General features: G+C 47.3%; 8 protein-coding genes and 4 long non-coding RNA genes across 22 annotated transcripts in view; 4 read left to right on the plus strand and 8 right to left on the minus strand.

Moving 5' to 3' along the window:
* Window positions 1-62,105: 62,105 nt before the first annotated feature.
* ASB1 (ankyrin repeat and SOCS box containing 1) lies at window positions 62,106-71,278 on the minus strand. The gene is made up of 5 exons (XM_057422177.1): window positions 71,233-71,278; window positions 70,982-71,123; window positions 68,569-68,871; window positions 64,285-64,670; window positions 62,106-62,541 (listed from the first exon to the last, which is right to left on the minus strand). Exons 1-5 carry the CDS (start codon window positions 71,276-71,278, stop codon window positions 62,408-62,410), a joined length of 1,011 nt encoding a protein of 336 aa, XP_057278160.1. The 3' UTR covers window positions 62,106-62,407.
* Window positions 71,279-75,078: 3,800 nt separating this feature from the next.
* Window positions 75,079-87,581, minus strand: LOC130606151 (uncharacterized). The gene is made up of 9 exons (XR_008973877.1): window positions 86,989-87,581; window positions 85,948-86,074; window positions 84,482-84,764; window positions 83,840-84,026; window positions 82,764-82,938; window positions 79,675-81,659; window positions 78,387-79,009; window positions 77,082-77,210; window positions 75,079-75,696 (listed from the first exon to the last, which is right to left on the minus strand). It is a non-coding gene; the product is annotated as an uncharacterized LOC130606151 (long non-coding RNA).
* A 116-nt stretch (window positions 87,582-87,697) lies between these two features.
* LOC130606158 (uncharacterized) lies at window positions 87,698-90,647 on the minus strand. The gene is made up of 2 exons (XR_008973881.1): window positions 90,553-90,647; window positions 87,698-88,615 (listed from the first exon to the last, which is right to left on the minus strand). It is a non-coding gene; the product is annotated as an uncharacterized LOC130606158 (long non-coding RNA).
* Window positions 90,648-90,884: 237 nt separating this feature from the next.
* TRAF3IP1 (TRAF3 interacting protein 1) lies at window positions 90,885-130,146 on the minus strand. The gene is made up of 15 exons (XM_057422191.1): window positions 129,994-130,146; window positions 129,308-129,376; window positions 124,833-124,994; window positions 122,969-123,109; window positions 122,359-122,823; window positions 120,978-121,049; window positions 114,373-114,448; window positions 110,684-110,776; window positions 108,108-108,189; window positions 107,110-107,193; window positions 106,313-106,433; window positions 106,127-106,163; window positions 105,228-105,304; window positions 93,781-94,004; window positions 90,885-91,898 (listed from the first exon to the last, which is right to left on the minus strand). Exons 1-15 carry the CDS (start codon window positions 130,114-130,116, stop codon window positions 91,733-91,735), a joined length of 1,992 nt encoding a protein of 663 aa, XP_057278174.1. The 5' UTR covers window positions 130,117-130,146; the 3' UTR covers window positions 90,885-91,732.
* Window positions 119,869-120,973, minus strand: LOC130606153 (uncharacterized). The gene is made up of 2 exons (XR_008973879.1): window positions 120,518-120,973; window positions 119,869-120,057 (listed from the first exon to the last, which is right to left on the minus strand). It is a non-coding gene; the product is annotated as an uncharacterized LOC130606153 (long non-coding RNA).
* Window positions 130,147-132,573: 2,427 nt separating the features above from the next.
* USP40 (ubiquitin specific peptidase 40) lies at window positions 132,574-167,074 on the minus strand. Of its 7 annotated transcripts, none has more exons than XM_057422154.1 (32): window positions 167,030-167,074; window positions 164,206-164,422; window positions 163,786-163,853; window positions 162,515-162,628; window positions 161,084-161,248; window positions 160,521-160,667; window positions 157,168-157,311; window positions 156,112-156,240; window positions 155,119-155,220; window positions 154,663-154,770; window positions 153,525-153,846; window positions 152,858-152,939; window positions 151,912-152,083; window positions 151,351-151,435; window positions 150,149-150,219; window positions 148,591-148,910; window positions 147,826-147,952; window positions 146,514-146,571; window positions 145,871-145,924; window positions 144,174-144,262; window positions 143,461-143,547; window positions 142,313-142,349; window positions 140,714-140,778; window positions 140,085-140,159; window positions 138,581-138,707; window positions 137,412-137,506; window positions 136,203-136,321; window positions 135,625-135,690; window positions 135,179-135,389; window positions 134,949-135,044; window positions 134,125-134,219; window positions 132,574-133,394 (listed from the first exon to the last, which is right to left on the minus strand). In XM_057422154.1, exons 2-32 carry the CDS (start codon window positions 164,402-164,404, stop codon window positions 133,286-133,288), a joined length of 3,738 nt encoding a protein of 1,245 aa, XP_057278137.1. In that variant the 5' UTR covers window positions 164,405-164,422; window positions 167,030-167,074; the 3' UTR covers window positions 132,574-133,285. The 7 variants fall into 7 exon arrangements, 6 of the variants coding, with proteins under 6 accessions (XP_057278137.1, XP_057278116.1, XP_057278123.1 ...); XM_057422133.1 differs by having other exon boundaries at window positions 142,304-142,349; XM_057422140.1 differs by lacking the exon at window positions 167,030-167,074 and adding an exon at window positions 166,915-166,955.
* A 3,891-nt stretch (window positions 167,075-170,965) lies between these two features.
* Window positions 170,966-199,957, plus strand: LOC130606244 (UDP-glucuronosyltransferase 1A1-like). Of its 4 annotated transcripts, none has more exons than XM_057422439.1 (5): window positions 170,966-171,898; window positions 197,092-197,223; window positions 197,415-197,502; window positions 197,916-198,135; window positions 199,477-199,957. In XM_057422439.1, exons 1-5 carry the CDS (start codon window positions 171,053-171,055, stop codon window positions 199,772-199,774), a joined length of 1,584 nt encoding a protein of 527 aa, XP_057278422.1. In that variant the 5' UTR covers window positions 170,966-171,052; the 3' UTR covers window positions 199,775-199,957. The 4 variants fall into 4 exon arrangements, with proteins under 4 accessions (XP_057278422.1, XP_057278396.1, XP_057278412.1 ...); XM_057422413.1 differs by lacking the exon at window positions 170,966-171,898 and adding an exon at window positions 176,542-177,455; XM_057422429.1 differs by lacking the exon at window positions 170,966-171,898 and adding an exon at window positions 186,195-187,061.
* LOC130606271 (UDP-glucuronosyltransferase 1A1-like) lies at window positions 183,086-184,223 on the plus strand. Its single transcript, XM_057422463.1, has one exon. The coding sequence runs from the start codon at window positions 183,153-183,155 to the stop codon at window positions 184,041-184,043; it is 891 nt and encodes a 296-aa protein (XP_057278446.1). The 5' UTR covers window positions 183,086-183,152; the 3' UTR covers window positions 184,044-184,223.
* Window positions 191,043-192,501, plus strand: LOC130606264 (UDP-glucuronosyltransferase 1A1-like). The gene has a single exon (XM_057422452.1). It carries the CDS (start codon window positions 191,478-191,480, stop codon window positions 192,405-192,407), a length of 930 nt encoding a protein of 309 aa, XP_057278435.1. The 5' UTR covers window positions 191,043-191,477; the 3' UTR covers window positions 192,408-192,501.
* Window positions 199,958-205,833: 5,876 nt separating the features above from the next.
* On the minus strand, window positions 205,834-217,437 carry SH3BP4 (SH3 domain binding protein 4). The gene is made up of 4 exons (XM_057422399.1): window positions 217,217-217,437; window positions 213,476-215,838; window positions 206,740-206,928; window positions 205,834-206,389 (listed from the first exon to the last, which is right to left on the minus strand). Exons 1-4 carry the CDS (start codon window positions 217,332-217,334, stop codon window positions 206,165-206,167), a joined length of 2,895 nt encoding a protein of 964 aa, XP_057278382.1. The 5' UTR covers window positions 217,335-217,437; the 3' UTR covers window positions 205,834-206,164.
* A 58,877-nt stretch (window positions 217,438-276,314) lies between these two features.
* Window positions 276,315-277,398, plus strand: ARL4C (ADP ribosylation factor like GTPase 4C). The gene has a single exon (XM_057422514.1). The coding sequence runs from the start codon at window positions 276,485-276,487 to the stop codon at window positions 277,061-277,063; it is 579 nt and encodes a 192-aa protein (XP_057278497.1). The 5' UTR covers window positions 276,315-276,484; the 3' UTR covers window positions 277,064-277,398.
* Window positions 277,399-281,842: 4,444 nt separating this feature from the next.
* Window positions 281,843-285,263, minus strand: part of LOC130606308 (uncharacterized) — a 5,061-nt gene continuing 1,640 nt past the window's right edge. Inside the window, exons 1-2 of one of the 2 annotated variants that reach the window (XR_008973948.1) lie at window positions 282,918-284,322; window positions 281,843-282,439 (exon numbers count right to left, since the gene is read on the minus strand). This is a non-coding gene — a long non-coding RNA (uncharacterized LOC130606308). Of the gene's footprint in view, window positions 282,440-282,917; window positions 284,323-285,263 lie in introns of those variants that run through there. The other variant, XR_008973944.1, reaches the window with a different exon arrangement.

Consider the following 285,263-nt stretch of genomic DNA (forward strand, 5'->3'; position numbering starts at 1 on the left):
CAACAAATCTCTTGCACCAAGGAGCATCACTGGACTTAAGAGTGTTAACTGGTGCTACTAATGCCGTGTGTGGCCAGTATTTGCTTACCTTCTCTCTTCATTAACAAGGAATGGCGTTGCCTTTCCTAACTCTTTGGATGTCTTTCTTCTTCCTTTGTGCCATATTAAAAGACTTCCTAAACACTTTTGTGCTCTATACATTTCATTTCCTGGTGCAGTCATCTCGTGGCTGCTCTGGCACTGAGGCTTTTCTGCCCTTAGTTTGGTGTCAACTATTTCTAAGGGACACTTATAAGGCCAATGAGACGGTTTCCCTTCAGACAAAGGTATTACAGGGGGACCAGAGCCAGGCAGAGTCACTCTGTGCTATGCTTATGCTGGGGGAAAAAACATATCAGGAAGGCAGCAGCTGCAGTCCTGATTTTGGGAATTTAAGTGCTTTTCCCCACTATGCACTTTCTAGACAACCTTGGGCCAATCTCTTGCCATCTCCCATTGCTTCCCCACCTTGGAGTAGTGCTTGGAGGGCAAAGAAGGCTCATGAGACTGAAAAGAAAAGTCCCATATAGGGCTTTTGCAACCCCAATATCTCACTCTCACCGGAACACGAACATCAAAACCTGGCTCCAGCCTTGTCCTATTTACTACACATTGATTTCTGTCTGCAAAGACATCAGTCTGCGCTTAGGGCTAGATAATACCAGGCATTTTCTTGGCCTTAGAGGACCACAGCTCACCTGTGAATGCTGGCCAAGTGAAAATAGCCAAGAATATCTTTTTGGAGTGGCTTAAATCGTCATTTTTATCATTTCTATTTAAATGAAAACTCAAAAAAGAAAAATAAAATTAGAGCAGGTAATTGCAAATTTCAACATGAAGTAGATGATTATAACCACGCTATAAACCCATAGGGATTTGGGAACAAAGCTATAGTGAATTCACTGCCAGAGCCAGAACAAGGAGCCCTGGGTTGCCTTTAGGAAAGAGTAAGCTGGGCACTGCTTTAAAAACCAGCAACCAGTATGGAATGAATTAAAAAGGGAAGCAGCAAACTCCTCTGGGATTGCATAATAGTTTAAACATTCCTCTGGGACATCTGAAGTTTGGAGGAAAGGGGGTTGGTAAAGAAATGTTTCTAACTTATAAGGAATGTTTGCAACAAAAAGGCACCCATATGGGTGTGCCATAGGATTAGTCAGAAAGCAGATGTGTGCATCTGCAGTCTCCACTTCTTCCCCTTGTTTTCTCCTCTGTTTCCTTCCTCCCTCTCCCTCTTCTCCCTCACTTTTACAGCAGTTACACCTGCACGATGGAAGGAGCAGGGAGGAAGCAAAGCTTAAAGCATTTGGTGCGTTAGGTCAGAGTACAGAACAATAGCGCCATAAATCAATTTGGAAGGGGAACAGAGCTTAGGGGGGGGGGTGTGTAATCCAAAAATAAACCATGTGTGAGTTTTATTTAGTCCTGTTATTGCTGAAGGGAGTTAACAACAGGGAAGAAATAACACAGTCTGGGGGGGAGGGGGGGGGGGGCCTCTTTCTTTGCCCTCTCCAGCAGTATGAGCTGTGGTTCATACCCATATGGTTGGTGCACAGGGTCCTCACCTGGTGTTGTCCTTTCCTTCTCTGTGTTGCTCGAACCCTTCTGAGGAGTCATGGGGGATGTCAAGGGATCTTGGTGCCAACAGGAATTCTGTTTAGCTGACCATGACAGTGGGAGCCAGGATCCCAAAGGCTTCTCCCCTATGAGCTTTTAATGTACCCTTGGCTTACAGCTTGGGCAGGAGGCAGTGGGCATCCATTTCACAAAAGCATATGTGTACATGAGCAATGTGTATGCGTCTGGGGGAAGAAGCTGAGGGGTCTTCTCAGCCTTTAACACCAAAGCAAAGAATGCTTGAGTTTAGCTTGTTAAAGGAAGAAAAAGGCAAAGAACTAAAAACCCCCAACTGCCTAAAGCCCAAGTGTGACATAAGGAGCCTTGAGGCAACTTTCATCATGTTTTTAATGTGGTTTCCTTCATTTCCCTGGGCTCGCCTGTTTGCTGGAGCAGATTGTATTTAGATGATGTATTTACCAGATCGACAGGAGGATGCTCCCCCCCCCACCCCAGATGCCCTACCCTGTAACTGTACCTAACAACAGCCACAGCAGAAAGGTCTGATTTGTGCTTTAAACACACAGCTCTGCAGCACGGCGTCATTTTGTTCTCATACTAATTCCTGTGGCCGGTGTGTGCAGCAGGCATCCTGGCTCACAGCAGTCACTATTAAGCTCTCCCTGCAGAGACTGGCTGTGGACATGCTTACAGATTAATTCTCCTTTCTCCTCATTAAGAAACAGTGATTCATTTGCAAACTGATCCCATTGAAATTGAGCTTTTTATGTTGTATACCACAAGAGAGAGGGAAACCAGGAGCTGTTAACCTTGCAGATAGACTATTCTTCACACTTTGCTAGGTGAAATCTCCTGTGATGTTTATAAAGCTATGGATCAACAGCTTTTGAGCCATTCCTATAATGCTTGTCTTTCAGAAAGCTCTGTCAATTGCAAAGGGCTTTTGAAGCATTAGCTCTATTTTGCTGGTGGGAAAAAGAGAGTTACAGAGATGAAGAGTGGACAGTGCAAAGAACAACAGTCTGAAACCTCAACCAAGCACTGATGCTGGGAAGCATTGTGAAGCAAATCACATCTCAAAGGAGTTAAATGAGGCTCCCAATGGCCCAAGATGAGATCCTTTGACATTAAATCTCAGCAGGGATTTTATAAGTAGCAGCAGTGCTCTTCACCCATCACAAGATGGCAAGTGAAAAAGAGCTGAGCAAGGGTGCAGCAGAGCTTGCCTCTGTCTGTGGTCCAAGTGGTTCATTTTTAGCTCATGCTGGTAAGGGATCCTAAACCCGGATATGTCATGTCCAGATGCTGATGGATTTCATTTCCAGTGGTGTGATGTGATGGAGCTGCAGTGAAGCGAGGAGCTTTGTCTCTGCAAAAGGTACAGGGAAACCTCTTTCCATGACGATTTCTTTTTAAGGCTACACAGTGCAGAAACGGGTTGATCTGGCCAGACTGCAAGACATGGGGTTTGGCCAGACTTTCAAAGGTGTGGGTCTACTCAGCTTGACAGATAAAGCTTCAGAGGAGATGAGGGAAGGGGCACATTCAAAAGGCCAGACAAGGCTGCATAAAAGCAACCTTCCTCATTTGGATTTGAGTCCAGATGTGTACTTCCCTGTGTTTTTAACAGAGAGACTATTATTCAAGTATGAGTAGGAAGAGGAGGATGGTTAGGTCGAATTTGGACAGTTGCACTCAGTATCGAACAGTTCTGGCTTTGGAAGACTTTCAGAGCAGGTGCTTGTTCTGCTTTGAGCCCAGATGGGCTTTGCAGAGTTGGTGGCTTGGCTGAAGCTCACGAACAAATGACTTCACCGAAGCTAATGTTCCATCCAAGGTCTGTTCACCACAGCTTGCTTACTCCTTAGCTTCCCAGCTAGAAAGCTTTGCCTTCCCTTTCTAAAGTGAGGAGCACCAGGTAAGTCAGTGGGTAGAGGTATTTTCATTGCCAGTAGGTTTGATATCACCCACTTCTCTTTGTCCCAAGGATGCTTGAGCAAGCAGCTGACCATAAGCCCATCTACCTCACCTCCCACCTCATGACCCACTGCGTACCTCCTGCCCCACCACATTCCTCATTCACCCTGCCCTTGCTAAAGAGGTCTTCTCCTTCCAGCCATCACCTTGGCTTACCCCAGCTGGCACCCCAGCCCCACTCCATGCTGTCTCCTCAACCCTGTTAAGCACAAGCTAGTGACTGCTCTAGTTCCTTTGTGCTTAATGCACAAGCAATTGATGAAAAATCACAGACAAGCACAGGATGCCCCAGGAATCAGCTTTGATGAGATTTTTGAAAGTGAAATAAAGGGAATGTCCAGAGAAGGAAAAACAAATGTCCATCTGCATAAGCAGTCACCGACTAGGGTGAGCATGCCACCAGCTTGCAGTACAATCAAATGTCTCTTCAGTTAGAAACAAAGCTTTGCTCTTTCACCCCCCAAAAAGACACATCATAAGCCCCAAGGCAAGCCCTGAAGCTCCTGTAATTATGCAGTTGTGGATATGTAGCATTGGAGGGCAATGCAGTGACCGGCACAATGAGGGGAGCGCAGCCCGTGATGAGTGCAATGATGAACACGGTGTCAGACAGTACAAGCCTGCCCACTGCCGAGACCAAAGTGTTGGAATTTCCAGGCACATTTGTCCCATGCCAAGGTAATTGTCTGCAATAAATAAACCATCATCAATGGTTTTGAAATAGAAAGCAGATTATGATGTATGAGGCGTCAACTGTCACTGCAGTCGTGGCCCAACTGTTGGAAATGCCATTATGGAAGTGCTCGTAAAAGTTTGGTGGAAAACGCTGCCTGTTGTTGCTATCTGCCTTCAAAGCCCCCTCCTTTTGCACACTGGACTTGTTCTGCTATAAAATACAACAAGAAACACCTTGATGACTGAATAGGAAAGCACACTGTTAGTAAACACAGGGATCCGGAATACAGCAGATAGATAGATGTGCAGAGTCCCTGTCTGCTGCAGTCGCTCACAGGAGCTGAACCAGCAGCTTCTGAAGGTGGATTAACTGTAGACTCCAGATGCAGAGCTGAGAGAGAAACGGCAATGCAAATGGGAAGCAGGGAAAGCAGTGGGGCGAATCCTTTTGATCTGTTCCCTGGGAAAGCTTCAGCAGCTCAGCTCCACTCTGCTCTCCCACCCCAGCCATCGCTCTGAGTGCTGTCCCTGCATCTTCTCCTCCAGAGTGTTCATGGGGCTATGCTTGCACCATGCAGTTGTCTGGGAGCATCACAGGGCTGTACAGAGCTAGTTTGACCTCTCTTGTCTGACTGAGCAAGCAGGGAGTCATTGCCCTCTCCTTATCTTGCACATCTCTGCGTACCATCAAAGAAAAGCCTATTTCTGCAAGCAGAGACCAGACAGCTCTTTTGTACATGTCAGCACACCTTGGTCTGCATGTCCTTTTGCAGCTTCTGTTCTGCCAGCAATGACACTCACTGTCACATTAACAAGCACAGTTTTATGGGTCCACTCATGGGGAAAAATACAGTAAGCAATGTGCCCCTGTGTGTTTTTCAGGCTGCTTTAAATCATGCTTCTGGAGCCAAATGATGCCTGAAATTGCATATTGTAAGCCCAGTTTTCAGAGGTTTTTGTTCTCTTTCTCTCTAAGTGCAGGTCTAGTATCTTGACTTTCAAGCTGGCTATTGCCCATAAGCAAGTGAGTGCCTTTTCTACTTCACTGGCCAATCTGAGCCTTCAAAACGTGTAATTCAAATGTCTGATTAAGGCCATTGTGACTGGATTCTGGGCTCCCAGTTCAAATGTGGATTACTGTCTATAAAACTTTTTATATCATCTACAGTTATATTAGAATCATATTCCCTTGACCATCCTTAGAAAAACAGTTTTTGACTGGGCTAAAAGAAGGGGAACACATGGTATCAGTAAAAGCTAAGTTAACATACCATTCCAGGCAATAACATTACACTATATAGTGTAGCAACAAGCCAAGAAGTAATAATTATTGGGAGTAAGTGGAATCAAGAATTGCCCCCAGTGTTGCATTATGCTCCTTTCAGTGGAAGAACCTCAGGCACACAGTATATAATAACCAGTCCCATTGTCAATATAAAAAGGTTGATAGAACTTTATTTAAAATCTCTCTTTTTCCCTGTTAAACAGAGCGGCAGTGATTTGTGCCAGGGCTGCTGAGCTGTTCAGAATATGTCCATGAGGTCAACACCAATGGTTCTGTTGCAGTTTGTATGGTGGTTTCCTGGGATGGCAGTCGTTTTTGGCTGGCTGAGATCCTCATTTTGAGCTCTGTTGCATCTTCCCTGTGCACTTGTTCTGCTCCTCTGTTGGCTTCCTTCACCAGGACCAGCCCGTGGAGCGGGAGATGAGTGTCACCATGCCCTTCAAGAAAGAATGCTGCTCTTCACTGAAGCTCAGGATGGTTGAAGCCAGCAGAGAGGATATGCCCTGAAGACATTGCCTGGGACTTGATGTGGGAACCAGGAACACTTGACTTCCTCTTGTGGCATGCAGCAGTGAGCAGGTAGGCATCTGTGTTGCTCTTCTCCTGTTACCATCTGCCCAGTTCCTTCCCCACATTCAGCCTCACCAGGAAGCCCCATCCTTAACAGGCTGCCCTGCAGACCTCTTCCCATCTTCATGAGGAATAGCCAAGAAGCCCCTCTCTGAGCCCCTAGGGATAGAGCTCCTTGCCCCACCACATCAGGGTGATTCAGCCAGCTCCCTCCTTTCCCGCTCCCCCCTTTCCATGAGTCATGATTTCCCCATAGCCTCTGAGTTGTGAAAGGGGATGCTCTCACTGTGCTGTCCCATTCCCCAACACAGCCTCCCTCCAGGAGATGAAATGGGGGACTTGTGCCTCATCCTTGCTCTCCAGAGCCAGATACCCCAAAACGATCCTCTTCTTCCATAGCCATGATGGATAACAGAGTTTTCTGCCCCCCTCTCACCTGCCCACATGCATCCTTGCTCTAATTCTTTTTTTAAGCTCTGATGATGGCTTTTTCCCCCTTGAAGAGTGGAGTTGGGAGGCGGGTGGCTGGAGAGAAGCAGACACACACACCAGGAATGCAAGGTTGGGTTTTGCAGGGTACAGCTTCAAGCGCCTGGCAACAACCCTCCTCCATCATCCCCCTCCTGATTTGAGCCATGAAAAACAACTTCCTGTCAATAAACACGAACAAAAGCTTGGAAGCATCTTCAAAGCGATGAGTTATGTCGAAAATATGTTTCAGAGCACTTTGAATGTTCCTGTAAACTGGAGGGAAATGATTGTTCATGGCGCTTTGGCATTCAGGAGGGTTTATAAATAACCACCGCAGGTCTGCAGGAGTTAGTTTTGCCATGAGAAAAAATGCAATGGAGCAAGGAGGGAGAGAAAGAACAGAGGAGAAAAGCCTAAGAGGGGAAATGAGTGAAAATCAGGCCCAAACCCTGGGGGATGGCATGAATTGTAAAAGCTAAAACACGATTGGTGAACTGGCATCACCCAGTGTGAACTGAGTCTGCCTTTGGGAGAGTGTCTTCTCCCTGTCCTGGCTGCGGGGCTGGTGGAGCAGGGCACGGATGCTTCTGCCTGCCTCTGCACTGTTATTGCTGCATGGGACATGGAAGAGGGAAGCAAACATACGGTTCCTATTGGTTTCCAAAAGTGAAACCATGTGCTGGAATCCCAGCCAGACGTGCTTCTTGTTATTTTAATGAGAAATTCCATAATTAGTGGCAAAAAATAAAAAGAAGCTACTCTGCAAGTGAAAGAAAACCCCTCTCTCCTCTCCAGCGCATGACAGATGCATCAAAGAGATGTGGTGTTTTTACAAACATACATTACTTGACAGGCTATGATGCTCCTTAATCTGTTTGCTTGAGGGAATTAAAAAGAAACAGGGAAAAAAGCAACCAAATAAAACTGACAGGTTTTTTTACTTAAACAGTCCTTGTCTTAAAGGGGCAATGCGCTCCCCACCTGTAATTCATTTGTCAGCAGTTAAACATCATTACAACATTAACAGCCAATCTGAATGCAGAAGACCTGGGCTTTGTACAGCTATAAACTACAGGACATCAAACTGTACTTTATGGAGTAGGGGCCAGTCAGAAGTGACCCCGTCTAAACTTTTACAATTCTCTGCATTCTTCTGATTATAGTAAAGATTTATTTGCACTTTGATATATATATGTATATAAAAAAGAGCGTTTTATTAAAAACATTGCATCCCAGTTCTTTAAGTGAAGGAGGAGAGAAAAGAAATACTGCAAGACATCTTAAGCTGGTAGGTTTTATTCATCTTGCAAAGTGGCCATAGATGGATTTGCTTGGATTCAGGTTCAGAAATAAACACATAGTACTGCATTACATCCCGTTTACACACTTCGCTCTCCAAACGTGTTTGACATCTAATTGCACAGCTCCTTGGCTAGCTGGTATAACATGGGAAGTCCTTGCAAGCGGCTTGCTGAAAGCCAGGTTTTTGGAGGAGCAAAGGTGCTTTGGTGGCTGAGTGCTGATGGATGCCCTCTCTCACTGTGGTGTTTCCCTAGAGCATCCTTTGGCGTTGTTGGGGAAAGCATTTAGCAATTCACATCGCAAAAATCCTCTGAAAATCTAATTCATCGTTCCTCAATATTTCAGCTTGCTGCAATAAACATAGAGCTAATAACTATGAGCAGGTATGGGAAAGATATTAAGGTGGTGCTGCAAGCAGAGCTGTGCAGTCAGGAAAGAAGAAAACACCTTGGGTTTCCCTCCTACCTTTTGCGGGACCCTCATGTGTTGCTGTCATATCCAGCTCAGTGCAGGTGGCTGCTTTTCAGCACTCAGACATGGACCCATGTAGCAGAGGAAAAGCCTTGATGCTGTGCAAGTTCTGCTTCACCTGCTAGGCAGCAGCACTCCCCCAAAATGATTTTACATGCTCACATGCACCCTTGTATGTATACATGTACAGAAATACAAATACAAGAGATGGGATGGGGGGCAGTGTTTAGTGGAATCCTATTTTAGGTATGGCATGGTCTCAGGTTCATGATGCCCAAAGGTGGACATCATATTGTCGTCTGCAGTGCATCTCAGGCAGCACCCTCTGAGCGGGAAGGTTGAGTTAGGGACAGATGCAAGAGGCACCTAAGCCATCATTACCTAATTCCCAGGTCAGAGCAATGGGCTTTTCAGAGGTTGTGCATAGTGAAGTGCTGATAAGAAAGATTGTTCCAAGGAAACTTGCCACTTCCACAGATTTGCTGTTTCTCATGGGGAAGAAATGTGATTGTGCTGAAAACCTGCCGGGTTGTTCTTTTTTATTATCATTATTGGGTTATTTTCTATTTTGAAGGGTGGGGGAAGGAGAACCTGAAATGAAACACTTCATTTTGGTCAGTTTGACCTGATTGGGGAATATTTCCTTCTTTTGATGGGATTGGTTTCAAATCAATTCCGAATACGCTTCAGCTTCCCTCAGGGAAAGTGCAGCTCTCTTTATTTATTATGGCTGAGCTTTTAGGAGGACCTCAAAGTCCAGGAGGCAAAGAGCATCTTTTGTGCTGGCTGAGTCCATGGGAATAGTGTAAACCTAGGGGCCTGGTTCCATGGTCCAAAGAAGAGAATCCAGCAACTCTATGATATAAAATGGCCAGCTAGCCCCATACTCTCAAGTTAGTAATGGGGCTTTATGAAGGAGTATAATAAAGAGAGAAACTGTATTGAGATAGTTCTCTTGTGCCTCTCTCTGCTGCCAGCCACCAGCAAGGCAGAGGTCTTGTGCTCTCTTCATAAGACAAAGCATGCAGGGGGGTTGGAACCGGATGATCTTCACGTTCTTTCCAACCCTGACTATTCTATGATTCTAAATCCAGTTTAATAATGTAATGGATTGAAAATCAGCATTTTGCAGTCATTTCAGCTCCTGCTCTGATCTTCAGCATTTGAATCTACTTACACATCACTCCAGTGCTGACATTTCTATATAATATTATATATGTTATGTTATATACTAGTATATATTTAGATAATATTATATATGATAATATATAATGTTATTTATGTTATGTTATGTTATGTTATGTTGTTATGTTATAATTTGTTTTCCTGGACAATATTCCCAGAGCATTATTTGGAATTCCAACTTTTTGCTTTGTTTCAGAACATGGAACGAACTCTGAAACATCAAACAGAACTTCAGAGTCCTCTTTCTCTCCAGTTAATGCCTGGGCTTGACAACGTGGCTGAGACAGGGAAGACAAAGAAAATCTGGAATGAGCCCACAGCTGCTGATGTTTTGGTGCTGAAGAGCTCAGTGATCACTGCTTGGAACAGCTCAGTCTTGCTTCTTGTTGGCCAGCTCCCCCCAAATTTCTTTAGTTGCTTTCTTTAAAATGGGTCTGGTTTCCTCCATGGAATTTAAAGCACAGATCAACTTGACCAGGTTGACTTCCTTCTGTTCACATCTCTGAAAGAGAACTGGTGTATTTTGAACAGGAAATGTCCTAAAAATGCTGAAACCCAGCCTATTGTGAAAAGTGCTGCTCTCCTTGGGTTCTGCAGCCCAGCTACAAGTGGTATTTGCTAAAGCAAAATATGCTATGTTCTAACAAAAGAAAATAACAGAAGAGGGAGTCGTGAAGCTTTACTGACAGTGAATAGGGCAGACTGGGGAATGTCACCCTGCTTTGTCCAGGATCCCTGATCACTTATGCATCTTCTGCAAGGTGCAATACAATCACACATTGGAAAGCAGGGTTTCTCTACCCAAGGATCTATGACATGCTTTTGGTGTGTGTTTTACAAAGCTTTTGTATTGCCAGCATGTGTCAAAGAGATAACTGGAGACAGGAAGCTCCCCTGAATCATAGAATCATGGAGTCCCAGAATGGTTTGGGCTGCAAGGGACCTCAAAGCCCATCCAGTTCCAACCCCTGCCACGGTCAGGGACACCTTCCGCTGGAGCAGGTTGCTCCAAGCCCCTGTGTCCAACCTGGTCTTGAACACTGCCAGGGATGGGGCAGCCACAGCTTCTCTGGGCACCCTGTGCCAGCGCCTCACTGGATTTGCTGAGTGCTCCAGGTCTGCCTGATGACCCATCTCAGAGCAGGCACTGCTCTCCCACAGCAGGGAACGTGTCCTGTAGGTGAACATGGACTTGGCAATAAACCCCCAAAAGGCGCAGCACACCTGGTTTCAGCATTTGCTCTGAACCTCATTGCTGAACCTTGGCAGATCTTTCTCTAAACTTCGTCCAAGTGCAGAGTAACCTCTGTGAGGAAAGATTTACTGCTCTGGACCGAAAGCAAGCAGCATTTCATCGTTTTGGAGCCCCCAGTCTGTCCGCATTCTGGGCTGGGTTTGCTATGGGGTTTTGGTGGTGTAGATCCACAAGACTGTGCAGGCTGGAAGGGACCTCGAGATGGCATCTGCTGTAGCTTCCCCATCTCAAAGTCTCAGGTACCATTTCCTAGAGGCAAAAGGTTTCTCCCCAGGTTAGAGTTTCCCTCCTTCCTCTGCAACTCGGTTTGTGACAGGCTTCTTTTCCTCCCTTTTCTAATGTTCTTACCAGTCACACAACAAGTAAAGTCTGAAATGCTGAGGTTTTTGACTGTTTACTGTGAGCTGGATTGAAGCCTCAATGACTGCGATGCGTAAAAAAGACCAGAGGAAATAAGGAATAACAAGTTTCGTTTCCATAACAAAGGGTGATCCAATACCTTGAGATCTAAAAATAGATTCTCCCTATTAACCTCTCCATGGTGTCTGCTCAAGGATTGCTGCTGTTATGTTTTTGAGCATCTAGAGAAAGGAAGAAAGAAGTAATTCATGCTACAGAAAGGAGAGTTTTGGCCCAAATGCAGTGACCACGCTTGACAGGTCGAAAAGCTGGGCTGAGGAGTGGAAGGGTGGGTTTGCAGTTAAATATCTGGGCTGAGATCCCGAAAGGCTCAGCTTTGTCCTTGGTTTTGCCCCATGCTCCTCTCATGCCATTGGACTGATCCTTTCTGCTTCTGATTCCTTCTGGGCTCTTTCTCCACGTAATGTCTAGCAGAAGGCTGAGGGCAGATGCTCCGTCCCTGGCAGTGTTCAAGGCCAGGTTGGATGGGGATTGGAGCACCCTTGTCTAGTGCAAGGAGCCCTGGCCTGGAGCTGAATGAGCTTCAAGGTCTCTTCCAACACAAACCAGTATGGGATTCTATGACTATTCCCAAAATGCAGTCGGATTCCGGCCTTACTTGCCTCAGAAATCCAAGGAAACACTTTTTAAGACCTCCAACCCCCCAGCCTGTCTCATCTCATGCTTTCCCCTCACCAGCCCTTCTCAGTAGCTGGGAAATTGTGGAAATTTTCCTCCTTTCCTGAAATTTTCCAGTGAAACCGAGGGCAGATCCCAAGCTGCCATGCTGTGTCCATGCTCCACAACTGGAATTGGGTTAGCTTCCTTCTTTCCCTCTAAAACCACACAAAGTTGAGAAGGAAGGGGAGACCTGGATGGATGTAAAAGGGCTGCCTATGTCTGAATCTATCTCATAGGTGTGACTGAGAGTTTGCTGCACAGAGTCCCCATGAGGAATAGCATGAGGTGGCTGCAAGGCATGGACAGCTTCAGCTCCTTCCCTGAGCAGAAACAGTGATTATTGCCGTCTCCTAATGATGTCTGCAGGCTACAGAGCTCTTGAGAAGCTGCTTTGGAAGCAGCCACAGCTCTGTCCCACTGCTTAAACACAAGCAGGGTAATTGTGTGTTTTAAAGAAGAAGCCTCCCTTTTTCCCTCTCTTACAAAGAAATTGATTAGGTAACTTTGTGCTTCATTTTCTCCCAACTTATGGATCTCTGTTACTTTCTTCTTGTCACTGTGAACAGGCAGAGCAATTGGCAGAAGTGCTACTGGTGTAATGTACACTGTCAATTGCAGTGTGCTCTTAAAACCCCATCCCTGCTTGTAAAGCTGCCCAGATAAACCTAAGGGCTGAGTGCAGATACATTAAATGCACGCAGAGCTAGTAAAGAGGTGGGCTGCTTGGTCCCCAGGAGGTGACTGGAAAACCCTGTTCCATACCAGAGCACACAGAGCAGGGCTAGGATCTTTGCCCACTTCTTTTGGGATAGATTGGATATAAGGAAGAAGTTCTTTACTGTAAGGGTAGTGAGGCACTGGAATGGGTTGCCCATGGAGGTTGTATATGCTCCATCCCTGGCAGTATTCAAGGCCAGGTTGGACAGAGCCTTGGGCGACGTGGTTTAGTGTGAGGTGTCCCTGCCCATGGCAGGGGGGGTTGGAACTGGATGATCTTAAGGTTCTTTCCAACCCAAACCATTCTGTGATTCTATGTTTCTATATCTGCAAAAGACCTCATCAATTCCTATTTCTGAAGTTCACACCACAGCAAAGCCAACGCCAGGCCTCCAGAAAGCACAGTTTATTTGGAGAGCAGAAGAACCTTTGGATCTGCAACTGCTACAGACTCACAGGAGATTACGCTCTATTCTTTAGCAAGAAGTGGGAAAGTCTCATTCATTTTGCCTGCCAGTCTCTAAGCTTTTGGGGTATTCCAGCATCTGCCTTGGAGAAGATTGGAAACCCTGTTTCTGTGAAGACTGGGATTCTTTCCCAGCAATAAATGACAGCGGTTATTTTTAGTCGAGCACTGAACTTACCAGGGTCACGAGAAAATGGGGATAGAAGGGAAATACTGGTTATAGAGTTGTTATAGGAAACCACCTGAAGATGAGCCCTTCCTGCTCTTAGGTCTGCATATTCCTTGGCTTTAAGTGCTCTGGATCTAGTGCCTTGTGTGGAGCTGGGGCTCCATCCCCATCCCCTCCCTGGGAAGAACTCCCAGGCCTCTCCAATCTGCTTCCAAGAGACACTGTGCTCAGCTGATGGATGCCGAATAGATTTATGGAAGAGAAGAACATTCCAAATGCTCTATGTTATTGCTGTTTCTGCTCATCCATCATGTTTTGTACAGCATTTAAAACAGAAATAGTCTTTATTACAGCTGAAATTTCTGCTTTTTCCTGAAAATGAAAGCTCCGATTTCACTGTTTTACATTAAACTGCACATTGATGTCTTGTTCTGTTGTGGAAATGGGCAATGATAGATTTCAAATGGCAGAGTACAGGTTAGAGATCAAAAAGGGAAACTCCTCATTCCATTCACTAAGGCAGGACCTTGAAAGCTGTTTCTGGAATGCTCTGCAGCTCTGTTGGCTCCCAACAGCAGATACTTGGGCATGTGCAAGCAATCATTGTTATACCATAAAAAGCCAGGAGTTCACCTGAGAGGTGCAAGAAGGCTGTAATCTGGTCACAATTGCTGAGATTGGGAATTCCATGTCCCCTCTTCCATAGGCATGAGGCTGGCAGGAGACTCATTTCTGCTTCAGCAGGTGGTACTGCAGTCAGTTGATGTATATTAGAGGCACGTCCACAACATCCCAGTCTTTGGCTCCAAAAACAGCTCCAAGTTAAGAACTGCAAGGTTTGCCAGAAAATAGCTGCCTTCATCCTTTCTGTTTATTAAGTTCCATTCCTAGGCATCTCCTCTTGACAGTTTTAATGATGGGAAACTGCCTTTGGACTACTGTTATGAATTTCTTCTGCTCTGCATTTCTTATCTCAGCATAGATGGGAACTGAGCTACTTTGAGCTTCCTTTGGTGAAAATGAAGCAGATGCCATTGGGTAACACTGGCCTGTTGATCAGGCTGAATTTCCCAGCTTGGAGACAACAGGGCACACCTAAACTGAGTAATGGAGCATGGTTTGCATGCCCATGAGCTGGGCAGTTCAGGCTGGAATGTAACCTAGGGAATCAGAGGGTTGCCTTGTTTGAGTGTTCAAAACTTACATCACTTCCCCAGTGTTTTGACTGTGTTGGCTGTGGCTTTTCTTGTTGAAGAGTTATATGGTGTGGAACCATCTCCACATCCCTCAAGCAATGATGCTGGCATGTCTTGAAGACAATTTGGCTGACATGTCTGCCCTCCCCCTTGCTGGGAACCCCACGGCTCTGTTGTAAGTTGGTCAGCAGAAGTCCTCTACCACCACAACAACCCACATCTATGTCTATCCACAGCAACTGGATTCCACTTAAAGACCAGTTTGGGGGGTTTAGTGACACCAGAAAACCATCAATGTGCCAGGAATTGAACCCTCCAGGACCAGTGTGGTCCCTGGATTACTTTCTCTACCCAAACACCATCTGGTCCATGGACATGAAAAGAGCTCTACTGTAGAAGTGATGACTACATTGCAACAGGCTTCTCCCGCTTATCTTCAAAGCCAAGTTTTGCCATGGCATGGAATAATGTCTGCTTGGGAAAACAGGGCAACTGTTGGCTGAAGAAAAGTGTCTTTCAGATATTTTATAAGCCATAAAACATGGCTCTCAAATGAGCTTTTTCCAAGTATGTTACTGCTACAGCTATTAATAATCATAGAGCTTCAAATGAACAAAAAAAATCAGCTGGGAAAGAGTTGAAAGAGAGACCTATTAAAACAAAAAAAAAAGCCATTTCCAAAAAATATACACAGTTTCATTTCCAATTTTTGCTTGCTTTTTTGAGTTATTTTCTGCTGTAACTAAAACTTTCAGTGACCTAAGAGTCCTTTTAAAAGACAGCTGCACAGAATAAAAATGGGCCGTTTTGTTCCTCTTGCATTGTTCCTAACAGCAGGACCCATTTTCTCTTCTGATTGAATGCTTCCCAGAGTGTCTAGACATGTCACCACCAGCACTGAGGAGCCGGGAGATACCAGGGTCATCCAAGGAGGTGTAAATGCCAGTTATGTGTTCTCCCCCTCCTCCAGATTTGGGTGAAAATCTGGCTTATGAGCAATGAGATTCCTAAAAGTAAGTTTCTGTGTTGTTAGTTTTTAGGTTGTGCTGGGGTCATATTTTCCACCCCCTCTTTTTCAGCAGTGGGAAGCTGAGATTTCAGCAGAACAGGGCTTTCTGAGCAGCTCTTTAGATGGCAGCACCAGATTCTCCATGCTTGGAGACACACAGCAGAAGTTGGCAGGGCAAACTGGCTCGTACCTCCCCAGCTACTCACCTCCTCTCCAGCTTGGAGCTGACGCCAAGCCTGGGATAGCTTTGCCTGGGATAGCTTTGCCTGGGATAGCTTTGCCTGGGATAGCTTTGCCTGCCTTCCAGGGAGGCTCCAGATGCAGGCACCTGGCCCAATGCACCAGATGTTTCCAGTGTTTATCATGTGTGAAATGTTTCACTCCACCATTTTCAGACTGGTTTGGGTTGGAAAGGACCTTAAAGCTCATTCAGTTCCAACTCCCTGCCATGGGCAGGGACACCTTCCACTAGAGCAGGTTGCTCCAAGCCCCTGTGTCCAACCTGGCCTTCAACACTGCCAGGGATGGGGCAGCCACAGCTTCTCTGGGCACCCTGTGCCAGCGCCTCAGCACCTTCACAGGGAAGAACTTCTGCCTTATCTCCAACCTGAACTTCTCCTGTTTCAGTTTGAACCCATCACACCTTGTCCCATCACTACAGTCCCTCATGAAGAGTCCCTCTCTGCATCCTTGTATCCCCCTTCAAAGACTGGAAGCTGCTCTGAGGTCTCCTCGCAGCTTCTCTTCTCCAGGCTGAACAGCCCCAATGGTCTCAGCCTGTCTTCATACGGGAGGTGCTCCAGCCCCTGATCATCCTCATGGCCCTTACTCTCACTCCCACTTCACAGCACTCGGTAGCAGCTGCTCCTTGGTGAGAGACATGGCGTGGCAATTCCTGATCTTGGGCTGCCTCCAGTCAGAATGAACTGATGGTCCAGTTCCCCCCTTCATGCCAAATGGGTGTTAGCGCATCCATCCCACAGCTCATAGCTCATCTCCAGTCACACCCTTGGATCCCAATGATCCTGTGTGCTAAGGGCAGGAACCGTCTTGCTGACAGTTCAGAGAGCACTTGAGACAATAGGAGTGCTACCCAAATAATAAAGAGCGGTGCTAATAATAGCCCTTATCCTTGCATCCCCCTGCAAGTCACACAAATTCACTAGGCCTTGGCCAGAGCCTGTAATCTGTCAGTTATAATCTATTTAAGTCCTGTGCAGAGGGATCTGGCTGTGTTTCCTGGGTTTGGGCTGCTAACATGACTCATTCCCAGCTGATCCTTTCGTGGCTTCAGCCAGGTGCTTCTGGGACTTGGTGTCCTCAGCCCTGCTGCTCTCAGTAAAGAACTGATGTTTCAGAGCCAGGAGGTAGAAAGGAAAGGGTGGTGAGGAGCACACACAGCAGGGCTCCCCTCTGCCAAGAAATAAGCCTCATGAGGGCCTAAGAGAGTATTTTGGAGGTAAGGACAAGAATGAGGTGGGGTGAGAGTCTCCAAGCTGGATTTCCGTGGGGATGAGGGAAAGGTGGAGTCACAGACACCTTGGGGAGATTTCCTGTGGACCCATTGCTGCAAAAGCCAGAGGAAGGATGAGATGGAGTAATAACATCCATGGCAGAGTCTAGATGATGAGGCTGGCTGTAGCTGAGTTGCAGGGTGCAGAATGGGAAGACATGGCCAGGTCTCAAGACCTGCTCTCTTCCCCAGGCAGCATGGGACCATAATGTAGCAATGAACAGCTGGGTACAAATAGTAGTGCCTTTGCTTGTGCAAAGGGAAACAGCATGCAGAGATTGTGTAACCCGCTTTCTTGGTGAAAACCAGAGCTAGAACATGGCCAAACGCTTGGAGGGATGGAGCTGGAAAAGATCTTCCTGAGCTCTGGCCCTGGCAGCATGGACCATTCAGTATTGTGCCCTGTGCAAGCTTATGGTGGGGAGAGAGTGGCCAAAGCCCTAGGAACGAGCCCTGGCAATGTAAGGACCTGCACCAATCATATGTCTATGAGGCCACTGCACATACATGGCTCTCCAGCTGGAGAGAGCACTGGCATCCATGGGCTTGTCTCCAGCATGGAGATGCTGCAAGTGCTGGCTCCTGCTGAGCTGGGGTCATCTGGGCTTAGAAGAGCAGCTCTGTGTGCAGAAAGAGGAGGACAAACAGGGGAGAGATCATGTGTGATGGGTGCAGGTGGCTCCAGCCCAGGACCCTTCATCCTAAGGGAACATGGGGGTATTCTTCTTCCCATCCAAGCCTTTTGTACACCACAATGGGATCTCAGCCCTACCATTGTCCAAGCAAGCTGTGCTTTCCAAAGCAGCCTGGAGCAGAGGAGCAGAGGGCTTTGAAATGCAGTCCAGCGGGGACTCCAGCCCCACACTGGGCTCCAGCAGTATCACCAAGCCAGGTACTCAGTCATGTTTCCCAAGCCCTGTGGTAATTCCCACCTCATATGGCCATATGGCTCTTTATACATCAGCAGATCTTTCCAAGAGCTTCACTCTTGGCCACGGGAGATGAGGCCTGGACAGTCCTTTCAACCATAGCTATCTCCTTGGGGAAGAGGGGATGGTAGAGAGCTACCATCGCACAGAGGATGAGAAATGGGGAAGCATTCCCTGGCACCTCTCCAATCTCAGCTCGTCTCATGTTTTGCACAAAGAATAAATGCTCCAATAAATGCCAGTTGAGAAAGAAGGAGAGGGGGAGGGAGGGCAAGAACCATCCAAAACACTGGTGCTTGTGTCGGTCTAGAGGTGAAGCAAAGCTGAAGGTGAACTGAGATCACAGTGCAGAGCTCCCGGCTGGGAGAGAAATGAAATGTGGTCCTAATTACTTGATAACTATCCCACATTTCACAAGTCATTTTAATGGCCCAAATGGATTGCTTTCAAGCTCAGAGTTAATGATGGAATGATGGGGATAGAGTTCTCTTGCAGTGAGACATATGGTGCCAGAAAGCCCGCTCTGAGGAGAATATTATTATCTAAAATGACATTAATACATCCTGTTATTCCCTCACGCCATATCATGTGCAAGGAAGGGACTGTGCTGTTAAAATGTCAGCATTCAGGCAGCGTCTCGGCACAGTAGCTGATGTTGAGCACTCAGTCTGGCAACACTCGAAGCAATCCCCATTGCCCTGGGCAAACCCTGGCCCTTCACAAGAGATGGATGCTCAAGCAGTGGGCATAATCTGGAGCCACCCCAGCTGCACTGTGCTTCCAGGGGAACTGGGAAGGGATGGATGTTGGTTAGCCACCAGCAAGTGCTGTTTTCCAGGGTTTCTTTCCTCCACTGTAATGTCTTTGTACCCAGCACCATGCTGCTGTGTAGGTGATGGCACCTTTCTTAGGCACTGGAAGAGTATTACCACATGCTTCTGGACACCTTAGAGTAATTGGGAATAAGCTCAGTAAATGGTGGCTGCTGAAGCTCATTTAAAAATGAGCCTTTAATTGCTAATAAATATTATTAATATTATTAATAATTCATAAAGTTTATAATTAATGATGTATTTTTCCTTCCCCTTTCCCTTAAGTTTTATTGGATTTTAAGTGGAGAGGTGAGAAGCCGGGTAGATATTCTCCCAGCTTTGCCTGCCTAATGACAGTCTCTGCTCTGATCTTGTGGCTTAGCTGCTAAGGAAACACATCAGAAAAGGGAAAAGAAACACCAGCCTTGGGTTTTCCTCTGCTAATTATGGAAAGAATCAAAAGAAAAGATCCTCCTTGTTTCCTATGCACAGTATGGGAAAGAGATTAAAGGTGTGACAGTCTTTATTGCTCAGATATCTGCCCTGCTCCGCAGAGAAATAGGGGTTTATTCAAGCAGGACCCCAGACTGTTTGCCCCTCGCCTTACCTTAGTTTCTCACAAGCAAATCCATCCCTGGTGTGATTCTGCTGACAGCAGCAGGGTTGAAGCAGAGACGAATTTGGCCCCTGGATGGCTCCAGGCCAGATGTTGCTTTTTCAGTGCAATAATGGGAAGAACAAGCCTTGTTTCCAGTTAGAAGCATGTTCAATAAAGTTGATGGCTCTGTTCTGTGCTCTAATGTGAGTACCCAACATACAGTGAGTGCACATGACCTCATATCCCCCTCCCTGCTCCCCCCTTCTGCTTTTCTAATATAGCTCCTCAGCCTGTCTTGGCTTCCATCTCCTGGTGTAGTTTGTACTGAAGTCAAGCAGCAGGATGAAGATGGATGACCTCATGGATGTCAGGAGTGGGCTTTGCTAACACACTTGCCTTGGTAGCACAAACCAGCATGTGCCGAATCCATTTCCTTTCCCAAGCTTCCACGCATCAGTTCTAAAGGTCTGTGCTTTGTTTTCAAGCCTAAAAGCTGACGTAGAAGGAGATGCACCCATTCTTTTTCTTTGCTTCATTTTTCTTGCTTCTAATGGGAGCTGTTATCTTCAGTCCCAACCAGCCTGAACACACTGAATATATCGGTGCTGCTATGAACACACAGCATCACTGCTCCATGCTGTGCCTTGGCCGTGTTTGTTTCCAGCTGCTGCTCACTGAAGCCATTATCAGCAGTACGTTTTAAACATGCTGGGATGCAGTTAACAGGGAGCTTGCCTGGGCCCTACTGAGGGAGTTTGTTGTTTCAGTTGGGTCTCCTCATTGTGGCCTGAGATCTGATGGCTGACACCCAGCAGTAGAAGGATGGAGGTAGCTCTTGGCTAGGGAATAACGTCTTCATTTGGGAGTGGAAACTGCTGCTCACAGCATTAACATGGGATTTGCGATTTTCTCAGGGACATGGGTTATGCAGTTTACATTAAATGACAATCCATCCTCCACTGGACCATCTCAATCCCTACAGCTCTACCCAAGCGGTAGCCCCATTCCCAAACCCCACCATAACAGCCTTTCCATCCAGAAATGCTTATTGCAGCTAGTGAGAGAAAGAAACCCCACGTTATCTAACATCTTGGTTCAGCCTTCTCACCCTTCCCAGGGAGCCCCTGTCCCATGGTGGAGATGAAATGTATCTCCCACGGTCCAATTGGCCTTTCAGAGCTTCAAGCCAAGTCTATCTCTCTTGCTCATGTGCTTCATCAAGGAGTCATCAGGTTGAAATCAAAAGCTCGGAAAGCTCTCCTGGTGGCCAAATATAGACTCCCAAGTTGGGGGCTATAAAATTGTGTGTTACTTGCCAGATGTACTGACAAAATGCATGATCATATTGATTCAAACTTCCTTCTGGACTCTGTGTAGGAGAGGGATCGCTTCTGGGGAGAAATATTAGTTCAAGGACATCCAGATGAAACAAAAGAGGTTCTTCACCCGTTTGGAGCCAAAGTCCCATGGACAAGTTTGAATCATATTCCTCTGTGTGAGATTAGGTTCAATTTTGATAATCTACTCCCCAGCTCCAGACCAAGAGAAGCAAAGCTCTGGGATTCATTTGCCATAGATTTCTATGAACTACTGAGCAACTTGACATGCAGCAAACCATATGTCCCCTGCAGAACTCATATGCAGAGTATGCAAGCCAAATGGACTTGAGATGTGCTCTGAACATCCAACCATGATGGAAAAGGTACCGCAAGATGCAACTCAACAGGGTGTTCAACTCGCAGGTTGAGAAAGGCAAACAGTGTGTACAGCTACGTGCTTTGTTCCTCACCAACCAGTGTGGTTTGTTGTGATTCATAAATGCTCATCTGTGAGAAAGCTTAAAGATTAACTTCAGGTTCATGGATTTATGGGAGGCAGTGGTAGAAAAGATTACTGGCTCTTAGACAAACCAGTTGACAACAAGCAAACAGCACTTCTTGGAGGAAAAACCCCACTGTTCCTTCATTGCTCAGTACATGACCTGTTTTCCTGCTGACCCGGTGTGAAACCCCTGCTCTATCAGCTGCTTGTCAGCCTCCAATGGGCAGTGATCTCGTAGGTGTTTGAGTGCATGTCCTGCCTTGCAGTGCTCAGATCCATTCCCACGGATCATAGAATCATAGAACCAGTCAGGTTGGAAAAGATCTTTAACATCATCGAGACCAACCATTATCGCAGGACTGCCAAAACCACCACTAAACCATGGCACTAAAGGCCTCACCTACACCTTTGAAACGACTTGCATTACTAGATGCCTAATACATGTATTTCCAGGAACTTTGGCACCTGGTTCTAAATCTAATTTTAAAGCCTTGGTGTCCCTGTCCATGGCAGGGGGTTGGAAACAGATGACTTTTAAGGTCCCTTCCAACCCAAACCATTTTATGTTTCTATCATTACCAAACACAGCCTTGATGTCTCTGCCACCTGCCTGGTTGGCCACCAGTGTCTGTTTCTGGTAGCAGCTCACACAGAAGGCTGACAGTGGCTACGACATAACCAGATGCTCAAAGCTTGGCGGTTTCAATTTTTCATAGCAATCTCTCTGTCTCAATCTCAATTTCTCTCTTTTCACTCCCCCCAAAAAAAACCAGATTATTCTGGAAACACGAATCAATTATTCCCAGATTCCAATTCTTATGCAGCAGTGAGCACAGCACTGAACAGTCAGGGAATGCATGGGGTTTGTGTTTCAGCTGCATGCCTATCCTCATGCTCGGGATGTGTCGGGCTGTCATCTCCAAGAGCAAACCTCTCTGAGCCTCTGCTTGCCTCATCTCTCTGCAACGGCCTGAACCAAAGCTGCAAGGCACAAAAAGACTTCACAAAAACCCATCACTTGTAACCAAATTTTCACCCTCTGTATATTATTTATTATAACTCTTGTTCCAAACCAGTGGATCTGAGGGGGCTTGTAGCCCCTCTGAGTGCAAACTGCTTCCTTAGAGTGCAAAAACGTGATTGCTCCCCTGAAGGATCAATGGTTCACATTTTCATGATGGCTGCAAAGAAAAACGGCCTGTTCAAAAAGCTGACCGGTCAGGGCACCCACAGGGGACCTTAGACCTCAGCTTCTGCCACTGTCCAGACAGGGATCTCAGCCAGGATTCACCTCATCTTGGTGAAGGCACCTTTGCTGCTGGCATGTATATGTGTGATTGGTACCAAAGGGAGGTGCTGGGGAGGTTCTAGTGTTGGCTCATGGGGGAGATGTCCCATATACCCCTTCCCCACTCCAATGCAGTACCACGGGGAACCATGGGGTGTGGGTTTTCTTTCTGGCTCATAAATAATCCAGCATCCAAACCTCCAGCTTGGCAGGCAAAGGCACAAACGAGATCCTTTTGGCAGGAGGTGGAAATCAGCAAAGCACTACCTGAAAATAAAGTGCTGATGTTTTGGGGAGCGCAGTTCTTCACCAGGGATGGGTTATGGGAGGAGCTGGTCAAGACCTTGATTTTTGGAGCTCCCTTGCTGCTGGGTGATGCAGCACTGCGCTACAGATCTGGCAGCCAGCTTCAGGCAAGCCAAGAGAGCGCATTGAAAAGGCTGGTGGAGAGAGCATACCCTAGAGGCAGCATGGCTCCAGTACAGGTGACAGCGTGGGATTTTGGCTAAGCTGCCCCTGGTTCTGGTTGGGGAAGCTGTGTCATATGCCTGGGGACTTGTCGAGCCCATTAGGAGCATCCTGCTCCAGCTGAAGCAGAGCCAGGGGATGGATAGTCTTCTCTTGTAGACTTGTAGACCAGCCCCTTCTGGCCCTGAAACCTACAGTTTGGGAAAGAGAGGCTCATTCTCTTACCCATCATTTTCCTGGTTGTCTCCAATAAACTGGATTGAGTGTGGACACAGTTTTCCATCAGTGAGTAGTACAGTGAATCAGGGCAGAGCTGCAGTTGCTCTAAGTCCATCTGTAAGTCGTGGAGGAAGATGGCTCAGAGGCAGGGAAATGAGGTGGAGCAAGAAGATGAATGTAGCCAGGTTTGGGATGATTGTATTCTATGCCTCAGTGGCTTTACGAATGGCCTGGTTTAATACCTGGCAGAAGCAGGGAGTGTGAAGCAGGGCTTAGCTGTGTAGATGCAGTGCCTATGTCCCATTTTTTGCCAGGCTTGGGAGCTTCCAGCTGTGAGATGGCAATCACATACCCATGGGCATACAGCATGCACTTCATACCCTGCACACCCCTCGGCATCTGCTTATCCCCCATACAGCGAGCTGTACACAAGGCTGCACTACAACCCCCAGTAGCCTGCACAGGGTTGTGGTGTCAGAATAAACAGCACTCACCTAAATATATGAAGTGCTAATGACCCTCGTTGGCTTCACTTGAGGGAACAATGTTGCCTCAGCAGTAAATCCGCTTCCTCTTCGTTAAAGCCACCACCTTGGGAAGGCCAGCTTTGAAACTCATGCCTCACCTCCTCAAGCTACTTGCCAGGCTCTGAACACCAGAGGACTTTGTATGAAGGCATTAAAGGAAGTATGTCCCAGAGAGCTTTTGGAGAGGTCTGAGTACCAAAATAGGAGCAAGGGAGCTACAGCAAATTCCCCCTTCGGCCACTCATTTTTCTTTGTAATTATTACTTTTGGAATTATGGGAATCAGAAAAGACAACAAATGGGAAACTGTGATTGACGTCTTGGAAAGGATCACGGGAGCTCACAGGTTGCTGTAGAAAGAGAAAGGTCAGCAGGTAGCAGTGGATATTATGGATTAGTATACATACATGTACCCTCAGTGTGGTTGGGAAGCAGTTCTTAGGAGAAAGACCACCAAGGACCCTTCCCCTAGGTCATGGCACATGTTTAATCCCAAAGGCTGCAGCCAAAGTCTACAAAGCTCCTTAAGACCAATATGAAAATGAGGCTGAAGTGATCAAATTTTCCATTAGCTTTTCCCTCCCTTTCCTGACCTTTACCAAAGAAATTTCTATGCTAAATTGGTCTTTCTTAGAAATAACTTCACATGGAGGTGGAGATTCTGTGCACTGATGGTTGGCTGACCTGGTGACACTAAGAGAGTCAATCCAAATGATGGAGCTGGGTGAAAGGGAGGTTTTCCTTCCTCAGTGCTCAGCTCGAAGGGATCAATCGATGGTGCCGTTGCCAGGGGGTTGGAGAAGATGCTTTTTATGGCTAACCCTTGATCCAAAGGGGTGTCTGGGCCCATGGGGACAGGGTCAATGCCCCACTATTATGCCAGCCCATCAGCAGAGGCCAGGAAAGGCTTGGCCTTCCAGGCAGATGATGGCCCTGTGTTCAGAGGAGCAACATGTGTCAGTGGCACCTTTGATGCACAATCTGTTAAGACACTTGCTTGAGGTGCCCGAAGGAAATAACCCAACACTTGAGCAGGCCGGGATGTCCAGAGCCTTATTTCAGCATCACAAAGAGGGCTGGACTCATTCAGGCTGCCCTGAAGTTCACTCCAGAGCTGGCACCCTTCAGACAATGGGTTCCTGAAGCAAATGACCCTGTATTTTAGTGCTTGCACAAATGAATGTGCTGTGAATGCCTTGTGTGAATCCTCATAAAAGGCACAGAATGTCTTAAAACCCGAGTCAACAAGCACACACACAAGTCTTGATGCAAATGCATCCAGGTCAGACAGGTCTGGATCCCATAACTACAAAGGTGTTTTATTTCCTGGAATTCTGACATCAAAGGGTGGATTTTCAAGACAAATAGCTGTTATTTTCATTTCTCTGGAGAAATCATATGATGTGATTGACAATTAAGATCAGAAAAAGATTTGATGGGCAAAAGATCAGGAAATAAATCTCCCCACACCACCAAATCCTGGGTTGTTATCAAAAGCTATTCATCCCCGCTCAGCACTATGAGGATCACAGGAATTTGGGACCTAATTTAGGGGTATTTTTTTTAGCAACACTAACAGAGGATTGAGGAAATTTGGCTTAGTTTTACCTGTTACAACACTCGGTAAGAGCTAGAGTGAAGGAACAGATATTGAGCTGGATTCCCTGAAGATGGTACAATGGAAACATGGGCTTGCAGCATCCCCCACTGGACATTTTAACCCGTTGAGGCCAAGAGCCTTTCCCACACAGTGAGCTAACATCATCACCTTCCTCCATCCACATGGAAACGTTACAATAAAGGATAAAAACAGCTACCATTTAAGATGCATCGGTAAGTGGCAGTGACAAACGTATTATACCATGTGGTTGCTAGCTGTGATGGTAGGGAGGGAGAAGGGGAGACACTAGTCACAGCCACCCTTAAAAATCAGGAGGGTCAGCTGAGCCTTGTTTCCATCCATCTCTGACCATTGGGGTGTCTGGGCTGGATATGACATTGATTGACCGTTTTATTCCAAAGAAAGAACATTTTATTTCCTGAGTCCATTATATTTGTGTGTCACAGCCACACAGTCCAGCCTCCTCTGGTAACAGGCAAAGGCATATGGTTTTATTTCTCTAGTAAGCCTAATAGTGTGCAAGAGGCAAGGTTCTGATGCTGTGTTGGTCTTCCCCCAAGCGAGCTCACAGATGGTCCTGGGTCCTGAGGTGTGGTGCAAGCTCAACCCAAAGCTGGGTTTGGGTCTTCTGTCCTAATTCAGTCCTAGTTTGAAGGGTCTTTGAGAAACAACTTCAAAACATGGACTGAGGGTTAGGAGATCAGGAGGAAATGTGATTGACCCTGATGGTCCTGCTGGCTGCTATTAATGCATTTAACAGGGAATTAATAGGGAAGGAAAGGTGATCTTCTCAGTGCCAGGACCAGAAGTAGCTGGGGCAGCCGTGTTGAAATCTAACCAAGGGGTCAGATACAATGATTGGGTAGGGGCTGAGAAGTCCTTCCTCCCTCCTACATTATCCCTCTCTCTCCAGATCAAGCTGCTGTGCTGATGTGCTCTGTCAAGCAAAGCGTGCTCTCCCAATGTACCATCACCTACTCCATTACTCAGAGCTCTTCTGTGGCCCTTCGAGGTGTCCAGATCCTATAGTGCCACGGAGATGCTAACATTGCTCTGCAGCCCAGAGATGCTGTCAGTTACACGCTACAGTAACATGAGTTATCAAAGTACAAGAGGAACTTGGCATCCTTTTGTATTTACTGTTCATGGTCTGGACAGAGTTAGATAAAACTACTTTCAGGTGGAAGCCTCTGCCACCGGCTGCACAAGCACGTGGCTTTCTTTTCTCCTTTAACTCCCCCAAAACCTGCCCAAAGGCAGCATCATTAGTTCCTAATTGTTTCACCCTCAATCCAGGAAAGCACCTTAAGCACACGCTTAATTTTTGGTATGTGAATAATACCCCTCCTCTTTGGTAAAGCACTTAAGCACATGCTTAATTTTGAGGTTGTTCTTGAACACAGTGAAATGTAAGCTGGTGTTTGAGTGCTCTGTTGGAGAGGAGCCAGGGTGCTCAGCACCTCAGTGGCTTCAGCTCCTCAAAGAAAGCTTCAAGCAAGCTGTTAACTTTAAGTACTTGCTTAAGTTTCAGGTGTAATGTGGTATAAAGTCTTAACCTGTGAAGCCTAAGTGAGTAATGTGGACAAATGCCAACCAGAGCTGGTAAAAGAATGAAGAAAAGGTCCCTTATTGTTCTTCATCTTTCTCTCTTTTCACTGGTGTTTTGCTGGTTTTGAAACATTGGCACCTCTCTGTATGACTTTAGCATAGCCAAAACTGATTCAAAAAGCCCAAAGTTGGTCAAGGTCTTGAAAGTGCCCATTTTCCTACCCACTCGAAGGACAATGACCTTTCTTATAACTTTGTTATCAAGTCAACATGTAGATATGTTGTAGAAAATGGGTTGTAAATGTTTTTAAGGAAGACATGAATGTGTATGTGCATATATATGCACACACACATGTATATGCACTGTAGATACAGATATAGTTCTCTTTTCATAAGTCTGAGACACTTGCTTAATAAGGGATGCAGTTTTGCAATGGTATGAAAGGCAAAAGCCAGCTGCAGAGAGCATTTCAAACAATACCTGTGCTCTTAAGGCTTCCTGCCCATCCCTGCATAAGGGCATGCATTAAACATACCCCAGTGTGAAAGCTTGTCTTCTTGGTGGTTTTCAAGCTCCGGTGGTTTGTGAATCATCAAACAACATCTCTGGCTAAGATCTGAACGTTGCCTATGTGAGCACACATGTCAGTAACATTTTATGGGGGGTGGGGGGGAATTCTACATTTTAAGGGGAAAAAAAAGAAAGGAGCAGAGGTTTAGGTCTGGTTCTCTTTAAAATATGGCAGCTGTTTGAAAGCTGCCTACAAGTTCAAAATGTTAGAAGCTGGTATTAGGAGCTCAAACCTGGTGTTAACAGAAATGAAGGGATGGATAGCACGACCACATATGTGATACTGATGCAAGAGCTGATGGGAAGTCAAAGAGAGAGTGCTCTTGTAACATACTTGTAAATGATATTTAAGGTCCTCTTCAGTCTTTCGTCCATAGAGGATAACTGCCTGCCATCCCCAGTGCATGATAAAAGGCTTTCTCCAGCTCAAGCTGAGCTGGAGATGCTGGTGAAGACATTGATGAGGGAACAGGGTCGATTTCTCCTGCGTGATGGCCACACGGACATGGAAGAGAGCTTGTTCTGACCTTTCAACAGAAATGGGAATATTCTATTTTCTCCAAAAGCAAGCAAACACAATGAATGAAGGTGAAACAAAACTCCTGTTTTAATGAATTCTGGTCGATTTGGGGTACTTTTCTAAGCCAGGCCACTTTTAACAAGAAAAATAATACTGATGTATGAATGGATATTAACAATGAAATAAAACATTTGACAATTGTCCAAGTAAAACCTTTTCATTTTTACTATGTCAAAGCGCAGCATTTTGACACCTAAGCAAACTTAAACATATATTTTTCTCCTTAAACCTCACTGCCTTGCCAAGCCTTAATTCAGCACATGATTCTGCCCTACCCAAAAGGCATTTTTTGGTGGTCGTAACTGCTCTGGCAATTCTGTTCCTACAGCAGTGGGAGAGTAAAGCAATGTAATGTAAAATAAGAGTAATGTAAAAGAGGAGAGTAAGTAAAGTAATGCTACCTCTTGTAGCATTTGTTTCCCCAGAGATGTGACCTAAGATAGGATGTGGCTGCCCTAAAGGCATCTCCTGTGAAGATGCATCTACTCTCCTTGTAGACGCATGCAGTTGATACATAGCACCAGCAAATGGTGCCAACTTATTCATTCAAGTCTCCATCTCCCATGAGTTTCCTGAATACCCAGTTTCCCAGGGAAGAAGCAGCATTTTGTACGTGTTTGCTCTTAACTCCTCTTTTGGTAGGAACCTGTCAGAGGAAAGGGTTAATACGCCTGCAAAACAGCCAAGGGAAACAGGAGAGCCAGGAAGCCTAGGTCTTCACTGGTGTCTGTCATTGCAGGGTCTGTCTTTCAAAGCCTATATAAATAAACTCCCTAGTAAACTCAGCAGTTTTGTCATCATAAAGGCTGGCAGCCTTTCCTGGCAATAAAATAAACCCTAATCATGCCTTCAAATAAAACACAAATAGCAGCAATGCCTTCACAGGAGGCTCTGCCTGCATTGGCTTCTCCCCCCCCCCCCCCCTTCCCAGCTCCTCCAGCCACCCCACCATGTGCGTGCCATGCCAGCCCATGATGGATGGAGGAATGCAGGGGCACAGTGCTGCTAAATGCCTAAAAGGAAACAGACCCTAGGTCTGCAACGTAAATCAGGAAAGGGCAAGGAGCTCAAATGAAATAAGAAACCACTCTGATCCTCCTGCCGCACAGCTCAACCAGAGCAGAAATACTCCTGTTCCCTCCATGAATCCCAAGGATGCAGCTTTCCTTCCTTTTCTCATGCACACCTATTGCCTTTCCAGCTCTCTGATTCTCTATCTCAGAAGAAGCCTGCTCTTGCCATTTTCCCTCTGTGGTGTGGCTGATTGAAACCTATGCTTCACAAAGAATATGTTCAATAGACAGCCAGCAAAAGGGAAAACCTTGAGTCAAAAATCTATGCCTACAGGAGAAGGGATGTCTCATCCCTTTTCCTATGGGAAGTCAACCAGAAAGCAAGGAAATGCAAGCAGAAAGGATTGCAAAAGTGTAAAAGAAAGAAAGAAAAGTGAGGTGAAACTTGTGTGTTAGTTCATAGCCATTGCTCCTTGTCCTGTTGCTGGGCACCACTGAAAAGAGTCTGGCACCATCCTCCTGGCACACAAGTTTGAGCTATTTATATGCATGGATTTAAATGCCCTTCTCTTTTGGGCCTTGCTCGGCAAGATGCATCAGAGAGCAAAAAAGGAAGATGGAAGTGGCAAAAGAAGCTGAAACTATCAATTTTAAACAACTTTTTATCTGGCATGTTATTTGTTTGCTTGATTAGGAAATAAATGATGGGGTTTATGGGGACACAGATTGGAGGACATCAGATTGTATCCTGCTCCCGCACGATTCACTTGTTCCCCAGGGATGTGCCTTGATCCCTTTTCAATCCTAACCCTTCCTTCTGCGTGTCGACCATTTAGCTGACTAGCAGCTCACAGCACCCACTTGTGCATTATCTCCCTGGTCTCATAGCTCAACTGCATCTCCACTGCAGCATACATGGCAGCTACAACCGCTATTAAACAGCTCTGACTTGAACACATTCGATAGGCATCACGGCAGGGGGTGCTCAGTGACGCCAAAGAGCACTGTTTGGTTGTGCATCCATTTCAAATCAAGCACAATATGGTCCAGTTTTAGTCATCTGTAAAATAGAGCTGCTGGCTCCTGTCCTAGCACGGCGTCAGCCTCTCCAGATGATGAAAGAATGTCACTTGGGCCGGGTCTTTGGCACAGTCCATCTCCCTCTGCATTAGATCTAGGCAACAGAAGTTTTGCCAAGTGGTTTGTGTTTGGTGGAGGGGGAAAGGAGGGGGTGGGGTGTGTTTTTTGTAATGAAAATACCCAGTTCTGGAAACTTCAGCACGTTTTGCACAAGTTGTGCAGGAGTTTCACTGAGCAGCTCGGTAACATTGAGAAATGTTGCCCAAAACTCTGAGGAATGGGTTTCTTCTGACATATAGACACAAAGAAGATATCAGAGCAGCTTCCAGTGCCTAAAGGGGCTACAAGAGAGGGGCTTGGAGCAACCTGCTCTAGTGGAAGGTGTCCCTGCCTTGGAACTGGATGAGCTCTAATGTCCCTTCCAACCCAAACCAGTCTGTGATTCTGTGATTCTATGATTCTAAGACACTTGCCTTCAAAGTAGCCACTGACTCGCTGGCTACTGCCTCAGCCCAACACAGTTCTCCCAGTTCACCAAACTCATCCCAGTGTGGAAAGCACACAACACAGCAAGGCCATGGTTGTGTTTCCTGCGGGAGCATTATCCCACTAGAATAACATCCGCAAAGAACAAAGGCTGAAAGCCTGGGCAAAGCTTAACGCTGGGAAAAAAAGGAGTCTAAAAAGCAAAGGGAAAATGCCTTCAAAAATCCTGTGGCAATGCTAATGAAAAATAAACATCCATTTTGCATCTGCAGGGAAAGGGAAAGAAAATGAAGTCAAAGCGCAAGGTTCTTCTATTCTAGGAATTCTCTCCATTGAAGACTGTCAAATACTGCCTGCCAACACTTGGGAGAATGACAACAGCATCTTTAAGTGCAATGAATCAAAGCCCCAGAGTCAAGTTTTATGGAACCCAAACTGCTATTCTTAGAAATCATCCCAAATCAAATAATAAACAAGTCATCGGGAAAAGAACCCTTCAAACTCGCAGAGGAGATCAACTCTCATCTGACTGGAAACAAAACCTCAAATGAGCCACATCGTCATTCCCACCCTTCCCTAATTGCAGTCTTGTTCAAGGGCAGGACCAAGCGGTTGGAAGGCTGCAGAGATGAGTGTAGGAGATGGCGTTTTAAGAAGATAAAAAGGTATAAAATAATACCTTTTCCCTTGTGACAGGCTCCAGAGACGATGCTTTGCCAAGGTCTAGGAGAGCAGTAGAATGGATGGGCAGGATCATCAAACAGGATACCAAAGAAAGATGTCAAAAGTGCACTACAGAGATGGGGACAGGCTGAAATCAGGAACCAAACTGTGTTTGGAAGTGATTAAGGGAGTACTCTGCAATGACTTAGGTCAGGAGCAAAAACCTCTCTGCTTGAGCAGGCAGAGGCATAAAGAGATGTAGCTCTTGATGCAGGTGAGGTACCCAAAAACAGGGAGGCTCTTAGCCAGGTTTGGTGGGTTCTTCAACACAGGACATCTAAGATTTGATATTTTATCCCCTGATATGAGTAAATCATGAGATAAGATTTTAATGCCAGAGCTACCGAGTGAAAACATACTACCTGTACCTAGCCAAAATAGCTGCTTTTAATGAACAGCAGATGCCCATGCACTTCCACCACATGAGAAAACATAAAGCAGACTGCCCTCAGGCTTGGAGGACTCCAGTTCTCTGTTTCCAGCCCTGGTGCTGATGCATGTGGGGTAAGCATGTCAGCGAGGGGCAGCTCGCTGTCTTAGCTATGGTGGGATTCATGCTGCACATAGACTTGCCTCGACTTGCTCTTTTCTATGGGAACAAAAGCATCTTGGGATGGTCCCACCACCAAAGAGGGGTGGGGGGACTGCGTGGATGAGAGGCCTTGGAATGATCTCTGCCACATATGTGTTGGTGGGAGAAAAAACGATATTCATAGGCTGAAAGGTGAAGATGCTCTTTAGGAAGTATCACTGGGCGTTTACCTCTCTGGAGCTGCTTCAAATGTGAGCATTCATGGAACAGGGTTTTCTGCACTGAAAACTTTAATTTCACACAAAATATTCCCAGAGAAAAAGGCAAAAAATCCAACAAATTTATATTCTTCATAAATAAAACCAAACCAAGCTACTTGGATGAGTCCCTAAAAATTCCCACCACAGCAGCATTGGGAAAACCAAAAAAAGCCTGGAAAACCAATTCACCCCACACAGGGAACTAAGAGGCCTCTGTTACTTGCAGGTATATTCCAAGGGATTTCTTTTTTGGATCACACAAACACCAACAAAGTCATTAAAAGTCAGTTCTTTGCTTTTATTAGCAATAGCCAGGGCTGGATGATTCAAACCACATTCACTTTGCAGAAGGGAGGTTTTGATCAAAGCATTTCTCAAATCAGATGAAAGACCATTATAAAATATGTTCATGCAATATGAGCCAGGAAGTGGGAATGGTTGTCCAGGAGAAGAGTTGGGAATAGTGCAAGATAAAACCCACCAAAACCCCCACCAAAACCAAAGCTGATACTACAGATAAGCACCTAAACAGCGCTGCGAAGTAAAGATACCTTTATAGGGGCTGTGTTTCTTTATTTGTGGCATGAAGAATGTAATTAACACTTTAAACTAGGACTGACTCAGTTGAGTTGTGTGATCCTTCAGTGGGATAGAACTAAGACTGCTTTGAATCTCTTCAGGCAGGTGACAGCATAGAATCGTACGATAGGATTGGAAAGGACCTTAAGGTCATCTAGTTCCAGCATCCCAGGTATGACAAGAGTGGCCATTCTAGCATCCCAGATATGACAAGAATGGCCAAGCATGACACAACCAGGCTCTTCAGGATGGTGAAGCCTTTTTCATTGGAGTTGCTGGTAAAGGTGAGATAATAGTCAGGGTGTGCAAAGCTGGAGAAGAAAAGGGCACGGCAGGCGGTTGGAACTGGATGATCTTAAGGTCCTTTCCAACCCTGACTATTCTATGATTCTATGATGGGTGATCAGAACAGAGAGATGCAGAAATAACCCTAAGGAGGTGAATGTTTTCCTGGTAAGAAATCCTGGTGGGAAGCTCAGCGTTGCTAGCACAGGGCTGTGCTCAGCCTTGTGTGGTGCATGAAGAGTGCTTCCCTTCAGCATCTGAGGGAATTAAACACAGAAACCTTCAGCCTTGTTTATTCTAATAGCCTTTCACCCTTGTTTTGGCAGTGGGAAAAATGCTGAGTGTATCATATATATCCCAGCTCCATATGGATCTCGAGTTCTTTCTATCAAAAGGCACTGTGACAGGTTTCTGTGTGCGGACATATCTGATCTAGCTTGAAATGCCCTCAAGTCTGGCCATGGACCTTAACACTGCCTAATTCACTCTGTCAAGACAACCAGAGACTGACAAGAACTTGAGGCAATGAGGCTGCTTTCTCTGGGGAGACCTTGGGTATCCCTGCATTTGGGTGCTATCATCTGTTGCATCAGCATTTTAGGGGGTGGTGAAACCACAGTGTATTTCCACTGGGACACTGGTTTGGGTATCCTTGGTACCAGCGTCCTCCATCTCCTGCCTTTAGGGTGGTTTGGGATTGCTCCGGCTGGTGGAACAGCATCATCCAGGAGAATATTGCAAAGACAGGAAGAAAAGTGTGATCTTTTGCTCACAAATACCTTGTGTTGTCCCATTGAGAGCTGCTGCAGCTCTGGTGTTCAAATGGCTGTGCTGGGGCATAGCAAAGTGTTCACCAAAGCTGTGATTTGCAGCACCACATCCATGCATTAAAACTCATCTGTCAAGAAGAAAAGGCTTGTATAAATGATGATCTATAAATAGATCATATAAAGGCTCATATAAATGATGATCAGCTATTCCCTGGGACAGCAATTTCCCACTCTAAACGTAGGACATTTCCCAGTACAACCACCATGCTGGTTCCTGTGTCCAAGGTCAGCTTCTGCACATATTTCTGTGGTTCCCATCCTGAAGAACCTGATTCCTAAAGAAGTGTCATTTCAAATCAAATGGGTTTATGTCTGTGGCTTTGATTTGGTTTTGGTTTGAATCTAATTCTTCGTTTCAGATGAATCAGTGATACAATAATGCTCAAAAGAGAACTCCAACGTGAGCAGCTACAACCAGGCTTAAAGCTGAAAGCCAATGTGAAAAGTCAGCTTTCCTCAGCGACATGAAAGAAGTGTGACATTTCATTATTTGTTGGGAATGCAGATGAAAATCCCAGTGAACGTGTATGTGCTACATGAGTATTTCTAGCTCATGGAAGCTTCATAGCCCTTAAAATGCTGTTTTAGATCGTTTCCAAAGAGAAACTGCTTTCCAGCGAGGTGCAGATTTCAGTCAGTTTCAGACAATTCATCTCCTCTCAAGACCTTAAATCCAGAAACTCTTCCAGGGAAGTTGTTCCCTTTCTTTTTGAAGCAATCAAAGTAGTGAGATGTTCTCATCTCCTCTTCCATGGCCCCTGCACTGCAAGCTGCTAAGAGTGTATAGGCAGAGTCCAGCTGCCCAAATGAATGGTTTCTGGTTCATTAGCAACCATCATTCATCAAACCAACCCAAAATGATAGCAATTCTAGGCACAGTGAACCATTTCGGTACAACTTAGGAGAGAAACACGGCCTTGCATTAGCTCTTTCCCTGCCCTTTGCTGGCAGAACCTACCTCTGGGAATCCCCGGCACAGCCTGCACACAGTGATATTCACCGCAGCAGAGGTTCCTAACCCGAAACCTGCAGGTTTTCTCCTATCTGATGTGACATTCAGCTTCCCTTCCAGCACCACAAACACCTTGCCATGAGACTTACAGTCATAGCATACCAGACTGGTTTGGGTTGAAGGGACCTTAAAGCTCATTCAGTTCCAACCCCTGCCATGGACAGGGACACCTTCCACTAGAGCAGGTTGCTCCAAGCCCCTGTGTCCAACCTGGCCTTGAACACTGCCAGGGATGGGGCAGCCACAGCTTCTCTGGGCACCCTGTGCCAGCGCCTCAGCACCCTCACAGGGAAGAGCTTCTGCCTTATCCCCAACCTGAACTTCCCCTGTTTCAGTTTGAACCCATCACCCCATGTCTTATCGCTGCAGTCCCTGATGAAGAGTCCCTCCCCAGCATCCTTGTATCCCCCTTCAGACACTGGAAGCTGCTCTGAGGTCTCCACGCAGCTTCTCTTCTCCAGGCTGAACAGCCCCAGCATTAGTTCTGCTCACTCAGTTCTTTTAATGCCTTTTGACCTGGGGACCTCCATAAGAATCCCCACTCAGCCAAACCCTTTCACCCTAGCTCCCATGGGCTGCCGGTTAAAGACAGGCTTCCCTCATCTTTAACCCCACCAGGAAGCACTCAGGCTCTGGGGTAACGTCAGGTTCCTGCAAGTGCTCGAAAGCTTCCTGGTGGCCTGGAGCTTCAAGCCAGCACCCACCCACATTTGTGGTGCCTTTGAACTGCTTATAAATAGATCACGCTCATGCGGCTGTTTCATGTGCGACCATGGGAGCGAGGGGAAGCAGCTCAGATCTCAGGCACACTGTACAGGCTCTGGTGTCATCCCGGCCATCCATCACTGCTGAACGCGTTATGAAATCCAGAAGAGATTCTGACATGCGATTTGCTCACTCCATCCATGGCGGGGGGGGAAGAAGAGGGCTGGGGAGAAAACCAGGGTGGGTGTTTTTTAGGGAATCAAGCAAGCGAACTGGCAGAATTCCTGCCACAAGGAATGAATTTGCACACACACTTTGATCCCTTTATGATTTTTTTATTTGTGTTAGCCACATCCTCTTCGCTGCACCACTCAGCAAAAGATGCTTTAAATTAGACGAGGCTTGGAAAACACTCTCTTTGTGGCTCCCTCCCCACTCCATCCCCAGCCTTGCCTGCCCCCAAGGCTTAGCACTGGTCTGGTAGCCAGAGCTTTGCCTAACATGAAACTGGCACAAATGAAAAGGCGGATAAATAAACGTCCAGGAATCTTGTTTGTCAGATTTAATCCATCACGTTTCCCAAGCAGCCTGGTCAGAAACTTCTGCAGCAGTGTTTACATCATCCTGATTGAAAGCTACATCCGTGCATGCAAATACCATTCCTGGATGGAGCTCCAGTTTCACATGAAGGCAGTTATCGTCCCGTCTGCCCTCAAACACTGACAAAAGGAAGCAACCTGCCCTCATCCTGCCCAATCCAGCCTCCAGCACTTGTCCATTCTTTATTTCCCTTCCTTTTCTGGTGAATGTTGACCAGTTCTGGGATTTCCTGCTACTCACAATGGGTGATGAGCAACTGGAATTCATGAGAGCACGAGGAGATGGTTAATCACCGTGCTAATGAAAGTGACAAAGTGCATGCACCTAGACATGCAACCTGGTTGGGTTTTGCAACCAGGAGCCATGTGTCTCGTACTGTGCACTGGGGATGGGAGCAGCAACCCTGCTTTGAGGTGTGGAAAACCACCAGCAACACATGTCAAAGCCAGTGCAGATGAGAGATGTTTTCCATTTTAGTGACTGGAAGAGGAAAATAACTCTTTCAGCATGAGATCAAGGAGGAGATGGTCGCTGGCCCTACATACAGGCAATCGAGGGCAGGTGATCATGCCTGATAATGCTATGATGAGGGTGGTGGGGCTTGGAGCAAACTGTTCCAGTGAAAGGTGTCACTCCCTGTGGCAGGGGTTGGAGCTAGATGAGCTTTAGGGTCCTTTCCAACCCAAACCAGTCTGGGATTCTATGACAGTGAAGTTTAGGAAGGACTATAGAGAGTCTGACACCTCCACATGCCATGGGCCACCAAACATGTTCCTTCAACAGATTAAGAGTCTAAGATTAAGTCAACAGAAGGGACTAAAGGGACTAAATGAAACAAAAGGCGAAGGAAACTCTACCGTGGTACATTTTGTCTCCTCAAAAATGATGTTTTCTGTTTATTTCATGGGCTCCTCCTGTTAAAGGAAAACCAAACCAAACTGTACTTTTCCATTTTCACCTTCCCCATTCCCCAATGTTTTTCCGTGGCAAAAGTTATTCATCACATGGATGCAAATCATCCCTGTAAACTGCATTGTTTGTGGTAAATGGTTTCATCACACAATGTCATGCTATGTTGCCCCATCCCACTCTGCTACATCTATTGCTATAACTTACACGTACTTTGCCCACTCAACTCCCCTTACAGAGTGAAGGGGATATTACAATGCACTTGGACACTACCACACAGTTCAATCACTTCACTTTGTAAGCCTCATCCTGCTTTGGTGCCAGGATGTTTAATCACATGGATTGCCAGTATTGTCCAGAGGTTGGATTTTGCAAATGGATTGGAGACAGACATCTCAGCATTGAAAGGCTTTGAAATAAACATGCTCTGACTTGGGCATTCCCTTGGGTTTGGGGTGGTTTCTGAGCCCTTAGCATGGAAAACCTCCAGCCCAAAAGGAAACAGCACCTGTTTTATCCAGCACAGACATTTCCCAGGTGCCTCTGAACACGCCTTGGAATGAAATGAAGGCTGTCAGATGATGCAGCACAGATAAATCAGTGTTTTATCTATCAGAAAACGCCCTTTTCCTTATAATCCTTCTTTATAAGTGCTATTAGCATCCCTACTTCTGAAGTGAGGACCTTGCAGAGGACTAAGGCAGCGCTATCTCAGGTAACAGCAAACCCTATAACCTTTTATCCTATGTTTTTAATCCCATTAAAGAGAAAACAAGCTGCTGTAAACCTACTTTTCCCCTTCCTCCTTCACCTCTTGCCTTACTCCAAAGCAGGAGCTGTTTCTGGCCTCCAGATGTCAAAGCCACAAGCTCTTCCCCTTCTGCTATTTTTGCCGCACGCTTTGATCTCTTGTAACGGCTGCTTAGGGAAGCAGAGGGAGGCACACGGGGCTGTGGATACCCCCTCCAAGCCCACGGGGCTTTGCCCCCTTACTTCCCTTTGTCCTTCCTATGGATGGGAGGGAAATGCACCCAAAAGGTGGGGTGCAAAATAGAGAGTGAGGTGGGGAAATGGCAGTGGGAAGGGGTAGGCAGCAGGGCTGGGAGAAGGCAAAGAGAAGGGAGATGGGAAGGAAGGGTTGACAGGGCAGAGCAGAAGGGTTGGAGGGCACCTGCCTGTGGACTCTGAGTTGGAATGGGTCTTGTGTGGGGTGGGAAGGAGTTTTTCCCTTATGGCACATAGCTCTGAGACAAAGTGGGATGCAGGACCTCATAGCAAGACCATCTCAAGCCATGGGGGCAGTGCAGAAGACAGCACTCAATAGCCTTCACCTGCCTTCCCTCCACCCTAAAGAAACCTCACCTGCCTCAGGGACATCTGATCACCCTGGGCTTTCCTTTTCACTGTGCTGAGGGTTGAACACTAGCATTAAAGGCAGTGGAATGTGCTATATATAGCAGTGTAAGCACGGTGACACATGAATCACTTGCTACCGGAGGGGTGCCTGACCTCCAGGCATCCCCAAGAGAGACAGGATTCCCTTTCAAAGGCATCTGAGTCATGCCCAGAGCAGTGTCTCTGTTATAATTCACTGCATGATCAATGGGCTGCATCACCCCATAGTGCCTTAGATCGACTAACACCTTGAAACCCACCTCTCTCCACTAAAGACATAAAAAATACATCTTTTTCATGCAAAACCATAAAATGAAAATGAAATTATACTATCAGTGGGACTCATTCCTGGAGCAAAGGAAGCAATATTACAGCTAGAGAGTCAATGTCCAGTTCAAGAGTCATGAATATCTTCTTTCTCCTTCCCTGCCAATGTTTTATTGTTGTGGTGGGTGACATAAGAAAGCTTTCACAGCACAGCTTAGCTTGCCTTGAGAGACTCACTCAACAACTCCAGGCTGGTAACAGTGCTGAGAGGTCTTGATGCTTTTACTGCCAAAGAAGACAAAGATAAAAATTGGTGGTTTTAAAACCTTATGGGGACAGGGTGGGGGGGAATAGAAAACGATGTTGTGACCAAAGCAAATTGCACTAGGTATTTGCCCAGTCTCTGCATCCTGCTTGGAGCTTGGGGTGAAGAAATACTCAGGGCATATTACATAGACAGAGGTGGGCAATGAGAGCGCAACCCACACAGACAAGCTGCCAAGACATAGGCAAAGTGCTGGTGAGTGCAACTCTTGGTTCTTTAGTTGCTCTGGTTTTCCAATGGGAATTACAATAGAGTACCTCTGGTATGGGCATGCTAAGATTGCTGAAAAACACATCTTTCATAGAGCCACCTTTGCCCCTTTACCTTCCAAACAGATCACTGCATTTTAACAGCAAATATCCCCACTAAGGGTGCTCCAGAACAAACTTCTTTACTGTGGACTTCTCACTTTTGGGGCCAGTGAACAAAACTGCAAGTTCACCTAAGGAGCAGCAAACTTAAGGCCTCCTGTGTCACCCTCACATTGTCCAGAGCACCTGAGACTGAAGAAGTGACTTCAGAGCTTTAAATTAACAGGAATGAATACAAAACCTCAGGTGGGCTCTCTGCTTCATGTAGACCTTATTGAAAGCTTAATTTCTTGCCTAAAGAAGGGTAGTGCCCTGGGATAACACTGCTTCTTTGCCAGGTGATGGATATTACAGTGTGATGCCCCTTGGCTGCAAAGGTGCTCTCAGCAGCAGCAGCTCACCAAGCACTTCCCCAGAACCTAGCTCCATCAGCTCTGTCTGACCCTCTTAATTCAATCCAGATATGCCATCAGGGATCCTGGGACAGGCCAGCTGCCATTCCCCTCTCGTGGCCAGCCACACCACTTCCAGGCACTGGGAATGCCTCATGCCTGCACATCTGGGCATCCTCGTTGGCCTCATGTAGTCCAGGCAGGCTGCACATCAGTGTGGCAGAGGGTTGTTGAGGTGTCCTGAAGCCCGGTTATAACCATTTTGCAGGTGGCAAAGGCAAACGGCAACAGTGAGCTTGGGAGTTACGCTGGATGAGCTTTAAGGTCCTTTCCCACCCTACGGCTCTGTGAAACCCAAGCCAGAGCAGATTTTGGCTGCAGAGCACTAAGGTGATTTAGAAGGTAAAACACTTGAGTTTGTGTTGAATTCCCCTTTCCTCTGCTCCCCAGCACCCACCCAGCTGCCTGTTATCCTCCAGCCCTCCCTTGCTCCCAGCCACCATCACCTCATTGCTCATTGTGGCACCGCTCAGGGTGACGACAGGCACGCTTCACACGTGCCGAGGGGCTGCACATCAGAGCCCTCCTTGGCCACCTCCACATCCCTGCAGGAGCTCTCCTTCGCCTGGAGGGCAAGGGACCGCACAGGGGGATGCTCCATCCTCCCAGGCACCCACCACCTACCTTCCCCTGGATGTTTTGGGGTCGCCACAGCAGTGCAAAGCGACTAAACCCAGCGTCAACAACGCGCAAGCAGGTGTTTCCTATCCACACATACGTGCACATACACATATATGTATAGCCCTGATGTGGCACTGCAACGCCTCGCTGTTTTCTGTTGAACAGCTTCAGTTTTGCCCCCAGGGCACTTGGGAAAACAAGACCATGATACGCATTACAGATACCACAACAGAAATCTCCTCTCCTGCAAATACACTGACTCTTTCCCTTGTAAACATATCAAGTTGAGATCAAAATTCCTTCCCTCCAAATGAATTCCTGCATCTCCGCTAGCTGCATATTTGTGGCTGTTTAGTATTCCCAATTTAGGCATTGGCAGAAACAAAGAAGTAGTGAGTATAAGAACACATATGCTGAGAAATGCAGTGCTGAAGGGTATCCCACCCTTCATTTAAATAGTAGAACTAAAATATCTCATATGTGTGTGTGTGTACACATACGCACATATGTCATGGCACTTAAGCAAACACTAGATCCGCAGACCACTGAGCATTTGCTTCTCCTATGATCACATTTGGAAAAGTGCTAATGCCTTATGGGAAATGTGGAATAAAATGTAAATATTTTGTTCCAAAGCAACATAGCTTTACCACTGTGCTTCCCTGCCTCAGTCCTCCCTCACAGCAAACAGCAAGCAATCACTCACCCAAGGCTTCTGCTTTCTCCATGTAGAAATTACTCCTCTGTCCCTTTGAAACAGCTGAACTGGGAGCAGTTTTTTTCCCAGGTATGTTTTCAATGCTTTACAAATCATCAGCTCCTATTGCCTGCCTGCTGGGGAAAACAAGCAAATCTATCCAAGACAATTGCCAGGGAAACCTTATAACCTTCTAACAGTCTTCCTATTGGAAGGACTGTAGCTAAAGTGGCTACAGGAAACCTGGAGAGGGGCTTTGGACAAGGGCCTGTAGGGACAGGACAAGGGGAATGGCTTTAACCTGCCAGAACAGGGGAGACTGAGATGAGCTCTTAGGCAGAAGCTCTTCCCTGTGAGGGTGCTGAGGCGCTGGCACAGGGTGCCCAGAGAAGCTGTTGCTGCCCCATCCCTGGCAGTGTTCAAGGCCAGGTTGGACACAGGGGCTTGGAGCAACCTGCTCTAGTGGAAGGTGTCCCTGGATGAGCCTTACTACCGGTGTATGGGATAGCACTCTCCAGTGGGAAGGGTTTGATGACCACAGCCACGCAGTACTGCCTCTGGGCTCCTTACTAGCTTACTAGGGCGGCTTTTCCCGGACAGCCAGCAATCTCTCAGGATGAGGGAACTCCCAGGCCATAGAGGGTTAAAAGGCATGGGGGGAATATGTGCTCTGAGGATGAATTTATGAACCTTAATAAAGCTGCTGGGGGAGGAAAGACAATCAGGGCAAACTGAAAACTGCTTCAGCATTTGCATTCCTCCACCTTCTGTCCTAGAGGCAGGCAGACATTCCCCCTCCTGTCCTGCCAAGAAAAGGAATGGCTGTAAAACTGCTGATATCATTTTCAGTTCCTCCCCCCACTACGAATCTGCAAACCTCATCCCTGCTTCCCTCTCCAAGAGTAGAGAATGGTTTGGGTTAAATGAGCATGGAAGTTGGAAAGCCTGGAATTGGAATCATTTCCCTGCTGGCCTTCCAGGGGCTCTGTCAAAGGGGAAAAGCCCCCAGGCACAACCGGAGAACAAGATCTCCTGCCAGAGCTTCTTCCACTTACACCTCCCAGTGCTTCACCTCATGGGGTCTGCTTTAGCACTTAGGTGGTGGGGCAGAGCCAGGGAGAACGTTGGTTTTCTCTCCTTCAGCTTTTGTAGATGGAAGATGGTGGCACTTTTTGAGCACAACCCTTATGCTTGCACCTTCCAGGCTTGAATATGCTTTAAGATAGGATTGGGAAGTCCAAAGGAACCAAAAGATGTTAAGTACAGTTATGCTTCAGAAGGCAGATGAAGGTTTCTAAGAAGCAAGCGTAAGGAGGAAGGGATGACATGAGGAAGGGGATGCACAGGGGGATACAAGGCATCCACAGAAATCCTTGAAGGAAGCTTGGTCTATGCTATCTTTGCAAGGTCTGTTCCCCTGATCACACACATAAACTGAGCTGATTCAAAGGGCAGTGCAGCTACAGAGATCATAGATTCATAGACTGGCTTGGGGTGGAAAGGACCTTAAGATCTTAAAACAGCCCTTTCCCCTTTCCTGGCAGGGCTACATGGGCTCCTCGCACTGACACAAAGAGCCTGCAGCAGAGGTGTGTGTAGGACCCAGGCTTCATAAGCACAACTCTGCCTGTTAAGCACCAAACCAGCCTTCTCTCCAGATGAATAGGAGGCGACTCCAGCACTCTGGCAAAACTACTTGGAGAGAGGCAACAGAGCCCCAAGGCTACCCCTAAATCTGTCACATAACACGTCCTCCTTCCCTTAGCACTCACATATTGATATTGTTGGGGGAAAGAAACCAAAAGCAGCTCTGGCTGTCCCTGTAGGTCCCAGAGGAAATGGTTTTATAGGACTCTGGTGGATGCAGAAAATAACTTCCACTTAACAGCAGGCGCTGGCTCAGCATTTGCTGGCCCGAGACAGATCAACCACTTCAGTGCAATTCCCAACTTATTGGTCCTCCAGCTCAGAGGTTCCCAGCCAAATCTTTATCCTCTGCCTCCAGAACCTGGTTCTACTTTATACTCGGGAATAATATCCCTAAAACCACGTATTTATAACTGAGCAATACTTTCCTCACCTCTGCAAAAGCCCAGCACCCAGCTGGAGTCCAGGACATAGCAGCATCTCTTGCAAAGTGCAGAGCATTTGTGTCCAGACCCCACAAGCACTTTGGAGTGCTTGAAATTGAAATGGATATTGCATTTCTGAATGTAGAATGTACACTGCAGAGCTTTAGAAACAGCACCCAAGATGAGAAGAGCACATTAACCTTGGTGGCAAAAACCTTCACACTTTGGGAAAGGCCATGTGCAGCCCAGGAAGAAAATGGCATGAGGAAATGGGAAACTCACCCAGAGGGAGCTGCGCTACCAGCACCAGCTGGCTCTGTTCATTCTTTGATAAAGTCCCATTTTCTCTCCAAAAGGAAACTTCACTGAGGGATTTCTTCCATGCCCTTTCCTTCTGTTATAGTTCTGGCACGGTGTAAAGGGGAACAGATGTAGCAGACATAAATGATGGATGAAAGAAGAGAGAAATAGAGGAGGGTAAGAAACCACTCAGCTTCACCAGTGCATCAGTCCCTGATTATATCCCCATGTTAAGTTGTCCTCTCCTCCTTCCATCCCCATCCAGTGCACATACTTCACAGTGTTAAGGGGAGCTTAGCACACACAAAACCTGTCCCAAAGGGTGAAGGGTTCCCATTATAAAGTTGAACTCATGTGTTCAATTAAGAAAATGAAGAGGAACCAATTCATTACTTATTCCACGCTAAATTGCTCTTTCCAGCCAATGCCTAGAGAAGCTTTGGAGAAGTCATTGGTCTTGGTTGTCCCAAGGAACATAATCAGCCTCCCAAACAGACACAGCCATTTGTCAAACCCAAGGGAGGGAAGAGTTCAGGAATATATGATTTTTATGCTGATTGACTGTAGGAAAAAAGAAACAAATGATGTCAATGTCTTCCAATGTGAAGTTTGAAAAACATCTGATTTTCTGTTGTCAAAATCACATTAAAGCCATCCACATCAGAATTAAGCCACATTTAATAATCTGTTAAAGCACCTCCTGCCTACCACCACACTGTCGGCAAGCTACAGGAAGGGGTCTGCCCCATGCAGGGGGATGAGTTGGGAACCAAGGGGGACTCTGGTGCAAGTGTGTCCCACACTAACAGCATGTGGTGCAGAGCAGGGTCCACCAGCAGCCCCAGACAAGGCAAAGGGATGGCCCACATCAGAACCCAGGCAGGGGTCCAGCCTGGTCTCTGCCTGAGCACATCTATGGTAAAGATCTTGGCGACAGGCACCTTGTGTCCAGCTTCTCCACCACTCTGGCACGTGCAAGGGCATGAGACAGGCTTTCTCTGCACTGAGTCTCGTTACCTTGCTCATAGATGAAAGCTTCTGGAAGTCCACTTCCGGCATCCAGCTGCCATCTATCTGCATCCCTCCCACAGAGCCAGCAGAGTTTATTGTTTTTAACCTACTGTTGGATAATAAGACAGATGTCCACACTGAGTCTTATTTTGAATAGAATTAAACTAGAAACAAATGTATAAGACAGGATGAATGGATGTGGAGCATGAATGTTCCAACATGTCTGACTGAAACAAGAAAGAGCTGCTAGCTTCCATTTTATCTTTTTGAGGGAGATGCTTTTTAGCTGGGAAATGGAATTACACCAGCAAACGAGGGGGGCCTTGAAGTAAGACACAATTCCTGTAGGGAAAAGTGAGAAAACATACCTGAAAGCATACAAAACACAAGAAAAGAGGTGTTTGCCTACTGCCTCTCCCTCCTAGCGTGGTCCCCTGGGGTGGGCTGAAGCATTCAGATGGGGAACAGGAGAACAGGACAAACCTGTGAGTTAATTCTGGAGGAAGGACATGCTCTTGGATGCCTTTGAAAGGCCAAAGGAGTATTCCTGAGGTGGTGCTCGATCAGAGCCCAGAACCACCTAGGGAAAGAAGAGGAAGAAAACAAACCAGGGGGGCGAAGCACAGCAGCAGAGGAAGGTAGGGCGAAGATGAAAAGAGAAGGGCAGGTTCAGAGAGCCACTGAGCTGCCTCTGGAGCCAAGGAGCGATCCTGTTGGGTTCTGTTGGGTCTCCCTCCACCATCCCAGCACACGTGTGCATGTTTGCACAGCTGACTGCTGCTGACCCCAGCTGCTCAGAGCCGTTGGTGGGCTCAAGCGATGCTGGTTCCTCGCTGCCTAGGATGCTCCTGGGGCATCACCAGGGCAGCCCCAAGCCTGTGTGTGGTCAGGGCGCTGCCTTCCCTCCTAGAGCAAGATATTACAGAGAGCACAGCTGAGGAACAAGAAATGCACCAGAAGGAAGCAAAACAGGAAGCAGGGAATGCAGCGCTGCAGCTGGCTGGGGCACCAGCGTTAATCAATACAGTCTATTTTACTTCTTTAAAGCAGACATCAGTGATGCAGCTGTATTTAATGCCTGTCCCAGCAGTCTATGCTTTCTGCAGCTGAAAAAGGCAACCAGATCACCCCAGCCTACCCCAGGCTAGCAAAAGCAGGACAGAGGCAAGTCATCATGCCACATGACTGAAGGGTTTGTCACCTCACCCATCACCTCTTCATCAGGGACTGTAGCGATGAGTGACGGGTTTAAACTGAAACAGGGGAAGTTCAGGTTGGAGATAACGAAGAAGTGAGTGGAAGGTGGCACCGGGTTGGAACTGGATGAGCTTTAAAGTCCTTTCTAACCCAAATCATTCTATGATTCTATGATCTCTTGCATACAGGACTGGGGACTGCCACTGCATGAGAAATATCTGACACTGGCATGTATCTTCATCTCTTCCCAGCTCTCCTACTAGCTTCTGATTGCCTGGGTTTTTTGATTAGGTGTTGTTAGTATTTAACCCACTGTTCAGAGAAGAGCAAAGTCCAGGCATCACCTTTTTATGAGCTACTGTGAAAATCCCCATCCACTTAGGAGATGGGCCCACTTAGCTGATGGGCCCAAATCTCAGCCGCATTCATTCACTGTTGCTTATTTTATTGGCAGGAACTGATGCAGCAAAACGGGACGTGCTGGAGGACTCCAAACATCATTAAATACCCCTGCAGACCAGTGTTACCTTCTGAGTTCAGAAAAGAGCCAAACTCAGGAGGTCACAGTGTCACCCACAGTGAGGTCCTGTCTGAAACTCCTCTTGCTGTTTGAATTTCCCTTAGCATATTGCCCTGCCTTAAGAGCTTTACTTCACTTGTTAGGTTTGGCATCTTTTTTGCACTCTTTTAGTCCACTATTCTAGAATATGTTTCTGATTTTGGTCATCTTCATCATCATCTTCTAATTATTCATATTTCCTTCCAGTCACTGGACTCATTCCCGTGCTGGCTGCAAGGCTTCAACACCAATAGCCATTTAATTCAATCTTCCTCTCTTTCAGGAGCACCTTATCATAACACTGTCCTAGTACTGCTCTAAAGCCATGGAAAATACAAACTCGGAGAAGCAGGAGTTTTGACTTATGGGAAGCACCTTGAAATACATCCCTGTGTATGCTTTGTACCATAAATGCTTTCTCGTCCTCTTCCATGAAACAGAAGGTCCCCCATAACATGCCCCTGATAGGGCACACGGCGATCCCCAGAAACTCAGAAAGCTAAAAACCCAGTTTATCTCCCTGGAAAGCTGGAATCTGGCAGCCTGCTTCAGTGGGATAGAGCAGAAGGGATCTCCTGGTCTGAACAAGTCTCCCCTCCATTTTGGACCAGCCAAGGATTTACCTCTGTGGCTCCAGGAATCAAGAGAAGTCTGGAGGTCCCAGCAATGAAAGAACAAGAAGGGGCGTGCCTACCAGAACAAGAGAAGATAATAAAAGGCTGGAAGAAGGAATAGGTTCTCCTGAGCTTGACAAATATTCCACATTCCTTCCTTTTCTCTTTGGGAGAGAAAGTTAGCAAAGAAATAACACCTAAGAAACAGCAGGCTTAGCTGAAATGAAGGATGTCTAATTTGGTCTCCCTATGCCTTACAATGTGATGATGAGGTTCCTCATACCCTCAGGCCCTTGATGTACTTTGGATGGTGCTCAGGCTCCATCCAAACCCCACAAGGCTCCCTCAGGACAATGACAGTTCACTGCATGAGGAACGTTTGCATGGATGTCTGCATTCACCATGACCTCAGTGCCATATAACTTGGGTCAGGAGCATGGAGCAGGGAGGACATCACTGAGGGTCCTTGTATGGACAAAAGAGAGTGCAACAGAGAGACAGAAAGGGAAGTTCTAAGTCCCACCTCAGTAAACCTTAGGATGCAGCTGGCTAGAAACCCCACTCTAAGAGAGAAAGGACCCACATGAAGGAAGAAGGGGGAAAAAGAGATTCCTGCAAGCAAATGTGATACTCATTTCAAGTCAACTACAGCCAAATTCCTCCATGTACTCTATCAAGCAATGGGAAAATCCACAGCTGGGCAGCCAAGCAAGTAGAAATAAACCTCAGTATAAACATAACAGTCTCCCACACCACCTCTACACTTCAATCAATCAACTCATGGAGTGGTTAGGGCTGGAAAGGACCTTAAGAGCATCTAGTTCAAAACTAGATAATCTTAATCAGCACTAGTTCCTAAATAACCTTATTTAGGACATAAAATAAACCTTTCTTCAGCCTCGAGGAGACAGCTCTCGCAGCGGCTGCGCAACACTCCCAATGTACATCCTTCTCACCAACACCAGAACTCACCATCTTCCCTTCTGAACCTTGAGCCACTTTTCCGAATGGAATAAGACACTTGCCATGTGAAAAAAGTACCAAAGGAGCAAAGTGATGTGTTATTCCCAACAGGAGAGTACTTCAGAACAGGGGGAAACAAGGGACGCTATTACAGAAGGTAGCTGAAGGGGACCCAGACAAAAGCTTCCCAAAGAATCTGCCTTAGTGGCTTTTCCCACAGGATTACACAACTCAGCACAATAAACCCAAGGGAATATCACAGCTTGCCTTCAGGCACACCCCTCCCTGATGACATGCTAAGGCAACACTGAGTTTTTCAATAGTAAACCAAGGGAAAACCTTCATTTGGACACCTGGGGTCCAACACAAGGCGTGTTGAAAGCAAAAGGAAAGCTCTTGCATCTGGGCAGCCTGTTCCAGTACCAATAACAGAATAACCAAGGCTCCAGGCACGTTGCCTCAAGAAAAGCCAGTGGATAGGACATACTTGGTGCTGACCACTAGAAGCTCTGGTACCCACGTAGTAGCAAAGAGCAAATGGAGAGAATTTATAATGTCATATGCTGAACTTGGAACTGAGCTTCAACATGGTTCCAACCACACGCAATTAGCTCAATTAAAGGATTTTTCTGCCTTTTCAGGGCCTGGTTAAGTCTTGCCTGCGTTTTAATGGGGAGAATAAACTTGTGTTGCCAGCAGATGTTGCCACTCGTGCAGCAGGGTGTAGTCTGGGGCCACGTATGTTCGGAGAAGTTGCGTGCTCAGGCTATTAGCACAGGCAGGGAAAAGGTTCGCTCTAAAGATGAAATGCATTAAAGAAGCTCACATGCTTTCTGCTCATGCTGTGCCAGGCAGCAGTAAATGTGACCAGCTGAAACTGCATCCAAGAAAGAAAAGCAGGGATTTGGGGAAGGGGGGGACACACACAACTGCTGGAATCCAGGATTCTTTAAAGAGAAAACAAAACCTGGAAACATTTGCTGCGCGAAAGCACTTTGGTGATTAGTTTGTAATTAGGCATGGTTGAAGGGACAGAAAAACTCCACTATTTAAATGTGCTTACTCAGTTGTTTGTTGCTAATGGTGATGCTTAATGGGAAAGAAAAGGAAGCTATGTGTAGAACTGACATTCAGTGCTTGCCCTCTGCATTAGTCAACCACAGTCTTATCACTATGGGCCTTGTGTGGAGCTGGAGGATTATGAAATTCATTGCCCTGTAAGCCTCCACCCCTGTTGCTGGCATGGAGAGCAAAGAAAAAAGCACATTTCTTTCTCATTTTCTTTAATACCTACATATAAGAATGATTCTGGGGTGCTCTGAAACGGCTCTCTACAGCTTTGAAGTTCTGCCTTCAATCTGAAAGAGATCTCAGGAAGCCCAAGTATGTTTGTGAGCAACAAAACTTGTGTCTTGAAAAGTTCAAAGCAGGATGCAAGGACTCAAGCTTCCCTTAATGCTACCCCCTGGCAGCCTTGTCTGTGAATATCCAAGGAAAACCATTCTGCAGACTCCCCAGCTGAGAAAAGGTGCCACACTGCTCTGCACATCTCCTCTGGCCATCAAGAACAACTGCATGGATAAAAAGGTTGTGAGCTTTTCCTTACTGGCAAGGATAAAACCAACACTTCCTGTTGGTAAACATTCTGTGCTCAAGCAGGAAAGACAAGTCAACAGCACTCCCCACATCAAGCATCTGCAACCACCAAATGCACCAGCTTAGACAGCAGTCATGTTGGTTTAGGAGGTAACAGGTTTTCCAATGTCCATCAGTGATTTAGGGACATACACTCCCGACACCTAAGACACTGAAGTACTGAAGCCACCCAAGCTGTGAACAAATACCATGGGTGGGCACTGAAACATCCAAGGCAATGAGACCTTTTGAGTTACTTCCTAAACATGGGAGCATCATGCATAGAGCTCCTTTGTGTTACCCAAGACAGCAGCACTGGCAGACATGACAGAGGTCACATCTGGAGCAACAGGAGGAGACTTACAAGCCTAACTCATGACAGGTTTGGGGTTCCCTGGAGAAAATGGATGTTGGGAGAAATGCTGCAGGAGCCCTTCAAGACTTACAGGGACAACAGCTGCTGACTGCAGGAGCAGCAGTGGCTTCATTTGTCCCTACACATGGGACAGAGTTTCCTGCTGGGGTGGCTGTTGCACCAGGGATGCTCCATCTTTCTGAAGGGTTCCAGACCCATCCTGGCTGGTCAGGAAGATTCCGTTCAGGCTGTAACTGCCAAAGGGGCATTCTGACAGCACTGGCATTAGCTGGATTTATAGTGCAGCTTTATCTGTTGCCTGCAATTCTAATTTGTGCTTCATAGGCCATAAAACTCTCAAGTTTTCCAGGCAGGGGGAAAAAAAAAAAGAAGTGACGATTGACTGTTACTGCTGCTTCTTTTTTTTCCACTAGAGCTGTTCCTTATGCAGTTGTAACCAAACAGTAACCAAACACACTGTCTAATGGCCAGCGCTGTTTATTTCAAACCAGGATGGATTTCCCATTTGTAATTCAAAAACCATAGGGTGCAACTCTCCTCACTTGGCATGAAGCATGGTCCAGCTTCTAGGACATAGAGGTGGTCCTGAGGAAAACTGTCCCTGCCTGAAGAAGGGTCCATGAGAAATAAACTGGTGAATGATGTTTTTTAAAGGCACGTCCAGCCTAAGCTGCAAACCAGTCATTTGTTTCCCAAACTGAGTACTTATTAGACTCTGTGTAGTTAAATCCTTTTTACTCCCACTTAAAAGTCCATTTTCTTACCCCCATGCAGTTATGGGCTTCCATTTAGACTTGAATTTGGGTTTTGAAACAAGCTTCATCGCTACCAAACCCAAAGGAAATCACAGAATTACAGAGAAGTGTTAGCCTGGCTCGTTTCATGTGAGACATAGAATAAAATCAGAACAAACTCACTATCAATCACACTGAAATCCAGCTGCCCACACTGAGCGCTGCTTCTGCTTTCATCTACAGGAGTGTTATCAGACCACCCAACCCGCCACATGCCAAGGATGCTGAGTTTCACCTCCTGAAATGCTGCAGTTTGGGGGTGAGGAACAAAGTCCCTCTCCTCTCCCTTCTTATGGAGGAGATGGGAGAGTTGCAAAGTAGTTGCAAAGGTTCAGGAATCAAAACGAAAGGAGAAGTGGGGGGGAGTTCTTCCATATTCCTCTGATTTCTGAAAGCCTTGAAAATGTTGCCATGCTTACCTTGCAGAGTAATGTCATTGTGGGAGAAAGCATCCAGGCTGCGGAGTGCAGGTAAGATCTGGGATTGGGGTTTGCATTTCAAGAAAGGTGTGGAACAACGCAAAGGTGCAAACCAAGGATAAGGAGAAGAAGCCATTGTCCCACACAGTGGTACCTGCAATACAGCTATGGGAAAGATCCTGTGGAAAGACCAAGCTCAGTAGGTGTAAGATGATGTAAGGGATTTAGGGAAGCTTTCTCCAAGAACTGGAATAAAAGCGTGAGAAGAGGGTGGGTTTACTGTGGAGGAGGGTCAGCACACATCCCTGGGAATAGGTTAGATGAGGAATGCAGCAAGTGCGCAGTCTGGGGAGGGATGGACTGGGCAGAAGCACAAGCTCCAGCCCAGGCATGGCTCAGGGGAGCACAAAGCATTTTGGCAAGGGGCCCCTCCCTGGGAGCCAAAGGGCAGAGCAGGGAAGCTTCCTTGCAGCCCAATTACCTCGGCAGCAATCTAAGAGATATTCCCATTGCCTGCAAAGCCATGTGCCAAGTCTGGTATTTGTTTGTGTCTGTGTTTATTTCTCAGAGTTTCTTTCTCTGCACCCCAGGGAACTGGCTGGATGCAAGCTCCGGCCTTCTCATGGAATAAGAATTAACTCCTGGATCTTGGCAGCACCAGGAGGAGAGCAGCTCCTGCTGAATTGCAGCCCAGCAAAAGTCCCACAGGCCACAAGACAACCAAAAAGCAAATGCCGTGTGCTTCCTATCTGTCAGGAGACCCAAAACTCCCCAGATTGATAGGTCTCTGTCCCATGGCATAGTGTTGCAGGGGGCCTTGCTGTGCTCCCACTACAGACAGCATCATCCAGGCCACTGTGAACTTGAAGGGCCCATGCTTCCCAGCCCTTTATCAAATCTGAAGGTGAATAGGGGAGCAAGAAACAAGAGTGAAAGGCGCAGTGCTGGCTCAGACACTGAAATGAAATGACTTGCCCAAGCCCAGTTTTCCACTGGGCTTTTAAATTCCTGAAGTAATTAAGATCTTCTGGTACAAATTGGTTTTGCTTCTCCCCTGCACCATGCCAACGTGCACGAAGGGAGGCTCCGACCCATCCTTACAGGGGATACTTCTGTTTGAAGATAGGGTGAGTAATGGCTGAAACACATCGGGACTTCAACGTTTTGGGGTAGTTTGGTAAAAAAAAAGTTCTTTCTCCCTTCCCCCAGTGGGGATGAACCAACATCAGTGCTTTGGGAAATGAATCGCTGCTCGTGGACTTCCTGCGTCCCCGCATCACACATTCCTGCCAGTGGTGAATCACACACAGCAGACATGGCACTTGCCCACAGCCATCCAGCTTGGATCTGGGGAAGTCTGGGCAGAGACAGGGTGGGGGGGTAAGTGACGTGAAGGGAAAAACCTGAGTCACTGAGAAAACAGGTCTGGAGGCTCCCAGGCTCATGGGACCTAAGCACTGCACATGCCTGAGCCACGTTAAGCCAGAGAGCTTGCTGCTCTATCCACTTTCTTGTTGTTGGCTATAGAGAAGGAAAATAGGCAGCTTTAGACACTTCAAAGACAAAATTCCAATGCACTGATGCACCTTATCATGGCCTTTCAATACCTTAAAGGGACCTAGAAGAAATCTGGAGAGAGGCTTTGAACAAGAGCCTGTAGAGACAGGACAAGGGGAATGGCTTTAACCTGCCAGAACAGGGGAGATTGAGATGAGCTCTTAGGCAGAAGCTCTTCCCTGTGAGGGTGCTGAGGCGCTGGCACAGGGTGCCCAGAGAAGCTGTGGCTGCCCCATCCCTGGCAGTGTTCAAGGCCAGGTTGGACACAGGGGCTTGGAGCAACCTGCTCTGGTGGAAGGTGTCTCTGCCCATGGCAGGAGGTTGGAACTGGGTGAGCTTTAAGGTTCCTTCCAACCCAAACCAGTCTGATCCTAAGGAACCTCAGGATTATCTTCTTGCAAGCAGCAGATGCTACAGGGAGGAGCGGGGCTGCAGACTTGAAATGCCAACTGCTCAGAGGCCAAACAGGGACTTGAGCAGCCAGGGCTGTTTAGCCAGCTCCATCTAGTAGCCTAAACCTCATTTTAAAGAATGGTGGTCTCTGGAAGAATACAAGATCCATCTGATACGTAATCTAATCTTCTAATGACATTCACGGCATATAAACTGTTTTCCATGGAAACCTATCTGCAGGATGATATGCATGCCAGATGCCTTGACTTAATTAGCCCATATAATAGCCTTAGTTATGTTTAAACATCTGACCCATGCTTAACAAGACTGGGTACTTCAAAGCTGGGTGAATCATTTTTCATACCAGAGAAAAGGAACATCAGCAGAGCCAAATTTACAGCGGACATCCATTGATGTCCTGTCTGCCTGCCCAGTTACCAGCTTCACTGACCTTGGCAATGAATGTACCACCAACTAAGTCCTTTCTTTCAAACAGCAGGGTAGTGCTGTCCAAATTCCTACTGGATCCTTAAGAGGATCCCACGTGAAAGTACATCCAGCCAAGGCTGCCCAGCCAATCTGTGCCAGTTTGGAGTGAAGTGATGTATACTCACCATGGTTCTGCAGCATTTTAAATGCTCTCTGCTAGGAAGCAAACACAAACCTGCAGCAGTTCACACCAGCACAGAGCTCCTTTCAGTGCTATGCAAGTCTAAATGCACAAATAACTTTTAACTGTCCTACTTTTTCTTTTGATGGCATAGCATTATGAGATTCGTATTTACCTGCACCCTTTGGCCTCTCTTGATGTGCAGACACACACAGAAAGTGAAGAATAAAGTTCATGCACCAGCAACGGGAACAGTAAAACTTCCTAGCATTGTTTGCATTGGCACAACGGGCTTTGCTGACATTTTGGCATCACTTATAGTCTACAATGCATTAAATATGTAGGGTTATCACTACACTGAAAGCTTATGGACTAATCCCAAAGTTCACTGAACACCCAGCAAGAACAACTCCCAGCACGAGGGACCAGACACTGTCTCAGGCTACTGAGTTAAAACTGATTCTCAACTTCAAGATTTCACAGCTGGCCTTTAGGTTATAGCTCTAAATGATGAACGATTTGGACAGGACACCATCGTATTGTGTCATGAAGGCCATAAATCTAACACTGCCAAGTCCATCAAGTCCAAGCTGCCACCTCCAGGCTGGTGGCAGCCACCAAGTAAGGCAAAGAAGAACTTCTGCTTTGATGCTTTGGCTTTAAGAAAGTTTGTACTACTGGAGGCTGGTAATTATAGGGACTGATCTCAGTAGTGGAGCTAGGGTAATTGGAAACTACTGCTTTCCTAAGTAGTATTTATAGGAGGCTTTATGGGTTGCTTTGAGGAAGGTAAGGACTTGAACACCTTTAAACAACAAGAAAATCTTATAATACAGAAGCAAAATTCCTTTCCAGCTCAACAAGATGTATCTGGAGGTACACATCCAAGTGCTAGTGTTGAGATGTGAGGAAAATCACTGTTAGACAGCCACAAAGGTTTAAAGATTGCAGCATCTCGAGACTGAGCTGGGCTTTCCATTCCCCACAAGCTTTGGCCTACTCAGCAATAAAATGCTGCTTAGAGATGCCACCAGCACATCACCAAGGCTTCATCAGTCATCTGTGCAGGATGGCACCAAGCTAACATGCCCTGGACTGCTCTTCAGAGCATCTACCTGTGAGTCTTGGTGGTGTGCAAGAAAGCTCTGAAAACATGCTTGGGATCTACTACAGCACCCAGCCTTTAAGGTCATCCTAAGATGAAGGGGAAGCAAAGTGAAAGAGCTCTCATTTGAAAGAAAATAATGATTTAAACATTAATGTGATGTAGGTTCCATCTGAGACCAAGCTGCAGCTACCATTAGTCATTTGAAGAAACAAATCAAAAAATCAAATCAAATACTGCATCTACTGCATATAATGTCATAGAATAATGTGGATATGAATAAATGTAAGAGAAAATTTCCAGAAGCTGCTTACATACTGATACGAAATGCCCAAACTCCTGAAGTTTTCCCAAATTAAGACTTGCTGGTAAAAACTGTGTTTTGTGGGAAATGAAGTAAGGGATGATTCTATCATGACATTCCAACTGCAAACAAAAGCAGGCTCAGAAAGGCCAGAAATACCCACACAAAACCAGCAACAGCCATAAAAGCCATCACCCCACTCCCTGTGCCTCCTGAATCTTCCGTGCCTTGAACCAGCATCACAGCTCATGATGCTGTAAGGGATACCACACCATGGAGCTAACAGCCCTCAGTGCTTTTAAAGCAATTCCTTCATTTAACTTCCAATTTATGAAGGCATTTTCCCATCCTTCAACTCCCATTTGCTCGGAGGAAAGGCAGACCCTGCTTTGCAAAATGTTAAATAAATGGATGTCACCAAATTATTAGAATTAAAGGCAAGTGCAGAGTTGGCCAAGAGAATCATGGCTGGGAACCAGCTCCCAGAATTCCCTGAGCAGCTTTCAGATGGTTGTGGCAAGATGCCATGACAGAAACTCACCTCACCCTGGTATGTTTGGAAAAGCTAGAGAAAGTCTGTGCCATGGGGAAGGGACTGTGTACAGATCGTGCATCATCCTGCTACCTTCTAGGGAATGGCTGAAGACATGAATCAACCACCACGGTTGTCCTGCTGCACCTAACCCATCTTGGCTTTATTTTTCTCTCTGTCTTCCTAATGACAAAAGCATCCTATGGAAGTATTTGGGGATGGTTGGTGCTGGGGCTCACAGGTACACACTACCCACCACTGTTCCTTCACATGTGAAGCTTTTAGGCCAATTTTACTTGTGGTACCTCACAGACTTCACTGAACATACATTTGATGGAAAATGTGAACTTCCAGTATTTTTCGTGTAGATTTTACCCAGAGAAGCTGTGGCTGCCCCATCCGTGGCAGTGTTCAAGGCCAGGCTGGACACAGGGGCTTGGAGCAACCTGCTCTAATGGAAGGTGTCCCTGCCCGTGTCAGGGGTTGGAACTGGATGAGCTTTAAGGTCCCTTCCAACACAAACCATTCACTGATTCTATGATGTTCATCACTGTGCTGGCACTTTCTTGGACTTTTTAGTACCTTTCAAGGAGAAAGGTCATGGCCCACGTGAGCTCTTGGTCAGGCACACTCTGGCTGGCCCATTTTCTGTTGGAAGGACTCATCATGCATTTTACAAACACCAGATGCTCAATGCTGGGAAAATAAAGCATACTTTCCAGTAAACAAAACCAGATTCCATTTGCCTCTGAAGCATAAACAACACAAAAAAAGAAGAAGAGTGAAAAAAGTGTAAAACAGAACAGTACAAATAGGTTTGGAGGGGGTGGGATATGCTGAAAGCAGCAGGAAATGAGTGTACCTGGAGCTGGCTTAGTGAGCTCTGCAGTGCAACTGCGCTCTGGAGGTCTGCAACCTCCTTTTCCCTGCGAAGGGCTGGTGTGGGACCCTGTGTGTACTGCCCTGTCTCAGGCACAACACATGGACCTCTTCTTTTCCTTCCAGGTTGCAGGGGACAGAGAGGTCATCTGGGAGGGAAGAGAAGCCTGAAGGAGCTGACGGAGAACCAAAATGAAGTTAAACAAGCAGGGGCTTCCTCATTCGCGGCTGGGGGAGTGGAAGCAAAGCATGCAAGAGGAAATGCTTTGAGACTGCCTGAGATTTACTGCAGCCTTGGTCGGTTCTCATAGCCCAGGGCACATAGTTGAGCATCAGACAGTGCAAGCCAAAGCCTCTCCTCTTCCTTGCTGCTGCAGGGAAGGGAACTCCACATTAGATGTTAAGATAAGATTAATGAGTGCGAGTAAGAAGGAAAATGTACCAATGCCATTATGTAAACAATGGGCAGGCTCACCTATAAGCTCTTTCCCCCCTCAGCCATACAGGAAGCTCAGTGAGAAGTGACCAGAAACCCCAGGCTTTCTACCCCAAGAGAAATAAGCAAGAAGAGGACAAGCTAACAGCATGCAAAATCACGGCTGGAGTCTAGCAGCCCTTTAAACAACTCCCTGTTTATCTTCCCGAGGTCTGCAGCTCAGACACACAGATCTCTCCCAACTGACAGTCAATCCCTTTGCTCTTTCTAAGCTGCGGCACAGAGATGCTATTGCTGACCCACTAGCCAGCAAGGTACCAACTTGGCGTGGCTACTGCGCAAGCCCAAGGGGAGATGGAGGCAGGAGGGAGATGCTTCCAAGCTCAAGGAATATCAAGGCTGGAGATGCTTTGCTTGTTTTGCTTTGTTTGTAATCACCCTAATTTCAACCGATTTGATGGTTTTCTTCCAGCTTAGGAGAAGCTCTCTTTTTGCCTTTACAGGAAATACTGGCACCAACTCAGACAAACATTTCTCAAGCGAAAAGAGCAGGAAGCCTAAAAATAGCAGGAATCCAGCCTTGGACTGGAAACAGCTACAGGGACTTCATCCTCAGGTACCTGCAATTCTCTACCACCCATGCTTAAGGACACAAATTGGGTGCTGCAGATGGAGCCTGCACATCTGCTGACCCATAGGTAAGAGCAGCCATCAGAAATGCTTGAGCTTGGAGAGTTTTCCAATGACAACTCCAGGGGAAAAACAAAGCTGTTATAAGAATCCTGCTGAAAACGGTCCAGGGGAAGCAAGGCAGGAGTTAGCAATGGTGCAGCAACCCACTGCCCAGCCCCTGCCTGCCCCTGCCTGATGCAGGCAGCACGGTTCTCCGGCCCCCTCCAGTGGTCACAGGACATGCAGAGGAGCAGTGAGAGCCTCCAAGGCACGATTCAGGGTTTTGCAACTCCCGTGCATGCTCTTTGCTGCGTAGAGCTGGACTCCTCCTCCCCAAGGCAAAGAGCCACGCTCCTGCATTGGTACATCTTTATCCAGCTACCCATGGATCCAGGCCCATTATAGACACCACCTATCTACTTTTAGATGTGACCTTGCTGCTCTACATTTTTCCCTGGGCAAAACCAGAGCACTGATTAGCACTTCTTGAAGTGGGACCCTGTCACCTCTGTTCTGTCCTGGGCCGATTTCCTCAGCGGGACACATAGGACTAAAAAGGTGCTGTACCTCAAAGGCCAGTTTGGGTGTTAAAACTGCCTTACTTGACCCTCTGTGAGGATGCTGGTGCACTGACACAGGGTGCCCAGGAAAGCTGTGACTGTCCCATCCCTGGCAGTGTTCAAGGCCAGGTGGGACAGGGCTTGGAGCAGCAACATTATATCTGGGTATCAGTTACCAGCATCTCATGCTCCGGAAATCCTCCATAGCAACAAAGACAAGAAGAAAGCCTCCATACAAAAAGACTGCTTTGGATCTGCTTTGCTCAGTCCAGATCTGGTTTGGTTCTATGAGCATTTGCCAAATCTTGTCATTCCCATCCCACCCAAGCTTACACACAATGCTTTGTATCTTACACACAAACACAGCAGGCATTCTTCAGTATAGGGGATGTACACACAATTAAACAGTTTAATTTCCCACCCATGGCTTCAGGATACTCATTTGTTACTCATGTTATGTGAGAACACGGAAAAGAACACCTTTACAAAAGAGAACACTTTGCTACATAGGAGGAAACAGTGAAGTCCAAGTTAAGGCAAAAATAAATACTGTTTATACAGTACAAAGACATACAATATGCACATGTAACTCAGATTTCATATTGGAAGACTTGTTTCTTCAGTTTAAAAGTACAGCGACAGCCAGAGCATGTAGGTTTTGGCCCTACAGGACAGGATACGCAGGTCTATAAATAGCATGGATCTATTTTGAGATTCAGTATTATCTCCCTACAATGAAAATTCCAGATCTAAGTCTGTGCATTAAAGCACTTCACTCAGGCAAAGCTGGGTTTATGGAACTTCAGCAACCAACATCCACAGGGACTCACTCTAACAGTTGTCTTTGCACTTACGGCTTAATAGTATGAGCTGTCCCCTTGAGCTGGACTCCCTTCAGGTCCTCAAGACTGAAAGACCATCCAAGTTTAACACAGAGACCCATGCAGGAAGCACAGTTCCTCAGGTGGATGGGTCCAACCAAAATGCCTCCTGCGCTTCAAAGCTTTGACTCTGCAAATGTCCAAGGGATTTATGAACTTTAAGCTTGTCTGCTAGTGGGTTGGGAGAACCATCTTTTGACCTGTGGATCAGAGATATCCATGGTCAGGGGAAGCCTTTGGGCTCCACATCAGATGGACTTGAAAATCCATACAGTCCTTTCAAGCTTGAGGTCAAAAGAACTACCCAGAGGCCAAAGTATTCTCCCCCCATCATGGCTTGACTTCACCAGTAGGACCTACAGAGGAATTCTGGCAGTACCAAGCATTGACTCTGTGCATGGGGAGAGGATGCTCTTCACAGTTTCACTCACATGGAGTTAGCGTTCTGGAAGGGAGCACTGTTGCTAAACTGGTCAGGGTGCAATGGCAGGCTATCCATAAGCACACTGCAGGACAGCATCAGGCAAGAGCACAACAGTCAGCAAACCAAATGCTGAAGCATCTAGAATTAAAACTGTAACAACTCATGTGCAGAGCCTTGGCTTTAAGCTGTATCAGGCATTGAGCTAACTAAATTCTCTCAGTTTCCCTGGACCACCTTCTATCATTCACAGTGTATCTCATTCAGGTGGAGCCAGCTCTCCCCATCCTGCCACCTTCACCCAAAAGACACTAATGGGTACAAAACTAAGTCAAAAATCAAGGGGGAAAAAGGATCAAACCAAGGCAGCAGTTGAATGGCACTTTCTCAAGACAACCTACCTCCATTTCTGCCTCTAATACACTGGAGCTGGAAAGTACGGTCGGCCCGTGCTCCTGCAAAACATTATGGTTCTTCCAGCAAGGTGACAAGAGCCTTTACAACCTGTTTGCATCTCTCAGGCATGTTAACACTTCTATAAAGCAAGCGCACAACTCCCAGGCAACATGCTCATGGGCTGCCCTGGCCTCCAGCATGGTGAAAACCTAAACCATCTGCAAGCCTGAAAAGGAAACAGTGCAAAACTGCTGCCTTCTCACCTTGAGAGCATGCCTACAGCTACACAGCTTTGCCATTAGATCTCACCTGAGGAGGGATGTAAAAGTACCATTTGCTTTAGCATCTAAGCACTGAATGTAACCATCACACTTTAGCCTGTTCCCAGCAGTGCAGATTTTGCCACCTTACACCAAAATCAGGGAGTCAAGCAATTTAAGGATCTTCCAGGCCTGGCCATGGAACTGGAGTAACAGGAAACAAGCAGGGGCTTGCCCTTCCTCCTCCTCTGAAAGCAGCTTCAAAAGGCACGTGCTCTTCAGCGGGTAGTAAAACATACCAGCAAGTCCATCACTGCTTATTAAACTCTATCCTTAATGCATCCCATAGTGGGAGGGCAGGAAACTGAACCAAGTTTGCATTCATTTATACCTCTGGAAAAGAAAAAGCACATTTTCTAACTAGTATCAAGATCTATGGGGCAAGTCTTGAGGATTTGCTCCTCTAGTGTCAGCCAACGGCATTTGAAATCAAAATGCAAGGTAGCTTCAACAACCCCATTTCCCTCTTAATGCAGCAGGTCAAGGAGAAAAGTGATCAGACCAAATTCCATTCCCAGTGGGGCTCTTACTGTCCCTGCCATCCCATGCTTAACTCAGCTCTCAACAACAGGTCCCTATGCACTAATACCATACATGAAATAAATCCCCATCATCTTTAAGATCACTTCTGGAAAAACATCTGGCAAAGAAAATATTACCCAAAAAAAATCAACTAGGAAGCACTTGAATCAGTAAAGTAAAAGCAAACACCAATTATCACCTGAGCATTTACCCCAGATCCTGAGGTACCATCATTTCTGTCCTTCTAAATTTGCTATTTTGACAATGTCTCCTATACAAGGAACTGGATGACCCTGAGATCCCTACAAAAGGTTATCAAGTCACTGAAGAGTGAGCCTATCCTGTGAACTTGTGACATGAAGGCAAACAGCAACAGAAATCAAAGAAGCCCAGGCTGCTGGGTGCAAGGCTGCATTTAGAAGCACATAAACTCCTAACTCTTCAAGAAAAGACAAAAAGTCTTTTCCCTTTTCCATAATGCTGGTAGGAGCAGTATCAAAACAGAAAAACCTGTGAAGTGGATCTCGGAAGGTTTTCTCTGGTCCTACTGACATGGTAGGAGTCAGGTATAGGTAGGTATACAGTAAAAAGTAAGCAGGCTCTTCTATTTCTATGTGATGTGCATTACCAGCTACTTTACTGGGGCTTCAGTAACATCACCACAGCAGTATTGCAAGCAGGCAGTCTAGTGATCATTTTGGTGTCTTTTTCTTCCTAATAACACAGATACATTCACGGGTATTGCATCAACTACAATCCAGAACAGCAATAGAACCATTTAATTCAGCACCTCCTCCCTCCACTGCTGCTCTTGGTCAATCTCAAATATTCAAACCCATTTTACAGGGAGCAGAAGATGAGTTTAGGCATTGTTCTTCCAAAAAGCAGTCTAGCAATCTCCCAGGTTCACATGCTGTCATAGTCTTTGCCCCACCAATACTGCAGCAGGAATCACATCCCCACATCAGGCTGTGGAGCTATGAGTTCCCAGAGGTGAAACTATCTTTTCCTCTTCTCTTCACGTCTGATCATTCGTGATATGGCAGCAGTCACAAGACTTGACACAGTCCCAGGCTGAGACCAGCCAACCCCTGCCTTATCCATTACAGTGCTGGAGGGAGAGCCAAGCTGCCACAGCAGCTCTGGTGCTCTGTAGAAGTGACTCAGACAGGATAGGATTACATATTCTGCTACTCTCCCATTTGTGTGATGAAGCCTCTACACGAAGAGAGCCACCTTGCAGCAGAGCCACCTTGCAGCACGCAGATACAATTTTCCAAGTAACACCCAGCACTGGACAGGAAACGATGGGCTTCACACCATGAGGACAGAAGAAAATACACCAGGTTTTACAGCAGCAACCACAAACTTCATACAGAAGATGAAAGGTCACGTACTGATGGCAGAAAGAGAACAGTGCTCTTATAAAACCTTCACTATGGTGAGGAGAAACTCCCCTGTACACTATAGGAAGAGGAAAGACACTTCCCCATGCTGAGACACAAGGTGTGTGTAACAGAGATCAAGAACAGAGGTAGAGTCATAACAAACAGACATATGCTAACCGCTATAGGATGTATTGTATTTGCTCATGTAACAGCCACAGATGCTTACCGGCCTTAGTGCCCAACCAGTTGCAAACAAGAGATCACCAGTGAGATAATCAGTAGCTTAAGAACAGACACACAAAATCACTGCACCCTAAATGTTGAGGGGAAAATCACAGGGGCAGGGAATTATGTGCACTCCATGAGCACCACAGTGTTTCACTGTGAGGGAAGGGTTAGGATTGGCATCTGGCTTTATCAGCGCACTCATTTACTGAATCAAACTGTCCCAGAAAGCAGCCAGTTGCCCTTTAACTGTGTTCATGAAGTAGAAATTGTTTAATGGGGTCTGGGACTGGAAGGCTATGGATCAGATCCAGCCGGGATTTGCCAAGTATTCTTCGTACAGCTATGCGGCAGAGAGACAAGAGGCTCCGGGTACAGCCTGCAAGGAAGAAAGAGAACAACTATTGAGGCTCAGAGAAAGGGCTAACAGTGTGTAAACTCTGCTGAGCTCTGGCTGACAGCTGAGGAGTCATTTACCCCTTCCATACTACACAGCAACATGAAGGTAGTGCTGTGAGCAGAGCATGCACAGATTCCCCCCATGAGGAGGCCAAAGCCATGGAGCAATGAGCCCCCACACACGCAGTGTGGAAGGGCATGCTGAAGGCTGCACGGGGTTGTGACCATGGAGCCAGTCCCTGCACGAGAGGGTTCAAGAGATCACTGCCAAATCCACACCAAGGGAGGCTGTGGGAGGCTTTATGCTATTCAGATTGTTTTAAGATGACATGGACTTTATTTCTGCTCTAAATCACCCCCTTGGGAAACAACAGCATTGATGGCCAGCTTAGGCCTTCCACCAACATTCTTTTGATGGCTTCTTTTCAGTTCACAGAGAGCTCTTCCAGCACAGAGACATCCACATTGGTGGTGTCCATGTTGATTCAGGACCTCCAAGGCACCACTACATTATCCTGCATGCTCTACCTGAGGAGTCCCACTTGCCTCCTAAACCCAGGCTTAATGGAAACCATGTGCTGCAGCTCATGTGTGCCTCTTCCCAGCAAAAGTCCAAGCAATCTGAAAAACCAGGCACGTGCAAAGCTGAATAACTTGGAGCTGGGGGGTGTATCCCACAGCCTGAATCCCTTGGAAAATTCCTGCTGAGTTCAGGAGGGAAACTCCACTTCCAAGCTGGTGCAAAGTCCTGGCCTTCACCAGCTGAGCCTGGTAGTTTTATGAGGTGCTGCCCTTGCTGGAACAAGGACGCACACTCTACTGGTGTTGCTTTTGTCATAAGAAGAAAGAAACAGCAGGTAAACTTAGGCATGATCAGGTCTGAGACTCTGGTTTACTTCTTTTGTAACCCATTTGCTTCCCAGAGGATGTGAAATTCCAAACCCCAGCTTTTTCACACCTTTTTCCACCACCATCCTGCCACTTGCTACCACCATTTGTGGCTTCACTGCGCAAGCAGCCTGTCCAGATACACCTCTTGGGTCCCTCCCCATGCAGAGCACAGGGTTATCCAAGAACAGTGAGGGTACATCTGCATGGCTTTGGAGAACTGGATGTTGTTGGATATGCCATAACCTGCCTGTGGTCTACAGATCCAAAGCCCAGCTCTGACAGGTCCATGCTGCCTAAACCTTGCTGAGGACATGGTTAGGCAATGGAAAAAGGAGCTGGGAGAAAGATAAAGTTACAAACTGCTGCAAGAGGCACTGTTGGTAGCTGAAGGACTCAAGAGAGAGGAAACCACCACATGAATGTACCAAATGCAACAGGAGAAAACCAGCTGGCTGGAGGCTCATGGGGAAGCCACTGGGTTGAGTCATCAATGCTGGGAGAGCATCAGCTCAGCAACAACAAGGATCCATGCCAGGGAGCCACAGAGGCCAGCCCCATAGTCCTGTCCTGCTTGATGCCTGCCTGGCCAGCAACAGCTCTAGGGGAGCTGTACCAGAGGTGGTGAAGCCATCCACACTTTGCTTAACAGCTTGTTAAAGTCCAGTTATCTTTTAAGTTAGGTATAATCTGTTTACACCACCTTTTTGCCGAACAGACCCAAAAGAGGATGCTACCACCTGAACAGCTCCTAACTCCCAAATAAACTCTCCAAAGAACTCTCCTGAATCCAGAGCGAGACAGAACCAGACTTCAGTAAATCAAAGCTACTTACCCCTTGCTTCTTTAAACACCCGCAGAGCCTCAGGGTTGACTTTAACCCTTCCTGTGGATTCGACTCCCAAGGCCTCCACTTTCACCAGGTCCAGATTGGCTCCAAAGTCAATCAAAAGGTGGACGAACGCCGCTTCACAGCCATGCCGCAGGACAGCGTCCATCACACACACTGGGGAGCCCCGGGAGAAGCCTTGGATGTTGATGGGCCCACAGCAGTTAAAATCTGGGTTGGCTCCAGCCTGGAGCAGCAGCCGGAAGCACTGGAGGTTGTGGTAGGCAGCACTGATGTAGAGTGGGCAGACCACCAGCGTGGTGAGGGGCCGCAGGGACAGGCTGGGGCCGTGTGAAGGGAGGTGGTGATTCACATCCACATCTGCACCATACCTGGTTGGAAAAGAAGAAGAGAGCAGAGGTTTGGAAACAAGGCCAACAGCACCACAACTGCAGCCCAAAATGGCAAAAGGTGAGGCCAAAGAGTGAGCACCCTGCCTGTCTTTGGTACCTCTGGAGCCCACCACCCAAGTACCATCCATACCTACCCTCAGATGGGCCTGGTGGGGCTTCTGAGTGGTGATGCTGTATCCAGCATGGTCTGATCTTCAAGAAGCAAAGCTGTTTCTCTGCCCATAACAGCCGAGGCTTCAGAGGGAGGAGGAGCAGCTGTGAACATCTTTCCCTGCCCTCCTGAAGGACTGGCCAAACACACCCTTGGCACAAGGGATGGCTCAGCCCTAAGCCAGCACCACGTAATGCTGGATGCTAGTGAGCTGGCTGGGGAGCAAGGATGCTTCCAAATTACCCAGTTGAAGAGATGGAGTGAAATAATTTCCCCACCAGGCTAAAACAGGCCAAAAAGCAATACAGACAATCGATCTGACTGTCACAAATAGCACGGAAATGGAAACAGAAATCTGTGCTCAACAGCAACACATGTATGTCACAATCCCGCTCCCAAAGGAACTAGGGCATTTGGAATACCATCAGAAATCCCTTCAGGGAGTCAAAAAGTGGCCTTTTCCCTAGTATTCAGCTCAGAAAACTGGAAGAACACAAAATAATGGCATCAGGCCCTCCCCTGTCTGCATCCATCCTGCACAGCTCCATTCACAGGCTATACATTGTACTGGATACCACACAAGAGATTACAGCTCACTCAAGGAGTTGCAGGGGGGACCCCCAGGAGCTGCAGCACCAAACCTCCCAAGCTTTTTGCCATGTCCTACCCCACAGAGAAACTCACATCCTGTGTCTTTGCCATGGGCTTGGGCTTGCAAAATGCCATGTGAGCAGGATAAAGCCCCGCTCAATGGCCATGAGTATCATCACGAAACAGAAGCAGTGCCCATAGCATACTTCTTTTCAGTAAGTACAGATGGCACCAAGTTGTGAACAAGCAGAAAAGAAGGCTTAATGGCTTTGGTTCTTTTCATTTTGTTTTTTGTAGGAAGTGAAGAATGCGGCCAAATAAATGGGAGCAGAAAAGGCCAAGTGCTGCTCTCTGGCAAAGCAATTTGGAAAATGGCAATGCTGCAGAAAGAAGAGACAGCAGAAATAAGCATTTCTTTTCCCCAGGCTGGGTAACACCCAAGCAATGGGGACACTATGTCCACCTACTTCATATGCAGCTTGGATGGGAAGGAGGTGGAAGACACACAATCCCCTCAGGAGTAGCTGGTTTTAATTGCAGCACCAAGATCAGGCAAAGCCCTGTCCCTTCTCCCCACAGAGGGATAAAAACCTCCTTCACTCACCAGTCCCCCACCCAAAACTAGACTTTTCTGTCTTCCTAGGTAGCATTATAGTCCTTTCTGCAGTTAATAAAGCAAATAAGGAAACCACCTGGGCACAAATCCTGACTCAAGGCAAGCACAGCCTAAGGAGGGGCTGGTCCCCATCCAGCAAACACTTAACCAAATGCTTCAATTCCGAGGATGGGAACAGTCTCATTTAAATGAGGCACACTCAGAACAATGCCTAAGGAAACTTGTCTAAGAGCTGCAAAGGACATGCAGTGCATTTTCACCCCAACAAGCAAGATCTCCCAAGCATGAACATCTTGGCTGAGATCTCAGGAGACTGGTAGGGCCACTGCTTCCTATGGCCATGATCCTGACCAGATAGCAGATATCCCTTTGAGGTTTTTTTCCCACTATTGTCATCAAAATTCCCAGTGGAAACCCTCAAGCCAAAGCAAAATACAAAGCTCAACATGCACCTGAGGCAGCAGGGCCATCTGTCAGGTCTCTTTTTCACTGTTTTAGTGTGGCAAAAGGGCCCTCTCACCCTTAATCCTTCATAATGAGGTCAGCCCTCAATCATACTGCAAGTACATTGCAACAGTCCAACCTCACGGCATGATCACATCACAAGCTGTTAAAAAGGTAATCTCTATACCTTGGCAATCTAACCATAAATACTTCCACCAGCCATGTTAAAAAGCAGATCACCATCCCACAGCTACGAGTGTATTTACTATTCATGGATACAGTTTCACCTCTTGCTTGGGTAGCTGGTTCAGCAATTATAGGAGTATCCAGGAATCCTGATTGTGCTACCATATGATTAACAAAGAGATGAACTAGGTGATGTTTAGACACTTGCAGCAAGCCTGGCTGGGTTGGGCTTTCTCTTTAGGACTTAGGAGGGTTTCTGGAGTTGAATATGCTGAAATACTTCCTTCTATCCCAGTAAAAGTGTCTTCCTCATTGCATCCCCTCTGCCAAAGCCTTTGAGAGCAACATCTTACAATTCTCCAAGTGAGCTCTGCAACAACAGACTGCATTTGAAAGTAAGCAAATCTGAAGAGATCTGTGAAATCCATCCTCCAAGATATTTGAAATTGTGGGCAATCTGACAATTTGGTATTAGCTTAGCAGCTTTGGGAGAGACATTGTCTAATAAAAACACATTGGACAAACTCCAGTTCATTTTTAAGCCTGAAAGTGTTCCAAACTCTTGCTTTTAATATTGCTGGCAAGGTATCCCTAGGAGTAGACACATAAATCAATGCATCAGCTCTCCCTTGTGCTGCTGAAACACCATTTGCTACATTTCACTCTGCCTTAGCAGATATCTCAGGGCAGATTCTTGGGAATGCAGCATGGGAGCTGAAGCCTGTACTGACAAGCACATGGCAATGGGGACATCCTTCTCTCAGCTTGAGAAAGGAAAGAGGAGGGGGGACCATCTCCCCTTCTTTCTACTTGCAGCTTCCTTAAAGCTGCACTTGTAGGAAAATTAACTTCCCCACAAGCAAAAAGGAGAGGAGAAAATCCCCAAGTAATTTGAAATGTTGCTATTCAAACCCTTTTGGTTGCTATTTTCTAGCCTCTGTGGTCACTGAAGGGGTTTCTTGGACAGCATTTCTGTGGGAATCCAAACACTCTTTCTTCTATTATTTCTTTCTACAACCTGTATTTTCCCCTGATGCTCCCTTAGTATTTGGTGTCAACAGCCCATTTAGTCCCTTATACAAAAAACTTCCAATTTAGAAGAAAGGAAGTATCACAGCACACCACAGAGGAAGAAAAGTCAAGTTCACACAGCCTGCTGCTACATCTTGAGCACTGCTGGTGCTACAGAGAAAGTTTCCTGAGGGATGGATGGTCACCAGTCACTCACCACCCAAATCTAAGGTTACTGTTCATCACCTTATAGTGATGGCCATCCCTTTCTGCCTCAGAGGTGCCATCCCATCAATGAAGCTGTGCATCAGATGTCTAGCAAGGGGAGACTGAATCAGATGCCACAGAGGGCATCATAATGATGGGCAAACACCACGCAGGCAGCAATAGCTAGTGCCAGTGACAAACACCTCCTAAGGGCTGAAAATGGTCAGAGCAGCAGAGCTAAGCAAAAGAGAGATTTGTTTCCAAACACTTTTTGTTCACTGGGAGATCCACCTCACTCATGACATGGAGCTGGCAGTCAAGATATGAGTTGGGAGGAAGATACTTTGAACAGTTTGGATCTGACTGAATAGTGGATGGTGGGCTCAGAAACAGAAATTCCTCTCTTGGGCTTCGTCCTAGGAGAACAGACGTGGGAGCCACAGAGCAGGGCACAGACCTGTTGCCAGGGCCAATCAATGGGGAATACAAGGATGTCCTTTTGGGTACCTCTCCATCCTCTCACCCTGGCTGTCACTTAGTGAGCTTCACTAGGCCTGCGGAGACACTGGGCATGCAAGGAGGGAATGGATGAGCCCCATGGGGGAAAAAGTTCCCAACGAAAGAGGAGGGAGGTAGAGTCACCCACCTCCAGCATGTACCTGAGCTCTCACCTGATCAGCTCCTGAAGGATGTCTGCCCGGCCCACACGTGCCGCGTGGTAGACAGGGGTGCTGCGGTGGTGTCTGCTGCCATTGGGGTCAGCCCCAGCTTCCAGGAGGATCTTGGCACACTCAAGGTGCCCGTTGACCACAGCTACGTAGAGGGCTGTCTGCCCCTTCACATCCACCAGGTCGATCTCAGCCCCTTTGCGAAGGAGGAAGTCCACGCAGGGCCCATGGCCGGCAGTGGCAGCGATGCGCAGGGGCGTGCAGGGCAGCCAGCCACAACACCACACCGACTTCTCGTTGATCCGGCTGCATTGGAGGGGGACAGCATTCCATCAGAGGAGGCCTCCTGCTGCCTACCAGCACCCCACCTCCTCCAGCCCCCAAGGAGGATCTGGGAGAACCCAAACTGCTCCCATGAAGCTTTTCCTGCCCATTTTGGGCACTTCAGAGCAGTCCTGAAAAGCTCCTGCTGATAACAGAAGGCTACACCATAGTGCCTGGGAGACAGGATTTATGGCAGCTCAGCTGCACATATGCACAGTGAGGGCAAACCCTGCATCAAAACACAGTGAAAATTATCAATAAACAAGTAAGATAGTCCCTTTTTACAGGGAAATGTCCCATATCAGCAGCAACCAAGCTGGGGATCATAACCATTTAATTCAAGCTGCTCCAAAGGGGACACAAAGTCATTAAAGCAGCAGGGAAACAGCAAGAGGATATAGGAAGGAAAGAAACAGCGCATGGAAATGCAGGCATACATACATGTCACACTGCCAGCAACATCCACACGCAGCCAGGCACCACGGCATGACAAACACAAATCCAGGGAAACCTAGCCCTGCCAGCAAGCAGCAAAGTGGAGAGGTGCAGCAATCCCCGTCTGAACAGGAGGCCATTAGCATCCTCTCTGGGTGGGTGTATTGGCATAAGAGCCTTTTCCAGGTTATTGGAAGAGATGGATCTGGCTGGCAGCTGCTTAGATCCCTCTGAAATAACCTGCATTAGCCTTTATGATCATGCAGATCTCAGGTTAGCCCTAAAAGTCTCATAAGCATCTAGCCCTCACTCCAAAATTCTCTGCAAATCACTGCCAGTACCCTTTGAACAGAAAGGAAGGGATTTCTTTAAGGCCAATATAGGCTGGTGAAAATGCTCTTTAGCCAGCACAGCAGTGGATGTGCTCTTCTGGCTCACTCCATGAGCCCACGTAACGGGTACAAAACAAAGCAGTTTCTGTACAGTGTGCTTACAGAGTTTGCCAGGAGAGCAATCCCACAGCTGGGGCTTTTTTAACCATGTCAACGCCTCATCTTTCAAGTCTTATGATAAAAGTGCTCCCCTTTAACTTTGGAGGTGTGGGGATGACCACCCCACACATACCCTCAAAGAAGCCACTTCTCCGCTCACTCCATCAGCTGTGTGATGGTGCTGCAGCCTCCAGCCCTCCTCCTCCCACCCAATATTGCTTTTCCTGCAAGGAACGTCAACCTGTCCCTGCTGCCACAGGGTTTTTATGTGATATGGGACAAAATAAGGCAAAAATCTCAAATCAGGGGTCCACAGGAAATCTGGGCTGGCAAGAAACCTGGAGAGGCTTTGGACAAGGGCCTGTAGGGACAGGACAAGGGGAATGGCTTTAACCTGCCAGACGGGAGACTGAGGTGAGCTCTTAGGCACAAATTCTTTCCTATGAGGGTGCTGAGGCGCCGGCACAGGGTGCCCAGAGAAGCTGTGGCTGCCCCATCCCTGGCAGTGTTGAAGGCCAGGTTGGACACAGGGGCTTGGAGCAAGACAGTGGAAGGTGTCCCTGCCTGTGGTAGGGGGCTGGATGAGTTTTAAACTCCCCCTCAACCCAACCTAGTCTGTGGTATTAAACACCCCATCTGCCCAGGGGCAGAAAAGTGGGGCTGCCTCATTCTCACTTCTGCTGAAAGGCCACTTTTTTTGAGGCTGGGAGACATTCTGCACTCAAACCAGCTTTTTTTCTCTGTGGTGCAGGAAAATTCATTAACTATCCCCATGGTTGCAGACTTTGCATTGGGCAGATTTTATAACATTGGGTGTTTCGGTTTTATATTCGATTTTAATCCCTTTTGCATGTTTCTTCCATCATACACAAGCCCCCATTTCTCATGGTATGACATTCCTCTGATCTGAAAGGAATCAGAAGACATGCACACTCACAAAGCAGCTCAAGATTTACCTCCTTGGAGACCACAGAGGGATGACTGTGGGGGGCAAGCAACGCACACTCCCATCCTAACACCCATCCCTGGCAGTTTTCAAAGCCAGGTTGGAGCACCCTGCTCTAGTGGAAGGTGTCCCTGCCCGTGGCAGGGGTTGGAGCTGGATGAGCTTTAAGGTCCCTTCCAGCCCAGCCCATGTGTTTCTATGCGCAGGACACCTCCCTCACCTTTGGAAGCTCTCCTCCTGCAGCAAGCTCTTGAGGGTGGGCAGGTCCCCCACGTAGGCCGCATCGTGCAGCCGCGTGTCCTCGCAGTGCTCGATGGGGTGGTCGCAGAACTGCTCCCGCAGCCACTCCTTCAGGTTACGACCTGCGCTGGAGAGAGACCGGGGAGGGGGGGGAAGACAGGCTGAGCCCTTCCCCGGGGCGACGAGCTGGGGGTCCCATCCCCCGGGAGGAGCCCCTATTCCCCACGTTACCTGCCTGCCCGCCTGAGGCAGCGGGCGGATCCCCGCCCTCCGCCATCTGCCCCCAGCGCCGCCGGCTCAGCTGGGCCCGCCCTCCCTCCGGTCCCCCCCCTCCCGCCACCGCCCGCCCTCCCCGGGCCGGCCTGATTGGTGCCTGCCGGCCCCGCGGCTTCCTGCCTCCGCGTTAAGGTGGTTTTCCGCGGCTGCAGCGAGCACCGGAGGAGCCGTTCCTCCTTCAGAGCAGCCCGGCCGCTGTACCTCAGCGGCAGGGAGGCGGCGCGGCCCGGCCCGGCTCTGCCGGCAGCGCCCGGGGGGCTCCTAGAAACGGGAGTCGGGCGGAGCTCGGCCGCTGATGGAGGGGCTGCTGCTTCTTCCAGCCATGGGTAAAATAGGGCTGACAGTACACAGTGCTGTGCACACAGCGTGGGGGAGCCCGCAGCACCTGCAGGAGGGATAGAGCAAGTGTTTGAAAGCAGATACACAAGGCTTGCCGCAACTAAAAGCTGCGGGGGGGGGGGGGGGGTTATGTCATGGAATCACAAAATGGTTTGGGTTGGAAGGGACCTTAAAGCTCATCCAGCTCCAACCCCTGCCATGGGCAGGGACAACTTCCACTAGAGCAGGGTGCTCCAAGCCCCTGCGTCCAACCTGGCCTTCAACACTGCCAGGGATGGGGCAGCCACAGCTTCTCTGGGCACCCTGTGCCTTTGGTTCTCCTTGAGTCAAAGGGACCAGATCTGGGAACTAGACAGTGGGGACAGGTGGAACTCCAGCCCTCAGCTTGGCTTCCCTGTGTTTATGAAAGGCTTTCTAGGATTGGTATGGGCTCAGGACTGGCCACTCTTTGGGAGATGCCTTCGCTGGGTTTGCAGGCATCCCAGCAGAAGAGACCCACCACATTGTGCTCCTCTGTGTTCCCTTCTTGGTTTCCAATGTACAACTGCATCTAGCTACTGACCCTCTGTGTCTGCTCATGAGCAGGGGAGCAGCCACATACATCTCAGTTCCCCGTTGCTGTGCCTGAATATAGCACAAGACAGACCAGAACAGCTTTCTTAGCTGTTGCGTCGTCTGCAGCCCCCACAGATTTAATGGGACTAGATTTAATGAGCTCCTCCAGCTGCAAAGTGTGGTGTTGGATTGCTGGTCTCATCCAGAGGAAAAAGGCATGTTAGTCCATGGGCTTTCATACACATGGCCCCAGACCAAAAGCCATAATGCCTGTGTGCACAAGGGGATAGTTAGTGCAAGGGACAGAAACCTTTGTACTTTACTGCTTTCCCAGCAGGAATGCAATGCCAGTTTTCAAAGCTCTTAGGGAGAGGCCACTCCTGCTTAGCACAATCTGTCTTTAAAATAGATTTGTTTACTCACTGTGTCATGCAGAACTGGCTCTTCTCTCTTCTCCCATGGGGAAAGTGCAGACAGGCAAGGAAGGGCAGCAGAGGATGTAGCGTGTTTACTTGTAATATGGTATTTGTCCCCATGGACAAAGCAGAGAGGAACAAAGTGAGGGTAAACAGGCCAGATGAAACTGGAACACCAGTGTCTGGATCACTCACGATTTGAGGTTCATTCAGTTCTTGCAGCAAATGCCTCCATTTAACCACAGTCTCTCTTCTCCACAAATTGTTATGTATTTCTGTACTTACAGACATGCTGCAATGAAAGGCAGAAGGTTTTTACATACCATATCCCATTATCCTTCCTAGCTGAAGTTTATCCCCTTTTTTTGTGTGCATGTTTGTTTTCCTTAAATACATATGAAAACCTACCCATCCTAAATTGACCTAATGAGTTCTTGTACAGGGATGGTAGCAAGGGAGTGACTCTCTCAGCCTTGGAGATGGCCAGCACTGGAAATCAATAGATGTTTAAGAGAAATCCCATGGAGAAAGAGACTATGATGGAAATCTGTATCACTCTGAGTGCAATTTGCAAACAGGTTCACATTCAGCCAAGATATAGGAAATACATGTCCAGCATACCTGACTGCTCCTACCAGACACCTCTCTTACCAGCTGAGGACATAGGCTGCGGGCAGCCCTGGCTGCTGTTCCTTGCCCCATCAGGACACTGGACTAGATGGCCTCCTGAGTCTGAATTCCTTTCAGCCTGAATTATCCAATAATCCTGGGAATAGTCAGCCTATGCTTCCTGTACCTGGAACAGTGCTCAACTCCAGGGACTGCTTCAAAAGACTGCAAAAAGCAGTTGTTTGATTGAGGTACATCAGGTACATCCTCCTCTTGCACAAGACAGCAGAACTCCAGAGGGATCGGGATCTGCTGGCTCTTGGAGCACATCACCTCTAGTAACCTGCCCCTGGCCACGCCCACCACCAGGGGGGAGAAGCAGCCAGGCAGGTGACCGAGCTTGGCCCCTCTTCCCTCCATGGTTCATTATCTGTGGGTGGCCTTTCGGCTTGCTGCAGTGATTCCAGCCTGTTGGAAAACCAATCCACCCAGCAACTGGGGCCTGTGACTCTCTTAAGGAGAAGCTTCTAGTATCTAAATATAGCCAGTAATCCAATACAGCCAACACACACTGACTCACTTGTTAGGCCAGGCCATTTCTGCAGCTCCTAATGCTGAAGCAATGAAAAAGAAACAAGTAAAAGAAAATAAGTAAATAAAAGCAAAAACCTCCTTCTGAGCCCTCAGCCATGGGCAGCTCCCTCAAACACCATCCACATTCAAGAAGATTTCCCACTGCCTCTCGAGCACACACATCATAGAATGGTTTGGGTTGAAAGGGACCTTAAAGCTCATCCAGTTCCAAACCTCTGCCACAGGCAGGGACACCTTCCACTAGAGCAGGTTGCTCCAAGCCCCTGTGCCCAACCTGGCCTTGAACACTGCCAGGGATGGGGCAGCCACAGCTTCTCTGGGCACCCTGTGCCAGTGCTTCAGCACCCTCACAGGGAAGAGCTTCTTCCTCAGATCCAACCTGAACTTTCCCTCTTTCAGTTTGAACCCATCACCCCTTATCCTATTGCTGCAGTCCCTGATGGAGAGTCCCTCTCTGCATCCTCGTAGCCCCCTTCAGACACTGGAAGCTGCTCTGAGGTCTCCACACAGTTTCTTTTCTCCAGGCTGAACAGCCCCAATGTTCTCAGCCTGGCTCTATACAGGAGGTGCTCCAGCCCCTGATCATCCTCGTGGCCTCCTCTGGACTTGCTCCAGAAGAAGGAAAGAAGAAAAGAAAGAAAGAAAGCAGGTATAAAAGAAGGAATGCTGTAACCAGAACTGTAATTCACGCTTAGCTCAGTCTATAAAACTTCTCCCTTCTGGAACTAAGCCAACAGCTTGAATTTTTAGTGAACTCTGAAGCTGAGTTGCCCTGGTGATAAATGCATCTGTGGGGTAAGGAGAGAGGGGGTGGAATTCCTGTCCTCCCATTTTTAGCACAACGCAACGTTTTTCTCTGGAATTTGTATAGTTCCTAACGTGGACATGAAGATGTACTTCAACAAGGGGATGGGAGGAGAACTTAATTCCAGCATCTGGGACTGTCATTAGGACTGGGGCTGTAATCACAAAGATGATGAAAGATAGGTTGCTTGGAGTCCAGTAAGTTAATTATGCTGCAAGAGGCAGGACTGATGCATCAGCTGTATTTTGACCTTCCATCTGCTATCCAGGACTTTGCTTCGTCAATCCTGACCATGAGAACATGTAGGACACAGAGTGGAGGTTATAATGTAAAGCCATAGAAAGGCAGAGACTAGAAAATCCCACCCACCTCTCAGCTTCAGCATGGCACAAAATGAGACAGATGACCAGTACACCTGCTGCTCCCAGCTGAGCAGCACAGTCAGTCCTGCAAGTGAGGAAAGAGGGTTAAACCAGTGTAAAGAGCCACCACAATAAACACAGATAAATTCAATAGCCTGGATGTGGGTGATGGTAGGTCAGGAACATCTCACCTGCATGGAGCATGCCAGCCCCAAGGTGGTCCCAGAGGGAAGATTACACTGGCTTCACCATGCAATGACACCCTTAAGGAAAACTTGCTCCATAAAAGGTTGCATTTCATCCTGGTTGTACTCAGAGAGGTGTGGGTTAGGCTGAAAGAGGGTGGCAGCACATACCTTGGCCGCAGGCCCCCAGCTCATGGAGCAAACATGCTTACAAGTATTTGGATGCCCCATCCCTGGCAGTGTTCAAGGCCAGGTTGGATGGGGCTTGGAGCAAGCTGCTCTAGTGGAAGGTATCCCTGCCTGTAGCAGGGGGTTGGAACTGGATGAGGTTTAAGGGCCTTTCCAACCCAAACTATCCTGTGATTCTATGATCTATGAAATAAACTCTTCTCCTCCCAAGCTGTTACAGCTCTTCTCTTTTTTCCTGCATTTGCTTTTCCTCAAGGTATTTCTGACAATTCCACACAAGTGGCAACAAAAGTTGTTCAAAAGGCAAAAACAAAGGGGGGAAAAAAGTTCCCAGTTGTATTTTCCCATCAAAATCTGAGTATTTTCTGAAAAGAAAAAATAGCAAAAAAAAAAAAAACCATAAATAAATAAATCCCTTTTGTCTGCAAATCCCCTGGTGAGAGTGGGGGAGGTCTGAACCGTTCCTGTTTGACTCATTTCTGGGCAGCTCTTTGCTGTCAAAGGAAACTTGTCCTCAGCAGATTTTATGTTGTTTTCTAACCTGCCTGCAAGGAGGTGTTCCATTTGGTGACTGAGGTAAAGGAGGTGCCTGCTTCTCCTTTGATGTTCCCACATCTGCCCATCAGAGGAAGGCTCCAGATGGCCATTTCTGCTGAAAAAGAGTGATAAAGTCTCCATTGGAGTTTTCCTCCCTTGCCTGGTGCTGGGGATGTCTCTACTGCTGCAGAGACAGAGGCAGCCTGGGTCCACCAAGCAATGGGATGGGGCAGGTTTCACCCTCAGGTATGTAGCCTCTCTTTGCATTTAGTCTCAATGAAAAATGCCAAAGACACTTTTCTGGAGAGCAAAGCAAATAGCTAAAGCCCCCCTTTAGAGCGTTAGGCAAGCAAAGAAAATGTTAGAAGCAGCATCTCGGCTGTTAAATAATCCAAGGAAAATCAGTTATGGAAAGTATAATAACATGGAAATGGGCAGGGGGATTGCTATCAGCAGTGAGAAGCATGGATTAGTGTTTAAAGTAATAAGCAGAAGTGATGTGGGATGGGAAACCCAGCTCCATCCAGTGCCTGATGCCCAGCCTCTGGTGGTTTTGCCCTCGCCTTTCATACCTACAGCTTTGATTCCTTTTGCCAAGCAGATGCATCCCTATGTTAACCTGACAATGGAGAACCTTCCCTGTTTAGAAGCATAGGAACAACCGGATTGGAAAAGGCCTTTAAGATCATCAAGTCCAACCAAGTTTCATACGTTTCCTTCAATAAACCAAACCAACTACTTGTACTATTTGTGTAATAGGTATTTCAGTTAGGCTTGGAGAAGATGCTAGCTCTGGCAGGACTGAGATTAATCTCCAATTAGAGGGAAAGAAAGACCATAACACAAATTGCTGGAAAATACAGGAATGTTTGTCCTTTACTTTCCTAGCACCATTGCTGACAACACTGGAGTGTAAGCTCCTAGGCAAAGATGTCAAATGCAAGGTCACTCCAATGCTTTCATATAAACTACAGCAAGGCTGTAAACTCTGTGTCTAGCAAAGGAGAGGTCTGCTACAGCCCTGGGGTTGATCCTTAATGCAGAGGAGGCAAGTATCATTTGTAACCCTTTCCTGTTCTCAAACTCTTGATCAACAACAGACAGGATCAGGATCTTTGTTTAAAGTTATAGTTAATGAGTTTCATCCTCTCTTTCTAGACCAGAATCTCCCGTCCATGGACATGTACCCACCAGAGAACTAACACCAGCTTACCCAAGAGCTGACAGCAGCCTGTAGATGGATGGACACCCTTTCCAGCCTGCAGCATACTGCCTCTGTCCTCAGCTGAAGGGATAAGCAGCTGTAGTAATGGAAACACTTGGTTGGGTTTTGCAGAGCAACCTAATTTGAAAGGAATGCCTTCTGGTTTATTACAACCATTAAACATTGCCATAAGTAGCAAAGTAGGAAGCAAATCTAACTCAAAGCAGCAAGAATGGCTCGTCCCAAAGCAGCTGAGGGCAAGACAAGTAGGAAGGTAGCAGATTACCACTCATAGGAACTGGGTTCCCACCCCTGCCCCTCACTTTGTGATTTTTGGCAGGTCTCTGATGGTCCCTGAGCCATTGCCTTCCCTCCTTTCAGTGGGAAGATGGAGATTTCCTAATCCCCTGTCATGGGAAGCAGAGCCAAAGATGCTGTGAAAGGCACTCAGTTTTCATTCAGAAATACACTGTGGGCTTCCTCACTGGGTAGAAAACTGAGATTGTGAATGGGAAGGCAAAAATGAAAGAACTAAATCCATGGGTTGTTTGAATCTGGTGCTTTGCAAAATCAGTTGCACATCAGGAACTAAGGGTCAGGAGGGACCTGACTCCTGATTTCCCACTGCTTATTGCTGACAATGCTGGCATTGTCAGAGAGACACTTCCTCTGCCTTGTGGCTTTGGCTGAAGGTCCCTCAGGCAAAGAACATGGTTTATTCTGTGAACATTCAATGCAAGGCCCAAAGAGGACAGCAATCACCCTGAACTACTGGCATCTGAATGCATCTGGCTTTTCTGCATGAGTCCATCCCCACTGCCACTGCCAGGTTTTCCTACTTCATTGCAAAGAGGCAGAATGTCCCAAAGCAGCGTTTGCCTCCTGACACATAGAGAAGTTAAATGGTTTGGGTTGGATGGACCTTTGAAATCCATGTAGTCCAACCCATCAAGGCATTTGAGGCAGGCCTAAGGGACTCCCAGTGTCTTGCAATAGGGCTGCTGCCATCAAACTTGGTCTCACCAGCACTGACCAAGCAGCTCATAAGCCTGCATTACAGCATCACAGTATCACAGTATGCTAGAGATTGGAAGGGACCTCAAAAGATCATCTAGTCCAATCCCCCTGCCGGAGCAGGAACACCTAGATAATGTTACACAGGAATGTGTCCAGGCAGGTTTTGAACGTCTCCAGGGAAGGAGACTCCACAACCTCCCTGGGCAGCCTGTTCCAGTGTTCCATCACCCTCACTGAGAAGAAGTTTCTTCTCACGTTTAAGTGGAACCTCTTGTGTTCCAGTGATAAAAGGCTCACCAGGTCCTCCATGGCAGTATCTACATCTCCACCTTCTTTTTGGAGCTGCCTGACTTCACTGCTGCTTCCAGCTAGGAACAGGCATTGGGATCTTTGTGGTGTTGGATTATCTATGGAAAAAGTACTCTTTGAAGGTGGCAAGTTCTGGCAAAAGGTAGAAAATGCTATTACCTAAGAAACAAGCACAGGACTATGCAAAAATGGGAGCGTGTTTCATAATGTGCTCCCATAAACAGATGAATTAAGCCTGCTCTCCAGACAGCTCTAGCTCTATCTGCCTTGCAAGTGCTTGACTTTCCCACCTTAACACTGTGCTCTTAGCAGGCTTTTTTCTCCCCATGCATTATGTATAGCAAATCCAGCCGTCCGCCCGCACCCCCTTCCCTGCAGCAAGCGAATCCCAGTGTTGAGTGAGTGCAGGCACTTACTGCCTGACACAGCATCCCCGCTGCAATCACAAGGGTCTCTTTATAGAGCAGCTCTCTGGGCACACAAGAGCTGGACCAGCCTAACTGAATCAGCAGAGAAAAATAAACATCCTTCTCTTGGAAGTGCCTCGCACAGTTTCATTAAGCCAGCCTAGGACTGCGAAGGAGCCGGATGTATATTTATTGAATTGAGCCCTAAGAGAATAAAAGGGGAAAAGAAGCCCCCTGGCTGTTCTGGTGAGGGGGGATTTAAGGAAACTAAGCAAAGCAAGCACTAACCCCCCCTTACTCCAAACTCAGCATTAAAAAGAGAAAAACTACAAAGTATTATCAGGAGGGGAAAGGGAACATGTTGTGGTTTGGAAAGACAGGCACAAAGAATTATGAGCATGTTCCCAGGCAGTGGCATTCCTGCCTGGTTTACGGCATGCTCTGGATGCTGGCCTACCTCCGAGGTGGGGTGTGAACATAAAACATGTTCCCGGTTGTTGTCCACACTCTGCTGCGGCACAGGGCAGCGCTCCCCGCCTGCCTTCCACTCGCTGGGGAAGGGCACAAGGATTTAGAGCTAATTAAGGAATGAAAATGAACTCTTGACACGTTTAACCACCTCCCCTCACTCCCAGCCAAGGGGTTCTGTTTCCTTCATGGTATTTCAAACCAACTCCTGCTCATTTTTACTCTGCTGCTTTTGTGTAGGTTGGAAGTGGCTCCAAAGAGGCTCTTTAAAACATTTTGGTTACCAAAAGTCAGCTTCCATTAAAGAAGTAACGTGGACTATTCTGATCATACCTCTTAAAAGAATCTTTCTCCTATCAGCGATGCAACGTTTCTGTTAACAAATGAGCCTGAGCTTGTACCTCTCCACTCAATAAAGAAGTCCCGGGCTGGAGATGCATTATAACCATCACCTTGTGTGCTGCAGAGAGAGACACAAAACCTGGCCAGTTGTGCCTGAAGGACATGAAAATCACAGAATAGAATACATATATTCATAGGACATAGAATCACAGAATCCTAGACTGGGTTGTGTTAAAGGGACCTTAAAGCTCATCCAGTTCCAACCCCCTGCCGTGGGCAGGGACACCTTCCACTAGAGCAGGTTGCTCCAAGCCCCTGTGCCCAACCTGACCTTGAACACTGCCAGGGATGGGGCAGCCACAGCTTCTCTGAGCACCCTGTGCCAGTGCCTCAGCACCCTCACAGGGAAGAGCTTCTGCCTTAGATCCAACCTGAACTTCCCGTTTCAGTTTGAACCCATCACCCCTTGTCCTATCACTACAGTCCCTGATGAAGAGTCCCTCTCTGCAGCCTTGTAGGCCCCTTCAGATATTGGAAGCTGCTCTGAGACCAGGACAGCAACATAGCAATCAAACCCATTCTATAGCTATGTTGACGCTGGTATAAAGGTGTAATTTTTGGTTTTAGCTTCTGAGAAAGAATAAAAGGTCACATGAACTAACCAAACTAAACCCAAAAGGTACACAACTGGGTATAATGAACTCCAGTGTGAGAGATGGCCTGTGTAGAGAGGATACAGGGAAAAAGGGCAGGCAAGGATGTTCCTCCACTAGAGCCCAGCAAACACTTCCCTTGATCTTCCAAATCACTCCCTGAAATGGCAGAGCCATGACCCTCTGCACTGAATCTCCTAGGGGCTGACAGGCAGCATCACAAGATGCCACCACAGAAGAAGCATCTCTAGGGCATCAGGCTACCTCAGCCCATGTTTAGTAACACCAGCATCCCTTCCTCAGGTGAGGAGCATCCCATTACACAGTCCTGGTGTGACAAATGGAAAAGAAAGACACAATAGCCTCTCAAGAGTGTTTTAGGTGGGCTATAAAGAGAATCATAGAACCATAGAATCAACCAGGTTGGGAAAGACCTTTAAGCTCATCAAGTCCAACCATTCCCCAGCACTGCCAAGGCCACCACTAACCCATGGCACTGAGGGCCTCATGAACAGACTGCCTTTCTTTCCCACATGTGGCTGGACTGGGCCATGCAGGTATGGAGGGAATCATTATCCCTAATTATCCAAGCAGATTTGGGAGCATTTAATGCAGTGATAGATCAGTACAAATCTCTTCAGGCTTTGTTCCCCAAAGCATGGAAGTTAAACTAATACAATGCAGTTGCCCCTTTTTGTTTAACCAAAGCTAAATGGCAAGAAAAGCAGAAAAGATTACAGTCATCAGCACCTGGTTATTGCCAGAATCCATGGGGTGTGGAATCTGATCCCCATTGCCTTTATCAAGCCAGGATTTGACAAGTAAAAGAAGTAGATTAGGGGAGATTTTGAAAGCCCTATTAACAGTGCAGACAACTGCAAAGCTGAGCACTCCAGTCTCAGCCTTATTAAAAGCTATTTTCATAACCATAAACCAGGCAGGACAATGTCTCATTTTATAATTAATACATATTGTTATTAATAGAGTTAAACAAAGCTGGCTTTCATTCCTTTATTTAGTGGTGCATTTGGTGAAGCACTTAAAGGGGGCCAGTCCAGTGTACACATAGAACTGTTTTAATTACATCCTGTGAATTTATTTTTCCAGGGAGAAATATTTCTCAGGGAAAATGTCTATAAAAGTAACTTTAGAAGCAATGTAATTTTGTGTGTGTTTCCTATAGGAAATCTGTTTAGTTTAAGTCCCAGGTTCTAACACTCTCTTTTATGCAGCAGTGTGACCTGAAGAATGCTGCTGACAGCCCTGTTAAAGCCTTGTATCTCTTCTGAAGTGAAGCTGCTGATGGATTTGTGAGTCCTATCTTGATGGGACCTTACCTCCTCCCTCTCAGTTGGATTTCACTTTCAGGATGGCACTTCCACAGACAGCTCCTGCAGAAGGAGACACTTTACCTTAATGGGCACGCCAGACTTTGATTTACGTGCCCATGTTGGTGTTGCATTTGGGAGTTATTTTTACTGTAATTTATTTAAGCAAAGACCAGCCCCACAGGAGCTCAACTGCAGTTTCCCAGATACAAGAAGAAAAATGTTATGGATTTCACAGCCATCAAAGTGAGAGTTCCCAGGAAATGGATCCTCCAGGAGGGGCTTTGGTCAGGCTTCAGCATATACATCTTTCCCCTTGGAATCAACAAAGATAGCTGGAAACTCCAGCCCATGGCCACTTTGTCACCCTTTCTAACCCAAGGTGATGGAAAAGCTGTGGGCTCCCAAATTCTGGAACCTGGAAACCAGCTTTTTCTTCCCTAATAACTTACTCAGTAGCACTCTGCTCATCCTGCTCTGATTTTGCCTTATGCCTCCTCATCCTGGAAGAGCAGACATACTCCAGCACCCTGGTGAAACGATTCTGTGATGCACCAGCACTATGATGTGGCATTGGAAAGCCTTTCTCTGTCCTACATCCACTGGGTGCTAGTGTGAGGATTTGCACCATGTCACCTTGGAGAGGAGAGCACCTTCCTCATGCCCAGCTTCTAAGAAAGCCAAAGGAAGGCAAAACCAGCTTTTCTCTAGGTAATGACAAGGAATTGGACACTCCAGGGTGGCCCCTTGCCAGTGAGAGATTGTTAGAAAGCACAGAACAAGCATGACCCTCTCCAACCTTCACATACAAGTTTTCTTCTAGGAGGCTTAAAACAAGGGCTGTAGTGGGCACCCACATCCCAGTGCTGCAGCAAAGGAGATGCATTAGGATGTGGGACAGGAGCAGGCAGCATACAGATATGTTCAGGTAAAACAAGGGAAGAGCTGCTTGTCCTTTCCAGAATCTCAGCTCCAGAAGAGTGCGCCCAGCTGGAAAGAGTCTGGATATGTGCATAGTTTTGGAAGGCAAGCCCACATAGCTGGAAGTTTCTGATCCTAAGAAAGGATAGTCCTTTAGCTACCTAAGAGATGACAGTAACTTCAAGATGCTGCATTTGGTCCCAGTTGCCTTGGGCTAATTGAGCACTGCTTTCAGATCAGCCTCACCTTCCATGCTGTGCTGCCAGGTCCTTCGCCAAAATGTCCTCTTCCTTCCTTTTCCTCTCCACCGTTGAATCAGAAGCAAATGTAGCATGGGTTCTTACAAGTAGGCGAGATCAGTTCTCTGTGGACTTACTCAGCTGTGGATTTGCTGCTGTGTGGTTTCACCATGTTGAAAAGCCTTCCAGAGCACAGAGGAAAGGAGTTGATACATTTTAAACATAGGGAAAAAAGAAAATCGAATGCAGAGAACTTGGAGGGTGGATCAGCTTCGCCAGCTATAAAACCCCATCCTACTTAGGTACTTATTGTAATGACAGAGTATTTTCCTTGCTCACCAAGACAGTGCATTAGCACTACCACAACTGAGTCTGTAAGATCCACTCTTTACCTCTGGGAAGTGAGTCTTTTGATGCCACAAAACATGGTGTGGCATTTCACACTGCCAGAGACACTTAGGAAACAGCAAGGTGCTGGAGGCCAATAACACAGAAGGAGAAAGACCTGGCCCTGTAAGAAACCTTGTCTCCAGTAGATCCCTGTAGAGCAGGGAAGGAGACAGCTGGAGATAACCTGCTCTAGTGGAAGGTGTCCCTGCCTGTGGCAGAGGATTGGAACTGGATGAGCTTTAAGGTGCCTTCCAACACAAACCAGGCTGGGATTCTACTAAATTCTCCATGGCGTGTATGGCCCTCCTGGCCCTCCTGACAAAGCAAGGACACTCACCTGCTCTGAGGTAAGGGAGAAAGGAGATGTTAAGGCTTTATCTCCCAGCACCCAAGGGAGCCTCTCCAGCCTCTGGCTTGCCTTTCCCTTGACAGCACTGGGAGTTAGGTCATTTCCTTCCCCCTTTTTTCCAAGGGATTGGAATTAGCATTGCCATTGTACTCCTTAACTTGACTGTGCTCCTGGCTTCCATTTTAAGCCCCCCCCCCCCCCCCCTTCTGCTCTTGTTATGAGCCCTTTAAGACCCAGCTGTAAAACTCTGCAGCCCGTATATCCTAACACTTCATAATCACACCTTGTAGTAACACGACAGAAATCAGCTCATTCCTAGTGACCTGCAGAGCCTAAATGCTCACCAGTGCCCATTAAGTATGAAGCTGGGAAGGAGGCATCAAGCTGAAGCACCACTGCCCCCCACTGCTGTCCTCAGGGGTCCTCTGGGAGGACCTCAGGGGGATGGGGCTGAACATAAGGCATCTCCTTAAAGCATCCCATAAGGCAGCCCCTTTTGATCTCCTGAGTGCATAGGAAAGCAGTATTAACCTGTAAAGAAAATAGCCTACCTATAGTATAGGCAGGCTATATTCTATATATAGTATAGCAAATGGAGTCAAGCATCCTTTAGAGCACAGACACGTGTAGGCACATTCATCCACTAAAAATGTACACATCACAGATCATTGAGCAAGAAAATCTAATTTCTTCCTTATTTTAACTTAATCCACCTACAAGATGTGGTTTTGAGGCCTTGGGCTCCAGCAGAGTACAGTCCATCACAAAGAGGACAATGACAGCCACACATTGTGCTTATTGGAAACCATCCAGGCAGCTCAAGAGCACTGCTCCCCCTTTTCTGTGCTGCCCAGGATGAGATCAATGCAGCACCTTGTGCATCAAAGCCTTGCTGTAATTAGCCCCTGTTCAGCTGTAATGACACCAATAGTGGCTGTAAAGCCTCCCAGCTGCAGACCTCCTTCTCCCCAGGACCCCATTCCCACCTTCAGCAGCCCGTCCACTGGTTTTCATGGCATAGGGCAGTGCAGTTTTGGCTCTCACCTCACACCAGCCCTTCCTCCACTGCACAACGTGCTGCTGTAGAGTCCTTACACGGTCCAAAAACCTCTTCTCATTTGGCTTGGCTTCTCTCCGGGTCCTGCAGCTGCCTGTGGCTTTGGGAGTGGTTCAGGTGACTTGCTGATGGCCTCTTCTCCTACCTCTGCCTTTCAAGAAGAGTTCACTCCAGGTTTTAGAACAGGTTTTGGGGAGTTTCTGTACTTCAATCTGTGAAATGGTTTCAGTTTAAGCAGCTGTTTTCACATGCTCCCCACTCCACAACACATCCACCTTTTGGGATCAGATTTTTCTGGCTCTTGCCCAAGGCTCTATTTTTATTTTTAAATAAAATTCTAAAAGAAAACTAGAAGTTGGTCCAAATCCATCCCACATTCCTGGGCTCGGCCTGAGGTGAGAAACTTCCCATGTTCACAGTAATCCCTGACCATGCTTCTTGTTGTGGAGCTCAAAGGATGCACAGGAGCTGCCACAAACACTCCAGGAAGACAACTGGAGCCCAGCCATGGGCTGAAACCCCTGGTCCACCCCAGAGACTTGCAAGTGAGGTGCTTCTCCTCCCCTTGCTGTCAGGCAGCAGGTGGTACATGGCTGATGCAGCTCCATTACCTTGCAGTGCAATGGTGGTATGAAGGTGGGTTCTCCATCACAAAAGCCCATTGTCAAGCTGTGACCCAGCCTCTGCTGGCACCAGTGGAAGCTTTTCTACCAAAATGGACTTTCAGTCAAGCCTGCAAGTACATCAGAGAGTCCAGACTGGTTTGGGTTAAAGGGACCTTAAAGCTCATCCAGTTCCAACTCCCTGCCACGGGCAGGGACACCTCACACTGGACTATGTCACCCAAAGCACTAGAAGCATCTGGATGGATGCCTTCAGGAGGTCCTGTGCTCCAGCTGCTTTTTGTGGTTGCACACTGAGAGCCCACAAGCCCCATGCAAATACAGCACATGATACTTGAGAAAGTGACATTTGAACGCAGAAACACGTTTAACACCCATTCACACACAGCTTCTGGTTGCTCCCACCAGCAGATCTAAACCACAGCACAATAGAACAGTATGTAGCTGTGAGACACCCTGGTCTCTCACCCTCCACTTTGGCTGCAAAAGGATACTGTTAACGTGGGCCCTGAGGTTACAGCCCTCTAATGCAGTTAAACATCAAAACAGCTCTTTTTTGACACTTGTGTGGCCAGGAATGAAAAGCTGAGAGCCAGAGAACATTAAAACTGGAGGAGAACGCCTTTCCTTCCTCCCAGGCTACCCAGTGGGCACAGGGCTATCTACCAACAGCATGAATTCCTCCTGGCTCCAAAACTCAAAGTGCTCCTCAGCTGAGCTGCCCAAGAAGCATGAATAAAAGTCTTAGTGTGATGAGAATAAATAAACCTACCTGCTACATCAAGCTACACAGCCCAGGAAGGGCTAAGCATCTTTGTCCAACCTAAACAATCCTATCTGGCCTTGCAGTCCTGTTCTCCTTCCCTGCTCCAAGTGTAACTCTCAGTGAGAAGAATGGCCTGCAAGAGATGAGCACAACAGGGTGAGATCTGGAAAGGATGCTCAACAGAGGGCAGGGATAAAATCCCTCCTCCAAGAGCTGCAGAGGGAAATCCAAGCACAGTTGGGTTTTACAGCTAAATATAATACAGCAAGAGTCATGTTGGGAGACACATGAGCTGCACATTAGCTGCAAAGGAATTCCAGATCTTAACTGGGTAAAAGGGACACATTTTTTCCTCTCCTGGCCCACCCTTCTCCCAAATCTCTGCAGAGACAATGCACAATCCCCCTGCAGTCCATGGAGGTCCATGTGGAGCAGATATCCCCCTGCAGCCCATTACATTCTCTCCCCTCTCTGGCTGAGGAGGGGACTGATGAATTGGTTTTTGTGGGAAGCTGGCCAGAGTCAACCCACCAGAGATGATCAATGGAGTAACTTGGGAACTGTGGAGAGGAGCATCTTGGACTCTTTCTCTTCCCATTACCATCTCTCCAGTGAACAAAAGCAATGTGCAGTGGTTGTGATGAGACAGAGCCCAGCATCTCTGTGCTCTGGTTGCTCATTCACAATCAGTGTCTTTCTTGTTCTTACCCACCTTTCCATATGCTCCACGCAGTGCTACTGACCCAAGGACTTGCCTCAGGTTGACTCCAGTTTCCAGCTGTGGAACGTGCACTGGAAGTACCACCAGGATTATTTGAATTGGCCACAAAAACTTCCTTTCTCTCTCTGGAGGTTAAAGCCAGAGCAGGTTGGAACCTCCTGCTCAGAGCAACTGCTCCTTATCCAAGCAGCTTCTCCTTCCCAGGCAGATCTGCAATACTCTGAGTATCCCTGGCCGACACTTGGTCTCCAGCATCAGTAGATGCTGTTCCAAAAAGCAGAGAAACCTGAAAGCAGAGAAGAAACTAAGCACCACTTGCCACCAACCTTATCCCATGGAAAGCTGTAAGACAGAAAACAGGCCCTGTGGCTAGGCTGCTGCCCAGGAATTATGAGATGCTGTGCAGCTCATCCATGCCTCTTGCCTGTACTGCTTCCCATCCATTTCCTTGTAGGCCAAGTCAGTCTTCTGGAACAAAAACAGCTGTTAAAATATGCCTTTCCCATTAAATCCACAGAAGCCCTTTCAGTTTGTATCCCTGTCACCTGGAACAGGCTCTTCTGGCCTTTTCAGAAGGGAGGAATTCACATCCATACTTACCTGTCCAAACAAAAGCAGCTGGAATGGAAAGCAAGGGCTGCTCCTTTCCACAGCATTGCAGCACAAGACCTCCCTAAACATGGTTTGGCAGGAGACAGAGAAGACAGGTCCTGGTATACCCTGGCCATGCAGACTATCTATCTGCTGTTCTTCACAGTAACAGGAAATTCCTTCTCTTTGCCTCAGGTTTTGGGTTGTATTATAATACAGACATGAATATGCTACTAACCTTTAACAGACCTTGCAGGAAAGACAGGCACATGGGTCCCCAGGGTAGACTTGTTGGTCTTTGCCTCTCCAGCATCCTTCTGGGAGGAAGGGGGGAATCATGGAATCAACTGGATTGGAAAAGACCTTTAAGATCATCAAGTCCAACCACTATCCCAAGGCCACTACTAAACCGTGGCACCAATATTATAATGGCCAAGTCATATCATCAGTTAATTCCTTCTATTTGAACCACAGTCTGAGCATTTTCATTAACCTCTTTGAACTTTGGGATATGAAATACACAGAAATAGAAATCTATTCCCAATAGTATTAGTTAATAAATAACTCTGCTTTCCAAACTTGTTCTCATCCACATTCTATTAAGGAAGTTAAAAGAATTCAATGCTTACTGTCTTCGATGCCAGTGTCCCTGGGGCCAGACCCCTCTCATTCCTTTCAATCTGATGATCCCAATCCCTGTCACTAGCCAAAAAGATGCCTGGGAAGCCCCCACCTCACCGGGACAAGCACAGGGTCTGAACACACACTTCACCACATCCATATAACCAAGAGCCTCCACAGCCCAAAATAGCACCTGAACACACAAGTGACATGCAAAAGCAGCCAAAACCATCAGTTTTCAGCCCATTCCTGGGCACACAACAAAGTCAAGTCTGTGGGACCCAGCGTGACATAAAATGAGGCTAAACCCAGGCAACCTCTGCTTCACAAGTCATAAATCTGGAGTGGAATTTCTCTCCCTTTTCTTCTTGGTAAGCATTTCCCTTCCCATGGCTGTCAGCTGCAATTGGAGGCCATCATCTCAGGTTGGGATTTGGGCAGGAGGGGGAGGGAGCTGAGCCTTGTTTCATCACATTAAATTAAACTATAAACTACACCTTTTAATTCCTCCTAATTAAATTCCACCCTGGAAAACGGAAATGTTCTTTCTTAGTACTTTTTCACACCAAACATGGTAGGAAGCATTTTGGAAGAGGCCTTGGTGCTGCAGGCAGCTACCAGGGCACTGCAGGACATGCCTGGGGTGCGATCTCCACCTGAAGATCACTCTATAGTTGGCAGCTCCTGAGTCCATCATAGGTACTAGACTGAGTCACATCAACGTGTGCATTCATTCAGACTCTGGGGAGAGGGAAAGAGTGCACATTCAGCTGAGAAAGGCTCCAACCATTTAAGATACACAGGTCCCAGTGCTAGAACACCCCTGTTTCTGAGAGCCCAGTTCCCATGAGCTTTCAGTGCACAGCATCCCCTACATCACATAGCACTGGCAATGGACAAAACCATGGAATTCAAAAGTATTTGAAAGCAATTGATATTTTCCCCTTCACATTCCAATAGGCACTCATGGTAGGTAACCCAATAGGCAAGAGACTGCTCTGAGGTCTCCACGCAGCTTCTCTTCTCCAGGCTGAACAGCCCCAATGTTCTCAGTCCTGACCCACAGGGGCCAGCGACCACCTCCCAGCCTGCACAGAGAGGAATGTCAGGCACGTGAAATCCAAGTCCTGCTTCCCAGACCTGTCAGGCCCCATTAGAACCAGGAGGCCAGACAATGTAAGGGTTCTAAACCCCAAACCACCACACCAGCAACATTCCCCTTGCTGATGAACCACCCACGAGCTGAAACACAAGCCCAAGGCATGGACAAAGCATCGTGTGCAAGACTCAGTGCCTGAAGACATTCTTCTCTACTGATTTTCTTTCCTCCTTCAGGAACCACTGTTGGTTATTTGGCGGTCTTTCGGTGTTGCATCCTCAACCTTTAAAATGAAAGCAAGCCTAAGCTCCAAGGCACTACCTTTGTTCCACCATACTGGAAACCAAAGCAATCCTGGATAGAGCACCAGCTACGACTGTAGCAGATGTCAGATGTCTTGTTAAACCCTGACACTAACTGTTTTTTTGTTTAAAGAGTTATTAGATGCAGAAAGCATAAGAAATCGGGTGCATAGAGATGCGAGGCATCCCTAAGATCTCCCAGGAAGCAAATGAGTGCCTCCAAGCCGCAGATTGATATGAGCCCTAAGCTTTCCACCCCAACTCAGACATGCTCACTTCTAACGCAAGGACAGATGAATACATGGGCCATGTCACTACACAGCATGCATCAGCAATGAGAAGATGACGAGAGGAGGGTCTGGTGAAAGGAACTTCATGAAATGGAGTAGCTGAGGGAAAGGAGAATTCATCATTTAAATACTGCTTAACCCAAGGCAGAACTGAAGTCACTTAACATCCCTGGAACTGGTCCCTCTAACTGCCTTCCTGCCAGCCCTGTGGTCCAGCAGCACCATGCTGGTCCTGGCTGTGGATGCAGAAGGGACATGGGATGGGTGACAAAGGCTGGGGGACTGGTAGCAAATCTCTCTGTCCTTTCAAAGGGTGGCTCCTAGCACTGAGGGACCAGGGGCTCTTGGTGTCTAACACACCCTAAGCAGGGGGCTGAGCAATCCCATCAAATCCCATATTGTTTGATGAAAGTAAAAGGCAAAGGAAGTGAGTGTTCAGACTGCTCTGAAGTTATATATTGACCACACAGGCTTTCACCATCAGTCCTGGGCTTGGGGATTCTGGTGGACATCCTAAACCCCATTTCTTTCATGATGGAGTGGACAGGCTCCAACCTGGGGTGCAAAGCAATGCATGGTAGGAGAGGGTGACAACTGAGGGCTGGCTCACAGGAGTCCTGCCTCTCTGGAGCCTACCCACAATATTGCTTCACCATTTAAGTTCAGACAGTGAAATAATACAATTCAAGTGACAATAAAAGTGCAAAGAGCAACCTGTCATGTTGGTTGGATGGGTTTGGAGCAACCTGCTCTAGTGGAAGGTGTCCCTGCCTGTGGCAGAGGGTTGGAACTGAATGAGCTTTAAGGTCCCTTCCAACTCAAACCAGTCTGGGATTCTGTGATTCTATGAACTGTCAAGAACAGATCAGAAAATGTCTCCTATTCCTTCGTAAACCCCCTGCTTTATTTCCAATCCCACCCCAAAACCCCATGCAGCAAAGCATCCTGTCCTTTAAAATGGCTGTATTTAACATAGCGAATACTCACCCTCCTTGGTGATGGTCTGTTTGGTTGGTTCTTCATAGCTCCAGATCCCAGAAAAAGCAATGAAGAAAGTAAAAGAAAACCCCACAGATATGCCAATCAAAGAAGGAAAACCAAAAAGGGCCACTTTTGGATACACAATCCAAACAACAGGGGAGGAGGAGATGTGCTCATACACTAAACACCTTGAGAAGAGCCTTGCGTTGGACTAAAGCCTTCTGCGCTCAGCACAGCATCATATAGTTGTGTCTATGCTAATATGCTTTAGGAGTAAAGCTGGACTGTAACATGCACAGCACTCCAAAGGTCATTAGGAAAACAGCAGACACCTGCAGTTGAGTAAAATAAATTAGTGGAATTATTCACATACAAAATGTTACAGAAACATGCATCTGGGAGGAAAGAGGCACTTAAATTAATCCTTTCCAAATGAACAGATGCAATAAAAATGGAATTAACACCTGTGCAGATAAAATACTTCTGCTCCCTTACACAGTGATGCATGGATTGCATTTTCAGTTGTTCCCAGTAAGATTCCCAATGGCTCTGAACACATGACACCATTTCTGTAATGATGCAAAGAAGTGTAGGTTACACAAGGCTTTACTTCTTGATCTTTGGTTTGTAGATAATCTTCCCTCTTTATAACAAACAGGATCCAGGAACCTTCTGACCTGCAGGAGACTGGTTGTTTCCAACTTCTGATCAAATATATACATTCAAACTATAAAGAGAAGGTTGGACCAGATGATCCTTGAGGTCCCTTCCAACCTGGTATTCTATGAGGTTATGATTTCATGACTTTTTAAGGGGGCAAAATTAGTATCATGACAGCGCGTTCAACAGGAACCTCAGTGGCAATGAAAAGGAGATGGAAAGAGAAGTGGCTCAGAAACTGTGCTCAACAGGCCAGGGAGGGGAAAAAGGGCTGTGAGGACCTGGTGAGTAACAGCAGTTCACATTTAAACAAACAAGTTATTTTAATAGCTCTACAACTTGAGCATTCAAATGAATATCATTCTATCCCAAGTAATATCAACTTCTAAAGATCAATGCAATAATGGGCTTTTATACAAGTTTTAGGCTTTGGGTCCCTAAACATTTTATATCTCAACAACAGATATCTTCATTTTTTCTGCTATTTGGTTTTTATTTGGTAGCAATGTCAGTCAATTCCAGTTCTTCACCTTTTGGAAGACAGGTTTATGTTAAGAACCATCCTCCGGATTTTCTCTTCATTCTTCATAATATTAGCTTTTACAGCACATATCTTGTCTTGCTGGTCTTTAATCAACTGGTCCAGTTCAGCCAGATCAGCTTTTAATGGTTCAACAGCGCTGTCTGTGATGCTGAAAGAGACACAAAGAGCATAATGTGAGTGAAAACGTGTTAACTCTAGTTACTTAAGCTTCCAAGAAAGCACATACAGTACCTGAAAGTCTGCAAAGGATTTAAGTTGTGCCCACACCTTCTGAAATAACTTTCAGAGTAAGAAGCACAAAGGCAAAACTAACAACCCAGAGAAGACTGTTCAAGAGAGATCACCTGCAACTGAACACTAAACAGCCATTTCTTGGCTAATCCAGCTCTTCTGCTAAGGCTCTTTGCCATTATTGCATCCCACTCTAGGCAGAGAAGCTGTGGCTGCCCCATCCCTGGCCGTGTTCAAGGCCAGGTTGGACAGGGCTTGGAGAAATCTGCTCTAGTGGAAGGTGTCCCTCCCTGTGGCAGAGGTTGGAACTGGATAAGCTTTAAGGTCCTTTCCAACCCAAATCACTCTGTGATTCTATGATTCTATATGAAAACCAACCCATCACTAGCTGCTGACAAGGGCAGGTAATTCCACACTAACAGGAAATGTAATAAATCCTATGCTAATAAACAAGGACACTGATACATTTTAAGTGAATGGGGCTCTTTGGCTTTACAACCAATGTGCCCACTTCTATAATGCTTTGCTCATCTTCCAAGAATGCTGAACAGGCAGAAAAATGACAGACCAAACTGGTCTGCTCTCATTCTGAACTACCCAGTCACTTTGAGCCCCAGATAAAGTCCACATCCCAAAATCATTTAGCTTTCCCCTTTTTTCCACCACATTAGCATAAACCACAAAAAGCACTGCTAGAAACTGCACTATTCTCCAATGGGATTTGTCAATTATCTTTCACAGGAACAAAGAAAAAGACAAGCATCCAAACTGCACTGTACATGGAAAGCATTGTCTTCTTCACATCTGATGCTCATTCTTTCCTGAAGGAGTGGACATGCCTTAGCACTCCACTGGTCTGATAAGGATCCATAGGACACATCACTAGGTGCGGTGCAAAGGTGAGTCAATGACTCAGTTTCTCCAGCTATAAAATAAAGCCAAACACTGTTCCCTTCCTCTTTGCAGCAGTGCTGCATTCAGAACCCAACCAGGGTTTTAAAGCCTGTCAAAGGTTTGGGATAGAAGGTGCTATGGAAGTGCAAGGAATTAACATCATTATACTTTATACGTGAAGGAAGGCCTTAGTTCCCACCCCAGGCAGTGGACTAAGCCAGCTGCTGTAAATTCCAACATTTAATACATTGCTACCTACCAAGATAGGACTTAGCTAAGAATGCCACCCATTCATGCATGAGTGAAGCACACTGATTCAGGGAACAGCAAATCTAGGATGCTTGTGAATCCAAGATCATCACTACCTAGTTCATGTTCAAGATCAGAGGACACACAGCTGGAGAGAATATTCTGGTTTCAAGGAACATAAAGACATGTTGGTGAGACAAAGTAAGGCCAAAGAAACTGGTTTGAGGCTTGACCTCCTTGTTTCTATCGTGCACATCCCCTTCACTCTCCTAGCTTTCCAGTGCTGTCCTTTCAACCTTGCACAGATGACAACTGTTATTAACACCACTGCAGAACACCCTGAATTCAATGGCACAGAGACAGCAGGTTGTGATTTAGGAATCCACTCTTAGTCCCATTCCAAATCTACTTTGCTCTTCCCTCACTGCTCCTTTATTTGTGAGAAGCAGCAAACAAATCAAGCCCTCTCCTATCACACATTTGCATCTCTGCTGCCATGTCCATCATGATAAATTGAGCTGAAAAGACCTGAACGCTTCAAGTCCAATCCACAGAAATGACTGATGACAAATCTGCTTTTAAAAATGAGTTAAACTCTTCCCAACCCCAGAAATCTGTCTCAAGAGATAAATGAACCTTTCCCTGCCCACACTCACCTCTGCTCCTTCTGTAGAGTTTCTGCGTGCTGCCTGTTCTCCTGCCGCCACATCTGCAACTCGTTCTTCATGGCATCCATATCTTCCTGGATGTAATCCATGATCCTGCCAAGTGTCAGAGCACTCCTGCACAGAGTCTGAATAGAGACCTGAAACTTCTCAATTTCTTTGGCTACCAAGTCTCTCTCTCTTTTCCTGGCTGCTTCTGACACAAAGGGCTTCTCCTAAAGGAAAGGATGAAGGAGAAAAGCATCAAAACTAAAGAAAACTAAGGAGAAACAAAGCAAAAGAGAGGAGCAGAAAGCATGAAATATCCAAGTCACCACTGCAGAGCACTGCTACAGAAGTATGCAAGAGCATCAGCAATAGAAAAACTGCTTTTCAGACCACAAGTTCATCGAAGTAAAATTAGTATTTGATCCCATTCAATGATCTCATTGATGTTCTCATTCTCAGCATGATCTTTCCCAAGGCAATGGGTGTAGGAGGGGAAACCTTCTTTGCATTCAGCCATGGTTTATCATAGAATCCCAGACTGGTTTGGGTTGGAAAGGACCTTAGGATCATATAGTTCCAACTCTCTGCCATGGGCAGGGACTCCTCACACTAGACCATATCACCCAAGGCTCTGTCTAACCTGTTACCACGTCACTCCAGATCATGTTTTAGCCTACTGCACCATCAGTGTTCATTGGACCTGGTTGCCACAGTGTTTTGCTGCTCCTTGGGAGCTACAGCTGATGCTGAAGGGCACAACCTCCTTCAAGTTTTCCAAGTCAGTCCCTTCAAGATGCTTCTCTTGCTCAACTTCTGTATCTGGATTTCCAGCTCCTAATGCTGGTCATAAGAATAGCACTTCATGCTGCACAGCTATAATAGATGGTGGTTATTCCATGCCTTGTGCTTCTGCTAACAGTGGTTGTAAAATCACTCAGGTTGCAGATGTGGCCTCACCGAACTCCACTACTCAGAAATAATCTGGTCTTGTGCACGCTTTCCTCATGTGCAGCCAGCAGAGTCTCTGTGGTCAATCTCCTGAAGCTTCCAGCTTACTACACATTAAATACAGAGAAAGAGTCTCTTAAAGTGGCAAAGTCACGAAGAGCAAAAGAATGCCATAAAAAGAGCAAAGTGATGCCACATTACTAACACGCTGTAATAATCTGATTCCAGGAAAGCCCTCCCTGAAAGCAACAAATGCCTTTAAAGAACAGACTGCTGGATTTTGATCTCCCATCAAGAAAAAACAACCTAATTTTTCTTTCTTTCCAATAACCCTACGGGTCAAATTCCCAAACTGAGGGAGTTTTTAAGACACACAAAGCTTTAAGTTTATTTAAAATCATTTTAGTCATTTAATATATGCTGGAAAACTATAGAGGTCTTTCTCTACCACCCCACCCACAGGACCAACCAGTTCCTGAGCCCAGTTCCTAGTGGCTATATCCACACAGAGGTGGCAGTGTGCTTCTCCTCATGCTGGGACACCGAATCCACCACGCTGTCCCCTCCTGCCCTCCTACCCAATTGGCCTGTCTCCCTGTGTGAGCTGTGGGCTGTTTGTTCAGCTGTGTTTGGAGGCAACAGGGATTATCGCCAAACATATTTCAGCAGCCCTTGGCTCACTGATGAACTCATATATATATATTTTTTTTCTTATATATATATAAAGAAAAATACTTCTAAAGATTGGAAGGCTGAGATTTACTCCCATCTGATGCCTGTGTTTTACCACACACACAGTGCATGAAAACTGTGGCACTTGTGAGTATACTGCAACTTTATAATGTTAAAAGTTGTTTAATTAGGAACCAGGTTGAAGTGACAAATGCTGCTGAACTTGTGACCTTCACTTCCTAAGTCAATTCCTGAGTGCTGGCTAAACTGTTAAAAATAACACTCCTCTTAATTCCTTCTCATTCTATCCATACCTCTGTCACAGAAGCAGGTGTTTCATTATACTCCATGACATAAAACATGGTATTCAGATACTTTCTGGAGTCATTCATGTGTTTATCATCCTTTACAAGGCAAAGATGAAAGTGCTGTTTCAGGACCCATTTCATCCCTCGACAACAGATAAGCAGCCCTGTTCTGAGCACAGATACATAGAGTGGAGCGAATCTTCTCCCCAGGTCTCCTCTCTTGGCCAGTGGTGTTCACATCAGCATTATCCAGCTTTCCTCCCTGTTGATTTTGCAGAGAAGAGGGGTTTTGCCCAGGTGCCCCTGAAGGCACAGATCACAGCGTCCTGCAACCAGCCGTTTACCAGGTCTCAGCACACACCTCAGGTGGATGAGTTTGTCTCTGGAAATATTCTTTTGTCCCCCTGCCTTGCTGCAGCTACTGAAGATGTATAAACAGATCCATAGAATCCCAGACTGGTTTGTGCTGGAAGGGACCTTAAAACTCAACCAGCTCCAACCCCCTGCCACAGGCAGGGACACCTTCCACTAGAGCAGGTTGCTCCAAGCCCCTGTGTCCAACCTGGCCTTGAACACTGCCAGGGATGGGGCAGCCACAGCTTCACTGGGCACCCTGTGCCAGCGCCTCAGCACCCTCGCAGGGAAGAACTTCTGCCTTATATCTAACCCAAACTTCCCCTGTTTCAGTTTAAACCCATCACCCCTTGTAATAAGGGTAATAATAAACCACCATGGAATATTTGCTATGAATAAGGAGGATGCCCTTGAAATATATTAGTAAATATTAAAAAATCATTTGCGTCCCTTTGTGTAGTTCAATTCTTCAAACCTGACATAAACAGGACAAAATATTATCCCATCCAAAGTCATTTTGAGTACTGAAACACTGCCACTACAAATCCATTAAATACTATTCAGACTTAAACAGGTATATCATCGGCATCAGAGAATCATCATCATAACATGGTTTGGGTTGGAAAGGACATTAAGATCACCCCATTCCAAGCCCCTGCCATGGACAGGGACACCTCACACTAGACCATGTCACCCAAGGAAGCAAAGCCTTGTTAAAAACCCTTTCAAACACATACTATATGGTAGCAAAGTAAGAACATGCAAGAAGTTTTTAGTGTATCTCTATCTTTCTAAAGAGGAAGTACTTAAATATCAAGCTCCCATGAGAAATTGCCTTGTAGCTGGAGGGTATAGTAACTCAACTGCCATGTTGCTGTCCCTCGCCATCAAGTCACTAACACTTGCACTCCCAAGATGCCAAGATCCTGAGCTCAGGAGAAAGAATTACCCCGGTGAAGCACTCAAGCACTGCCAGCTATTGATGGTTACAAGCACCTAACAGGGGAGGCAGGGGGCATACTATGTGCTTTCAGTTTCACACTTCCAGTGTCTACATGGGACACTCTGGCAAATCATTAAGACTTCATGGCAGATGGTTTATTACAACAGGCAACGTGGGTGGTAAGAGTCCTGAATGCCACCTTTGCTCCTTTTGCACAAACATGTAACAGGATATATTCAGTCTTAAGGAAAAAAAGCCAGAATCAGAATTGTTCCAGCCTATTTAATGAGGCCATACACCTCACTGAACCCTCCTTTCACAAAAGCCCAAGAATCAATAAATTATCCCTATATAAAAGACTCCATCACTTCTGTAGGCCCAACACGCTTCCTTTCCTCTGTGTTTTTCATAAGGCACCAAGATAAATGTTTATTTTGGATTCTTGGGAAAAAGTCTGCCTTTCCCATTACCTCAATGTGAACAGAACACGACGTGGACTCAGAGGCAGGGACCTAAGCAAGGAAAAAGCAGGAATTTTCTTCTTCATCACTAAAGTGGAAATCATCAACAGGGCTCCAGAAACCACCAGCATTTACTTGGGTTGAATTCACCCTGCCTAAAGCAATTGGTGTAACTACTGCAGTGTGCACAGCTCCTAAACATGGATTATTCACAAGACAGACATCATAGAAACATGCATGACAGCATAGAAATATCATGTCTGATAGCTGGGCTTTTGAGGGCATCTGAAATGCCTGCCATCTACTAAGCTAAAAGAGTTATAAAAGATGATTTTTAATCCTTACTGTTTGAAAGCTATCTTTGTTTGAAGCAGTATTTGCTTACTTTGATAGAGCTCCTCCTTTGCTTCCATTTTGTAATTAACAGCGTTTCTAGATGAATCACATTAGAACAACCATCCATGAAGCACTTGTGAGTTTCTACAGCCCCTTTTAAGTATTCTGTTATATCCCACTATGAAAACAGACCCAAGTAATCACAGTTTTATGGAGCTGTACCATTTCCCCCCTACCTCCTTCTACAGGACAGCACAGAAACTTCATTTTGGACAAGTCATTTTGATCCGTTCAATGTAAAACCAACAAGGTGGGGTGGTTTTTATTGTAGAAACTATTTTTTGATCATAAAGGGTGTTTTCTTTGCCTGGTTTTTACAGAGTCTGCATTTTAAGCAGATTGTAACTATCCACCAGGGATCACCATAAGAAACTCTTTCACAGAAACACAGGGAAACCAGTAAATGTTAAATCATTGCAAATGAACAGGATGCTTTTCTGCTTATGCCAGGTACCGAGTTCAGTAACAGGCCAAGGAACTGGAGACACAATGTTCTTTACCATTACATTTACCAGAGTTCATCTGACCTGCTGCCGAGTTCGAAGGCACCAAAAGCAAATAAAAGGAGAGCTCCTTAAAGAGGGCTTGTTTTTCTTGGGTTTTTAGGGACAACATTCTCCCCAGTTCACATATGATACCTCCAAAAAGAGCTGGGCTTTTCACACGGACATAAACACCCCACCTCAGCCCCCAGAGCGAGTCTGCTTTACTTCACATGCAGTAAGTGTTGGGGAGAAGTCAGTTCATAAAACCTCATGTATTTGGTGGGGTTTTCAGCACACTAAGCAGAATCCTACAGGTCTGACCACACACATGCCAAGAGACAACAATAGTAGATAGTATTAATTCAGTACCAATGGGTGCCAGACCTGCCTGGCTTTCTGCTCACATTGCTTCTACTTCCACAACCTCCTTTCTCTTGAAAAAGCAACTTCTTTCCCCTTCAGAAAGCAACAGATCTGTTCCTTGTGTTAAACAACAGCTTTCACACAAGTCACAATCACTGCTAAGCTGCTTGAAAAATATGACAGTCACCTGTAATGTATCCTACACCACACTGCTGCTGTATCCTCTCCAAGGAATGGAAATCACTGTCTGACTGCAGTTTATAGAACCTTTCAGTTCAACATACCCATCTGCTGTCTCATGATGTATTTATACTGTACACACAGGACAGAACCTTTTGGGTACAAAGGCCACAGCAAAGGAGCCACGACACCAGGAATATCCCAAGAGTGACAAAAATCCCATTCCTGTGTTCACAGCTTGCTTCCGGATCACAGGGGTTTAATGGGAGTTGGTGGACATTTTAAGTATTAAACAATAATACCCCATCCCTGGCAATGTTCAAGGCCAGGTTGGACATTGGGGCTTGGAGCAAGCTGCTCTAGTGGAAGGTGTCCCTGCCCGTGGCAGGGACCTGGAACTGGATGAACTTTAAAGTCCCTTCCAACCCAAACCAGGCTGGGATACCATGGCACAGGAATACATCTGGTTAATATGACACGTTACTAACTGCATTGGCTGAGAGGACAATGTCGTGCAGCTGATGGATTCATGTAAAAATCAATGACCTGAAGAACTTTAAACAAACAGAATCAGCAGTGATTGTATTTGTTCTAAGCTTAGAAGTACATACCTAATTTATCATATTTGTAATTAAAGTTAATATTATCCAGGTGCTAAGCTATTTAATATCACTTGTTCCTCACAGAAACCTCAAAGCTGCTGCTTTGCTGAAGCCCGTGAACTGTATTTGGGAGTGCAAAGATGGGAATTCTGTGATCCCGCTTGCTTCAGCTATTTAATAACCTGCCTACATTTTCCACACATGAAATAAATGAAGTGGAATACAAAATGTAACATCTGTTTCATTCTCTGTTTAACATTAGAGGGCTAGATTCTAAACAAATACATTTAGGAAGTCTTTTTAGGAATTTGTGAGGCTCAACACAGCTAATCAAGGCACCAGAATCTTGTGTATTTCCAGAATGACCCCTTTGTTTGACCTGAAAATTGTGTATATTATTTTAAGTTCCTGCACATGCAAAACCCCGATGATGAAAGTCTCAGGCTTCTTGCCTTTGCGCTTCCTTTTGCTTTATTAAACCTTCTTAAAAAGCAAATGCATGCTGGGGAAATGCAGCCCATAAAAAGGCTGCAGAGGAATGCTTTTAACACAAAGAAATGCTCCTCAGCAGTGCTCCTCAACTGCACATCAGCAGTTCAATGTGTGAAACAGCCCCAAGAATCCACGGGTGTCCTCTGTGGATTAAGTATTAATTCACCAATGTCACTTAATTTCTAGTTGATTAATAAGATGCCAGGTTAATTGTTATGAGTTTAGTTATTGTTATTAATCTACTTCATAAGAGTCATATACTCAGGGAATGGTCAGGGTTGGAAAGGACCCTAAGATCATCTACCTCAGATTAATCTACTTGATTAATAATGATAGTAGATCCATTGATCACGGGTTTTGCTGAATATTGCACTTAAGAAAGTATTAGCTGGCAATTCCAGGATATCTTTTTTCCCCCTTCGTTTTCCCAACTGTCAGAAGAATGAGGCTTTGAAGCCTAATGAATGTAACTGGGAAAAGATGTCATTATTTTGTAGTTATCGAACAGTTGAACCAAATGAAGGAGGATGAACATTCTTCCTGACAGACACGAGGATCACCCATCATTTCATCAGACCCCATTTCCCAAAGCAAGCAGTTCTTTCAGCTTTACACTGGATTTCTGGTTACCTTACTCCAAACTACAGAAGTACACTCCTAGTTCCCTTTCCAGTGCATACGACGTGTTGGAATTCAGTTGCATACTGATGGCGAAGATATTTCTTCTGGAGAGTTTGATGGAAAACAAACTAAGTAGAAGAGCTGACAGGCTGGGGAGAAATGGTCAAATCCCAGACTGATTCTACTTCCCAGCAGATTACAGAGTGAGACCTGGCACAAACCCTATGGCCATTTGAACACATCACACTGCACAGAGTTCACGGACCCATTCTTGCAGTCCCAATGCCATAACAGGACGTGGTTCCACTTGCCTGCATAGACCACTTGGCAGGAACAAATCACTTGAAACTCTTCCTTCTTTCTAATTACTTCTGTTGCCTTTATCCAGAGAGATTCCAGAGAACAATTCCTCCCAAAACTGTTGCTCTGTAGTACTGCAACAAAAAAACCCTTGTCACTGCCTTCCTTGTGATGTTAGGAATATCCCTCAAAGATGAGACATGCTCAAGGTGCTAGGATAACACGAGCGTGACAGACCCCTGCCTGCTACCCTCTGCATATCTGCTCTGTGAAACATTCCCAGAGGCAATGCCATGTTGGAAATACAGAGCAGCCCTGAGGAGAAGGACTTGGGGGTGTTGGGTGAGGAGAAGCTCCCCATGACCTGGCTTCAGTGTGCGCTTGAGCCCAGTAACCCCCTGTGTGCTGGGCTGCACCCCCAGAGCATGAGCAGCAGCTCAGGAAGGGGATTCTCCTCCCTCTGATGTGCTCTGAGGAGACCCTCCCCCTGCAGTCCTGATCCAGCTCTTGGGGCAACAGCACAAGAGAGACATGGAGCTGTTGGAGCGAGTCCAGAGGAGGCCACGGATATGCTGCGAGGGCTGGAGCAGCTCTGCTCTGGAGCCAGGCTGAGAGAGCTGGGCTGGGTCAGCCTGGAGAAGAGAAGGCTCCTTAAGGGGAGACCTTAGAGCAGCTCCAGTGCCTGAAGGGGCTACAAGAAACCTGGAGAGGGGCTTTGGACAAGGGCCTGTCGGGACAGGACAAGGGGAATGGCTTTAAGGTGCCAGAGGGGAGACTGAGATGAGCTCTTAGGCAGAAGTTCTTCCCTGTGAGGATGCTGAGGCACTGGCACAGGGTGCCCAGAGAAGCTGTGGCTGCTCCATCCCTGTCATTGTTGAAGGCCAGGTTGGACAGGGCTTGGAGCAACCTGCTCTAGTGGAAGAGGTCCATGCCTGTGGCAGGGGCTTGGAACTGGATGAGCTTTAAGGTCCCTTCCAACACAAACCAGGCTGTGATTCTATGATTTTACTTTTACTGTCTCTCACATCACAGTGTTTGTCCTCTAAAATAAACTCCCAGGATTCAGTAAAGTCTCCAGCTCATCTTTCCTTGAACTACATCTGTCCTGTACCAGTCACCAATCCTGTGCACTTTTAATCATTTTTAGCTTTGATTTTCCCCTCTGTTTTGAGGAAAACTACACTTCTCTCTGGATCTCAACAACTTCAACAACATCATTTGAAAGCAGTAGCAACAAAGAAACCTCCTGCAGTAGCAGCCAGCTGCTTGGATGTGAGATCAGATGATATTCCAGGAGCTCAGCATTGTATGCAAGTCCTCATGTGATGGACTAGGAAGTCAGCACGTTTATTTTCCACCATTAGCTCAGCTAACACAGACCAGGGCTTCAAAAGATGCAACAAAAGACAAACAAGGACTGAATGAATGCTTTACAGACTGAACGCAGGCAATGGGCCTGAATGGTTATTGTAGGAGGCCACAATTGTCCATATGCATTTAAAACCAGACAATCTAAGGGGTTAAAAGGGAATTGTTTGAGTTATTCAGAATATAACCCAGAAAATGCAGCACAAACAACACAGGAAGCTTCCTGAGGATGAAATCCATGTGATTTGATTTTGTAACCCACTCCTGTTGTCCCTTTTCATGTCCAGCTGACAGGCCGCAACAGCAAACGGCACATCCTACACCACGATTATGCACTGGCAGAAGACGTAAGTAGATCAACTCCTACTGCTATCCCCAAACTTAGCCCGGGGACTGATGATTCAACAGCACCACCTAGTGATAAAAGCAGGAACAACTTGTTCTTGCGAGTGCCAGCTCAACATCATGAACTTCAGAGCTACTGCACAAATAGCAGTATCAACTTTGAGACCTCCCCTGCTTCGATGAGTTATAGAAAGAACTTGTCCAGGCAGGCAAAGTGTCACATTAGACATACTCATTAGAAATAGGCAATGGTGTTTCATGATCAGTACAAAGACACTACAAGCTGCACATCTGCAATAAATGGATTGGATTGAGAGTCACAAAGTTGGATAAAGCTGTAACTATCCCTAATGGATTGATTATAAGCAGGAAATTAAAGGTGTTTTCCTATTTTAAGGAGGATTGCTTTTCTTCATCAACTTCAGCCCCTGCAATACATGAAAGGAACTGTCTTCCAGGCAAGCAGACTTGGATCTCAGTCACAAACTTTAGAGAGGAAGATAACCCACGAAGAGTCTGATCTGCCATCCCAACTTAGAATCATAGGATCAATTAGGCTGGAAAAGACTTTTAAGCTCATCCAGTCCAACCGTTGCCCAGCACTGCCAAGGCCATCACTAACCCATGGCACTGAGGCCTCGTCTACATGGTGTGTGAACACTTGCAGGGACGGTGACTCCAGCCCGGCCCTGGGCAGCCTGTTCCAATGCCTGAGCACCCTGTGGGGAAGGAATTGTTCCTCAGCCCCATCTAAACCTGCCCTGGTGCAGCTTGAGGCCATTTCCTCTTGTCCCATCCCTTGTTCCTTGGGAGCAGAGCCCAGCGCCTCCTGGCTCCATCCTCCTGTCAGGCAGTTGTAGGGAGCGATAAGATCCCCCCCTGAGCCTTCTCTTCTCCAGACTGAACCCCCCAGGTCCCTCAGCTGCTCCCCATCACACTTGTGCTCCAGGCCCTGCACTAGTTCCGTTGCCCTTCTCTGGCCCTGCTCCAGCACCTCAGTGTCTCTCTTGTAGCGAGGGGCCCAGAGCTGAACACAGGATTCAAGGTGTGGCCTCACCAGTGCCCAGCACAGAGCAACAATCACTGCCCTGGTCCTGCTGCCACACTGGTGCTGATACAGATTCTTCAACTTGGTGGGGAAGAAATGAAAAGGCTGGTCTGTATGGAAGCATACCCCATTACTGCTGGCCAGGAAAGCAAACAGGAGTATCTCCATTTCAGAGAATTGTTGATTTTACCCTCCCAAAATTCCAATCCTAAAAGTTAACACTTGTGTCACGTTCGCTGCAGACTGTAGAGGTGATCAGAAAGTCATGGAAGTACTATGTAAGACCAGGTTTTCAACACAGTCTGCTGTCTACCATGGTTTTAGTCCTCAGGGACAGTTTCTTACTGCTCTACACTTGGCTCATCACCTATTAGAATATCATTACTCAATGCCAAACTACTACAGTTCAGAAAGCCAGAAGAGGCAGTCAAGTTGTCATGGGTATTTGAAAGGGCTTGATGCTCTGTGAAAAGCTGGTATCTTGAGGTCTGAGCCTCCAAAACCAGCATGCCAAACTACAGATCATTCCTGAAACAAACACAGGTAGGAAAAATCTACAATACTGAATTAACATTAACAAAATGAGCTGATGTGATTGGAATTGAACGTTTAAGATTTCATGAAAAGCACTCACCTTTCCAACACACTATGTACTTATCTCATTTTAGAGCAGAACCCTGCAGTGCATTCCTCAGTGCCTCCTCACTAGCACATCAAACTAGTTTAGTGATAGAGAAACTTTTCAAAGGGCCAATGGATCAGAGAACTCCATCTCAATGCTTGGCCTTCAGCTGCTTCTTGTAACATGAGTTTTACAGGGTTGAAAAACCAAGAGCTCTCCACTTGGAACAGGAAGACATTTAAATGAGGGGGCTCAACCTTTTGCTTTTGGTTTGTGACCACTGCTAGACCCTTTCTAAGTGATCAAAACAACAAGAATAACCAACAAAACCATAAACTCCCTTCCCTTTTCCAGCTACTGACTGTGGAACAACTCACATCAAATCACTTCATATTGTAATCTATCATAAGATTATCATATCACTATCATAATCAAACCACATTCATAGACCTGAATGCTGGGGTATAGTAGGGCAACATTTGGTGAAATAATACTACTTTATATGGTTAATTGCACCAGAGATGCCTTTTATTAAAAACACCTCAATGATAGTGATTGCTGAGCTATAGGATACTGCCTAGAGGACAAGTAAGATTGAAACGGTAATATTGCAGCTGCACAAATGCACAGTGTGTCCTACTCCATCTAGGCTGAAATGAGCAGATTTTGTTGTAGGAAACAAAAGAATAGCCTAAATTCTCCCTCGAGAAACTGTCCTGAGATCCTGGAATAAAAACCAAACCTCCAACCTGCAGAAATTAAAGGTGAGAAAGAGAGAGCACTACATAGAGGAGGTGACATCTGACAGACTGATGGAGAACTAAAAGCATCAAGGAGGAAAGCTTGATCATAAATGGGAAAAAAACACATCTGAGGCAGAGAAAAAGGTCACAATCACAGTATTTAATACTGACAATTCTATAAAGGCCATTACCATCTTACCCTCTCTGTCGTCTTTGAGGATATCTGTGATGCTTCATAATCCTTCTTTGTTTCCAGGAGTCTTTTTACAAGCCCACCTGTGGAAAAAACAGTACATTTCTTAGCACTGGTTGGCACTAAAGTGTTGTTTGAAACATTCAGACAATCAAATAGAACCCAATTGCTTAAACCTTTTTGTTAATGTTAATTTCCAGCAACAAGAACAGCATTCCATGACGTATTTTAATTCCTGAGCTCCAAGGTATTTCTCAATCGGTCTATTTTCTCCAATGTCCTCTAAATTGAACTGTACCATCAGTATCATTTACTGAATAACTCTTGGTCCAGAACCAACTCCTTGAGCTGTATGAACACGAAGGCTTTTCCTCTGCAACCCCCTTTTGGAAGAATTCAAGAACCGCAAAATAAAAGTTTATAGCTATTCCTTTGCAAGGAGATTTTGGATGCAAATAAGTGTATTTGCCCCAATTACATCCAGTGTAACCATAATAGAAGCCCCTGAATCAGAGATCTGAAGTCCCAAGTAAGCATAAACGTTAAGAAGTCTTCTAAAAGCTTTTCTACAGCTTGTCTTGAGCAGCCAATGCCATCTCCTTACAGCTGACAAGCTGTACCTGACACTGTAAGAAACATTCATTTCTGAGTTTGATGCAGAATGTTTAAACCTGCTGACATGAGAGTTGTATAGAAACTCTGTGCTGAACATCACTTGTAAATCCAGCTGCACAAGGAAACAAGACTGGGCTTGATTTGACTGAATTTCTGTTTTTTTTCTTGCAAGCTCCTACCCTCAGGAGGTATTTTGCTGCTTTATTCAGCATTCTAAGTGTTCAGCGTTTGTTTGAAACTCATGGGTTTATTATACATATCTATATATAAATATGTAAAAGCAAACATACCATGCTTTTGATCCTCAACCAGCTCCACTTCTGGCTCCTACACATGCAGGAAGACAGCTTTAGTTGGACAAAGTTGGCATTGGTCTAATACACAACTCTACCAGAATATTCAGCTAGAAGCTACTTAAACAAGTAAGTTACAAAAAAGGATGGAAAAAGGTTCTATAACGTGTAACATGAACAGACCATTTCCATATGTGGCACTTCGGGCAGTGGCAGTGCTGTCTCCACCACAAACTGGTCATCATCATCATCAGAAATCTGCTGGTCTATGATGACGTTTGAGACTGTTTTACCACTACCACTCCTGTAGGAGACACAATGAAAATGAAAACCTATTAAAATCTGCCCCAAAAGCCTAGTAAGATCTATCCAGAATAGAAGAGACAGCAGTACCCTCCTTTCTTCCCATAAAATAAAGCAGCACTGCCCAAGGTAGCCATCCTCCACTCATGGAAGGAAATATATTTTCCTTCTAAACACACTACTTCAGTGACTTATCAGAGATCAAGTAAGCCATTTTGACCACAGTTGCAAGTGGCAGTTTCAGCCTTTTTTGAAGATAAATATTCATTGCATATTTTACAGATCTTCTGCAGCGGCAGAGTAGGTGAACATTCCAAGGTTGTCTGTTTCTGGGTTTCCAAAGGCAAAACAGTTATGGTTTTGAACTTCCAAATGTGACAAATAACCATAACTTGTAGATAATGCATTGGATTTGCAGAACAATCAAACAAATAAAGTGGACTTGAATTTTCCAGTCTGAAACAATGATCAGAGGTGATCTTGGTCTAGTGGAAGGTGGCCCTGCCCACAGCAGGGGCTTGGAACTCAATGAGCTTTAAGGTTCCTTCCACCCCAAACCGCTCGAGGATTCCATGACCCATCCTAAAGCTGTTCATCAGCAGGTGAGACATAGAAGATCTGAGAAAACTGTGGCACAAGAGCTAAAAACATCTGTACCCACATTCCCTATTCCTTACCTTTCTGGAGGTAAGAGCTCAGCGCTTTCTGGACGTTTCACTCTGGGTGGTGCTGGTCTTGCACTGCCAGGACGGGGAATTCGCCTGAAATAGCAAAGAGGCTGTTTCATTTATAGTATAAAAGGAAGCCTGGTATGTCCATCCAAAGAAACAGACACATAAGAGCTGAGTAAACTACCCAATGCATAAACCCACTGAAAACATCTCTAATATACAACCCAATAGCACAACATTTGCTATCCTATTAGAGTCTAGGAAAATCTAGAAAATGCGTCTAAAACAAAACCCCCTATGATTTGTGTAAGACCAAGGCTCAGAAAGGACCTTAAAGCTCATCCAGTTCCAACCCCTGCCACGGGCAGGGACACCTTCCACTAGAGCAGGTTGCTCCAAGCCCCTGTGTCCAACCTGGCCTTGAACACTGCCAGGGATGGGGCAGCCACAGCTTCTGTGGGCATCCTGTGCCAGTGCCTCAGCACCCTCACAGGGAAGAGCTTCTGCCTAAGAGCTCATCTCAGTCTCCCCTCTGGCACCTTAAGGCCATTCCCCTTGTCCTGTCCCTACAGGCCCTTGTCCAAAGCCCCTCTCCAGGTTTCTTGAAGACCCTGATATAATTAAAAAAGCCTTTGCTGAGCAAAGGAAAAGTAAATTAGGATTTAAAAGGCAAGTTCACCTTATCCATAACACTGTACTTATGAAACACAGGTATGTAATGCTGTATTCTTCTCATTAGACTCTCCACACATCTTTCATATTTTAATAAGCACATCGAGGCAATTCGTGAAGTGTTTCAGATTTATTTTCTAAATCCATAATGTTAAAGTTTTCCTTATAGAAGGAAATGAAAGTGAATAAAGGGAAACCATACATGGGATAACACTTATTATTTTGTACCACTTGTAGAAACATCCTCCTCCAAGTTTCCTTGCTGCTTCCAATTGGACTGACTGACTGTGCCTCCAGGCACATCAGACTTTGATTCAAGGATAGAAGCATACCTTTGGATGGGCTGAGGTGGAAGGTCAAGAGGTACTTCACCATTTTCTGCAGGCTTCTCAGGAGCCACATCCTCCACTTCTTCTATTAAACAAAACAAACATAAAACGTTGGCTTAGGCAAATCTAACTTGTCTCACGACAGCAGTTTGAATCCTATCAGCACTACACTTGACCATGAAATCCAGCACAGAAAAGGCCTCTACGCTTATATAAAGTTCTGTATCTTGTGAACTTCCAGGTTTTCCACATCTTGGAGTGCGTGCAATTCAAAAGGGACACTGAAGAAAAACCTCCATTTTAAAATGCCTTGTTTCTTTATTTCTTTCTTAATACTGTGAAATTCCCTCGTCTGTGGAAGTGGCATCGTCTCAATTCTTCCACAGTTTCATGGTAACATTGACCCTGATTTGAGCAGGGGGTTGGACTGGCTGACATCCATCTGGCCATCCCGTTCAACACCAAGAGTTCTATGCTGATTCTCTTGGTCAAATAAATTTATATTGTTTTCAAAGAAACAGCTATCATAAATAAAGGAGGCCATGAAGATGATCAGGGGCTGGAGAAGCTCCTGTATGGAGACAGGCTGAGAACATTGGGGCTGCTTAGCCTGGAGAAGAGAAGCTGCGTGGAGACCTCACAGCAGCTTCCAGTGTCTGAAGGGGGCTACAAGGATGCTGGAGAGGGGCTCTTCATCAGGGACTGTAGCGACAGGACAAGGGGTGATGGGATCAAACTGAAACAAGGGAAGTTCAGGTTAGATCTAAGGAAGAAGTTTTTTTCCCTGTGAGGGTGCTGAGGCGCTGGCACAGGGTGCCCAGAGAAGCTGTGGCTGCCCCATCCCTGGCAGTGTTCAAGGCCAGGTTGGACACAGGGGCTTGGAGCAACCTGCTCTAGTGGAAGGTGTCCCTGCCCATGGCAGGGGGTTGGAACTGGATGAGCTTTAAGGTCCCTTCAGGGAGCTTAAGGTCCCCAAACCAGTCTGAGACTCTATGATTCTATAGTCAGCTGATTACTTGCTCTCACGACATCCCAACATGCATCACACTAACATAACAGCTACTCAGGCGACAGAAGATCAACAGCTGCAAGGAGTCCTGCAAGCCTCATGCAGGTATACACTTTTATAGTGACCTGAAATCCAGCTGTTCCTCCCTTCTTGCTATACTGAGTGTATCTATGTCTAAAGAAAGTGGAACATAAATAACTTCAGGGGTTATGAGCAAAGAGCTGAGGCAGGCCAAAGCACTCTTCTGCCAGAAAGCTTTAAACATTCACTTCTTATTTAAGAGGCTGCCATGAATCCAGTGAGGATTCCTAATGGAGGATACCAAGGGAGAATAACTGGTGTGCTGACACATCCTCATTTGTGAGGAGAAAAAAAGCCCCAACAAAACAAAAAACCATCATGGAAAGGTTCAGAGCCTCAGTGCTCAAAATGATCATTTAAGATCATCAAGTCCATTAAAGGGGCAGTTCATCACTGCCTTCTGATTACTCCACTGTCTTCTGATTACTCCAAATAGCACCCAACTTTTACCTATCTGCAATGACTGTCAGACTTATTTCCCATTCCATCTTGTGAAAGGTATGAAATGTGAGTGACAGTTTCACCTCTAGAAGAACTTACAGGAAATAAAGTTTCATCAATGCACTACTGTGTTACACTGTCTGACTGAATAAAGCTGAAAACAAAGACCAGTCAATACTTGGTTCTTATGCCACCTGAGAAGCCAATCCAAATCAATACTGAACCTGTGGATATTCCTCATTCAAATTATAAAGAGAGGAATATAAAGTTATATTCCATAACAGATACATTCCATTAGACAAGACAGGTCCAAAGGATTAAAAGGAAGAATGGAAGTTCTCCCACTTGTGCAAGGTCACACAAATGTCTTGGCCAAGGTCTGACACAGCTCTGAGGCTCTGAAAGCCACAGGTGGACTGGGAAACAGCCTCTGACCTTCCACATCCATGGCATCAACTCCCCCAGTGAAGTCAAGCATCTGGACCTGAAGAACACAAGAATGCAGCTTTTTTGCTTAAATCTCAGTTCTTCCTCCTACATTTTGCTTCTATGGCTCCATGTACTCTGCAGCTAGATACAAATACCTCATTAGCAACATATGTCTTGGGAGCTATATAGAACTTGGAAAAAAATGGAGAAATAAGAATGCAGAGACAGAATTTTCCTCTAAAGTCCTGTCAAATGCAAACACTAAGTGCAGCTCCCAAATACTTGTACAAAAAGGCAACATGCAGTGAGTCAGTTCTTACACAGAACAAGTCACCAAAGGCTTCACATGCAGCAGCCATGCACTGCCCTTGGGGTACTGCAAGCACTGAGCTCTGAAAAGGTGCAGAGGAGTAAGGAAAGAGAAACTAAAAGTAACTGTTTTATCAGGGAAAGTACAATTTTCAAGGAGGAATTTATCACAAGATGTGATTAAAACACAAGGGAGCAGTTGAATTAAGCATAAATCGCTCTCCTTAACTCATTTAGCTGCATGGATTCAAGTTCAATCCCAAGCGCTCCAGTTAGACTGTCCAAGGCAGTCAAGTTTTTAGTCTCCTACCTTTCTCTTCAAGTCCTGGTTCAGCTTGCTCTTGCAGTTTAGCAACACTGTCCTCTGAAATCCTATCTGCCACGCCCTTCATTTCCACAGCTTCTGGAACAAAACAGTTTATAGCCAAATGAAACCAAAGATACAATTAGAAGGTGAAAAGACAAAGCCATGCTAAATTCCCGGTGCTATTTCTTTAAGGGCTATCCTGCTTTAATAAACCATCTTGAGTGTAATAAATAACATACCAAGTTCACAAAGCCTTTTTACATGACTGCTGGTTGAACTCCTCATGCTCCTGCAAACTAATGGCAACTTCTTCAATTCAGAAACTGTTCACACATACTATTCATTAGCCTGAGAGCTGGTGAAAGAATACAATATTTACCTAATAAACTAATGACTAATGAATTAATTGCTAAAACACACCCTGTTGTTTGTATACTGTTTGGAATGCACAGTGTACTTGGGTTTGTTTCAAAGACTTTAAACACTTCTCAGACTAAAGCCATTAAGAAACTTCAAGCAAGAAAAGCTGATTTCTCATAGCTGAACTCCACACCTTGCTGGTAATGCCATAGAAGAGCCTTGTCCACAAACACAGTCCTCTTCTGTTGCTACCTAAAAGTGGCTTATTCTTGCAAAAAGACGTAAGATCATTTAATCTACCAATGATCTTCAATTCATTCCCCCAGTTACATTTGTACATCATTCCTGAAAATACGCCTGTGCATTGATTACACATGGTCAAATTAAACTACTCATACAGTTTGCAAGGTCTGTATAATATGGGCAGAATATTTAGCTTTAGGCTTATCATGAACAATACACACACACACACAACCTCCCTTCACTTGGAGTAATACATTCAGTGCCTAATGCTCAGTGGAAACATCCCACACTAGCAAAACCAGCCACGAAATTACTGCATGCAGCATAAAGCTGAAGCTTTCAGCGCATACAGCTGAATAGCAGAGGATCTGCTCCTCCACCCATGCCATGGGAAATAGCCACAACGATACACAGTCCATTGCAGCAAAAATGCTGAGTTCTACTACTGCAGGAGATGAGCACACAGCAGAGGGAGAACAACCAGCACTTTCATTTACCTGTGCAGACTAAGGCCAGGAGAAGTTGCCATTTAATCAAACTGAAACTAGCATTTAAACATTCAGCATCATCCTGCACAGGTTACCCAGGAGAGCTTAGCAGAAAACCCAAAGAGAAGCTCTGCCCAGAGAAGCTGTGGCTGCCCCATCCCTGGCAGTGTTCAAAGCGAGGTTGGACACAGTTGGAACAGGATCAGCTTTAAGGTCCCTCCCAACCCAAAGCACTCTGGGATTCTGTGATTTCCATTGAGAAAGTAATTCAGTGCCTTAAAGGAAACCTGTTCAGATCTCAGTTAAGAGCACAAGTTTTGCTGCAAGGCACATTGCAACTATAAAAAGCAGCCACTGCCTGAGTAGTAATAAATGTAATATTAACTATAAACCAAACCAACGCACATTTGCTCCAATACCATGAGGAATTTATTCATAACAGAGGTGAGCAAATGCTGGTGTGACTTAGTTTAGTTACCAGGACAGCAAATATACCTGCTTTTGCTTAATTAATCCTCCATTCACCATTTCAGTTTGGTTTATTACAATTGTTATTTAGTGATGACACGAAACCTTTGGCTTCTCCTGCTGTGCATTTGTTTATCTCTGTTAACAGTGGACAACACAGCACTGATTATCACCACTAACTACAGAGACCAGTGGGCAACAGGCATCAGCACAGCTCCAGGTTTTTACTCCCCTCTGGATTACTTACTATGTAAGTAAATAATGTAAGAAAGCATCTATGAGCACTACTTACCTACTGCAGCTATGTTGCATTAGAACAAAACAACTGATGCCCCAAAGTATTCATCACTTCAGTAAAGTGAAATTTGAGTGCACTGACTTGCTGCTTCATCAAAAAAGAATGCTTTTATAACATTTACCTTAAAGCCAAAACACAGCATTAACCATTGACCATATTACATTGATCCTAAAAGCTGGATCCTGATTTGAAAGAAGGGACAAACCTATACAGACATGTCTAGTTCAGGCTATCAAAAAAAATATTCAAACCCTGGGAAATAAGTTACAGGATCAGCAAGGATCACTAAGCAGTAAAATCAGACTATATTTAATAGAATCCAGATGGAATTTTTCAGCTGGAATATTATTAAAACCTCACAGCACACAAGTACATGAGATGCAATGTAAAATCTTCAATGTTCAAGCACCAACTTGAATTAAGCTTCTATGTCAACAGCCATCCATATCCAAAATGCCAGCCCTTTGCCAAGGCATTTTAGGTGCCTAAACGTCTATTCCATTTCCCACCTCTTTTAGTATTTTGTCTCAGACACATGGAAATCTGCTAAAACAGAAACCCAAAGAAAATGTGGGTGCTTGGTAAGAAACATGGCAACACACGATCTCTATACGTACATTAATATACATACATCTCTATACATACATAAATAACATTGACATTGCCCGATTTAAGTGTATGAAGATCTTCATGCTTCATTAGTCTAAACAGTATCAGGCTTTAGACAGAATGAGACATCAATTCACAGGTGTTATTGTATCTTCTGAACAGGGATGTTAAACTGATACATAGAATCATATGATCTCAGCCTGGTTTATGCTGGAAGGAACCTTAAAGCCTCGATGGGCAGGGACACCTTCTACTAGAGCAGGTTGCTCCAAGCCCCTGTGTCCAACCTGACCTTGAACACTGCCAGGGATAGGGCAGCCACAGCTTCTCTGGGCACCCTGTGCCAGCGCCTCAGCACCCTCACAGGGAAGAACTTCTGCCTAAGAGCTCATCTCAGTCTCCCCTCTGGCACGTTAAAGCCATTCCCCTTGTCCTGTCCCTACAGGCCCTTGTCCAAAGCCCCTCTCCAGGTTTCCTGTAGCCCCTTTAGGCATTGGAGCTGCTCTAAGGTCTCCCCTTAAGGAGCCTTCTCTTCTCCAGGCTGAACCAGCCCAGCTCTCTCAGGCTGGCTCCAGAGCAGAGCTGCCCCAGCCCTTGTAAGTGATAAAGCTACAAATTCAGGGTTCATGGCTGTATGATTCATCCCTATAGGAAAGCATATTTTGCCTCACAAACCTCTTTCACCTTACTAAAATACCTTTAAAACATACCTTAAGTCTTACTGAAACAAAAATATTGTGCTGAACGCTGCTCTGCTCTATACATTGAACAAACCTTTCCACATGACTTTATGTAAAGGTAACTTACAATAATTGTATTAACTTGGGACATACTGTCCACTAATCCCCAGTGATAGGAAAACCAAAACAAGCCCAAGTTTTGCAAGGCAAATTTGTCTAAATTTGCTAGATTCTTAAGCAAAGAAAGAGCTCTTGTGAAACTAAAAGACCAACTGAAAAAAGGGCGCTTTGAGACAACACAAGGAATATCAACAGCAGGCTGAATTTATATCTGCAATCGTGCATGAGGAATGTGAGCAAAGGGAACCCAGCACCACTCTCTATCAAACCCATGCAGAAAAAGTTGCCTGTTGGCTTCATAAATGCAGAATGGGAGTATAAAACAAGAACTGAAAATAAAAAACATGGATAGTTGAGTATTTCTGCTATTCCTATTCAATAAACCTCCAGCATATTTAATAGAGATAATATCCTCCCTCTAGTTACCTTCTCCTCTGGGTCTGGCGTGTTGCCTTGCTCCTTTTGTTGAAGGCTGCCTTGAGATTCCTGAAGAATTTTCATTCTTTAAAAAATAAAAGCCCACAAATTTATATAATTATCCATAAAGAGATCTTTTTTTAACATAAATCCACTTACATGTGTTGCTTTTTTATCTATATGTATCATACATAGAAACTACTCATGAAACTGACCTATATAAGATTACTTCCAGTCTATTTTCCTCAGTCTGCAGGTGTTTTCCTGGATACATGCTATTTCCTTTTACATAAACCAATATGATTAGATTTCATTATTGTAAAGACAATTCCCAAATGTAATACTAAGAGTATCCAAGGCAGAGCAATCTTGTGAAATCTGTAGAGCATCTGTGACACCATTGCTCATCTCGGGATAGAATGCTTAGCTACCAGTGAGCTACAAAACAAGTAAGATGCTTACAGTCACTTGTATGATTCAGCTACATCAGATACACAGCTCCTCTTTGAGAAATTCCATTTCAGAATAGAAGAAAAGACTAAAAACCTGTGCCATCAGACCTGCATAGTCCTCTACTCAAGTGGTAACTTCCCTGGACAAAAGAAGAAATGGGGCTTGCAGGAAAGCCCAGCAGAGAAGCAGTAGATGATCTGAAAGTGTAACCAGTGCAGCAAGAAGGAGAAGAGTTCCAAAGTGGAAAACATCAAACTGGATCAACATTCAGGCCACTTCTGAGGCCTCTGACCTTACTCGAAAATGATTCAGAGGCCAGGAAATGAAAGCAAGCAAGCACACACAAGGATTATTCTGTTTTCTTTGCATAGCAGGAAGGTTAAACCAGATGGATCTTTAAGGTCCATTCCAACCTGAACCATTCTATGATTTCTATGCCTGAAATGAAGAACACCTGACTGACAATACTTTCTGCATGTTACACATGTCAATAGTCAGGCAGCCATGGAAAGGAGCAAGTTAAATCAGCAAGTCCACTTGCCTGGAGGGTGAAAAAAAAAGATGTGCTTAAGTCACTGCCTCTTGTGAGATGAGATCAAAACCAGTTCCAAGAGACAAGGCCACCTGGACTGCAATGCCCTTTGTGTGCAAAGGAAGAACTGAGCCCATGCACAGGTAGCACCAGAGGCTAAAGGTAGCTAGAGCGCTTGCCCTACAAAAAGGCTCAAAACATCATCACAGCAAATGCAGGCAGAGGGGCAGGTCCATTACTACAGGCAGGCTGTGATGCAGATTTACTACTCACCCTACCTGAAACACAGCTGGGGCCCAAATGCCTGCAGGGAAGGTATAAGGTGTAAAGGAGGACTCCTGCCAGCCCAACAAAAGTCCTGGATACGAGATCAGGCTAGGAAGGAGTCCACCTCCTTACACCAATCCTGGCTAGCAGAAGAGGCAGACTTCTGTTTATGTGTACTGCATATACTAACAAACCAGTAACTTTCAGCAAGCCATTCATGCTTCTAATAACTTCCATAGAATCCCAGACTGGTTTGTGTTGGAAGGGACCTTAAAGCTCACCCAGTTCCAAGCCCCTGCCACAGGCAGGGACACCTTCCACTAGAGCAGGTTGCTCCAAGCCCCTGTGTCCAACCTGACCTTGAACACTGCCAGGGATAGGGCAGCCACAGCTTCTCTGGGCACCCTGTGCCAGCGCCTCAGCACCCTCACAGGGAAGAACTTCTGCCTAAGAGCTCATCTCAGTCTCCCCTCTGGCACCTTAAAGCCATTCCCCTTGTCCTGTCCCTTCAGGCCCTTGTCCAAAGCCCCTCTCCAGGTTTCTTGTAGCCCCTTTAGGCACTGGAGCTGCTCTAAGGTCTCCCCTTAAGGAGCCTTCTCTTCTCCAGGCTGAACCAGCCTTTCCTGTCCTTTTGCCTAACTCCCTGATTTCATTAGCAACATTCATTGCTACAGTGGAAGCAAACACCTCTGTACACAACAAAGTACAAGTGATTTATAAAATGCCATCATTCTGTTTCTGCACTTTCTATCCCCAGAACACACCCTGCACCCTATTCAAAATCCCATGAGGTTTAGCACCTCATGGGATTTCCTCCTTATCTGCTTTTTGTAGTTCGTGTGAATTGATAGGCCAAGCAGTTTGCATCCAAGATTTATTTCCAGCCCTGCTGATAATGTCCGTAGCAGAAATGAGAACTGCAAATTCTTCCATTTCTACATAAATGATCAAGGCCAGGCTGGACAGGGCTTGGAGTAACCTGCTCTAGTGGAAGGTGCCCCTGCCTCGTGTTAGGGGGCTGGAGCTGGATGAGCTTTAAGGTCCTTTCCAACCAAAGCCATTCTATGGTTCTATGTTCCACTTCTGTAAAAGAGAAATGATAAATTACATTTGTCTTCCATACTATCTTGCATATAGGATAATGGGAAATGTGGAGAAGGCGAACTCTTTGGAGGTGCTTTATAGACAAGTGAGCAGCCTATGCAAGAGTCAGCTTCAACAGTTAGTTCAGGTCCTTTAGAAACTACATCTCCTTTACCTCCATGCTCAAAATTCCAGGCAGTCAATCAGGCAAAAGCAAGCCCTACATCCCACACTTCAGCAAAATCTAGCTGCACGGCCATGGTCCTGCTTTGACAGAAACTAGTTTTCACTTACACTGTCTTAACTGGCTTTTAAAATCATTACTTAACCCACACCAGAGCTACCACTATTTTTGTTTCACTCTTGAGGAACTAGTGGTACATTGCAAAGCAAAACAGAAGTCCAAAACATCAAGCTAATACTGAAGTCGTTAATCTTAATCGTACTTCATCTTAATTACTACCAGCTTTCACAATCACAACACTACGCAAGCAGAAGTAAAGCTTACATCCCAGCAGCATGCGGCTCTATGGGCCTGCAGGCCACATCTGTCACATTCAAGCTTCAGCAGCTCTTTGGGTGATGTAATTATTAGCACAGGTGGGGAAGGAGTTGAGAATAGGTGATGAAGCTTCTGCAGGAGTGGATTTAGTCATTTATTTATGTCAGGTAGTGACTACAAACAGTGCTGAACATTAATGTAGAGCCACATGTGCACGCTGGCAACAGGGGCAAAGTACAAGCTAAAACCTGATCACTATGGTAGCACACAAAAACATAAATCCTGCCATATTTATGGGTTGAGTCTTTCCAAAGGGCGATAAAAGAGGTCATTCTTTTTTCTTACAAATTCATAGGCTCCAAGACTTTGAAAAGCAGTCAGTGGAGAGTAAGAAATCTTACACTTCATCTCACACCATCCTGGAAATCATATACTGGAGTGGAATCCTAGGTGGATGTATGCACACATCCTCAATCAAGTAATTACATTCCTATTTGGAGAGGATACAGGAGCCTGCTGTAAAGCCTCCAATCTGCTGTTTTTCCCTCACTCTTAACCTCTAAAAAGGTTGACTTTCATTTTGAGACATGAGCAAACCATGATTTCTAATGTTGCAGCAGGTCAAGAAGAGCAGTATGCTTTGAGAAGACATTAACTCTTCCTCCTTTCCATGCAACAACCAACCTCTACATCCATGAAAAGATGCAATGAACAGTTTCTATCAGTGATTTTATACTGCTCTCACAAACAATTCTGTACATGTCTGTTACACTTCTTCCAGCCACATGCACTCCATGTACAAAGGCAGAAAAAACACTCCCCACTCAAGAAAGGAAGGGGGATAACTCATTACTGCTCACTCTCAGTATTGACAGCAGCCCTGAGGACATGGACTTGGGGGTGTTGGGTGAGGAGAAGCTCCCCATGACCCAACTTCAGTGTGTGTTTGGGCCCAGAACTCCCCCCGTGTGCTGGGCTGCACCCCCAGCATGTGAGCAGCAGCTCAGGGACAGGAGCTGAGGAGACTTTTTACTCTGCTTTTACTATCAGTTTTGTATCCCTCAAGGACCTTCTTTGCTCCTTCCTTCAAACTCTCTGTATTTCCAGTATTTACTCCTAAACTGGACATCATTCTGAACAGGCAGAATTTATTCATGTGCAACAGCAACAAGGAAAGAGCTCTACTTGCTCAAGTCAATCTAACTGCTGTGGTGATTGGAAAAATAGCCATCAACTGTCTCTTCCTCACAAGATGGTGTTCTCTTGGTGGCAGCTGCTGCTAATTCAAATCTTTCCAACCCAAAAAGCACTATTGGAAAGATCCTGCTTTTTAAACTCTAAGTTTGAAGGATGGATTTCTACAGTAGGGGCCAGCTAGAAACAACTGACACCAAAAAGAGAGGGTCATTCACAGCACTAGAACAAAACTGAGTCACGGCCAGCAGATTTCTGTGCAATGGCTCTCTCTCCTGCTTCTGTCTGGTTTTCACTCAGTACTTGTTTCATTATCCAGTCGAGTTCCAACAGAAACAGAAGTTCATTAGATATGACTTCGAGGCTGATTCAAATGACCGGTTCCAGAGCAATACAGTTTGTAGGGCAAAAATAAAGTCATTCTGGAAGTGGCCAAAAGTGACAGGATATTACAAAAGGCTTTAGCCAAGAGGCTCAACTGCCATCTGTAAAATGGAAGAGACCTTTCCAACATGTTTGGCCTTAGGGGTAAATGACATACCTGTTCTGCAGCCACTTTCATCTAAACAGCTCAGAAACTCTATGATCCCGGTCATCTTTTGTCAAAAGCTAAAGGTCTCTTTATTATTGAGAAAGTTAATAAGTCATGCTATGAAGTGTTTGTTTTAAACATGACTTTTACCTGACGTGGACTGAGAGCTCACAGAACACAACCCAAGCTGACCACAGTGTGGCAGACAACAGCTAGCCTAGAAGCAGCAAATAGTCTTCTGATTGCCACGTGGCAGCCAAATGTCTCAATTCAGACTTAGACTTGCTCGCTTTTACTTCCAGATAATTATAGATATTCATGTGAGACTACGACATGGTGGGTAGCATACACAGTTTCTGCAGTACCAGAAAAATACATTGAAATCAATGTCAATATTTCAGTATCATCTTAAAGCTGGCTTCTGATTATCAGCAGTAAGAAAATGTAAGACTTACATGAACAGAGATGGAAAGTTATTAAGACTCCTAATATAGAATCATAGAATGATTTAGTTTGTAAGGGACCTTAAAGCTCATCCACTTCCAATCCCCTGCCACAGGCAGGGACACCTTCCATTAGATCAGGTTGCTCCAAGCCCGTGTCCAACCTGGCCTTGAACATTGCCAGGGATGGGGCAGCCACAGCTCCTCTGGGCACCCTGTGCCAGTGCCTCAGCACCTTCAAATGGTTTCACTTGTATTCTACTTACAAAAAGCTAAAGACAGATGTTGAAGTGTAATTAATTATGCAGCAGAGGCTGCAAAACACAAGTCAATACTTCTCATGTGCATAAAGACATAAAATTTTTCACTTTTTAATACACTTGGTTCACTGCCATGTTTCTTAAATGGAGTTCCAGTAGTTTAAATCAGAGTAAATCCCTGGAAATAAAGGCATTACCCCACTGTGAAACTACTGTAAGGACAGGAAGATCAACTCCAGTCCATTAGATGCACCTTCCACTTATTGCATGCTGGAATTGCCTCTAAATCACTTGGTGCAGCTATCTTAGATCTCTAGCTCTAAAAATTCACTGGGGGCATTTTCATTTCACTTCTCTCTTCCACAGTCTTCAGATGATGACCATTTGTCACCCACTGGTCTAAAGTGTGTGTTTTCATCACCTAAAAACTAAGCAGCATTTACTGTTACACAAGCAAGTAGAGGATAGCAGGTCATCTATATCTAAGGTAATAAACCCACATGCCTTGGAATCACTCCCAAAAGCACTTAAGAGGGGAAATGAAACTTTACTGCCCCAGTGTATTATTGTGGTGCCCAAGATCACGACGAGAGTTTGGGATGAGGCTCAGTATTTCCATTACAGACCCAGTTTGCAGGAAGTTGAACTTGGCCAGGAACATTTGCTTCAGGCTAAAAAGTATTTTATAAGCTCTCACTCCAAGTGCCAAGAATTTCAGAAGTTGCCTTGGATTTCAGTCAAATAATAGCAATAAATTTGTCATCTCATGCAGAAGACACAATGATGTCAGTGGCCCATAGACTCTCAACAGAGACTCCTGCTAGACTTGGAATCCTGCCTGTTTTAGCCTAGCCTGAGCTGCTTCAAGTTAGTTTACTGGAGTCTCACTCTTTAAACATTTAGCCATATGGTTCTGTAACTCCTCAAAGTGCCTCAGGTCAGGAAGAAGCAGCAGATGCAGATGCAATGGTATCACGAGCAACAGCTACTGTTCAGAGGCAATCACTGAGTTGCTCTTCTGTCCTGCCATCATCCAGCTGCAAAACACATGCTCAGATGCAACACTGGACTCACTTGCTTTCCAAAAGACTCATTTCTATTAAAGTTCAAAAAACCTCCCAAATAATATGACAGCTTTCCAGGGAAGATTCAGTGGAATAAACAGAAAGCTTTGAATGAACAAAGAAAGCATAAAACCCTACCCAAATAAACAGACAAGCATCTATTTTACAGCCCTAAAAGTTCCCATGTACCTTTCAACCCTACTTTCCTTTGAAGCAGAGTCCCAAACCATACTAAAATGCAACACTTCTAATATTCAGCTTCCCAGATGTTACCCACTACTAACCTCAAGTTGGCACGTGCCGTCTTCAGTTGGCCTCTGTGGTTTTCTATGTGTGGATTCCTCAGCATCTGCAGACTGAAAAGAAAGCAACTGGTTTAGATCCAGCATGCTGAGGAGCTAGCTGCTTACCTGGATAAAGTGAAAAGGGAAATGAGCATAGAGTAGAACTGAGCAGATTACAACGTGCATCGAGGTATCTTATCCATCTACCTGCCCTCTTTACCTTGCTTGCCTGCACAGAATCCCAGACTGGTTTGAGTTGGAAGGGACATTAAAGCTCCTCCAGTTCCAAACCCTGCTACAGGCAGGGACACCTTCCACTAGAGCAGGTTGCTCCAAGCCCCTGTGTAGAGCCTGGCCTTGAACACTGCCAGGGATGGGGCAGCCACAGCTTCTCTAGGCACTCTGCGCCAGTTCATCTCAATCGTCTCTCTCTGGCAGGTTAAAGCCATTCCCCTTGTCCTGCCCTACAGGCCCTCTCCATGTTTCTTGTAGCCCCTTTAGGCACTGGGAGCTCTAAACTCTCCCTGAAGCCTTCTCTCCTCCAGGCTGAAAAAGCACAGCTCTCTCAAACAACCTTGTTCTCTGAGTAATACCAGGAATGAACCAGCATGTAACACACCAGAAAAGGAGAATCGAGAGTATTTAGAGGAGAAAGACAGAAGAAGAAAGAACAAAACAAAAGGCAATGAAGAGATAGCTCCAGGCCATCTAGGACTTTACACTGAGAAGGCCTGAAGTATGGGGAAGTGGTGGATGTATTCCTTTTCAGAGATGTAGCAGAGTCCAGAGATATGCATGATATGATGATATGCAGAGTCCAGTGCAAACAGAAAACCCTTGCAAGAATTTAGATGGCTGGAAGCCAGCAGCTTAATTTAGAAAGCCAGAAAAGTAATACAGATATGCAACTCCATCCTGTCCTGCTCCAGAGGAAGTAAGCTCAAAGTGAGACTACTTACGGCCCAAAGGAAATCTCTTCATCCTCACCTTCCCTAAAAGCTGCAAGAGCAATATACATTGAAGGGAAGACATGTGAGGATATAAGTACATAGCAATAGTTGCTACCACCACTCTCTGCCAAACATAACCTAATGTGATCAGAAGAATTCAGTCATGCAGAGCTCAGAATAGAAACTGCTTCTCAGAGGTTCAAAAAGCAAAGTCAGATGAGGCTGATGGCTGGAGGCGAGACATATCAGGAGAGATACATGAAGTTACCCATGACCTCAGTCACACTCTGACCAGATGAAATCCACACTGAAACTTTCATCTCATGACAGTAATTTCTCTTCAATAAAGTACATGCCAGGTCAGCAGAACAAACATTCAGCCTCTAGCACAGCGTGCAAAATGTTCCTCTCTGAAATCAGATTTCAATTACCTTTTTCTCTGCTTTATCATTTCCATGTTCTCTTAAGCGCTCTACATCTTTTTCTCTGTCCCTTTTTCTATCCCTTTCCCGATCTTTCCCTCTCTCTCTGTCTTTCTCCCGTTCTCTGTCCCTAGCCTTATCTTTGTCTCTTCCTTTCAGTGTGTCCTTTTCTCTTGCTCCTTCATATTTTTTCTCTCTTTCCTGTCCTTTATCATGCTTGAGTTCATCTTCTTGTTCTATGTCTCCTCTGCTCCTGTGTTTTTCTGTTTCTCTTCCTTTCTTGGTTGTTCTGCTTCTTTCCCTTTCTTGTTTTTCTCCTTCCTTAAACGTGTCTCTTTCATGGTCTTTGTGTCTGTCTTCATTATCCTTATGCTTATTGCTTTCCTTTTCCCTTCCTTCACTCTCTTTCAAGTCTCCTTTGGCTCTTCTGCCTCCACTTGAGCTTCTGTCTTTAATTTCAGAACCTCCTCTACTCTAAAAAGAAAGGAAAACTGCACATTAATTCATACATATGGCAACTCTATCACACAGTTACTTTACACAAAAACCACAAACTAAAAACCCAACAAGACACAAACAATGGCAGCCACTGTCCCCCACAACACTTGCCAAATCCTACCTCTTTATCTCTATGGCTCTTTCGCACCTCTGATTTGGATTCTCTGCTTTCTTTCTCTCGAGACTTAGAGGTGGGAGGTTTCTCTTTAGCATCAGCTTTTTCTCCAGCTAAGATCCTTTTAACAGCAGCATCACTGGACAGCTGCAAGGAATAAAAAATCATCATTCAAATCATAGAATCCCAGAGAATCCCAGACTGGTTTGGGTTGGGAAGGACCTTCAGATCATCTAAGGTCATAGGCAGGGATGCCTCACACTAGACCATTTCACCCAAGGCTTTGTCCAGCCTGGCCCTGAACACTGCCAGGGATGGAGTATATATGAGTAAATAATCTCATTAAATATCTCCTTTCTCCCTAACTCTGTAATCAACATGACTTGGGGGTGGTTTGGGGTGGTTTCTCCTTTGCTTTTGTGTTGCTTTTTATAAAGAAAGCTCATCTTAGACCTGTGACAGATTGTTTCCAAAAGAGCAGAAATAATGCTCTTCTGTCAAACACCTCTTTGTAAGTCTTGTAATAATGTGATTGTATAAACCAGAGCTACCTAAATACGTTGTGATTTTTAGGTATTTTAACACAATAGGCATCCTCATTGCAAGAACTGAAGTAGTTTTCAAAACGGGAAAGTAAATGACTGTCAAATCCTTAAACCATGACTGCTGCATTGCTTAATCATTCTTAAAACCACACTATGTTCTATCTACATCCACTCTTGGGTCACTCCACTTTCATCTCATACTTGTTCAAGCAGCAACAGTCACTAAAGAAAACAAAGCTACATTAAGAATCACTTTCAATAAGCTGCAGTTACAGTGGTTAAAAAGCATCTAGATCATGTATTAAGAAGACAAGCTACTATTAATCACATCATTCAGACAGAAAGACAAGGTTTCGTGCCCAAGTGGCAAAGACTTTGACTGCATTAACCAAAAAAGTGGGAAAAAATCATCATCCCACTGCCTGGGCATTCTCCTTCCTGAAGAAAACTAAACCTGATCTTACCCTGGGGGTCGACTCCTGATTCTCCTCTGGTTTGTAAATGCAAACCTCTGAATTTTGGTGGGGTTTCATATTTGGACACTCACTTCTGCACCTGAACTAACTCCCAGCTCAGCACTAAGAGTCTTAAGCTAAAGACTTGAAGGAAGTCTTTGCCACAATGCACATGGAACTTAGGTTTCATCCCCTGGATATTGATTCTTATCACACCAGTCTACAAAACCGTTCCATCAAAGACATTTTCAAACTCATCCAGTCTCTCTGCATATGTTAATGAATTTCAGCCTTCCTCATTTCAAGCAATTCTCTTCTGCTGCATTCCCATCTTCAAACCAACCCAACCGATCAATCAAAAAGATACAGCACATAGAAAATCACTTTCATTACATGAATCAGAGATTTGACTACAATTTTAAAGAAGCTAAAGTCAAAGGTGGCAGCATCTAGTCATAGAATTAATATGTCTGACTCTTTGTATTATTCTTCAAAGCTAATAAATGTTATTAAATGATCAAGGAATCAGTTGAAAAATGGAAAAATGTATACACCATTAAAAGCACTACAATATCCAGACTGTGTTTGTGTGGGTACCTGGCTCAGGCTCTGCTAAGATCATATCCTACCTATCTGTTGTTATAAGTATTAACCCACCATTTATTTTGTGTAATGATATCATCGAATCATGGAATGGTTTGGGTTGGAAGGGACCTTCAAGCTCATCCGGTTCCAAACCCCTGCCACGGTCAGGCACACCTTCCACTAGAGCAGGTTATCCACTAGCAGATAAGTGTCAATAAACTCTGTTACAAATAACCTCTGAGAAGATAACACTACATGTGTAACATAAACCCAGTGAGATCATACCTTATTTAAGCAACACTTCCCAATTGCCTGAAGAAATTCATTGGTTTTCTCAGGTTCATGCCCAGCCACAACACGCGCTGGTTTCACTGACAGTGGCTCTCCTGTAACCATCACAACAGCATCAATTGCCTTCTGAAGGAAGCTGATTTTGGCATCTTTATCCTGGTAAGGGAGAAATTCAGAAAGAATACTGAGACTCCAAAATATTTCCATGCATCACCTAAAGACTAAAAAATCTTAGGTGGGAGGAAGAGTTCATAGAATCATAGAATCACTGCCTGATTTGGGTTGGAAGGGACCTTAAAGTTCATCCAGCTCCAACCCCCTGCCACAGGCAGGGACCCCCTCCACTAGAGCAGGTTGCTCCAAGCCCCTGTGTCCAACCTGGCCTTGAACACTGCCAGGGATGGGGCAGCAACAGCTTCTCTGGGCACCCTCTGCCAGCGCCTCAGCACCCTCACAGGGAGGAGCTTCTTCCTTAGACCCAACCTGAACTTCCCCTGTTTAAGTTTACACCCATGCAACAGGAGCACTACTTGGTTTGTAAGGTCAGGAAAGAGGCCTTCCCTTGATTTATAGTTAGTTATTTATTTCTGATTAACAGATGACAGCATTGATAATGGCTGAACATTGAATAGGAATATCCAAATTGGAAGTATAACTTTCTCTTCCTGACGCGTTCATCATTCAGCTCCAGTGCATTTGAAGACTGCTCTAAGACCGCTGGCAACCTAGTTTCAAGCACTACATGTTAAAAAAGATACAGATTAAGAACTGGTTGTAAAAGAATCACTGAAGAGTTTTAAGAGGACTGTTACAGCCTATATTGCTCAGAAGGACAGCTCTTGCCCTGAGTATTTTTCCCTACAGAAAGCCCAAAGTTACAGGACTTATAAGAGTCTAAACTGAGGGACTCAGATGCTTGTACACATACTTTACAAACCGGACTTAATAGCGAGTAAAGAAAACATACAAAAGGCAGTGGGAAAGGGACACAGGCACATCCTTTTATCTCCACAATGACCAGATGTGTTTTAGTTTGATGATTACACTTTACAAACAACTTCCCCCAAGCGCTCTTCAGTAGAGATGATGTCTTCTAGTGATCAGGCAAAATCAGAAGTAAAATAAACACACCCCCACCAAGTAAAACTGTATGGGAGGGTTCCTGGCCCCAAAGATGAAATCAGGCTGGAAAGTCTCTGCAGCTGTAGAATACTCATCACAGGGAAAAGAAAAAAGGGTTTTGTAATAAAACATAATGAAAATCAAGGAATATTTACCAGCACAGTCCAGCAGTTACTCACTCATCCCTTACACTCATGAGTGGAGATAAAGGAAGTATTGTACTAACCTGTTAAAAAGTAATCCCATATAAGAACAACTCTGTACAGGGGGGTTTATGTGCTTTTGAACAGATGCCTACTAACTACCTCATTCAAACTGATACCTGTAAAGCAGCCACTGCCACTGCAGTTCATTCAAAAAAGGAACAATTGTAATTACTCAGTAAAACACCTGACCTTGCACCACACTTCCTGTCTGAGTATATCAGGTACACAGATCCACAACAAACTGGGTCAAATTTGACAGACATACCAATACAGACACCTCAGCTGAGGAAGGCCAACATGTTCTACAAGCCATCAGGTAGCACCATCTACTTCTGTGACACGTAATAAGTGTCACAGAATCATAGAATCACTGACTGGTTTGGGTTGGAAGGGAACTTAAAGCCCACCCAGTTCCAAACCCCATGCCACAGGCAGGGACCCCTTCCACTAGAGCAGGTTGCTCCAAGCCCCTGTGTCCAACCTGGCCTTGAACACTGCCAGGGATGGGGCAGCCACAGCTTCTCTGGGCACCCTGTGCCAGCGCCTCAGCACCCTCACAGGGTAAGATCTTCTACCTAAGATCCAACCTGAACTCGCCCTGTCTCAGTCTGAACCCATCACCCCTTGTCCTATCACTTCAGTCCCTGATGAAGAGTCCCTGCATACTTGTAACCTCCTTCAGACGCTGGAAGCTGCCCTGACATCTCCACACAGCTTCTCCAGGCTGAAAGTGTCATCTGGAGCTTACTAAAGCCACTCGTGGTATCTGAGGTCCCAGAGCCACTCTCTGTAAAGAAGAGTTGGGTTCTGCTGAAAGCACATGCACGATAGTTAAAGGCATGGGAAGACAGTCTCCAGAGGCAGGGTACTTCCCGTCTTGTGACTCTTCCAAATGGATTAAAACAAACAACTGCCACATAGCTGGGATTTTCAGATTGTCAGCATTAACCTCAGGGACACATCACCCTCACAAGTGCTCCCTTCCTTCAAACATTAGAAAGGGAAGGGAGGAAATGCTGCAACCTCCTCTGTTAAAATAGTCACCCGCCCTCCCAAGGACATATGCAGTCTATTAATTTAGGGAAGGAGACAGGCCAATACCCTAAACCAAACATTAAGGAATCCTCATGCTTTAAATTCTCTTTACATCTCCCTCCAATTAACTGTCATGACTATACATCCCTAAAGCAAACTAGAACTCACTGAAGTCCATGTGCATGCTCTCCAGCCTAGATTTGGCTCATGGGATGCTGTCAGCCTGCCTCCTGCATGTTTCTATGCAGGAGGAGGAGGCCAGCAACCCAAGCAGAACATGTTATCCCCAACAGTGGAGACACTAAAGCACAGAAGAAGCAGAGGGTACTTCAGGACCCCACTGCTATGTCCAGGTGAAAGAGGGAGTTGAAACTAGAAACAAAGATGGTTGCTGCATGCATGTGTTGCTGTGTAGCACATAATGGGATGTTGAAAGCATGAACCAGCCCTAGCAGCCACAGAGGCTGAACCATGCGCTTTAGTCTTTTCTAAATTCCTTCTCCATACCCTGTGATCTGCAACAACACAGACAACTTACAAAGAGGACCTGCCCGTTCTTCCCAGCCCACAAGCAAATTGTGTGTGGGCTACAGCACTTTGGAGTATGTCACGATGGGTACAAGCCTGATCTTGCTTTCTGAAAGTATCCTGCCCATTCCAAGTCTGTGCATCTCCTGCCAGATGTTCACACCCCAGAGCATCATTCCCTGGTGTTACATAAAGCAGCTCAACCTCACATAAAAATACATACGGCTACTCAAATCATGGACTCTGGCTGCTGCTTTCAGGCTCTGGCTCTCTGTGGGCAGTTTTGGTCTCTAACTGACACAAGGAAGCAGCCTATGGGAGCAAAGTCTTTCTCCTGACCAGTGTTTTAAGAGAGGAACACAACCCAGAGGTGTTTTCCCCCATACTACAGTAGTTGGTTCTCCTCTGCCTGAACTCTTGAAAAGCATCATTTCATGGACTGTGTAAGAAAACTCTCAGATAGATACTCAAGATTGGTGCAACTTCACAGCTATCACGGGAAGTAAATACAAGCAAAGACCTACTCAGCAATTGCTAAGAAATTTGCTTTCTCCATCCACAAAGTACTGAGCTGCTCTTCATCATAAAACCCACGACAAGCTTCAATAGGGACAGTACCAACAAAACAACAATCTGCTGAGTAAGTACCAACAATAAGAACAGTCTCAGAAATAAACACACATCTCAGACTGACAATTAGCTCTAAGAAGTGCATAAACCATCCCTGCAATTGGCTGCATGGATGACAAGCTGGGCCCACAGACCTCATACTTTGAGTTGCTATGTTAAACAATCACCAAGGGATGCAGCTACCTAATTAGCAACATACAAACACTGCGATATGTGCCATGAGTAAGTGAACAAAGGTTCAAAGCAAGTCAATAGCTGGAAAACTCAGCATCAACTCAGCATAGAGGCAGACAGTAGAAGAGCAGCAGAGACTAAATTCACTCTTGTGCTTAAAAAAAAGTGCAGTTTTCAGGAATAACATTAACATCCTCTTTCAGGAATTAGCTATTTATATATCGTAACAAACCGATTGTGGAATACATGCACCAGACAAATGCCTTGGCAAGTAGTAAGAGGTTAAGCAAGAATATTTACTGCCTATATGTATACACCATATATCTATCTGTATGTGTATACACAGGCGCATAGAGCAATAAATATAAAGACATATATTCCATTGAGAGACCACAAGACTCTAGAAAGGGTTTGATGGATTTCTGGTGCTTGGGACTTCCCATCAACACCTCACTACTTCAAGGCAATCTTGCTACATAATGATTCTTTTCATCCATAGCATTTGGGAAACCTAGATCTGGTCCTAGATTAACCCTCCCTGCTTTGAAACTGTCCAGAAAGAGTTCTTTACACACGACAGCTTGTCTGCATCACATCCATCTCTAGGTGCCCATCCATGCACTGCATAATATAACCAACAGGCAAGAACACCTTCTCCAGTGTCTTCACAAACTATAGACAAGCCCTTGATGCTGAAGACAGGAAAGCCGAAAATGGCAAGTTTCAAAGGATACCAACATTAACCTTAAATAAATGAGGCAGTTTCATACCCACCTTAACGTTATCTGATTTCAACTCAAAATCCGTGTAAAGTCCTTTCATAAAGCCTGTCACTCTAATTACCTTCAAAAAAGAAGAGAATGAGTCTGTTAAGAGCTTGTGTGGCAATAGGAAATACATTGGCTTTACTTGCTTTTAGAGACAGAACTAGAGCAGGTTCAGAGCTCTGCTGTGCCTCTGCAACAAGATTTAATCCTTGCTTACGGCTCAGGCCTCCCTTCCCGTTTAAGTCCATCTCTAACCTTGGTAGTTGACGAACGCAAGAAGCTCACAAAACAAACACCAGCACATGCATTTGAAAAGCAGCTCTGCATTACTCCCTTGTTGACTTCACGTCCTCCATATAACACAGAGATACATATATTTATATATACATACTCACTAGCCTAACCCACCCAACACTTACTCCCTACTCCAAGCATAGTCCCACACAGGTCCCAGAGCACCGGGGAAGTGCCGAGTCCACCCTTGCAGGCATTGGAGCTCCCACGGCCTATGGGGTCCCCCCTAAAGCGCCCATGGCCCCTGAGGGGTCCCCCACAGCCCCGAGCTCCTGTGGGACCCCTCTTCCTCCCGTATCCCCGCCCAACCCCGGCCCGCCAGGGGGCGGCCTCCGTGCAGGCAGGCACGGTGTTGCCTAGCAACCGCGCGGCGGGCCCTCAGGCCGGTGCGCGGCCCACCTCGGTGATCACGTCGTGCAGGTAGCGGAAGGGCGGCTTACTGAGCAGCCGGTCGGTGAGCGGCGGCTTGCGGATCACCCGGCCCAAGGACTCCTGCGTGAGCCGCACCACGGCCTCGTTCATAGCGGCGGCGGGACGGCGCCGCCACCGCCGCGGCCGGTCCCGAGCATTCCCGGCCTCCCCCGCGGCGCGGGGCGCCTCTCTGCGCAAGCGCAGAGCAACGGCAGGCGTTGCTAGGCACAGAGCGGCCCTAGCAACAGGAGTGAGGCCTTCGCCTCCATCCTGCTGCAGCCCCACAGCCCCTCACACTGCCATGGGAGATGCCCCTCTCCATGCCCTATGGCTCATACAGCACTTGCCAACAGGCAGTGCTTGAGGGGGAAGGTGCCACAGAAGAGCTCTGACAGTTCAGGAACAGCTTTCCTGCTCTCCCCTCCAGGGACCCCCAGGCATGGCCTGAGGAGCCCAGGGCACACCAGGGCAGGGACAGGCAGTGTCTGTGCCCACGGGATGGCAGAAGGGCACTGGGGAGCAATCCCCAGGTGATAAGGGGAATGGCTTTAACCTCCCAGAGGTGAGGTTGAGATGAGCTCTTCCCTGTGAGGGTGCTGAGGCACTGGCACAGGGTGCCCAGAGAAGCTGTGGCTGCCCCATCCCTGGCAGTGTTCAAGGCCAGGTTGGACACAGGGGCTTGGAGCAACCTCCTCCAGTGGAAGGTGTCCCTGCCTGTGGCAGGGGGGTGTAACTGGAAGAGCTTTAAGCTGCCTTCCAACTCCTATCTGTGTCTCTATGATTCAGGAATGACAAGGGCTGAGTATTTTATTCCTTAATTACAAGGCAAGTTCAGCACAAATTCCCAAAGCAGAGCCCCTGGCTCTTTCCTTCCCAGTTCCTTCCATCCCCACATGCCTCTTCCCTCTTTGTGTTTGTACACCCAACGCCCTTCAGAATACATCAGCTCTGCTCCATGACCACAGAGGGAGGACTGAAGTGAGCAGTGGATGCTTTGTCACATCTCCTTCTCCTCCTGCAAACTGGGATGAGTTACAAGGAAAAGAGAACATAGAATTCTCCCATAGTAGGATTCCCAGAGTGGAACACTTGCTCTTTTACAAGTGCTGCACCAGGAGCACATACTATAGACCAACAACCATTCTTTAGCAATCCATGCTTCTCACTCTATGCCGAGCCATGCTCCACTGGTTGATTTAGGGCAGTTCCTTTGAAAGACAGACCAGATTTAATGTCATGTGCACAAACAAGGAGTTGAAATCATAGTAAGTAAATGCTAGAGCACTTTCTGAAACTAATACTTAAAAGTCCATTTCATCTGCACCAAAATCCCAAATCTCCAGCTGAACCCAGGTCTTGGCACAGAACAACCCCAATCTACTTGGGGAAACTTCTTGCACGGAGATCATATGATGTCATGGGAATAGATTTAAACATTAAAGCTCAGTGAAGGTTGTGCCCCATCCTAGGTTAGAAATCAATTCACCCCACTCTCGAACCATGTGTCACTGAGACATACAGAGACAAACCAAATAGACATATAGAAATGGCTTTTTATTTTGTGCAGAACACTTGAAAAATAGAGATGAAAGCTTTTCCAGGCTTTGGAATATAACCATGATCAACCGTGGAATCACAACGACTCCACTTTACAAAGGTATTCCCTCTCCCCACCCCCATTTTTAAGGAACTTTCTCATTGTGGAACATCCCACAATCATTTTAAGGAAAGAAAAAGAAAAGACAATGCATTTTGAGCCAACATTAGAAATAACCCAAGACTGGTTCAGTGCAGGAGCTGCTACATTACACTTGAACAAAGGCACATACTAAAATCCCAACCTCAGCACCTGTAATCCCGACTTAAACCGCTCCAGAGGTTGTGCTTCCAAGAGACTGGAGTTACTCAAAAGTAGTGGGGAAGGTTGAGCTCAGCACAGCAGTCCAGCAAGGAACTCAAGTGGCAGCAAAGCAAGCGCAATGCAATGGGACAACCTGCAAACACAAATCTTTCTTGCTTACCTTTCTGTAAAGCCTGACTCAAGAGCACTTGGTGAGAGGGAAGGTGATGCACAGTAAGATGGGGAAAGCAACTGCTGTCCTCACTTCAGTCAGGAAATCCACCCAAAGAACTAGGGTTGCAGAGTCAAGTAAAGCCAACCTAGAGCTGAAGCAGTGGGGAAACTAAACTGTCCCCTTCTCCCACTGCACAAGTGTTGTAAACACTAGAAGAGTGTTGACAGTGATACCAAAACATCAGCTTCTACTAAACCCTGATTCTCAGCCTCAAGCACATCAGGTAATTACAGGCATCCCAAGCTTGAGATCCAATCTCACAAGCATTCCATAACCATTTTACTTGATGCTTAAGAACCTTTGATCCTGCATTCAGCGGGTGATCAGCCACGTACATCCCCTGTTACAGAGGCTGTCAGTCAGCTTTGTGACACCAGCAGTAACATTTCCATTTCCTCACATTCACCATATGAACAAATCAGAGCTATTGGAAATAGAAGAAATGAGAGAAAGTCCTCTCAAGAAGATTGAAACTAAACTAAGCTTTTGTCCAGAGTACAAAAAAAACAACATAAAACCAAACATCAGATCCACCGTTTTTTTCCATACTTTGTTAACGAAGCTTATGGTCAACAAAAAAGCCCTGCAACTTTAAAATTCAGTCTCAGCACACTGCTGTTCCATACCACAAAGAAACTCCATGGCTTACAGGTTGCAGATTCTGAACTTGCTCTTCTTTGAGCCAATTTTGTACCCTTTGCCCAGAGATTCCCACATTTTCTTCATTCCTGACTCAGCTACTTCAGGCTCAGGTTAAGAGATAAAAGCAAATCCTGGTATCACCAGTAACTTCAGTGACCAGAAATGGGAAAAAACAAAGGAAAACTGTAAAAGGAGATGATTCTGACTCCATTAAGAACCTCAGCAAACTCAGCAGTGATGGTACAAGATATCAGCTTCTGACTAAAAAAAAAACAATGGTGATTACAAAAGAGTTACCAAAAGGTTCTATAATATATTAACCCATTTTCTCATGGATAAAGTGCATTTAACTAGCCTGAGAATAAGTACCACATCAATAAAGGGATGCTAAAGAACTTCCCCAGGAGAGACTAGAAGAAAATCAGTGTTATCCTGAATCCACTTTGTCTCCGTGATTCTTCAAGACACTTCGGAGCACAGCCTCTGGCTGCTCCTGGCGAGGTTACTCCATCCCAGTCAAGTACATGGGTACTACGGTCTGGTGAGCAAATCATCTCCAGCTGCTATCTGAAAACACCCACATTGATAGAAAGAGCCACTTCTGGTTTACGGTGTTTCATGTTGAGCTTTTCCTCAGAGAAAGCCAGGTGCTGCAAGCGCTCAGCTTGCTGGCTAGTGAAATGAGAGATAAAACAAGATACCCATTATTGGTAGAGTATTATTCCACTTTTCATCAGGGACTATAGGGACAGGACAAGGGAGTGGCTTTAACCTGCCAGAGGGGAGACTGAGATGAGCTCTTAAGCAGAAGTTCTTCCCTGTGAGGGTGCTGAGGCACTGCTGGCACAGGGTGCCCAGAGAAGCTGTGGCTGCCCCAGCCCTGGCAGTGCTCAAAGCCAGGTTGGACACAGGGGCTTGGAGCAACCTGCTCTAGTGGAAGGTGTCCCTGCCCATGGGGGGGGTTGGGACTGGATGAGCTTTAAGGTCCTTTGCAACCCAAGCCAGTCTGGAATTCTATTAGTGTGAAGACTTACTTAGCTCCAACAGCAGCATGAGCCTGGACTAGAATATGATTTCCATGGAGCTGTAAGAATGACATTTCAAGCTCACCCTTGCAGGGCCAAGGCAGCCAAGGAGTTCATATTTCATCTCCAAGGGCATGATCAAACATTTCAGTGTGTTGCAGGAGAACAAACTAAGGCTAGGGGTAGGACCACAGCACTTAAAGCCAGGAGTTTCAATTACCTGAACACCACTTCCTTGAGGAACAGTGGAATTGCATGCTCTAAGAGCACCCAGCTAGCATTGTCCTAAAAATTTATGTAAGTATGAAGCTAGGCTGAAAAGCAGCAAAGAACAGTATTGATGTTTCTAATGAAGAAGAAATGTCAGGACTCAATACCTTTTCTTCTTTTCTAATGTAAGCTGCCTTTGTTTCTCTTTCCCAATGTCATCTCTCAGTGTGCTAAAGTCCTTTGTGTCATCAAGGAGAAGGTTCTGGTGTGGAAAAAGATTTGGTAGATGAAAAGTTTGAAGCTTAAAACTATCTCCCACCTGTTGCTCAGTTACAGAGGGAGTATTCAGAGCATTTCTCCTAACAACTGTGACAGCCATTCACTTCCAAGTTAAGTTAAGTGGAAAAACACAACAAGGCAAAACAGTTTGTTGACTCCTCTGTTTTTGCATTTAACAGTGAATTTGCCTTATTCAGAGACTATATCCCACTGCATAGTTCTTTTGGACAGAATTAAACAGATCTGTAAAAATTCTTTGGATAAGGTAACGGGTTGCAATTTACAAGATGATTTTTAAAGGGTTCTTGGGTTTTACTCAGAGCTGACAAAAAACCCAATAGTGAATAAAATGAGGGCAAAAAGAAAGATCCAGTTTCTTTTGGACAGGATTTAAGAGTAGATTAGAAAGTGACTGCCTGCACTGGGAGCTGCACCAGAGCCTCTAGAGTACTGCCTTCTAATGCCAGTACCCAGATCTAAGAGGGAAAAGCATGAAACTTTCATCAGGTTGCTAAAGAACAGGAGAAAAAGACAAAAAAGCACCAGTAGCAACAGTTTTCCTACCTACACAGTGTTTTGTCCATACTCGCATCCCAGTACTTCCATGGAGATGTAGCAGGATGCATGAAACTCAGGAAGAGGTTACGATACAGCAATGGCAGTAGTACTTGCACCTAATCCTTGTGAAACAATGAAAGCCAAGTTCATTTACCTTCACCCCAATGACATCTCCATCCTTCAGGTGGTACGGTGCTGCCTGTAAACTCTCTAGCTTTTTCTTCCTTTTCCTCTTGGAGATTTTCTGTGTCTGAAGAAAATCAAAGCAGAAGATTCCTACATCAGAAATCTGCTTTAACACGTTAGCTCAAGAACTGCAGCACAAGCCAACACATACTTCTCCCACCCATACCACTGCTGGATTCTGCCATTCCAAGGTCTTACCCAGCTGGATATTGGCAGCCACTCAAATCTTTCAGGGAAGTACTTGGCTATTTCAATTTTCTCTATAGGAAGACAATAGTGAGCAGCCACTCTCTGCCTCAGTGCCCAGGCTGTGCATTCCTTGGAGATATCCCACACCAAATCTGTGGAGTCATAGTAGTCCCTCTCTCCTGGTACTCCCATCTGGACTCGAAGCAGCAGTTCATGTGGGCTGTCATCAGAAAGGGGAAACAGATCATTCCAGTAAGTCATGCCTTCAGAAACCAAAATTCCCAGTTTTCACTTCCTTCTGCCTTCCTTTTCTCTTTATGGAAAGCAGAAAACAAGCTCCAAAGTCTTCTCCCAGCCTGAGAGCTGCAATGCTGACAGCATTTAAGAGCAAAGCTGCTCAGTTAAGTCTCATCTCAAATGCAGTGCTGTAAGAAAGAAGTAGATGAAGATCTTACCCCAAATTCTCTTCTTTTTGCAAAGGTTCTATGCAGATTTCCACTCTGGCACCCAGCCTATAGTCACTGAAAGCAAAACAAAGACGATATAAATCACTGATTTAGCCAAGTAGATCTGTACTTATCTGGAAACCCAAAGCAAGAGGTGATCAGAACAAAACTGAAAACCCCAGAAATGGACAAAGGTGCCATTTAAAATCACCTAAAATCAAGCTCAGCAGAATAAGAAGTGCTGAATGCTCCATCCCTGCTAGTGTTCAAGGCCAGGCTGTACGGGGCTTGGAGCAACCTGGTCCAGTGGAAGGCGTCCCTGCCCATGGCATGGATTGGAACTGGATGACCTTAAGGTCTTTCCTAACACAAACCAGTCTGGGATTCTATGATCACATACTCACACTGTCCCCTTCCACAGCTCTTGAGTTAAATAATGTGCTTGGCACAATACAGAATTAACCAGAAATGAGCCTTCTGCTTCTGTCTGACTGAGCCCATTTCTTTCTCCAGCAATCCACCACCCCACAACCCAGCCAACAGCCAGCCTGTCCCACTGCTGCTTGTGCCTTCAGCATGAAACCTACTTCAGTTGCTGCTTGTTGCTTCGTAAAAGCTTGCCTGGGCGCTTACTGTCCACTGTCCATGCTCTGAGGAATGAGGGCAGGGGGACAACCTGCTCCTGGCAGCATGGTAAGGTCAGAGCCTGAAAAAGAAACACTTCTATAGTTTCTCAACTCAATACTGAAGCTACCAAGATCAAAGTATTCATATTTATTCTACCCCAGCTATTGCTTGTGGCTACAGGTAGTGGCTACAACTGACATATTGGCTTTTCAACCTCAAAGCAAGTTGGACTTCACTCCCTCCCAACACTTCCCAATTGAACTTACACTACAAAAATGGATCGAATTCCTTTTTTGAACCCAAATGTGCACAATGGGGAAATGAGGCTGATGGAATCATTGCCCCAGTCTCCAGCCAAGCACTGGGCAAGCTCCTCAAAGCCCCTATCAAGGACACAATGCTTGTTTCATGCCAAGACAATCCTCCTTGTTCACAAGATGCAAGTAAATGGTCAGTTTTTCATAGCTGTAGTTTGGCAGAGACTGAAACCCAAGTTGAGTGAGTGTTGCTATGGACCAGAATCAGGCGAGATATCCTTCCCCATGTAGTTTAACTAGAACAACCAACTGACTAGACAATAAAGAGCTTTATGATAAGATTGGTTTGTGTCTTCCATGGGTTTGGGATTTGTTTTTTTGGTTGAGGTATCAAAATTATACTCTTATGGTTAAAAAAAGGCATAAAAAGGCACCTTAGTTTCTGGCCTTCCTGAATGACAAACGCAACCTTTTGTGCATCTAAGGCAATTCTTTCATCATTAGATCCAATATACAAACCACAAAAACAAAGGTGCAACAAACTACTAACAGGAAAAACATGGAATGAAAAGTGGCTTTTTAGGAAGTGCTTGTACGTGTGTGCTTCTCCTGAGGGATTTTTACTCTGTGAAATAAAGGTAGGGCTCAAGCCAAGCTCCAGATGAAGTGCAACAAGGCTTCTGAGGTCAGGACACATGAGAGGTAGAATGGCAACTGCAGGGGATGCACTAAGGAAGTGTCTGAGCTACATGCTCCAATTGCCTCTTGGTACTTACCACTGAACATGGCATATAAGCAAATGCCATATCAGAACATACTGGAGACAAAGGAAAAGGAAATAGAAATAGGTATTAATAGAGCTCAATTAATCCTGGTGTTGCTGGAAGTTTCCAAGACAGGAGAACATCTAACCTGCATCTTCAGATCTTCCAAAGAAGCTTCTCCTGCTATTTCTACACTGCCAGCATAGCAAAGATCCATGTCTGTGTGGATGTGTTCTGGTGAATCTTTAGACGGGAAAGAGAGGAAGAAATAAACAACAGAAGAATCAACATGACTGTGTTTAGAATCCTATGACATGAGTCACTTTGAAATGAGATTTCATTTACAAAAGGTACCTGACCTCATTTGGTTTTGGAGATCAGTTAGAAAAACCTAATACACAGTTGATAAATACATGGTTTTTAGTTGCCAGACAGGAAGAGTTTCAACTGATCCTATAGTTCAAATATGAAACCCAGGGCCAATTCCATTTGTAAATAGCATCAATTCATTGGTTATGACTCTGAAATGTAGAGCATGGTGCAAGGAAACTTCCAGCTGCTCTTACCCGTGCTACTGAAATCATTAGTGGTAAAAATCAAACTGAGAAAGACAGAAAAGGAGACAAATGCAAAGAGACCTTCTCAAAGGAGCAGGGTCTTGCTCTGCAGTACAACTCACCAGCAAAGCAAGGATATGATTTTTCCCATAGAAAATTGGTTTCCCATTTTTCAATGTTGTCCCCAATCAAATTTCTTCTTTCCCAACCCTCCCACAATATTCCTGCGCTGGCTGCTTTTTGGTTTGGATTTCAAAAGACGGGGAGATGTACATTAGACATAAGGATGGGGCTTGAAGCAACCTGCTCTAGTGAAAGGTGTCCCTGCTGATGGCAAGGGGTTGGAACTGGATGAGTTTTAAGCTCCCTTCAACTCAAACCAGTTTATGGGATTCTATGAAAAGCAGGTTCGAATACCCTATGTAACATCTTTAATGCTGTGTAAAATGTACTCATCACTCCTTCTGCAGCTTCTCAAAAAGCAATACAGCCTGAAATGAATTAAATATGATATCAGGAGTCTGGCATTTAAAGCCAATTACCTCTGTGCTCATGGAGTAGATACTTTACAGTACTGCCACTGCATTCAGGTATGGAAAAGCCACTTTACTTGTGACAAGATCCCCTGCTTCAAAATTACCCTTGACTTAGTGCAGCTGAGGAACATCAGAACCCCACCATCCAGCATTGGTGGGCTTGTGAAAACTGTAGCTGCCTCCTAGGTAGCTCCTCTCACCATAAACTTGCAGATTAAGCTCACCTCCTGCAGGAGACACCTGCAAAGCATCCATCTGGCAAGTCAGCCCATTCACTTGGTCTGGTGCAGGCTCTCTGTGCTTCTTAGGACTTGAAGACTTGAACCACCAGATGGGTATCTTCAGGAAGCCCTGGAAAGTGAACAGAAAGTACCACCAGGGAGCTCATGTGCAGACAAGGGAAATTTCCACCTCCATCTCAGGAAGAACAAGAAGACTTGTTCACTTCTGAGCTGTTGTAACCAACTCTCACTTTCTCCCTGTAGAAGGACATGAGTGCAAACACTATCCTCCTGCAGCCCCACAGCCCCATCGTGGCTCTGCTGTCACATTACAGATCCAACTGAGTGATGCTTTTCTCTGGAGCTTTGGACACAGATATGACCTTACCAGAGGAAGCTGGATTCATCTAAACCCTCTTCTGAGGTGGAGAAATGAGAGATGGCTGCAGGAACTACTCACAAAAAGGAAGAGGTATCAGATACGAGACAGCACTGGTTGTGTGGCTAATGGTATGGAGCCCATGGAGATGGATACACCCAATGACTAAGAAGAATCCATGGTATTGGATCCACCCAAACACTGAAAAGAGCCCATAGAGGTGGACACCAATTCTCACGCAGCTGATGGTGGAGAGCATGTGGATGTAGATCCCCCAAGACCAAGAAGAACTCATGGAAATAGATCAATCTAACTACCAAGAAGAGACCACGCAGGTGGACACCAGTGGCTGATAGTTAGGAGCCCATGGAGGAAGACACCACTGGTCCTGTGGCTGATGGCAGAGAGCCCCTGGAGGTGGATCCACCTCCAGCATGGCTCCCCTGGAATGTCTACACCATGCCAGAGCTCCCCTACTAGCTCAACTAGCCCAACCTGGTCTTGAAAACTTCCAGCAATGGGGAATCCATGACTTCTCTGGGCAGCCTGTTCCTGTGTCTCACCACGAACTATCCTGATATTGCTTTAAGTTTGTTAGCAAGGAATCCTTTCACTTGTGTTATCATCACTGAGTCTCCCAGCAGGGCCCTGTGGTTTCAAACAACATCCTCAGGCCAAATCTGAAGGCAAACACTTAAGGTTTGTCATTCTGGGAGGAGGCAGCAGTCTAAGACGTGTGCTTTCACAAGAACTGGGCATGCCAGAAAGCACAGAATCAACTGGGTTGGAAAAGACCTTAAAAGTCCAACCATTACCCCAGGACTGCCAAATCACCACTAAACCATGGCACTAAGACCTGTCAACCTTAACAGATCTTCTAGGCAAAGCTGCCGCAATGGGCAAAGCTTTTACTACAGCAATTGAAAGAAGACTAAATAGAGACTCAGAATCTTGTAGAAATTGATGTAGGAGAGATTTAAAACTACAATCATTCTTCATTATTGCCAACCAGAATTCTTCAACTGAAATATTTTAAAGACATGCAAGAGGACAAAAGAGAAGGAAGTGTCATATTCCAGTCTCCAACCACTGCCAACTGCCTAAAGAACACAATCTCTCTGGTTTTACCTTTGGTGGAAGCTTTCCTTCAGTTATAACCAAAGTATCTCCTCTGCAAACATTCAGTTCCTTCAACGTGGCATTCTGTAGGAAGAGAAAGCACAACAGAGCTGTAAGTCTCCATATTCTTGGGTTTTGTTTCCTAAAGCAGATGTTGGTGGGTTTTTAAGCCATGCATGCCAAAGGTCTGCCAAAGAGCATGAATATTGATTTAACATTCATCACTCAGAGGCAGCTTTGCAGCAGCACAGAATGCTGCACCTATAGGAGTCTGCTCTGCAGGAGCCCCTCCACAGCATCCTGCTGAGTTGTGTGCTTCCTTTGCACCTCCACATCTCACCAGCTGACACCTCATGCTTCTTAGCACACAACCCTTTAATGCATAGTACGCCTTTAGGAAAGGCTCTCTGCATACAGCTTAATCCTAAGGGGCAGGTGCCTAAGGTTTCCATTTGCACCATAGGTACCCCAACAGTGTCTTCACAAGGGCTGTGAGAATCCAACAGTGTGTGTGCTGCTGTAGCACACAAAGACCCACCATGGCTTCATGGTGCTGCAGCTCTCTTCAGAGAAAGTCTCTAAAGAAAAGTGGGAGCAAGCCAACCACAGCATGATTCAAGTCAAAAAGATGTTCTTACCTCCTGACTCAATGCTTCCCCTGCTTCATAGCACCAGTCAATCCTCCTCAAGTGCCAGTTGTCACCTACCAAAACCATACAGATGGGAAACACATTAGCCAAGAATGGGGGCTCAAGCTAAACCATTACAGACCTCTCCATCAGTGGTAAAAGGTTCTTGTGATCTTTTGTATTTCAACCACAACTAACAAACTGACTGAAGTACTCCTTCATGTCCTTCCCCAGGCCCTAGAAACATTTTGCTCTTTGGAAATGGTCTTCTCTTATTTGCAGTAATGTCTCTTTCTCACCTACTCAAGTTTCCCTGTTTGAAGAGGGAAGTGAAGGAATTCTCATGCCAATTCATCACCTGAATCGATGACAGACTTGTTAAAATGCTAACTACACTATATGTAAAATCCAACTCCCCCTCTCCAATTTTCTGCCAGGAGAAATAGAGGTGGTGCAGTCCAGAAAGTACAATACTTTACATTTAGCACCTATATGTAAAACACACCAGAGACAGAAAGAACAAATAAACTGCTCAAAACTGGTCACAAAAAATAAAGCACTAAATGCAGAAGCACTGTTTCTTGGCAGGAACCCTCCATGGCAGGCAATGAAAAAGGTGAAGTTTATTTCAAGGCCTCTTTAACTTTTTCAACTCATATGTACATATACACAAGAGCACAATGTTTCATTATCAGCTGGGCTACTCAATGTGTATTCTGATTGAAATGTGTTTTAGGTGAATTCTGATAGCTTTTGGAGCCATCAGTCCACTGCAACACATATTCAGTATTCAGTGAGCATTCAGCATGGAAGCTGGAATGCAATGCCACTCCAAGTTTCTTCTCTCCTTCCTCCCTCTTAACATCAATGGAAAGAGATGTTCAGACATAAAATTCAGATTTCATTTTCGTGCTCTATCTCCTCCATAATCCTCATATAGAAGCTTAGTAACAATCAGAGACTGGTTTGGGTTGGGAAGGACCTTAAGATCATCCAGTTCCAACCCCCTGTCACCAGCAGAGACAACTTACACTAGAGCAGGTCACTCCAAGCCCCTGTGTCCAACCTGGCCTTGAACACTGCCAGGGACGGGGCAGCCACAGCTTCTCTGGGCACCCTGTGCCAGCGCCTCAGCACCCTCACAGGGAAGAGCTTCTGCCTAAGAGCTCACCTCAATCTTCCCACAAGTAACTGCCACCACTCAGATTCCCAAATAATGGCCCAACTGATCTGACTTTGAGTAACCTGGGTTTGCAAAGCGACCAAAAGTTGCTTTTTTACAGTTAATCTCATGCAGTGGTTCCCACTACAGAAGAGAACTTATCAAAGCAGCCAAACACCTCCAACTGCTCCCAAGCCAACAGTCTTGGAAGCATAGATTTTGCCACACTGTGATTAAATAGAGAGCTTGGAACTGCTTTTCAAGAGCAATTGCACAGCTTTTATCAGAGCAAGACTGAGAGCGATAGTTCTCTCCCCTCCTCACATTACAAGGACACGTCCAAGTTGTAAGTTTGTTTGAATGATCCAAGTTTCAAGATAGCAAAAGCTGTCTTACAAATCTGGGAATTCCTTTTAAAAAAATCATTAAACAGTAACACAACTGACCTGATAATCCAGACTTTTCCAGCATTAAATTTAGACACTGAAAAAAGAAACACATAGTGAGACTTGGCTTAATTCATAGCTTGGGAAATACAGTTCTCAGCAAATCTATACTGGAATACTCTAACAAAGACTGAGCAACTTATTTTTGGTCCAGTCCTAAAACCTATGCAATTACACATGCTGTACTTGAGCTACACATGAAACCCTGCAAGGATTGGATTCAGGCAAGAATTTACTATCACACAATCACAGAATCCCTGATTTTTGTTGAAGGGACCTTAAAGCTCATCCAGTTCCAACCCCTGCCACAGGCAGGGACACCTTCCACTAGAGCAGGTTGCTCCAAGCCCCTGTGTCCAACCTGGCCTTGAACACTGCCAGGGATGGGGCAGCCACAGCTTCTCTGGGCACCCTGTGCCAGTGCCTCAGCACCCTCACAGGGAAGAGCTTCTGCCTAAGAGCTCATCTCAGTCTCCCCTCTGGCAGGTTAAAGCCATTCCCCTTGTCCTGTCCCTACAGACCCTCGTCCAAAGCCCCTCTCCAGGTTTCCTGCAGGCCCTTCTGGCACTGGAATGCTGTGCAGATGAGTCGGCTGTTATAAGCTTTCTTAAAGGAAAGCATCCCAAATCTGTGCTTTTTGTTGCTTTACTTGAACAACCTCTGTCCCAGAATTTGAAGATTCACCTTTCAAAAGCAATTATTCAAGCTCAACACTTCCCACCCACTACTCAGCGACATTAGCTCTCTGTGCCAGAACCCTGCATTAGTAGTACTGAGAACTGCTTCCTTCACTGTGTGCACAGGTCCTCCTGCCTACTTTAATCCCAGTTCTGTGGACTCAAGAGTTTGATAAGCTACAGGAGAACTGTGCCAGGCTGTGCCATGTGTGTGTTATCATTCTGAGGACTGCTGTGTATAACAGGAGTGGCTGCCACGCATGGAGCAGCTGGGCTGAGCTCATGCTTGGGAAAAGCAAAGATGTCTCTTTGCTACTTGGAGAAAGATCAAGGCCTTTTGGTATTGAAACACTTCCTTTGCCTCAGTGTCTCTTCGTGACCTGAAGTAATGCAGAAGATGAAGCAAAGCGCTCCAGGAGAAGCAGACCTGGGCCAGGTGTGAGAAAAGCTTTTCAGAGCAGCAAGACTTACCTCTTTGACAGAAGTAGTCTCTTCCACAACTATTTCCATCTCAGGGCTTGCAGTGTGGTCACTCCCAACAACAAAGTACAAGAAGAGCTGAAAAGGCAAGTATAAGCTATTAGAATACATACTGAAGTATGGAATTAGTGTGAAGTAACACTCCCTACTGCACACATAGACCAGCTATTGCACTCTTGCCATCAGTCAAACAGCACCGAAACTCCCTTGGGCTAAAGCAAACAACATAAGAAGTACAAATAGTGAAGCATAGGCAATTGAGTTATGGCCATCCTTAGATCTTCATTAACTATCTGCATGCCTGCTGAAAATACACTCTGATCTTTAGAAATGTACATCTACTTTTTCTCCTCCATACTTACAACTTGTAGATAATCAAGAGCAATACCCCCCTTTTCTTCCTTTATGCTCTTTATATGCACAGCAGAGCACAAGAGTTGGACAACCACAAAGAGATGAATGAGAAGTGATTTACCATTACCCACATGAGCTATAAACTGGTCACATATATGCTCTTGGCCTTCTGCAACTAAGTGGTGTGAGCCCTCATGCTGAAATGTGCAATACTTAGTGCCACTGAGCATTTATTTCCATGTCATTTTCAACCATCAGGAGAATAAAAAGAGGAGTACAAGACACATTGGGAACTCTAAGCAAAGCATAAAACCAGCACAAAACTCTTTTCAGTCACACCACTACCATACCTGAGTGGAAGTTGGAGCTTTCCCATGACACAGCCCAAGCAAGCTTCCCATTTTCAGTTCTGCTTCTTTGACAGTATAATCCTCAGGCACTTCAAGAAGAACAAAAACACAGAGAACATCATCATCATCTGCTGCTGCTTCCTGAAAATACCTGTTCTATCATGCTGCTCTTTAAGATAAAAATATTCAGTGTCATTTAGAGAGCTTCACTTGCAGTGTTGACACATCTGTAAGCCTCCACTGACGAGATCAAAGCAACGTCAGTGTAAAGGTTCCTCCCCACCACTCCTTGCATATGGACTGACAGAATCATTTAGGTTGGGATGGATCTTTGCAGGTTGTGTGGTCCAAACCCCTGCTCTGAAGTCACATCAATTGACTCTGGGCTTTTCCCAGTCAAACTGAACAGCTCCAGGGATGCATAGCTACCAGCCTCTCTGGGGTCCCTATCTCCTGTTTGACGCCTCCCACTGTGAATTCCCTCCTCCCTTCCTCCATACCAGCTGGAATTTCCCCTCATTGAAACTTGTGTCTGCTGCCTTTCATCCTTTTCATGTACTCCTCTGAGATGAATATGGCTCTGCCTTCCCTCTATGTCCATGTTAAGGAGCTAAAGACAACAATTATACTTCCTCCACCCAAGCCTCTTCCTCTTCAGCTGGAAGAACCCAGCTTTCGTCCTCTTTCCTATGTTCCAGCTACCCAAACCATACTGGGTGCTCTGCTCTAGATGGGCTCTAGTGTGTGTGTAAGAGCTTCTTTCTCATGCTGAGGAACCCTCAGAACAGACACAATTCTCCAGGTGCTGGCTGACAAGCACTGAGTGGAAGGGAATTAAACTCTCTTTGGCTTCCTGGCCATGTTTTACTAATGCAAAATATCAAAGACATAGCAAATGTTTCCCAGCAAGCACAAAGCAGATCCACTATGCCCCTGGAATGTCTAGGAAGTTGCTATGTAAATGTATTAAATATGATTTAAAACGGATCACATAGAGACTCCAGTTTAAGCTATGGAACAGAGGACTTAATTCCCACAGCCTTGAAGCATATGGCCAATGGTCAATGAACAAAAGCAGGAATGCCCGTCAGTTTTACTCATTAGGGATGCATGAAAAAGAAGAGAAGGCTCCGGGAGACTTTAGAGCAGCTCCCAGTGCTAAAAAAGGCTACAAGAGACCTGGAGAGGGGCTTTAGACAAGGGCGTGTAGGGACAGGACAAGGGGAATGGCTTTAACCTGCTAGAACAGGGGAGAAGCTCAGGCAGAAGCTCTTCCCTGTGAGGGTGCTGAGGTGCTGGCACAGGGTGCCCACAGAAGCTGTGGCTGCCCCATCCCTGGTGGTGTTCAAGGCCAGGTTGGACACAGGGGCTTGGAGCAACCTGCTCTAGTGGAAGGCATCCCTGCCTTGGAACTGGATGAGCTTTAAGGTCCCTTCCAACCCACACCCGTCTGGGATTCTATGATCCTATTTAAGTTTCACCTCTAGCACTGTATTGGTACTGTTAATAAACAGTAAAACTAGGGAAAAAAAAAAAAAACCAACCACCAAACAAACCCACAAACTCAAACACAGTCACTTCAGTTAAGCCTGGAGCTCAGTGGAGTTCTGTGCGTGTGTGTGCTTCTCCCAGGAAAGGACAAAGGGAAGCTTTAAGTTTCGCAATTGAACTTTTTACAGAACCATAATTAAACTTACCTGGAGACAGAAGTTTCCCATTTCCACTGACAGGTCTCAGGCAGCTGGCATTTGCTGGAACAAAAAAGGGCAGGAAAGAGAGAGATCTAGTAAGCAATTCAATAAGGAAGAAATACAGCTTAGAACTTTAGACAGACAACATATTAGGATTAAGAGGGTTATGTTTGAGGCCTCCCTCTCAAGGGATGACATCGAAAGTCCAATTGGAGAGAGATTCCTAAAGACTCCCTGAACACTCTTTGTTGGGATGCTTTCAGTGAAGGTTTCCTTCTGTCAGCCACAAGCAGTTCAATACAAACTGACCCAGTGCTCCCAAAGGTAAAGGCATCAAAACCAACTTTCAAGAAAGAAAACTGGATTGTCTTAAAGAAAGGAATAAGGTTAAAAAGTCATCAATACTCAGTGCAATACTGTAGTAAGATACACGATTATTCCTAATCCAACAGCTTCTGAAAAACAAGAGCTTCATAAAATGTATTTAATCAAGTCTTGCACCCATTGATTTTTAATAAGCTAAGAAAAATAAGAATTTGATTCAGCATTAGATGAATTAAGACCTTTACACCCTCTTTTATCAAAATCAAACCCAAAACATCTTCACAGAAATAGATTTTCTAACATTATCACATGTAAAAGCACTTACCCAGCTCCTCCTCGAGCTGAAGCTCCCGTATAGCTTTCATTTTTATATCTGCCATCACCTAAAAGAAAGCAGCATTAGCACCCCTAATGCACAATGCCAGTAACGCACCCGCTGTTCACATCTGCCTACAAAACGCAGCCTTCAAATGAAATTAGGCCTGGATATATTCTTATTCCTAACATTATAAACACACTCTGCAGCTTAAAGCCATTCCCCTTGTCCTGTCCCTACAGGCCCTTGTCCAAAGCCCCTCTCCAGCTTTCCTGTAGCCGCTTGAGGCACTGGAGCTGCTCTAAGGTCTCCCCAAAGTGCAGCAGAGGGGCAGAATCCCCTCCCTGAGCTGCTGCTCATGCTCTGGGAGTGCAGCCCAGCACACGGTGGGGTTCTGGGCTCAAGTGCACACTGATGCTGAGTCATGGGGAGCTTCTCCTCACCCAACACCCCCAAGCCCTTTCCCTCAGGGCTGCTCTCAATCTGTATCTTCCTCTTCTAGTATCTTTTTTTGCTGTACTGACATAGCCTCACCAAATATACACTAATGGGATAGACTAAAAAGAATGTTGTTTCTCACTAAAGCCCAGTGATGTAGCAGCACTGGTTTAAGTTACCTGCATTACAGTCCCATTATAGAACGTGCAAAGTATCCCAATAACTGCAAATCTAAGTTGCACAATATTGCACCTCAAATCCTGTGTTCAGTTCTGGGCTACAAGAGAGACACTGAGGTGCTGGGGCAGGGCCAGAGAAGGGCAATGGAGCTCGTGCAGGGCCTGGAGCACAAGTGTGATGGGGAACGGCTGAGGGACCTGGGGGGTTCAGTCTGGAGAAGAGAAGGCTCAGGGGGGACCTTATCGCTCCCTACAACTGCCTGACAGGAGGATGGAGCCAGGAGGGGCTGGGCTCTGTTCCCAAGGCACAAGGAATGGGACAAGAGGAAACGGCCCCAAGCTGCACCAGGGCAGGTTTAGATGGAGCTGAGGAACAATTTCTTCCCCACAGGGTGCTCAGGCATTGGAACAGGCTGCCCAGGGCAGGGCTGGAGTCACCGTCCCTGTAAGTGTTCACACACAGTGGAGACTGGAGACGAGGCCCTCAGTGCCATGGGTTTTTGGTGGCCTTGGCAGTGCTGGGCAACAGTTGGACTGGATGAGCTTAAAGGTCTTTTCCAACCTGGTTGATTTTATGATTTTCATCACAGAAACATTTCAGCCCTGAGGTTAAATCCACTCCTCCTCAACTGGCCCACATGCACTGGCCAAGTTTTCCTGGGAAACAGCCTGTGTTACATCCCTGACCAAATGTGCCTCCTTACCGTTTCTATAGTGGCAGTGATTTTAATGTGTTTCTCTTCATCTCCTGTTCTGCAGAAGTTTTTCACTTGGAGCCAGCTGATGTCGTATGTAAAAGCTGTCAAATTGCCGCTTGACACATTCACGAAGCTGTAAGTAATGAGTAGGACAAAGATGGTGAAAGACAATTGGTGTAGAGCCGGCCTTGGATCCTCTGTATCCCAACTCCACAAGCTGAGGGGTCGATCTCTCACTCCTTGATTTAATCTCCATTTTTCAGTACCGTTCCAACTAGAAGGTCAGAATTTATGTAGCAAGCACATACACATCTCTGAAGATGGAAATTAACCTACGGATTATACACTGGGAAGTGAAATGAGACCAGAAATCTGCCTGAGCATCTTTAGATTCAACTCAAGAGATTCAGCAAAGATGCTTCTGATATTGCTCTGTTCTCTCATCTCACCAAGTCCCTTGGAGAACCACCCAATTCAAATCTCAGGAATTCAGGTTATGCCAAGATGTGCCAACACACAACACTTGGTGTTCTCACCAAGTTTGCCCCTTTAAAAATGTAAAGGATATGACTGAATCTGCACTTCAAGAGCAAAGAAACAGTTAAAAGTTGGTAAGTACCTGATCTCCAAAACTGAAGATTACATTATCTTGAACTAAACAGCTCAAAGTGACAAGTAAAAGAATACATACATGGCTGGCATAATTTGAACTAAACAGATTTTGCCAAAATTGCTGTTTTCCTTAATTATACTTGTAATTCAAATGGTTACCTCTGATCATGGCTGTCTAAGATGAGTACTGAGCATCCATCCGTCAGACCAACACTTCTGACTGTTTTGTTCATATCTTCTTCCAGAAGAACTTCCCAGTTTTTAGCTTCTTTCTCTGGTCCCGAGAGGTTCTTTAGAATGATTCCTCCAGCTGGTGCTAAGGCTCTGTACAGCTCACCCAGTTCTGTGCTGCAAGAAAAGATGTGCTGCGACTCTGTGAAGTGCTGACCCTTCCCTCCCTCGTTGTACTCTGCTAAACGAAGAACATTTAGGACCACGGGCTCATGATCAGGGCCTGTCATCACCTTTGTGCCACCAACCTGAAGAAAGGAAAGCAAGATTCATGCTGTGCGGATCAGTACAATACAGAAGAGACTGGACAGCAATACATAACTACTATTGAGAGGAAAAAATGGACCTTCTCTCCTCATTAGAAACAAACCACCTTTGACCAAATGCCTACTGAACAAACAACTGGAGTAACTCAGAGGTATTGGGAAGAGAAAGCATAATGCTAAGGTCTGTTCCTTAGCTGTTCCAAGTCTGCATATAAAAATACTTGGTCTCTATCAGATTAAAAAGAGAGGAATTCAGCCCTTCAGGTTATTAAAGAACTACCCAAAACTGTGACTGAGGCAGATCAAGAGAGTTAGACTTCAAAATCTGGCCTTTCCGATACTCAACCTAGGCAAAGAATACAGTTCCTTGCTGAAGACAATTGAATCATGCAGGAAGCTGGAATAGTGAAGAGCATACCATAAGTACAACCAGGACAAGAATGGCTCTTACTAGATGTTTTCTTTTGGTTTGGGGCTGGTTTGTGTTAGGATTTTTTGACAGATCAGAAAGAAAATGCATACTTCTACAACAGAAGTCCTTTGAAAGTATCACAGAACTTTAGAAATATAGAATGGCTGGAAGGGACTTTAGAAATATAGAATGGCTGGAAGGGACCTCAAGAATCATCTGATCCAACCTATCTCAGCAAAGCATAATCTAGATCTAATATTTAGTATTTTATTAGGTCTAACATTTGTTTCCATTACAGAGATAGGATAAAATGCTGTACTACAAGCATGTGAAAGTCAAGCAGAAGCCTTACCATTAAAAGGAATTTGTAACACTAAAGAAGTAGTGTAGCATTTCAGGGAGATCATATATAGAAGTAATCACTGACAGGTCTCATATTTGAAATCATACAATCCCAGCCTGGTTTGGGTTGGAAGCGACCTTAAAGCTCATCTGGTTCCAACCCCTGGCCACAGGCAGGGACACCTTCCACTAGAGCAGGTTGCTCCAAGCCCCTGTGTCCAACCTGACCTTGAACACTGCCAGGGATGAGAAAGCCACAGCTTCTCTGGGCAACCTGGGCCTCACCATCTCCATAGTAAAGAATTCACTACAGGGCATAAGTTTTTGTTATTGCATTACTATCAACCCATCTCCATCCAAGAGGCACCAGATGTTTCCAGAACATCCTCTGATGTAACTGGCAGTGGGTATCTACATCTTAATCTCTTCAGACCAGACAAGCAGAGAAGGTGTTTGGCTCTTTTACCTCTTTTCCATTCCACACAAAGACATCTGCTCCATCAGCCAGCCCAATGCCATCCAGTGTCAGTTCATCTCCTAAAAACAAGGAAATCGTCAGGTTCTTGCCCCCCACAAAACAGACAAACAGGGTCAGCTGGTGAACTCAAATATACTGGCACATTGTACTCTGGCTCAAGTGTATCAGTACAAAAGCTTGTGTGGTCAGAATTTAGGGTGGGTAAGTTAGGGTTCACCCATGCAGCAAGGGCCCCACAAGCAGGTACACACCCCTACAGCACTCTCACCAAATAAATGGGGCCACAGCACAAAGGTTTGAATTCCATTTCCTTTGCAAAGTGAGGCCCAAGTGAGCACTTGGCAAAGCTGCTTGGTCGGAGTTACCTACATAAGACTGAACAGTGAATCAATGGACCTAAAATGAAAAGGTTGGATTTAATACGGATTTGCACACTGTACATTCCAAGCCCATTCTTTGAAATATTAATGCTCCTGCTGCAGTTTCCTTTACCTTCCTACAGTAAGTCAGATTTAGATTGTCATTTAAAGAACCACACTAGCACATGGAGGAATACTGACAGCAGCTATGAGTGCCTCTCTATTTTGCAGTCACCATCATGGGAAGTTGGTTATGTGCTGGTAGAACCCTCATTCTCTGAAACACACCACAAAGACTACAAAATCTTAAAATGGCTTTTGAAGAGAAACCCTCGGAATTGCACAACAGTGTAAAAGCAGAGACAAAACTCATGCATTTTAAAAGCCTAATTACTCAATGTACTCTTTATGTAAGCCTCTTCCTTTACAGAATTCCAACTTCAGCTTAAGTCTAACCTATGCTTTTCTTTTGTGTCACCCTGGCTCCTCTCTTTTATGTTACCTACTAGGTAAATAGTATGAAAGCAAACATTCATAAGCAAATCAAGATTAAAACACGTAATTGCTATTTTTGTCAGCAAGTATGTTTAACTTGGATAAGATCTGCAGTCACGTTGTATTTCACAACCAAGATTACATACAAGCAAGTCTCAAATCCCTTCATTTCACTAACAAGAGTATCCTAAATAATTTAACTGCAGTGGATTTGCACCTAAGTTTGAGTGTGAAGACTCAATGTCCAGTAATACACATCTCCAAACTGGTTTACATGTGAAATGCTCAATATCTGCAGAAATACAGCATGTAAATAACATAGGAGCCTTGTCTTACCATCAAGTATCTGGTAAAGATGTAGTCCTGCTGGTAAAGGCTTGGCAATACTGAGGATCATGTCTCCTTCCCAAGATTCCAATATCTAATTAGGAAGAATAAAAGGAGTCAAAGAAATAAACTGCCAGCAAGCAATAACTCACAGCACTCAGCATTACAACTCCACTAAGCACTGCTGCAGCCTGGCTACCAAGCTCACTGGGTGATGAGTAACAAGTTACAGAGATTTATCTCAACCAGGCCAGGAATGCAGGAAACACTCAAGCGCTTCGGACTCGGCCTTTCAGGCCTGTCACCAGAGAGACAAAAGTAGCTTCGAGTGGACACTAATGAGAATGGGAGGTACAAGGAAAGCAAACAGCGGTTCCTGACACCGAGTTAGCTTTGATGTAAATCTCTCTGAAAAAGCATGTTATAAATTGGGCTTTTAGTCCCCCTCTAACTACCTTTACTGTTGAAAACTTCTCAATGAGATAAAAATTGCAGCACAAATACATCTCGAAATCTCCTTGTGGCCCAAGTGAAAACTAAGGATCCGAGTTCATTTAATACAGCAAATACCTGGAATATTGATTGCCGAAGGTCTCCTAGTGTTTTCCTTCTATCGATAGTCAAATCCACAACACTCTCTTTCCAAGTAAGAGCAGGGTGCAAAGCCCCATTGTGAAATGTATAACATGAGCTCAAGTGGAGGTGCAAATCAATGCCGTTGTTGGCTGAATCACATTCCGCTCTTGAGAAGAGGAACACAAGAGTAAGGCGGGGAATTTAACCCCAACAAATGGCTGTCTTATCTCAGAGATGCTTCTGTGGCCTGAACTGTTACCCTCATGGCTAAACTGACTGCCACATTCTGTGCTTCTTCAAGAGGTATGCAAAGAGGTGTTCAAAGATGATGTGTAATACAGAGACATCCTCCACATAAGTGCTCTTAAGAGTATGCTCTGGGTAGTTCTACAACTTAGTCAACATTTCTAAACATTATGACAAACTTGATCTTTAGGGATGTGGAGGTTATAGGGGTTTTCAGACTGTGTTGCTGATCAGTACTCTGTCCAAAGGCAGAGAAAGAACAAGTGCAGTGACACTGATTCAGCACAAGCACAGACATGCCTTCCTCTTTATACCTATATCCTTATAGAATCCCAGCCTGGTTTGGGTTGGAAGGGACCTTAAAGCTCATCCAGTTCCAACCCCCTGCCATGGGCAGGGACACCTTCCACTAGAGCAGGCTGCTCCAAGCCCCTGTGTCCAACCTGGCCTTCAACACTGCCAGGGATGGGGCAGCCACAGCTTCTGTGGGCACCCTGTGCCAGCGCCTCGGCACCCTCACAGGGAAGAGCCTTATCTCCAACCTGAACTTCCCCTGTTTCACTTTGAACCTAAGACCTCATCTCAAACCCTCTTGCATCTGGCTCTACTTTGAGTTTCATTCAATTTAAGTCCCTTTGGAGATCTGCAGATTAACAAAGTTGTTCAAGAGACTGGTACAGCTACATAAATATACCTCTTTTTTTGCAGCTCAGTATTAGCAGCATTCATTTCATTCAGAAGGTGCGTGGGTATTTTGTACCTTGGATTTCCTCGTGCTGCAAAAAATACAATAGGTTAGTTTGACCGCAGCAGCTCAACACGTGTTTTGGCAAACAAGTGATCAAGATGAGATATTACAATGATATTTCAATGGTAACCATTGAAAATTCAGAGCCATAATGTTGCATCCTTTCCTAACAGAGGAAATTAAACTGCAAGATGATTTAACTTCATCCCAGCAATTTTTCCTTAAGGGAAACAAATATATCAACACTGTTAGCAACATATTATATTTGGTCTAGAAAGAGATGTTAGAATCCCACCCTGGTTTGGGTTGGAAGGGACCTTAGAGCTCCTCCAGTTCCAACCCCCTGCCACACGCAGTGACATCTTCCACTAGAGCAGGCTGCTCGAACCCCCGTCCAACCTGGCCTAAAGTCAGCTACAGCCAACTAATTGGCCACCACCTCCTTGGAGGTAACCTTGTGTTCTTCAGTTAACCCTTTCTTCAAATGATTACCAGAAGGAAATCTCTACCTTCAGTTCTTGCAAAGCACCGATATGCCCAACAGCCTTTGCCCTCCCGAAAACAAAGTGCCAATGAAGTTAGCCCTTAGAACATCAAGATGAGCTTTGCGTACCTTCAGGTGGCCTTTGTAACTGAGATTTGCGATAGAACAGCATGTAGGCACTCTCTTTCCCCTCAAATTGTTTCTCAATATCCTTTTCCTTGATGGGCTGAACTTTGGAATCATTCAGGTCAAACCAATGACAACCAGCAGAACTGTCCTTTAGCCTTGCAGGGATTTTCTTTGAGTCCCACTGGACATCATTCTTCTGAAGAGGGCTTTGGAGATCTCCGCCTTGAAAATCTGACTTAACCGCGAGCTTGTGTTTTTCCTTCAGACCAACCTTGTTTTCATCAGGGCTGAACTGAAAAATCTGAAGATGATTCTGCAGATACTAAAACAAAAGCAAAAGCAAGATGAAAAAGAAACCCATTTTTCAATATAAGCAACCTGAATTATCTACTTCACCTGATTCATCCTCAAATTGACACACAAACTCCACCACTTCAAACTTGGGTTTATGATGCTTCCACATGCATTTCATACAAGCCCAGACTGGTTTGGGTTGGGAGGGACCTTAAAGCTCATCCAGTTCCAACCCCCTGCGGTGGGCAGGGACACCATCCACTAGAGCAGGTTGCTCCAAGCCCCTGTGTCCAACCTGGCCTTGAACACTGCCAGGGATGGGGCAGCCACAGCTTCTCTGGGCACCCTGTGCCAGCGCCTCACCACCCTCGCAGGGAAGAGCCTTATCTCCAACCTGAACTTCCCTGTTTCACTTTGAACCCATCACCCCTTGTCCTATCACTCCGGTTCCTGATGAAGAGTCCCTCCCCAGCACCCTTGTATCTCCCTTCAGACACTGGAAGCTGCTCTGAGTTCTCCACACAGCTTCTCTTCTCCAGACTGAACAGCCCCAATGTTCTCAGCCTGGCTCCATACAGAAGCTGCTCCAGCCCCTGATCATCCTCGTGGCCCTCCTCTGGACTTGCTCCAACAGCTCCATGTCCTTCTTATGCTGAGGACACCAGAACTGCAGGCTGTGCTCCAAGTGGGGTCTCACAAGAGCAGAGCAGAGTGACCTCTTTTTGAGATCTTCTACCTTGCTAGTCCAAGGACCAGAATTATCATCCTACTACTATTCAAATAGGAATAGAAATGGAAAGTGATGTTAAAGAGTACAAAAGAAACTCAAATACATGCACATTACCTTTCGTAATGGTCCATACTGCTTTCGGTACTTCTTATTCCAGGACACCCCTTTCTTCTCCAATAATTTCTGCCCCAATTGATCCACAGGAATTTGTTTAGCTTCTTCCTACAAAAAACAAAATTGTAAATGAGGATAACAAAGGCTACAAAAGCCAAGGGACACACACAAGTATCCAGTTCTGAAGTGCTTCACTCAGTCCTGTTTGTTAACAAGCCAAGGTCACATCACCTCTTGCAACAGCTTCAGTAAATACTTAAATACTCAAAAAGGACCCTTTAGTGCATGAAGAACCACTTGCTAGCATTAAAGCAGGTTAAGTTACAAGTTTTATATGCTTTACAATGTTCTGAAGAGTTCTGTACACTTAAACCTGCCCACTTGTGCAAACACTACCACCACCTCCTAGGTTCCCCAATATCAAAATCAAAGGAATAAACTCTTTACATACCATACCTCTGACAAAATCCCTTTTAAGACTGCCAATGGATTTTCTATTTCTTTGGCATTTTCAGTATCTCTTAAAGCCTTATCTTCAATCACCTTATCCTCTTCTTCCTGTAAAAGAAAAAGAAGACTCGCAAATAGCATTGTTTCACATGCAAGGACTGGGGGTTCATTATAGTCTGTTAAAGTTAGCAGACATAATTTCAGAGTAGGAAGCAGTTGTGATAAGCTGCCTCTGCCACCTGCTATGGACTGAATTGTGGCTTTCAGAATCTATTTTTATTCTCTTAAACAAAAAAAAAAAAGAGCATTTGTGATATTTACAGACAGGCATCTGGAGTCATCCACCACAATAAATGTGCTGGTCTTGAGTAAAGATAGGATTCATGTGGGAAGGAAAAACTGAGCCCGAGACCCCTGCCTTGCAGCACTGTGTGCAATTCTGGTGTCCTTAGTGTCTGGGGACTACAAAGATGCTGGAGAGGGACTCTTCATCAGGGACTGGAGTGATAGGACAAGGGGTGATGTGTTCAGACTGAAACTGGGAGAGTTCAGGTTGGAGATAAGGCAGAAGTTCTTCCCTGTGAGGGTGCTGAGGCGCTGGCACAGGGTGCCCAGAGAAGCTGTGCCTGCCCCATCCCTGGCAGTGTTCAAGGCCAGGTTGGACACAGAGGCTTGGAGCAACCTGCTCTAGTGGAAGGTGTCCCTGTCCATGGCAGGGGGTTGGAACTGGATGATCTTAAGCTCCTTTCCAACTCAAATCACTTTGCAATTCCATGACTTCTATGCGAGACAGTTCAGCAAATCAGAAAGCTATAGTTTGCGACAAAATCTTGACAGACATTGTATACTGTGCAAAACGAGCCTTCTCCATGAGGGAAGAGACCAAACGCCTGACTCAAATGTTAATTATTTGGATGTACACTTCATCCATTACCTCTTAATGCTTTTCTGAATAATGAGACCTATCAAGCAAGGTAAAAAAAAGCCTTTAGGACTTACTTGTAACTGCCAGTTTCCTAGTTCATCCACATCTCTGACATAAACATGATAGTGTCCTCCATAGCAGCCACCTTTGTGTATAATAACAGAGAAGAGCTCATACATGTACTCTGAGTCATCCATTTCAGTCTTTAAAAAGAAAAACAATAACAGTAACAATAACACATCAGTAAGTCTTTCACACAAGGCCACTTTTACACCATCAGCATCGCTTCAGGAACTTCTCAAGGTGCGTTTGCATGTGCAGATTAAAACAGCTTTTCAGCACTGAGAAACACATGTCTGGACTGACACAAACCATGGACCAGGACACAGGCTCCTTAAGCAACCTTCTAAGCATGATTCTGAACAACATTGGAAATTCAAGGTCTAAAACAATGACATATTGCTGTAAATAAGGGAATACCTCAACCTCTTTGCTCTAAACCAGGCTTATTTTGCTGCAAAGACTAGAGAAAAACAAGCAACACATTTATATACACAAAGCACATGGAGGGGAAAGACCTTCCTCAAATGCAAACACAGAAGTTTGCAAGCTTGTACTGCAACATCTCAGTAAGAAAATGTCTTTTTCAATACTAGTGCCTTCATGAAGTATATACTTTATATATTTTAAAGCTCTATTTATAATCAAAATACAGAGATATGATGCAAAGACAGATCCTTCAGAAAAATCAGATAACTCCAAGCACATAAACCGTATTAAAACATAGCTAAATTTCTCCATGATGTTATCAGGCAATGCCAATACAAAAACCAATTGGATTTCATTTCCAGGTGATAAACTTCCTTTCAAGGGAATGTCAAATTAAGCTCCAAGTAATGATTACACCCTTTCCCCTCACATAAATACAAGGTACTTCCCACTCAGTCAGAAAATGGCCTTTTGAAAACAAACCGGAATTCCAAAGATTTAGAATAAGGGACAGAGAAGAAGCCCACAAAGCTTCTTGAATACCCTTCCCTGACAAAATGCCAACTAAAACAGAACTTGACCTTGAGATATTAGTTCCCAGCTGAGTACATAGAAACTCCAACAAGCGTAACAGTACAAACCTGTTCACAGAAAGGCCTCAGGTTTATCTGGCTGGGGAATGTGTAGCAGCTCGTCTCCTTGTATCGCTCACACTTCTCAAAGTCAAAGTTAAATCTCAGGAGAGAGATGGTGAGGAAGGGTGGCAGCTTGCGCAGCTTAGCAGACTGGAAAGCAATTTAAACACACTGTCAGCACAGTCAGAACAAAGGAGGGTTTCCACCTTGCTGCGCCCAGCTATTCTTTAACAAAGCTTCATTACAAGAAGGCAGTGTATTCAGTTTTAAAATGTCTTCTCAATTCCCTATTCCAATTTCCCTCCCAACTACACATCCTAAAAGCAATGCACATCTTTCCCCTCTGTTAAACCTTACAACTTCCTCAAATGGTCATCACCACTCCTACCCTTTATCCTGCTACAGAAAATGAAGGAGGATGTTGCTGAAATTCTACTCAATAACTCCATTTCCGTAACCTACAGGTTTTTGGTGTGAGGATTTTCTTGGATCTTCCCTAAGAAGCAATTGCCTCAAAACCCTGAGCTTGTGACGTTGGAGTAAATAGCATCTTCCCAGCCCCTGTCACCAACTGGCAGGGGAAGGTTTGCATTAGATCTTAGGAAGAAGCTCTTCTCTGTGAAGGGCTTTTGACAAGGGCCTGTAGGGATAGGACAAGGGGGAATGGCTTTAACCTGCCAGAACAGGGGAGACTGAGATGAGCTCTTAGGCAGAAGCTCTTCCCTGTGAGGGTGCCGAGGCACTGGCACAGGGTGCCCACAGAAGCTGTGGCTGCCCCATCCCTGGCAGTGCTCAGGGCCAACCTGGACCCACAACATCCCTACAGCCAGGCACAGAGCAACCAAGCAAGATTTAAAAGTTCATTTATACAGAAGAGGACCTTCAAGGAAGGAAAGCCAACATAATCCCTTTTAATATGGAAAACATCAACCAAGATCAAATAACTTCAGGCATGAGTACATAAGGAACCTTGGTGTGAAATGAAACCAACCATCTTGTATCACCTCTGAATGTGTGGATTCAGTGAACACACTTCTGAGCCCTTCCAATGTCTCCAACCAACTCTCCATTTGCAGAGACATAACAGATAGCCTCCCAGGAATACACATATGCATTAGAAATCCCTTGAATTAGGTATTCTATTTGCATCACTTGTGAAGACTACATTGCAGAGCTTACTGGCAACAAAGGATTTTGCAAGTTCTCCCAAAGTCAGGGTGAAAAATCAGACTGTAACATGGATATTTGATCAATTCTGGAACATGAGATTCTTAAACTCGTATCTCTAGAGGCCAAGACAAAAAAAGGGGGAAGAATAACATGCAGACCCACAGAGTACTGCAGGGAGGGATGAATGGAGTGGGTTGGTATGGGTCATCTTGCCTTTGAAACAGGCTAGCTGTGGGCAGGTGGGCACACTGTTGGGCTTCCTAATGCTGCCAACAACCCTGGAATGACCCAGTTGGCAGCTCACCTCCTGCCAGAGTACCCTCTTATCACTAGAGCCTACGATGATCACATGCACTGCACCAGCAGAGCCACAGGCAGCACTCGTGCTGACACAACATCCCTCCTCCCTTATCCAGCCTTTCAGCACAGCTCCTCTCCATTGACCTTGTCCATCCACACCTCGGCATCCCCCAGCTATGTGGCTTCCTACCCAAGTTCGGAGCTCCCACTGCACGAGCACATGTAAGAAGTAAGCAATTTACCCTGTGCTCCTTTGACGCTAGCAAAGTTTAACTCAACAGAGCCCTTGCAACCAAGCCATGAGTCACTGATTAACTTGCCTGGCCTCAGCTTGCCTTTGAACCCGCTCCCGTATCCAGAGGGCTCCAAGGTCTGGATTACACTCATCCTGCTGCAGAAGAATCCCAGCAGTAGAGCAAAGAGCTTTCTTGTTGTGAAGAGGGCAAAGTATATCGAAGGCAGAGTGCACTAACAGCCTATGCTTGCTTTCCCTTCACAAAAAATAGTGGGAATAATAGGAAAAAAGGACATGACATGAAAAACTAGCACAGAAGAAAACCAAATACCACTTTTTCTGGGTAAGTGCAATTCAAAGACCTAGAAGTCCCATAAATCTTTCATTAGGTTGCCCTTCCCTGGCCAAGGGGACAGACGACAAGTCACATAAGAAGTCTTTAATTTAATGATTGTGTTGGGGAAACCAGTCCGAACTGTTGTAAAGCAACAAAGAGGCCAAGCTGTCAGCACGAGGATGCTGCAGGCTGCACTGACATACAGACAGTTACCAGTGTTAGCAGCCAGGCCACCATTTCACAAGCACTAAGTGTCACAAATACAACTCCTCTGGAGAATACCAATGTCAGCAAGTGTCAAGCATCTGAAGCTTTCCCAGGGTTACCAGGGGTGAAGGCAGGGAATTAGGCAGAGACGAGTATTCCAGTGTGGATGTCCCTGAGCTCCTGGAGACCACTCTCAGTGAACACCACAGGCTTAAGGTCAACAGTTCTCCATTGAGCACAAAACTTTGATGATTCAGCACAGGAAAAGGGGGTCACTGTATTTGGCTTTACAAGTAATGAGGAAAACACAACCCAAAACCAACAGATCTCACCCATAGCTGAGGACAGATGAAAGCAGTAAATCATTCACTAGAAGGGAAAGACAGTGAATCACAAAGCAGACCACTCAGCATATAAACCCATCGGCTTCCTTCAAGCTGCAGCCTGAAGGAGAAGACTTTCCCAGTCCTTATTCTGACCACAGGAACATGACTTTGAGGCTTTGCTCTGCCTGGATTTTCATCCTCCTCCTTCCTGACCTCTCAGATAGAGGGAAACTCCTGGTACTGCCCATGGATGGAAGTCACTGGTTTAGCATGTGGCCAGTGGTTGAAAAGCTGAGCGAGAGAGGACATGAAGTGGCGGTGCTTATACCAGAAGTAAGCTGGTAGATGAGAGTGGCACAGGCTTACATGGTGAAAACATACACAGCGTCTTACACATTAGAAGAGCTGGAAGGTTCCTTGCATGAAGACATTCTTATCCACCTGAAGGCTCTAGCACTATAGATGATACTGAAAACACCTACCAAAATGTTACTTTATCACTGGAAGAACTTGTTCAGTGTCAGGGGAACATGGCAATAGCTGAATCAACAGATCCCATTTCACTGTGCACAGCAACAGTTGTTCATTAGTTTCCTCTCTCATGAAGAGCCCAAATGGGAGAATTTCCCTGGTTTTCATTATATGGATCTGTTTTACGTTTTTCTTTACGATCTAGTGGATCTTTTAGCTCTGAAATAGTCAAAGCAATGCCCAAAGCCAGACACAGCAATGGAAACAGAATTCCTGCTAGCAAACTGAACATTGAGAATCACCAGTGCATTACCTTGGAAGCTTCAACAAGTTTATCACAGGCTCCACATCGATACAAGTTCTCATTCTCAAAGTGCTCTTCTTCTACATATGCGTTCCACAGGGCCTCTTCCAAGCCAGCAACACCTTTTACTGCCACAGTTAGGTCTAAGAAATCTTCCTATGCAGAAGTACAAGAGAAAAAGAAGGTAAAACACACCTTTTTAAAATTATAGGAAGCACAAAAGACTATAAAGAAATGTGTTACTGTTGTTACCTCACTGTTCAGCTCTCTGCTAACTACATCTACTAAAGGCAATGCTTGCAAACTCAGAAGATGCAACACCACTTGTTTTGTCACCTCTAAGTCAGATTGATGTAGGAGGTTTAGAGAATGCCAGCCAAGACTTAAAGTCATGCATAATAGTCATGTGTTCAAGTGTGCAGTGCCCTAACCAATACACAGTACCCAGGTTCAACAAGGCCACCAGTGACACTCAAGAAAGATGTCCTGATTTTTGGAGTTTAAAACCCCAAGAACTTTGAAAGGATCTTCAAGGGACTGAACACCACTCCTGGAGCATTGTGTGGCTTTACCTGTCTCTCACTGATGTTCTTGCATTCTTTACATACAATCTGGTTGACAACAGTCCCATGGTACAGTCGGTTAATAAGGTCATGACCTGAAGTCCCCACAAGGGATGTTTCCAAAGCACTGAAGAGGATCCGATTCAATTCCTGCACATCATGCTGCCTCATCTCCTGCAGGATGAAACAGAAACAAACTTCAACAGTGTCATCTGCTTTCCTTATTGCTTAAGTATGTTAAGTGTGACAAAGACAGCTGCCACAATGACTACCAATGCATTTACTTCCTTGAGTAGTAAATTGCTACCTTTGTTATTGTTACTCTTAATTTAGATATGCTCGAGTTGCTACAAGAATATAAACTACAACCCACACAGGACACTTTCACTTGGGTGGATTGAGACTAAACCCTAAGATGAGTTACAAAGTTCAATTCAGAGAAGAATATCAAGTATTTGAGGACAAGGCCCCTAATTACTGTTGAATAATAACCTGAAAAAAAAACACAAAGGAAAAGATACTGAAATTGTATCTAACACCAAATTTCTTTTGTTGCTTGCTGTAAACTGGTATGTACATCGCAGAATGGTTTGTGTCGGGAGGGATCTTAAAGCTCATCCAGTTCCAAACCCCTGCCATGGGCAGGGACACCTTCCACTGGAGCAGGTTGCTCCAAGCCCCTGTGTCCAACCTGGCCTTGAACACTGCCAGGGATGGGGCAACCACAGCTTCTCTGGGCACCCTGTGCCAGCGCCTCAGCACCCTCACAGGGAAGAGCTTCTGCCTAAGAGTTCATCTCAATCTCCCCTGTTCTGGCAGGTTAAAGCCATTCCCCTTGTCCTGTCCCTACAGGGCCTTGTCCAAAGCCCCTCTCCAGGTTTCCTGCAGCCCCTTTAGGCACTGGAGCTGCTCTAAGGTCTCCCCTTAAGGAGCCTTCTCTTCTCCAGGCTGAACCAGCAAAGCTCTCTCAGCCTGGCTCCAGAGCAGAGCTGCTCCAGCCCTCGCAGCATCTCCATGGCCTCCTCTGGACTCGCTCCAACAACTCCACGTCTCTCTTGTGCTGTTGCCCCAGAGCTGGATCAGGACTGAAGAGGGGGGGTCTCCCCAGAGCACAGGAGAGGGATAGGATCCCCTTTCCTGAGCTGCTGCTCACGCTCTGGGCATGCGGCCCAGCACACGGGGGAGTTCTGGGCTCAAGCGCACACTGAAGCCAGGTCATGGTGCGCTTCTCCTCACCCAACACCCCCAAGTCCTTCTCCTCAGGGCTGCCCTCAATCCAGTTCCCACCCATGTACAATACTGTTCATGTATATACAATTCAATGCTATCTCCACAACCTGAAGTATTTTAAGATATTTCTTAAATATTAGACTTAGAAAAGAAAATAAATCTTCATTCAGGAGAAGTTCTCAGTGCTGGTGTCACTGACTGTGATTGTACCTCATGACTGTTCCAGCCAAAGCTCTCTGTAAGGTCTGTTGTAGATGCAGCCTGCTGGTCCAATAGCAAAAGCTGAGCAAATAACCGCTGAAGTTGTAATGGTATTATTCGAACCTAGAAACAAACCCCAAAATATAACCAAGAGATGAGAAAAGGTCCTCAAACCCTTTATTTCAATAAAGAGAAAAATCATTTCATACAAAACATGTACTAAACCATCACTGTCTATTGCTTTTAGAACACAGGTTACTCAATTCAGAACAAAACATCAGAGCTTGCTCCCAAAAATCTAGGCTTCACCATACTCGGCCAAATACAGCCATGGAAGATGGGTTTTGCAGATCTGCAAGGATTAAATTAATTCATCACTATAGCAAAAAAAGGACAACTTTCTCTGCTATTTGCCATAATAGTAAACCCCAACAACAGAGCTGCAAGGCATCATGACATACAGATTTAATATATGCTACTCCTTGGTCAGTAAGGGGTTGGGTGGGACACATACACCATACAAGATGGGAAGGAGAACAGTTCACATCACAAGCTGATGTTACATTGATCAGCTCCCTATAGTTATCTTGGATTTGCAAAGAAATACGTTTTCCAAGCAACCAGTTGCATCAGTTTAAATTGAGAATTAAGGAATGAAAATTTGTAATCAGCTTTAGGAAGCACTTTTGAAACAGGGATTAAATTCCAGTCCTGTTCCACCTTGTGCACAGGCAAGCTGTTAAACCTTCAGAGAGGCTGAGTGCAGGCATCTGGGCTGCACACATTATTTAGTTAGATTTTTATTTAAATTGGTGACAAGTATCTCCTACGGAGCCAGGCTGAGAGAGCTAGGCTGGGTCAGCCTGGAGAAGAGAAGGCTCCTTAAGGAGAGACCTTAGAGCAGCTCCAGTGCCTAAAGGGGCTACAGGAAACCTGGAGAGGGGCTTTGGACAAGGGCCTGTAGGGACAGGACAAGGGGAATGGCTTTAACCTGCCAGAACAGGGGAGACTGAGATGAGCTCTTAGACAGAAGCTCTTCCCTGTGAGGGTGCTGAAGCGCTGGCACAGGGTGCCCAGAGAAGCTGTGGTTGCCCCATCCCTGGCAGTGTTCAAGGCCAGGTTGGACACAGGCTTGGAGCAACCTCCTCTAGGGAAAGGTGTCCCTGCCTGTGGCAGGGGTTTGGAACTGGGCAATCTTTAAGTTCCCTTCAACCCAAACCACTCAGTGATTCTACGAATCAACATTCAGCTGTGGCTAATGAGAATAAAAAGTTAAATACCTTTGCATCTGGCTTACTGCTATCATCCAGAGTCCCAAGTTCTTCAGGTCCTAGAGAGAAGAGTGCTTCTGCAATTGGAAAGAAAAATGCCTATTTAGAAAGAAGACAATATCCCCTCTTTAGAAATTTATTGTGTTTTAACTGCCATATATTTTTGGCAACTGAAACATTTAACATTTCTGGACATCATTCAACTTTGCAACTGGTTCAAGCTACAACAATCAAGCAGAATTAAGCATGAAGTTGTTTAATGGCAAAGCATCTTCTCATGAATCAGGGGCTGCATTAAGAAAAAGGAACAACACTTTAAAGATAACAATAACCTTTCTGTGTTTGCAGTGTTTCTTCACCATTAACAAATGCAAGCCACTGTAAAATATCAATTCCAACCTTATTTTAAGACCAGTTTGGACACATTACCTCGAAATTCAGGTGTGAAAAGCAGGGTCTGCAGAAGGGAATTGAGGTAGCAGGTCCCACCCTGGTTTTTGATACCACTTAGGTTGGTGAAATCCCTGGGAGCTGGAGGCTCGAAATCTCTGGGCTTTGATTTCTTCCCTTTCCCACAATGATTGTTGGAAATAAAGGAAAAATCCTCTTCAAATAAATCCCCAAACATTGTGAAGGCAAAAGAGTCCTTTAAAAATATGAAACAATGTGTTTACTATAAAAAAAGACAACTGAATGCACCCATCTCTAATCCTCCAAGATGAACCTCTCAGCCCTGACTGAAGAACGTGTTTCATCTCATTCTATTCATTCTAAAAATTAATGTCAGATATAAAAGCATGCACTAATTTAACAAAAACAGGGTGAATTCAAAGCATTTATGTTAGCAGAGGCCTGAACAGCCTTTTAACCAGAAGCAAATAGATCACATTTCAATCTGGATCAGTAAAATCATAGACAGCAAAACAAACAGGTCTTTCTAAACATCCAGCATTAACTAGTGTTCAAGTTGCCCTGTTCCCTGTGGGAAAGGTGTGTAAAGCCTCTCAAACTGTTGAACACTCAATCACTCTCTCAACAAATCTATGTGCACAAATAATATGTCCCTACTATTGGCCATAAGGTAAGTGGAAAAACAGCACTGTATTTTTGATTATTTCTATGAAAATATTATCTTTGCTTCCAGACGATTGAGCCAGAAATTCAATGTCACTAATTATTATGGAAGTTTTTCCACTCACTTTTGGAAGTTTTGAAAACTCTTAACATGTACCAGGACTCCCAAAGCCAGTTCCGTTTTGGTTTGTACTTGAGCACCCCATAACTTCATATGGTTGTAGCTCTTGCATTAGCAGTGAGTTATCTTGAAGCAGTGAACAGTCATTCCCCTGTTAACCCTCACTCCATGGGCAATTTTACAGACCTTTACCATATTCCACTCAGACATTTCTTCCCAAGACATTTTCATTCCTACAACTGAACTTGCCCCATCTTCCATTATCCTCATCTACCTCCTCTGACCCAAGCAGTGATCTAGCCCTTCCCGGTAAGTGCACCCAGTTTCTATCCTGGGCATGATGTGCTGTGGTATGGAATAGCCTTTGGCTAGTTTGGGTCAGGAGTCCTGGCTCTGCTTCCTCCTGGCTTCCCGTGCCCCTCCTCACTGCAGAGCACGAGGCTGAAAAGTCCCTCATCAGAGTAAGCAAAACTTAGCAACAACTAAAAACACTGGTGTGTTATCAGTGTTGTTCTCAGGCTGAAGCTGAAAACACAGCATTGCACCAGCTACTAAGAAGGAGGAAAATGACTGTTACAGATGAACACAGGACATCCTAAAACTCTTTGTATAAAATAGCATTACATTAAGCACATTTAATCCTTCCCAAGTAGAAGTTTTTTAGGCAAAATAGTATGCTCAGAGCAGCTGACTATGAAGAAGCATGGCAGGATTCACTCCGCTTGTTCTAGAACACTTCTTCAGTACTTCCTACAGTAGATGTCCTCTTATAAGCCCCACAAAACATAACAACATGGCTGGAGATACTTCTTAATGAACATTAAGAAGTTCCTTAAGGCCAGGATGGATGGGACTTGGAGTAACCTGGTCTAGTGGCAGGTGTCATTTAACCATCCACAGATTATAACCCTTCCCATTTTTCCCCACTGGAATGCACAACAGCTTCTTCCCAATAGGCTTGTTCACTATAAAGAGGCACGTATCTAGGAGACAGCAATAAACTGACAGTCTGCTGTACCCACCTACCCACCCACCGCTCCAGAGAACCACTTCAGCAGGACAGTGCCAAATCCTCCCTCACTCCTTATTCCTGAATCTTCAAAGCATTGCCAACAGCTTCCTTCCCTTAAAAATAATACATAAATTAGAACCAATCTCTGGATTATGTCTCTGCTTCAACATGCTCACAAAGCTAGGATAATTTACACCACATTGTTTAATAGGGCCTTGCCCTTCCCAAAGTTAGGATAACTCAACATAAGGAGATCCCTAAGTCCCTGCTTTATATTTATTACCTCTGATGGGACACTTCTGTGTTGCAGCTTGGGCCTGGCACCTCTCATCTTACCCCAGTGCATGCCCTACCAGAATCAGGCTGCACCTATGCTCTCCTCACAGCAGTAAATCACAGACTCAACCAAGTTGGAAAAGCCCTTTAAGCTCATCCAGTCCAACCGTTCCCCAGCACTGCCAAGGCCACCACTAACCCATGGCACTGAGGCCTCGTCTCCATGGTGTGTGAGCACTTGCAGGGACGGTGACTCCAGCCCTGCCCTGAGCAGCCTGTTCCAATGCCTGAGCACCCTGTGGGGAAGGAATTGTTCCTCAGCTCCATCTAAACCTCCCCTGGTGCAGCTTGGGGCCGTTTCCGATTGTCCTGTCCCTTGTTCCCTGGGAGAAGAGCCAGCCCCACCTTACTACATCCTCCTTTCAGGAAGCACGGTCTCCCTTTCGCCTTCCTGCCTGCAGGCTGAACGCACGCGGCTTTCCCCTCCTCTCTCGACCTCCCAGATGCTCTCCAACACCCTTAGGAGATGGGCCCAGTATTCTTTCGCGGTGTCACCGGTCCCAACGACAGGCCGAGAGCCGGTGCCCTGCGCCTATGGCCCGCAGCGCTGGAGCTCCCAGGCACAGCCCCTTCTCCGCGGCCAGGACAGACTCACCGCTCAGCGCCAGCACTAGAACCAGACCCTCTCACACCGCCGCGGCCGCCACCATCTTTGTTGTGGCGCCGCGCAAAGCACTCCGGGACGGGCGCGGCTCCGGGGCTACACATACCTGGTCCGAGCCGCCGCTCCCGTTCCACAGACTGAGAGTTCCTCCTGCACCGAACGCCAAAGAACCACCGAGCACGGGCACCGACGTGAAGTTAAGAGCGTCCGGCAACGTGGCCCCTAGGCGCAAAGCCTGCTGGGAGTCGTAGTGTAGCCCCGCCGGCAGAGGGGCCGCCCCGAGGGCATGCTGGGAGTTGTAGTTTCTCGCAGCAGTCACCGCGAGGGGTGGAGGGGAGCAGGTTGCCATGGAGACCCTGCGGCTTGCGCTGTCTCGGCGGCCAGAGCCTGGAGCGGGGCCGCTCCTGCTGCAGTGCTGTGATAGGGCTGCTACAGATGGGACCAACCCAGCTACACCAAAACCTACCCAACCATCACCAGCCCTGCTGGGAAACAAAGCCAGAGGTATAGATCAATCACAGAATTACAGAGTGGTTTGGGTTGGAAGGGGCCTTAAAGATATTCCTCTTTGTCCTGTCCCTACAGGTCCTTGTCCAAAGCCCCTCTCCAGGTCTCCCGCTTAAGGAGCCTTCTCTTGTCCAGGCAGAAGCAGCCCAGCTCTCTCAGCCTGGCTCCAGAGCAGAGCTGCTCCAACCCTGGCAGCATCTCTGGGGCTTCCTCCAGACTCACTTCAACAGCTCCATGATTTCCCTGTGCTCATGGTGACTCAATAGGTTTAACGCTCCTGGCACCCAGCAGCCCTTGTGCTCATGAAGAGGAAGGTGTTTGTTACCTGTCAGGGTTTGTGTTGTTCCCAAGGGGTGCTCTGGACAGGCACAGGCTGTGGTGTTTGAGGGTTCTGTTTGCATTATCAGTAGGTTCAGTCACCAGAGTCTCCATTAAACTGACCCCTGTTTGACTTCCTTGATACACATCTGAGGTGGTTAATAAACACACCCATACACAAAGAACACATCTGAAGCTGCACTGTATACATCTGGGATTCAATGGCTCAGTGAAATAACAACAGAGAAAAACATCTTTATTCTTCTTTGTCAGCCTAATGTAGCTTCCCAAGTCAGGCAATAAAGTGTTGGGTGTTATGGTCGGGAGGCCTTTTATGGTGCCTAGAATGGAGCTGCCAGGCAGGGCATAATGGTAGCAAACCAGCCTCTCCGGTGTTCTTTGGCTGCAGGTAGATCCAGCTCCATGGGTTCTTTGTGGCCATTGGGTGTATCCACCTCCATGTGTCCTCTGGCTGCCAGTGGATGCAGCTCCATGTGCTCTTTTCCTCTGGGAGGTGGATCCACCTCAATGGCTTCTCCTTGGTATTGTGGAGAATAGCCACCATGGGCCCTCCTTGGCGTTAACTTTAGTCTGTCGTTTCCTCTTCATGGTGGGGGAATCGATTTCCATGGGCTCTACCTCATCTTTTGGTGGATCCACCTTGATGGCTTCTCCTGGATGTTGCGGAGAACAGCCACCATGGGCCCTTCTTGGTGTTACATTGGGTCTTTCATTTCTTCCTGATGGTGGGGGAATTGACTTCCACGGGCTCTTCCTCATCTTTCGGTGGATCCACCTCGATGGCTTCTCCTCGGTGTTGTGGAGAATAGCCACCATGGGCCTTTCTTGATGTTACCTTGGGTCTTTTGTTTCTTCCTGATGGTGATGGAATCAATCAATCTCCGTGGGCTCTTCCTGATATTTAGATGGATCCACATCCACCAGCTGCTCCAGCTCTTCAGGCTGGTCTACTTCCATTGGCTCTGCACCGTCAGAGCCACAGTTGGCACTGCCTCCCGTCTCCAACCTCTTCCTCTTCATGCCTGGCTTGGGCACCAAAAACACTGCCCCATGAGACATCGCAGGGCAGCTCCCTGTTCGCTGGCACCAGACCTCTTGCTGCCCATCATTGCTGGGCCTGGGACCTCAGCAACTGCCTGATGTTTGCTGGGTCCCTGTATTCCTAGGGCACAGGGCAGAAGGTGCTGTGTAACAACCCCAGCCCGCTGTCATGGCCTCCGCAGCATCTCCATGGCCTCCTCTGGCCTTGCGCCAATAGCTCCACGTCTCTCTTGTGCTGTTGCCCCAGAGCTGGATCAGGGCTGCAGCAGGGGTTCTCCCCTTCATACAACAGAGGGGCAGGATCCCCTCCCTGAGCTGCTGCTGATGGTCTGGGGGTGCAGCCCAGCACACGGCGGGGTTCTGGGCCCACGTGCACATTGAAGCTGGCTCATGGGGAGCTTCTTCACCCAACACCCCAGGAGACTAGAACTGGATGATCTTTAATGTCCCTTCCAACCCAGACCCTTTTATGAGACTATGATTCCCTGATCATGCCAGCAGGGCCACACAGCCACAGGCAGCAGTTGTGCTGGCAGAGCATCCCTCGATCCTGCTGCAGCCTTCCAGCACAGCCTCACTGTAAGCGGCGAGGAGAAGCAGACAGGCCAACCCAATGTGGGTGATAAGCAACTTCTACTTTATTTGTGACACAGTTCACACATATATAGGAGTGGTATTCAGCCACTCCTTCTTGGCACAACAGTATTGGTTAGCCCCCCACAGCTTCCTCCACATTCTCCTTCCAGGTCCGGTCTCCAGCTACCTGTGGGGGCCACCCCTGCCTTGCTTGCACAGTCCTTCAGAACTCCATGGTCCTGCTCTTAGAGTCATTCTGCAACACCCCACTCCATTGGGGCTGCTCATTTGTTCCGTGGCATCACCCAGCTCTGCGGCTTCTTATCCAACTTCAAAGTTCCTCCTGTCCTCTTGCACTGGTTACCTGCAACTGTTATTTCGTGCTCCCTTGAAACCAGCACAGTTTAACTCATCAAGAAGCCCTTGCCAGATAACCAAGCCAACTCAGGGAGCCGCTGGCAATTCCTCAAGCACTCAGAAACACCTCTAAGGTACTGATTAACTTCACCCAACCTGGGCTTGCCTTTGCACTCGCTATCATAAGTGCAGTGCAAGGTTTGGATGGCAAATGTATCCTGCTGGAGAAGGGAGGGGAAGGCAGGATGTGTCCCTGACAGCTCTCTGCTTACCCCTTTGCAGCAAATGGGTAGTGGCCATTATAAAATATATAGATTAACTTTTTTTGTGGAAAAGATTGGTTGCTAACTGCTCATTTTCCCAATGTTCATTTGAAAATGCATTTTCTATAAACCTGGAAAGAACACGATTTAGTTATTTGTCATTTTTTCCGTACAGTTTATAATAGCATCAAAGATTCTGAGGGCATTTGTTTCATTTTTACCTCAGAGCTTCTCCCCCTACTCTGAAGCTCATACATTGGGTTTTCTGGAAAGTTATCCTGACAGAAATCTGCTCTCTGATACTTTTCCTGTAGTTTCTCTACTGAGAAGCTGATGGCTCTCATGAACCCACACTTGTGCTGAAGCTGCTCCTCGGCTAAGTCAGATCCAACAGCTGGGCTCACTCCCAAGTCTCTATTGAAGAGTTCAAGCCGTACTGGGAGTAGTAGTCATTAAGACACAGTTAGTACATGTCTTATATCTGGCCTCTACTTGATGTATTGGCAATTGATGAGATTTCAGCTGCCTGCGAGCCATCTCATAGGCTGTGTCAGAACTGCATTAACGCTCTGAGTCCTCATTCATTGTCCCTTCTTTGTGTCCTTGTAGACTCTGGAGATTCCTGCTAGCTCAAACTTGCTTGATCTAGGAAATATCTTGAGGCTGTTTACATTTGTTACTGTGGTGGTGGAGCTGTTTGCACCCAACCTGCCTCCCTTAGACTTGGCCAAGACATAAGACAGGTTGCATCAATGATAAAGAGACCTGTAGGAAATCTTACTAGCGTGCTGAGGAGCTAGTTCTCCCTTGAACATAAAAGCTTCAATGACTCAGCACATTAAAGAGTCACTGCACTTGGCTTCACAAGTAATGAGAAAGGAAAAGAAGACGAACAGCCCATAATCCAAAGCAGTAAATCATTAACTAGCAGACTATGACAAATCAGCCCAACTCAGCATATAAACCCATCAGCTTCCTTCAAAAGCATCTTCAAGCTGCAGCCTGAAGGAGGAGACTTTCCCAGTCCTTATTCTGACCACAGGAACATGACTTTGAGGCTTTGTTCTGCCTGGATTTTCATCCTCCTCCTTCCTGGCCTCTCAGATGGAGGGAAACTCCTGGTATTGCCCATGGATGGAAGTCACTGGCTTAGCATGCAGCCACTGGTTGAAAAGCTCAGCGAGAGAGGACATGAAGTGGTGGTGCTTATACCAGAAGTAAGCTGGCGTATGAGAGTGGCACAGACCTACACAGTGAAAGCATTCCCGGTGTCTTACACACTAGAAGACTTGGATAATCTCTTCTTTGAGTACGTTTCCACTCACCTGAAGGACCTGCCTTTCCCACTGAACACCCTAGCAATATACAACATCTCAGTACGTATTTTCCATCTGATGTTTACTCAGTGCAGGAACCTATTCAGCAACAAGGAGCTCCTTCAGTACGTGAATCAAAGCAGATTTGATGCTATCCTAACAGACCCCATCTTTATGTGCGGACCACTGGTGGCTCAATATTTTTCTCTTCCATATGTGTTCTTTATGAGAGGATTTCCTTGCAACTTACACTATGATGCTCCGCGGTGCCCAAGTCCTCTGTCCTACATACCCAGGCTATTTACCTTCAACTCTGACCAAATGACTTTCTTTCAGAGAGTGGAAAATGCACTGATTTACCTCCTGGAGCCTGCGTACTGTAACGGTTTCTATGAAATAGCACTAAAGTTTGCTTCTGAAGTTCTTCAGAGAGATGTATCCCGCATAGACTTCGTGGACTCTGCTTCCATTTGGCTTCTGAGATTTGACTTTGTATTTGAGTACGTCAGACCTGTGATGCCCAATATGGTCTTTATTGGAGGCATAAACTGCGCCCAGAGGAAACCACTGCCTAAGGTATGGGTTTTATACCTCCAAATCATACGTTTGCAATGAAATGTGATGATGTCCTTTCTGGAACTTCAGGGGGTTTGATGTATTTTATTTTCTTTCATATTATTTATTTATGTATAATGATTTAAAACAACCAGGATTTTGCAGTTGTTTTCCGCAGTCTGAAATCAAATTACCTTGATGGAGGCAGATAACTTCTGTGAATTAATAGGGATTTTCTGAGAAGTCCAACAAAAAATGGGCTTCATCTAGCATTCATCTACTGTATATTATTCATTAACCAGGTTTTGATTTCATTTTCATGGAGTCTGACTTATATTTCTTTCACCTGACTGTAAACCTAATGACCATGATCTGGGAACTGGATTTTGGTTTTCATTCTAGGCTCAGCAAAGTCAGTTAATTTGCTTTGGTTGTGGTTTTATGGCATATTTTTTCCAAACTGTCTGTCTATGTTGAGTTATGTCTGTTTGTAGATCACACTGAAACATAAATGTGTTGAAATGGGAAAAATTAATCTCAAATAGTGAAAAGGTGAAAGACACTTGCATGCAAAACTCAAAGAAATTTTCATACCTCTTCCTTGACTTTTGCTCTTATCAGAATTGTTCTGCAGGGTTTGTAAAGCTAATAGAGAAATTTAAATCTCTTTTGACAAAATCTCTTTTAATACTTACTTTATAGTCTCTAAACCAATACGTAGCATTCGACATTTCTTTCCAGGGACAAAGCAGAACATACTCCCTTCTGAACAGGCATCACACAGTATCATTGCACAGTTGCAGTACAGTATATTTGAGCTCAAGGGCTTTGTCTACTATCAGATTTCTTTTATACTCTTCAACAGACCTGTGCAGAGCCCACTGCAATCAGTAAAGAGCAAGTCAAATGAAGAATAATATTATAAATTGGAATATTAGAGCAATATTAGAAGGCATTCTCTCACCTTAGGCTCAAAAGTGGCACTTTGTAGTTTGTGATCTAAGAGGCAAATTCTTGCTGGTTGCATGACAGAAATCTCTACGTCTTGAAGGTCTCTGAGCTGCAAACAGTTTGTAAGCTTGCTACATGGGCAGAGCATTCCTGTCCTTCTTGTATAGCTGGCATTTCATACTAACACATGTCATTTGGTGGAAATCACATTTTCCAAACCTGGACAAACCTTGTGTGTTCCCCTTATCTTCACCCTGCCCTTTCCTACCTATATTTTCTACAGACAGCAGAGAAATTCCTCCTATTTCACTTGGAACAGTGCCCAGCAACAAGGCAATAACACAGTGCAAACAAATGTGAAGTGAGTCATACGGGAGAACAAAACCAACTTCTTCCTAGACAGTGGCAAGCCTTGGGTTGGTCCTTACTGTTCAGAAATCTAATCCTGTGATAACAGGAGATAGTTCTTCAAAACCTGGTAGCCCATTGTTCAACAGACAACCTCCCTTCCCCCGCCCCCCCCAAAAGACAGCATGGCTGGGAAAGGGAGAGAGAACTGGAGATTCAAAATGAGGTGTCTTTTGTCACATGAGGAGCTTATTCCATGTTAGATACAGCAGAAGGAGGGCTCCTTTATGCTGCATCTGACATGGAATACCTACTGTAGAGCTGAAAGGCAGCAGGGTGCTGAGGAGCTGATGCTTTTGCAGAACTGGGCATATGTGTTTTATCCAGCATAGAGCTGGGAATTCAATCCCAAGGTGTCTGACCCTATTGAGTCATAAGTATGGTCCATAGCCTGCAGTCTCACAGGGGGTGGGAGAACATGCCACCACATGAGCCAGCGGGAGCTCACTGACTGAGGTAACCACAGCGGGTGGATCAGGCTGTATTTCCTCTTGTATTTCCACTTTGCACAGTAGCAATTACGTATTCATTAACAGACACCGAAATCCAGTTGCCAAGTGTGGCTGGAGGCTTCATACAGGGCATGGAGGATATCAGACAGAATATCTTGGCTGAGCAGAGGTCCTGTGCCAGTGTCATCCTCTAATGACTCCAGAAGTAGCTGAAGGCTGGCATAGAAAGCAGTCCCTCCTTAGGGGAACATTGCAAATGAACTTGGACTATGAGCCCTGAGACACCTTGATGAATATCTCATCCTTATCCAAAGTGAATTCATAGTTGCTTTCTGACAGCTCATAAAACAAAGTCCATGTGATTTGATCAAAGCAAAGTTCGGAAATGTCACCTATAGCAACATTTCAAAGTTGTTCCTGGCTTGTTTGGTTGATTTCTTTAACCTAAAACACCCATTACTTATTTAAACAACTGATAAACTTTAAACCTTAAAACAACCCTGGATTTAAATAAGTAGTTACTCAAGTAAAGGGGAGGTGTCATTGAATAAAACCCTCTAGTTTGTTCGTCCAACACAAGGATTAAGAAAACAGGCCATGTTCTACAGCCAGAACTTTGCTCTGCTCATGAACCAAATACGAGGGTCATTTGGCAGGGGGCGGCAATATTCAAGTTTTTGATGAATGTAGTGGCAGTTCAGAGCAGCCTGATATCAACCACATCAGCATCCGTTTGTGACGCTTCTGTTAAGGATGTTGAGCACGTTTAAAGCTAACAATGCTGCTCGTCTGTCTTATATTGCAATGGCCAAATTCACACCATCAGACAAGTAAAACCAGTCCAAGTTTTGAAAATGAAAGTTTAACCATCATACATTGTACATCTTCAGTGCACAGGATGGATCAACCTGAAACAGCTGCTCTAACCAAACACTTCATCTCACTGTCCCCTTCACTTGCCTCTTGCCCACGTCCCTGTGCCAAACATATTTTCCAGAGGAGAAACTGAAGAAAGCTGTAAAACACGGTTCTTTTTGCCACAAAGTCTCTTGTATCAAATGAAACTACTGCCTTGCTTTCCCTTCCTGTAGGAAGTTTGTCTTCTGTTTAAATGAAAATGCCTTCTCTAAGGGGAGTCTAAACATACAAATATGTGACAGAAGTCTATGCACAGAAATGAGAGTATTATATCTACAGATGCCAAACACGGTGCCTTGTCAAAAGTTGGGAAATATTCCAATTACAGTTACCTGGGCAGCCTTAAATATCACTTTCTGTTAGGATGCAGTCACTCATTTCAGGCTCTCATACTGTCATTTTCATATGACTTCTACTTATGGCTTAGGAAGCGGCTGCCCTGGAATTTGGATCTGTGTTCTGTGATTTGCTTAGCTGCCTACTGCAAATACTTACTTTCCAGCTTGCAGTTCATTGCTCTTATGGGTTGTTTTTCCTCTGAAGTCCTGCTAGTCAAACAACATATACATACTACTTTATCCTGTGCCGGCAAATGTCAGTTTATCTCCATAGCTACATAAAAGAGGCAGGTTCACCAGCCTGCATTTGAGTGACATTGGGTAGCATCACAAAAAAGGACTGCGTTCAATTTACACAAGGATTCCTCCATGTCCAATTCATCATCTAGAAACCTGGGGAGTCAAATCACATCATCCATGTGCTCTTGCATTTTTTATGATTTTATGATTCTACTTGTTCCTGCTTGCAAGAACCAGAGCTTAAGGTGGTGAGCAATCTAACAACAAAAGAACAAATCCAGTACATGACAATAACCCTTACAGGCTGCCTCAACAAACAGTTTGCTCATATAACATTCCTCTTACCTTAGTGCCACTCACTGTTTGCTGCTCAGGTTAAAAGATATCCACACTTCACCATCAAGTCCAACTCAGAGATAAGCAGTTTGAGAGACTCTTCCAGCTGGAGCAATCACAGGGGGAAGAGTAAGCACACCTGCACTTAAACCCTTCAACATGGTTATGGCTTATAGTCTCAATTCCTCAGAGCTGCTTGCATGACAGTGGAGAGCTGATGCATAGCTGCAACACTCCTTGCCATCTCAAACAGACACCTGGAATAACCCACACAAGGTTTATCACAAAGGATACTTTTAACAGCAAAATGAATGTGCAGTCTTGGGTCACTCAAGCTTCAATCTTGTTTATGTCCTTCAGTGTCCAGGGAGGAAGCCTTTCCTCCAAGCTGGCACATAGCTGTCCCTCTCTGAGACCTCATGTAATAAACTGCTCTGGTGCTCATCTGCACACACAACATTCTTCAATACTAGAAGTGGTTCAGGTGCCTTCTGCTCCTGCGTAATGAACAGCAAACACTTGTAAGCCTACCTTGGTAGCTGTGATATATGAGTAAGACATGCAGGTTTGACTACTTCCAGGGGGTGGGAATATAACATCAGCCTTCTACATAGTGGTTAGGTATTCTCAGTTAGGCTAGGCCAGGCCATAAAAGAAATGGTGTTGCAATTTCCATTTATTCTACTCTGTATATTTTAAAGGTTGCTTTTTGAAATCAAAACCAGGCTTATTTGCTCACTGGGTCCTTACCAAGACAATGGTATTAACCACTACTCTTCCTACAAGATAACATTCCTCATCTTAGTTCCATGAAGGAGGCGATGTCCTGCCATACTTCCAAGCTTAAAAATTAACAGAGTAGAAAGGAGGGCATCTTTTTTTCTAAGAACAGTGTGCTCACCTTCCCTGTTATATGAGCAGTTGCATCACTGAAGGCTTACCACAGCAATATTAGGAAGTTAAATATTTATCCCTACCATCAATAAATTCCCTTGCAAGGACCTTCATATAGAAGACTGCATTGGATACCTCTAGAGCAGAGCTCTCTGGTTTCCTTCCACCAAAATGGCTCTTCCATTCCAGTGTTTCTACCAACATACTGGGATATTTCTTCTTCTGATTTCATCTTTAACCTTTGCTGAAGGTGGAAAGATACTGGTGATACCTCAGGATGGAAGTCACTGGCTCAGCATGCGCCCAGTAGCGGCAAAACTCCATCAAAATGGACATGAAGTTGTTGTGGTTGTTCCATCAACAAGTTTGCATCTGAAGCCAAAGGAGCCTCAGAATTACACAGTGAAAGTATATCCAATGCCTTATGCAGAGGACCATTTAGCTATGGTGTTCAAATCTTCCGTTGATGCCCATTTTATTGAACAATCTTTTTTGAATATGATTATTACAATGTATCAAAGCATCTTAGAAATATCCAAGTATTTTTTCAGCAACTGTAAGAGCCTCTTGCTCAACAAAGACATGATGCAGTATCTGAGAGAGAGCAAATTTGAGGTAGTTTTGACGGATCCAACTCAGATGTGCGGACCCTTAATTGCTGAGCATCTTTCAATTCCTTCTGTCTACTTTCTGCGTGGATTTCCTTGTGGTATGGATTCTGATGCCACCCAGTGTCCAAGCCCTCTTTCCTACGTTCCCAGGTTACTCCTCAATAATTCAGATAACATGACATTTACTCAACGGGTAAAGAACGTGCTAGTCCGTATGCTGGAGTTCTTTTACTGTAAGCCTTTCTTTGCTCAGTTTGAAGAACTTTCAGCTGAGGTTTTCCAGAACAAAGTGTCAACTGCAGAACTTCTAAGCCGTGGATCTGTTTGGCTGATGAGATACGACTTTGTGTTTGAGTTCCCGAGACCAGTGATGCCCAACATGGTTTTTATCGGAGGAATAAACTGTGATCAGAAGAAAAATCTCTCTCAGGTATTTATCTTGTTTCTATTCAAAAGGCAAGAACAGAAGTGTTTAAGCAACCTTACATCAAAACCTAACTGGCAACCACTTGGTATTTAAAGGTAGAAAACTAATGAGAAATCCTACATAATGCAGAAAGGTTATTTCCTAATATCCAGCATTCAAGTGATATCATATCCTGGCAAACATAAGCCTTATCAGATGTGAGAATTTAAGTGACATCTAACTTTAATGCAAATAATAAGCTCTCTTGTTGAACTGAAGCTCACCCCAATTGTGGTGAGATGCAAATTTTCCTCCCCAACAGAAGCCAGATTTGTTAGCTTCCATTTCATCTCAGTTTCTTATGCCATAAGCATCTCTGGAAGAGCTGTCCTTGCGACCAAAGCCAGTCTCAGAAGACATAGCTGTATTGCTCTGAAAGAGTAGCCTGAGGAACACCTGTAAGCACTGTCTGCTCTCTGTCTGCCACATGGTGTCCTCCTTTCCCAGCTCTCTCATGAGCTGTCCATTCATACTTCCATATAGTCATTCTCCTTTCACCCACATCGAAGATTATAGGACTTAAGATTTTAGCTTTTCATCTTGTAGCTAGTTCTTTTTCTGTCACCCAGATTGATTCATTTACACCTACGTCAAGGGGTCAGTATCTAACCCCCAAGTTGTATCCCTCCATACTTTTATTGGTTATTTAATTAGGTTGTAAGCTTTCCTGGGTATGGATGTCTTCTGTAAATTCCCATTGGGTTTTTGGGTACGAACCAGGTCTCCAAATCAAATACAGCATATCCTATAGCAGCTCAAAAGCAGGAAAGGGATATTCAAGTATTGCAAATTGTGAGTATCCCTAAAAGAGAGTAGTGTGGAAGAAAGCCCTAACACCCTCCCCTTTTGTCCAGATAAGTATGTTTAGTGCTGTTTGAAGTGTCAGAGCCAACCCTCTTACCAGGACAGTCTCTGGTGCTACTTAGTTCACCCTAGCTGTTCAAATGAAGGACAAGGAGTAGCAGTTGCTCGCAAGGTGTCTTTCAAAAGGACATGGAGTTAGGAGTGGGCAGGTGTGCAAGGCCAGGTTGGACAGGGCTTGGACCATCCTGCTCTAGTGAAAGGCGTCCCTGCCTGTGCTAGGGGGTTGGAACTGGATGAGCTTTGAGGTCCCTTCCACCACAAACCATACTCTGATTCTGTGACTCTATGGTTGCTGATCAGATATTAAAGACCCACGCAGATGTCTGTAAGCGCCCTACATGAAACATACATGACTGTCTATCTTCATCTGTTAATCTAGCTTGAAAGCATCTTCTTCTAGTGTTCATTTGAGAGCTTTTCAGAGGTTATGAGCAAGAGGTCTGTTTCTGTGCATGACCTTCTCCTGAGCTGTTTGAAAACTTCCATTAAGTTAAATCTATGTTGTAAATGATTGATGTGGTGACAGTGCAGGGGATGGATCTGGCTGCTCTTTGGGGGGGCAGGTTCTCAGTAAGGTCAAAACTTTCCAACCAGACTTGAAAATAAGTTTGCAGAAACTGCATGTGAAAGAAAGTGATGAAGAGCCGTAAATGTCCTGGAGGCACAAATTGTATCCCAAAGGCACCTGGATAAGACTTATAACTGGATATAAAACTCATAAACTTTTATGGTGAGAGATTATCACCAACATAAAACCCCAGCAGTTTACAACTGGAGAAGGACCTGGACCCACAAAGTTCGTGGACTGTCTCAGTCATGAACTGAACTGACACTGGCCATGAACTCATGAGTTCATGAATTAGAAACACGTTGTGAGTTCATGTTATCTGAGGTACAACGGTGAACTGTTGTTTTGCAACTTAGTTTTATATCTGATAGGATAAGAAGTTAGGTGGGAGGGATACGTACAGATGGGGGAAGGTGTTCTGTTGGCTACTTAGCATCCAAACAATACATGTTTGCATCAATGAAAAACAGAAGTCATTTTCTTCAGTTGTACCAACTGGTTTGGCTTATTAAAAAGAAAAAAGGCAAAACATAGAACTAAGGTACTTTAACATTGCTTTCTCATCTTTATTTATCTTTCCTGCAAGTTATGTTTCACTGTAAAACCTTCATTAGAAAACAAAATACTTAAAAAATACCAAATTACTACACTTGTTGACAACTCTGTGAGGCTTCAGCCTTCAGTGTCAGCCATCTCTTTCTTTCAGAACAGAAGAGATTGGAGAACTTGATTACTAGAGGGAAAAGAGTCATTTTAGTGTGCTTTTTGTACACCCACTACTACCATATAGGGTCAGCAGGGTTTCTGGGCATCCACTCTGTATGCATTTCTTTCATGGATCCCCATGCACCTGAGAGCATGTTGTCAGTACATGTTAGCAAAAATTTCTGGGTTGCTAAAGGTAAGAAGTGTCATAAGGCACTGTGAGAAGAGAAGGCTGAGGAATAGAGCTGTTGTTTCAGCTTGCCTGAGCCAAGTGTACAATAAGGGACGCCTTTCTTGTGCTTGTACATTTTGAAGTGCAAACATCACCTCATCTTTTACAATCATTACTCACTGATCGTGGCTTCATTGCATGTGAACTTGCGAGCACCTGAAATGCAGAGGCAAGTTGAAAGGGCAGAGGTATGATAAGAGTGCCAGGTGGGGTGTTTGCAAGGGTGGAGCACAGCTACAAAAGCTTGTGAACCCCCGCTGGGCTCTCTAATGTGTGGGTTCCTATCCATCCAACCTGCAACATGCTGGTGGCAGTGCTGCTTGTCTTCTTGTGCTGCCTGAGTTCTGCCACTGCTGGGAAGCTGCTGGTAATCCCTATGGAGGGCAGCCACTGGCTCAGTATGAAGGAAGTGCTGGCTGAGCTGAACAAGAAAGGGCATGAAATAGTTGTTATTGCACCAGAGAGCAAAATGCTGATTGATTCCTCGGGGATATATGAAATGAAAAGTTATCCTGTACCTTTCAAAACGGAAGAGATGCAAGAACTTTTGCACTCCCTTACTGCAAATGTTTTTAGTGACAACTCTTTCCTGACCAGGTTTATGAATACTTGGAATAACTTCAAACAGAGCTCTGCCATGTTTCAAGCTTCCTGCAGTTCCTTACTGTACAACAAAGAGATGATGAAATACATTGAAGAAAGTAAATTTGATGTTGTCTTTACAGATCCTCTGACACCCTGTGGACAGATAATTGCCTTGAAATTTTCTATCCCTACTGTTTTCTTCTTGCGGGGCATCCCATGTGCTATAGACATTCACGCTGCTCAGGCACCGGACCCACCATCCTATGTCCCACGCATATTCTCCGTCAATACAGACCACATGACGTTCTCTCAGAGAGTGAAGAACTTCCTGATAACCCTTTCAGAGCCTTTCACCTGCAGTATGGCCTTCTCAGGATTCGAAACCCTGGCCTCAGACTTCCTCCAAAAGCCAATGACAATTACGCAGCTTTTAAGTCATGGGTCCATTTGGCTGAAAAGACTTGACTTTGTCTTTGACTATCCTATGCCTATAATGCCCAATATGATTTTCATTGGAGGCATAAACTGTGGCCAGAAGAAACCATTATCTCAGGTCAGTAACTGGCTGGTAACAAGGGAAAAGATGTGGCAGTCATTCACCTGCATGATCTGAGTGAGGGTTAATGATGTGTTTGATAAGAATGTTTCTTACCTAAAGACATAATTTAGAGCAACACTTTCTTTATAGCAAATCTACACAAAAAACAGACCAGGAGAGCAGAATAGGATTCCACCTCCTTTCCTTAGGTCTGCTCAGCATGGAGATTTTGTTCAGCAAGGGAATCACATGCTATGTTGTGTTTAATTCCAGCTGAAGTCAGGTACATTAGCTGAAGTCAAAGGCTAATATGTTGTGGTGAAGGTTGTTCTAACAGATTCCGTCACAAAACCTAGACAGCTGAATTCTCAACTGCATTTTTAGGAGATGCCCAGTTTGGATAGGGAAATGTTGCTGGGTGGTTGCTTAGGCATTTAAATGTACACATGTGATGTATGTTAGCTTGGTGGTGCTCATGGTGTGTGTTAGACTCTTGCTGCATGTGATGCCTATTTTTGCTTGTGCTTGGCTCATGTGAAGCCAGAGATTAAGTGGGAAAGGAGATATAGGAGGAGACAGCTCTCCTCAGCAAAGGAGGACTCTGAAGTTAGTGTCACCCAGCAGTTTCAGCAATAAATCACATTGTTTCCTTGAAAGGATAAAGTTTTATCCTTTGTGATTGTTACTTAAAAATAGACAGTCTCTCCTCTTTTCTTCCCTGGGACTCCTTTCACTTGCCAGCCTTCCCTGAGTCTTGGGGAATGGATTCCTCCTGCCTAACACCACCCTTACTCTTCCCACAAATTCACAGGCCTTTGTGAAGAGGAATGAGCAAAGAACAGATTTGCATTTCACAAGCCTGGCACATCTTGCCATCAACCCCCCACATGGCCACTTTCATCAGGGCAGTGCTTTTTTCTATCTGTTCTCTCCATCAGAGCTGCTTAATGGCTCCTCAGGGACAAACCCGGGCGGAAGCTCTGGGAAGGCAGAATCCTGCCCTCAGGCAAGGGCATGTAGCAGCTCCAGCTTCAAATCAGCCTCTCCTCTAAAGACAAAACTCACTCTCACTCTCGTCTTGCTCAGGAACTAAAGACCATAGTCCAGGAACAATAATTATTGCAGAAGTATTGGTTCTTCAGTCCCGGTTTCTTCTTGTCTTCTGACTGTGCCTCTGAATCACACAGTAACATCACAGGGCAGAAGGAAAATCCTGTGGCTCGACAAGTTTATCACAAGTACTTGTTAACTACTCAGACATGGGATCTTACTTTTAGCTTCTCATCTGAAGTAGTATCAGCAACTCTTGCCATTTAAAATCAGTTCTTGGCCTGGAACAAGAGGGCTGTTCCTGGCTAATTCTGTCCAATCTGTCCTGTATTTAATGAGGTACAAGGGGAACAGAGTGGCTTTTCCTTCCTATTGCTCCTGGAAGAAGATAATGAATGATCCAGAGATGAGTCAGGATGATAACAAAGTAATGTCATGGATGACAGCATGGATTCGGTGGCTTTCCTTTGCTGATGCAAGCCTCTGCCACAGTGTTACTTTACTGCTATAAAGTGCTGCCTGGTGTTGTACCTGGCCCCACTGCTGAGCTATATGTAAATCAGAGTGTCTCCTTTAGGATTTACAGAGATAACATGCTGTATAGTGGCATTGTCTTATAATGTGAAACATAAACTCACAAGCATTTCAGAACAGTTGTCTCTGGAGACATCCAAATCCTGCCTGGATGTGTTCCTTGGCAGGGGCTTCAACTAGATGATCTCCAGAGGTGCCTTCCAATCCTAATGATCCTGTGAAAAGAAGGAAAGCAGAAAGCATTTTAATAGCTGCTTTCAGCAAGCCCAGTTACTTCCAAGTGCTAGCACAATTCAAAGAATTGGGATTTCTTCTTTCAAAGTCTGATTTTATTATCAGTCTCACATCAACAAGCACAGGGAACCAATCTGAAAGGACCCATTCCCCCAGACAAAGCCCAGTTCTGCCCAACCCAAGTTCAGTTATCGGGTTCCCTAAATGATTCATCAGTGCCTTGAATGGTGACTGGTTTTGCTGGAAAAGCTGGATCATTAAGGGGGAATGTGGGAATTTGTCAAGGGGCTGTTGGTCTACTTAAAATCTGTTAGGTCAGTGCTGTTGAGCACACTTTGGATTTCTAGGAACATGGCTCACATAAGTGAATACAGCTCCTTAGTGACTGCGGGGGTTTTGGGTTTCCTGTCTCTGTTTTGCTTGGCCAGTGCTGGGAAGCTGTTGGTGGTGCCCATGGATGGGAGTCACTGGCTCAGCATGCGCTTGCTGCTGGCAGTGCTCAGCCAGAAACAGCACCACATTGTCACTGTCGCACCAGAAGTAACCTTGAATGTGAAGGCATCTGAGTATTACACTCTGAAAACATACCCAGTGCCTTCAACTAGGGCAGAACTGGGAGCAAGGATGCGTGCATTTGCAAAGGATCTTTTTGAGAGAAGAGCTTTTCTTCAGAGAATTACTGCTCTTTATGAAAAGGCTCAAGTCATCTCCGAGTTCTACGTCTCCTCCTGTAGCAGTTTACTGAACAACAAGGATCTGATGCAGTATCTGGAAGAGAGCAAATTTGACGCTGTTCTCACGGATCCTGTTGTACCTTGTGGACAAATACTGGCTCTGCATCTCTCTATACCATCCATTTTCTTTCTAAGGGGACTCCCCTGCAGCTTTGATGTGCAGGCTACTCAGTGTCCAGATCCCCCTTCCTATGTCCCAAGAACATTTACAGACAACTCAGACCACATGACATTTATCCAGCGTGTGGAAAACTTACTTCTCAAGGCATCAGAATCCTTTCTTTGCAATTCTGCCTATCTACCATTTGAACTTCTGGCCTCAGCTTTTCTTCACAGACGAGTAACAATGAAGGAGCTCTTAAGCCATGGATCCATTTGGCTTAAAAGAATGGATTTTGTTTTTGAGTATCCCATGCCAGTGATGCCCAACATAGTTTTTATTGGAGGTATTAACTGTGGAAAGAAAAAGCCATTATCTCAGGTCAGTGATTTCCTTGATATTCTTTGAAGGGAGAATGCCGTTTGCAAAGGCTGTGTGTGTGTATGAGTTTGTGGGATTTATATGAGCCATAAGTTACACCGTAAAGACAAAGAAAATAGGTGAAAAACTGGGTTGATTTGAATTCTCTCCCACTCCTGCAGCTACTTATCTGTAGCATAGCAGGATCCAAGTGTTTTTGCTTATACACTTGTTTCCTTTGGGCTACATGGAAGTAGTACATCACTGCACTCTTGCAAGTGATGCACGCACACACCAGTGGATGTGATCCCTGTCTTACTGTCACCTGCTGGTGTTTGCCAGGTTGTTAAACCCTGACAGAGCAGTATTGTGAACTCAAACTCTTTGGTTTAGTGTCACAACTGATGTTTAGAAACAATCCTTTTGGTTAGTGAACCAGCCTTTCATAATTTAGAATCATAGTATCCCAGAGTGGCTTGGGTTGGAAAAGACTTTAAAGCTCATCTAGTTCCAACCCCCTGCCATGGGCAGGGGCACTTTCCACTACAGCAGGATGCTCCAAGCCCCTGTGTCCAACCTGGTCTTGAACACTGCCAGGGATGGGGCAGCCACAGCTTCTCTGGGCACCCTGTGCCAGCGCCTCAGCACCCTCACAGGGAAGAGCTTCTGCCTTATGCTTAACCTGGACTTCCCGTTTCAGCTTAAGCCCATCATTGCTTGTCTATTGCTACAGTCCCTGATGAAGAGTCCCTCTCTGAAACAGTGTCATAATGCACCAGTCAGCAGGGGATGTGCTAGTTGCTCTGTCAAGCTAAGGCTTATCCTTTCACCACATGGATTTTCTGCATAACTGTTGGAGGTTTTCATAGCTGCTGGCCAGCTCTGCATCTGCAATAGCTTATGCTGCCTTCTGAGAAGTTTCCTTACAAAGGGTGTACTTAGAGCTGCAGTAGTGTAAAATGGCCTTAAAATAATTCTGGTGTATACTATCAACCTCCATACTAAGTTATCCTATCGTCAAAATGACTTCTGTGCAGGAATTGTCATAATAAGGGCTGATTTGCGTGTATTATCATTTCACGCATTCCATGCATTAATGTTGTTTGCTTTCCTGGCCCTGGGGTTTACTCTTCTCAGGCTGATCCAGAATGGTTTTTCGGAGTTGCTAATCCAGATTTAAATATAGCTGGCAAAAAACATTCCCTTGTCCTTCTTCCAAGCCCAAAGAGACCTCTCAGGGAAAAGAACTCTGAGAGCCAGTTTTCCATTCTCATTACAGTGTCAAGATATAAAACTGATAAAGAAACCAAACCTTTTCCCATATGAAGTATCCATATCTTTCTGATCTTTCATATATAGTAAATGATTTAGACAGGCAGGAGAGGAGGAATTTTCTTATACTGAAAACTCGTGTGGCAAATTAACTATCTGTTACTTATCCATGATTATACATTTACCACACAACAAATGAGTCTGAAGATTGCCCAGATTAAGCCCAGCACAGATTGCTTAAAAACATAGAGCTGGGAATATTATCTCTGGGCAGCACTCACTCTGTTTCTGCAGAGACATCCTGGTGCTTAGTGCTCAACTGCAAGTCACAGCAATGCTGGTTTTGCTTCTGTTGTGCTCAGTCAGGTATCTTGAGAAGAGTAAGTTTGATGTTGCCTTTACAGACCCTGTAGGCAGATGTTAGTGGAACATCTTTCAGTTCCTTCTGTGGTTTTGGGTTTTGTTTTTTTTTTAATGGGTAATGCCATGTTGTCTAGATTTTGAAACCACTCAAGTGTCCCAATCCCCCTTCTTACACCCTCAGAGTATTTACAGACCATGCAGGCTGCATGGACTTTCTGCAGTGTGCAAAGAAACTAATCCTGGACATCCTAAATTGTTTTCTCTGTGATTTTGTCTTTCAACCATACACAAAACCAGCTTCTGATTTCCCCCACTGTGCTGTTTACTGTGAAAACTGTGCACTGAGAGTTGTCTGGTATATACACCCAACACCACCAGCACGTGGACTGTGCTGGAGCAAAGTGCTTATTATGCAGCCTTGCATTAAGCCAGTGATTATACATTTACCACACAGCAAATACCTTAAGGATCAAAAGTTAGGCTGGAGCACAGATTGCTTAAAAGCTTGGAGCTGATGCTGTTGCTTCAGTGCTGCAAGCGGTTTGCTTTTTGGGCTGCACTCACCACATACCTGGAGAAATGGGTCTGGCTCTTACACAAGTCATGGTGATGCTAGTTCTGCTCCTATCCATGTTCAGTTTGGCTGATGGTGGGAAGCTGCTGGTGGTGCCAGTGGATGGGAGTCATTGGCTTGGCATGCGGGAAGTGTTGGACGGTCTCAGGCAGAAGGGACATGAAATACTCGTCGTTGCACCTGAAATCAGTTTACACATAAAGCCCTCTAAGGGTATTGTTATGAAAACATACCCAGTCCCTTTCACACAGGAAGAGATGGATGGAAGCTTCCAAGGCTTTTTGCAGGATATATTTGAAGAAGGATCATTCCTGGAAAGATTTATTAGGATGTACCAACGGACAAAAGAAACCTCTGCCATGTTGATGGCCAGCTGTAAACAGTTACTGTACAACAAAGAGCTTATCAGCTATCTTGAGGAGAGTGAGTTTGATGCTGTCCTTACAAACCCTATACTACCCTGTGGGCAGATAGTAGCAGAGCGTCTCTCACTTCCTTCAGTGTTTCTCTTGCAGCAAATGCCATGTGGTTTAGAATATGGAGCCACCCAATGTCCCAGTCCCCTTTCTTATGTCCCCAGGATGTTCACAGGACTTACAGACCACATGAACTTCCTCCAACGGGTGAAGAATCTAATCTTTGACTTCCCGAATTATTTTCTCTGTGATTTTGTCTTCCAACCATATGCAAAACTGGCTTCTGAGGTCCTTGAGCGAGATGTCACTGTGAATGATCTCTTGCGCCAGGCTTCCGTGTGGCTCATGAAGCTAGACTTTGTTTTACACTATCCGCAACCATTGATGCCCAACATGATTATGGTTAGTGGAGTAACTTGTGCTCACAAGAAGCTAACTCAGGTGGGTTATACTCTGTTTTTTCTTGTTATCCTTGCAGGCTTTGACAGACTCTGAAACACACAGGTTTTGTTCAAATGGTTTCTTTCTGTGGGTGATAGTAGGGTCTTTGTGAAGAGGTGCCAGTACTGATTTCAGTGAAGGCATCTGAATATCCCAGCATAAAGATGGAGAAAGTGTATATGGAATTAGATCTGGAAAACTCCCCACTGGTCCCGTGCCTCTGCTCTAAGCCAGCTTTGACATTAGACCAAGTTGCTTTGTAGCCTCTTCACTCCAGGCTGTTGATGTGCAAGGCAGACTTTCATTTGAGAAGACCTTTGCTCATTCTGTGTTCCAGCTTGTCACGCTGCTTTCCTCTACAATCCTGTCATTTTTTTTCATTTAAAGAGGATTTTCTGTGATTTGAATTGTCACAGATTCATAAAACATTCATTTGGAAGGTCCTTTGCAGGCCCCACTGCACACCTCCTAGCCAAACCATGTCCAGTTAGTTCAGGTTGTTCCATTCTATGTCTTGTCAGGTTTTGAGTATCTCCTATGACCCTTATAGTGAAAACAATTCATTATATCCTATTTATTATTCTTATCCTATTGTATTCAATTAAAATTTTCCATGCTGCAGCTTGTGCCTGTTGCTTCTTGTCCTGTCACTGTCAATCTCCTGGAAGAGTGCAGCTTTGTCTTCTTCATGTCCTCCTGCTAAGGGAGTTGAAGACAGCAATAAGATCTGTTATCTTTCTCTTCCCAATCTTAACCCCATCTTTCTCAGCCCCTTTTTGTACACCACAGACCCCAGACTCTAACCATCTTTCTGGCTTTTGCTGAACTTGCTTCACTACATTAATGTCTGTCTTTGTATTGGAAAACCCAAAACACGTCTTCACATGTCTCTCAAGTACTGAACAGAAGGCTCATCTCTTTCAGTCTTCTGGCTGTACTCTTAGTTGTATAGCCCAGGATGCTATTGCCTCTGAGGCTGTGAGAGCACAAACTCAATATCACTCACATTAACGCTATCCATAAAGACTCTGGGTCATTTCCTGCAGGGCTGCTGTCTATACAGCTGGAGTGCAGCCTGTCCTGTGCCATGGGGTTATCTCATCCTAGCAGCAGAAGTTTGCTTTAGCCTTTGCTGACCTCATGCAGCTGCTGTTGGCCCATTTCTCCAGCTTCAGAAAGAACTATTCCTCTTAAGTAAGTTTTCCAGATACTGACTATGTAGAACAGTGAAATAGGGCTGATTTTTCAGACAAAGCTGACTCTCCTGCAGTAAAAATAAAGCCTTCTTAAGAGGATTCGAACTGGGCACTCAGTCTAGAAAAGAAGAGATGGAGTAAACCTGATAGCTAAATCTATGAGAAGAGCTATGACAGGATCCCTGACAGAGGTCTATAAAATCCTGCAAAGTCTAATGAAGCTGAAAGGGGACCTAATATGTGGTTTCTTCCAATACTTCACCTATGACTAACACTGAAATGTGGTGGCAGCTAGCTTAAAGCTAACAAAAGCAAGTACTTCTTCACACCATCCACCTCCAAAAAATCTGCCTCTCAGCACCAACAGATTAATTCCATTGTAGACAAACCCTATGGATTTAAAAAGGATTTGGGTGGTTAACAGGAGGTGGTTAATACATTCTGACTGCCAGGATTTAGAGATTTACCAAAGAGGTTATCATGGAGTCCCCTAACTTGGAGTACTTGCTGTACCACTTCCAGCATACAGTCTTGGCACTCAACTCTGCACTTAGCTTTACTTTCTCCTGATAGATATCTCTTTTTCTTGCCTTTGGAACAGGCTGAACTGTGGACTTCAGTCTCTGGACTCACATTCACGTGAAAGAGCTTTTGTGTATTGCTCAAATTGTAGTGATGCAACTCTCACCCTTAAGGGGGTTGTTGGTTTGGTTTTACCTTTCAGTGTGGTTTATATCATTTTATAATAGCGTTACACAAATAATGCGCATCTGGCTGAAATGTTAGAAGAACTTACAGACTATGTGAAAGCCACTAATATCAAAGAGGAGAGCTGACAGCCTGACTGCAACTCTGGGTATATCTCTGGGTGCATACTGCCACCTTGGGGCGTTTGTAGTGATAGAATCCTAGAGTGGTTTGGACTGGAAGGGAATTTAAAGCTCACCCAGTTCCAACCCCCGCCACAGGCAGGGACACCTTCCACTAGAGCAGCTTGCTCCAAGCCTCTGTGTCCAACCTGGCCTTGAACACTGCCAGGGATGGGGCAGCCACAGCTTCTCTGGGCACCCTGTGCCAGCTCCTTGGCACTCTCACAGGGAAGAACTCCTGCTTAAGAGCTCATCTCAATCTCCCCTGTTCTGGTAGGTTAAAGCCACTCCCCTTGTCCTGTCCCGACAAGCCCTTGTCCAAAGCCCCTCTCCAGGCTTCCTGTAGCCCCTTTAGGCACTGGAGCTGCTCTAAGGTCTCCCCTTAAGGAGCCTTCTCTTCTCCAGGCTAAGCAAGTCCAGGTGTCTCAGCCCATCTCCAGCATCATCTTGTTATGTGAGATCTTTTTCTCTCTGAGACATGAAAATGCACACATAGGCACTTCAGCTAACTCTGTGGCACACAAGAATACCTTCTGTCCACCTCCTTTAGTTTTTGGTCTTTTAATGTCGCCTCACTGCCAGCTAGAGGTAAAGGTTTTGCTTAAACAGGCTGCAGAACAGGACTGTACTAATGTCTGAAACTCCTTCCTCTTAATGCAGTTTCCTTAGATGTTACAGTCCTTCCTGCTGGCTTGTGAGAATCACAGTGCCACATGTAGGGCATGCTATCAATGTGAACTTTTTAATAACAGTATTAGCCTTAGAATGTGCTTATCACCCCCAGGTACCTTTGGCAAAAGTAATGATTTCACGAACCAGATATCCCATCACTCCTACCTGCTCCGAGACAGCTCTTCCAGGCTCCTGCACAGCTTGAAGAAATCATTCAGAGCTCTCTCCAATCAGCTGTGCTTGGTAGGAGGGTATAAAGCAGTATCTCTTCTCCAGCCATTGCTCTTGTTCAGTTATCATTCTTGTATCTCATTGTGCCTTTGCAAACTTCCAGCATTCACCTTTTCCCTTTCCATGAAATATGCCTTAATGGCAGATGAGATCTGCTCAGTCAGGTACTTCTTTTCAGCAAAAATTGCTTTTCTAGGTTTAGCTTGAAAGTTTTCATGTGTTTTTCCATGTTCTCCCTTTCTAAGGACATAGATTTATTTAGAGGCACGTACTCTGGTTACCCATTAGATTCCACTGCACTGTTAGCTGCAGCTTCAATCCAGGTTCTCAAGAATAATTATGAGCTTAAATCCCATTCAAATCCATCTGATTTGGATATCTAAACAAGTCTTTGGAGTAGGATAATCTTCCACATCAGATCAGCCTCAGCTGATCACAAGCAAACCTTCAAAACTTTCAGAGGCAAAAACCTTCTTCTCAGTGTTCAGTCCCAATCTCCCAAACTGCTCTTTGTGGTCCTGATTATGCTATTTACTGCTACCTGGAAAAGTTGGGCTCCAGCATCATTGTTACACCTCATCAAGTAGCTATATAGGCTGTGGCTGTTATAAAGAACAAGACTTCCAACATGGTGGGTTGGATTTTTTTGCCTTAAAAATCTTATCATAGCACAAGCAGGAGCAGCTCAGAAACTCTGTTCTCCCTTTCTTCTGGTAAGCGCAGAACACAGGTGTGGGTTTCCCTTGGCTCATACCACAGCCAAGCTTTATACTCCTGAAAAGAAACCGTTACTGAGACCTTTCAACACTGTTAGGCCTGTTGACCTCTCACCTATGAACTCTTGTAGCCCCTCTTGAGCAAGGACCACATATTCTGCTGCATCGTTACTTTCAAAGAGACGTTTGGCCTCAAGCCACTCACCTACAAACTCTTATGGCCTCTCTTGAGCAGGAACTGCATATTCCGCTGCATCACTGTCTTTGGTTAATATGTGACTTTGGTGACACCACTGCTGCTCGTGCCAGCTCCTGCTTACTATGGAGAGCATCTTGTGTGAACTCCAGGCACCTTTCTGAGGTACAAGAGAAAGTTTAGGTCTTTCATGTCAATATTGCAACATGCTCGGTGGCCATAAAAGTAGATTCCTGACTTGAATCTGGCACAGGGCTGTCAAGTACAGTGACTCAAAATAACCCTGACGCAGCAATATCCCTTCACAAACAACTAATCAAAGGTCCTGCTAATTGTTCTGAATCATGTAAGATAATTTCAATGCAAGGAAAATGCATTTTCCTTTACATCCCTTGATAGCACTCTTATCGCTGCTTTTTATCACTGTCTGAAACACGATCTTTGAACGTCAACAAGCTGTCATAGTAAACATTTTGTAGAGGGAAAGACTAAAGACCATCAAGCATAAATAAGGTACAACTCTTTCTCGCTTTTGTATGCTGCTTGGAAGTAAGAAGGAACAGTTCATTCTTTTTCCTGCTGATAGTCCCAGGACGGTGATGTGGAGGTACCAGATCTACAAGGGGCTTGTTCTTTTTCTTTCTCTCTGGAGTTTGGCAGAAGGTGGGAAGCTCTTGGTTATGCCTCAGGATGGAAGTCACTGGCTGAGCATGCGTGTGGTTCTGGAAAAACTCTGGGAGAGGGGGCATGAAGTTGTTGCGGTGGTTCCTGATGCTGCTTTGCTCCTTAAAAGCTCACAATCTTTTACCATCAAAACATACTCCGTGCCTTACACGCAGGAGTTTGTGGATGAATTCTACAATTCCCTTGGTGAAATGAGTTTTACCAACCCTTCCCTTCTAGACAAAATCACATTATTCAGCAATTTATCAGAACTGACTAACATGTACACTTCTTCTTGTCGGCATCTCTTATATGATGAAGAACTCATGAAGTACCTCCAGGACAGCAAATTTGATGCCATTATGATGGATCCTGTGTTGCCCTGTGGGCCAATTGTTGCTGAATATCTCTCTCTGCCTTCAGTGTACTTCATGCGTGGTCTTCCATGCAATTTAGACTACAAAGCCACCCAGTGTCCAAGTCCTTCTTCTTATGTGCCAAAGATTTTCACGTACAGCTCAGATAACATGACATTTGCAGAGCGTGTGAAGAACTTCCTGGTTGGGGCTTCAGAGCACGTGTTCTGCAACCTGTTTTACTTGAACTACAAGAACTTAGCTTCTGAGTTTCTTCACAGAGAAGTAACAATGCTACAACTATTTAGCCAAGCATCCGTTTATCTGATGAGATACGACTTTGTTTTTGAGTATCCACGTCCAATAATGCCAAACATGGTCTATGTTGGAGGCATCAACTGTAAGCAGAAGCAGCCACTATCAGAGGTTTGTCGTGGTTCACAGTGATACATGACATTTAGCATATATTGATTCTAAATATAGCATTTATTAGCAATTATTTAAGATATGCTTCCTATAGTAGTATTTGTGCTTGAGCCAATATGTGATCGACTAGCAGGATGGCATGATTTGGGAGCAGGAATCTCAGGCTCTTGTAGACGATCACCAGACTTGCACTACAAGCAGCTGTAGGGTTTCTCTTCAGGAGAGCTTAGGTGAAGTTGACTAAGCTATGTAGCTGCCTAGGTATGGCTTAGCTTATTGTAAGCATATCACTATAATCATAGCTTCTCTGGGCAACCTGTGCCAGGGCCTTACCATCCTAACAGGGAAGAACTTCTTCTTAACATCTCTTCTCAATCTACCCTCATGGAATGTATGCTATAGCTAGATAAATAGCAAAATAATTCTAGATCAGATAATTTAATATCCCTAACAGTTGAATACTGATTAATTGCAGGAGATTTGATTGGCCAAAACATGGAAATGTGGATTTAACTCTGTGGATATACCCAGGCACTTGTACTGTGCTGTAGAGCCTGATAATGTGCTTGAATACCTTAAAACCAGGGATATGCAAAGACATTAGAGGGAGCTCTTTTGCCTCTGAATTTGTATAAGAAGCAATACAAGGGAACATATAAGAGAATGCTTGGAAAAAGAAGCCCTTGGGATTCTAAGTACCCACCGTCCCTCCCTGTTTTAAGTCTCCCAAGTGGCTCTGCAAGTAGTGCAGATATCAATGGTTTGTTCTGTTTTCCAGACCACAGTGGTGTTGCAACAGCAGAAGTTATTGCTAAGCTTGCACCATCAGATGTACTTCTGTAGAGTGTGGGCTTTCACTTTGATAACTGCTATAATATAAAAAGAAATCTGAAGATAAACCTTATCAACTCACTCTATATCAAATCTCTGACAGTCATTGATTCTTGGTTAGCCTTGGGGAGCACAAAGTATTCCAAAGGTCAGGCTTTTATTCTGAGTTTTGTGTCCAGTCAGCTGAGCAGACTCAAGGCAGGGAGCTGATCATTAACTGGGTGTTAGTAAAACACTGACTGCTGGCTCAGGTGTTACCTCCCATTCATGACTTTTGTGCAGCCTTTCAGTGCCACATGCCCCCTCTCGCATTTGAACCCTCTCCTGTTAATTCAAGCATTCCGTGCCCACTTAAAGCCTTCACGAAGATGATAAACCCAATCTTTACTCCCAGTTAAAAATTATCCTAATTTCTGCCTAAATACAGCCAGCCCATTAAAAATTAACCCCCTCAGTTAAGATTAAAGTTCAAAGTACCCCCTGATACAATCCTTGTCCCCTGCAATAGTTTGGCAGCTCTTTAAAACTTTGCTGACAGCACAAGGGAAATGGCTTCTTCAAATGTAGGATTTCATTCTCTTGCCTCCTGGCTTGTGCTTTTCCTGCTCCTGTGGACCTTTGCTGAAGGTGGAAAGCTCTTGGTTATACCCATCGATGGCAGCCACTGGCTCAGCATGCGCCCGGTTGTGGAGCAGCTCCAACACAGGGGACATGAGATCGTGGTGCTTGCGCCAGAGATAAACTTGCGGATAGGTTTGTCGGGGTATTATACCATGACAACATACCCTGTGTCTTACACCAAGGAGTTTGTGGAGGCAGAGTTTAAAAAGCTGGGCTATAGGAGCTTCATACCTCAACCCTTCTCAGCAAAATTCTCCAATTTGGCAAATATCTCATCTCTTTTCTTGGATTCCTGCAAACGTCTCCTGAGTAACAAAGAGCTGATTGAATCCCTTGGAGAAAGCAAATTTGATGCTGTGTTTATGGATCCTTTTTTTCCATGTGGACAAATAGTGGCTGAACATCTCTCCCTCCCTTCTGTGTACCTTGTGCGGGGTCTGCCATGCAGCCTAGACTTCCACGCTACCCTCTGTCCACATCCTCCTTCCTACATTCCGAGGTTCTTCACTCGCTACACGGACCACATGAGGTTTCTCCAGCGTGTGGGCAACCTCCTTGCTAGCCTGAGCAGTTCCCTGCTTTGCAGTTTCCTTTATGCACCATACAATAGTGTGATCAAAGAATTCCTCCACCAAGAGGCAACACTGCTTGAGCTCTTAAGCCATGCATCTATTTGGCTCATGAAATATGACTTTGTGTTTGAGTATCCCAGACCCTTAATGCCTAATATGGTCTTGATCGGGGGCATAAGCTGCACTCAGAAAAAAGCATTATCCCAGGTTAGTTCGCTTTTTTACCCCTTTAGTTTAGCTCTGACTGCACTGCTCGTTCTCACCAGGAGATGGAGCTCTCGGCAGAAAGAATGGGGCGGGAGGTGCTAGGAAAGCAAAACGCCATCCGTTGTGCACTAGCGTCCTCTATACCTGAAAGAAGGTTGGGGGGGGGGGGGGAGGGCGGTCTCTTCTGCCAAGGAACAAGTGACAGAACAAGAGGAAACCGCCTTAAGGTGTGCCAAGGGAAGTTAGATGGAGATTAGGAACAATTCCTTCCCCAAAGGAAGCTGCCTATTTCCAGTGGCTTTCATTTGTGTACCAGTTCACAAGACTTCGTGCTAGGTGGGGCAACGCAGCAAGCCACATCCTGGTGGATTTCTGCAGGAAATTCAGGCAGCAAGTGGAATCCCCAGCACCCAGCTAGAGATCTGCTTCTTCTGTGTCAAATACTCTGTCCCAGAGCTGGACTGCAATTGTATTTTGCTTGAACTATGCCAAAATTCCTAAATATATGGCATATTTGCCACTTTCCACTAAGAAATTCTCCTCATTCTTAATGCTTTCTCTTATTTTCTCAGGTATTTTAGAGATGTGGTGTGTGGCACCCACCAAGAGGAGCAGATCCTAGTTAAAAAGACTACTAAAATAAGGTTATTTTAGGTGATTTTCTATTCCCAAAGCAGGGCTGCAAAACATTCCCTAAAATTAGTGGCACTTCAGAGCAGGAAGTCCGACCTTGGCACACAAAAGCACTCAAAGAACGGAGGAACACTGATGCGACTGGTCCCACAGAATATAAATAGGCCTTGGAATAGCTCTTTGTGTTCCACTGCATCCAGAACTGCAGGAAACAAGTCACCCACTGCCCAAAGAATTGGTATGAAAAGCACATTTGTAGTGTGGGGAGGATTCTGCAGTTCCCAGATGTCTGGGAGTTTATACAGAGCCAAGGCCAGAGTTCCTAATCATTAAGTTCCCATCTACGATGCCTTAGTGCAGATGGAGAGCATCTCTTCAGAGAAATCTAGTAAGAAAGAGAGAACTAAGCCCTGAAATGAGAGTTACAATTCATCTTCTTTGCCCTTAGGAGAGCATCAGGTCTGCTCTTGAGGGTGCAACTATCACCAAACTTTTGATGGCTCCTTCTGTCTGGAACACAGTCTCAAGTGAAGGGCCAGGGCACTCATAAACTAAGGGAGTCAACCTCAGTTATCCCCTTAGATCCCAAAGGTGAAATTCCAACAGATTTACAGGAACATCAGTTCATTTTGGTCCATTCATTTAACTCTGAGGCCTGCAACAATTCCCTCTGGTTTTGTCTTTCCTTCCTGGCTTTACCAGATAGTTCTCAATGGCACAGGATTTTTGCTCCAGCCTTTGGCTGGTTTTATGCTTCATTAGAATCCCTCTGTTCTTGGATTCAAGTGACAGATCTAGTCCTATTAGTTAAACCAACTGACCAAAACAGATTAAAACCTGGCAGTGGTTCAATATTGCCATTACTCAAAGCAGACCCAGTAAATCCAAATAGTAGAAGTTACAATTATCTGCTATTAGAACACCTTTAAAACCAGTCTTCATTCTTGCAGCTGCATGGTGTGAAAAGAAGAATATCAGCTCTAAATCCAGAGCATGTGATTGCAATGAATAGGAAAATAAAGCACGATGTAGTCACCTGGGGGGTGGTTGCCAGGAAAAGTCTGATGATGACTTCATCTCCTTAATTGCTCCAGCATCTTTTTTTGAAGCACAGACACTGATGTCTTGGAGCAAGCAGACTTTGCGACAGGACTGGTTTAAAGTCACTCTTTTCTCACTTCCCTCCCGAATCTTGGTTCAGGCTTCAATTCTGCCAACACTCAGGCACCTCCTTAACTTTGTTCAGCCACATATGCCCACTTTTTTTGTCCCTGGGACTCATTTTCATATAGAATCACAGAATCCCAGCCTGGTTTGGGTTGGAAGGGACCTTAAAGCTCATCCAGCTCCAACCCCTGCCACAGACAGGGACACCTTCCACCAGAGCAGGTTGCTCCAAGCCCCTGTGTCCCACTTGGCCTTGATTACTGCCAGGGATGGGGCAGCCACAGCTTCTCTGGGCACCCTGTGCCAGCGCCTCAGCACCCTCACAGAGAAGAACTTCTGCCTTATCTCCAACCTGAACTTCCCCTGTTTCAGTCTGAACCCATCACCCCTTATCCCTTCGCTACAGTCCCTGATGAAGAGTCCCTCTCTGCACCTTTGTAGCCCCCTTCAGATACTGGACGCTGCTCTGAGGTCTCCACTCAGCTTAAACAGGTTATGGATATACATAGATATACAAAGATAGAGAATACAGATAACTAATTTTCCTGATCAGCATTTTGTTGTGTTGACCGCTTATTTTCTTGCCTTTCCTGACAGTTTTGTGGGAACGTGACAGAACCTACGACATATGACATGAAAAGGACTTTGACTAAGGATGTGATTTGTGTTGGCAGGAATTTGAAGCTATTGTGAATGCCTCTGGAGAACATGGCATTATTGTCTTCTCCCTGGGCTCCATGGTCTCCGAGATCCCTATGAAGAAAGCCAAAGAAATTGCTGATGCCTTGGGAACAGTCCCTCAGACGGTATGGTTTCCCTCTTCCCCTTGCAGCACAGCAATCCAACATGGTTTTCAAACACAGTACATGATTACCTTCAGCTTTCAGTGGGCTTGCTCCTCTCTTCTTTCTCCTGCTCCCTGATGCCAGAAAACCTACTGAGGAGCAGCAAGAGGCCACTTGCTGAGAACTGATATGTTGGTTACTTCTCTTGCAAGGTTTTGTGGCGATACACAGGAAAGGTGCCCCCCGACATGCCCAAGAACATAAAGCTCGTCAAATGGCTGCCCCAGAACGACCTTCTAGGTAGGTATGAGATACCTTGAGTGATACCAGCATGTTGCTTTCAATCCCATACTGCTGCTGTAAGGCAACATTGGCATCATTTATGCTGACTCCCTGCATCACTGTGGGTCACAGGGCTTCCTTAACAGACTTTGCTGTTTGAAAGAGAGCTTATCTCTTAGAAAGGTATCTGATTGCACCTTCAAAACCACTGACTTACGAAACAACTCTGTTTGGAAAGTTGTCCCAACACTTGACTCCCTTATTGTCAAAAATGGAGGTCTTTATCTCTGCCTAGCCTCCAGTCATAAGGACAACATGAAGTTCTTGACTGACACCTACCAGTGCTATTTTCTGTGGCAGTTTTTCTCTAGGGATGTGTTACTGTGACTGCCTAAATCAAAGAGCTAAGCAAGTCTTTCTTTCCTCCACAGCTCACCCTAAGACTCGTGCCTTTATTACCCACGGAGGCTCCCATGGCATTTACGAGGGCATATGCAACGCAGTGCCGATGCTGCTGATGCCTTTATTTGGAGACCAGATGGACAACGCCAAGCGAATAGAGTCACGGGGGGCAGGACTGACACTGAATATACTTGAAATGACTACACAGGACATAACCACTGCCCTGCATGCAGTTATTAATGATAAAAAGTCAGTAATAGAAACACAGCCGTTCTACTCTTATCTAACACCACCATGCTAGCTTCCTGCTTAACAGAATGTTAAGCTGCTCTTATATGCCTTCTTATATCAAAGTTACATCACTAAGAGGCTGATGCTGGCCCCGGGTTAACCTCATCCTGTCCCTGTAACAGCACTCTCCTTCTCGCTGCTCAGGAATACAAGCATTAGGTGACAAGAACCAGCTGATATGAGAGGATTCACGTATCAGAGAAGACGGGGTATATATGCAATGGAAGAAATCAAGTTGACAAAAGATGAGCACAAAGCCAAATTGACCAGGCAGTGATGTAGAGGGCTTTGATACAACATGGCAGAAAAGGCAATTGGTGAAGGGAGATGTGGCACTGGTTTTGTTCCCCAGATTGGTGGTGTCATGGGTTAGTGGGGAGCCTGAAAAGGCTGAAAGGCTCAGCTGCCTGGCTAATGCTCTATGGATGAAGATATCCCAAAGAGAGGCAACTGGAGGTGCCTCAGTGTAGTTCAGAGGCTGTGCTGCATCAGGAAGCGCTGTCTTCCAGCTTCAGGGTTTATTAAACAGACCTCATTTACAGAAAGGCTTTCTCAGTCATATCCCCTCCCAGTGCTTGTATGAGCACAGTGAGCTGCTGCCTGGCTTGGCAAAGCTGGACAATTCCAGCACAGAGCTGGAGGAACATGCAAGAGTATGCTGAGGCAGTACAGGGAACTACTCTAGACACCACTGTATTGCAGTTAGCATGCCCAAGATTTTTTAAGGCATCACGGTGAAGGGGTGCTTCAAGACCCTCCTGCCATAGGCAGAGGTTTGGAAATAGATCTTAAAGTCCTTTCCAACCCTAACCATTCTATGATTCTATGACATATCCTCCTCTTCCCTGCTTCTCTGAGGGCTTCTTGGTATTTGGCATCCTCTTCCCCATCATGTTTCTGAGAAATGGCACCTTATTGTCATTGCTTCCTAAGCAGTATTCTTAGAGCAATGGTAACAACAGTAATAATAATGCATCTTGAGCTTGAAAAACTGGATGGTTTTTCTACACTCAGTCACATTTCAACCAGATACCTTCACCCCAGAGATTCTGATGACAGCTCAAACTAAGCTTTTTCTTTTTCTTCTTTCCTAAAACCTTCCCCTCTGTTTTTGCCATTGAAAACAGCACTTCTCTGGGCCCATAACTTTGCTATTACCCTTCTCGTGGGGTGGTGGAGAAACACCACCACAGAAATTCCCAGTGAGCTATAAGCCAAATAACACCGCATCCTTTTCCTCTGGGGCCACAGTCTCAGAAGAACAAGTCACTGAAAGCATTGAACATCTTCTCTTGACAGGTACAAAGAGAACATCAAGCGTCTCTCAGACCTTCACCTCGACAGGCCCATCCACCCCATGGACCTGGCTGTGCACTGGGTGGAGTTTGTAATGAGACACAAAGGAGCCCCACACCTCCGACCTGCTGCTCACGACCTGAACTGGATCCAGTATCACTCTCTGGACGTCATCGCCTTCCTCATTGTCGTGGTCCTCCTCTCCCTCTTCATTTCTCTGAAGTGCTGCCTGTTCTGCTGCCGCAGGTGCTGCTGTAAGAAGGGAAGAACAAGAAAGCCAACCAAATCCAAGTCCCACTAGCAGGTGAAAGCAATGGTAGGAGATAAACCTCTGCTCCAGACCACATGATCAGAGACCATCCCAAATTTCACTGATTGCTGACTTTCAGTCAAGAAATAGTAGTTCCTTTAAACTAGCACCATGGGAGGGGTTGTTTCACTGATATAATTGTTGCCTTTAATTAAGAATTGGTTATTAAAATTACTTTGTATAGGAGCGCTTCAGTCACTTGGGAAGATACTAGTGTTAAGTCCAAGGCTCCTGGCTTCCACATCTTGGTGTACAGAGGATTCACGTTGACTTCCTTTTTTTTACCTCTATTGCAATGGAGACACACACACATATATATGTATATATATACACATATATATATAGGGATTTCATGAGATTTTGCTTCAAGGGCTTTAGGAGATCAATTTGCTCTACTTTAAGGCTATCAGGTTTATCAAGCACTTTGAAACCTTTGTATAGCTGTTGTTAAAGAAGAGGCAAGTGTTAATACACTGACAGTACGTGTCACATAAGCTAGCTAGATGCACATCTTACATGGGTTTTGTGTGTGCTTACAGTCCCCTAAACAAAATTAACATTTTGGCAGGGAAGTCATTGTAAAGACACTGGTGTTTCACCCAAGTTCCCAATGAGGCAGAGTGCTGTATCTGAAGTTTACCTGTTAGAGCTTTGTAAGCATCCTTGTTCATAAAACCCAACTGATTTACTTGTTGTAAATTTTGTTCAGGTGGAGACCCAAAGCCCAGCCTTATAAATAAATCCCCAGTACTAACAATAATGGCTCTTGTGTTTTCTAACTTGAGAGATGCAGGGCTGGGGAAGGGAAAGCTTGTTCAATCATGGGGAGCGAGCTGGAGAAGCCTCGCAGTGTGGAAGCTACCTCAATGTACAAAAGCCAGTTCTCGGCATCACTACTTGGTGATTCAGTCCTCACTGAGAGGTTACCTCTTGAAGCTGATACAGTTCACATTGCTAAAAAGTCAGAAAAGACCTTAAAGTTAATACTGAGGGCTCAAAACAGACTGGAACAGCCTAGCATATCATGGCACAGGCATCCTGCTATGTACCTGCTGCTGTTCTTTTCTATTGCTGTTTGAAAAAGCAGGTACTTCAGTGGGAGCTGTGAAGCTCAAGAAGACAGTCTGTCTTCTCCTCAGCCTGTCCCCATTGCAGCGCCTGATTCCTGGGGGCACCCATGCCAATGCAACCTGTCCAGGAGCTTTCATCTTCTGCCTTTGCCTCCCCTCCTCCTGCCCCGGTAAACAAAAGGAAACCCTTCTTTGGGTCACACAGAGAGCCTCCACTGTGCCTGAGAGCTGCTGACCTGCTTTTAAGATGCAGCTTTTGCAGCTCCACACAGTTCCTGCAGTGACATGTCTGGATGTCCCCATGGTCCATCCAGTGACTTTCTCTGCACGGACAAGAGAAAACCCCCTTGATTTCAGATCAGATGAACAGAGTTAGAAAGAATTAATCTTAATTGGCTTTGTTATGGTTGAATTAAAAAACCTCTTGTGTAGGAGCTAAAAGAAAGGGAGGAAGACTAAAAATATCCATCCCATGTCTTCTAGAAAGAACTTGAACTCAACTAAAGCAAAACAGCAGCAGAAACCAGGTGTTCTCCTTTTCCCTTCGGTCTCCTTAGCCTCGCCTCTTTTGTCCTGCTCCTTCTTCTCCCTTGTTAAAATGAGATGGAGAGAAAGGGATCTTGGGAATGTGCAAGGCCAGGACTGGCCAACAGTCCCGTTTGTGTCGTTTCAGCTGTGCCCAGCAGAGGGCAGTCCAGTATCATTAATGCTATCACTGACGGGAAGGAGCAAGAACATCCTTCCCTACCAAGGCAGAGGCAGTGGGCTGGGGAAAGTTCTAGTGATTTGGCTGCCCCGTGAAATCCATCCCGCTGCTCAGGGATGGATTTCAGAGTGAGTGAGGAGCCAGAGAGTGTGGGGCAATCATCTCTGGAGCAGAGCTGAGACCAGGTGACTTTCCAAAAGGGGAAACTGAGGCAGGGATGACCCCTGCTCCTCTCCCCGTGCTGCACAGGCTCCACCTCACTCCAGTGTCCAGGCACCGCAACCTGAGCTTTGCCAGCAAACCCTTAAATTTCTGCTTTGAAACACCTGCCAACAGACAGGAGCCAAAATCCCTTCTCTGCCCTTGCAGAAAGGAGGCACAAACTGATGGTCAAAGAACAAGAAACAGCAGTGACCTCCCAGTGAGCACCCCATCCACCTCCACTGTGCAGGGTGCCTGGTGCAGCCACCAGCACACGGATCCCAGTGCTGCCTTGCCCTGCTTGCTCCCATTTTCATGCTCACACTGCAATGACTTCACTTGATTTAAGAAGTAAATACCTGCTGCAGCAACAGCAGCCAGGACTCCAGTTGTCATGGGGGGGCTGCATGGGAGTTCCCAAACCCCCTTTCAGCCTTGCTTCCCACTGTTGGAAAGCACTGAAAGCTCAAGGCGAGTAAACATGGAGTAGAGGCAAGGGGATGCGACCTGCCAAGGGCAGCACCAGCCCCATTTAACAGCAAAACAAGAAGAAACAATGCCCCCATCATCACCACCAAGAAAACATCCCAAACTCAAAACCCCCCACCCCAAACCCATGTGCATCCACCAAATTGCTTCAGGATTGCAGGCACCATGCCTGTGATGGTCCAGAGCTCTGCCCTCCTCCCTGAAAGGGTGGGAACAGTGCAGGGGGGATGCTGTGTCCTGGGTTCAGCAGTAGCAGTCATTTTTCTCCTTTTTGGTAGCTGGTGCAGTGCTGTGTTTTGACTTATGGCCTAGGAACAGAGCTGCTAACAATGATGTTTTGGTTTGGCCAAGGACTTTGTGAGCCTCATGCTCTGCCAGGGAGGAGGGGAAGCTGGGAGGAAGCAGAGACAGGACACCTGACCCAAACTGACCAAGAGGTATTCCATACCACAGCACGTCATGCCCAGGATGTAACTGGGAGTTAGCCGGAAGGACACGGGCTTTTGGGTTGGACTCATTTCCCGGTGGGTGGTATCGCATTCTCTTCCCTTGTTATTTTCTCTTATCATTGCTGTCGTTGGTGGTAGCGGTGGTGATTTGTGTTGTACATTGGTTGCTGGACAGTTCTTGCCTCAACCCGTGGGAGTTGCACTCTTTCGATCCTCCTCCCCATCCCTCCAGGAGCAGGGAAGGGGAGAGCCCGGGGGGGGGGGGGGGGGGGGGCTGGGGGGGGGCCTCGATTGCTTCCAGCCCGGCACCACTCACTGGGAGTGAGTGAACAAGCTGTCTGGCTAGGGTTTAAACCACGACATGCTGCCATCACTTCTGCATCCTCCTCTGGAGCTATACCCCTGCAGATCCCCATGCAGCATCCCAGTGGTGCTTGGCACCAGAGATGTCCCATCCCATGACACACTGCACTTGGTCAAGCTCCAGTTCCCAGGCAAGAGCAAGCCAGGTCCTTTTAGCAGCCACAATTAATTCATCTGCGGAGGTGGGTTAGAAGTTATTTGTAGGTGAGGTGATGAAACTTGGGGAAAACCCATGGCCAAAGTGAACCAAACCATGTAGGACAGGCTACCCGAGAAAAATGTGCCAGCACCTCACCAACCTCACATAGAAGAACTTCTTCCTTATATCAAACCTGAACTTCCCCTGTTTAAGTAAAAATCCATCACCATCAAATCTCCATCACCTATTGTTTCCTCACTGCCTGAGGATGCTGGTACTCCTGGGAGAGGCAAGGATGTCTCTGAGCTCATCTGTCCCAGAGCAAACTCCCTGCCTATGGTGGATGTCAGGGCTCTCCCTATAAGCTGCTGTTGCACGTTGCTTGACAGGTACTAGCAAGTGCTCCCAGCATCAATTCTCTTCCCATTAAGGAAGGGCAAAAGGTTTCATACACCAGATCTGATTGCTTAGGATGATAAAAGCAAGTCATCAGAACAGGCTGCTCAGTCATCAGCAAATCCTTAATCCCTGCCAGCCACACACTGGCCAGCTTATCCTATGGCATGACCTGGCTTCAATAGCCTGCCTGAGCAAATGGAGCAGATTTCCTCCCTGATATGCTCCCAGCCTGATGCTGGGGGTGACATTTCCCTCTTGGCTAGGGCAGAGCCAAGCAAGCTACATCTGTTACCAAGCATCCTCCCAGCGAGGGACCAGGCTTTGCAAACCATCTGCTGGAAGCTTTAATTACCATTCAGTGGGGGGTAATCACAGCAGGGCAGGAACTGGGGTTTGGCACCTTCCTGAGGCTGCTCAAGTAGATGGTGGGCGTGTCCCATCGAGTTTTGGCCACAAATGGGTGGTCTGAACTGCTTAGGGTGGATGCAAAATGATTTCATGTAGAGAAAGGGTCCAGTGATTGTAAGGGGTGGGGAAAGAAGGGGAAACCACAACTCAGCATCGAGCGAGTCTGGTAAGCAGTATCAAAACCAACACATTCATCTCCCCAGCCTGAGGCTCCTTCCTTTCCACGTAGGACATCAGGGTCCTTCCACCCCAAATCAAGCCATCAGCCACCCCTTGACTGCTCAGTGAGTGAAGCTTGCCTGGGTTTTGGCCAGAGTTCTCTTCACAAAGCCTTTGGAAAAAACATGCCTTTATAGCCTGCCTTCCCCCCCACATTATAATGAAGAAGACTAAATGTGTCACCTGTAGCTTGGAAGTCCCTGGATTTCACCAGTGGATTAAGAGGCGAGCCCCAGGGGATGCTTTGGGTAAAGCCTGTTATGAGAACAAAAGACTTCCAACAGGAGGCTTGAGAGGGTCACCCTGGGAAAGCATGATAGGATAAACACCACCTCCATCCATTTACAGTCATTCAAGCCCATGTTTTCCAAGCGATCAGGCCTGAAGAAGGTGGCTTTTGGTTATTAAGGTGCAAAAAGGTCCAGCAGACAAGGAAACTTTGGTTAGACTTTGGTGACAAAGAAACCTGCCCTAAGAGGCAAACCTATGAGCAGCCCTTGAGCCACCTCCTCTCCTCTAAGCACTCGTGATCAGCTCCTCCTGTTGCAAGACAGGGGTGTCCTGACAGCAGCTAATCCAAGACAAGCATTTAATTAAGAGCTGGAAAGGAAGCAAAGCAATTGCTTTTCAGTGGGGATTTCTAGGGATGGAAATAGATGCCCACAGAGCTCCAGGGCTTTTAATCAGACGCTGGTTTTCATTGCAAACTGAGCTTGATGTGCAGACACCGAGCGCTGGTGAGGTCAAAGCAAACCTCATGGATAAACCAGCTCTTCTGTACAGACACTGATAACCCAGAGGTGACTTTCCTTCCCTCTCCCCTTCTAACACATCATCTTCAGTCATTAATGCTGAGCTGCTGTGAGATGATTGTTCCGTTGTGCTGGCTGAAGCAGAGGAGGAAGTGGTGTGAATGCACTTGCAAGGGGACTGGTGCTGACTGAGTTGGCTCCTTTCATTGGCCCAAGGGGAAAAAGCAGCCAAATCCTTCCTTGGAAGTTGAAGTGCTAAGAGGGAGTCAGTCAGCCTAAATCAGAGACTGATGCCCTTCTTTCCCAGACCAGGTAGGAGCAAAGAGGAACATGGCCAGAGCATCCCTGAATCCCAGACTGGTTTGGGTTGGAAAGGACTTTAAGATCATTCAGTTCCAACCCCTGCCGTAAGAAAACATGGATTTGCAGACATGCAAATCAAACAGAAATCAATGAAATTGAAAACAAAACCTGAAATCAGAGAATCACAGATCAACCAGGTTGGAAAAGCCCTTTAAGCTCATCCAGTCCAACCATTCCCCAGCACTGCCAAGGCCACCACTAACCCATGGCACTGAGGGCCTCATCTACATGGTGTGTGAGCATTTAAACATTCTCTGTTGAAATAAACCCTTTTTGGTGAAAGATGCTGTTGGGCTGAGGACATCCTGAGCTCCAATCGTGCTTTACTGCCTGGCAGCCTGCCCATGGGCATTGACTGTGCTGTCTCTTCAAAAGACACATTTACATGCCTCACATTCAGCTCCAAAACACTTTAAAAGGGGTTTCTACAGTGTAAAAGCCAGACACAGCACACACACACACACCCCCAAAACTGGTTCCAACCTTTCCTGCTTGTTACAAAAAGTAGACTTTTATTTGTAAATGCCTAAAAAATGGGATCTCTCTCATGTCCCTCCCCCCCTTGGAAGTTCTTTAGTAAGAAAGAAGTGGTAGCAATGCCATAGGAAAAACTGTTCCCTGCTGGATGCCTTCCCATCAAGGAGGGATGTTTCCTGCTGATTCCCAATCCTGGTGGAGAACTTAGAAACTTTGGCCTCTTAAAGCCCAAGAAGAGCAACAACCTCCATCTCTTTTTAGTCAACTGCTTAAAAAAAGAAGGGGGGGAAAGCACAGGATAAACACCCCAGCAAAGGAGATACAGACAAAACCAGCGCTGCAGGACCTAGATGGCAAAGTCCTCATGGTCCTGTGGGCTGAAGGCAGCTGCTCGCAGCATGTCCAAGGAGTTGACGAGGATCAGGGTGCCAGTGAGGTGCTTCCAGCGCTTGGTGATGGGGTTCTTCATCTTGTCCAGCCCGGTGTGCAGCTCCTGGATCACGTCGCGATAGCTGTCGCCCATCTGGCTGCTCCAGGTGAGAAGGAAGTCGTACGCTGGCTTCCACATGGCCTGTGGTCAGAGAACCAGAGACTCAACCGCGTTGGAAAAGACCTTTAAGATCATCAAGTCCAGCCATGGCCACCACTAACCTATGTCACTGACAGCCTTGTCCACATGGTTTGTGAGCACTTCCAGGGACATAGGGCAGAGAGGGAGTAGATCAGAGCAGAGGCAGGCTGGAAAGCATCATCCAATGCATACCCTATGCACTCCCATCCCAGAACAAGCACATTCCTAGGAATACCCAAAAACTTCTCCACCATCCCCAAATCCCTCTTATCCCCCAAAGGTGCTCCAGTAGAACACGCTCTGAAGGTACCTGCAACCCAAGGATGGAGACCAAGCTCCACTGCTCTCACCTCGCTGTCCACTGTTCCTGTCTTGTCCCGGTGCGGGGCCTCGTAGGCATCCATCTGCTGCTTGGAGACCTTGGTGAGCTTCTCGGCCAGCTCCCTCCAGCGCTGGGCCACCTCTACAGCTGTGGTGAGCAGCACAAAGTCCTGGATGAGCCGCACCACCAGCCCCTGGCAGTCCATCTTCAGCAGGGCCTGAAGGACAGGGGTGAGAACCAACTGAGAGAGTCAAGGAAAGCGGGAATAGGAAAGGAACCACGCAGGGAAGAAGTCCATTGAGAAGCCACTCTAAAGCCTCCCACCCCCTTTGGAGCAGCAGCTGGTGAAATGAGGCCACCAGGCTCCTCAGAAGGGTAATCCCATTTATGGAATGGAGCACCATACCCCAGCCTCATTTTCTAGGCAACCCCTCCAGATGTTCAGGCGCCACCATAAGCCGTTTAAAGCATCCCAGGGGCTAAGAGGAACAGATGCCTTTAATCAATGTAATTAATCCAGCACAGTCCATGCAGCTTCCCTCCCCAAGCACAGAAGAGCATCATCAGTGGGTAGGAGCCAACCAGAACACTTCGGGATGGGACCTGGACAAAGGTCCAGGCTGAGGAAACTGGGGCTTGGAGCAACCCGGTCTAGTGGAAGGTATCACAGGGGGTTGGAACTGGATGAGCTTTAAGATCCCTTCCAACCCAAACCAGTCTGGGATTCTACACTATGATCAGCCTTGGGAGGAGATGAGCTGGGGTGAGACCCAGGCAAAGGGCCAGTTAAGAGCAGTACAGGACCATGGCTTGGCTTGGGATGTTCTTGCTCTTCTCACTGCTCCTCTGCCTCCCCATGCCAGTTCAGAATCTTCCTCCTTCTCCATCATTTATGGACCTAAAAGCTGAGATTTTTCTGCATGGTTTGGAAAAAGTGGGGGAAGAGGAACAGCAGCAGCCCTGGTTTTCCAGCTGGCAATGTCTTAGCTGGGGAAAGAAATGACAAAGCAGCCTTATCTTGAGGGTAAGAGCTCCTATCTCGAGGACAGGAGTTAACCATTAACATCAGGAGATCTGCTCCAAGTGAAATGGGAGAAACCACAAAACGCAGCCCAGGAAAGGAAAGGTTTAAGTAGCAATTCCCAGAGGACAAGATCTGACCAACACAATCAATAGCCCACTCACCAGGGCTCCCCCATCCTTTGCCAGAGCCTGTGGACCACAACAGCCTCAGCAGAGCAAATCCCAGCCCGAGCCTCAAGTGGCTACAGAAAGGCGTTTTGGATTAAGGAAATGGCATCCCCCTTTTTAAAGGCAATCAAGCAGAGAGATCCCAAACCATGCCCTGGGTGCTCATTTGCTGAATACCTCCTTGTTTTCCTACAGCCAGATCTGGAGTCATGGGACCAGTGTACTCAGGATGGGTGAACACACCCATCAGTGTTCCAACGTGTCCCTTCCATAAGGGCAAAGCACAGCTCAGGGATGCAGGGGACAGCCCCGCAAGGGATGCCTAGCACCAAGGAACCACGCTGGTTCCTGTTGGGAACACCACTCATACCTTCACCATGGAGCTATGGGCAAACCCCAGCAGGTCTGGCTCTGGGGCAGAAGGGTTAAATCCTCACAGGGATATTTGGTGGAAGATGGGAACATCTGAAAGCACTCCAGCAATTTGCAAGGCAAATGCACGTTGATTTTTCCCTTATCTGCTTCCAGCTTAAAGTTGGGCTCCATTCTAATTACAGCTGCAGCCCAGCGCTTGTTTGCTCCTCCAAAGTGCTTACACTGGTTTCCTGTGTGAGCTGAAGTAACAAACCCTCTTGTTAAGCAAGCAAGGAAAATGCATTTCAAAGAGCATCGTTCTTTAAGGGCATTAAGCAGCATTTAGATCTCACACCTGTGTGCCAGAACTTCCTATGCAGCAGCGCTTCCTCACCACCCAAACCATGGATCCATCACCCTCTCCTCTGCAGGCAGAGGATCCAGATGATCCTAAGGAAGGGCAAGATTTAGCATCCTCAAAACTGCCTTTCCAGGTGGATGGACGACTCCCACCTCTTGCCAGAGGCTGAGCAGGTCTGAGGCATCAGAAGAGCCCACCACCAAGAGCCAAGTGCACCACTGGGGTTAAGGATAAAGCTACAGGACACAGATTCTCTTGTTTCTTCTGCTGCTCAATATAAACAAGAGAACAGCACCAAGCAAAGCAGCTGGGGACACTAATTACCCAAAGCAGCAGTTCTGGAGGAGATGGTCGTTCCCCACCCTGCAGTGTGAGTGTTAACTCTGAAACCTACTGATGCCCACAACCACCTCCTTCCTGTGCTTTGTCCCGTTATTTGAGCTGGGGAGGCTCAGCATGCACATTATGGGCTGGGGAAAACATTCAGGAGAATGGGCAGAGGTGATGCGAGATGGGAAGAGCACCAAAGACACGTGGGGATGGGGTGCAAGGAGGAGACAAAGCCACTAAGGTCTGAGCCAAAGGGTAGTGGTAACAGCAACACAGCCTTTTTAGCCTGGGTAGAACTTACTCCCCCTGTCATAGAACCCCATGGAATGTGGGCAGCCATGGGGCTCTCCTGCAAGCCCTGACTGGAAGTAACAGGGCTACAGCCACCCCATTCCCACCCCTTGGTGCCCAGCCATGCTCCCTGCGGAGGTGTGACCTGGGCTGTGCCTCACCAACACCCTCCAAAGCATTTATTAACCTCAGAAGGGCTCCAAGCCAGCTCCACCGGACAGGTAAGTAAAGCAGGTGGTTTGATATTCAAATCCCAGTTCAAAGCAGCATAGAAGTGCCTCTACTTAAAAGGCATCCAAGGGAGGCTGGATTTGCATCCCAGCTCTGAAATGCAGAATCCCATTTCCCATCCTCTAATAATGGAAACCAGCACCTGGAAGAAAGCAAGCCAGGCTAGTAGGTAAAGGAAACTCCATACACTGCCTATAGATACATGGCCAGCTCCTGCCTGTGCCCATCACTACAACCTTCATGGTCCACTCCCACATCAGCAGGTGCCGTGCCTAGGCTGGCACCACAACACAGCTCTCACCTGGAACCTCACCAGACATAGGGAGAAAGGCTCTATAACCCCTAGCAGCTGGTGAGTCCCACTGGGGAGAGGATGGTCATGCACAGGCTTCCATCTCCATCATTCTCTCTGGGATACAGGAGTTGGCTGTGTGCAAGCACCCCCCAAAATAACCCTTACTTTAGGCATTAAACATCTCTTTCACTCCCTTCTTTTGGCTGAAGCACCCTTAAAATCACCAGTCAAGTGCAAAATACTGCACTATACATGATCTTAAACACCAATTCTTTCGGGTCTTCAGCACGGTGCAGCGTGGCTCCTTAGGGAAGCAGCATCCAGGATCTATACGTGTGATGGGGATTTGTTCCCATGAAGTCAGAAGAAGGGCAGGAGTCAGTCTCCCTCAGGACTCAAATCCAGCACAAGGACTACCATTAGCCAGCTGATTGCTTTAGGACTGAGGAGTAAGAGGGGTCCAACATAAGTAACCTTGGTCCGGCATGCTCTGCTGTGCCAACACAAGGTTCAAGCAATGGACACCCTGCTTAAGGTCACCTGCAGCTCTCTGGGACCTGCACACACCAGGGACAAGCATTATCTTTCAGTACAAGGCAAGCAGCATGCAGAGCAAATGACAGAAAACAACGGGGAGAAAAAGATCCCGACATCATCTTCTCTATGACCTTTAAAAGTAGCCTGAAGAAGAAAAACTCCTGATTTCTACAGCTCCCTGCTGACATGCCCAACACCATTCCCAGAAGACCCATATTTTTCCCAACAGCAGCATCTGATGGAAAGTGATGATAAATGAGTGGTTCTATACAAACACGCAGAGAAAGAGAGAATTGTTCTGTCTCATCACAGGTCCATCTGAAGGACCAGGTAGTGCAGTCACTGCATGGTCAGGTACTGGTGGCCCAGCTTCTTCTTGCATCAGTGCCCAGGCTAACATCTGAGCAACATTCCCCCAGTTACCTCCACAAAGCACTGCTGGTGCTTGATTAAAACCAGTAATGATTAAAAGCAGGTCACTTATTAACTAGTCACCATCATCAGGCTTTTCCATGCTTGGCAGCTGGTGCATGGCTCTGCCACTGCAGTTCTGTGTACTCAACACTCAAAGGAGATAAGCCTCCTCTGACTGCTTCACCCTTCACAGTCCCTTTGAGATGAGACAAGCAATGGTCAGATGAGATCTTAGTGCAACCAGTTCTTGCCAGCAGCCATCGGAAAGCAAGTCCCTTTGTTACAAATCAAATCGGATTTAAACACAATAAAATACCTTGCGTTTCTCCCCAAGTTAAGGAGAATTTGACAGCACCAATGGGGTTTAGAAGCAGCAGCATCTTCCACCAGAAAGGGAGCTCACCCTTGATGGACAGGCTCAGACCCACAAAGAAGAGCAAACAAAGCCAACACTCAGGATTAGCCTCCATTCAAACAAGGGAAATAAATCCTGCTCTAGAGCTCTGCACTCCCGGCATCCCTCGGGGAGCAGGATGTTTTCCTGCAGCTTACAGCCCTCCCCTTGAAGAAGCTGCTCTCTGAGTACCCAAAGAGCTTTATCTTCTCCTTATTCTCCCCACTGAGGTCTGACACAGATTTTCCATGACCTACAGACAGTCTGGGAGCCCTGGAGACAAAGGGAATAGATTAAAAGGAATGCTTACAGGTAAGGCAAACAGCATAAAGCTTTTGAGAGCATCCAGCAAGAGGAGCACAGATTTCATCTCATTGTTCACTCAGGCTAATGATTAAAGGAGCAAACCCTCCCTTAGGGAAATCATGGGGTCAGACACCAGCCTTGACTACCTCAGTGGGTATTCTCCTCTCTTGGATGGCCCCAGAAAGGAGACAGACAACCACATATGATGGCCCTAGGAACCCTCAACAGAAGCAGCAGTGGTGGCATGACCTGGCACCTGAAAGTCCCACGGGCCACAGAGTGGTACCCAGGCATGGGGAACTTGCTGGAAAATACTTCCATGACTATTGATGGGCTATATACTCTCACCTATATACAGGGGTATATACACCTCACACTCCAGCCTCAGATTTCCCCATTATATTTAAGGGAATTTTGGGAAATGAAATAGAATCATGGAATCAACCAGGTGAAAAGCCCTTTAAGCTCATCCAGTCCAACCGTCCCTCAGAACTGCCAAGGCCACCACTAACCCATGGCACTGAGGCCTCATCTCCATGGTGTGTGAACACTTGCAGGGACGGTGACTCCAGCCCTGCCCTGGGCAGCCTGTTCCAATGCCTGAGCACCCTGTGGGGAAGGAATTGTTCCTCAGCTCCATCTAAACCTCCCCTGGTGCAGCTTGAGGCCGTTTCCTCTTGTCCCATCCCTTGTTCCTTGGGAGCAGAGCCCAGCCCCTCCTGGCTCCATCCTCCTGTCAGGCAGTTGTAGGGAGCGATAAGGTCCCCCTGAGCCTTCTCTTCTCCAGACTGAACCCCCCAGGTCCCTCAGCCGTTCCCCATCACACTTGTGCTCCAGGCCCTGCACCAGCTCCGTTGCCCTTCTCTGGCCCTGCTCCAGCACCTCAGTGTCTCTCTTGTAGTGAGGGGCCCAGTCCTCCTTACCCAGGCTGCCTTCTCACAACTTCATTTTACTGCTGCTGCCTGCACCCACTGTCGCCAAGTGAAGCCGTTGCTATTCCTTAATCAATTGCCATCTTAAACCACACGATTCCCTATAACTCAGTTATCCTGCTTCTACAGGACAGCCTTTTTAGAGGAGAGCTGCAAATCTTTTCCAGACCATTTTATCCTGTATTTTCTTTGGCTCACTTTCTCTAAAATGCTAGAAAAGATCATGAAGATGATTTCTTGTAAGAGATTTCCTAATGCATCCTAGAAATACTCAGAGGCAGCATTTCCCCAAATGCTTTTCAGGACAGAAGTGAGCCATGCATTCCAGTCTGCAAACATGAGCCACAGCTGGATATAAAGCATCCCAGCTCAGAGGTACCTTGGGTTTAGCTGCCACCCAAAAAGAGATGGGGGAGTGCTTGACAACCCTTTCTGGGAAGGATTTCAACTCTAAACCTCCTGCTCTCTCGCAGCTGGCCACTAGAGCCAGGCATACACCTTGGAACCAAATGCTCATCAAGTGACACAGCTCCTTTGTCAGTTCACAAATGGCTTCAGTTTTGATGACTTTACTCATTACATTCAATTACTCAGTATGGTTTATGAGAATGTATGTCAACTAATAGATCATCCACAAGTTACTACTTTAGTTGCCCAAAACCAAGCTGACTTCCAAACATAAGATCACCTAAATTGCCTGTTAAATTCAGATCCCAAGTGAAGACAGCTTTTCCACTAGTATTGCCTTTACTGATGCACACTTTGAGACAGGGACTGAGGAAACCACCAGCTCCTGAGTGACTCCTACAAGCATCCATCATTGAAGGGGATCAGTCAAGCAGACATGGGACCAAAAATCACCTTGATCTTGAGGGGCTTCAGATAAGCTTCCTTCCAAAGCGAGCCTGTTGCCTGCCCTCAGACAACATGTCCCCCCATGGCATTTCACCAGCACAAGCCCCATCTACTGCCATTAAAGCAGCAGCCCACCAACACGCACAGCGACAGGGTTGAACTTCCACCTGGCTGTGGAAGACCTTAGAGATGGACTTGATTTCCTATAGACTGAGGCAACGTCCATGTCCCCCAGCAGGGAATTGAGACCCCCTCATCAGACCCCAGACTCACCGTCATCAGCTCCTTCTGGAAAGACTTCCTCTCCTTGTTCTCGCTGTTGTTGCAGTCTTCCTTCAGCTTCTCCAACACAGAGGCCACTCGCTCCGGCTCGCTGTCCAGCTCCGCTCGGCAGAAGAAGGTGAGCGGCAAGTTCAAGTACCCCAGCGCATCGGCAAAAGACCTCCAGCTACTGAGGTTCTCCATGAGCAGAGTCCTCACAGAGGCATAGATGTAGGTCAGGAACTTGCACGGCCTCAGGATCTGCTCAAGCAATAGGCTGGTGGTCAGATCTGGCCCAGAGAAGTAGCTGGGCTTGACCTTCCCAACCACGAGCACGTTTTTGGTGTGTACAAGACCTATTTTCCCCTGGTAGTAGCCAATGTACCATTCTTTGGTCCACAGCTGCCCTTTCAACCTGATCTTCTCCTCACTGAGGAGGGCTATGACATCTCCTTTCTTGTACTCCAGCAAATAGTGGTTCTTGCTTTGCCTTACCACCGTCTTCAGCAGCTTGCCGTACTTCAGGCTCAACACTGGCCGGTCCTGAAAAACCGGATACTTGGTGGTGGCAGCCAGAGGTGAAAGGATGATCTTCCCAACCTCACTCTTCTTGAGGAACCGCCTCTGCCCCATTGGTTTGATGGCACTTTTTGGAGGTGGCTGCGGGGTCTGGACGCAGAACTGGGTCAAAATGGCATCCTTGTCATCCTTGACCTGTATCCTTAGTGTGAAGTCCGAGAGCTCGTTGGGATCAAGGGATGCAATGGGGAAGATGAGGCGGCTGACCTTGCCCAGCTTCATCTGGAAGCCCCGCACGATCTTGGCTTGCTCGCTAGCTTTCACCTCGTAGTTGGTCATGTTGGAGAACATGCAGAGCTTGAGGTCCTGAGGCCGGGACAGAGCAAACTGATGCTTCCCCCAGAGCTGGAGGGCAACAGGAGCTGGGCTGTGGGACTGTCTTGTGACCTCATTCACCAGGAGAGTCTTAGGTGCACACTCGTGCCCAAACATGGCCACGACAGTTTTGAAGGAGGGGTGAATGTGTTTTGGGCCATAGACACCAACCGTGATCTTCTTGCTGATGTAATCCCAAACGGTGTAAGGGTAAAGGATGTTCTGCCCCTGGGCTACGGCTGCGATGTACATGCAAGGCTCCAGGTTCTCCAGCTGCACCTGGATTGTGTCCCCATAGGAGTAGCTCAGCTGCATCGGTGTGTATGGCCCCTCTTTCATGTCACTCCGCAGGCACTGCAGTCCTACCAAGCTCTTGCTCATGATGTCGTTCTTGACCTCTGCTGACACTTTCATCTCCAGGATGATGAAGGTTTTCACCTCCATGTTGCTCAGTTTGATCTGCAGGACCGGGCTGATGGTGCTGCATTTGTCACTGTTCAGCTCCAGCGGTGGATCCAGCATTGCCTTCATGGAGATCTGCTGCGTTTCCCCAGGGCACACGTGGCCTTCAGGCACACGGATGCTGATGTTGGTGTCTGGAAGCTGAACAGCCCCACCAGAGCTATCCAGCTTGCAGACAATGTTGGTCTCCACCGGTTGCGTCTGACCCCAGCCAGGATTCTGACCAAGCAAATCCAAGTCATGGCAAGACCGAGCCAGCTTCCTGTGGTTCAACCACGCTGTCCTAAAGTCCTCCCGGCTCTGGAACTGCTCAGGGGTGGGAGACTTCAGACCGCTGAAGAACCCTGATGATGCTGGAGCATCCGACTTGGCCTGAAGAACGGACAGTTCGGACAAGCTATAGGAGCGCTTACTCCTGAAGAAGGGATTATCCCTTTTCACAGGCTGCTCCAGATCCAGCCTGGTTGTAGAGGGAAACTCATCAAAGATGTTACCCAGGCTGCTATTAGCAGCCAAACTGGAAGCAGCTGAAGCAGGGGTCCCCGTGTCAAAGAGCAGCAAGTCAACAGTGACGTTGGAGTTGGATTCTCTGTCCGAGCTGGGCACTGTCTGCAGATTCCCATTCAGAAACGGGTTTGTCTGGACACCATTCAAGAACGGGTTGTTACTATAGGGTTTTCCAGAGTTCCTTCTCACATCAGTCCACTCTCCAAGCAGGTCTAACTCCTTGACCCCCTCATCAGGGCTCTCCAGTAGATTGTCTATCATCCCGCTGTCTGTTAAGGAAGAGTTGCGGTAGTTTACAGGCTGGACGTAGGAGGAAGGGATGTAACCCATTTCGGTGGTGTTGTGAGCATACCACCACTCCCCTCCTGATGTGTCTAAGACATAAAGGTGGTCCCCCTTGGAGAACTTTAAAGTGGTGAAATTAGTTGGGCAGTAATCTTTGATTGCTATCACTTCCTTCGCGTTTCCAAAGCATGTGGGATTGTCGATCAGCAAGGCACTAGGAGAAGGCACTGCAAAGCCAAGGAGAAAACAGCATTGTAAGCAATGCACAAGAATCACATCTTACTTGTAATCATTTATTTCAGGTCAGAATCCCCTCTGTTTCAAGGGGTGAAATAAGGTAGTTTTACAACCTCTCAAACCTCCTTCTCCCTCTGGTGCTTCTGATACGTCCATGTTCCTCTTCCTAAAGGGTTCATGATCTAAAGGCACTAATGCAGCTGGGAAGAGCAGTGGGAGCCAAAACAGGAGAAGCAGCAACTTGTTATGCTCCTGATGCAGTCATCTGCCTTAGCAACAAACCTCCCCTCAATTCAAGGCCCCATGCAGTGGCTCCTGTACGAGGCACCAGCATCCTGCTGCCCTGCTGAACCGTTGATGGATGATGCACTACATGTGTTGGAGGGAGTTTTGAAGGAGTAGGAGTTGCTTCCTACCAGCTCTCCATTTCACCTGGCATGCTGGGATCTAAACTCCTAGAGGCAAAAGCTAGAATGGCAGCACCCCTTAAATCACAGAATCACTCTGGCAGGTTAAAGCCATTCTCCTTGTCCTGCCCCTGCATCCCTTGTCCAAAGCCCCTCTTTTATATATTAAGGGAAGAGTTTGTACACATCCTAAACAGCCCACCATTAACCCGCTTCCCCTGGCAGCAGGCAGGCAAAGCCATGAGGACATTTATTCACCATAACATAAACTCCGTGCTGAAACTGTTTTGCCACCTTGGTAGGAAGCCACCATGAACTCAGCACTGCAGCCAGAGCTGTCTGCAGGATGGGGCATTTTGGTCTCCCCATCCCTCTGGATCAGACAAGTGGCCATCCCCATGTCCCTACAGCTCTGCACACCAGCAGCAGGGTTAACAGGGATGTGTTGAAGCCAGGAAACCCCTTGGAGAATATGAGTAATTCCTATTTTTGCATTCAAAACAATTTCATTTACAGTGTGTTTGATGTTCGCTTTCTTCTTGCTACACCCGCAAAAGCGATCACTTCTGTGCATGTTTCCTTTTAAAGGCCCTCGGCGCACGCTAACTTCCACCTGGATTTATTTCATGTGATGCATTTCTGCCAGGGGAGCAGTAATTCCCTTCTTCCCTGAACACAGCTTTTCTGCTGGGTAAGGTAAAATACAGGTGGAGAAACAGCAGAAAAAAGGAAGAAAGAAAGATTATTCAAGCAACCTGCAAGCTCCCAGCTCCAGTGGAGAGGAAAACAAACACCTTGTTGCTGTCACTTCTCCGAGCTGATGGACCTTTTAGTGTTGGGTCCCAGCCCATCCTCGCCCCCATGGATGCAGCAGCACTTGATGCTCTTCCCCATCACCTCTGTCCTGGACCATAGGGGAGAGAGGGCATCATCGCACCCATCCCGTGGGACCCCGACCCACCTTTGACATCGCAGAGGCTGGTTTCGGCCAGCCCCTCGCCGAGGTCGATGAGCGTCCCCTCCGACTTGCACCGCGGCAACGCGCCCGCGTTGGCCGCTCGGATGCGCTGCGCCGCCATCGCTGCCGGGCCGGGGGCACTAGGGAGCCATGGCCCGTACGCGGGCAGAGCCGGCTGCAGGGACGCGGCGTCACCGCGAGCTACCAGCCTGGGGAGAGGAACAGAGCGCAGCGCGTTAGCAAAGGCTCCGGACCCACCCTGTGAGTCCCGTACGGCACATCCGGGACTGGGTCGTGTTGAAGGGACCTCAAAGCTCACCTAGTTCCAGCCCCTGCCATGGGCAGGGACACCTTCCACTAGAGCAGGCTGCTCCAAGCCCCTGTGTCCAACCTGGCCTTGAACACTGCCAGGGATGGGGCAGCCACAGCTTCTCTGGGCACCCTGCGCCAGCGCCTCAGCACCCTCACAGGGAAGAGCTCCTGCCTGAGAGCTCATCTCAATCTCCCCTGTTCTGGCAGGTTAAAGCCATTCCCCTTGTCCAAAGCCCCTCTCCAGGTTTCCTGTAGCCCCTTTAGGCACTGGAGCTGCTCTAAGGTCTCCCCTTAAAGAGTCTTCTCCCAGCTCTCACATCCTCATGTTCTCCATAAAGATAACCTGGGTGCTCATAGTAAGTAAGCACGGCATCGCCTACAAATCACTACAGGCTTTGGAGAGCAAGGACAGCCTGGTCTTGCACAACACTACTGCTGGCTACAATCTTGTACAAAGCAGCCCTCACACCTGTAAGAGTTATTTGGGGTTATGTTGCCCCAAGGCTCATAAATTGGTCTTTCTCTCCACAAGAGCTTTCAGGGCACTTACACGTTACATTGCTCTAATACATATTTATAAAGCCATCAGGCACTCAGATGCTGTGGGAGCCCAGGGCAGAGGTTAGCGAGTGTGGAAGGCCCACAGGACCTGGATTTTTGCATGTTCAATCAGGTCATCACTCTCTCCCATTGCAACACTGGAATATCCTGGGATGGGGACCGGCTTTTCCTGCATCCTAGCCAACCAGGCATGGACCAGGCAGAAAAACATCCCTTCTTGCACCAACTGCCCTGCTTTACTTGAGGAAAAAACACAAATAGAGGGGGGTTTATCTCCTTTTTCCTCTAGAAATGCTTCCAAAAGCACTTCCAGCATCCCTGGGGAATGCTGCATCAGCATCCCAGAGCTGAGCCGAGCCTGAACCATCTCCCACTGCCACAGAACACACAGCACTTGGACTGCCAACACCGTGGCTGATGCAAGCACTGGTAATACCTCAGCTGGTGTCACTCCCAACGCTGTTTTTCCTTTCTGCCCCCCCCCCCCCCCCCCCCCTTAAATCCCTCATCTCTAAAGTTAAATCAAGCAGAAAATCGCCCCTAAACTTACATTCCTTAGGTAGGAATACGGAGCTGATGGGAAGAGGAAGACAAGCACCGCTTGCTTCGGCTGTTTCTAACCTAGTGGGGCTCTCTCCTCCAGCACAGAAGCCCTGGAGGATTTGGTGCCCTTTTCTGGAATGCTGCAAGAGGAAATCCGCAGGGGAAAGCCTGAGCAGGAGATACTCCAGCCTGCTTGAAATGCCTCCCAAACCATCCCCTGGCACTGGTATGCTGGGAATGTGGGTAGCTGGAAGGGATGCACCGAGCTCCAGCCAGAAAAGGGAAGGGAGAAGTTGTGTGGAAATGCTTTTCCCTTTGAGAAGAGCATTATTTCAGGTCCTGCTGGGAGGTGAGAGGGCTTGGCAGGCATTAAATACACAGAAACCAGGCTTTGAGACAAGTCTTATCAGAGCAGGTAAGACAGGGGGGCTTGGAGCTGCCAGCAGCAGCAAGGAAAAGCAATGAACAGGCAGTGGGGAAAATGGAAAGGAGGAAAGATGCTCTCTTAGCTAGCATGGTTCACCCTCCAGCCAGCTCACCCCTTTGCAAAGCACCACCACCACAGGCAGGGTCTTGCTCCTCATCAGTGCAAAGCACTGATTGGAACTGCAAGTTGTTGAGGTGGCAGATGAAGGCCTGGAAATGCTACTAAATACTTACTAAATGCTTACTAAGCACTTACTCAACACTTCCCGACTCCCCCTAAAGAGACCCTGCAGACATGATATGGGCTCTGGAAGGTCCCTCCAACCCTTAGCTGCAGGGTTCAAACCCACCACAGCTACACAGGCATGAAGAGTCCAGCATCATCACTGCAGAAATAGCTCAAGTGGCCAAGTTTTCACCCATTTTAGCAATGCTCGTGATAAAAACAACCCTGGTTTTATCACAATCCTGTGATAAAATCCCAGAAACACCTCAACAGCCCAAAGGTGACCTCTGCTTGGTAAGCACTGCACGAGGCAAGGCAGAAACCAGCCATAGGTAGGTGATTTCTCCTGTCAATCACAGTGCAAGCCATGAATATAAAGACCTGCCTCATAATCCAGCATCAACTAATGTTGCCATCAATCACTGCAGCTGTGCACTGACAAACCCACAAGCCCCACAGTGCCTGGCATTTGCAGAGATGCATCCCCTTCCTCTACTTGTAGAATTCTATGGGAATCTTTACGCTAAGGGCCTGACAGATGTGGTTCTGTGGAGAAACAGCTGAGAAATATCCCCCTCTACCCACACCTCTCCAAAAGCAACAAGAACATACATCAAAATGAGCCAGTATGAAAAGGTATTTCCTTTCCCAAAAGCAGGAGCTTGGCTGCATCTCAGTCTGCTTGGGATGGAGCAATGCTCTCACATATGAAAGGATGGGGGTGCATGGCTGGATGTGGGGTGGAAGCTGTGTTTTGGAGCTGGCAGAACCAAGATGTTTCTGAATGCAGAGGCAGGACAGATAAGCAGCCAGACTTTAAGCTGAGGCTATGGGAGAAGAAACAGGGACACTTGGAAGCAGGATGGGGGGGGAAACAAGTGTGGACAGGGGAAGATTTGCTTAAAAAAAATCACTTCTGCAACCACTAAGACAATAGTTTGCAAACTCCTCTGAAAGCACTTGGAATACTGACTAGGATTAAATATAGGCTAGAAAAAAAAAACAGCCCCCCTCCAGGTTTCTTGTAGGCAAAATACAAACATGCAAGCCAGGAGGACCTGCTGCATGCTTCCCCCACCAACAGGCAGTATGGATGCAGGGCTCCATCGCGGTTACACCCCTTGGTGCCAGCTAAGTCACTATTCTTTCCAAGATCCTAAAATAGGCTTTGTGGAAGGATGGGCAAAGCTTTAGGGAAGCTCCAATGAGCCCATTCCCATAGCTACTGGCTGGCACCCTGCAAACCTTCACCAGCTTCCCAGGGCACGGGAGCAGCAGGGATGGTGCTGCCCTTGGCATGATGGCAGCAGGGATTCTCTCTGGACGTGTGTTGCTCCTCTGTGGGGTGACACAGGGGCTGCTTCACCTCCCCTCCCCATCTGCTTGGTGTCTGCTCCCCAGGGACATCACGAGGATGCCCATCCTGTGAGTCACCCACCAGGGGAACAGCAGAGCTGTCATCAGCAGGGACTTGCCAAGCATGGATTTAACCCTGCATTAGCTGGGGCTATGAATAAGGCTTTTAGGAAGGGACAGATGAGGCACACAGGCCTAGCCATGCTCCTCTTGCAGAGAGGCTGGGTACTTCACAAGGGACAGAGATGCTGTTGGGAGGGAGCAAGCTGGGGAGCAGCGAGGATGCCAAATCTCTACCACAGACCATGGGGAGCCCCCCTGAGAGCCAAGGGTGGTGCCAGCAGCAGAGCCCCATCTTCTCTAATGCTCCCAATCCATCCATCGTGCCAAGCTGGTACTGATGGGATCATGGTACTGCCTGGATACCGAGCTATAAATCAAAGCCATAGCCCAGCATCTGCTGCTGGCCAAGGGCAGGTCTTCTCCAGTAAGAACTGGCTGCAGCCCAACTTAGGTGGGAAAGAACCCCTCCCAAGAGCCTCAGTGATGGAAAACCCCCGACTGCCAAGAATTTGGGCTGATAACACCCTGGAGGCTTAGGAGCTCTGAGCGGTACCAAGCACCGTCAAGGCTGGAGATGGAGCCAGGTCCTTCCAATGTGCAGACAAAGCTAGGGCAGTACACAGCAAAGGAAGGTGGGGAGCACTGATGGACATTTCTGCTCATCCCACACCTCCCAGCCATGCCTGGAGCTGCAGGGTCCATCCCACCTCAGCACGCAAACGTTCAAGGGAAGCATCAGGAGCAGGAGCCACCATGACACAAACGGGTCATCCTCACACTAGCTACATCCCTGTGTGCCTGCTCGCCCTGGGTGATGCAGAGTAAGCCCCTCAAGTCCTAAGCACCAAGTGGTAACAAGTGCAGAGGCAATCCTCCAGCTACCCTTGGACACAGGCTGGGAAGAGAAGAGCTCCAAATACATCCCTCATCATCATCTTCCCCTGCCAAAGCTAAGACCAACTCCAGGCACTTGTTGCTTATGGCTTTTAATGTGCCTTTTCCTCCTCCAAAGTCAAGCTCCTCCAGCTTTTCTACAAACACAGAAGTGGGTTTGGGTGTTTCTTGTAAAAACAGTCATTTCTGCTTAAACACAAGTGAATCCAGTTTCTTGTAGCTGCAAGTTCATTTCCCAGAGCCACAGTGCTACCCACAGAGCTCATTCATCCCACACAATGAATTGACTGAAAGTCACAAGCTTTTATCACACTCACAAAACCATCAGTAACTCCAGACCACGGAAGCAGGCACAGAAGGGACCCCTGGAAATGCAGGGCACACCCCAGCCCTGAAGGAGATCCAGAACATGTGCCTGGGAGCGCCACCACCAACCAGATGCTCTCACTGCAATGGGCAATGGCCTCCTAAAGAAGCCTTTTTGGGCCAAATTTCAGCAATCTCATTTAGGAACTTGGCTTTGCCCTGTAGATTCTTCACCTTCAAGAGCTTCCCCATGACCGTGCTCCAACACTACCTTGACCATTGGGCTGAAGTTGCTCAACATGCTTTGACCAGCAGCAAATGAGCTGCCAATGTAAAGATTTGCTTGCTTTTCCCATGCTTGTATTAACAGATCTTCCAGCACATGTGAAAAGCACCATCCTCTACATTGGCACCATCAGCACAGACCCAGCCTCGACTGGTGCAACCCCACGGTTTTTTGCACATCTGATGCCAGCAGTGCCTCACACCTCAGTGATTCCTGACCTTGTCAGTCGCTTATCTCCTCGTTTCCTCCTCTCTCCTACTTCACCACTTGGGTTTCCCAAGCCAATGCTTTCATCTTAACACACAAAAACCACCCCCCCCACCCCTCAAAGAACTCCGAACCCCCAACCAAAAGTAAACTGCTCCTTAACAGTGATGGGACAAGAAGAAATGGCCTCAAGCTGCACCAGGGGAGATTTAGATGGATCTGAGGAACAATTCCTTCCCCAGAGGGTGCTCAGGCATTGGAACAGGCTGCCCAGGGCAGGGCTGGAGTCACCGTCCGAGGCCTCAGTGCCATGGGTTAGTGGTGGCCTTGGCAGTGCTGGGGAGTGGTTGGACTGGATGAGCTTAAAAGGCTTTTCCAACCTGGTTGATTCTATTAAGACAACAGAAAGCACAAGTTCTTTGTACCAGAAAGAATGGGTTAGCGTGAATTCACGCACATCGCGGGAGGGGCCTTGGAGCTGGTGATGCACCAGAACAGAAGACAGGTCAGTTTTCAGTCCCTTCTCTAGGAAACAAGAAGGGGCTTGCAGAAATATCAGGACCTCCCATCCATCCTGCAGTATTTCATGTCCCAGAAGTGTTGTGCAGAAGAAATGGTCTTGTCTGACAACACACATCCCACTGTGGCTCACACTCACCATCCTCTGCCTTGGAAAAGGAGGAAAATCTCTTCTTTTGTAAGCTGTGGGTTCACTCAAATGCAGGTCTCCACCCTGGTACAGATATCTGCTCCAGAACAGATCATGCAGACACACTGGAACAAGCTCTTTGGCTGTTGCCAGCACTGCCCTGGGATGCCCTCAGCTGATGGAGGAAAGGGATGAACACTGGTGTGGCCCCTATGTAGCGACATCACCAAGGAACAAGCACACACACTGCTCCCCATGCAGTGCTGTGATGGAAGAGGTGCCGTGGTCAAGCATAAGATCTCAGGTCAAGATCCACAAAGAGCAGACTAAGGGCAACCATGGAAAAGGAAAGGAGGGGAAATGGTTTCCTGCCTCCAGAGATGCTGCAAGAACCATCTCATTAACACCTGATGCACTTAAGAGGGGCCACCCAAACCCCTCCTCCCCATCTCAAGACATCAAATTAAGCAGGGCAATGAAAACTGGAAGCATGGTACAAGGCTTTCATTGAGAAACCCCCTGGAGGAACTCATTATCCTGCTACCCTCAGGGCCACAGTCCTGGCAGTGCCTCTTTCCTTAGATCATATAGATGCTAATTTGGACTTCAAGAGCTGTCAAAAGCTGAAGCAACCAGTCCCAGAAAAGCTGTGCTTCACCCAAGTGGAGATGATGACTGAGCTTTAACTGCATCAGTGCTTCAGAACCCTGCCTCCATCACCTTCCACTCATTCCATCTTTGTCTGATGGAAAGAAGTAGCTGTTCTCAGAGGGACTGATGGTGCAGTGCACAGAGCCACGAACTCTTCTTGCTCCTGGCTGCAATGTTGGAAAACCAGTCCCACCAGTGTGACCAGAGAAGGGCAGGCATAGGAAAGTCACCGACGCTGCTGCCTCGCACCATAACTGATGCGGTGACATGCAGAGAAAACAACAGAAAGCTCCAGAGATGAGCTAGCTCCAACTCATCCCTAGACCAACACACACACAACTCCAGGCAGCTCTCCCTGCCCAAGCACTCCACCAAGATGCATCTTCTCCATACTGACCACCACTTAGTCATGCAAAGAGTGTCAAAGGCTGAAACACTGGTCACGCTTGGTCCTCATGACCTGCTCATCAGTTAAAAAGAGAGAGCTGCACTAGAGATGCAGATGCTGCAGGCAGGATGTCCATCATATTGTCCGTAAGTGTCGTATTTGTCCACAGCAGTCAGGTGAAGTTCCCAACAACTGGAAAAGGGAAATACAACCCCCTTTTTCAAGAAGGGGAATATGGAAGACGCAGGGAACTACAGACCAGTCAGTCTCACCCCTGTGCCTAGCAGGATCTTGGAGCAGATTCTCCTGGAAAGCATGCTAAGGCACAAGGAAAACAACAAGGTGGCTGGTGACAGCCAGCATGGCTTCACTAAGGCAAAGTCTGTCTGACCAATTTGGTGGCCTCCTGTGATGGGGCTATGGGACTGATGGATAGGTCAAGAGAAGCCACTTGGAGACCTCAGAGCAGCTTCCAGTGTAATGAAGTGGGCTACAAGGATGCTGGAGAGGGACTCTTCATCAGGGACTGTAGCGATAGGACAAGGGGTGATGGGTTCAAACTGAAACAGGGGAAGTTCAGGTTGGAGGTGAGGCAGAAGTTCTTCCCTGTGAGGGTGCTGAGACGCTGGCACAGGGTGCCAGGGATGGGGCAGCCACAGCTTCTCTGGGCACCCTGTGCCAGCGCCTCAGCACCCTCACAGGGAAGAGCTTCTGCCTAAGAGCTCATCTCAATCTCCCCTGTTCTGGCAGGTTAAAGCCATTCCCCTTGTCCTGTCCCTACAAGCCCTTGTCCAAAGCCCCTCTCCAGGTTTCCTGTAGCCCCTTTAGGCACTGGAGCTGCTCTAAGGTCTCCCCTTAAGGAGCCTTCTCCACAAGTCCAGCAGCAAAGACTTTGCCTTAACTGAGATTAGAGCTTGTCTCCAGATGGGAATTGAGCTTCCCAGGTGCCAGCCCCCACACCTCTGCCAGCCAGGAGGGTGTTTGAGCTCACCCCAGACAGGCCACTGTTGATGCAACACAGCAGCAATCACCAATGCCTGCTGGTTTAATGAGTTACCCCTGGAATTACAGCCCTTCAAACCGCACACAGGCTTCCTGCAACCTGCACATTAACTCGAGGAGAGCACAACCCAGGGGTGAGGGATGCCAGATAGAATCCAAGCGATGGCTCCAAGCACTTTCCACACCATCAACAGTGCCATGAAGGGAAAAACCCAAAACAACACCACCCACCCCGTCTGACTTCAGAGGTTGTTGTTTCGGTCTCCCCAGGTTAAAAGCTGCTCGATTCCATCATCACAGGTCAGATGGCTGATAAGAAGCCACATTTCATCATTTTCAGACCCCAAGTGTTTATTGGAAGGGTTTATCTGCAAACAAAGCTACACACTTTGAACTTAGCTTTACATCAGTTAAAATACATGAGGCCCTTGTCTGGATGGATATTCTCGGAATTCATGTGGTATGAAATGAGAGCTCAAGTTCACTCCCTGCAGCCTCCACGTCAAAGGCTTTCTCCTTCTCTGTGCTGGCACATAATCCTCAACAAAAAGAGAAAGCAATTTTGGGGAATAGTGTGTCCCTTCTAGGAAAATTTTTGGGTGCAAAAAGTGTCATTTACCTAAATTGGGCAAAAATCTCACCTTTGCTCAAACTTGCTCCCATTGCCAGATGCAGCAGGGTTCAATTTCAGACACGGTCTTTTGCAGTCAAAGTTGATGGGCACAATTAAAATGACACCTCAAAGTCATCTTAAAGTAACAGGAGACTTCTCCCTGCTTAAAGCAGAGCTTTCATGGCTGAGTGGAGTCACTTTCTACCTAGTTTCTGCGTTGCACTGCTTGCAAGCAGACAACACCCTCCCATGTGTGCATCCAACCATGGTGACGGGTCTTCATATGAGCATTCCCTAAACATGGGCAATTCCAAGCCACCGTAGATGCAATGCTTCCAAAAAACAAGTTATTCCCTCTGTGCTGGCCCCAAGAAGTCAGTCTCAGGCAAGGCTGGAAGGAGATGGGTGCTTCATCCATTCCTGCGGAGATTTCCAAGGCCACACCACTGAATTGGGGATTACTGCAGCCTGAATTAAAGGTGAAGCATTATCAGCCTTCGTACAGGGCTGTCTTAGGCCAGAACAGCACCCATATTAGAGGAAAAAAGACCAAGACCTTGCCAATACCTATGCAGGGGACACAAAAATCTCAAAGCTTGTCCACTGCCTCTAGAACAATGACTTATCTTAGAATGCAAGGCCTACAATTGGGTTAAAAAGCCTCACGTATTCAGGGATAGCTGAACATTGGCTCTATGCAGCTAAGAACCTGCTCTATTTATTGATTTCTATGGAAAGCAGCTTCAATCCCACCACGTGCTCTGCCTCAAGGCTGCTTTGATAACCACAGTGATGTATGTTCATTTTGGTTTCATATCTAAAGCACAGGTTGGGATCTACAAGAAGCATGCTCTTGGCTAGAGAAGACAATCCCAGGTACAGCCAACATGCCAGGGCACCACCCATGGCCATCTCCACTGACTCGCCTCAACAATACCTCCTTTTTCAGCATCTTTCCCACCAACAACCCAAGTTTTCCTCCCTCTGGGATCAACTTTTCCACATCTCAGTGCCACTCGTGCCCGTGAGTGCAGCAGATCCTGGTGCCAACAATAGGGCAGCCCTGCAAGGAGAAGCAGAGGAGGCAGCAAATGCTATCCAGGAGCTGAGGGATGCTCTGAGCTGATGCCCATAGGCACCTGGCAGAACTCTACTACCAAAGGCCAGGGTCAGGCCAGAATTAGACATGCTCTTGCTGGGAAAAAGAGAGCCTAAATATCAAACCAATAGAGACGGACCTGGTTTTTAACTCCTTTTTAAGTTAAAACCTGAAGTGACACATGGAAGAAGTGAAATCCCAGCCTCAGCTGACGCACGAGGATGGGTTTATATTTAGAAGAACAACTTACGTGCTAGATCAACAGGAAGGAAAGAGAAACTTTCTTGGCACTGTACAGAAGGAGGAAAGAAAATCAAAAGTAAGGCAGCCATGGCCACCCCTTAATGCTAAGGGCAACATCCACCAGCATTTTAGCCTCCCAGGGCTCCCCTTTTACACTGAATTAAGGACAACAACACATTAGCACTTCAGCATGAAACAAATACACTGAGGCAACAAAGAAAAGCCATTCCCAAGTTTTGTAGCCTGAATTTTCCAGAGAGAGAAAACAAATGAGAGAAATTAAATCAGAATTCCACAAAATCTGCTGTTTCTTCTGCTACGTTCTTCATTTGGGAACTTTCAATTCCAGAGACCAGCTCAGCCGGATATCCCATCGCTTGCTGGGCCTCATCCCAAATTTCTCTAACATTACTCACATTTTTCTGTACAGGAAGAGGGATGAGGGGTTTACACTCCAAAGGGAGGAAGAAATGTTTGCAGCACTACGTAGGGATTGCAAGGGTTAGGCTCAGACCTCTGGGCCCCAACAATTCCCACATATCTCACCCACAGAAGGGGAAGGAAATCAGGCTGATGCTCAGCCTCCTCTGCCTTTGCACTGCTTGGGATGAGCTGGGATCCCCCAGCACCCAGCAATGGATGCTCAGCTCAAAGGAACATGCTCTGCACACAAACATCCATCCCAGCAGGACAAGCAGTGGGGCTCCCCAGAGGGAACTACCCTCTGCCCTGCTTTCGCAATCACAATTGCCTCAAAGCAGCCTTAAGCCACAAGCCCGTTCCCAAAGCAAAACACCTCCCGTTTCCCCTCCAGGGAAGGGGACCATCTGATACAGCACTGGCATCACCACTTCCTGGTCACAATCCCTTCAAAATCAGGCCAAACTGCAAGTATTTTTACTCCTTTTATCCTGCCTGACCGCAGGGCAATCTGGACACAGGGATTTATTCCCACACATCCCCAAACGCACTTCTGCAGGGATTTTAGAGACTATTTTTTGAGGCAAGGCTGCTGCACAAACCCAGGCAACACCTATGTACCGTGCCTCAGTTTACCCCCAGCTAGGACACAAACGCTGCAGGGCACGCATCCCTCTCCATGACCTAAAGGATGCACCTCTGCCTGCCTGTGCCAGGGTTTCCCATGGGATTGGGATGGAAAGGTCAACCCTGCTGCAGGACCCTGCATTCCTCTGCTCAACCAGCGTGCTGGGCTAAAGGGGTTTTAGCTTAACGTTTCCATGCCTGGTCATGTTCTGCATCCTGGATCTGGAGAATATTTGAACAGTTCCTATTAATAGGCAGAGCAGGAGCTGAAGAAGCACCAAGTGCTCTGGTGGAGCTGCAGGATAAGGTGCTAGAAGTCACAGAATCCTAGATTGGTTTGTGTTGGAAGGGACCTTAAAGCTCCTCCAGTTCCAAGGTGGCAGGGACACCTTCCACTAGAGCAGGTTGCTCCAAGCCCCTGTGTCCAACCTGGCCTTGAACGCTGCCAGGGATGGGCATCGGTGGTGGAGATGGGAGTGGAGTATTGCTGCTCACACTCTGGGGATGCAGCCCAGCACACTGGGCTCAACGCACACTGAAGCCAGGGCATGGGGAGCTCTCATCTCCCACTCCCTGCAAGCCCAAGAGCAAGGATGCGCTGGGGACCACAGCACATCCCCTGGGGACCTGAAGCAGTCAGCGTGTGCCCCCCATTGCCAGGCTGGGCTCTGGTTTCATGCGGTGTCAGCAGGCGCTGCAGGAGGCCAGATGGACCATCTGGTAATGGAGTTAATTAAAGCAAGTTCTCAGCAGCAATTAACTTCCAGGCGCGCCACTCCAAAGCAGCTCCAGCTCTCTCCAGGGAGGCCCAAGCCACACCTCAGGAGAGGATGGGGAAAATCACTTGGAAGCACTCACTGATGGCAGCGTTTGCCAACTCCAAGCAGCTTCCCAGTGAGAACCAACCAAACCAAACCTGAAAACCCCAGACCTTCCTCTGTTTTTCACTTCCAGGATGAGCAGGGCTCCATGTGGGCTTACGCAAGGCTGTAGATGACGGATGCATGGGAAGGAGACCCACTACCCAACTGTCCCAATCCCAGAGCATCTTTCCCCTGGTCTGGTGCAAGGCAGATGGGGCAGCAGCATTGCCTGTTACTCTTAGGATGATAACCTGGTCAAGGCCAGAGCCAGCAGCATGAGCTATCAGTTCTGCTGACAAGGTAATCACCATTTCCCAGGGACAGTAAATACTTTGTCCATGGCCCAAGCCCAGAGATAACCAAACAGAATGCTTGTGGAGGCCAAAAAGGCTTGCATTGTGGCTGCTGCTGTTTGGCTCCCCAGCAAGGAGGAGCTGGAGAGGACACACAGCCTGGGAAGCTGGTATTACAACAACAACAAAACAACAAGGAAACACCCCAAAAGCAACTCAGCCTGTTGTTGGGGACCCTGTGCTTCCACTCCCTTTCCCCCGAACAACCTCCTTGTCCTCCTCTATCTGAGCAAACATGGGAGGAAAGCCTATGTGTGTACCACTTGTACAACAGATGTGCAGCCACCAGCACCCATAGGTAAGGAGCTCAGGAAGACAAGCTAACGGATGCACTCACCCCATCTCCTCCTCCTTTTACACAGGGATGCAGCCCTCCTCCCTCCTTTTTGTGGTATACCCCACATACGCACCTCCTTTGCCTTTCCTGCAGGACGCACCCACCCATCTCCTCTTGTTTTTCCTACCTCCAAACCCTATGAATTGCAAGCACTGGTTGCTCCCAGGCCATGTGCATTGGGAACTATTCCCTGTGCTTCCTTATGGACTTTTAACAGCCCAACCTACACCCAAAGGCATGGCCGCATGCACCGAAAGGAAAATGATGCTAACAATGGGTTTTGCAAGCAAGGAGGTAAAGAGGGGTTTGAAATGGGAGGTACACTGCTTAGGAGGGGAGAGAAGAGCAATTCTCAAGGCTGGGAAACACTTCTTACACTGACAGAGAGCAACCCCACCCCAGCCCAGCTAATCTGATGGCAGGTTTACAATGCTGCAGCCAGGATGCAAGCGGCTGGCGAGGGAGGCTGGTGAAGGGGGGGGAAGAAAGCAAGGAAATGCCACAGAGGTGAGAGGCTTTTTCTGGCCAGGGAAGTGTTGTTTTGTTCCCTGCCTTCAGCTCGCTGCCATTGTCCAGAAGCTGCAGCACTTACAACTAAAGGAGTTTCTCTTTGTTTAATTCTAACTGGGAATGCAGCATCCCGCCCCAGCTGCACTGGGAATGGATGTGAATGGAGCCTGGGGTAAAGCAGTGGGGAATAACACAGGAGTTAAAGCTTTAACATCTCCCACAGTGATAAGACCTGAGCTCAAGCAGTGTTTTTACCCCCAGAGGAACTCAAACCAGCGAGGTTTTGGTCTCAAGCCCCCGTGTGACCATCATGTTGGTTATTCAAATCATAAAATGGGTTGGGTTGGAAAGGACCTTAACATCACCTAGTTCCACCCCCTCTGCCTCCACTCTTTACCTGGTGTAGGTGTCTTCTAGATGGATAACTCAAGCATTTCCCAAGCAAACCAATGGATGCTCCCACCAGCTCTGGCCTCAGCCACACCTGTACCAACACCAAGCTGCAGCCAACAAGTCCAACCCAACCCTCCCATGGACTTACTCCCAATTCATCCCCCTCTAAACTCAAAGAAAGATGTCTTGTATTCCCTGGTGTAACACCATCAGCCCTGAGCAGGACCTGCTGTGGACCACCACCAAGAAGAACCACCACAACGGGCAGTGAACCCTGCAAAGCCCTCACTGAGCTAATGGAAACCCATCTCCTGCCTTGCACCATTGTTCAAGTCCAAAAAGGCCTTTTCTGCTCCCAAGGAAACAGCCGGTGTCATTCAAACAAGGCCACACACCATGCAAACACCTTCCTACTAAAAGACAACATAAAGCAGGCATGAAGGGAGAAGGGCAGCTCCTGGATTTCCCCCTGGAGAACAAGTCAGGGAGAGGGAAGCAATACCTTTGCACAAGGCTTGCTTGCAGCATGGGATGAACAACCCAGTCTAACAGCTACATACCACAGCACGTTCCTTTGGTGTGTCAAAAGGGTGTTTGCTAGAGTTAGAAAACATCTGGTTTTGCTTCATGGCAGTCGTCTCTCCTCTTGAAAATGAAGGGATGCTCCCCAGGGCAAGCCTCCCAAGGGGCAAGAGAGGAGGCAGAGGAAGCAACTCTGCTGCAGGGCCTGCACAAAACTGTGAGAAGGAAAGGCTTTCACATCATTAGCATTGTTATTATCATCATCATTATTATTATTGAAGCTTCCCCCATCATTTAAGCAGACACGCATCACCATCCCTCCAATCTGTGCACACGCATTCAGATGATGAAGAAACACCGGAGAGCTTAAAGCAATAAATGGCTGAGCCACCTCCTGCCTTTGTATGTTAATACATAGAAGTCTGAGGGCACAAAGTTGCTCTCCCATCCATCACCTGCGCACGCAGATGGTATGTGTCAGCCAGTGCAAAGGCGATGGGATGCAACGTACAGCCCCTTCCTGCTGATGGGTCTGAAGCAACATCTCATCCAGGCAGAGCTGGAGCATCTATTCACGTAAGAGCAGGCACGAACATTTAGCCTTAGGACTTGCAATTTGTTTCCTTCTATCAGTAACGAACATTAAGCTCCCCGCAGCCCGTTGACAGAGCAGCTGGGAATGACAACCTCTAGGCACCGAAAATAAACCCTTGCACTGCTCCAAATGCAATCAGCAGCTTAAAAATAGAACTGCAGCATATGGGAAGGGGGGCACAGGCCAGGGGGTTGGTAACAGTGGAGCAATAGACTGCCCAGCCCATAGATAGTGCTAGGTTCCCACAAGAAAACTGGATTAAAGACAGGAGATGCTGCTTGTGGGGCACAAGTTTGCTTCAAAAAGACATGCAACACACCCACAACGCCAACTTTGCCAGTAAAGGGGAAAAGTGTGAATCCAAGGACAGGAGGAAGGAGCTGGAAGTTTTACAGTCAGCTCTTTGACCCGTTACAAACTTCACCCTGGAAACACCAAGATGCACAGCGGGAACGTGGCTGTGGCTGGAGCTGCAAACTGCCCGAGCAGCAAAGGGATTTCACGCGCTCCTTCACTTACCCCTTGTGTGAGCTGTCAGTGCACCTCATCAGAGAATCCCAGACTGGTTTGGGTAGGAAGGGACCTTAAAGCTCATACGGTTCCAATCCCAGCTCTCTCAGCCTGTCTCCAGAGCGGAGCTGCTCCAGCCCTCACAGCATCTCCATGGCCCTTGGCATATTACCATGCTTTTCTTTACAAGCTCTATGGAGCAGATGTCCACTGAAATCACTTGTTTCCAAGGATCACCAGAGAAATGAAGGACCCCAGGCTGCAATGAGGACTGTGGAAGGGACAGATGCCACAAGCAACCCCAAAAGCTCCCCCTCACTGTGGTCTGTGGATGGTTACAGCGGCGCTGAAACGGGGACATCACTTTAGCATTAAGCCATAACCAGATGTGACCATCTGACCTGCTGGGAGCAAGTCTCTCTGCCTCATTTAGAAAGCCAAGGCTCTGTGCTGGAAGGGAAGAGGCTTGTCTGGACATGCATATTGGAGGGCCTGCTCCCACCAGCCCAAGTTACAGGTCCTGCAAGTGCTTTCCCCTTTTATGTTTTTAAGGAAACAAACATTATTTATAGCCACAAAGCAAGCTCAAGGTGCTTAATATACGCCACAGCTTCATAACTGAGAAGCAAGGGGGTTCTTGCACCAAAACCACCCTTCAGAGGCTTTAAGTGGAGGAATCGGACCCATTACCTCCATGAGGAGCATCTCTCCCACTGCCTCCATGGGGTTTGCTTCCAAGTCACGTCCTTGGCCAGCACTGAGAGGTCCACGCGCTCCCTGCCCCAGCCAAGGCTGGCACAGTGCTTGTGACAATGCCCTCACACAATGACAGCCCTGTGCCCAGTGCTGGCTCCTCACCAGGGTTAATGCAGGGCTTGTTCCCTGCTCGCAAGCACAGGGCCAAGGAGCTCTGAAGGAACTCACGTCCTATGTGAAATGATGGGGGACTCCTTTTGTGCTTTTTAAGGTGAAGTCTCACTTTAGGGAGCAGCCTGGATGGGTCTGCGCTGGTGCTGACAGTGCTGCCATATCACAGTGGGGCATTGCTCAGAAGGCAGGGTACCCCACTACCAAACAGCCTGGCAATAGACCTGGGGTATTATGGAGAGATATGGAGCCAAACTGAGAGAGCTGAAATTGTTCACATCCCCAGGGATGGCAGTGTTCAAGGCCAGGTTGGACGGGGCCTGGAGGAAGCTGCTCTAGTGGAAGGTGTCCCTGCCCATGGCAGGGGTTGGCACTGGATGAGCTTTAAGGTCCCTTTAACCCAAATCAGTCTGGGATTCTGGGATTCCCACAAGGAGCAAGCTCTCAATTCAGCACCCACAGCGACACATGCTACCAAAGCCACCTATGAAACCTGACATTTGCCTCCCTTCAGGAGGTCCCAGCCAAGCAATTTAAGAGCACCTGCATATACTGCAATACATATATTCTAGTTAACAAGCCCCAGCAGGTTGATCCCCCCTCTTTCAGACCTGGCTCATCTACTGGTCACTGGGGAAGCCAACATTTGGCTACAAAACCCCTCTGAGAGTTGCCATACACAGCCAATGTGCAAGAGGCACTCAGCTCTCTGCCTGGGGAAGCCCTACACCACCATGGACATCCCTCTGTGATGCTGCTGGCTGCTGGAATACCCTTGGTCCAGCAGCATCGTAACCACCCCTGCCAACACAAAGCCTAGCCTTTGTAAGGACAGCAAACCTGCTGGAAACCCATCCCACCTCCTTCCCCTCCCCAAGGAGCAGGCTGCAAAGCTCAGGTGTTTTCAGAGTGAATCCTGGAAAAGAGAGGAAAGGCAGGAGCCAAACCTGAGGCTGAGACACTCCAAGGTGAGGTTATTTGCATGTGTTTCTCTTCCAGCCACCAAAGCAGGAGGTGATGCAACTTTCAGACCTCTTGAGAGCAAGGAGACGAAGGAGGATGCAAATCACCCTTCACATCCTGACCTCTCCAGCTGGGAGCTCAGCCAGGCTACTGCGACCAAAAGCTCCTTGCTGGATTTCAATGCCTTCCTCAGTGTCTAAAAAACCTCCTCCCTATAGACACAGGCTCTCCTGAACAATCCCCACCAGGCTGGCATAAATATTTGGCTTCATAAATAGTTTTCTTCTCACTCAAATGAAAACATAATTAGGATGTCAAGCACAGAGACAAGCAAGGGCTGCAATCGCTCTCCACAGCACCACTGCTCAGGCTTTACTTGATTAAAAGGAACAACACGGCTATTTTTGACAGCACAGTCTCTTCCACCACCCGAGCAGAGTTCTTTTGGAAGTGTATATGGAAAGCTGGCATCTGTGCCAGCAAAATCCCCATCCTGGAGGACACGTGCTCAGCAAAGGCTGGGCATCCATGGGATGGGGAACTGCATCCGCTTGGTTAAAGGGGGTTAAAGCTTGCTGTAGGGAGAGCACAGCAACATTGGACAAATGTCTAACCAGTGGAAAGGGTGAGAGAAGAGAGGGGGGAAAGAGATAAAAGATGCTACCAGAGGCGTTGTACATGGGCAGCTGTGCAGGGTCTGGTAATGATGCTGCCCGCATGGGAGGAAAAGCCACAATGGGAGACATCCCAGGACAACATTATTCCCAGTATCAGGTATTTGGCTGGCTGGTTTTAAGCAAATCTAAGCATCCTGCTACTGCAGTCAGGCACTAGGAAATAAAGGATGAGCCCTTCTTCCAGACTGGAGGGGGATGTTTTACTATCCAGACATAGACATCAACATAACACACGTCCCCTTTCAACTTCTACTCGAACACCTGCTCTGTTCATTAACAGCCAAAACTTAATCATTACAAATCTCAGGTAGCTTTAGTCAGGAGGGACAGGCTGGGGGGGACAGTGATGGGCATTACACAAGCTTCCTCGGCATCTCCCTGCCAGAGCACGGATGCTGCACTAGGCATTTGCATGCAAGTACAAGGAGTAATGGGTCTAAATTTAAACAGGGGAGATGCAAGTTAGATATAAGGAAGAAGTTCTTCCCTGTGAGGGCGCTGAGGCGCTGGCACAGAGTGCCCAGAGAAGCTGTGGCTGCCCCATCCCTGGCAGTGCTCAAGACCAGGTTGGACAGACCCTTGTGAGCTTTACCTACAGAACAGCACCTCAGTCACCACCATCCCCCTTTGTACTGAAGTTGGTATGAGTGTAAGTACTGAGGTGTTTACTCCTGAATAGCTTTAAAACCAGGGACCCCCCCAAACCCCAAATGGGTACCCAAGTCCCAGAGCCCAAGGGTCCATCTCCCCACAGATTCACACCTCCCCATAACACTCCTTCTGTTCGAGTCCACCTCTCCTGCTTGAACACGGTCCTGCAAGCACCGCTGCTTGCAACAGCCACAAACCAAGCCTTGGACAGCATCCCTTCCTTTGCAAAACAACACAAACACACCAGGAAGCCAGCAAAAAGGTCAGCGACCCCACAACACCGGCCAGACCCTGCTGGCAAAGAGATGCCATGCACGGCCAGCGCAACGCCGTTAAAAAAGCCTCAAGCTCCCAGGGAACGTCCCAGACGCGATAAGAAAGGAAAGTAAAGCCAGGCCAGCCTCCGCTGCAAGACATCCCCACGAGTTTCCAGGCTGGACACAGCAGGAAACGCCTGTGCTTTGTCCCCGGAGTACGCCCGGTCACGTCCACCCGGGGTTCCCCACCGGCTGCGGGGATGCCAGCCCCGGAACCTGGCCCCCATCCTCTTCATCCCCTCCTGGCAAACACCAGCGGGACTAGAGGCGGGGTGCTGGGGCCGCGGGCAGGACCCCCCGAAAGCAGCGGAGCAGAAGTTAGTTGCGGCGATGACTCCCTGCTCCAGCCTGGCTCCCGCTCGCAGCCGTGTGCGCGCTTCTACGCGCACCGCAACACTCGCTTACGAGGCGTTGCACACGCAGCCCTTACACACGCACAAGCGTTGCGCGCTTACCCGGCGGGGCCGGGGCGTTGCGCTCCCGCAGTCCCGGATGCCGGCCCCGGGAAGACCGCGGTGGCGGGGTGAGGGACACGGCTCCGGCCGCTCCCGGCGCCACCGCCGCAAACTTTCCCCCTGCGGCGGCGGGGCGGCAACGGAACCGCAGGTACCAGCGAGGCCCTGCCTCCGGCAGCTCCCGCACCCCGGCAGCGCGGGGCTTACCTGGGACCGGAGAGCCAGCACCCGGGACGCCGCTCCACTCTGCTCCGGGCTCAGCGCTTCCCCGCCGTACCCCGCCCCGCCCCGCGTCCGCGGTGACGTCAGGGGGAGGAGGCGTGGCCCCGCCCAAAGGGGCGGGAGGGCGCGCGGTGCTGGCGAGGGTTTTGGGGCGGGGAAGGGGGGAGAGGTGGAGGAGTCGTCGGTGGTGCTAAGAATTTGGTGCTCGCGTGACACAGGAGACCCTGTGCTGAGGGACGGGAGCGGAACGCACACGCATACACCAGTGATCCTGTAGTGGAGTAGTGGGAATGGCTGCGAGAGGGAAATCATGGAATCATGGAATTGTTTGTGTTGGAAGGGAGCCTAAAGCTCATCCAGTTCCAACCCCTGCCACGGACAGGGACACCTTCCACTAGAGCAGGGTGCTCCAAGCTCCATCCAGCCTGGCCTCGAACACTGCCAGGGATGGGGCAGCCACAGAATCACTCCAGCAGGTTAAAGCCATTCCCCTTGTCCCTACATCCCTTGTCCAAAGCCCCTCTTTTATATATTAAGGGAAGAGCTTGTACACATCCTAAACAGCCCACCATTAATCCGCTTCCCCTGGCAGCAGGCAGGCAAAGCCATGAGGACATTTATTCACCATAACATAAACTCCGTGCTGAAACTGCTTTGCCACCTTTGTAGGAAGCCACCATGAAATCGGCACTGCAGGAGTTGTTTGCAGGATGGGGTGTTTTGGTCTCCCCATCCCTTTGGATCAGCCGAGTGGCCATCCTCATGTCCCTACAGCTCTGCACGTAATGGGTGCAGCAGCAGGGTTAACAGGGATGTGTTGAAACCAGCAAACCCCTTGGAGAATATGAGTAATTCCTAAAATGCTAACCCCAAATTGTTATCCTCAATAAAGCAGCAAGTTGCACAACCCGGTGCCTTCAGTTAACCACACAGCTCAAGAAGGCGGCTTCAAAGCTCGCAACAGCTCAGACCCCGCAGCAGCCAAAGCCAAAATAAAAGGCTTTGTGCTCGTTAAACCCCCCAAAACTAATTAGGAATCCAACCAGGTCACCACTGGGCATCCCATTCCTGTGCTGTCTGTGGCTGCTCTGCCTGGTCATGCCTGCAGGGATGCCAGGAGCAGCAAACACAACTGTGTGGGGATGGACACAATGTGGACAGACACCATCAGAGTGTTGGAACTCCCCCGGGAGAAACAGCTGAGCACCAAGCACTGGGTCTTGTGCACAGCAGGATTTGGGCTATGCGAGACACTGCTCTTCCCTCCCCTCCCTCCTTGTTTTTTCCTGGATCTAATCGGGATACGGTGATTAAATTTCCTCTTCCTGGTGTTGGCTCCTCCTGCACCCAGACTTCCAGTGCTGCAGAAGGAGACAGGGTGTTCACTATGGCTGCAGTGGAGTGGTCACAAGTCCTCATGCAGCCAAGCTTGCCTATGAGCTGAGGCTCTCTTACCGCATCCAGACGAGCTTTGTATAGGTTAACACAAAAAAAAGGAGCCCTGCAACCACTTCAGAGCACCCTTGGGAGCTCATTCCTGTTGGCATTGTTTTGGGAGAGTTGGGGTTCATCAAAGCAAAGCTCCCTGCAGCGGATAACCTGGTTCTGTCATTGCCACAGGGCATTGCTATCTTGCTTTGCTGGTGGAAATGGTTCAGGTGGCACCCACTGATGCTGGGGTGCTCCCATCTGCACCTTGGCACCAAGCCTGGGGCACCCTGACCAGGTTGCTCCTGTCCCTCTGCTTCTACACATGTGTGCAAAACTCTGGTTAATGACATTATTGGAGGTGCTGATTTATTTCTCTCGTACATCCTTTGTCTGATTTCATATCTTTCTGATACTGTAAAGTTGAAAATCATAGAACCACAGAACTCCAGACTGGTTTGTGTTGGAAGGGACCTTAAAACTCATCCAGTTCCAACTGCAATGCCAAGAAGCAGCTCAGAGCAATAAGGGGCTGTAGGGTGGGTGTTGTCTATGGCAGGGAACAAAATCTATGGGTACAGAAGAAGATTCTCCCCCAGCATACTTCAAGCTGATGCCTCAGGGCTCCTGCATCCATGCCTGCTGCTCCACATCCCCTCTGCTCCCACTGTGACCGCAGCGAGCCAGGACAAAGCCAGGCATGTGGGCACAGTGGCAGAGCTCTCCCACCTCTGGATGTGTGCCACTCCTGCTTCCCCTGCCAGGAAGCGATACCGGTGAGCAATTAGACCCGGACAGGATGCCCTTAACAAGCTCAGGCTTTTATAACAGGGCTGGAAATTCATCTTGCAGGAATTCCGTGTTAAAGTTCAGTTCAAGACTTTCCCTCTTCACCTATGGTGTTTCTAGAGCACTTACACAAAAGTGAATGGTAATTGTTTCCGTTTGCCTAAATAGTGCTTAGGAGAAGAGCCGGTCCAGGATGACAGACCCGTGACTCAGATGAGTGTATGTGGCTCTTTTGGAAAGAGAAGAGCTCATCTTTGCTCTGATGCTGCCTTTGAAATGGCAGATAAGAGCAGCACTTCTCTTACGGAGCCAGGCTGAGAGAGCTGGGCTTGTCCAGCCTGGAAAAGAGAAGGAACCTTAAGGGGAGACTTTAGAGCAGCTCCAGTGCCTAAAGACCTCCAGGAAACCTGGAGAGGGGCTTTGGACAAGGGCCTGTAGGGACAGGACAAGGGGAATGGCTTTAACCTGCCAGAACAGGGGAGATGGAGATGAGCTCTTAGGCAGAAGTTCTTCTCTGTGAGGGTGCTGAGGCGCTGACACAGGGTGCCCAGAGAAGCTGTGGCTGCCCCATCCCTGGCAGTGTTCAAGGCCAGGTTGGACACAGGGGCTTGGAGCAACCTGCTCTACTGGAAGGTGTCCCTGCCCGCGGCAAGGGGTTGGCACTGGATGAGCTTTAAGGTCCCTTCCAACAAGGATGCTCATGCAGGGGTAGCGGCAGCTCAACCACTAACACTGAGCTCCTGAAACCTTGGTCAGGGCCACTGCAAATGGGAGGACTCCCAGATCTAACCCCAGTAAAATCCACTTCCAAACTGGGACCTAATAAAAGCCTGTCCAACGGTGGAAGTGCCTGAGGTCCCGCTGCAGCCTGGGTTTGTTGCAGCCTGATGCTATGCGCTGGAGGGAGCGCTTTTTCCATGATCCTCCAATGCTGGTAGGAGCCCAGCAAATCCCTTGGCCTGTATCATGCTATGGATTGAATTCCGGAGCTTGGGAAGAGAGTGCTTGGCTGCCAAGCTACGTTTAATAATGCTTCATTAGGACAGCGAGGCCAGCAAAATCCCTGGGGTGAGCTCTTTGCAGGCCAATCTTCCCTTGCTGTGATTTAATTACAGCTGTGATGGTTAATGACAAGGGATAAGGATAGGGATAGATACAGGGGTAGCTGATAGCTGGCAGATTTTAACATCCCTCTTAGTTTGTGCCATACCAAGATAGATTTTCGCCTATGGAATAGCCCTAGCTATCCAGCTAGCTGTCCTAGCTGCCTTCCCTGGGAGCAGCAGATCTATTTACTTGCATTCTTTGGCAAGGAGCAAGGCAGGCTCTGGAGGATCACTGACACGGGTGGCACTTAAAGGTGTTTGAACTCTGCTTGGTCAGGGTACTCTGATGTTATGGCTGGGATAAAGTAAAGGAACGATATAGGCAAGGTTTATTTTGGATGTGTAATTTTCTTGCTGCAAAACCAATTACCCACAAAAAGGTTCTAATAAAGAAGTCTCGGAGCACTGGGACTGGCAAACGAAGCCTCATCTTCCTTCTGCCAGGCTCCCCCAATGCCTTTTTCTGCTTCATTTTCCAAACTGGCTGACTCTGGGCTGCAATGCTAGCAGGGCAGATCGACTCCTCCAACACCCAGCTCCACTTCCAACATGCATTTACCCAAGTGGGTTTTGTTGCTGGAGCCTGGAGGGCTTTATTTCCATTCCTTCCTTGGCCACATGCTGTGAACATTACACAAGATCTCCATCCACTGCAATGGCTGAAGGCAAAAGCAGTGATTTCCTATGGTACATTCGCAATCCTGGCCTTTGCTTTTGCTTTGCTTCAAGACACACAGCACAGCAACCCCCAGGCACGCTGATGAGGTAACCATTGCCCTGCAGCAGGTGAGCACCTCATCCCTTCATGAATGCGGAGCTGTGTTGGTGCCAAAGGGGAAGGAAAGTTGTGGGGTGAGGGGACTGCAAGTCACCCATGGCCACCGTGGAAACCGCTCAGCTCTTGTGTACTCAAGGTGTTTGCAAGGTGATGGTAGACACACAGGCAGGTAACAATTGCTTACTACTATAACAGGGATTAGCTTTTGCAGCCTGAGGAGGAAGTGTGCAAAGCAAATGACAGGGCTTCCGGAGTGGCTTTACCTTTCTTTGCCTGCCTGGAATGAATGAACAAAGGGAAGCAAAGAGGCGGAGATGAGAGATAAGAGAGGCCCCGGGGACCAGTGCTGCACCTTCTGCAGTCCTTGGGTGAAAACCTACAGCATCCTTCCCCCCTGCTCCCATCACATCCCTCATCCTTGCCACGTGCATCAGATGGTGCTGCTCACTCTGCCCTGTGTGGACAGATGCGTGGTGGAGTCTGCTGCCTGGAGCTTTGCACCAGATGCGTCCTCAGCCTCCCTCCTCCTGGAAGACAGCTCCATGTGGCAAAATACCCCACTGGAACCGAAATCCTTTCTTTAACCCAAATCCTTTCTTTTAACGAACCAGTTTCCTGTAAGCAGCACTCTTCCCTTTCACTAGAAGCCAAGCAATTTCCTGTCCATACCTCCCACCCCAGCTGATGGCACGGTGAGACCCGCGAGCCAGGAGTTAATGCTGTGGTTTCCCATAGAGAGTTTCTTCTCCTCCTTGAGTCCGAGTGCACAAAATAAAACCGCTTTTGTTCACAGGGGAGATTCTCCTGGCAACAGGATGACGGAAGCTGCAAAAAATGCCAAGGCTCAATGACAGCTCTATCTAAAACCAACCACCGAGATGAGCCTGGTTTATCATCCCTAGGGAAGAAAGTGCCGAGCTAATGGGAAGGGAGTTTGCAGACTTGCAGGCCCTCTCTTTTCCTTGATGCTGGCTACTCTCTATTACATCAAGAATCATCCCTGCTGATACCCTCATCTGAGTCCTTTCTCCCCAGGAGCTCCTGGGCAACCCCATCATCCCTTTCCCCCATCATCCCCCTCTTGGTGCCTCTGCTGCTTTCACAGGTCTCTCACCCCAACTACCCAGACCTGCCTCTGAGACAAAACTGGGGATATCTGTGGCCAGGAAAGGGTAGACAATGGGATGATGCTGATGTGCAATGGGCCAGCTTGGACCTCCTGTGTTAGCTCCCAGCATCCTGGCTGGGTTTAACATCCAGAACCACGTGCAAACCCTGTTCTACTTGCACAAGGCATCCTCTGTCCCCTTCCTTGGAGCAGCCCCAAGGACAACGAGAGGGTGGCTGGGACAGATGTCATTTTGCAATGGTCAGTGCTACCGGGGACATGGGTCCTAGGGGTTATTACACCCTGACAAGGGCAAAGAGCAGCACGAGCCAGTCATATCGGTATATAATGATGTTAAATGTCACACTGCCAGGTACCCTTGCACAGAGCTGTCCACACATGGCACCATTTGTGGCTCTCTTAACAAAGGGAGTTTTATAAAATACCCCTGTCTGGCTGAGATTGAAGGCATCAGAGATAACTGCTTGGCTGTTTCTGGCTTGGACCACAATACCTCCTCTTGCATGGTAAAACACACTTCCTTCTGTGCCGCCGGATTTGCTTTTCAATGCTTCATTATGTCCCAAGGTCACGGTGTATTGAACAGTTTGCTTGGCTGCCCTGCAAAGAAACGAAGTCACAAGAAATGGGTTTGTTTAATAAATGCATGTGCCGAGCCTGAATCCCTTTGCTCTAAGCATATAAAGGAGAACGGAAAGCGCTCGGGCCCACGTTCTTTTTGCACTCCCTCCTTTATAAGTCCATTATTATTTCTACAGTGAAGAAATACCCAGTTCTTTTCCAGCTGGCAAGTGCTGGGCTCTCATTTAGTTCTCAATGCCATGGAATTATTTGCACGGGTGTTAAGAAATGGTACCCTTCACAGTCATAACGGTGGCAATCAGCCCAAAAGCTGAGCTTCCCCCCGCTTAGCATCCACCACAGAGATCACTACCGGTGTGAACAGAATTATTCCCATTTCAAAAGCAGAAAAAATGGTGCTGGGGGTTATTAAAGCAGATGGAGGTGACATTGATTGAGCTGGTCATCATAGAATCCCAGCCTGGTTTGGGTTCGAAGGGACCTTAAGGCTCATCCGGTTCCAACCCCCTTCAACGCTTTCCACTAGAGCAGATTGCTCTAAGCCCCACCCAACCCAGCCTTGAACACACAGGGATGGAGTAACTGGGCATCTCTCCTGGTGGCCATTGGGTGGGAAAGCCTTGGGGCTCATGTGGTCCATTCGTGCTGTGGTCTGTGCCAGAGCCAGGATCATTGGCAAGTGGGAGAAGCAGAGCTCTGGGTCAAAATGTTGGTTTCTTTGCAGTGCTTTTAATTTCTGTGGCTCCAGTTCACCACGTGGAAAAGAGCAGGGATGCAAAGCAAATTCCCCTGTGTAATGCTTCTGAAACAGGTCCTGTGTTACCTTTGCCTTTGACAACTCTCAGACCCATTGTGGGTGATGCTGGGGCTGCTCAAAATGCATCAGTCAGAGCAGCTTCCCTGGGATGCAGAGTTCCACTATCTGCAGTCTTCCAAAGGGGAAGTTTATACAGTTCCTCCCCCGTTACAACTCCCCTGGCTCTCACAACTCATTTCCACCCAACCCCTCTAAGCTTCCACCACCCCTCTGTCCTGATGCTTTCAGACGAGGTCCAAGCCACCACGCTCACTGGCAGGCTACTAATTGCAATCAAATCTGACACAAGCATTGGCAAGTCAAAGGATAAACATGTCCTGGTAAAACTTCATATCCAATAACATCAGTGCTGAGAAGAAATAACTTGTAAATGTCGTGGTGAGGGAAGAATTCCATGAGGTGCTCATACTTTATTAAACAGCAGAAGGCCCACCTCGAGAAACACATAGAAGTCCCTGATGCGAGAAAAAAACATCCTTCAGAGCTGGATGAAGAAGCTCGGCTTTGATTGCTCTTCTGTGCTTATCCAGCCAGCAAATGTGCAGTGCTCACCTGTCTGGTGGTGATAGAAACATCCTGTCCCATCACTGGCACTTCTCTCTTTTAATAGAAATACATCCTTAGTGCTTGCAGTGGGAAATACCTGGAGCTGGCAGCTCCGTGATGGAATAAATCCTCTGCTGTGATAAACATCCCAAACCCATTGCTGGAGGAGCATTTAGGGACTGTGAGTGATGGCAGGAGCAAGTAAACAAGGCAGGGTTTCCCCCTGTGCATGTAGGAACGTCTCCAATGCAGTGGAAAGTGCAATCAATAATTGAGTGAGAAGGCAAACTGCTCAAGCTGCTCTGAGCTTTCACAAAGCACAGCCTCAGCATTCACGAGTTATTTTTAGGCCTTAAATAATGTATTGGAAAATGCTTCTAACCGGGTATTTGAAGACAAACAAATTTATGTCATAAAAAGTTAATTGGCAAGAGCAGCTCTGAAGGAAAATCAATGGCAGCCACAGGAAATACCCTTTAGCTCCTCCACACATTGGTCCTCTTCCTCCGTGGAAGTTAGGGGCAGTTCTATAACGTCTAATTAAAGAATCATTCCCTATCAATTAGCCCATATAAGTGGATTTTACTCATTATTCAAGCTAAATCACTTAAGCCCTGCCATTTCCTCCCCACTGCTGCTGCTATGCCAGCTACCAGCAAGGCACAGCAGGGATGGGAGTCAATGGGTGGGTGGCCGGTCCCGGTTCTGCCACTGATTTCCTATGGCAGCTTGGTGGAATGGGCTCATCCCATGGGTTAGCTCACTCAGCAGCTAAGGACAACATGAGCAGGAGGTGGAGAGAACAAAGCTTCTGTGTATGGCACTGCTGCACCCCAAAACAGCATTCAGCATGGGTATAGACGCAAGGGCTGTGTTGGAAGGACCTTGGCCAGGGCTGTTGTTTTCCCACAGGCATTTGCTTGCACGTTGGCAGCAGATGAAATATCTGCTGTGTTAAATCCATCATGGCTTTAATGTGGGCACATTCCCTCCCTGCCTTATCCTTCAACTCATCCCCAACGCAAGGCATGAGGAAACACACTGCTGTGCCAGCAGCAGCCCTGGGGATGCCAAGATCCTGTCTTTGATCTGGGAGAGACACGAGTCCTGCCAAACAGTCCTGTGGCTGTAGGGCTGCCCCATCCCACACCACAGTCCCCATGCCGCATCCCCATCCATCCATCCATCCATCCATCCATCCATCCATCCATCCATCCATCCATCCATCCATCCGTCTGCCACCCAGCAGAGTCTCAGGGACAAGCTGCTGCCACATCAGGCTTCTTGCTATGAAACCCAAAGAGATAAGATAAGAAAGGTTCATGACTTCTCAATCACAGGCTGAGATTTCTCATCTCCAGCCAGGCTCCCCTTCCTCTGATGTTTATTTGCTGTTACATCCAGCATCCAGCAGTAGATGAACTGACTCCGCTGGGATTTCAATTCAGGCTGATCAGAGGAAATTGGTTTTGACAGCTATGAGAGATAGGAACATCTTGGGCCAAACTCACTGGTGGCTGAAGCTCCCTGGGGTTGGCAGGGCCAGATTTGGCTCTGGCTGGGGGGGGGGGGGGCGCAAATGTAAACCAGTAGTGAAAAGCCTGGAAATGGAGTAACCAGTATCCAAAAGCATTCCTTCAGTTAGCAAGGGATGGTTTAGGCCACATCACCCTGAGGAGCGAGAGACAGGAGGACAGAGAGTCAGGGTGTAGCTGCATCAGGCTGTATGATGCTGGCTTTATCTCCTCCAGGGCTTCAGCTGGCAGAGGAACACAACCTTAAAACCATGAACTAACCTGAGGCAGCCGTACCCCAAGCACCCCCTACAAACTGAGCTGAACCCAACAGAACAGCTTCTTTTCTAGGAGTGGTTTCTTCCTGGGCTTTAAGAAGAATCAAAGTGATGCTGACACAGAGCTCTGAACATCCATGTGTGACTCCTCAGCTCCTCTCTTAGAGTCATGGAGTCCCAGACTGGTTTGGGTTGGAAGGTACCTTAAAGCTCATCCAGTTCCAACCCCTGCCACAGGCAGGGACACCTTCCACTAGAGCAGGTTGCACCAAGCCCCTGTGTCCAACCTGGCCTTGAACACTGCCAGGGATGGGGCAGCCACAGCTTCTCTGGGCACCCTGTGCCAGCACCTCAGCACCCTCATAGGGAAGAGCTTCTGCCTAAGAGCTCATCTCAATCTCCCCTGTTCTGGCAGGTTAAAGCCATTCCCCTTGTCCTGTCCCTACAGGCCCTTGGCCAAAGCCCCTCTCCAGGTTTTCTGTATCCCCTTTAGGCACTGGAGCTGCTCTAAGGTCTCCCCTTAAGGAGCCTTCTCTTGTCCAGGCTGAACCAGCCCAGCTCTCTCAGCCTGACTCCAGAGCAGAGCTGCTCCAGCCCTCGCAGCATCTCCATGGCCTCCTCTGGACTCGCTCCAACAGCTCCCCGTCCCTGTTAGAGCAAAGCTTTTGGTTCAAGGGAGGTTTTCCCACCCCGGAGGAGCTGCAGGAGGTGGGAGGGCTGGGCAAACACAGATGTGCTTTTCATGCCGTGCTGTTCTCAGTTCAAAAGGCTTGCACCTCCCCAGGAGCACGTTCACTACTCCTATCTAGTCACAGCAGCTCTTGTACTCGTCAGGAGCTCAGACAAACAGGAAAGCACGGGCTTGCTTTGATCGCTACAGCACTACAAGTCTGTGTCTTACTCTTGGGTGGTGTGAGCTGGATGCTGCAGGAGCGGGGAGCAGCAGCCCCTCCATAATCCTCAAGGCTTTCTGTTGTGATTTCTGACCCCATGAAAGAGAAAAGGGGACCATTTTTCTGATGGGAAAAGCTCCTTCCATAGAGGACAGAGGCTGGCAGCAGCCGTGCAGGCAGTGTGGAAGGAGGCTGATTGAAGGCTTTCATCCTGATGGAAGGAGCTGGTAAGGGTCCTCCCAAATCAGGCTCCATCACCACTGATGGAGGCTAATGTTTTTTGGGGGTAGCCATGAGGAATTCAGCTCACAGCCTTGGGAAATACAACACAACACAGCACAGCACAACACAACACACAGCTTTCAGGCCTCACCAACAGGTAGGCATTGCTGGAGCCCAACATGTTGTCCCTGAGCAGGTCCAGATGTGTTTCTCCATCTCCCTTGATGCATAAGGTTAACCCAAGCTCAAGGACCTTCTGTCCTAGTTGATCCACTGGATCCTAGTTAGATCCAGCTCCACCAACCCTTTTGATTTGTGTCCAAATCCCTTCTTTTTCTCCCTGGGGATGGGGAAGAGGCAGGAGGTGGCAGGTAAACATTTATATGGCAAACTGTTTAGCACTTATCGGCTTCATCTTCATGCTTCATGCAAGCCACAGCTGGGCAGGGAGGAGGTGTCATGTACATTCATTGTACACTTAAAAGAAATCAAAACCTAAGCTAAGCCATGCTGTTCCCTGCAGATGGCTCTTCTTGCACATCCCAGGTTTTCAGGTGATGCGATGTGAAAAGCCTGTTTCCCTCCCTGCCTGCCTCAGATGGAAAACTGAGTGCTGTGGTAGTGGGTGCTGTAGCAGCTGAGACAGGATAGGGTTATTGCAGGCATTTTTCCAATGCAATATTCATTTGGGGTGAAAACACCATTTGGAAAGTAAAAGTCTTCTATCAGGAGTTATGTCCAAGCATCATAAAGCTTCAGAAAAGCATAAATCCCAGAGGACAATGGTTACAGGAATACTTTAATCTTCCTCTCTTTTTCAGCATCAACGACTGCTCCCAGCTTTGCTGTCCATAAGTCACCCATATAGACTTCATTAGATTCCAGTAAATCATTCTCAGAGGCAGAAGCTTGACAGTTTGCCTGGACATTAATGACATGTTTCACTTCCCTGCAATTTTCTTTATTTGCTTCAGACTGCATAGAAACAGTCAGGTCTGAGTTACAAACAATCAGTACATGGAACAAGGGAACTAGGAAAGGAAAGCTTAGGCCTGGTCCATTCTGTAATGAGTACAGTGAGAGCCCGTGGGCTTTTAGGATATGCTTATTACAACATAGATAAACTGTTAGTTGATGTATAAATATCATTTGACATAAATCCATCATCTATTTTAAACCTTGTGCTTTATATCTATTTTTATATGTAATTATATATATAAATATATATGTATTTATATGCATGCTTCCTTTAAAGCATATTAACCTATCCCTCTCCCCACCAAACCCAACAACAGAGAACAGGACTTTTGCTCCTGGGGGTCACAGGTCACTTTCCAGGCAGCAGCCATTGAATCCAACAAATCTGGGACAAGCTGGACCACGAGGAGAAGAGATCCATGATCCATGTCTCCCAGTTGATTTGCTCAGCCCCAGAAAGGGGCTGTGACCCTCCTTGGACAGGAGAGAATAAGATGTCCCGTTCATCACAATGGGTTTTCAGGTGCCCATACCAGAGAGACTCTTCACCTTCACTCAGGCCTGAAAAAGCAATTCAGCTCCATACTTTACATCCCAACACACTATATCTTGCTTGAGTGGCATGTTCATTAGCCCCAGGGCTTTGCAAAATGGTCTCAAGGGACAGTGATCAGAGCTGTCAGGCTCAGAACATCCCTTTAGCAATGCTTGACCTTCCTCTCGCTGCAGGGTCTGCTGCACCAGCCACTGTTGAGCAGCAAAGGCGGGTGATTCAGGGGCAATCACATACTTTAAAGCATAGATACAATCACCTTTCCTGATTAGTGTCATGCTTCACTGGACCTTCTAACTAATCTACCATTAACATTCACGTCACTATCCGTAAGACTGCAGCTCTTTGTTAGCCAAGCCTGGTGTATCATTTACTGAGGGCATTCAACTCCATATGTTTGTCCCTGTTTCTTTGGAAGTGTGGCCTGCAGAGAAGGAACTTGCCATGGTTTTAGGCACCTTGAGAAACCAGCAATGCTTAGGATTCCCAGTAAAGCTGTAGCCAGCCCTCTTCACAGAAGAGAATGCTGACAGCAATGGCTGTGCAGTGCAAGTCTCCATCAAGGTGGCCTGGCCAAGCTGCTGCATGCTGAGGTTGAGATCACGCTCTCTGTATCTGATGTCTGGAAAGCTCCAGCGCATCACCTGCACTCTCTTCATCTTTCAGAAGACCTTTTCCAGTCAAAAAGGTGGCATGGTTCTGTTCTGTCTCTTTGGACACCCCAAACTGATCCCTTAGGCAGGAGAGAGCACAGTCCCCATGATGGAATAAGGGCTCAAACACTGAACAAGCTTTTCCAAAGCCTCTTAGAGGAGCAAATCCCACTCACAGCCTCTTCCCCTGGTATTTACTCCCTGGTATTTACCGGGGGGGGACCTATTTATTCTAACTTGGACCATAGCATGTGGCTGGTATGGTCCAAATTAGATCCACTTATACCTGACCCAGAATAAGCCCCATTCCTTCGAGGCCCACCATCCTGGCCCTTCCAGGAGCCTTGAGCATCCTCGGGTGCTGCTCTGCCTCTTCTCCCACCTTGTGATGGATGGCTGGGACATCTGAGCATGCAGACAAGGAGAGGTGACCTGTTGAAAGCAGCCACACTGCTTTCTCCTGCCTCCAGGAAGTAGGGGGATCCTGCAAAGAGGTGTCTCAGGACATTTATTATGTGACACCTTGAGGAAAGACCCGAATTCTTGTGCAGCTTCCCATTTCTGGGCTGCTCCTGATGCTGAGTAAGGACATGGTATCTCCTGTCCCAGCAGCATCATAGGAAGCTCTCTCAGCTTCATATGTGGCCTCTCGCCTACCTGCTGCAATGGTACCTCCAGGGCTTGGACAACTCATGCAATAGCTCTGCAGCTTCTTTCCCCCATGTAGGACTGGAAGCAAAGCCAGGGAACATGCCGAAGGGAAGCAGGGCTCCAGCCAAGTAACAAGCAAAGAACAGGAATGGCAGCTCCACAGGATTAAAGGCATCTCAGTGCAAAGGATGCAGTCAAGTGCTCCTTCTCCACCAAGTTAGGTTGAAAGCAGGTTAAGCATCACCTGTGGCCAGGAAAGAAGCTATCAAGAAAACCAGGGGTGTTTCTCTTAACCTCCAGGGCAATGTGGCTGCAAAACTTGATGGCTCGAAGGGGAGAAGCTGTGGTTACACGCTCTGACACAGCACTTGCCTTGCTGGAGCAGGAGCTGTGCAGTGTGGGGATGTGGTCCAGAGATGTTGGCCAGCCCAGCACAAAACAGGGGCTGCTTATCAGCCTTGCTCTGATAAGCAGCTCCATAAGCTGATGTGGCTTATGGAGGCCCAAGCAAATGTGGCTGGGGAAGAGAAGCTGCGTGGAGACCTCAGAGCAGCTTCCAGTGTCTGAAGGGGGCTACAAGGATGCAGGAGAGGGACTCTTTGACAGGGACTGTAGCAACAGGACAAGAGGTGATGGGTTCAAACTGAAAGAGGGGAAGTTCAGGCTCTTTATAAGCAAAGTTCACCATGCTCGTGCCTTAGCAGTACATGCAAGCCCCATGTGTTAGTTTTTAAGCAATTAGTTCACTGCTTTAAAACACTTCTCCCATTGGCTGATGTTTGGATAGGGACACAGCTGTTCCAGCTCTGCCTTCATTGCAGGAGTCCACACAGCATGACAGGGACTGCTAGCTTCCATTTTGCTACTGCAGGGTCCTTCCTACTGAGGACAAAACACCTTTCCCACTGCCTAAAGGTCAATATGGAGTTCATAAACACCCCTTTGTCTCCTGATGGTTCCTGAAATGGGGTACATTCATTTGTTCAATGCAAAAGAAACCGCAGTGGGGACCTAGGATCATGACAACTCATTCATTCTTGGCCACTTTACAGCTGCACAATCTGGAAACCTTTTGGTTCCATTTAACCTAATCTGGACTGGAAGTGATGTCCCCAAAGTGGGGGAGATCATGGACAACCTTTCTCCCACTTGTGTTTTGACTGCACTGTGATTTCCCAGAGTATCCGTTACTTGTATGACTGCAATGGGAGGGATGAGTCTTTTTCAAGATGCTCAGAATGACTGAGGGCATCAATCTGTGCCAGGTGAATGTGCTGTCAAACCCCTTTTCCCAGGAGGACTCAGGTACTAACGTTGCTTGACAAGCAGTAAAGTTTTACAGCTTGCTATAAACAGAGGCACATCATCCGGTAGTCAGTCATCCTATAGAAAATCCATACTTTTTATAGGGGGATATATCCATCCCTCTGAGCTCCATCCACATTTGTGCCCTAAAAACACCTCCTCTTGGGGTTTAGATTCTCTGACCATCCTTGAGTGCCCTGGATGTGGTCACAGGCTCATTAGGCTTAAACACCTAATGTGAACTAGAGCCAGAAGAGACACAAAGACCCATTTGGGATCCTTTCATACACATCAGGAAAGGAAAGAAAGCATCAATCTGTTGTTTTGTCCTTGTCAAGAGACCCCTTCCTGCAGCCTCAGGTTGCAGGCCTCCTGCAGAGAAACCCAGAGCAGGAGGTTGTGCTGTGCTAAATGGGGATGCTATCCTGCAGAGCAACCAAATGATGCTGAGATTATACTAACTGGAACAGGACACAGCAGACCCAAGAGCACTGGAGATGGTGAACTGAGCCAACAACAGCTTGAACTATTGCTTCCCAGTGACTCCCTTTATAATGCTAATATCCTGGGGAGAAAGAGTGCCAAGAAATTGCTCGCATTCCTCCCTGCAACAACAAACCCACAAGAGCCAAACCCCCGACCCCACACTTTTATCCTTAGCCTGGTGCTTGCTTTCAGGCTCTTGGTTCTGCTGGGGATGTTCCCTTTCTCTTCCAAAGTCACCACCCAGCAGCCCAGCTCCACTCCTGCTGCATTGCTTTGTGCAATTCAATGCCAGGCATCTGCTGGGTGCAAATCCATCTTCCATTCCCATCATATATCCCAGCTCCCACTGCCTCCTCTTTCCCTCCTGCCTTGGGAAGGCTCCTCCCTCATCGAGGAGCATTCCACTACTGCTGCTTTCCACCACCAGCTAGGAAGGTCTGAGTTCCTTCCTGGCGAGCAATTAGCTCTAATTAATTCACAATTAGAGGGCTTCTATTCCATTCGATTCCATTCGATTCTATTCCATTATAGCCAACCAGCGGGGTTGCAGCCACTAATCCCTGCACTGATGTGACAGTAACCCAGAAGATTGCAACCATGGAGTGAAGCTCCTTTGTAAACCATGCTAACTCCCAGCTCCCAGTCCACAATTCCCTGCTCCAATTAGGGCCCAGACACCCACCAAGACTGAACATCAAGTGGGTACAGTGAAAGCTCCCTTTAAATAAGTCCTTTTTCCTGAGGGGAGATGTTCCTTGCTCTGAATTTGGACGAGTGAATTCCCACACAATTACAAGATGAACACATGAGGACGATGCCATGCCAAAGGGAGACACTCTGCACATGGCACCGTAGCTTGATGGAAAAGCAGGAAAAACCCCGTGTCCTGCTGAGCTTGTGTTCCTGTATAAGTCTGAAAATAACTGTTCGGGAGACAAATGAGAACATAAAGCAGAATGAACCCCCTTTCATGTTGTTCAGGCACTTCATTCCAAGGAAGACGTCCATTGACAGAGCGTGGCAGGGTGCAGTGTTTATCAGCCCCTCGATTTGCTTTGGCACCAGGGCCATAAACAAGAACAGAGCAGCACCAAGCCTCTGAAGTCCAGAAGAAGTCTCTTGACTTTGGAAGGACTCTGTAAATATTAGGACAAATGCTATCTTAAAAGGCTCAATGCCTTTGATTATGTTCCCATATCCAGCTTCCTCCATTTATTTTGGTTTCATCATCTCTAATGTTAAACTGTGTGGCCTGTAGAGAAGTTTGTGACCTGAAACCCCACCGCAAATTTCTTCTGATGGAGCCTGAGCTCCAGCAGTGCAATTGGCACTCAGATGGAGAGCCACGTTTCCAGCCACTGGCTCAAAAGGTGTAGGACCTGTAGGCTAGGATGGTGTAGGACCTGTGGGTTGGATGGGGAAGGATCTCCTGAGCTTATTGTCAGTGGTCTAATGCTCCTAGGACAAGAGGTGTGTTATAGGGCCCTGCTGCTCTAATCACGTTCTCCTCCAGACCATGGCAGAGTTCCCAGTGCCTTCAATGGGAACGGGGACCCAGCCATTGTCTGACACCTTTGATATTTTCTGAGGAACTATTGATGTGGAAGGAAGGTCAAAGGGAGAGCAGGCACATGGGAGGAGGGTGGACAACTTCAAAGCTCAGCTCTGAAGTCTCTATGGCTCCATGGAGCCACGTGGAGATAGCCCAAGCAGCACCAAGAAAACTCACTTTGAAGGAAGATCCTGAGTGCTATTTTTACGGTGGAAAGGTCCTTTTAGGAGAAGGTTTCATAACTCCTCAGGTCTCAGCCACTTGGCTTGCACCTCCTCTGCTCACTGCAGGTTGCTCCAGTGTGATTCTGCAGGAGATGGGTGGTTTGTGGGATAAAATCAGACCCTAGCACTTACCTGCATTGTACAGTTCCCTCAGCACAAGGCATGAGCACCCTGTGGCATGTGGGAAGCCAGCATGCTGGCCTTGCTGACCAAAGGCAATGGCTATCCATGCTGAGCGTGGTCCCCTGCCTGGGCTGAGCCCAGGGCTAACTCATGGCAGGGTTTCATGTCTGTGTGCACATGTCCAGTGCTGCTTTCAGTGACATGACTGGATACTGCAGCCACTAAACCTTCCCTGTTCAAATCTGTGCGTGGTACTCGCGATCTCCACATCATGACTTCATTCATGTTTGCCATTCACAACACACTTGATGTTTCAGCACTATTAACCCTGCTGTTGGGATATCTGCTTGACTGAGTCTTCTTTACTCTGGCCAAATAACAATGATTAGAAACATAAACTTGACTGAAACATCAAAAGCAATCTGTGCCTCCATTTGCTGCTGGCACCTTGTGTAAGTCATGCTGCCAGCCTGAGGTTTCCAAAGGAGCCAGCAAGTCAGGAGTGAAGAGGAAGGGAAGCTTTTGCTTTGGGGCTTTTCTGCAAGAGAGACATCAGAGGAAATTGATTTCACTGTGGAGTGTCTGTCATAGAATCATGGACTCCCAGCCTGGTTTGGGGTGGAAGGGACCTTAAAGCTCATCCAGTTCCAACCCCTGCCACAGACAGGGACACCTTCCACTAGAGCAGGTTGCTCCAAGCCCCTGTGTCCAACCTGGCCTTGAACACTGCCAGGGGTGGGGCAGCCACAGCTTCTCTGGGCACCCTGTGCCAGCGCCTCAGCACCCTCACAGGGAAGAACTTCTGCCTAAGAGCTCTCAATCTCAACTGCACACTTGAGGCAGATGCAACAGCCCCTTGAATACTGATGTGCAGGATGCCATGAGGCCACCAGCTCCAAGTGAAGGGCAGCATGGAGGCCTTTCTGTCTTTCTTTTTTCACGCTTACCCCAGACATGAGCTTTTTGAAGTCTGCTTTGATACTGGTTTCTGTCCTAGCATGGCCTGGCTGGTGGAAGCAGGACCTAGGGGTAGGTATAGCAGGGATGCTGCCAGCGAGTCCACCTCCCTCTCCCCTGCATCAGGGCTCCAAAGCCTGAGAAGGGTAGTTCCGTAGCTCCCACTGCAGCATGCCACAGCCCTGCTCTCCTCCAGACACCAGGCACCTTTCCTGGGTGGCAATATTGCACCTACTTGTAGAACAAACAACAGCAGCATGGTGACTTCAGTAGAATGGCATGGTCAAGACACAGCATGGGAGATGTGGTCTGTGGGAGCTTTAGGCCTGTAAGGAAAGCAGCAAAACAAGGCTGTAGTTCCTGTTAAATGCTATCATTCATTTTGCTGCTGATGGATTTTAGGTTTGGGCTGAAGAACGAGAACATTTCTTGCTCCAGGGCACTGGCAAGCTGCTGGGTTGGCTCCGTTTCCTCTCCATCAGTACTTGTGCTGGTTGCTACACAAAAACCTCACAGACACTTTCAGGTTCAGCTCAGTTTAGCTCAGACCCCAGCTTTCCATTGAAAAGAAAGGTTCCAAGTGCAAACCTACCAGCTTCTGCAGGGGAGGAATTAAACTGTGCCTGGCTCCCCTGCTCCCCACTGCTCTTAGAAAACAGCAGCAAACACACATGCAGCACCGGGGAGTTGTCCATCAGCGGGCAGACCACTCCCTCTGCCCATGATTTTCACTGCTTACACACTGATGTGCCTCTTGATCCTTCCTATCCCTTTGGAATTACCCCCTGTGAGCATAGAAGCAAACTCCCACATTGGCAAGCCTTAATCCTTGCCATTGGCAAGGATTTTCCTCCCCTCAAACCCAGCCATGCTTTTGGGAAATAGAATTGCTGAAACCTTTCCCGTGGAAATGAATTCCTAAGGAAAAGTAAATCCCTCAAAGCCACTTCAAGCACATGATTAGCCTCTTGAAGGTGGGCTGCCAATACATGCAAGTGGAAGACCATGCAGTACCTATTGGAGCTCTCTGGGTCCCTCCAAGACCCCCAGCAATCACTGCCCAAGTAATGCTGGGAACAGTGTGCTTCCTCCAGCAGTGAGCGCTGGATGGGAAGCCCACTTGGGCAGCACAACATCAAATGGGTCTTGAAGTGGGAATGGGGTGTACAAGATTTGTGTGGAGAGAGTGCATCATCTGAGTTATCTGCTGGGGGAGATAGTCTGTGTCTCCTCTCATCCATAAACCCTGTGAGCTCCAGATCCTCTGTTTGCTTGGAAGAGGCAAGGCGCTCTTCCGAAACCTCTCTGAGATGCCTGGTGGCAGAAAGGAAATGTGGATAAAAGCATGGGCAAGGTGACGCTCTCCCCAGCTTCAGTGAGAGCAGGGCTGAGCCTGGGCTATTTTTGACCGTGCTCTTTCCTGCTGCTTAGTCATCACTGCAGGAGGGTTTCTGCCTTGGCGTGAATGCAGACACGGAGCCCTTCCTGACAACCTCTGCTGGGAGGTGTAAATGTTACTGCACAGAAAGCCAGTGAAACACTGCAAGTGACTGAGAGTACCCTGGGCAGGCACCCAAAGCACGGTCAGCAGTAGGGCCAGGGAGGAGGACGATGGCATTTGCCCTGTGTTGTCCTGGCATCCCAATGAGCCTCAGCTACCCTGGAGGTTTCACCAACCCCATCCCTCTGGTGATGGGGAGACAGATGGAAGTCATTTAAGATGACTGCATTTTCTCTGTCCTGGGCTTTTTGTTGTCCACCCTTCACATACCTCCCTCAGGCTCTGGATGCTGGAGCTGCTGTTCCTGGAATAAAGCACTTGATCTGGCTGCAGTCCCAGTGCAGGATGCATATGAGCACCAGGGTGCATAGTTTCTGGGTGATGCAGTGCTTCCTAAGGTGCTAGAGCAGGTACAGCCATTCCCTCAACACCAGGGGAGTCTTTGCATCCCCTCTGAGATCAAGCAAATCTCATCTGCAGCCAGAGTAGGGCTCCTATGGACAACCCAGCCTTCTGCACCTCCTTGTGCAATGCAATAACACTGAGACACCAGCATCTGTTTAGGCACAGGCTGCAGCATGGCTGGACCTCCAGGGAGAAACTCAGCTTCCATAGGCTGTCCTGCCTTTGAAGAACACAAACAAAGAGCTTTTGCTCAAGCCCACCAAGCAGGTGGTGATCCAGCCTGAGGCCCATGCAGTGCAAACAGCATGGCGGGGGCTGAGAAAGGCAGCCTTTGAAGAATGGGTCATGCAGGGTGGTGTAGGACCCCGATGGGAGCATCATCTGTTTGTTTGAGGCCCCACTTCCCCAACACATATCTTAGCAGGCTTCCCACACGCTCTTTACTCCTAGGACAGCTCACATTCCTAAGGGATTTGCTGAGCTGTGGCATGTATGAGTTTCCTGAAGGATTCACATGCTCGGCAAAGGAGGTTTAGAAGCAATTCCTTTTTTTATTGCATTTTTGGGGGTATTGTTCTTCACTGTGCTCCTGAGTACATTCCAAAGGCTTGACACTGCTTTAGGGGATGGAGGAATGAAGGTAGGAAATGAAAACACAAAGGAAAGCAGAGCCACAGTCAGAGGAATTGCTCCTTGCCTTATTTCTTGGCCAGTTTTCCAAATGCCAGGCTCCTGCAGGATTATCTGTATCATAACTCAAGCAAATGCCTTTCCATTGTACGGCTCTTGAGCAGCTAAAATATCCCCTTCACCTGAGGGCACAGCCAGCAAAGGGAAAGATATTACTTACTAACAAACAATGGAACTTCTCAGGAGACACCAGAGCTTTGCTCCTGTCTCTGATAAGCAGGGATGGAGATCCTGCATCGGCTCTTGGTTCCTGTGCTGTGATGCAAAAAACCTGGCTTTGGTGTGACCCAAGAAAAGGGGACACTTGTGGGAATCAAGGCTGATTTGGAATTTCAACAGGCAGGTGCATTTGAACTTAAATTAAGGTGCATTCTACTGCTTTTACCCACTTAGCAAACTGGTGAGAGCCACGTTACTAGAGGTTGTAAGATGAAGCTCTAAATGAGTTGTTGCAATCAGGTAAACTCCCTAGCTTCAGGGCATGAACTAGTGAGGACCTGGAAGAAACTTCCTTAGGAAAGTCATTCCATGCCTGCCCAATTCCAAGGGTTTCTATAGCTTGTTTTGGAGGCCTGGGGCTGGGCTGATGATGCCAGTGGCCTCGGGGGATTTACAATTGATGGATTATTGTCTGTCTTTTCTAAAGGATCCTGCGCAAGCCACCCATAGGAAAAGCTCCTGAAGAACTGTGTTTTACCTACTGCACTTCTCATCCGACAGCTAAAGATCTGCCTCAAGCTCAGCCTCAAACCAGGGCCATGTAAATGCAATGTGAGAGCAGCATTTTGGGTACCTTTAACTGCAAACCAACAGCAAGGTGTTGATTGCTGAAGGAAATACATGAAGTGCTTGGACCTTGATTGAACAGTGTGTTTAAGCCTATGCCTATATTTAAGCCTGTAACAGCAGCAGGGCTATTCCTAAACTGAAAAGGAGGTGAAGGCTTAATTACGGTGCCAAATCAAGGGCTTAGAGCGTGGAGAACTCGGATGTTAATGTCAGCAGGAAGGCAGATTCCTATGGCCAGTTACAAATCACGGGGATTTATGATCACTTTATATCCTGGAAACGCTGACAGCTTTAAATATAGCACTAGGGCTGTGATAAATGGTTAGCATTTTTTCCTTGTTAGCCTTTTGTAACTAAATTTAAGGTATCCATTGCAGCATGATCCAATTATGGAATCGCAATCAGAATGGGTCCCCATGCAAGGGGCCACATCTATTTTTGTCCGTGCAGCTTAAATCTGCATTTCTGAGCTCAGGATTTATGTCAGACTTTAAATTAATAATAAGGCATCTATCCACAGGCAAATATTTGTATTGCAAGACCTATTCAGCCAGCCAAGGCTTCAGTTACAGTGACAGCACAGATCCTGTTTCAAACATCACCTGGCAATGCACGATTATCATCAACTCCTCCTCACTAAGGAAATTAATACATGTCAGCTTAAACTATTGAACCCTCAAAGAGTCATTCCTGGGGCAAAAATACCCCCAAAGGACATATTTTAGTTAGATTTATTTCTATTTATTAGGTTTATGTTATAGACAACATGCAGGTGTCCGGCCTTTGTGGGCTCAAGGAGGCAGTGGACATTGCACAGACACAGACCCAAGGGAGGTTCAAGGCTGAAAGGGAGAAGCATAAGTGCTCACCAAGCTGTGACAGGAGTTTGGGGGCACAGCAGATGCAAGATCATGATGTCTTACTTCTCCCATGGCTCTTGGAGCAGTCACTCTCCTGCATTCATCAGTGGGAAATGCACTGATTTCCTTTGCAAAGTGCTTTGTGATGGCAGAAGCAGCGTAAAAGCCAATGCACTGTTGTCATGATCCAAGTTCAAGAAACCTTCTCCAATTAGTCTTGTCTAGAGCAGCTTCTCCTATAGCAAAGGACTGGGGTTTGCCAGTCAAGAAGTGTGTTTGCAGCTTCCCATGGTGCCCATTAGCATCTGTGTGGCACTGAGTCCTGTGCAGCAAGGCAGGATAAAGCAATGCCTGCCAGAAACCGGGATGGAAACAGGTGCTCCCTCATACAGGAAATGGGAGATGCCATGAGGAGTCACATCAATATCCATGGGTAATCTATAAGCTCGGATGGCAGGAGGCCTAGACACGCTCTCTGATCCATGTATCCCATAGGAAACCCAGGCCAAGTGCTGGCTGAATTCCCCACCATGCTCAGTGGCAGCACAGGCCACAGAGGGGAATGACAATGGATACAGACCAAGCTGTGCCTGGAGTTGAGGTGAGGAACATCAATACTGGCAATGTGCTGGAGGTCATTGCTGGTTTACAGGCTAAAATGTGCCTGCCTTACACTCACAGAGCAGCAGCCTCATCCCTTTGTGTGCCAGTGCAGGTGCGTGCAAGCGGATACAGCACATATCAGCCACTTCTTGTTCTACAGCATTCATGAAGACCCCATGGCATGCTATTCCCAATCCTCCCCTTTCAATTCTGCAGATACCAGCCTTATTTAGGGTCTGAATTTCTCCCACTGCATTGGAGGAAGATGCCTCTTGTAAGGAGAGTGGAAAGATGCTCAGTGCAAGCTGATGGCTGATGGGAGGCAGAGAGAAGCAGTGTTGATTGGATGGCATCTCTGCTGGTGCCACCAGGTTCTTCTACATCCAAGGCAGGTCTCTGAGTCTCCAAACCCTGTTTTTCAGAAAGGCCAGTAAGGAAACCTATGGGCCTGGGTGCAGGGCATGGAGCCACAGGCTGCTGCATCCAGCCCTGTTCCCGCTCAGCCTGACCCCCCAAATACTTCAGCTGTCTGTCATCACAGAGGGCATCATGTCACACAGCCCTTTGCTAGCATCCCCAGCCTGCTCTCAGAGACCTTTGGTCCCTCTTTTTGCCATCAGTGTCTCACCCAGCATAAGCCCAGATGTGCCGAGAGCCACCAGGATGCCAGATTTAACCCCTGCGGACCCACTTGAGATGGGTAGGGCTCCATTGCCTTACTAACTCTATACCCTATCACTGGCATGAGCCCATGAGGCACACGGCCTTACCTGCGCATCCTGGGAGCTCCTCAGGCTGCAGCAGAGATTAAGGGGTGAGTAAACACCAGCACTCTCCCAGCCTGGCAGCAGGAGCAGAAAGCTGACTTCAGCAAAGAGCAGCAAGACTGCAGGGATGCTGAGTGACTGCTATCAGATCAGGCAACATGAGGCCAGTGTGGGCTCATTAGGGAAATCTATCCTCTGCTGTGGAGATAAGAAAGAGGGGCTGGACAAGGAGAATGAGGACAGCAACACTAACCGTTTGAGGCTGGCTCTCCTTGCATGTCCTCTGCAGCATGCTGAACAGAGGAGCAGCCATGGAAAGGGATGGCAAGGACTGGGGCTGGCAGTTAAAGTAGTGGGAACTCATTAAACTCATTGCTGCCGCCTGAGCTCCTGGCCCTCAGCACCCATTAGGGTGAGTGTCAGCAGCACTGTGCTTGGAAGCTCCATGAGGAAAGGATGCCAGCAGTGCCAGTCCTCTGCAGTGCCACCAGTGCAGCAGATCCCAGACTGGCTGTGCCCTATGGGTAGGGACATCTTCCACTGGACCAGGTTGCTCCAAGCCCCTGTGTCCAACCTGGCCTTGAACACTGCCAGGGATGGGGCAGCCACAGTTTCTCTGGGCTGTTCTCCCAAGTCTGAGAAAGAGTTCCCTGATCCAAAACACAACCTGGTGCTGGGAAGGAACCCATTTCCCAGAGCCCAATTACACTGTCACAGGCGTTTAAGCCATGCTGTGAAGAGAAAGACCTCCAGACTACTGCCTCCATCAGCATTAGATGTTACCAGAGTTATCATCTCCCAGCCAACCTGTCGCATGGCAGGGGTTGGAACTGGATGCTCTTAAGGTCCTTTCCAACCCAAACCAGTGTGGGATTCTATGACTGAGGGGAAAAGTGGGGACAGCACTGCCCTCCAGTGTCCCCATCTGACCCCAATCAGCTCCACAGAACTCATTCCCCGTTCCTCACTGCTTATTAGCATCACTAATACAGCAGCGCCCACGGGGCTTGTGACACCACTTCACCCTCCATCTGCTCAGTGCGCAGCGGCACCTTCCCTCCCTGCTTTTCACACCACCTTCATTCCCGACACTTCCCTTCTCACCCTGTCTGCTGACAAACCAGAACCCAGCATGCTTCGTAGCAAGGTCAACGCTGGCTGACAGACTTGAGAAGATGGGTGGGTATTTGCTACAAGGCAGTCTGATGCTGGTGGGGAGAGATGACAGCAGCAATTAGGGTTGTATTTCATGAAGGACATCAAACTATAGTTTTTTAACTTGGTATGCCTAATTCAGGGCAATGCTGGTGATGTTTTCCCTCTCCAGCAGCAGTAAGCAGAGACAAGCCCATTCAGTGGCACTGCCCTTACTGCTTATGGAGTGGAAGGTCACGCTGAACAGCAAGCCGTGATGCTTCTCTTCCCTTGAGGATGTGCAGAGGACTTCTCACCTCTGCTCAGAGGCTCAATGCAGCAGCACTGAAAGATGTGCCCGGACAAGCTGCAACCTTTGTGGGTATTATAAGGCAAAGAGATGAGAAAGCCCCCGAGAGGACAGGGGCAGCACTGCTGGAGCTGCAGTGCTGAGAAAGGCTTTGATTTCCAAGCACCTCATTTATTCTGTCCTCACTGCTCTGCTCTGTCCTTGGCTTTCCCGGCTCTGAGCATGCAGTCTTTGGCTGTGCAAGGGGTAGAAAAGGCTCTGGCAGCAGGGAGAGGCTTCAAGGAGCATTTGCAAAGCTCTGCTTGCACTGAAATCAGTGCCTACCCTGACACTTTGTAGCTCATTGTTGACCAACCCACTCCATAAACCGGAGGCGCCTCTGCTGCACAGCACCCGGGTTGGGCTTCATTTTCAGCTTGGAAAGCAAAGAGGAGGTACCAATGCACCTTTTCCTTTAGCTGGATTCCTCACTGACACAGCCAGGCTCCTTCTAGAGCTGCGTTACCAAGTCAAGTCCTGATAAGAGCATCATAGGATGCCTGCATCACTGCCAAGCAGGTTTACTGGAGAAGAGCACGGACCTTTTAATGTTGCTTCTTAGCAGCTCAGGGATGCAGACCTTGCCCTGAATAGCCATTGCACAGTATGAAATGCAGCCTTAGGAGCAGTGATCAGGGGTCTGTGATGACTTTCCTTCTCCTTTGTACCATGCATGGATGGCGACAGCCACAGGCCAGCTCTGCAGGAGTGGGGCCAAAGGAGCCCTTCCAGGGGGTGCAGAAAAAGCTTCTGGAGCCATGCATAACCTTGAAGATGGGCTGAAATGATGCCAGGACAGCTCACATGTGCTGCCCTCTCTTCGCAATAAAGGTTCCTTCTTCTCACAAACACAGCTTCAAAGAAAAACATATCCCACAGAACCATTCCCAGTCCAAGATTCCCATTGTTAACTCATGTCAAGGTGTGGGGGATATCTCATTTTGGAGTAACATCAGCCCCTGAAGGCCAAATCCTCTCACACTGCTACAGTGAATAGCAGTACTCCAGCAAATCTAACCTCCATAAACTCCCAGCTTCCCTGGCATCTGGACAGCAGGGAAGAAACCAGCAACTGCAGAAAGCAAGCAATCAGTGCAGGGTTGATTTGAATAAACTCCATAATCTCAGCTCTGATTAGCACTGGAGATTAAACCCTGTAAATATTGACCAGGACATCTTCAGTATCCTCAAAGAGCCAAAAGGCCGGTTTATGCATACAGCGTGGCAGCAAGCTCTGAGCTGTCAGCACTCTCAGACAACTGGAATTATGTGAGGAGCTTGAAGATCATTGTATTTATCACACAGCCAAAGTGTTACAGTTTTATTTGCTTTCTGTTCCAAGTCTAAGGGTTCTCTGCTTTTCTTCCTCTTCGTGTGAGGCTCGGAAAGCCGCAATTCCCACTTTGCTCAAGGAGCCAGTTTTAACAAAGCATAACAGGTATCACGAGATGCCTGCAGTAAATCAGGGCTGAGGCACTCGCTCTGAGTCCCCCATTGGCTTCAGGAGAGCTGCCTTTGATTCTCCTTCACTTCAGCAGCCTTCTGTTCCAGCCCAGCATGGTTGCAGTCCAGGCTGCCAGTCACCAGCCTTTCTGCTCCAGGAGGTCAGTGGAGGTGAGCACTCGGTATTTGTACCCATGTCACGCACAGCAAAACGCCCTCACCTGCCTCGTTCCACCATGAGTTCAAGCAGACACCTTCACGCAGACGGCTTGCACGCAGGGTGGCTTGCTCTGGCAACGAGGGAGCAGCTGGCACTGATTGCTGGTGACAGTGGTGCCCAGTAACCGCTGCAGAGGCAGTCGCATTGAAAAGGAACCAGTTGCCAGACTCCTTCACCAGGTTACTGAGCACCTTACCTGAGGAGGTTTAAAGCTGGAGGAAGGCTGTGAGGATGATCAGGGGCTGGAGCACCTCCTGTATGGAGACACTGGGGCTGTTCAGCCTGGAGAGGGGAAGCTGTGTGGAGACCTTAGAGCCCTCCCTCAGTCTAATGGGAGATAGTGGGACACACTGGGTGCACTGGGACATCACTTGCACTGAGACAACAGGCGATCTCTTAATGCCAGTGGTGCCAAGATGACAATTCATGCCCTTGAAGATGCTCTTGACCTGCAGAGGTGGGCAGAGCCAAGGAGAGGATGCAGAGTGCTGTGTGTACCTCACCCTAGCCTCCCCCAAGGCAAGGCCTGAGAGCCATGCCTCCTCCAGGCAGGCCTGCTGTTTATCCAGCCATCAATCCACAGCACTGATGTGGTGTTTATATCACTGCATGCTTCCTGGCAGGGTGTGAGCCACAAGAAGTGGTCCTGCCTGGCCAGTTCAGTGCTGCACTGGCACCAAGCAACCAGGTCTATACTGGGAATAGGGCAGACCCCATTGCCTAGGCTTGGAACTCCAGGCTCCTGCAGAACACTCAGCACCACTACAGTGCCCTGCCTGCTTTCCGTGCCTCCCCTGTAGGGGAAACCCTTGGGTTTTGGAGCATGGAGCAGCAGAGGTACATGGAAGGAGGGGGGGGGGGGTGGTCAGCAAGATGTGGGTCTTGTCCAGCTATATTTTGGCCATGCCGTTGCTCTTACAAACTGGGAGGCAAAGTCAAGTAAAGGGACTGTCTAAGGCTGTAAAAGCCACCAGCTTGCTGGCATTTAAGAAGCAGAAAGCACAGGTAAGAGGAAGCACTGCTCATGAAGATCCCACACCCTCTTCAAGAACCATCTGCAAAGCCCAGGGTTGGAAGGGTTTAAAAGCAATCAAAACCTTCTTGCTGACATCCTTAATGCATTGAAAAGGTCCCCTCGAGTCTTTTTGGGGGTTCTGTATCTTTAATAAAAAGATATTTTGGGTGGGAATAAAAGACATTTTGGGTGGGAATCAGCTCATTGCAGAGCAAAGCAGAACAGGCCGTGCTCTCTGAAGAGAGCACTAAAGGTTCACACAGCCACTACTAAAAACGGCTTTGCTGTCAGGAATCTTGAGCCAAGGAGCAGGCATCTGAGCCAAGTGGGATTTTTGACCTGCTCCGTTGTTGGATCTATTCCTACTTAAGCTGAGATTCGCAGCAAGCCAACCATTTGACTTGGCAGGCGTGCTGGGGGCCAGACCTGCCTTTTAAGTAGTGCTGAGCCCTTCAAAAGAAAACACACAGCTCCCCAGTACAGCAGGCCCAGCTGTTCCCAAGCTGCTGTCAAGGGGGACAAGGAATCTGCTCATGTTGGGAAGGACTAGCAAGCCTTTCCTTCCCACCGAGCCAATGGAAGGAAGGGAAAGGCTCAGCAAAGGGCCGAGCACCCTTGGTGCTCAGGGTAAACAGAGGTGAGCTGGAAAGTTGTCTCCGACCGAGCCCTTAAACAATGGGGCTGAAAGGAAATGGAAAAGCAAATATTACTGTTTTGTCATTCGCATGGCCCCGGAGCAAAGAGAACAATGCCTTTAGTTGGACACCACCTTGACGTCTTCCTCCTCCTCCCCTCTTAATGTCATCTTAGGACCAGTGATTTCTTTGGATGACATCGCTGAAGGCTGCCAGCTGCCCACTGCAGCCCTGCTGCCTGCTTTTCCCATGCCAGAATGAAGGAAGACTGAATTATCAGTGTATTCTGGTACTCCCACCTGAAGTCATGAAGCAAATGAGCACCCCTTTGACCTTGCCTGTAGTCATGAACTCCCCTCAACTGGTGAGAGCAGGGCTCAAACACATGCAGCCAGCTATCCTAGCCTGGCTTTATCAGCCCTGCGCTTTGGCTTCTCACCAGTGCTTTCGCAGGACCAAGGTCCTCTCCTGGCCAGAGGGTTCAGACCCTCATGGCAATGGTTCCATTGAATGGTGAGATTCAGCCTCCAGCATGGGATAAAGTCAAGTGTCAAGGAGATGTCACCACAGTGGTGGCACCTATGAAGGTGAGATCTGGGAGACCAAATTGCCTCTCCTGGCTGCACCAACATCACCTGGGAAGGTTTGTCATCAAGGCCGGTGGTCAGCAATTGCAATGGGAATAAGAAGCAGGCTCCTTGGGCCCTTTGTTGGGGTTGTGGGGAGGAGGCATCAGGCTGCCTGCTCTGTGCAAACCATGCTGAAATGCAGCTGGGCTCTTATCCTGGCCTGGTTGTTCTAGAGGCAAAAGGAGACCAAAAAGATGAGTGGAGAGCTCTTGTGCTGTCCATTTGATGTAGGAGGTTGTCATGGAAACTGCTGTGTAATTAAAGCCTCCCTCTCCGCTCTTAGATGCTTTGGCTGTGCAGGAGATGGGCTGCATCATTTGAGGCTTTTCAGTTATTGTGGCCGTTACAAAGGGAGCTGTCACAGTTTCCTCTTGAAATCAGGGTGCTTCAGCAACATGATCACATCTAGGAAGAAATGTGGCATCGATGAATGTTTATTGTCTTCAAACAGGAGCGTTTATTCTTTTGTATCAGCAGCCATGACTGCACTCTTATTTAGCCCATCTCCTCCAGAGCAGCAGCAAGGGTAACTGCTGGTGGGCTCTCAGGATGCAGTGCCAAGGAGAAAACCCTCCCTGTTTGGAGCTCAGTGTATATGTAAGAGCCCAATCATGACCTGCAGAACAAGGCCATAGAACCCTGTGCTGATGCCAGTAAACTGCATGCTGCACACACCTAACACCGCTGAGGCCAACAGCATGGCCCAAACCTAGCAGAGATATTTTGTCCTGCCATAAAGGCATTGTGTGGTGAAATGCTATGGTCACAGAATGGGGGTTTCAGTTCCTTTTTCCAGATGTATCTGAAACCTCAGGTTTTGGGTTTGGGTTCTTTTTTTCTCTTAACTAAACCTCCTAGAATGGGATGAATCACTGCTTTAGCATTCCAGCTCTCCCATTCTTTCCCAGAACGGCTTACAGTAAGTTTTCACTTAATAAAACCAAAGGAATATACTCATTCAGTCTCAATAGCTGCATAGCAGCTGCTAAATCCTGCTGGACACCGTCACAGGTTCATTACATGGTACCACTTTGATGGTATCTCCCTGGCTGAGCTGCAGGAAAGCCTGGGGAAACACGTGATACTTGGAGGGGAAAACATTTGTTTTGTTCATTAGCATGCATTAAAGCCTGCCTGCCTAGAAGCCAGGCATCACATAGTAAATACAGCAGCTCTACTCTCAGCCAGGCAGGCAGGGGTGGCTGGAAACCACCCTCTAGGCCAGGTCTTTGCAGAGACCTCCAGCAATACAACCTCCATTGCTGACTGCTGCAGGCCATGGGCAGACTTCCCACCGGTTTCTGATAAGCAGAATGGAGCTGCAGGTGCCTCTTCACACCCTGCTTCCAAAAGCCCCACAGTAAGGGTGCTACAGTGGAAGTAATCTGGTGGGACACCAAGGGTAAGGAGCAAGCCCCGTGGTGGGAGATGAAGCAGTACCAGTGCTGGGCAAGGCTGAATTCATAGCATCATAGACTTATGGAATGGTTTGTGTTGGAAGGGATCTTAAAGCTCATCCAGCTCCAACCCCCTGCCATGGGCAGGGACACCTTCCACTAGAGCAAGTTGTGGGGGTGAGCAGGGAGAGAAAGTGATGGAAAACAGCATTCACCTGTGAAATCCAACTGTCCCATGTGAACGGCCTATGTACATCTCTGTGTATGCATATATGGGGGCTCCAGGCCAACATCCACCTGCTGAATATAGCAAGAAGATTAGCATGAATCCATGAGGAATTACATGTCTGTGATTACATTGGTATGGCCAAGGCCTCTCCTCAGGAGCAATGACAAAACTGGAGCATGGGAACCAATGGTTCACTTACACATCTGGAACTAGATGATCTTCAGCTCCCTTCCAGCCAAACCCATTCCATGATTCTATGATTGTAAATCATCACCTTTCTTCCTCAGAGGCATATCCATTTCATGGTTTGCTTTCCTTGCTGTTGGAAAGACAAATGCCTGGAAACAGCCCCTGCTTTCTTCAGCCTTATTGGTGCAAAGTTGCAAACACACATCCTTGCGATTGGTCAGCTTCCCATGGGATTTGACTCAGGAGAAGTCTGGGCTCCTTTCTCACATGCTTAAGGAATTCATTGAATGCTTTGGATTGGATCTGCACCTCACCTGGGCTTGCCAGAGCGAGCCACGCAAGCAGAGGGGGTTACACAGTTCCCTTTCTTCTGGGGGCAAGGAAAAGAACCTTTCAAGTGTCTTCTCATCCCCTGTGGTTTTCTGGAGACATCCCCCTCCTGAGCCTGCAAGATCCTGGTGGCCTGAGGCACCCCCATGGGCTCCACACCATCAGCCACATCAGCTGTGACGTTGACCTCCATGGGCTTCCCACCATCATTAACATGAACAATGAATCTACCTCCATGAGCAATTCTTGGTCATTAGGTGGATCCACCTCCATGGGCTTCACACCATCAGCCAGTAGTGCCGACCTCCATGGGCTTCCTGCCATCATTAACATGAGCAATGTTGTCCACCTCCATGGGCAATTCTTGGTTGTTGGGTGGATGCACCTCCATGGGCTCCACAACATCAGCCACATGTGCAGAAGCGTTGACCTCCATGAATTCCCCACCATTAGCCACAGAAGCAGTGGTGTCTACATCCGTGGGCTTCCCACCATCAGCCACATGAGTGGTGGAGTACACTTCCATAAGCTGCCCACTGTTAGTCACATATGCAGTGTTGTCCACCTCTATGGATTCTTCTTGGTCTTTGGGTGGATCCTCCTCCATGGGTTCCCAACCATGAGCATCATGTCAGTGGTGTCCATCTCCATGGGCTCTTTTTGGTTGATGGGTGGATCCACCTCCATGGGTCCTTCTTGGTAGGTACATCCACCTCTGTGGGTTCTCCTTGGTCTTGGAGGGAATAAACCACCATGGGTTCTTCTTGGTGTTTGGGTGGATCCACCTCCATGGGTTCTTCCTGGTCTCTGGTGACTCTACTTCCATGGGCTCTTTGTGATCCTTAGGTGGATCCACATCCACCAGCTGCTCCAGCTCTTCAGGCTGGTCTACTTCCATTGGCTCTGCACCGTCAGAGCCACAGTTGGCGCTGCCTCCCGTCTCCAACCTCTTCCTCTTCATGCCTGGCTTGGGCACCAAAAACACTGCCCCATGAGACATCGCAGGGCAGCTCCCTGTTCGCTGGCACCAGACCTCTTGCTGCCCATCATTGCTGGCTTGCCCCTAGGGCATAGATGTGCCATCTCTTGTGCACTGAGCCCAGAGCAGAGTGAAGCCTGGCACCCTTGGGGCTGCATGCCATCGGTGGCACAAGGATCCTGTTGGAGGTATCTTCAGAGACACCACCAGTCATGCCCTAGCCAAACCTGACCTGTTGCACATTACAAGGGGTATCTTTTAGGCATGATTGTAGGGGTAGTTATGGGAGGCCACCACTACTGATTGTTCCTGGTAGGCACATTATGGTACTAGCTGCAGCCCTAAGCCAGTTTGACTGCTGTGGTGGGGCTGTCACCACTGTCATCAACCCTTTCCTTCAATGAGAGGCAGAAGAGTGTGCAGAGCCGCTCTCCAGACAGCACATGTCCACAGGTATGTGGTTACAGAGAGGCTAAAAGCACACAGCGTGCCATGGAAACGTGGCTGGGAAGTCACCTCCCAGGTGAGGCACATCAGTGTGATGGACGTATCCTGCTTCCAGGAGCTGTGGCCACCCAGGCAGGGACTTCTCTCGCTGTCAGGTGGAGCAGTGCAGGGCAGGATGCGTAAAATGGGGTTTGTCACCCGTGAAAGCTCCATTAGAAAATAGCTGTCACTTGTGTGCATCCCTGCTGAGCCCTCTGCTGTTTGCAGCTGAGGGGGGGAGCCTGGAGAAGCAGAGCTGGCCCCTTTGGGTACCACAGCATTCCTTCAGGTCACCAAAACCTTTCCTTCATGATTCATAAACCAGGCCGAGCTCCTGCAATCTCTCCTCATGCGAGAGATGCTCCAGACCCCTGAGCATCCCTATGGCCTACACTGGACCCTCTTCAGCAGCTCCTTGTCTTGTACTGGGGAGCCCAGCACCGGACACAGTGCTCCAGGTGTGGCCTCACCAGGCTCAGTAGAGGGGGAGCATCACCTCCCTTGATTGCTGCTGCCTTCCTCCTGATGCATCCCCAGGACACTCTTGCCCTTCCTGGCTCAGGGGCACACTGGTGGTTCATGGTCAGTTTATCATCCACCAATACCCCCTTCTGAGCTGAAAGTCAGCTCCCAACCTGTGCTGGTACTTGGGGTCCTTCCTCCCCAGGGCAGGACCCTGCATTTGCCCTTGTTGAACCTCACTAGGCTTCTCTCTGCCCAATTCTCCAGCCTATGGAGGTCCTGCTCAATGGCAGCACAGCTTCAGGTGCATTACCAGCTTCCCACCATCATCAGACTCGATGAGGGTGCACTCCCGCCCTTCATCCAGGTCACTGATAAGCTGAATAAGATCAGACTCAGTACTGATCCCTGGCAAACACCACTGACTGCAGACCTCCAACTGGATGCTGCTCCAGCTTGATGGGGTCTTGGTGTGTCAGCCACTCATCCCAGTTTGATGTCATGTGTGCATTGGCAGAGGGTAGCCCCTGCCCCATCATCCAGATCATTTATAAAGATATAATTAATAAAGCTGTATTAGGCAGAAGCTCTTCCCTGTGAGGGTGCTGAGGCGCTGGCACAGGGTGCCCAGAGAAGCTGTGGCTGCCCCATCCCTGGCAGTGTTCAAGGCCAGGCTGGACACAGGGGCTTGGAGCAAGCTGCTCTAGTGGAAGGTGTCCCTGCCCGTGGCAGGGGTTGGAACTGGATGAGCTTTAAGGTCCCTTCCAACCCAAACCAGGTTGGGGTTCTGTGAGCCAGGACTGACCCCCTATAACCGCAGGCTGGGCCAGGACAATTCATGGCGTTGGGGGCTTTGGGACTGGACGGGCCAAGCACGTCCCAGCGAGCAGCGGTGGGAACGGCCGCGGAGCGGGGACAGAGGGCTCTGCGGGCACCGGCTCCGTCCCGCGATCCCTTGCTGCCCCCTAGCGACAGAAGAGCGTAAGAGAGGAGCTCTGGTAGGGATGAGGCGCAGCAGCCATAGACAAACCTGTATCGCTGCGCAGGGCACTGGGGTGGGTTGGGCTGGGGGCTTGTTTTGGCCTCAGCCTTTCCAAGCCTTGGCCTATAAATGCACAAATAACAAATGCAATGGACGAAGCTGTTCCCTGTGAGGGTGCTGAGTCGCTGGCACAGGGTGCCCAGAGAAGCTGTGGCTGCCCCATCCCTGGCAGTGTTCAAGGCCAGGTTGGACACAGGGGCTTGGAGCAACCTGCTCTAGTGGAAGGTGTCCCTGCCCGTGGCAGGGGTTGGAACTGGATGAGCTTTAAGGTCCCTTCCAACCCAAACCAGTCTCTGATATGATTCTATGTCTGAGGACCAGCATGTGCTTCGAATGAAAATGTCCACTTTATGAGAAGGATGCAGTTGGGTGGTTCATCAGTTCCCCTTCTTGAAAGCCTGGATTGGGTTGATCTCTGAGGCAGTGAGCTCCAAGTAACAGGCTCCTGCAGCACTGGCAGCAGGGATGGGCACTGGTGGCATCACAGCACCCACTCCAGCACTGGTGGGGCCCATGCTGGGTGCAGTAAGTTCAGTGCCTCCCTCCCCTTGGCTGCCTAACTGCAGAAGAATATGCAGGAGCAGTGCAACAAGCTGGGAAATCCCTGGCTTCCCCAGAGCACTGCAAAGAGCAGTGCTGAGCACCTATGGCACAACCCATCCCCTCAGCATCACGGTGCATACCAACGGGCATGGGACAGCTTTGAGGCAGCCAAAACATGCAAGTGCCCCAGGGCAACCACAGCCTGGCCTGGGTAAGCAGTGGCCAGGGCTGCTGTGGGGAAAGGAGGAGCTCACAAAGCTTAACCAGATGCTTCAGGTGCTGTCAATGTGGTCGCTGGCTCCCAGGGAACACCTCACCCCCCTCTGAGGGTCCTTCTCTGCTCCTTACTGCTCACACCTTGGCTCCTTTACGCCCCAGTTGTGGCCACAAGACGGGGAGGGAGGAGGGGAAGGGAAAGTAGGAAGACTTCTCTCCGGGCCCCTGAAATCCAAAAGCAAGGCTTATCTCTGCGCCATCACCAGGTGGCCCTAGAAAACAGGCTTTGCCGGTCTTCTCGTCTGGTTAAATCAGATGTGTTCTGCTTCGGTTTCTGCAAAGCAATACAGAGGCCAACAGCATCTGTCCCTATTCACCAGCATCGCTGGAGGTCCTTTTGGCCCTGGTGCCTTTGGGCTGGTTTTGCTGCCCAGCAGTACAAGAGGATGCTTTGGTGCCACAGGGTATCAAATAGTGCTCCTTTGCAGCACTGCAGATGGAGGAGACATCTGTGGCAGGAATACTGAGATGCCAGCACTGTGGCTGTCACATCAGTGCCCACCACTGCTGTCTGCCTGGCCAGCTGGAGAGCATCCCAATGGAGATTCATGGAAGGGAGGCACTGTGAGGTGTCCCTGCCCATGGCAGGGAATTGGAACTGGAGGAGCTTTAAGGTCCCTTCCAACCTAGACCAGGCTGGGATTCCATGATCCTATGAATCACAGCTTCACTGCATCACACTGCCTCTGGGACTGGCAGGCAGGTAATGCTCATCACAGTGTGAAACCACATCAGTGTCCCTTCATCCCTGTGCCTGGAAGGTGCAGAGCAGAGTGGTAGCTCCCCAGGCCCTACAGGCACTTCTTGCCATGATGGAGACAAGTATCAGTGCTGCAGTTCCACCTCTGCCTCTCATGAGAAGGAAGCTAGCAGGGAACAGGGATGATTGCCTTGAAACTAGGGGGTCCTGTCCCCTGTGCTGCCCATAGAGCCTTGGGGACAGTGTCCCCAGCCCTGGGCTCACCTCAGCCTTCCAAGCTGGGTATGTGCAAACAGAGGCAGTCTGGGGCTGCCTGGAGGGGATGGCTGGTGTGGGTTAGTCAGATGTGGGTTGGGAGCTGAGAGCTGACCTCCTACAGGGCTCCTGATGACTAAAGTAGCTGTAAACAAGTGCAGAGCAGGAGTTTTCCCCTCTGGCAATGGAGCAGCTCCTTTAAGAGGAGAGTGAAGGGAATTCCGGAAGGGAAGAAGGAAGGAAATCACATGCAGTGACATCTTGGGGGGCTCAGCAGAGATGTGTGCTGCAAATCAGTGCAGGAGGTCCCCTGAGCTGCTGCTGTGCTGCTGGAGAGCATTTGGTGATTCATGAGCCCTAAATCTCCACCAGGCCTGTTCTCTCTCTCTGCTGTGCTTGCAGCTCATTAGGCTCCAAGAATTATTGCCAGTACAGCCTTGGGCAGGAATTCTGCCAGGGTGGGAAGGGGCTGAGGCCCAGCATTATCCAGGACAGGAATGAGGGAGGGATGTACAACCACATGTCTGCAGACAAACCTGAACCACGGTCTACATCACACGTGTGTGCTTAACCGTCTCCGCTTCAGCATCCTTCCTTCGATGTGGAGGTGCTTTAGCCTTTGAGCTTCCAGGCTGCCACCATATGGGGTTACACAGCTCCAAAGGAGCCCTTCAGGGCCAGATCTTACCCCTGGTCTGCAGGAGTGTTCAGTATATAACACAACATGGGAAACCAAGTGGGTGCAGGTACTTCTCCCTCTCTACCCCCCAGTTTCCCCTCGGCTGGACCAAAGGGAGCTGTGTTTGTACCCAAACCCAATGCAGTATCCTGGGGCAATGAAACCAGCCGGGTTTCAGTCTCCTCCCTTCTGGCCCCACGATACTTGTGAGCACAAAAGCAGCCGTTCAATGTAGTTATTTACCCACCTGGAAGCCGGGGCAGTCAGGGGTTATTCCCCTCCAGGCACTGATTGTGCAAAGGTGTTGGGGGTCTGGTATCTGGATCATCCAGGTGGAAGGAAAGGGTTGATCCCCCCTTGCTCTCAACCCTGGAGGTGCCTCAGTCACCCCTGGATATGTCCTAGACAAAGCAGAGGGGGAGTATCTGTTTCCAAATAACATCTGTGTTCTTCTGGGGTCCTCACGGGGCTTCCCCAGGGCTTTCCTCCCCTCCTGCAAGAAGGGCTAGAATTATGGAATAATGGAATCATAGAATCAGACTGGTTTGGGTTGGAAGGCTCCTTAAAGCTCCTCCAGTTCCAACCCCTCCACAAGCAGGGACACCTTCCACTAGAGCAGGTTGCTCCAAGCCCCTGTGTCCAACCTGGCCTTGAACACTGCCAGGGATGGGGCAGCCACAGCTTCTCTGGGCACCCTGTGCCAGTGCCTCAGCACCCTCACAGGGAAGAGCTTCTGCTTAAGGGCTCATCTCAATCTACCCTGTTCTGGCAGGTTAAAGCCATTCCCCTTGTCCTGGTTTGTGTTGGAAGGGACCTTAAAGCTCGTCCCTTGTCCAAAGCCCCTCTCCAGGTTTCTTGTAGCCCCTTTAGGTACTGAAAGGCTGCAGTAAGGTCTCCATACATCCTTCCATCCTCTGTCCACCATGAAGCCCCTGGAGATATCTCTGAGCCACAGAACCTCCTTGTCCCAGGAGCCTTCATGCTCAAAGGGCAGCAGAGGGCAGGGATAGAGGGCTCAGCTCCAAGGAACATGGCAGAAGTGTGAATGGAGGTCTGAGAGGGATAATCCTGGTGTGAAATATTCAGCATCTGTCTGTTATTCCCCTGTGCCCCTTTGTTCTCCCTCTTTAACCCTCTCACTGGGGGTACCCAAGCTGTATCACCCTGCTCCTGCAGCCCACAGGATAAAAGAAGTCCCATTAAACCCATGAAGCTTTTTTTTTCCCCTCAGAGTAAATATCCAAAAGGCTCCTACGGGACTCACAGGCTATTCAGCACGTAATGATCCTGCATTAGCCAGCCTCATTATCCAGTGAGTGGGCTGGAAGATCCTTGGGAAGAGTGGATGAAGGCAGGAAGGAGAGTGGCACAAGAAAAGGATGCTGACTACCAGAGGTGTTCCCTCATCCAGGCACTAGTCACAGGATCCTCAGCGATCCCCAAGAACGGGGGCAGCCCTAATTACAGCCCTGCCTTATAGCTTTGTTTGGCCTGGTGTCTCCGTTTTCGATGCAGAAACAAAAGGGAGCAGACTAAACCGAGTGATGCTAATAAGAAGGAAGGGGCAGGGGAGGAGGGAGAGTATCCTCCATGCTCCAGGATCTGGGATGCTCTCTGCAAAACCATTTCCCCTGCTCTGAGTCAACAGATTTGCCAGCAAAAGCTACTGCTCCAGGGCTTGGTTCAGCCTGGGTGATAGGGGGGTAATTGGCTGCAGAGCAGAAGCCACTATTAGAGATAATCCATGAGAGGGCCCTGGAAGCATGGGAAGCATCCCTCTGGCCTCTCCGGGATGTGTGCGGGCCCCGGCGCTTTGTGTTAAATCCCCCCAAAATAACCCAAAGATACTTGGAAGCACGGGATGAGCTGGGGGAAGGGAGATGGGATAGGAAGGGGGCTGGGAAGAAGTAATTGCCACGTCTGAAAACAGTTACTATGGCAGCAACAGTCTTCTTGCTGCTGGAGCGAAGTGTTGGGGACCAGCGAGCGGTCCCTTTGTTAGGGACATGCAGACACACATTTAGATGCTAATGCCCGCTTTAACCTTGCCTGCTTGACCCTGGGGAGGTGGAAAGCGGGTGAGAAAATAGAGGAGAAGGTGGGGTCTTATGGAAAAGGCGGGTTTCCCTGAATTTGCCAGTGGATGGACTTGGCAGACTCCGCTGCGATTAACGCTGTTATTGCTGTGCTTAATATTCAGCGGAGGTCTTAACAGCTTATTTATGGAGAGCTGGCATTAGTGCAGCATAAATCACCACCGCAACGCTCCTGGTTTATCTCCATCCCCTTGGGAACATCTAATATAAGGCCGTTTTTTAGAGCATCCCTCCGGTTTGATCAGCCTCTCTATCCAACCTTGCCTTTATTCCTAACTCGCAGTCGGTGCTGGGGTGAATAAAGGAGGGTTGCACGGGAGGGAAATCCTTCCTTTGGGCTTTGGCTGTTTAGGGTGAAAGAAATGTTGGTGTCATGTTTAGAAAAGGAAGCCTTTGGACTAGAGGCTCAAAGCTGTCTTCAGCAGTGGGGATGAAGGAAGAGGGAAGGAGAGGGTTAGAAGTGATGCAGGGGAGAGGAGGAATTCCTCAGCCTGGCTTGCACTTGCCTTGGGATTATCCTTCATAGCAGTGGTAAGGAAAGCTTTTGCTGGAGCAGTGCAGGCAGGAGAGGTGGGATCTGCTCGTGACGCTGCTCACAGACGTGACCCTGTTCTTCTATTTCTGGCATTCCTTTAATGCTCCAGCTCCTGGAGCGAGGTGATGCCTCAGAGCTTCCTGCACATGCTCTTGGAAGCTCACTACTTTGCCTGGTCCAGAGCAAACCCTGAACAGTGTGAGATGTCCCTGCACCTTTCCCACTGTCACCACATGGTGGTTCCCATCGAAGCTGCGCCTCTGAGCCCATCACAGTGAGTTGCAGGCGTTTGCAGTGATGGGGTGTGTTAGCAGGTACTCTTATCGCCATGCAGAGCTGCAGCACGCATCCTCGGGATGAAATAGGAAGATGAGAAATAATCCCACTCCAGTTTGACAATCCTTGCTGCATATTGCGTAGTGAAAGCATCCTAAGTTAAAAAGCAGTATCTGTCTTCTGCAGAGCGCTTTTCTCCGGGGCTTTCTAGTTAAGCTGTCAGATAGAGTTGGTATTTATTCTACATATGCTGTAAAAGGGGGATGTGTAGTACTGCAGGAACAACCCTGCTGCTGGCTCAGGAGCAATGCCAGGGATAAATGTAGCAGCAAAGAGGGGGGCACCCCAGAGCATGCAGCAGGGGTGGCTCCCCTGTCCCCATGTTGGCCTGGAAGGAGCAGCTGGGTCTCTGAGCTGTGCTGGACCCTGTGAGCTGTGCCTAAACCACTTTGAACCTCCCGGGTTTCCTTAGTCCGGGATTACACATGGAGCAGCAGAAGGTGTCTCACGTGCAGTGAATAACGCCTTGGCTTGGTGCTATTTTTAGGGGTAGAAGCTGTTCCCTGTGAGGGTGCCGAGGCGCTGGCACAGGGTGCCCAGAGAAGCTGTGGCTGCCCCATCCCTGGCAGTGTTCAAGGCCAGGTTGGACACAGGGGCTTGGAGCACCCTGCTCTAGTGGAAGGTGTCCCTGCCTGTGGAACTGGATGAGCTTTGAGGTCCCTTCCAACCCAAACCAGGCTGGGATTTCCGTGCCCGGTGACGATGGAAACCGAGCTTTAACCGCAGGAGGGTGAAACTCCCCTTGTCTCACGTCGGGGCTGACCCCGGGCGATGCGGGCAGGAGCAGGGGCGGTGCAGGCAGGGGCGGTGCGGGCAGGAGCAGGGCGGGGGAAGGCAGCGGCGGAAGGCGGCGGCGCGGTCCCTCCTCCCGGGCGGTGCCGCCAGTCTCCGGTCGGTGCCGCCGCCGCCGCGTGGAGCTGCGCTGCCCGCTCCCTGCCCGTCCCAGCTCGCCCCGAGCCGTGCCCCTGCGGGCCGGCGGCGCGGGGATGGGCGCGGGGCTGTGAAGGCGCGGCGTGAGCCGTGGCCATGGGGAACATCTCGTCCAACATCTCCGCCTTCCAGTCCCTGCACATCGTGATGCTGGGCCTGGACTCGGCGGGGAAGACCACGGTGCTCTACCGGTTGAAGTTCAACGAGTTCGTCAACACCGTGCCCACCATCGGCTTCAACACGGAGAAGATCCGGCTCAGCAACGGGACGGCCAAAGGCATCAGCTGCCACTTTTGGGATGTGGGTGGTCAGGAGAAGCTGCGCCCGCTCTGGAAGTCCTACAGCCGCTGCACCGATGGGATCATCTACGTGGTGGACTCAGTGGACGTGGATCGGCTGGAGGAGGCCAAAACGGAGCTGCACAAGGTGACCAAGTTCGCCGAGAACCAGGGCACCCCGCTGCTGGTCATCGCCAACAAGCAGGACCTGCCCAAGTCCCTGCCGGTGGCCGAGATCGAGAAGCAGCTGGCGCTCCATGAGCTCACCCCTTCCACCACCTACCACATCCAGCCCGCCTGCGCCATCATCGGCGAGGGGCTCACGGAGGGCATGGACAAGCTCTACGAGATGATCCTGAAGCGGAGGAAGTCCCTCAAGCAGAAGAAGAAGCGGTAGAAGCCCCGCAGACGCGGGGAGGGATTGGGGGAGCAGACAAAGGAACTGAGGGGGCGAGAGAACCAAAGCGATTCTTTTGGGTTTAATAGTTCATATTATTTTTGGTTTTCCTCTTTTTTTTTTTGTTTTCCTGCTTATTTTTCTTCCCTCCTTTCCCAGTGCACAGACAATAGTGGTGATAACAAAGCCGCTCCTGCCAGCCAAGCCCAGATCCCGGCTGCGGGCGATGAGCCGGGATCTCTTCCCTTTCCTACCGCCCCTTTCCGAGAACCACCGTGCTCCCAAGGGCCGGATCCGGACGGAAACATGTTTTTGGGGCGAGACCCCCTCCATCCTTCGGGACCACCGAGCTTTTGTGTGCCGGGGTGGGTGTGTTGTGTGTGTGAACAGGGCAGGACCCTGTTGAAGTGCATTTGAGAGGAGCCCAGCGTGCTTCTGGATCTTTAACGTGTACATTTGGGGCTGGGCTGGGGGGGGGGGGGAAGGGAGGGTAAAAGCAGCGCCGGGGCTCGGCAAGGTCAGTGGTGAGGGGGCTTTAGGCTGCGCCCAGATGCTGCTGCATCCCGCTGCATCCCTCCATTTGTCGGTGGGAAGGGGTGTTGGAAGCCGAAGGGGGGGCTGGACCAGCACAAAATGTCGGTATGGGGGGGGATGATGGGTGAGGAGACACACACCCACCCCACAGGCTGGTGTTTCAGGGTGCAGAGCAAGGACAGGCAGCCTTCAGCCCTGTAAGGCTGCAGTGCCCAGGGGTGCTTGGCTGACCGGTGCTGAGCTTTAAGCTGTTTGCTTGGAAAAAGCAGATAAGAAAGGCAAGGATTTGGGATGATGCTGCTGGAAGCATCGTGAGGGTCTCCCAGGAGTGCCCCATCTCAGACTCAGAGTGTCACCTTCTGAAGCAAAGCCCTGAGCGGGTCCTTTTGGAGCTCAGCTCCACGGTGCTCATTTGCTTCCAGCTGGGGTGATCAAAACTAGGGGTTAGGGAATAAAGCCAAGCCAAAAGCAAGCTTTGCGGTACTAGTCTCGCTGTGAGAGAGGTCAGGGCACAGCTCGCTAAGGGCAGGTTTGAGGGGGGGGGGGGGTCATGGCAGGGTGGGATGGACAGCTTGGATGGCTAGAGCTAGCAAAATCTCTGCTGGAAAGGGACTCGGCAGTGCCGGGAATATGGCAGAGTGTGAGGAGACATGGGAATGGGGGTGGGTAACATGGGGGGGGGGGGTGTTAGTTTTTTATATATATATAAAGATTTAAACCTGATTCACAGCAGAAAGCCCCTTGCTGCCTCTGCCTGCTGGGTGCCTGGGGCAAGGATAGGCCTTCCTCTGTCATAGAATGGTTTGGGTTGGAGTGGACCTTAAGATCATCCAGTTCCAACCCCCTGCCATGAGCAGGGACACCTCACACTAGACCGTGTCACCCAAGGCTCTGTCCAACCTGGCCTTGGAAAAGGCCTTCTGCAGGTGAACATTTTGGTACCTGTATGGGACTGGGGCCCAAAAGCCATTTGCTGTGTGTTTTTTTGGCCTGGGACCCACCCCTCCCTGGCTTTCCACACTGCCCCCAGCGCAGAAGCAGGCAGCCCTCAGGGTCCTGGTATCCTGAGTTTAGAGCCATGCAGCGCGGCAGGGTTCTTCCCTGGTGATTTTACACCAGCTTTCACGATTGAAAACCCCTTTCCCAGAGCAGCCAAGGGGGAAGCACAGAGCAGACAAAAGGAAAATGCCCTTCAGGTTTCAGGGAGTTGATTCTCTCCTTTGCAGCAATGAGTGCAGCACCTTCCCAATAGCGGCTTTTGGGGCGGTTGGGGTACACGAGTCCCAGCTTATGTGCTGAGTGGGCTGGTCCCATCAATTCAGGTGGCTCTGTTCCCACTGCCTTGGCTTTGCTTTGCTTTGTCTTCACCTCCAATGCTGGCACTTGTTGTCGAGAGAGGAAAAAGGAACTTCACGCATTTCTTTTTGATGCCACAGAAGCCACATGCATCGATCTTTTGTTTTGGAGAGGCAAAATGTAAAGCTGTGCTTTCCCCATGAGCAATCGATCAGGTTTATAAAGGCCACATGTGCAGGGGTTTGCTTCCTTGTAGGGCTTGGATTAGCAAATGCTGGCCTGGGAAGGTTGGTGGCGTGTATCTCTGGAGCTCGGTGTTGGGTAGAGCATCCCCTTGGACATGGCAGAGCACAGCGAGCTGGAGGGTTCAGCTGAGCCAAGGAACGGTGCCGTTCCCACCGACTCTGCTTTCTGCAATAATTAAACAGACTTTTCCCGATGGCTTCCGTGGTATTCCCGTGACATTTCCCAGCCCTGTGCCCAGTTGTCCCCCCTGTATGAAGATGCGTCGCCGGCAGTGGGCTGGAAGATGTGCCTCAGCAGAGCAGTGGTGAAGGGAAAGCGCTTGGGTTGTGGCTGTGGTAATGGGCTGGGTTCTTTGCAAGGTTGTGGGTCTTGACATAAAGTTTGAATGACCTTCATTGGGTTTAACTGAGCAGCTCTCACGAGGTACCGCTCATGTCCCCAGGTACCTCTGCAGTGTTCCCATCAGTGTTGGGTATCCCGTGTCCTACCCCTGCCATTGTCCGTCAGTCTCTGTTCCTCCTGGTCTTTCCTTCTTTTGTTTTTTAAAAGATGCAGACATAATGCTGTGAACTGAAATAAATTATTTATACAATGAAAGGGCCTGATAAAAACAACAACAAAGAGAAAATAAATGTGTTCTCCTTATTTCTCAATGGCGATGATGCAGTTTGCAGTTGGTTCTCATTGCGTGTGGTGAAGAAGGTTGCTCCTGCCTCCCCAGGGAGAGGAGCCATGGGCAGAGGGATGGAGAAGTGACCTGGTCAGGATCACTGGACATGGGGCTGCCTTCTAGGACATGGATAATATTGCAGTTAATTCAATCTGAGCTCTTTGCAGGTCACTTCACAAAAGGGGAGAGCACTCTTTGGGGTGGGTGTTTTCTTCCCTCCCCTCTTCCTATGGTAAATGGATGTGGAGGAGGTGATCACCCAGCACTTAGAGGTGAGGAAGTGCTGGTGTTTGCTCCGTGCATGGCCTCAGTGGCAGAGAGCCAGGTCTGCAGGGGTGAAAGCACCAGGCTTTGAGAACAGGATGCTGCAGCGCTGGAGGCTGCCTCTGCTCCTGGGTGGCTGCTGACACAGGAAACCCAGGGTGACATCTCAGAGAGGACAGCCTGCATTGGTTAAATGACTTCTTTGCTGAAGCGATGACAAGGCAGCAAAGAGGAAGTGATGAGCCCCATGTGTGAAAGCGGGATCTGGCGGGGCTTGTGAGCACTTGCCCTGCTTGAGCTTCTCTCTGCCTCCCAGGTTTCCAGTGTGCACAGTGAGGATGGGCCTGCTTAGCAGCATCTGGGTTCTAAAGTGCTGCAGGACCTAGAAATGAACCTAAAGACTTACACAGTGATGCAGTTACTGAACTCCTATCTATACATGCCCAGAAACCCTTTGGAGCTCAGTTGGATCTGTGGCATTCAAGGACTGAGTTGCTGAGTGCTTAGCTGGCTTGTGACTATGCAGGGAGCCTCTGAGAGGTGCAGATCCCCACAGGCTTGCACAGAGCGTCACCAATGGGTTTCTGTCCCTCTGCCACACAGGTGGCACGGTGCTTGCGAGGATGCTTCTGACCATCACTTCCCTTTGTGCCTCCAGCCTCACTGTCCAGGTAGCACGCAGGACATCATGTGCTTCTCCTGGCCTGTGTTCCATGTATCTGGAAGCCCAGGAGCCGATGCTGCAGTGCCTGCCCCCTCCATAGCATGGAAGGACTTGTCCTCACTGATCCAACCTGGCAGGAGCCACTTCAGGAAGGTGTTCCTGCACACCATTGTCCTGTCCCTGTACTGCAGCGAGCACAAACTTGGGTCCCTTGGGCACACAGGGTGACCTGCTGAATTCCACATGGAGCTGGGGTACGCTTTCCTCCTCCTAGTTTGGGGAGTAATGGGGGAAACCATCCCTGCCCCTGGATGGAGGAGGAGGAACAGCCATTAGGGCTTGGGCTGTAGATTTTGAGAGGCTGTGACTCTGTGTGTGCAGCTGTGCAACTGAAACCACTGTGAGCAGGGTTTATTTCACTGCCAAAGCCACTGGCTTGCAGGAGGGGTTACATCTTCTTGCAAGCAAAGCTCCTTGTGCCTCGAGCTGTAAGGACATAGATCCTCCTGTGAGCCACACAGCTCCTCCTGGCCAGAGAGTGCTGTTGTCAGCAGGGGTTTTTGCGTGTTTAAGCCCGTTGTCATGAGAACATTGCACAAGGAGCAGCATATTGGCCATGATTGATGCTGCTGATCCATCTCCCCAAGCAGGCAGGGCAGTGAAGCAGCAAGTGGTGCTGAAGCTGTGGTCTCCTGATGCCTGGGGACCCTTGTGGCACATGGAGTGCCTGAGGATGCTGCCCCGGAGCTATGAGCTGCATCAGATCTCTGCAAGCATGGGCTGGGAGCAGCAAGAAGGACCCGCAACCTTTCACATAGCAGAACGTGTGGGCACAGTTTGGGTAGGGGGGATAACCATGTCTTTAAAATGGGCTATAAACCATTACAAAGAGACAAAGACACCCCCACCCCCCCACCCCAATTCCAATTTTGAGCCTGTTTGCTTTGTTTCATTCAGTCAGCTCCATCCTAGAGCTTCTTCAACATTAATTACCCCAGATCACATATACCTTGGGTCTGAGCAGCAAAAAGCCACTGCTGGGAGTCAGGGCTGCAGGACACCAGGCACAGAGAAGGTAGTACTTGCCTATAGAGTACAACTGATCCACTTCAGCACAAGCACAGTCTTATTGAGGATGGTTTACAATGACATGGGAATATGGAGAGCCCAGCCTGGGAATATTTGCTCTATAAACCATTTGGTTTGTTTCAGCTTAACCTGTGTTTGCTTCCCTCAGATCTTTGAGTGAGATTTAAAGGAGGAAAGCTTACAAAAAAAACCAAAACAACCAACAATTACATTAAAGTACTGGTGGAAGGTGAATTATGAAGCCTCTAAATCTCCCAAGTGTTCATGCTGGAGCTGCACCCAGCTGATGGGTGACCAGACATAATCCCATGGTCCTTATGATACCCTCATCCTCCCTCTATGACAGCCTTGACTAAGGACATCTGATGGCTTGCAAAGATGCTGCAGCATGAGGGTCAGGCACTGTGGAATGGAATGTACAGATCGTTTCACCCAGCTCTTCATCAACTCATCATCATCATTGTCATCACCATCATTATCATCATCTTCATTGTCCTTTATCACTCCGGCCCAATGGTACCCACATTCTGCCTCTGGAGTGGGCTGCCGTCAGCTCAGACAGTTTCTTGTGATACCTCAGTGCTGGGCCTGCAGTATTCCCAGAAGTTGGTGTCTGGAGAGACAAAGTACACCCAAAGCTCCTGATCCCACCTGGCATTGCTTTCAAACCTGTACTTTGCTGCTGGAAAGAGAGCAGGACACAAAGCTGCGTCTCAGTGCCATCAGCTCCCACCTAACCCTCATCACGTCACTTCAGATGCCCTCAGGCTGTAAAAGAAGGTTGTCAGCATTAGTCTTACTTTGAAGGCTAACAAAAACCCAACTGGTGGTTTTATGATACTCAGAACCCCACAGTAAAGATGCCAAACTTGCAGGATTGTCCTTACATGAGGAGGAAAGTGGTTGAATGGTGCTTGGCTGGGTGGAGATGGCTGCAAGTCCTGCATCAGAGCTCAGTGCCTTGGTTCAGTATCCACCAGCTCGATGCTGACTTGATCTTAGGAGCTGTGGCTCTGAAACCCTCCAGCCACATCCAAGTTACAGCTGCAAGAAGGATGTTCATAACCCATTTTAGTCCCCTGCTCCCACACCTCTTGGCAACCCAAAGGGGTGGTCACGAAGTCCTGCAGGCAGAGGAGGTGGCACGGAGGCTCCTGTCACTGTCCTAGCACTGTGCCAGGGCTGGAGGCAGCTCAAGACCCTGCAGAGGTGAAAGATCATAGTGGCAATTGGGAATAGGAACACAGGGCAATTGTTGTGCTGGTTAATGTTTAAATAGCTCTTGGAAAGCCCCCTCCCTTGCTGCTTACACTAACAAGGGGGCCCTTTCAACTCTTTGGCAATTTCCCCATACTTTGGCTTCTGCTGCCTGTTTAAAACGTCCACAGCCCGGAGGGGAAATGGCAATGCTGTAGCTTTGCAATGGTTTCTTGCCCACCACATCCTCCCAGGGTGGACCACGCTCTTCCCAACCCAGCCTTAGAAACCACCTGATTGCTTAGAAGGGAAAAAAGATCTCCCTCAAAAAGCCAACCCACCACCTACGTTTCCATCAGCCCTGGAGCATCTCCAATTGGGAATGGGATAGGGATGATTTAGGATAATCCCCTGCCAGTTTTGCCTTCAGCTTGTGGCACTGAAGCTGAGCCTCTCCCAGCTGCTGCCCATCTTCCTCTTTCCATCATAAGAGTGTGATGTAAAGAGTCCCACAGTGATTTGTCCCTCATTAGCTGCAGGATAAATAACCCATCTGGGACCCTAACCTGGGCCACCCCCCTGTGCAATTGAATGAGAGCAAAGCAGGAGGTGGTGGGGCTCAAACTCATTGTAAAACCTCAGCATCAGCACTTCTGTTCAGCCTGGCTGCTCCGCGTCCCTGGTAACCGCTGGGGGGGGAATGGGCACTGAAGCGTGATTGCAGGTGGGTAAGTCCTGGTGTGACAATGTGTTTGAAGAGAGCACTGGAGCATGAGGAGGCCGTAATCCCATCGAGAGGTCATGGAAAGGGGCTGGATTGGGAAGAAGAGCCCTGCTGGGTTTTTATCACTGTGGCCGGAGGGTTTACAACCTCTGAGGATGCTCTGGGCTGAGAGAGCCTCTAATGGCTCACTTGAAGCTAAAAACTGCCTTAGCTCTGGATGAGGGAAAGCCTGGGAGGAGAGGGACTGGGGTCCATGAGCAGCATCCTCATTCCCCACCTCCTTGCTGCACTGCAGGGCTGGAGCCTGGGTACCTCTTGAGGCAACAACTGCACAGAGAGATGCTGGCTGCTGCTCCCCACCCGTTTATGGATTGCTAGCACCAAGGCTTGATGTTTATCGTGTGGTCACCCATGGGACACATGGGTGCCCAACACTCCTTTATTTTTAGCTAGATAACAGACAGTGATGCAGGAAGATGGGAGGGAGAAGGGGGGAGCTGTGCCTGCTGAGACCATGGCAGTGTGCAAGTTCCTCATTCATAATTACTTGCAAGTAAATTCTTGGTATGCTTATATATACACACACACACACACACACACATATGTTTATATCCAATTTGTGTCCTGCTTTTTATACATATCTACATTATACATACATTATATATATACACATTTATACATATATAATAGCACACAGGGATAGTATAGTGCAAATATTTCATTAGCTCTTGTGTCAGCAGGACATTCTCCCCACAGTTTCAGCCCCAGCAGGCAGCCATGTGTCCCAGTAGGCATCCCAAGCATATGTTAGGGAAGAGAAAGGCTGACTTCCAGCATGAGCTGGAGCTGGAGGAGCCTTGTCTTCATCAGCTGAAGGACCTGCACTGCAGCTTATGAGAGCTGCTTCCCTGCATCGCCTTCCAGCACGACCCTGATGGCCCTGGGATGAGGTGGAAGCCTCATTCCAGCACTGAACTGACTTGTTCACTGCCAGCTTGTGGGACTGAAGTGTGATGTGGGGCCCACCAACTCCAATCGCTTCTAGAAACCTCCTTTCCTATTAGCTGAGCCATGGCTCTGCCTGCCCCTCTTAAAGAGGGTATTTCTTCTTGAACTAGGGGAGCTACAGTGGAGATGCCCACAGAGGAAGCATGGGGATGCTCATCCAGACCCCATCACTGGGCAGACTCAACCCTTTGAGGTCATGTCTTGGTGATCGATAAAGCAGGGTGAGAGAGGCCCCATGCAAAACACTGGCATCTGTAATGGAACTGCTTGGAAACCATCCAGTGCTCCTCCTCCCTTGCCATCCAAACCTGAGAATTCATCAAAAATGACCCATTTCATGGAAATGCTGATGGCAAAATGCCACTCTGGCGCTGAAAAAGCAGCAAACTGCAGTGACCTTGAGCATTCAGGTAATGCTGAAACAGCAGTTCTGGGCTGGATCATGTTTGCTCTGAGATTGCTCTTTACTGGAAACTTTTAAAGGCACATTCATTTCTTAAATGGACAG

This window comes from Pezoporus wallicus, unplaced genomic scaffold (assembly GCF_028554395.1).
Source record: "Pezoporus wallicus isolate ANWC-B61680 ecotype Strahan unplaced genomic scaffold, APGP_CSIRO_Pwel_v1 contig_3488, whole genome shotgun sequence".
Lineage (NCBI taxonomy): Eukaryota > Metazoa > Chordata > Aves > Psittaciformes > Psittacidae > Pezoporus > Pezoporus wallicus.

Excerpts from the sequence above, each read along its gene's own strand:
- ASB1 (XM_057422177.1), bottom strand. The coding sequence starts at position 71,278 with ATGGCGGAGGGCGGGGATCCGCCCGCTGCCTCAGGCGGGCAGGCAG. Across the intron at positions 68,872-70,981 it reads CAGGAGGAGAGCTTCCAAAG|CCGGATCAACGAGAAGTCGG; the intron begins GTGAGGGAGGTG and ends CCTCCAATGCAG. Across the intron at positions 64,671-68,568 it reads ATCCTTCAGGAGCTGATCAG|GTATGGTGCAGATGTGGATG; the intron begins GTGAGAGCTCAG and ends TTTTCCAACCAG.
- TRAF3IP1 (XM_057422191.1), bottom strand. The coding sequence starts at position 130,116 with ATGAACGAGGCCGTGGTGCGGCTCACGCAGGAGTCCTTGGGCCGGGTG. Across the intron at positions 124,995-129,307 it reads TGAAATCAGATAACGTTAAG|GATAAAGATGCCAAAATCAG; the intron begins GTGGGTATGAAA and ends CTCCCTTACCAG. Across the intron at positions 114,449-120,977 it reads ACGGCACGTGCCAACTTGAG|AATGAAAATTCTTCAGGAAT; the intron begins GTTAGTAGTGGG and ends TATTTTTTAAAG.
- USP40 (XM_057422133.1), bottom strand. The coding sequence starts at position 164,404 with ATGTTTGGGGATTTATTTGAAGAGGATTTTTCCTTTATTTCCAACAAT. Across the intron at positions 160,668-161,083 it reads AGAACATCAGTGAGAGACAG|GAAGATTTCTTAGACCTAAC; the intron begins GTAAAGCCACAC and ends ACTTCTGCATAG. Across the intron at positions 157,312-160,520 it reads AACTTGTTGAAGCTTCCAAG|TCTGCTAAGCTGCGCAAGCT; the intron begins GTAATGCACTGG and ends ATTGCTTTCCAG.
- LOC130606244 (XM_057422413.1), top strand. The coding sequence starts at position 176,586 with ATGGCTCTTCCATTCCAGTGTTTCTACCAACATACTGGGATATTTCTT. Across the intron at positions 177,456-197,091 it reads AGAAGAAAAATCTCTCTCAG|GAATTTGAAGCTATTGTGAA; the intron begins GTATTTATCTTG and ends TTGTGTTGGCAG. Across the intron at positions 197,503-197,915 it reads GCCCCAGAACGACCTTCTAG|CTCACCCTAAGACTCGTGCC; the intron begins GTAGGTATGAGA and ends TTTCCTCCACAG.
- LOC130606271 (XM_057422463.1), top strand. The coding sequence starts at position 183,153 with ATGGCTCACATAAGTGAATACAGCTCCTTAGTGACTGCGGGGGTTTTG.
- LOC130606264 (XM_057422452.1), top strand. The coding sequence starts at position 191,478 with ATGCTGCTTGGAAGTAAGAAGGAACAGTTCATTCTTTTTCCTGCTGAT.
- SH3BP4 (XM_057422399.1), bottom strand. The coding sequence starts at position 217,334 with ATGGCGGCGCAGCGCATCCGAGCGGCCAACGCGGGCGCGTTGCCGCGG. Across the intron at positions 215,839-217,216 it reads CAGCCTCTGCGATGTCAAAG|TGCCTTCTCCTAGTGCCTTG; the intron begins GTGGGTCGGGGT and ends TTGGCTTTGCAG. Across the intron at positions 206,390-206,739 it reads CAGGAACAGTGGACAGCGAG|GCCATGTGGAAGCCAGCGTA; the intron begins GTGAGAGCAGTG and ends CTCTGACCACAG.
- ARL4C (XM_057422514.1), top strand. The coding sequence starts at position 276,485 with ATGGGGAACATCTCGTCCAACATCTCCGCCTTCCAGTCCCTGCACATC.